We start from the raw sequence: 288,358 nt of genomic DNA, 5'->3' as shown, positions 1-288,358 counted from the left end.
GTTAGGTTTTTTTAGTGCTTACAGCTGAATAGCCTGCCCTAATACATTCAAGCAAATGTCTTGGTGACTATGAAAGCATGGTATGTTTATGTAAGATTGGTAGCTATACTTTGTTCTTGCTCTTCTGTTCTTGTGAGTGTTTGTTTTAGTTTTGCCCTTCAGAAGTTTTACTATGCTAGTTTGTAAGTGAAAATATAGTACCTTAAGTGGGTGTGTTAATATTCCTAGGTTCTGTGTTCTTTATTGATGTTTGCAAGTTGCACTAAATATTGTTACAGAAAAAAAATAAATCTAAGCACAAGAGATCTTCATGAGTAATTGTATGCTTTCAAAAGTGTTATGCTTAGCTTAATGCACACTTTAACTCTTCAGAAAGCACCTGAGCAAAACTTCCAGTGCAACGAACTTAAGTGAATCACTTTCTCTTCTCCCTTCCCAATTACATTTGTCACAGCATCTCGAGTCTTTCTGCTATTTTTTAAAGCCAAAAAAGTGTGAGCAGATCGTAGAGCTATGGAAAAAAAATGCAAATTGGCATACAGAAAGATTTGTGATAAAACAGCAGAAATGAAATGGTGGGGAGGGTAGCACAAATACATAAAGTATGGAGAGCAGGAGAAAATATCTCAAAGTACGTTCATGAAACTACTACTTAGATATATTTTGTCCTATACATTTTCATTTATGTAACTGTTGAATGGGCATTCTGGATCATATGAAACTGTCTCCCATCGAAGTATAATTTGCTAAAAGCTTGCATTCATTGTGGGGTTGAGTTTGGCCTGTGATGGTGTTTTGCTAAGTGGAAGGCAGCATTTACCTGTTTAATCTCTGCCCAAATCTGTTGATATATTTTGGATGATGTAAAGCTGAATATGTGGTCAAGTGCCTTCCATTCAGATGCTGTATGGAATTTCTTCTATTTTAAGTTTATTTCTTTTCTATTTTAAGTTTTACTCCTGATCTTTGAAAATCTGCCAAATGGTAGCATTAGACTTCTGGGGCTACAGGTCAGCTGAGAATACTGTTTTTGGAGTCCTTTAACTTCAGTCTTTAGGATCACACTGTAAGCAGGAGTAAGATGAGTATGTGCCTGCAAAGGGAAGAGATATATGCATTTTGCTTTTGATTTAGGTGCCCTTTCTGACACAAAATGACACAACATCTGCATGTTTCCAACACAAGAGCAGAGCATTTCTTGGGGACCCGATGAACATATTGATCTGTGAGCACACAACATCAAACAAGATTCACAGATTTTTGTGGGAGGGCAATAATGGATTATTTAAGCTATTGCGTTAACTAGTCTTGCTACTGTCAAAGCACACAATACTGTGTTGTGAGAGCTCTACTGCCTGTCACTGGAGTGGGCTACTAATGGGTCAGATTGGTAGTGCTGATGCACGCATGTATGAAATGTTGGTTTAAGTAGGATCTGGAAGGGTCTGGCTTTCTGTAGACCAGACACTTGACCTGTGGGAAGTATCTACTCACTGTTGACCTGTGGGCATGTGCTAGAAATGAAGATATGGGTTGCAATTCTATGTGTTTGTGGTCCTCGAGTATGGTGTTTAGCTGCTGTTTTGTCTCAGTGTGTCAAACTGCTGCAGAGGGGCTGCTCAGCTCTGTGCAGGGAACAAGCCTCTCAAAGCCCTTTGATGTGGATGTCTGTGGGAGTGATCATTTGAAGAACTTCAGCTTTTAATTAGTTGATATCTGAAAGGTGTTTACAGAAGCTAAGAGCATGAAGTAACTTGGAAGTTGAGTAAAAGATGAATTAGCTCAGACTGAGGACCTCTTCAATCATTTCAGCTACCTGTGGTCATTCCAGGAATACCAGTCCAAGATCATTGCTCTGTGAAAACATCTGAGGTCACAATTCTTTCACTAAGACAAAAATTCTTCACAAAAAGTGACAGAAATGGTGATGCCTGTCAATGAATATTTTCTTTAAGCATTTGTGTAAAAATGTGTCTGCTCTTTTTGTTGCTTTTATTTTATCACATACATCAAGAACTATGATGAAATCTAACTTGTATGCCTCATTAGGGTTTGGGGTTTTTTCTGTCTAAAATTATAAATACCTAAGTACAGGAAAGTGTCCATATTAATAATTCAGCAACTGCCTTGTTAAAATTGAATTTGTGTCCAAGACTGGGCATTTGTGCTTTAAGTAGTTTAATTTGCATTTGAATGAACAAGTAAAAACTTTGAATTGGATACTCAATTAAAAAATGGTATTCAGTACATTCTTCCTTACTGCAACCTCCAGAGACCCTATTTATATGTAGAAGGACAAGTTCTAGGTTTCTTTTACAAAATTTAGGTTTTTATTTAAAAAGCATCATTGGGGTTTGTTTGGGTTTTTTTTCCCCTCTACCAATCTCAAATCTAGAATTTCCAGGCGTGGATTTAGACTTTGTTTCAAAAGTGTAATTGGTTTTTGTCTCTTTGCATTGATGTGGTGAGTAACCTGTTTGGTATGTTACTTGTTAGTGGTCTTGAAAAACAGTAATATCTGGTATATGAGATGTATGAATTAAGCACAGATGGTGCACTGACAAGCCCTAATCCACAGAATAAAATTAGTTTACATTTACTTCAACTGAGCGAAAGACATGTTTGTTATTTTTCTAGAACATGTAGAAGAAGAATCATAAGATTAAGTATGTAATTGGGAAGTTACTTTAATACCGCTTTTGGGGGGAGAAATCTTACACCTTGGCAGCACCAGCACTAACAAATTGCAGGTGGAAGGTGCACACAAACAAATGCTTGCTGTTAAACTAGCTTACTATATGCTAAAAAAGCAATGGCATGTCACTTTGAAAACACTTCAGAAATGTATTTTGAGATAAAGAATGAAGAACAAGAAAGAGGGAGGAGAAGGCAGAATTCAAAGCATGACTGAAGATGAATCTACAGCTTCTCAGGCTGGTGGTGCATCTGCAGTGCTGCATGAAGGGTACCAGGCACGTAACATGCTCCTGGAAGCCTCTAAAACTAGGCTAGAATATGTTCTTAAAGGTCCAATAAATTCAGGGGGGACAAACAAAATATTTTAAGCAAAAAAAAAAAAATAGGAAAGCAGCAGGGAGATACAGAAACAATTTTTTTGGTATATGTATATATATATATCTTGTGAGACCTCATCTGGAACACTGTGTCCAATTCTGGAATCCTCAACATAAGAAGGATATGGAGCTGTTGAAACGGGTCCAGAGGAGGGCTACAAAGATGATTGAAGACCTGGAGCACCTTCCCTACAAGGACAGGCTGAGAGAGTTGGGCTTGTTCAGCCTGGAGAAGAGAAGGCTCAGAAGGGGTCTTATAGTGGCCTTCCAATACCTGCAGGGGCTACAGGAAAGCCGGGAAGGGGCTATTCATAAAGGCTTGTGGTGATAGGATGAGGGGGAATGGGTACAAACTGGAGAGGGGCAGATTTAGATTAGACATTAGGAAGAATTTCTTGACCATGAGAGTGGTGAGGCACTGGTACAGGTGGCCCAGGGAGGTTGTGGATGCCCCCTCCCTGGAGGTGTTCAAGGCCAGGATGGATGGGGCCTTGGGCAGTGTGATTTAGTTGGACATCCCTACCGATGGCCAAGGGGTTGGAACTAGATGATCTTTAAGGTCCTTCCAACTCTAACTATTCTGTGATTCTATATTGAACATATATGGGGATATGCAACAAGAAATTCCTTATAGGGGAATTTGAAAGTTCAGCAGACTGGAAAATAGAAGTAGGCTCAAAGGAGTCTGAGGTTTTCAGTTCAAGCATTCAGCTAATTTCAGGCCAGAAGGCACAGCTTGTTCAGGTGAAGGAAATGTTTTATACTCATGTTGGAACTTCCTTTGGGAAGATTCATAGTGATGTTAGGAGGAAAGAGGTGCATGCTTAAGACTGGTAGGGTCATCTTGGATCATGAAGTCCATGCCCACATAGCTGCAAATGATAATATAAATTCCACTTATGAACTGACTGACTCCTTTTAAAAATGATGAGGTTTTCTACCATTTTCTTCCATTCTGAAGGCTAGAAAATTTTGGCTTGTCAGAGTGCAGTGATAATACATTAAAATTTTGTGGCAGTATCTGAACTGTAGTTTGAGCTAGTCTGTTGCTGATATGTTTAGGTAACAAAGTAGTCTCTCTTAATCTTCTTGTCTATGATAGACTATGCCTTCCTGCAAGTAAACAGTCTTTTTTACTTATTGAAGTTACATCAAGGCTTCTTGAAGATACACGAACAGAAATGTGCTATTGAGATGAGGCTTCACTGTGGTCATTGTGCAATGAGATTAATACTTCACATCCCCAAGTAAAATTTAGGTTCCTGCTTCTGTTTCCATTGAGCTGTCAGCACATTGTTGTTGCATCATTATATGTCATCTTTACATTTTCTTGTACGGCATTTCTAAGTGAGGTGCCCTGGACACCTTACATTTCTGTAACTTGTGTCCTGTTTCTATGCTCCACTCAGAAGGCAATCCCAGGTCTTTCCATGGGGTGGTGTTCTTTTTTTCTGGATGACAACATCTTGTTTTACTTGGCCTGCGGATCTCATGAGCACACTGCAAAAAGCATTGGTGAGAATCTACAGAATTTTGGCATCGAGACAGGTATTTTGAGAGGTCCACTAATAACCTGCCATTTGTGGTTAGACTTCATTTCCTGTGAGGTTAATTTTAATATTTGTCCTTTGAGGATGAGCATAGTGACAGGAACGATAGAGCTGTTGACTTGATTATGAGCTGTGTAGTGCTGTTGTCTTGACTAAAGCTGTTTTCTTCGTGTCTTAACTCCTGAAGTATGCTTAACTTCAGAAGGTTAGTTCACTCTTCTAGTAACAAACACTCTAGTGTAAGTACAAATCTAGTGGATTGTGGTGAAAAATATTTTATTAGAGGAGAAAAATGGCTGACCTGTGAAAATGTCGTGAATATAGCAAGATGGATGTAGATAGGAAACTTGGTGGGTACTTGTTAAGGTACATGAAAGCGCTGGACTTCTGTTCTAAAGACTTAGTTGTATCTGCTTTTACATGATTTTTTTTACAGTTCTGCAGAACTGAACCTATTTCAGCTGTTACTTGGTATATTCTTTCCCTGTTGTTCATCAGTGTTTTTTTCTATTAGTTTACTTGTGGGCAAGAATGTATGGTTTCTTCAGCTGATTGAAAGGAACATATAAATATACAGGTGGCTTTGTGTAGGAGGAAAGGGTCTTTCTTCTTGCCTGAAGACGTTCTGAGATCTAGGATGTCTTTTGATCTCAGAATCAATACCTGACACCTTAGGACATAATTCAGCTCACTATCCTTGATGTTACTATGTTCAAGATGACCCTTCTTCTCCTCACCCCTTTCCTCCCTTCTGTTCATTGAAAATAGAGGAATTCATGAAGTTGGAGGTACAAAGTTTGAGGAAGTTTTTTTGAGTAAAGAACATCATTTTGAAGGTAGACATGTAATCAATTTTTACAGCATTTCAAAAGTACAAAATAACTTCACTGCTTTGACTATATTGTTAAGACTTTTTATTTTTAAAAATAACAGTTATATTAAGGGATAAAATAAACAGATAAATGTTTTATGGAGTATAAACTAAGTAGAAAAAATAATGTAATGAGAGGACGTAGATGAGAAAGGAAATTGTGAGAGAATGGTGAAGAATGCCACGTGAAAAGTCAGTATGGTGTGTTTTCCTGTATTGGCTTACCAATGTCAGATCTTCAGATTTCAAAGTCATGCATATACAGCATTTTTGTAGGATGGGAGAACGGATCTAAACATTCTGGAGAGTCTTGATTTATTACAAACTTCTGACTTGAGTGAAGAAACCAAAATTGATCTTTCTAGTGTCTCAAACATTTCTGTGAGAAGACCTGATTGATTTTTTTTTTTTTGTTTTTGTACACATTCACATTTCCCCACTGACAAATTAAAAAAAGAAAAAAAAAAAGAGAAATTGTTCCTTTTGCTGCTGAGTATCTGGACTTTGAGGGAGAACAGCTGTGAAGTACCAATGTGATATAGGGTGGTTGCATGATTCACCCCTAGAAGGTTGAACTGAAGGATGCCCAGTTTCCTGAGAGTCAGCCTACTTCTTTTTTTCACAAGTGGCAGGATTCAAGTATCTGTAATAGCTGCTTATCTTTTAAGAAGGGAGACTATTTGAGAAAGTAACAACATTAAAAGACTGTGGAAGAATATTGATTCCCAATCAGCATCTTGTGAGCGGAATACCCTGAATGTAATACTCTGTATATTCACCAATTATTTTATCCTCAGTGTTACTGAAAATAAGCAGTCGTTTTTCTGAATGCCAGTAAAGCGATGCCTTGCTATTTCTCACTTAGCTGAAAGAAAAGTTGCTCATTTTGTGAACCAACGTGAAGAGCTGGTTCCTGGAGTAGCCACCATTTACTCCATTATAATTATGAAATTAGGACTAATGGCTTTCCTTTTCTTAGCATGAGTCATTTCTTGCCACTACCCACACAATTAGTATAAATGCAGTACTAAATTGAAAAGGTGGGAATCTTGTCCACTGATTTTAGTAGGCAATGTGCATAATTCTCTGGAGTGACATGCAGCTGGACTTAACTTTCAAAAATGACATTGTAATGAGACTCACTAGTTTTATGTTTGTCTATCTATAGTTTATTATCATATATTATTTCTATTAAACATTAGCTGCCCCTGGCTGTTTCAAGGACATAATAAATGGTGGAGGAAGTAATTTCTTCTTCTGGATTTTTTTAAAAAGCCACACCCCCCAACCAGTAGTGTAACAGTGTTTTGAAGGCTTACTGGTTTGGAGTTTAATGTTTGGCTTCAGAGTCAGCAATTAAAACTTGTGTTTTGGGGATTTGTTTTTTTTTTTATAAGGCAAAGGAAGATAGAAGATAAAATGAGACAGACAGAATGTCTTGCTTTTGTATTCATTTCTCCTCAGCAGAAGGAAATTGGTGGTGACATGATGAAATAGAAGGTAACCATTGATGGCTGGTCCTGCTGAAATCTTAGTTGCCTTGATTATGAAAGACGGTTTCCTGCAGTAGCAGGCAGTGGCAGCCTATGCATATAGTATTTATCTTATAAAGCAGATAATGTGCAGTCTTGAAGTGCTAAACTGTTTTATTTTAACTTGTTTATTCAGTTTAGTCTCTTGTTGGCTTGGTGTGTTTTTTCTTTTATAAATAATAAGGATAAACCTGAAGAAGTGTAGAAATATTTTGAAAATTGCTGCACTGACTTTCCTTTGAAGTGGTAAATATCAGTCTTCATGAGTAAAGACTACAGTGTAGGACATGGTTTTGGTTTTCCCCACTAACATTTTAAGAAGAAAGTGAGGAGAATAGGCCATCAAGGAAATATAAAAATAATCCTTAAATCTCTGTTCTTTTCAGACATTGAGCTGCCACATTGGCTATATACTATGACTTTTCAGGTTTGTGGGCCAGCTGGTAAATTCAGTTCTGGCATTTTTCCTTGTGTTGAAGTACATTTTCGTGAAAAGATGGAAGGAGGAGGTTTATACTGAAATCACATCTAGCTGTAGAACAAATTAATGTTAATGTACCTAGCTTCCCAAACTGTGTTCAAATAGAGCTTAAAGCCCTGAAAGGCTGCAGTTGGATATCTCTCATGTTTAACCTGATTGCAAGAATTTGAGAAGACATTCAGAAGCTGAGATTATAAATTGTGTTGTTATGGTTGTGTGGGAAGAGACTGTTATAAAGATAAATAGCATGTCTTGCTGCCTTTTTCCCCACTCCCACCTTGCATGGGAGGGATATGGATGGAAAGAAAACAGATAAAGTGATCAAATAAAGCTGGCAGAAAGCATATGTAACATAATCATGTTAGAGATCTTTATACTAAAAGGCATCTATCTGTGTGGCTGAAGACTTTAGGCTTCAGCTGTCTAACTCAGAAACTCAAAAAAAAAAATCAACAGTTTTCTGAAAATAAAACCTGACATACTAGAAATGAAACACTTCAATAATGTGAGCAAAACAGAAATAAAATACTTCAAAAAATACTTCACAAGAAAGCAGCTGAAGATTCACAGCTCGGCAATTAGGGTGATTGCTGTTTGGCATGGGAGCCATAGCTTAATTTTCTGAGGAACTGGAGATACGAGTCTGAGTCCACTTGGCTGGTATCCAGCCTGCAGGGTAGGAGTAGGAATCTGAACAGCCACTTCATGTATATCCATAAGAGTATGGTGCAGCAGACGTGAAGCCTGCATGTCAACTCCTAAGAAAGCACCCCAACCCCTGGAAGAAGTAATTTTTGTATAGAAACAGCACAACAACAAGAAAGACTGAATGGGTCATGGCTTGTTGTGATTTTCTGGTCTCACAGCTGAGCTTGCTACTGTGATGTGCTGGCATTGTTCCAGCCAGCTGAAGCAAGGGGTGTCCGAAACACCCCTAAGAGTTCAGAGATAAGTAAAAATACATGCTTTTACCTGCTTTGTTGTTGGCGTCCTGTATAATGGGAGTGCAAAAAAATTGGTGGGTAGTGGGTCTTTGGGGTGGTTTGGGGGTTTTTGTTTTTTTGTTTGTTTGTTTTCTTTCGTTAGCAAAGCCAGCAAATTTGGTTGGGGAGTGTTTACTTCTAAAATTGGCTTCTGCTTGAAGAGTTATCATAGCATGAAACAATTGCTGCCTGGCCATAGCTCCTCTCTTTCAAACCTTCTGTGTGTGCCAACACATATACTGTTCTTGTTCCTAAATTGTGGGTTATGGCTGTGGTGTGCAGCACGCTTGCATGAATCTGACATGAGAAAAGAGATTTCTGCTGAAAGGCAAGATCCTTGGAGGCATGAGCCTTATGCATTGATTTTTAATTTTTTTGACTGTTTTTCTGTATGAAAACCATGTTCTCTTGTTCACTATACTGACAATACAACATAGAAGCTATTTTGTCCCCTAGGAGAGCCAGGAAACCTTGTATATTCCCACATGGAAAATTGGTCAGACTTAAAAAAGGAAGGGTTTATTGTAACTGTTATTAGACTAGCAGATTGCTGTCATTTTCTGATCTGTTGGGTCAGTGTCAGTTAATATCTGCTTTTTGTTTGTAAAACAGTGTATTTGGAAGTCTAGCCCACAACTGGATCAGAAGTCACCCAGCTTCGGTAGTGAGGCAACTGAAGCACCTCTATGCAAACCCACATAGCATGAGGAATAAACACGAGGAGTTAGAGATGTGCACATGCCTGCAGTACTATAATCTCATTGCCGTCATGGAGACGTGGTGGGATGGATCCTGTGACTGGAGTGTTGGAGTGGAGGGATACAGGCTTTTTAAGAAAGACAAGCAGGGGTTCATCAGGAGGGGGGTGTTGCCCTGTCAATGTATCAATGACCAACTAGAGTGCATGGAGCTCCTTCTGTGGATGGATGAGGAGTTGACCCAGAGCTTGTGGGGTCAGGTTTAAAGGGGGGGCAAAGATGGCTAACTCTATAGTGGGAGCCTGCTACAGGCTACTGGGCCAGGAGAAGCAAGCAGATGAGGCCTTCTCTGGACAAATAGGTGCAGCCTTGCATTCACAAGCCCTGGTCCTCAGAGGGTGTGTGTGTGGCGGGGGGGCAGGCATGTTTCAACTGCTCTGATATTGGTGGCATGGACAATACAGCAGGAGACAAGCAAACTGAGAGGTTCCTAGAATGCGTCGATAATAACCTCCTTCTACAAGTAATAGAAGAGCCAACAAGGAGAGGTGCTATGCTGTACCTTGTTCTTGCCAAAAAGGAACGAGCAATGTGAAGCTCAAGGGAAGCCTTGGCTGCAGTGACCATGAAATAGTGGAGTTCAGGATCCTTAGGGCAGCAGGGAGAGCATGCAGCAAGCTCCCTACCCTTGACTTCAGGAGAGCAGACTTCAGCCTCTTCAGGGGTCTGCTTGGTAGAGTACCAGGGGATAAAGCCCTAGGGGGGCCCAAGAAAGCTGGTTGATACTCAAGGATCACCTGCTCTGAGCTCAGGAGTGATGTATCCCAATGCAGAGGAAGTCAGACAAAAGCACCAGAAGGCCTGCATGGATGAACGAGGAACTCCTGGACAAACTTAAATACAAAGAAGTAAGCCTACAGAAAGTGGAAGCAAGGGCAGGTAGCCTGGGAGGAATACAGAGAAGTTGTCTGAGCAACCAGGGATCAAGTTAGGAAAACTAAAACCCTGATAGAATTAAATCTCACCAAGGATGTCAAGGGCAACGAGAAAAGCTTCTGTCAATTCATCAATGATAAAAGGAAGTCTAGGGAGAATGTGAGCCCTCTTCAGAAGGAAATGAGAAACTTGCTTACGCAGGATATGTAAAAGGCTGACTACTCAATTACTTTTTTTGCCTTAGTCTCACTGGCAATGGCTCAAGCCATACTGCCCAAGTCACAGAAGGCAAAGACAGGGACTGGGAGATTGAAGAAACACCCACTGGGGAAGATCAGGGGCGAGATTATCTGAAGAACCTGAAGGTGCATAAGTCCATGTGATGCTGAGATGAATCTGTCCTGCACAACATTCTTTTCTCTAAATTCAAGAGATATGGATTTGGTGGATGAAACACTTTGTGGAAAAAGAGTTGGTCGCACTCAAAGATTTGTGGTCAATGGCTCAATTTGTGGTCCAAGTGGAGACCGGTTATGAGTGGCGTTCCACTGAGTTCAGTAATGGGATTTGTGTTAACATCTTTGTCAGAGACATGGACAGTGGAATTGAGTGCACCCCAGCAAGGTTGCTGACAACACCAAGCTGTGTGGTTTGGTCTACTCACTGGAGGGAAGGGACACCATCCTGAGGGACCTTGACAGACTTTGCGTGCGCAAACCTTGTGAAGTTTAGCAAGGCCAAGTACAACATCCTGCACCTGGGCCAGGGCAATTCCAAGCACAAATAAAGGCTGGATGGAAAGTGAACTGAGAGTAGCCCTGAAGAGGAGGACTTGGGGGTGTTGGTGGTTGAGAAGCTCAACATGAGCCAGCAATGTGCGTGTGCAGCGCAGAAGGCCAACTGTATCCTGGGCTGCATTAAAAGAAGGGTGATAGCAAGCTGAGGGAGGTGATTTTCCCCCTTTACTCCACTGTTATGAGACCTCATCTGTACTGTGTTCAGTGCTGGAGTCCTCAGCACAGGAAGGACATGGACCTCTTAGAGCAAGTCCAGAGGTGGATCGTAAAGATAGTGAGAAGGCTGGAGCACCTCCCGTACAAGGACAGGCTGAGAGTTGGGCTTGTTTAGCCTATAGAAGAGAAGTGTCCAGGGAGAACTTCCAGCAGCCTTTCAGTACTTAACGGGGTCCTACAGGAAAGATAGGAAGGGGTTCTTTGCCAGGGAGTGTAGTGGTATGACAAGGAGTTCTTTTTCACAAAGTTGAGTAGCAGGAAGAAATCCGTTGTACAAAGACAATGTTAGGATCTAAAGCATTAAATGCTAGAACCTTAAGCATGTTTTTTATCTGAAATGTGAAGTTTTAATAGCCATTTTAAAAGCTATTGTGAAGTACTATTCATATCCTACAAAGGTTAAGTTTTATAGCTTTTTTAAAACTGGTGTGTGCTTAGGTTACAAATGCGTTTTGAGTTTTCTAGTACCATCTAAAATGTTAGTGTGGTGAAAGTCACCGAATCTGAGTGGACCTTTTCTGACTGGTGACCAAAAAAATGAAATGTAGTGGTTTTTTTTTTTCTCAATAGACAGTTTTTCATTTTCATTATAATAATACTATATATAGAGAGGTATATTTGAATAGAGGAAATGGACAGTGGTATGCAAGTGTATCAAGTATACATTGTGCTGTGAATGAAAATGCTTAAAGCCTTCAAAATCAGTGAAAAAATCATGAGAGAAGATCACAAGTATGCACTTGCAGCCCTGTGAAAGATACGTGGTTTGATCCCTCAGCTTCTGTATTGTACTGACAAAGATTGTATTGGCCAATTCTGCCTAGTGAATGACTTTAGAATTAGCAAGAGATGAAAGAAGATGCATAACATCTGGCTAGTGAGGAGATATTTGTGTATCTCAGCAATTCACGGTGTGGTTTCCTCCTGAGGACGTGTTCTTGCAGGCGTGTTTCCTGAGGATGAGTTGTGACCTTGGACAAAGACAAGAAATCCTAGGTTGTCATCTGCACTCCTTATGTTAAGAAGTGCACAACTTTGGCTATAGTTATAGGGTTTGTTTTCTTGTTTGTTTTTAACTACTAATTGTGAAATATCAGTCTGATTCTAGGTATTTTTGGCATTTTGATGTTCCATTGTTTTACTTAGCACATACATACACAAGATAAACAGAAGAAACTGAGATAGACAAATACTTTAAGAGCCTGATGGCTTTTGTGGGTAGTGCGTATTGAAAGCCACAACGATTCCTGAAGTAGCAGGTGCCAGGAAGGAGACTTCTGCAGAACACCTTAAAGGAGATAAGGGGTCTTCCACTAAGAAGGCGATGTGGCCAGGAGCCCAGCTGAAGGGTCTCTATACAAACGCACAAAGCTTGGGCAACAAATAGGAGCAGCTGGAAGCTACCATGCTACTAGAAAGCTATGATGTGGTTACCATCACTGAAGCTTGGTGGAACGAATTCCGTGCTATTGTAGTGTGGCTATTGATGGCTACAGGCTTTTCAGAAGGGACAAACCGTGGAGGAGGGGTGGAGACACTGCCCTCTGTATTAGGAAATGGATAGAGCGTGAAGAGCTGTCTTTGAAGAGTAGCCACGAACAGGTTGTAAGCTTGTGGGTCAGGATAAAAGACCAAGGCAGCAAAAGGAACCTTGTGGGTGGTGTATACTACAGACCACCTGATCAAGGAGAGCCAGCTGGTGAAGCCTTCTTCCTCTAGCAGGAGGCTTCATGCTCGCAAACTCTCGTCATACTGGGGGACTTCAACCACCCTAACATATGCTGGAAAAGTAGCACGGCAAGGTGTAAGCAATTCAAGAGACTCCTAGAGTGCACTGAAGATAATTTCTTAACCCAGCTAATAGAGACCTCTGCCTGAGGGGATGCAATACTGGACCTGATGATCACCAATACAAATGAGCTCATCAGTGACATCAAGTTCAGAGGCAGCCTGGACTGCAGTGATCACGCACTGGTGGAGTTCAAGGTCCTGAGGGATATGGGACAGGTGAGGAGTTAGTCGGGACCCTAAGTTTCAGGAAAGCAGACTTCCGGCTGTTCAAGGAGTTAGTCAGTAGGACTCCCTGGGATATGGTCCTTAGGGACAAGGGAGCAGAAGAGAGCTGGCAAATATTTAAGGATGCTTTCCATAAAGCAGAAGAGCGCTCAGTCCCCAGATGTAGGAAATCAGGCAGGGAAGGGAAGAGACCAGCATGGCTGAGTTCTGCTGGTTAAACTAAAGAAGAAGAGGGAACTGCACAGGCAGTGCAAGCAGGGAGAGGAAACCTGGGAAGAGTATAAGGACTCTGCCTGTTTGCGTAGAGATGGGGTCAGGAAGGCCCAGGCGTAGCTGGAGCTGAACTTGGCAAGGGAGGTGGAGACTAACTAGAAAGGCTTCTACACGTGTCAATCAGAAAAGGAAGGTTAAAGAAAGCATACCCCCACTGATGGATGAAAATGGTGACCTCATATCAACAGACAAGGAGAAGACTGAAGTACTTAACAACTTTTTTGCCTAGCCTTCACTGCCGACCACTCTTCCCACCCCTCCTGGGTTAATGGACGATAAGATGGTGACCAGGAAGGTAAAGCCCCTCCCACTGTAGGGGAGGATCAGGTTGGTGACCACCTGAGAAACCTGAACATATATAAGTCTATGGGACCTGATTAGATACCTCCCAGAATCCTGAGAGAATTGGCGGATGTGATTGCCAAGCCCACTCTCCATGACATTTGAAAAGTCATGGCAATCAGAAGCCCCTGGTGACTGGAAGAAGGGTAACATTGTCTCTATTTTTAGAAAGGGTAGAAGAAATGACCCTGGGAACTACCGACCTGTCAGCCACACCTCTGTGCCTGGGGAGATCATGGAACATATCTTCCTAGAAGCTATGCTAAAGCACATGGAGGGCAGGGAGGTGATTAGTGGCAGTCAGCATGGCTTCACTGGGGGCAACTCCTGTCTGACCAAGCTAGTGGCTTTCTGTGATGGGGTAACCACAGCAGTGGACATGGGAAAACCAAAGGGTGTGATCTATCTGGACTTCTGTAGAGCCTTTGACACGGTCCCCCACAACGTCCTTCTCTCTAAAATGGAGAGAGATGGATTTGATGGGTGAACAGTTCGGTGGATAAGAAATTGGTTAGATGGTTGCATTCAGAGTGTAGTGGTCAACAGCTCAGTGTCCAGATAGAGATCCGTGAACAAGTGGTGTCCCTCAGGGGGTCCATACTGGGACTGGTGCTGTTTAATATCTTCATCATCAATGATATAGACAGTGAGATTGAATGCACCCTTAGGAATTCTGCAGATTACACCAAACTGAGTGGTGCAGTTGCCCAGTGGAAGGATGGGATGTCATCCAGGGGGACCCGGACAGGCTGGAAAAGTGCGCCTGTGCGAATCTCGTGCAAAGTCCTACACCTGGGTCAAGGCAATCCATGATTTTAATACAGGATGGGGGAATGATGTGATTGAGAGTGGCCCTGTGGAGAAGGATTTAGGGGTGCTGATTGGTGAGAAGCTTGACATGAGCTGGTTATGCAAGCTCACAGCCCAGGAGGCCAACTGTATCCTGCATTGCATTAAGACTATCATGGCCAGCAGGTCGAGGAAGGTGATTCTGCCCCTCTATTCCGCTATTGTGAGACCTCATCTGGAGTATTATGTCCAGCTCTGGAATCCCCACCATAAGAAGGGTATGGAACTGTTGGAACATGTCCAGAGGAGGGCTACAAAGGTGATCAGAGGGCTGGAGCACCACTTGTATGAGGACAGGCTGAGAGAGTTGGGATTGTTCAGCCTGGAGAAGAGGAGGCTCTAGGAGTCCTTATCATGAACTTCCAGTACCTGAAGGGGGTGTGCAAGAAAGCTGGGGAGGGACTTTTTACAAAGGCATGTAGTGATCGGACCAGGGGTGAATGGCTATAAATTAGGAAGGGGAAGATTTAGACTAGACACAAGGAGGAAATTATTCACCATGAGAGTGGTGAGGCACTGGCACAGGTTGCCCAGGGAAGCTGTGGATGCTCCATCCCTGGAAGTGTTCAAGGCCAAGTTGGATGGGGCCTTGGGCAGCCTGATCTGGTGAGAGGTGGATTGGAATTAAATGATCAGGGGGATTGGAATTAAATGATTTTTAAGGTCCCTTCCAACTCAAACCGTTCTATGATTCTATGAATTCTGTCTGGGGAAACAAACAAACAAACCAAAAAAAAATAAAAAAGAGTGAGAATGCATATAAGTGGCTCCTGACAACCCTACAGAACATTTGAGAAGCTGTGACTTAACACGTTTTATATCACTATTCTGTTATATCCCACTAACTACTAGTGACTTTGCTTCTGTAAGTCAGTACAAAAAAATTGGGCTTCTGAATGCAAACAGCTAAGACAACAAAAATAAACTCTCATATACGTGCACAATGCCTAATTTGATCAATGATTTTTATTTTTTTTTTTAAATCTTACCCTCAGAATGTCATCAGTGTTCGTTTAGTAGTCGGCATTATCTACCTTGCAAAGTTTATGGCTGTGTGGCTGATGGTGACTCCAGTAAAAGATGGGGACATTTTTCTCTCTCTCTCTGAAAATGAGCACATCTAGAATCCAGTGAACTTTGTGGCAGACACTAACAGAGAAACATTTTCTCTTACCTAAAAGCAGCTTTTGTGGCAGAAAAGCCTGACAGCTTTTGTGTCCTCTATTGGCCTAAATCAGATGTATTGCAGCAAAATATTTGCTTAGTGAGGAGGATGTCACTTATGACATAGAAATAGGGGAGCAAACTCTCAAACACTGTTGCTGGGCTTCCAACATGAATAAGAGCTGCTCCTGCTCCCTTTAAATTTCTGTCCCAAGCTATTTAAAAAAAAAAAAAAAAAATCACAAGCTCTATATACAAATCTTGGGTTTAAACTGTCCCATCACATTTTAAGAATCCTCCACCGAAACAAAGCAAAAAGCAACCCACAATTTAACGCAGGGCTGACTTTCCTAAGAAGTACTGTAATTTTAGCATAGCAGCAAAGAACTGTGAATAACCATTTATTTGAACAGGTTCTGTGTTTCTGACAATAGATCTGTTCTTTTTGGTGGTAACCATAGTGAAATGCCATTCAACTTCACTTGACTTCAGAAGGAACCTGGCAGAGAACTTTATCTTGCTAAACCATTTAGTTTAAAATAACTAGAATTGCTACTTAGCACTGGTACAGAACATGCTTTGGCATGAGTTCTCGTGTGCTTCTTGATGATTGACTTCACATCAACTGATATGGTAAAACTTCTAATATGTTGTTGCTCTAAACTGAGTAGTGCCTTTCTGTTTAGTTTCTGAAATGAGAGTAATTGCCTAATGACATGGGCTAGTCCAGGCACTGTGAAGGAACTTTCCTGGTCCAACATTTTCAGATGTCTGGATTTAGTCACTATAATTTTGTGTGTGATAGCAGTTGGCTGACTGCAAGTGTATGAAAGCACTTGGTTTATTAAGATAGACTGGTGATAAGCAGGCTTGGTTTTCTTTTCCATACAACTCAAAATAGGTCTGAGAGTTCTTACTCTGATAAAATTGTGAATATGTTTTTTGTGATCTCCTTGTTAAAAAGTGTACAGTAATTAGTATAGCTGCAAAGAGAAGCACTCTAGAAACTTAATGTTTAATTGGAATTGTTAAATGTTTAAAGGTAATAATATATGAACTGAGAGTTGAAATATGATGACAATTTTGTTTAATTCTAGAAAATGTGGGATTACAGGTTAAATTTTGGGGTTACTTAGCTCTTTTGATACTTCTGAGTTTTTAATCTCAGCCCAGTGAAGTATTTTGTATTTCTGATATTTTTAAAATTTTGTTATAAAAAACCCATAAATAAAAACGTCATGTTCTAAAAAATTTAAGTACAATTATTATTAAGTCTAAAAATTGGGAAAAAAACTCCAAACCTCTTAAGCCTGTAAATCTTCTCCATATTAATTTGTGCCAAGTCTAAAAGTTCGATAAGCCCTACTCATGGGAATACACAAAGGATGAAGTGGTCCTGCTAAGAAGTTCTCATTGTTGTACTTACGAAGCAGTAATTTAAATTACAAAGTAAATATGCAGGTTTAGCTTATGGTTTATTAGAAAAAGTGTAGTTCAGTGCATCTACATTTTAGAGCTTTGTTTTTTTTCTATGTTAACACCTCCCATCCCAAATCTTACCCAACCATAATAAAAGTCATTTCATATTCCTGTGAAAATAGAAGGTTGCTGTGGTAGTGTTCTCGAGGTGGATAGCACCTGTTTTTCCATTTTAAAACTCAGAACACCCAGATGGATCATATGACCATGAGTAGAAGTCTGTACGTTTATTTTTTTTTTTTCTTCTGAAAACTGGATAAAAGCATTAATGTGCAGAGGTTTGAAGGGGGCAGGGGCTATTGATGAACTTTAATCTCAAAGACTAAATGGTTAAGTTCTCTCATCTAGTGGTTCCTCTCTTTTCCCCTTTTTTCTTATTCTTCTCCTTTCTCTAGAGATGTGGTGTTTCTTGCCACCTGTTAGGGCTGTGGCAGTCATCTCTAGTCTCCCTATACTCTGTCCTGCTGCAGCATCCGCACCAGCCAGTGAAAAAGGCAGGCATCGGAGCATGCTACGCATGCAACAGCCAACCTTTCAGCTGGAAGCAAAGTCTGGCCGGTGCAGTTTTGCCTGAATTGTGGCTCAGCATAGCCGCATTGTGCTGGAGCGTGTGCAAAAACACCAAATGGTGCATGGGCCTGGGGAGCCTGTACCCTTGCACTGAACTGTAGGCTGCTACTCGGGAAAACCTTTTTGCTAAAAAACAAAGTGATGTTCTGGATTCTCAATGTGACCACTGAATAGAAGCATATGTGGTTTCTGGAGTTTGCTTGCAATAGTGACATTGTAGAACACTGCTTTTGTTGTTCATGCAGATCCATGAGTATACAGCCTTGTTAACACAAAAAAAAAAAAAAAGGAGAAGCCAAGATGAAGTTAGAAATACTTCGAAAGATGTAAACAACACAATTTTCTTATAAACATGCCTTTTACTAAGGGCATTAAGAGTTTTGCAAAGGTTTCCTTGTTGATCAGAAGTTTCTCACTCACTAATACTTAGTCCAAAGTTCAAACTGAAGCTTATTTTATTGGGAATAGCACAATTTTTGTTCAATTTTTATCTACCATTACAGAAGATGCCATTTTTTATTTTTTTTTTTTAAATTTTCCTACAACTCCTGTTTCCAAGTTATTTTGCAAATGCATTCTAACTTGTAGTGGAAGTCTAGTGCCAGCATTAGAAGTGGAGGGGGGGGAAATGTAAAAGAGTCTAGAAAAGCTACAAGACTTTTCTGTTTACCCTGTCAGTAACCTCCCTGTTTGGATGAAAGACAGTTGTAGGCAACAACAGGAACAATGCGCTTAACAAATACGCAAATGCTGTATGGTTTTGACACTGTGTTAACTGTTTTTACCCAAGAGTAATTGCCTCAATCGTCTTTGTGTCATTCAGATAGTTACCTTCTGAGGCATTCATCCTGTAAAACTAGGATTAGAGCACTTAGGCACAGGTGCAATTTAGCAATGATACAATAAGGGTAACAATGAAGCTAATTTTGTGTTTAAAGGGTATTTTAAAGTAACTAAATTTCATATCGAGACATGTAATTAGATCTGTTATTGTAGGAGAAGGGTTATGAGGGTATTGCCAGGTTACAGTACACTGAATTCAATAATTTTAAGTTTCAGGTAATTTTTGGATAATGAAAAACACAAATCTCGGGCTCACCTGTAGCTTTTTCCTAATGACTCTCTGCTCTTTATGATTATGTAATCCATCAAAAAACACCCACAGATATGTTCTTTAGAAATTCCTGTGTAGAAACATCAAAACTTAAATGCTTTATCATAAACAGCCTTGCAGAAAATTCTGCCTTTTGATCCATGTGAATGTCATTGTAAATGTTTCTTGGATTTAGTATTTGAGCTTTGCCATTGGAGACTATTAAAAAGGTATGGCTGCTTTGAAGAACAGTGACAACTTAATTGCTGCCTCTCAAGTGAGGACTGTGAGGAATCTGTGTACTGTAAAGATTGCTGAGATTATTGACACTGTGCCTTATGTTGATTCTTAAATACTAGGCCATCTTCTTAATATGAACCCCTAAGCTAGAGATTATTTTACTTGCTTTTCAGCTGTTTAGTCAAGAGTAACGTATATCTGCTTAACACTTAACTGCACAGCTCTGTCTTCATGCATTATAAAACGCGCACACAACTTGTTTCTTGTTACAAGCTTGTCCAGACAGATTTGCTGGGGAAATTTAAGGCAAGTCAGTTGAATGGATTAGCTCAAGAGCTCAAGGACATTTTGACTCTGGGATGAAAAAATACATGGAGATTTGCAGTTACCCATATCAAAAGCACTCATTCAATTGTTTCACCAGGAGTGCAGTGCTCCCTGGGAAACAAGCCCTCAAAAAGTGCTTTGACACCTGTGAGTGTCACTATGCATTTGAAGCAAAAATGACCTGTTTTCTGACACATTTTCCAGGAGTTGTACTGACAGAGGACAGAGTTCTGTTGTAAACTTAGTCTCCTGACTGAAGTTGTACACTTCTGCAGGATCTGGGTATTGTTTGCTGAAGCTGTGAACTCTTACCTGGCTGTTTTGTGATGCTGTTGGTTTGTCACGTATGCTATGAGAACTTTCATCATCTTTAGGGCATCTTAATATAGGCTTTTAAAAGTACGTTGGTTGTGCTATTATCTGAAGCCCATTTACTTTTAGTTTTTTGGAAATACTCTGTCAAATTAAGAGGAATGCTACATGGAAGAATTGTGGTGTTACGATACAGCATCACGGAAAAGATGGGAGGAGGTTGTAGACATATCGTTAGCCACAAAAGTATGGCAGATAAGTAATAACGTTTTCTTTTACTTAGCATGTTTTAAAGAACTGAAATAAAAGTTGCTATATGATTAAAGGAAGTGTGATTACTATAAAATGAACTTACCTTTGTATGTTGAATTAAAGAAACCAGTTAAACTTGCAGTACTACAGTAACCACTAAAGTAACAGTGCTGTGCTTAATTAATCTGGGAAAAAAAAGTAAGAAAAAAAACTCGTATAATCTCTGCATCTGGACTTGAAGCAAACGTACAGGGAGTTTTTGGGTTTTTTTAATGGAAGTGGATTGGTACATTGCTGTTGTAACAATCATGTCCACCCAATGTCTTTCACAAGTAGATGTTGCCTGCCTTCTGGTTAATTAAATATGTTTTCCTTTAGTGAGTGGTGCGACTTGTTGGAGGTAGGTGGCCTGCTTTAGCAAGATGCATGTATGTCAGCATGTGTGAAACAGGTGTTCTAGATTAGAGTTTAATGTAAATTCTCATGAGAGGACGTGTTCTCATGTAACACTTGGAAACGCAGGATGCCAAAGAGAGCTGTGCTCACATAGGTCAAACAGTGGGTTTGAGAGTTTGTGGTCAGAGAGATGCTGGTGATACATGAGTGTGAGGTCCATCTCTACAGAGTTATTAAATCATAGAATGAAACTCACTTTTCTTTGGTTGTTCCCGCTGGTCTTTTTCTACTGTGTGAAAATTGTTTTGTAAAGGAAACAAGCTATTGCGCATTTAAAGATTCTTGTGAAAATCAGCCTTCAAAAAGACAATTCTCCAATGTTGTATAATTAACCACCTTTGGAAACAAGTAAAGACAGATTTTTTTAATGTATAATTTATACTGATGTCACAGAATCCATAATTCAGGAGATAAGGGATTGGGTTGTTTGTTCTTGGTTGATTGTGATTGCAACCAGATTCAAAAAAAAAAAAAAAAAGAAATTCTAAAGGTAATTTTAACATGGAAAAAAAGAGACTGTGGCACTAGTATGAAATTCGCGACTTCTATCAGTGTAAATTGACTAAATTCTAATATTTTATTACAATATTCAGTGATGATGTCAATCAGCCTTTGACCTTCTATTTTACTTCATGCTAATCCTCTCTTCCTGAGATTTGTACTTTCACCCCTGCTGAGCAGCTTCAAATAGCAGTTACTTAAGGGCAGGGGAAGCTGAGCATGCTGGAGCTGTCAAGTCTCATGCACACCAAATCTACAGAAAAAGAGAGATTCATGGTTTGCTGTGGATCTTGTTGCAGGTTGTGGAAGATATGTGGTTAGAGGACACAGGGGTAGCTGCAACAACGTGCTTCAGGCTCTTGTCTTCATCCAATCTTGTGACAGGAAATCCTTTAAAACTAGTGTAATATATATGGTAAATGCTCTGTTTAGATATAGAGGGAAAGTTGGAACTGTCTTGCTCATAGTTGACGTGAAGTTTAATGGCAGACCTGATTGTGGTTATATTGAGTATACAATGACTTATAACAGAAATACAGGACAAGAACTAACATTTGTACTTGGACTGTTGTGCAGACTATATTTAGAACAAACAAACAAGGGGCTTCACCTGTTAAAATTACTAATAAATCTTTCTATGGCACGGTGAAAATCCCAGGGAAAGTACCAGGGGTTGGGTAAAAACCACTGGACTTTCCCAGTAATGGTTGCGTTTTGTGAGACCCAGATTTTTATTTTTTTTTTTCTTCAGAGGAGAGAGGTGGATGATGGACACAAAAGGGGCAGAGTCTTCTCATTGACCTCTTGGTATGAATCAGACAGGGTTGACATCCCTGAGAGGGAGAGGAAGAACTGATGACACTTCTGCAGGAGGCAAGCTTCCACTTTCAGTAATTTTGGTGGGGAAAAAAAATGATTCTGGAGTTTCCTTCTTTCAGAGCCTTTCCTGAAGCATTTTCTTCAGAAGACCTATCTGAACCATGCTAAAGGTAAATAAATTTGCCTTAGTACTTACAAGGAAAAGATTTATTTTGTGGTGTGTGTGAACAATACAGGAACTATGGAGTGAGGGCACATTTTAATATTAATTTCTTGATATTGTCAAGTGGGAAAATGAGTTGTGTGATGATTTAGAGGAGACCATGAAAATAGCCTTACCAGATGGAGAAGTGTTGTAGTTTTGGGGCTGGAAATTCAAACATTGATGCGAAGATCCCTGAAATGAGAGGTTAGCTGCTAGACAGAAGAGCTTGTGAATTAGAGGAAAAGCTGCTGATCGTCTTTGGGTCTGATTCTTGTCCTCTTATAAGTCTGTAGTGTTTAGAGTAGATTGCTTGTTTGCTCTTAATGAAGGCTAGCAGCTGTTTGCAATGCTGAATTAAGCCCTTGGAGACATGCATTAGCAAGCAGTAGTACTCAAAAATACGTGATAAATGAATGTTGTACGGCTGGTCATTCAGCATATATGTCTACATAATAGCCATACACAAACTAAGATTTATAATAATATATTTCATGTCAAGGGAAAACAGCCATAATGGCCAGCTGAGAAATACAGTAAATGATCCTCATCACCCTTCCTCCTTGTTTATTCAGATGGAAGTCTGTGGTGTGGCAAGCAAGCAGTTAAAAATAAAACTATAAATAATTTTGTTAATTATTGTATAATTTATCTTTGTATTTGTTTATTGCCTCGGGTACTTGATTAGGCAGCTCTAACATACAATTAATCAGTAACCTTCAGTGTTAACTTCTCAGCACTGTTTAATTAATCGGTTGTGTTGCAGAGGCTCTGCTGGCTAGGAAAGCCAGGAACTGTGCCATGTAAACACTTTTGTTAATGTCAAGTGAAGGTTGAGATACGCTTTTTTTTTTTTAATTTATTAGCTTAATTGAACTAATCAGCCTTTCTGGGTATAGGTGCAAGTCCTAGGGACAGTTCTAAAAAATAGACAAAAAAAAATGTGTTGCATAAATGCTGGAGAAGTTTTGTGCCTTAACTGTTATCATAAGCCTTTTTAAGTGTACTGATCACATGTTTAGTAAGTACCAGTACAAGATAAAGAACAGAGTGAAATCAGTTATGTTATGATAGTTATTTATTTCATTAACACTTACAATGTGAGGATTGATTTTTACCTTTTTTTAGATATAGAAAAGCTACCTGCAGATCTAGTAAGAATGGAGGGGTTTCATCTAGGCACTGCAGGTAATTAGCATAAACTCAGGTATTGATGCATTTTGGGTATTGGATCTGTGTGAAAGATTTTACAGTTCTTCTGCACGTAGGAGAGAATGAAGATGCAGGCTCTGGTTCTGGGTTTTTACAAAGAAGCCATCTGTCAAAGTTAAGATTTGCACACCTATGATGTTGTTCAGACCCTCAAAATACCATGAATGCAACAATTACTGGTTTCAAAAGTGACAGGTCTTGACTTCTTCATCACAGTTATGTGAATTTGGAAGGAAATTTGCACATCTCAGTCTTAATACTTCAAAATTGGTTAAATTTATGAAAATTGGATGGATGAGGTACAAGTGGAAGTGCTATATATACATGTGTGTCTTTCTGTGAAAATGCCAAAAGAAAAAGCACGATGAAGACTGTAAGAACAACCTGTCTTGATTATAGACCCAGGATGTAATTTCTGGTAGTAAAACTGAAGAACATGTGGCTCTTATTGAAATCGAAGGCCTTGTGCTCTAATACCACAACATAGATGACTGTTCAGAACAGTGTCTTTCATGGGCAACAGGACAGTGACAATGAGGTTGCACCATATTGCCTCTGTGATTTTTCTTTCCCATTCACTCAGGGAGGAAAAGCAAATATATATTTCAAACAATCAAGAAGAAACAAACAATGTGCAACAACCTCTCCTAAGATTTATAGAGGCTGAAGAAAGCAACATCTTGAAGCAAAGGACAGTGTCGTAGCAAATGTTGACTCCCAACTGGTCACATAAGAAGAACTTCACAGCTTGCATCCCATATTTTCCGTGTTGCACACAAGAGATGCTAACCAGATCACTTGAATACATGTGCCTTGGTACTTCCAAGTTTGTAATTGCAAGAGTATGAGTGAATGAAGTCAGTGAGAGAATGAAGAGAATAAAGTCAACTTAGAGACTTGGTGAATAGGTTTCACTTCCTTTTTCCATAGGGACCTCCCATGGAGTTCTCTTGGGGGAATTTTCCAGTGATACTTGTCAAGGACAGTCTGTCCCAGATCTTACAACTCAGGACATGCTACTATGCATCTTGATCGTGTTGGTTGGAATATACTCCTTCACACGTATTCCCAAGTCCACATGGTCATCAGAAGACAGAAAAAATAATGAAGTCTGTTCTCCTACAGCTTCATGTTGTTTATCCCACACCTCTCTTCTGCCTCCTTAGACTGCTGAAAACCTGAGGTTCTCTGCATAATAACCCTGACCCACTTCCAGGGACAATCAGCCAGACATGGCTACATTTTTGCAAAGAGGAACAAAATGGATATGGGCCTAATGTAGTCCTCTTCCATGTGAAGTGTGAAAATTGTATGCACTTAACATCCTTGGCACTGGTAGTGGTGTATGTATCAACTTTGAGATATTTTCAGGGCAAAGTAATTAGGGTTCAGCTGACAGATGGACAGGTACACAGCTCAGCATGATTACACAGACTTTGTTCCCATAGAACACTAGGCTCTCTATTGAAAAACATTTATTGTAGGTGAGAAAAACCTGTTGTGGCTTTCATCCAGTGGGATGTTAGATGGGGATTCTTCATGGAAAGGGAATGAAAAGTAAGTGACAGTACTGACAAAAATGCCAGATTATGAACTGAGACAGTGGAAAGATGGTATAGCAAAATAAATGCAGCTACCTCACAGGGTAATTTAGAGAGGTCATCTTTCTTCCTAGGAGACGGTCATCTGCATCAGATATAGCTGAATATGTTTCTCGAAGCCTGATCCAGAAAATGTATCAAGAATGGTACTGCTGAAAAAGATCAGTGTTACTCCTTCTACCCGACAGTTAGGTTGGGTTGGAGTAGAAGGGTTGCTCTATGTCCCACAAAAACATAATGCTGTATAGAAGAGTGGGGGAAGCCTTTTGTTAATAGTAAGCTAGTTATAGAATGTGTTACCTCTGAAGTAAATATTCTCTGCCATTTAATAAAAAGAAGATTCTGGCACTTTTTGTGTTTGGTCTTTTGGGTTTAGCATGACCTACAAAAACTACGATATATTCAAAGGCGGGATTCTATCTGCCAATATTTAACTTGTGTACTCAAGTATATGTTTTTTTAATATTTGCTGAGATGCTGTAAAGCAGACATTTTTATTCATTGCATGCATCTGGTTGCTTTAGATAAACTAAGTAAAAAGCGGTGAAATACTGATGATAGTATTTTTCAGCTTAGTCTTTATTTCCCTATGCTTTGCTGTAAGCTTTAATAGCAAACTATTTCTTTGCCTGGAAGTTCATATTACATTATTTTTCTAATGTGTAGACTAATCTCAAGACATTGAAAGTCTCATTACTGCAGTAATTCTGGATACAGTGACCACTGCTATCAAGTGCAGCTCTGTATCTGAATTCTTATGGCCCAAAGTATATGACTGAGCAAAGTAGCTAAAACAAATCATTCAAACACTAAGCGACTTTAAAGTTTAGAGGCAGCTTAAATGCATTTTTCACAAATTCATCATTTACGGAAGATTTAACACCTTAGAGTTATAAAATTGATATTGAAGTAGTCTTAAAATTACTAAGTTACTACTTTTTCTTTTTTTTTTTTTTTTTTTAACATGGACACTAATGGACTAGGGATAGTGTTTTCCTGATCTGTGGCTCATGAACAAGGAAAAACTGATTGACTGTAGCAATCATGAAATGATGGAGCTCAAGATCTTGAGAGGATCCCAAGTGACCTGGCAAGTCCTTAAGGCTGATATCCCCCTCTTCTCCACACATGAAAGTGTTTCTGAGTAAATAGATCACAAATGAGCTTTGCTTTGAAAGGGTAGTGTTGGGGAGGTGGAGGCAGGGGCACACTACAAAGGAGGAACTTAGAATTGAACAGGCAGATAGTGATTGTATTAGCAAAGCCAAAGCTCAGCTGGAGCCGAAAGTGGAATGGGGCATCAAGTGCAACAAGGCAACCTTCTACCACTGCATAAGCAGTAGAAGAATAAACAAGAAAAATGTGGACCTGTTCCTGAACAGGACAGGTGATTCGGTGATAATGGACAGAGATAAGAAGTCCTCAGACACATTAAAATGTCCTCAGAGCCTTCTTTCCCTTAGTTTTCAATGGGGTCCCTCAGAGGTCTGAGAGATAAGCTGACCACAAGCCAGCCGTGTGCCCTTGAAGCAGACTGCAAACAGAATCCTGGGCTGCATTAACAGGAGGAGTGAGGGGAAGTGGTTATTCCTGTTACTTGGTACTCCCTAGACTACATGTGAAATACTGCATCTGATCTTAGGCCTGCCAATACAACACAGACACGGATGAAATGGAGCAATTGCAATGGGAGGCTGAGGGTGTGTGGCTTGTACAGCCTGGAGGAGACATGGCTTCAAGGGCACCTGAGGAGGTTACAGAAAAGACAACCAGGCTTAGTACTGAGGTTCAGAGGAAGCGAATAAAAGATAGTGGTCTTAAAGTGGAGTGGGACAGCAAAGAAAAATAATTCCACTGGGAGGCTAAGGAAGTTTAGCTGTGAAGAAGCAGGTTGCCTGGGAAAGGTGTGCAGGCTCCATCCTTGGAGGCTTTAAAGATCTGCCTCAATAAAGCCTTGAGCAGCCGATGTCATCCCATGGCTGACACTGCTTTGAGCAGGGAGCTGGACTAGATACATCCCTGGATCCTGTCCAACCTGAATTACTGTGACGGTCTTGTTAATCTCTAGATTATTGTTCTTCCTTTGCTTCCATTCTTTGTTTGTAGTCTTGATATTGGATATATGGGAAGAATGCATGAAATGTATTGTAAGAGGAGAAAAAGATCTTTTGAAACCCTGATTTAAGGAGTTTGTCCAGTAGTAAATTGTGTTTGAAAACTAGGTAATGCTGGTGCAATGTGATACGCTTGTAGTTAGGGTTCTGAATTGTGACTTTTTGTTCCTAATAGCAGCCTGTTAGCAATATGCAATCCAAGCACAATTCAGTGGTTTCCTTGCATATTTGGGAAGTGTATTGTGTTCCCCTTTGCCTTTTCTCTCCTCTCATACTTTACAAAGGCCTGTGTCACAGCATACATTTCTTGTTGACACAAAATAGCAGGAATCTAATACTGTGTACTTGGTAGGCTGTGTATCATAAGTATTGGATACCAGACACTCTGGTGCCAAACTGACTAACAAAATCATTTATCAGATCACTTCAGGGGCTTTTCTGCATTTGCTTTACCACTCTTTGAAGAGTGATGTAATAGGCTCTGACTGACTTCTTGTCAGCAGGGAATATATAATACGAAGTTTGGCTTTTGAAATCAAACCTCCGAGGGTGTGCTCTATGCAGCAAGCTGTAATGTGACTCTTGAATCCTCAGTATAAACAAGTCCACTTTCATAAAAAAGCAGTTTAGTATAAATGTCAATGCAAGGCACTAGAACTTAAAGTTCGGCGTTTCCCTCCCCCTGTTTATAAAGAAGCATTTCTCAGCTGTACGTTTTTTGGGAAAGGAATGACTTAGATTAGGTCACTTCAATCATTTAAAGCAGACAAGGTGGAGAATTCATACATACTGTATATACTTACATACTGTATACGAGAGTTGTGTTTAGCCAAGAGAATGTTCTAAACTGATGATCTTTTTTCCGTGTGGCCATTTTACATATGAATGTATAATCATAATGCTCATAGAATCATAGAATAGTTTGGGTTGGAAGGGACCTTAAAGATCATCTAGTTCCAATTCCCCTGTCATAGGCAGGGACATCCCACTAAATCAGGCTGTCCAAGGCCCTATCCAGCCTGGCCTTGAACACCTCCAGGGATGGGGCAGCCACAACTTCCCTTGGCAATCTGTTCCAGTGTCTCACCACTCTCATGGTGAAGAAATTCTTCCTGATGTCCAGTCTAAATCTGCCCCTCTCCAGTTTGTACCTGTTCCTCCTTGTCCTATCACCACAAGCCTTTACGAATAGCCCCTCTCCAGCTTTCCTGCCCCCTTCATGTACTGGAAGGTCATTATAAGATCTCCTCTGAACCTTCTCTTTTCCGGGTTGAATGTTGTCCTCTTAGCCAGCCATGAATTCTTTGTATTCTCCTCCAACCACATTGCATGAAAACATCAGTATAAGGAAAACTGAATATGCTTTTTGATGTGTTTAGTTTGCAGGAGTCTTAAAAAACTCTTATTTTCACTAACAAATAGATGATCTGAATATTTACATTAAAATAAGCTATTATGCTGAGAAGTATCATGTGTTTTCTCTTGCTAAGAATGAAAAAGCAAAAAAAAAAAGTACATTGAATTGCCTGTTTCTTTGGTATCTTTTTTTTTTTTCTGAGGGCTCCTGACCAGAGACTTTTGTTCTTGGAGTTTTCTTCTTTGGGCAAAAATAATTTGGAAGGTAGAGTTTGAAAGTCTCTATCCTATAAAGCTTGACAGGTCTTATTTGCAAATTTGTAATTTTTTGTTGTTGGATTCATACTCCTGGAACTCTTCTTATTTTAGGATCATCATGAGAAGACGTTGGCAACTGCAATAGAAAAAAACTTCACTTAAGGCAGTAGTACCCAATGTTCTTCTCTAAATGTGCCAGTAATTTTTATGTTGTTGTTCAAGGGTATTACTTTGAAGAAGTTGTGTATTTTGGTTGGTATATCCCACTGTCATCTGGCTTCAACGTCAAAATAAGGTACTGAGTGTTGTATTTCATTACTAAACATCTGCCAAAGTTGATGATTTGGAATAAATGGAGCAAGATTTTCCCAAGGGCTCAGCTTTAAGTTGAAGAACTAATTTAGCACCATAAATGGATTTATTGCCACGTGGACATGTGTAGTCCAGAGAATCTTATACCATCCTCTCTTTCTGAGATCTGTAGTTGTATCATAAATATGTAAGTCTATGTTCTCAACTTATTGGGACTTAATTTAGGAATTATGTGATCTGGACAGGTTAACTAAGTATTCTGGGTTGTAATTTTGTTTCTGCTTTTTGAAGTGAAGTTTCACACACTGTAGGATAACTATTATGCCCACACTTAGAAAGCAATGAATGGATTACACCATTTGAAAGAGTGTGAAGTTAAAGGACCTGATAACTGCTGGAACTAATGTAGTGAGGCCAGATCCCATTACCTTCATCTTATGAATTTCAGTCTGTTAAGTAACATCCTTAACACTTAGCTTTTGGTAATTACAAACACAGAGAGTCACCATTTGCATTCCTTTTCCAGCTCCTTTGGAAATGGGAAGAGCTTGGGCTACCCAGGCTGCCAAGAGACGCTGCCTCTCTGCGGTGCACAGCCTGGCACTACTAAGGTCCCTCAGTTGAACCTTCCTTTCCTGCTTCTTGGTCCCACTGATGTCAAGCCGGTGACATGAGATGTTTACAGAAATAGTTTTGTGTCTGTCATGCTGGTGATCCTCTGCATAACCACCATGAGCTGTGTTCTGATATGACCTCTAGTGTTCCGTGTTTGGTTGCAAATTCATTACTCTGCTGGATACGAAGTCCAGACTCTCTAAGCTCAAACCTCTGTTAAATAGTTTACTTTTCTCTTTTATTTTCTTCAGCTTCTGTGCCTGACAAGTAGAAATGGTGATACTGTTCTTTCTAGGTAACTTAAATAGATGTAGCAAAAATGCCCGTGAACTGGTTCATTCAAAAAATCTTTGTTTATTAAAAAAAAAAAAGTATGAAATATATATCAAACACATGGGGGTCCTTATGTGTGCAAGTTTTTATACTGACTTTGCATTTTTACAGTACACTAGAACACATTTTGCAATTAATTTCAAATGGAAAAAGGATGAAAAGGCATTTTTTTCTCCACTGTCAGCTAATTTGTTTTCTCCAGCATTGTTGAAACCAGCTTAGCTCATGTGTCATGTTGTCTGCTGGATTTATAAAGCAGGATGTGATTAATTAAGATTAATATCTGCAGAGCAAGTTTCTAGATCAGGTGAAACCTTTGGCCTTGTCCTCTGCTTTGAATGTGTGTTTGTGCTTTTGGTGCATGGAACAGAGACGTCTACAGAAAACTCAGTGGCTTTCATTTTGTTCAGAGCATCTAGTTTGTTACTTGGGGAAGTCAAAGGGCAAGAGGAAGAGGGAATGTGACCGGATGAGCTATCTGTTTCTGCTTGCCTTTCCCACTGTAAACTTTATGGTGAGGAAGTATGCAGTCATCTACAGAGAAGGGAAGAGGGAGCAGGTAGATCAAAATAATATAAAGAGTTGGAAAGCAAGACTGGGAACAGAGGATGCCTCACTAGAGCCCTTGATGCTTCCGTGACCTAATGCTTTTCATCTGTCTCCTCCCAGACAGAAGTAGGAGGGCAAGCGTTTCCTGTCCAGAAGCAGAGCCAGGATTAGATATGCTTTTGAAGTTCGTCAGCAGGAGAACCTTAGGGCTTTTGGACACCTGTCTTTGAAAGTTTTGATCACTCAGGTAGTTCCATTGCATGAGAAAATTAATTCTGACTAGAACATGTATCAGTGAGCTGGTAAGTATGCAATGCTTTTTCTTAAACTGCTTTTTGGTATCTCTCAGGGAGCAACCAATGCACTTAAAATTGCCTCATTAAGTTAGACTTCTTATAGTCCCCAGTTCTTATGATAACAGAATACGTTGTGTCCCAAGTCTCCGTGGAGTACCCACTCTTCTCTCCTCTGACTTACTTAAGCATTTACCATGAATTGAAGGGCAGGGGAGTGGCAGTTAGCCTCTGATGTGTTTGCTCTCTTTTCATGTTCAAGAGCTTGTATCTTGATTTTTAAATAAAATGTTTTATGTTAATGACCATTAAGAATTGACTACAAAATCATTATCTACCCAATAAAAAATAAATGCGCAAACACGTTTTGTCAGTCTGTCAGCCTTTGTGATTATCTCCTGTCATGTAAACAAGAAGTTTGTCCAAAACAAACTCCTCTCTGAAGAAAAAGCCAACTCCTCTCTGTTCTTTTAACCTTTCTAAGAGAAATAATTTTTATGTTGCATCTCAACTACCAAATGTAGTCTGAATGTGGCAGTGGAAGACATCCAGGGTAAAGTCATACCCCTAAACCTTTACAGTCTCTTGTCACGTACCTTACGGAGACAGTTTTCATACTGCAGAAGGGATGTAAAGTACAACAGTCATAACAAGGATTTGTTTGCTCTTGGCTTACACGCAGTTCTCACAAAATTGCTGCAAAGGTATAGGGCAGAAGGAAATAAAACTCTGAAGAGAGTACATGTCCAGCAAACTTAATATAGTACATTGATATAATCTGCACCAACTCTACTTTTTTTCCAGTCTTGATCTTTGGATGGCAGCACAGTTTATGCTTAAATAATCTCACTCAATTGTTACTTCTTTTGCTGTAGGAGGAAAACACAGACATAGGTCAGGGCATATAAAATCAATCTTCATCCCATCAACATTATTCTCTACAATTAGGTTAAACAGCGGTAACAACACATGGTACCACATAAGTTATCTATATTTATATGAGAGTGAGGAAAGAATAATTTCTATATGTTGCTTTTGTGATCTCCCCAAAGAAAAAGAATGGCAGCATTTATCCTGCCCTGTGAAGGGCCACATATTGATTAAGTTACTGATATGAATAACAAAAATTAGTCTGTGCAGATACATGAGAAAATTAAATTCCTGTAAGAGTCTCCCAGATCAGTAGATATCAGCTAATTTGTGTTCAGTAGAGTGGATAAATATCCATGTAAATATCTAATCTTGATATTCTGGCTTGTATATAATACAGATAGCAAAGCGCAAAGGATGCTGATTGAAGTAATACTGATTCGTTAGCAAAACAAATGTATGCTTACTAGTTTTGTTAGCACAATATGCAAAAATCAGTCTGCGTAAGATGATGGCATGTTTAATCATTGAAACTAGAATTTTCTGGTCTGTGTCTCGTAGAGCTAAGGGAACCTGCTTGACCGTATTGGGAGATGGTCTTCAGCCATAATCAGTTAGGATGATCTTTTCTTGAAGAAATGCTAGGAAATTTGAAAAATCATGTGTATCAGAAAGCCTACATCAGGAAGAAATCGCAAAGAGCTAGCGGCTCTGTAAAAGATGAGGATTAGCGGCTTACAATGCTTTAAGGAGATTGTGTGGAGGATGACTTTGTTGCTTGGGATCACAGGTAGAAACAGATAAATATTAAACAGTCTTGTTAAAATTGCTAGTCTCACTAAAATATTCCGAGATAAACTAGGAATATTTGTTGAAAAAAAGTGAGGAACATTTGGGATTCTTTTTTTGAAACGGAAAGTGTCTCTGTACTTTCTGTGAGTTATAAACAAAAAAATAGTATCTGTTTTCCTGTGTTGGAAAGCAGTGAATAGGAGAAAGGACTTGTTTTGTTAATCCTATCTTTCTCACAGGAACTAACTTTCCTTTGAAAAATTAGCTGTTCACCCATTCTTAATTTTTGGAGTCTTAAAGCTATGAACAGATTTTCTCATTTATTTCACAGCCTTTATTTACTTATTGTCATGACCAAATTTGCAGTGTCACAAACATTCACTATGGAATATCTTTGGTATTTGCTAACAGCAATTTTGTGTTATTAATTTAAGTTATTGAATTAATTTGAAGAAGTGATATAAACCACTGTACTTTTTTTGTTATCCTGGTGCCTTAGTGTAATGAAATGGCCTCAGGTTGTGGCAGGGGAGGTTTAGATTGGAGATTAGGGAAAAAAATATTAACTGAATGAAAGAGTGGTTGTAGCATTGGAACAGGCTGCCCAGGGAAGTGGTGGAGTCTCCTTTCCTGAGCATGTTCAAAAAACATGTAGACGTGGCACTTTGGTATGTAGTTTAGCATGCACAGTGGTGTTGGGCTGGTGGTTGGACTAGATGACCTTGCGGGTCTTTACCGACCTTAACAATTCTATGCTATCTTTCAAAACCTATGTAGGTTTTAACTGAGATTTCTAGAGAGCCTTTATATATAGATTGATATAAGTTTAACGCATCTGTGTCATTGTTACATCTTCTAAACACTTTGAATGTTTTAATACTGCAGAACTACATAAATGCCTGTGTAGTGTTTGTTCTCTTCTGTATTCAAAGTCTGTGAAATATCTGCTGGTCTTTGGGGAAAGAAATCCATCACATGTTATTAGTAAAGAGTAATAGTGTCAACGCTGATCTATTATACGATTTTGCAAATGTGTTTTTTTCTCTAGTTGTATAACTTAAAAGATATTGGTAGCACTTGCAGTAAGTTAGTGTCAGCATTTTTACTGAAAACCTTTACTTTTTGTCTGCAAAAATTGTAGAATACTGAAACTGCGTATTCAGCATTTCAGGTTACATAAAGTGACTACAAAATCCGGTGTATTTGTACCAGTGTGATAGAAAAGAGGATGCTTTTTTACAGGCATGTGAACCAAAGCCTGGTAAATATGTTAATAGTCTTTCAGGCTCCATAATGCTGTATTGTCACTTGTGTATATATCTCCTCGGATACCCAGAGTCAATTGATTGCACAGCTAAAGCAGAAGGTCTGCTGCACAAATAGAGTTGGAGCAGTGGTGAGTGTATATTCACTGGGTAGCCCTGCTCTGTAGGGAAGACTTTTGGTGTCTTTGGGTGTGTAAACAGTACCATTTGAGGCAGGGCTGGGAACAGTTTGAAGCTTATGCGTGACGTATTTGACTGTCAGCTACTGCTGAGAACTTACTTATAATGACTGTCTGTTGTCTGTTTGGGTTTTTTTGATTTTTTTTTTTTTACAAATAGTTTGAGTACAGTAGCTACAGGAATTTATCTGACTACTGGGGGACGTGTACATCTGAGTGAGCTGCCTAAATGTTTTTTGTTCACAGTAAAAGGGGGACGATTCACCCTAAGGAAGTCTGTTTATTATTTAGTTCTCTAGAAATGCCTTTTTTCTATCAGCTGAGCATAAAGGTGATGCTAGAGTGGTATAAAAGCCCATATTGAAGGTAATTATTACTGCTCTATTAATTTTTTTAGAGTAAGAAATCGGCTCCATTAGGTTCTGTTGGGAGCTGAGAGAACACAGTGCAGTAAATATTCTGAGTTTACGAGTTTGATTCTCTGTATTTTAATAACAAATTAGTTGGTAAGCTTTACATCAGCATACAAAAAAAAATCACTGAAATTTATGAAATGCAAACTTTGCCCTGATAATATTTACCTCTTCAAGTAAGAAAAATTTGTGTGTAGCTTAAAGCAGTTGTTGAGGAATTGAAATGTTAATTTTACAGCTTGAATATATTAAAAGCAAGAACAGTAGTACATTCAGCTGCTTTTTTGTTATAGATTTTGTGTATGCTTCAGATACTGGTACAAACAACTTATTTGTGCAGCTCAAGAAGGGCTGTTCATGAATCAGAATTAATTTGTATGCTGGGTGAAAAAAAAAAAAAAAAAAAGAGGATTTGGACATTGCTAAAACACACAGACAACATTCACAAAACCCACCTTACAAACCACAGTTTCAACCAATATATCAGAAATACTGGTCTCAATAATTTTCTAAAAAACTTAAGACAGAATTTTGCAGCGTCTCAAAAATCTCTTTACATATTAGTGAGCTTAAGATCCTTGAAGTATTTAGTGATATAATAGATACAGAAGAAATAAGCATTCTTAAGTTTTTTTCAGTGTTCTTTGATGTTTTATTTTACAGCATAAAATAATTTTTCATGAGACTTAAATAAAAATTCTTCAGTTACATTTTTTTGGTCGTATAACGTGTTGTTAGTCAGTTGCCTCCGCTTCCTTATCTTTTTTATTGATATTTTTCTTGCCAATGTTCATGTCTGATTATTTCAAGTCTATTTATGAGAGGAACCCTGAGTAACAAGAACAGTAAATTTCAGGTTGCCGCTAGAGTGACAATACATAAATAGTAAATCAACATTTCTTTTCCCCTCATAATTATTTTGGAGATACCTTTCATTCGATTTGCTGCAGCTCATGTTACAAGAAATGTTACTTAGTAGCATAATAGATGCTACTGCTAGTGATAGGTTATAATACCTATCAAGTGAGGCATTTCTTCAATAGATTGTGCCCTGTCTGCATGTGTGCAAGATGACTATTTCTTTCATGATCAAGTGTTAACTTTTTTACTTCATCTTTTGGCTGTAAAGTCTATTCCTCTTGCTTCCCAGCATCAACTTCAGAATAGTTAATCACAACCTCAGCAGATGAAGTGCCCTCCCACCTGTTGCTCATGTGTTTTGACTGGCCATACAGTCATCTCTTATACTGCTAGCATAGTTCTTCCGAAGAAGTAGATAGTGATCTTCGTTTCCCACTAAGAGACTTTGATAAAATCCATAGAGATGGCTACTAAAAGTGCAAATAGCACCTATTTTAGCAATCAGGTAGAGTTCAGGGGGGAAAAAAAAGGTGTTCTTTCATTACTTGAAGTCCCTTTTTTCTTTTCTCTTCTTTTTTTTTTTTTTTTCCCTTAAAATACTCCTTTTAACAAAACTGACATTCAGAAGGTCTTTCTTCCCTGTGGTCTTAATCTGACATTGAGTTTCTTAATGGAACGACCCTTTGAGCCTTCCAGTCTTGGTTGGTTGTAATTCTTCTCTTTCCAAGTGCTGCTCCTGTATCTATTTATTCTGCTCAGACAGTTAGTGTTCAAATCTTTCCTTACTTTTCAGGAGACAAATTTTCCTACTTTTGCCAACTGTTCTTTTTCTAGTGTCCCAGAATTCAGATGAAAATTCAGTTTGTCCTTCAGTTAATCAAGGCTGTGTTCTGTTTCCATGCTCATCAGTATCCAGCACATCATAGCTATTAGGAGATTGTTATAACAGAATAAGCTTAACTGCAGATTAAGGCCCTAAAATGTTTGTTCTGGTCCTAGAGGGGAGAGCCTTGCAAGTTTAAAAGAACAGCCTGTCCTCTTCAGTTAATGGCCAGCTGCTTCTTGAACAGACTTTGAGATTGGCAAAGCCTTAATTAAATAGCTTAAATTCTCAGGTGTGGATCTGATCTAACACTGATTGAAGTTGATTGATGTCAGCAAGCTTTAGACAGACCCAAGTCTAACACAAAAGAGGTATTCAAGTACCATCACCACTGTCACACAGTAATTATCAAACAGTTCAGCTGCTTGTTTCTGTTTCCAACTGAAAAACAATTTGGATGGTGGCTTGGGTTTTGCACAAAATGGCAACTGGCATGCAGGGTCTCTAGGATGCTTTGCTCAAATCTGTGGAGCTGCATCTCTTAGTGGCGCTATCTACACTTTATAGTAAAACTCTAGAGCAGGAGGACATAGGGTGGGTTTGAAGCAACTTTTTAACCCTCCTTTAACTTTTTGGTTGTTGTCCCTTATGTGAAAAATATGAATAAATTAAAATCAGTTGAAATGAAAGGTCTCCTATAAAGTCAACAATTTGAGCATTCTTCTTACACTTGTTACCTATTATGTAAAGTAGAATTAGAGAAAACCACAGTATTTTGCTGTAAATATTTAAGAATTTGCTTGATAGAATCATAGAATCACTAGGTTGGAAAAGACCTTTGAGATCATCAAGCCAAATCGTACCTGTCTACTACTAAATCATATCCCTAAGCACTTCATCTACCCTATTTGTAAATACCTCCAGGGATGGTGACTCAACCACCTCCCTGGGCAGCTCATTCCAGTGCTTGATAACTCTTTTCATAGAATCATAGAATCACAGAAGATGAAAGGTGAAGAAAGTTTTCGTATGTCTAATCTGAACCTCCCTTGGAGCAGCTTGAGGCCATTCCCTCTCATTTGGGCGAAGAGACCAACACCCACCTCTCTATAACCTCCTTTCAGGTAGTTTTAGACAGTGATAAGGTCTCCCCTCAGGCTGTTCTTCTCCGGGCTAAACAACCCCAGTTCCCTCAGCCGATCCTTGTAAGACTTGTTCTCCAGCCCCTTCACCATCTTTGTTGCTCTTCTCTGGACACGCTTCAGAGCCTCAACATCTTTCTTGTAATCAGGGGCCCAGAACTGAACATAGTATTCGAGGCACAGCCTCACTAATGCTGAGTACAGGGGCAGAATCACTTCCCTGGGCCTGCTAGCTGCACCATTTCTGATATACGCCAAGATGCTCTTGGCCTTCTTGGCCACCTGGGCACACTGCTGGTTCATGTTCAGTCAGCTGTCAACCAACATCCTTAAGCATTCTCTGCCAGGCAGCTTTCCAGCAACTCTTCCCCAAGCTGGTAGCACTGCACGAGGTTGTTGTGTCCCAAGTGCAGGACTTGGCATTTGGCCTTTTTAAGTCTCATCCCACTGGCCTCAGCCCATTGATCCAGCCTGTTCAGATCCCTTCGTAGAGTCCCCCTACCCTCCAGCAGAATAGGGCCATGAATAAGCGGATCTGTGTCCTCTTTTCAATAGAAGGTTGGGCTAAATGATCTCCAAAGCCTCTTTCAACCCCTGCTTCTCTAAGAGCCTGTGATTCTGCAGTATCTTCTGGAGTACAGTGGGTACATGTGCATGTCAATATGGTTGATCCTAGAGATGTATATTTAACTTTATGCTTATGCTTCTTTGTAGTCACACCTCTTGCAAAAAACTTCACTATAAACTGGAGTTGCAGGGCATGCAGACCAGAAGAACTGGGAGTGTTGCTTCTGTACTTCGCAAAAGCAAGCTTTTCGGAGCATGTTTCTGTTAGCATTTTAGGCCTGCAAGCAACAAGTGGAAAACCATAGGAGTGCTGGAAGCATTAATGGAGCTTCTGGCAGACATGACAACAAATACAGTTAAGTAGGGTAATGAAATAACGTATTACTTAGTTCCTTTTAAAATTTGTGTGATGGGCCTTAGACTGTAAGACTATTTAATATGACATGGAGGACTTCAAACGTGTTTAACAGAAAAAAACCCCATATGTTTATACAGCTTACCTTCACAACATTCCATTATTAGAATGCAGTTAGATTACATGAAGAGACTGATGTTAGTGAAGAAGTATATGGGTTGGGTCTACACTGATTCCCCTGAGGGTTTTCTTTCCCCTGTAATTTCCTGTTGTGCGTTCCTTCGTGATGATGACTCCAGTTCAGGGATGACTCCAGTTCAGGTTAGATTTTAGCTGGGGAAATGCAGACTGAGTTACATCCTGGACTACTATTTTATGTACACAATTAGGGACCACTTGGTGCTCTACAATTCTGTATGACTGGGCAGGAAAAAAGAGTGAGGCAAGTGTGGAGATTGTAGCTATCAACAGCTTGTCTTGTGAATCCTGGAGTGAATGGGGATTGCCAGTTGACACTTTCCAAAGACAGGGGAAAGTGGTCTTAATTTACAGCATATGTGGCTGTTTGCCACACACTGAAAGGCCTCTACTTTTCAGCTGGATCCACTTGGCTTCGTTTTTAAGATTAGGGGCCTAAATCTCAGGAGCAAGCTGAAGAAGTACATAGCTAAGGTTAAACTATGTGCTAAATATTCTATTAGAAATCATTTGTTCAAAATTTTTGATTCCAAAACTGTAATGTCTAAATGTGTCAAAGAGTCTTGGTTTCTGTCCTTCTAGGAACCTGAGATAGCTTCAGATAGTAAAAAAAAAAAATAAATTGTTAGTTTATATTCATAACTTGCAACTTTGAATGTGCTGAGTTAGAATGAATTTGTTTGTTTATTCTTCTACCACTAAATATATTAATCACAATTTTAATATGATTGGTAAAGGAATCTGTGGGTTTACACTAGATTGTAAAATTTCACTTCCCTGTGTTAACTGGATTTTGAGGGGTGTTACGTTGTGTAGAGACATAGTAATCATAAGTAGCTATGCAACTGGCTGTGCTTACCCTTGGGATGCTGAGCTGGATATCTTCTCAGAGCGTGATTGAGGGATGACTTAAGTAAATCAGATTTCTCCATTATATCTCACTTTGATCAACCAAAAAACAATATTGACTCTCTAAATTTATGTTAATGGATGTGCTGTCATGCTTGTACAGAGATGTACCTCTGATGGAACTTTATTTTTCATCAGCCCTTGGTGGTAGCATCCATGGGGGTTTGCTAACAGGAAACTTTACAGGAAAGCATTATTTGTGGAAGCCAGACTTAGAGAACCATGATATAGGTATTGCTCTTAGTGTCTATTTTGTCTGCCTGGATTCCTCCAGAGCTGGCCTCTGCACCATCATGGCTGCAAACCCTGAAGATAACAGGGTTTTAAGATCTTTTGGATCTCTGAAATGTGCTTTCCCTGGGCAGAAAGCTGTCTTTGCCTTTTATTCCTTCCCATCTCCTCAAGATTCCTTTTCACCACGTAAAACAAACAAACTAGGGTAGCATGAAAAGGGTGCATTTAGAATTGAATTCCTGGACTGATCTTGTTGGAGGAGGTGATTTCAGTCTTTGTGTCATTGTAATAGGTGGGTCTGACCCTTTGCACAATTTCATGCCTTGACTTGAGGAAGACTATCTGAAAGAGTGAGGTTTCCATTTTCCTATCTGCAGGGGATACTGTTTGTGAGGAACAGGTATGACCTATTCTGCAATTGTGTGCCTGCCACATAAGGTCTCCTGGCAAACTCAAGAGCCCAGTAGCAGTGGTAGTCTTTTCCCTCTGCTGTTTGCTCACTTTGCAAGATGTGGCAGCCTATCTTCCAGAGATATGTAATGCCTGGTATGATGAAGGCTGAGCCTTCATATTGCTTCATGCCACTACAGTAGAAGTCCTAACAATGCCGACATTTGAAATGCAGAGAGAAATTGTAGTATATTTTATCTGAGCAGTATGAAAGATTGCAAATATGTAATAACAGATAAAAAAAATATGCTGACATCTCTCTAAAATCCAGTAGATTATGTGTTTTAATGCTTACTCTGCTGAGTGTTTTTTTGCTGTCACATAATTTTTGAACAAAATATAAAAGCAACTGAAGAGGGGTAGTTCTGGTATTTGCACACAATGATTTTATGTATAAGTGGAATGGCAATGAGTTGTTAGAAGAACTGATCAATGTGCTATAATGGAAAAGTTATTAAATCTTGCTTTCCGTAGTTTTGTGACAGGCAGCCCAGTAAAATTAAATTGTGTTTAGAACATGGGGTTAATACCTTGGAGACCTGGAATTGCATTTGTAATATAATGTACTCTGGGTTTAATTTTCTAAGTAGCCGTGCCTCCAAGTGGCACGATCGGGAGTTTAAAGCTGCTTCTTCCTGCCTCACGTTTCATGAAGAATGAGGTGAAAGCAAAATCTGTTTTTTTTTCCAAAACAGAAAATTACTTTTTGTTTTCACAGTTGGATGCTGAATTATAACAATTGTTTTTTTACTGATAGTGATTAAAGCCAGAATTTAGAATCTCAGAAGCATTTTATACATTCATGTTTCAATATGTAATACATATAAAACGACTTAAAGAACACTTGAAAAAATAGCACTGTGTTTGTTCATTTTATCTATTCCCCAGATATATAATGCTCACATGTCATAAACCCCAGAAATTTCTTGCAGAGTTGTCACTATTAGTCCAATTTCAGATTGTTAGGTGGAAATTGGTGACTTTTTATACTAACTGTGCATTGGCAGAAGGCTATTTTGCCGTGCCTATTAGAAGCTGGATTAAATAGCATGTTTTGTGGTTGTGTCAGTCAACGATTTCTGTGGTATGTATCCCTGCAGTGGAACACAGATCAGCCGGAGGAGCACATTGCTCTAATCCAGAAACAAAGGGTTGGGTGAAACTTCATGAGCCTTGGTGGATCTGGGCTTGTGACATTGCTTCCTGTATCGTTCCATCTTAAACCTGAATGTGTTGGCCTATTTTAGCAAAAGTCAACAAAAAATCACTTATCTCTTTTAGCTTGTTTTGAAACAACTCATTAACGAAAGGAGTTGAACAGAGAGTCATCTTGAGTTTCTCTGTGAAGACTGGAGGCAGGAGAAACATCTGGGTGAAAGATGCATTTGTTTATCAAGGTTGAGGTTGCATGAATGTCAATAATCAAGTATTAGGTAATTTTACTATACTAAGAGAAAAATGATTTTTAAAAATAGAATGTATTATTATTTAATCACAAAATGTTACAGTTGGTTTAAAAAAAAAAAAAAGAAAGAAAAAAGGTTTGAAAGCATCTTGCCCAAATTACTGCATGCACAATGATTTTTTGATTCATGGCAGAACAAGAACATGAGTTTCCTTGTTCCTTGTTTAGATCTTAAGCCAAAAAACTTTTATTTTGTAATATTCACAGTTTGATTTTGTCTTTCTGTTGATACATCAGTACTTTAAGTACATCAATAGCAAAGGAAGACTAGGGAATATATGGGCCCACTGCTGAATTAGGTGGATGCCCTCGTGACAGAGGATACACTTTACTACAAAGGCCAGCCATCAGGAATTCCAGACCCTGGAGGAAAAAGAGGAAGTCTAGAGAAAGTAAGTGTGTCCCTTGGTCAAGGAAGATCTGGTTAGAGGTCATTTAGCCAAACTGGACACCCACAAATCCATGGGCCCTGATGGGATGCACCCACGAGTGCTGAAAGAGCTAGCAAACGTTACTGATAAACCGCTCTCGTCATCTTTGAAAGATCATGGAGAACAGGAGAGGTGCCCAAGGACTGGAGAAAAACTAATATCCATCCAGTCTTCAAAAAGGGCAGGAAGACTCAGGGAACTACAGCCTCACCTCCATCCCAGGAAAGGTGATGGAGCAGCTCAATCTGGATGTCATCTCCAGGCATCTGGAGAAAAAGAAGGTTATCAGGAGTGGTCAGCATGGATTCACCAAGGGGAAGTCATACTTGACCAATCTCATAGCTTTCTATGGTGGCATGACTGGCTAGTTAGATGAGGGGAAAGCAGTGGTTGTTGTCTACCTTGACTTCAACAATACTTTGGACATTGTCTCCCTCGCATCCTTATAGGTAAGCTTAGGAAGTGCGGGTTAGATGAGTGGACAGTGAGGTGGACTGAGAACTCATTGAATGGCAGAACACAGAGAGTTGAGATCAGTGGTGTGGAGTCTAGATGGAAACCTGTGGCCAGCATTGTTCCACAGGGGTCAGTACTGGGCCCAATCTTGTTCAACATATTCATAGTTCAGTTTGTTGAGGGGACAGAGCGTACACTCATCAAGTTTGCTGATGGCACAAAATTGAGAGGAGAAACTGATACACCAGAAGGCTTTGCTACCATTCAGTGAGATCTGGACAGGCTAGAGAGTTGGCAAGGGAGGAACCTAATGAAGTTTAATGAAGGCAAGTGTAGAGTCCTGCACCTAGGGAGGAATAAACTGCACCAGTACAGATTAGGGGTTTGACCTACTGGAAAACAGCCCTGTGGAGAAGGACCTGAGCATCCTGGTGGGCAACAAGTTAACCATGAGCCTGCAATGTGCCCTCCTGGCCAAGAAGGTCAATAGTATCCTGGCCTGCGTTACAAAGAGTGTGGCTAGCAGGTCGAGAGAGGTTATCCTCCCCTTCTACTTTGCCCTAGTGAGGCACCATCTGGAGTATTGTGTCCAGTTCTGGGCTCCACAGCTAAAGGAAGACAAGGAAGTGCTGGAAAGAGTCTGGTGAAGGAACGTGAAGATGATTAGGGGACTGGCGCTTCTCTCATGTGAGGAAAGGCTGAGAGACCTGGGTATGTTTAGCCTGGAGAAGACTGAGAGGGGACATTATCAGTGTTTATAAATATCTAAAGGACAGGGGTCAAGAGAATGGGCCCAGACTCTTTTCATGGTGCCCAGTGGAAGGACAAGGGGCAGTGGTCACAAACTGGAGCACAGGATGTTCCACCTCAACATGAGAAAAAAAACTTCTTACTGTGAGAGTGACAGAGCACTGGAATAGGCTGCCCAGAGATGCTGTGGAATCTCCCTGTGGAAGTGTTCAAAATCTGCGTGGATGCTTTCCTGTGCAGGCTGCTCTAGGTGAACCTGCTTTAGCAGAGAGGTGGACTAGATGATCTCCAGAGGTCCTTTCTAACCCCAACCATTTTGTGATTCTTTGATACTCTGCTTGTAACACTAGATACAGAACATATAATTTTCCTAGCAGTAAATCTTTCCAATTACAGTAGTCAGCTTACATAAAGTCTTTCTCTCTGCTTTACATGAAAACTGACTTATGCTTAAGAGAATTAATTTAGAAGCAGCATGGAAGATAATGCTGCGGGGGGTTCACTGGCTTGAGCAGGATGGGAGGCAAGGACATGTGGATTTGGAACACTGGCTTTCAATGTTTTGGTTTGGTGGCTGTAACAAAATTTTCCACTATGATTTTAAACGTGTACATGACAGCATTAAAAATGTAGAGTCAATTGCTCTAGTATACATCTGGAATAACTTAAATGTCAGTGATTTATGCAGCTGCAACTGTGATCAAAACCCAATCCGCAACTATTGCATTTCATCTTCTCTTCATTTCTCTTCATTTGAAGAGGGGGAACTTGAAGGATGAAATTTCAAGAAATTGTAATGAGTTCATTAAACTGTTCCTTTTTTTTTTCCCCGATTGTATTTGAATCTTCAGTAATATGTGAGTGTGAGATAGAAAGTGGAATTTTCCACTGAAATCAGTTCATATTTATAGTGTGATTGTACGTATACGTAAGCAGGTTGGTAGCATACATACACTACATTTAAGCTACTTTGTCTTTCGATAAACCCTAAATACAAAACAATTATCTATATTTTTTTTTTTTTCAGTTGAGTGCATACAACAGCTTCTTAATATTTTGATGAGTCCCATCTTCATCTGCTGGTTTGAATCTTTCATATTATTACATTCCTCCTTCCGTGATATCTTAGAGGAATTTGTACCTGAAAGAATAATGCGTATTTATAATTAGGGTTCTCCAGAACTACATAAAGTTCTTTGTAAATAAGAATTTCACTTGCCAGACTGGTCACCCTGGAACAGCTGAGCCAGACCCCTTCTCTTGTTTTAAACTGGTGGCAGGAAGGGGAAAAGTCAGAACCTGGTCACAAATATGGTTTATCAGCAATAGCACAAGCAAGTTACAGGATACACAGGAGTGCTGTTACGTTTCCAGCCCTTAGGTACCAAAATATGCCAGAATTTAAATTTTCAGGTCTTTGCGACACTTTCTTTACAGGTTAGTATATTTATAAAATTTTGTAACCAGGGAATGAAGACTATACTTAATGGCATGTATATTTAAATAATTAAAAATCTAGGAATATACCCTACATATCCATGAAATGTTGAACTTATTTGCAATGTAACTTTATTTTAAGAACAAATATGTGGACTCTAGCTCACACCAGATAGAAATTTTTAAATTGTCCCTCCAAAAACATGACAGCTAGAACTTCAATATCTGAAAAGAATTACACATGCATTTGGTTTCAAAACTGAATGTGTAAATCTTGTAAGTGTTTTTCCTTTTGCAAAAATAACTATCAAAGTTCTAGTATTTGACCTTAAATATTCAGTGTCAGAAACTCTGCTTCGATTTTCTGATGGGAGTCGGGAGTTGTTTTTCCTGCTAGGAGTAATGAGTACTTATATAATTTCACATTTATGCAGCTTCTTCCATGTATAATTTTTTTTAAACCAACAAAAAAGTTATAAACAAAATAATTTTACCCTTGCTTAGAAGGAACTGTTATCACAGGAGAATATAAATCCTACTTAACGTGACGTATTCTCTGTAAAGAATGAAGATGTGTTCAGCGAAAGACAAGCCACAAGTTAAGGTGATGAAGCATAATTCTGAGGAGAGAATTATTCAGAAGAGTTTTTGTTAGATTCAGTTTTTAATACGTAAATATGTAGACATTAAAAAAAAATTATTTACCTAGGAATAAAATAAAAAACTTACCTAGGAATAAAAAAGCATGGGACTGAAGATACCTGTTTAAATGTATTATTCATTAAAATTACAGGATAAAGTTAGGTAGAAAAGAAAATTGTGCGTTGTCCTTAATGTATTACTCCTTTGAATGCGACAGAGTCAAAAGGCTGCTTGTTAATATACATTTCACTCGTCTCCAGTGGCTGTATCCAGAAGACAGGAGTGGGTTTGTTTCTCTGATAGATGAATAGAAGAAATAAGGAAGAGGCAGGAAAGCAGGTGTTGTCAGTACATAGCCAAGAGTCCTGCCAAGGGAAAAACAGCTAAGTCTGTGGTTTATCTTATCATTAGCTTTTATGCTTTGAATTAATCCACCAAATATGATCTGGTGAAAAGTACAGAATAAGGTGGTTTTTAGTAATTATTGCTAAGCATGTGCTTCTTTTATGATAAGTGACTACGCATAGAAGTTTTGGCTGTATGGAAAATGGGAAAAAGTCTGTCCTTGATTTGCACCAACCACAATAGCTAGCATAGCCATATGAGCTAGGTATGCCAAAACCAGCTGGAATACCTGTTATTTTAATAAATAAATGTTCTTAAACTTTTGGGGTTTTATTAGTTTGAGGCTTTTTTTTTTTTCTTTTTAGTAGGCAATTTTTAGAAAGCATAGTGATTTTCAAAAAAATAAATACATTAATTAAAAGATGCATTCATCAGCTATATTACTGTGCAGCTTTCCTTCTGGCAGAGGAGCTTGTACAGGTTGAGGTTCATAAGCGGTGTAGGTATCCATTCTCATTTTTTTTCTTGTTAGTATGATAAATTTGTGTTTAAGATGGGATGATAGAATGTCTCATGAGGTGTATTCAGTGCTCAGAGAAATAGTATTTGAACCAGTTTCATTGTCCTGATCTTATACTGTGATTTATGGAAGTGCTGCTAGGATAGATATTATGTTTTTTTCAAGATTTTTAATCCATTGAGTATTTACTTTCAGTTGAAATCCATCATTTTAAAAGATGCAGGTGTGAAGACTGAGTGGAGGAGGTGAAATACTGACATTAAGAGAGCTTTTCTGTCCCCTTGCTCTCCCTTCTGCTGGAAGGGGAAACCAGGGTTAAATGATCCACAACAAATTACATTAATGTGGTTTATAACTTTCGACAGTGACATAAACGTATCCAGCATTCAACAACATGTCTGGTCCGTGGTATAAACTACACTAATCTTACTGGGACATAGGGGAGAGGAGAGGAGATAGTGTGCAAAAGACACTTACAAGACTTCAATACTAGCACTGTCAGTAGTTAATGTGTATTATTTCTCCTACTGCCACAACTTTCATGCTTAACTGGCATCACACCCATGGTTTTGGAGAGTGTTTCTTTTGCCACATTTATGTACTGTTGTTATGTGAAAGGTAGGCCTATTCAAAATATTGCAAAGCTTTTTTTTTTTTTTTGCACATCTGCATAGTCTTCAACCTTTCAAGGCCATGGTACTCAACAAATCAAACCACAGTCGTGTTATTCTATTAACCTCTTGAAGCTGCAAGTAGATAGCTTCCATTATCTAGTGTCCTGCTAGTGCATAGATTATGTAACTCAGCCTTTAGAAAATTAGCTCCGAAGGAAAGACACAAAACTAAATAGCTGAAGCTCCTAATCATAAAGGAGAAGAAACTCCGCATCGCTGTTTAAGCTCTACTTTAATTTATCTGACATGTGTATGCCGAAGGCCAACAATCTGGAGGTTTTGTTAAATCTTCATTTACCCACCATAGCTATTTTTTTTTTTATTTCTGAATGTTCCTTCTGGATTGACTGTTCTTATTACTTGTGTGCTTTAAAGCGGTATTTAAAAAATCCTTCTTTTCTTTCATGTGTCAAAATTAAAAAAAAAAAATAAAAATAGCAGAATCACTGCATCTGTCTTGGTTAGCAGATTGCCACTTTGTGCTTCGGGTTCCCATAGTTTGTAAGGAAAAATACCGCAAAGTTATCTTAACATTTCAAATTCAAATGTAAATCTTTTCTTATTCAAAAACATTGTCAGCAGAAGGGGAAAAAAATTATCCTCAGAGATTGCTGAGGTAGAATATGGCTGAGCAAATCAAATGTACTTAATCTTTTTGGGGGAGATTATAAGTTTTGTTTAGGTTTGCTTTGGCTTTGAATGATATGGGATGGACTCCATCCCCGTTTTTCTGTCAAAGCTTTGCAGCACTAGGGGAAGTACAGAAAGGCGCTTAAGACATTGACATGGAAATAAGCAGTTCTGAGTCTGCAGCTTTGCATGCCTACCAAGGGCAGGACTAATGAATAAAGCGTCACCATTTTTTCATTGCTCATTTTTAGCACAGCCTTGGCACTTTGGTGAAGATTTAAATTGTATCTTGCAAGGATTAAGAGTTGATATCTTTCATCAGGAACTTTTCTCTAACAATACCAGTCAGAATTGTACATAAAATTAAAATGACATACTAATCGACTACAAGCTTTCCACACTTTCGTCTTGTATTTAGCTTATTGTGACTTACTATTTGGTTTGCACAGGTTTTGTACAGAGAAGTATGTCTTGGTGTGTGTTGGTACAAAATGAATGTTTTCTGACAACTCAGGTCTCTGATTAGGTGCTAAATAAAGGCAAAAAGAGAAATGATACTGAATGAAACACTAATGTTGTACACTGTTAATGCCTGGGTGTACCAGATATAATGTGCTTGTCAGCCCACTCTCCTGAAACATCCCTTGATCAAGATAATGGCACTTTTTTCATTCGTATTAATACACTTCGTTATTCCCTACACTGCTGCCACATTGTATTACAAGTACCTAGCTTGAAATCCACTCTACTCTTCTCTGTCACCTCCGGGTCTTTTCCAGCATGAATACTGTCTGTATGTGTTCTCTTCCTTCTGCTGACACTTGCTTTGGATTATTTTTCCTGACATTATATTATGAAGCTTTTTTTTCTGTGCAGCATTTAATCAGGTTTTCTATCTTATGTTCAAAGTAATCTGAATAGTTCAACATTGTGATCACAGCACAAACACTTCCTGATAACTTTTTTTAATTAATGGAGGCCACATTAATGCTTTTTGCTTGTGGTTTTTTTTGAGACTGCTCAGTAATATCAAGTTTCATATTATCAATAGGTGTCCTTAAATAACGTAATGCATCACATTTTATTGGGTTCTAATGTTATTAGATATTGCAAGTTTAAGGTGTTTTACCTAAATAGTTCCAGAGTAAAACTAAGCAGAAATCCTTTCTATTTATGAAAGCCTAAATTAATTACAGTTGTTAAAATAATTTGAAATGTGCTTCATGTGTGAACATTCAAGTTTGAATGATTTTTAAAAATGATGCTTTTTAACTCTGTTAAAAAATTAGCTCAGGCTTTGTAGTCACAAGTAATTAATATTGAGTGTGAATAAAAATTTTAATCCATTTTAACATGAAGTGTGAGCTTTCTACAATTCCCCACATTATCTTAACCAAATGAATGAGCTTTCATTAGGAAAAAAGTAAAAAGTACAAGATTAAGGTTGATGAGCTAAATCAAGGTGTCCTGCTCGGTTGATTTAAATCCATGATTAAAATCAGTGATTTGATTTAAATCAATCCACTGTTCTTTCAGCCAGCCTGAAAGGAACTGTTCTTCATTTCCTGCCTAATTAGAATTGCTTCTGTAAGATTAGTTAGGATTGTGCCTTGATACAGCAAATCTGCTGCACTCTGAATTCTCCAAATGTCATTTTTAGTGTCAAGACCTTTTTTTCCTGTTGTTTTCCTGCTTTTCAAATAATAGCTTTAATAAAGTGATATTTCTGCTAGAACACTGTACTGCTATCTTGTCCCTTAATAGCTGGGGATAGAAAAACAGGTCTCTATTCACAGCTGATCTTGTCTGTTAAGGATCATTTCAGCTGGATGACTTCTTCAAATACTGGGGAGGAGACTGATGCTCCCTTATATCTTCCCACCGTCTGCCCATTAAGCTGGGATTTGACATTCCCAGGTGCCTGCCTCCCTGAAAGCTACATCTGTGCAGACTGACAGCTACTGACAGGTTACCCTTCTCCATCAAAATAGCTGAAAATAAAGGAGTGGAAAGATAACTAAGTACACGAGGGGCAGTAAAGCTAATAATGGCTATTTTTCCATGGCTTCATGCCCATCAGTGGGCCCTGTGGAGATAAAGCCAGTGGAGGTTCCCATGGAAGCTTGTCTCCTCCTGGGAGCCTTGCAAACTTCTCCGCAGGAAGGATGCTTTGGTAGCCTGTCAATTTAAGCTTGTTTTTCATCCTTTTTCTTAGCCGATCACTGTTTTTCACTGCATGGATTGCACAGCCGTTTAAGGAAGAGATTACTACATACTCCAGGAGTGCCTAGTATTGTGAGAAAGGGAAGACATGGAGGCACCTATGAAATCTTACTTTATTAATAATGTGCAGAGATACTGTGCTTCCAGTTCTAAAAGCTTCCAGTTCTAAAAGCTTCTAATACAGCTTCCAGTTCTAAAAGCTGAAGAATTTACCTATAAGATGAAAGTGTAAAAGCTTGTCTGTATTTATGACAGGAAAACAATATTTTGTTGGCTAGAACATCATTTAAAATATGTTGTGGGAACTTGCATTTTCTAAAGAAGGAGCTGCCAAATCAATTGAATTTTGAATTCAGGAGACCTCTTGTTGAGGGATTCAGGCAAGCCATATGGTACTCTCTTGAAAGCATCAAGACAAGGGAAGTATTGTGTGGGCTTTTATCACATTATAGTCATTTTGAGAAGAAAATATGTTTTAATATTTTTCTATGTACAAAATGGCTCATACTGCAATTTAATGAGAAAGAAATGACGTGTACATAAGATAAATCTAAGTAATGAAAACCTACACAGATGCATGCATGTTGATTTAAGGTGCCTTGTTTTTATTGTAGAATAATTAATATATTGAGGGATTTTTTTTTTTAATACCTGTGATGGATGTTAATTTTATGTTGGATTAACTTCAGTACTGCGGAAGCCAATTTCAGGTACTTACATGGATGGTCTAGAGAGAAAAAATAATTCTTGGAGCAGCTGTTGTTGCACAGGAGGCAGGTTCAGGCGAGAAGCTACTTCCAGGGGCTTTTTCAGGTATTTCAGCCTCAAAGCAGAGACCTGATGCTTATTAAACAGTGTCTTAGGATACTGCTAAAAGTGTAATGTGAATAGTGTTGTAGAAACTCTCTCACAACTCAGCAGCCTGGTGGTCTGTCACCTGATTCAAAACTTCTTTGTACCAGCTGTGCATTGCTTCTTCCTACCCATCCTGCCTCTGCTGCAGCTGGCAATCCTTCTCACCCATGGGTGGGCAAGGTGTTGTGTGTCTGCAGACTTTTGCTTTGCTGTTTTAAAACAAGTATAAATAGCAGTTATGTTCATGGGAAATTCTGTTCAGATCATTGCCTGCACCGGGCCTCAAAGTCCAGTCATTCGGCTCTCCCTGAACTCTATGCATTTGGTTTAGGCTGTGAATATCTATCTTTCAGACTGAATTTGCTTATCAAAGGCACTTAAGATCTGGAGGAGGAGGGGGGGAAGGCATATCAAAAGGTTAAACAAAACAAATCAACCTTAAAAAGCTGTTATTTTGCTGGCAGGTAGCTTGAGTTATTCTGGTTGGTTGGTTTTGTGTTGTGGGGTTTTGTAATGTGTTGGGTTTTTGTAGGACTCATTTAAGACCAACCTAAAATAAGACACATTATCCCAAATACCATTGATTCCCCCCTCATGCACATACAACCCATACCACGCGTGTTGTGAGCACATGTGCATGCCACGGCGTCCCTCTCTTCTGCCTGATAAGCCAATAACTGACTTTTCTGCAATGGCCCTTAAAAACAGGCAACTTCTAAAGAATGAAACTTTGCAAAGTCACTTTTATCTTCACTGTGCAACATTTGTTTCCCATTAATTTAGAGTAAAAAGGCTGCTTGTCAGTATCAGGGCATTAAAAACATACATCATTCCCTGAGCTGTTCAGACATGGTCAAAGCCCACATAAATAATTCTCTAGCCTTGGTATTTTAGGGAGGGCACCATCTGGCTCCAAAAAGGAAAAAAAAAAAAAAAAACGATTCCAGAACTAATAATTAGTTTTCATGATTTCTCAGAATAATTAAGTATAAGAGCTTTTTTTAAAATATGTGTGCTAATTAGTGCATGTTCTTACAGAAGCTGGAGACTATGAAAAATCATTCTGTTTCCGCAAAAAAAACCCCAACAGAATGACAAGATCTTTTCTTAGGGGGCTAGATCCTGAGCCATCCTAGCACACCTCCTGACCCTAAGAGATGGCTTGAAATAGATGTGACTTTGTTTTGGCTTTCAGAAGTGCTTCTGCCAGGTGCCCAGCGTGGTTGCATTCTTCTTGTCCCAGCACAGTGGGTAGGAAGGGCTCTACGTCATGGGTGCTCCAGGAGCCCCATAAGGTATGATGGCTTTGAGAGCCACAGCACAGCAGGATGTGCTTGTGGCTGAGTTGTGGGTGTTTCTAACTTGTTGAAAGTGTGCAAATGCCACTTCTCTGCAGAAAACACAAGATGACTCATCTAACTTTTATGAAAGAAATAAGATACCTCTCACTTGTTTTGTGGTGCTGTGGTATAAAGATGCACACAAAGGCTTTGCCCTTCTGTAGATGGTATACTTAAGCTTGGCACTGCAGTGGCTTGTGTGCTTGGCCAACATACGGGCTGTGTAGCGAACACCTTGTCTTCTACGGTTGTTGCGAAACGGTAATGCTCCAAGTACACAGTGTCAAAAACTACTGGTATATGGGTAGAAGCTCTTGCCACAATCAAAATAACAGCTTGGCAGACCTGTCTTCTGTGTTCCTGCTGTGGGAGAAGTGGTGATATAGGTGGCAGCAGCACTTAGAGAAGGAAATTGGTAATTATGGCCTAAACACAGGTAAGAACAGCATAAAAGTGCAGTTGGGCATGCATGCAGTTTACAAGACCATAATGCACCGCAGAAGATGTCATGCTAAGTAAAACACTATTGCCTTTTCCACATGGAATTTTTGACAGGTATATAGAGAAAGCAGATGACTTTCACACCGAGATATGTGTTTATGGAGAGTTTCAATGACAGCATAAGTGCAGCCACTCTGTGCTGGAAGGCACGCATCTAACTGAGGCAGGCTATTCTGAAGGAATTGCTGTTTACTCAACCATTCACATCGAAATCTAAAATTACAAGCATCCAAGTCTGTGCAGCTGCTATAATTTCTGATACTGCTGTTCAGGACTATGTCAAAACGAGTGGCATGTAGTGAGCACATTCCCTAAAGCCAGTGTAGTGTATTACCCAGGTAGTTTCTCTGTTCCTGCAAACCATGTATCAAGTTTTGTTTGTGACAAAGGTGCGAGCTGCGTGCCTGGAGTTGGGGAGCTCGTTGGACAGGGTTTACGCTCTGGGAGCTACAGTAGCTTCACGAGGAGCTGAAGTCTTCCACTGAAGGCTGGGCTGGGCTGTATTCCTGAGCAATCGGTCAATTGTGCTTCTTTGTTATCTTATAAATGGGGTCCTGGACTTTCAGGAAGCTACGACAATGTATATAATAATAATAGAGAGGGATGCCTGGTCAGCATAAATGTTGTCTAGTACTAATGCAGATGTTTTGTGCCCTGGTCCTTGTGCTGTGAAGATAAATATGTGCATAAATATTTGAAAGACTGAACTTCTGTATTGCTTCTGCCTGCACACTTTTGCTGTTACTCTTTGGTACCCATTTTGGGACTAACGACAGGCTTTAAAGTGCATGCGACTGCTTTTAACTTTTATAGCAACACTGTATTTCCAGAAAGCAATGCCTACAGCTTAAAAATCCAGAATGTAATTCATATATTAATTTTTTAAAAAGAATAGGAACATTATTTTGTGTTTTCTAGCCCTTCAGATTTTTCTGCAGAGGGCAGCTGAAATTTAGAGCAATTTGTTCAATAGCTGGAAAGTACCTATATTGTTATATTATCTTGGAAAATCATTGTGAGCTGTGAGCCCATCCACCAGGTTTCAACTGTAACTGAGTGGTCCTTTCATGCATTGTTTTCTATCCGCAGCATTATTTTAAGAAATGGAGGGATTTTTTTTTGTAAAACCAACAAAGAATTTGTATTGTAGTCTTATCTATTTCTATATCCATGCATCATTGAGTAAGAGTCTGTGTGATGGTAACTTTCTTTTTATGTATAGTTTGCACTTTGTGCTGCCGACACACCTCCTAATTTTCAGCATACTGCTTAAGAAAGGCAGGCAAAGTAAAACTTTACAGAGATGAAGGTGATACTGATTTCTCCTGTTGGTAAAAGTGCGTTTCTTCTTCAGCTCATCCTCCTACAGCAGGAGACAGTTGCTAGTACCAGGGCTGGCTACAGGCATCTGTGAAATTTAAAAAGCTGTGTCTGTGAGGAGCACAGACTAGGGAGGGCCTCAAAGGAGCTGTTAGTCACTTATTTTAGCATAAATCATAAGGATTAATAGCATTATACTTTCAGTGAGCTTTCTCCTCCCTCACACCTATGTTATTGTGGTATCAGTGAAATGATAGGTCTTGTCTCCAGGTAACAAAGACCTGTTGATGATCCAGGAGGCTATATTCATCTCATCTGCGTCACTTGTCCTCTCCCTTATCAGTAGGGAACGCAGTTGGAAAACAGATGGAGCAGCCAAAAGCCTATCATCAGCTGGGGAGATGTCCATTCAACCACAGCCACCTGATGGCACATAAAACTGATGCTTTCCATTTACCAATCTGCTGGCCTAATTCAGAAGGGCTGAACGTTTTCTGTCTAAAGCATGTACAGCTTTTTCTACCCACTCAGTGTTATGGAAGGGTAAATATGTCCTTCCTCTATGCCCTTTAGAGGTGTAGCTGCTGTAAAGGATTGGGGAGTGGGTGGGTTTGAGATGATTACCGCACGGTCTTCACCACAACTTAATAAAGCACATTCACTGGAAATAATATTCTGCACACATTATAGACATTACAGTCACAGGTTATGATTTCCTTTGTTGGTGAAATCTAGCTGGTTTCTTTGGGAACAAACGCTGCTAAAACCAGCAACTAGGAGGTCCAGTAAGTGTGACTACAGTTTGGAAGTGTGGCAGGACACTGCCTGTTAGTTAGCTGTGGACCTCACAGCCTTGATGAAGGGCAGGTAGGAAAAACATGTTTCTGTAGTACAGGGTATTGCATGCATGATTTCAGGTGCCTGTCTAAGCAGGGTGTCAGTGGAAGCTGCGTTGTGCACATCTGCAAGTTGACTATCAAAACCTCCATTCACCAAATACTTTGTTTCTTACTTGTTAGGGTGAAGGGGATAACTAAGGAGTTGGAGTTTCTTCAGATGTTTCAGGGCATTGATAAAGGAAGAGAAAAAAAAATATGCTTTTTCCTCTCAGATTCTTCTCTGCTTGCTGGAAACCCTGTTTGCGGCAGAGGGAAATGCTGACAGCAAGCCTGTTGCAGAGCTGAGAAGATGAACCTTAGGATAGTTTTGCACAAATAATCAAATGCCTAGGTGAATGTGCAGGTGATGGAGAGGGTGAGGTTTGCAGATCTGAAACATACTCAGCAGTAGCTATCTGGCCTTTGTTTTAGGATTACTTCACAGAGTAAATAATGATTTGAGGTAGAGAAACCACAAGCATGATTAAAAAAAAAAATACATGATTGAAAACTATCAGGTACTAATTTTCAACTTGGAAGGATCCAAGACAGTCAGAAGGGAAATACCTCTTCCCATAAGGTGGACTGCGGGCAGAATGCAGACAACTCACAAGAGAAAAATGGTTAGAACAATGCCTGCTATTGAGATTCCTTTGCATAGAAGGACTGTGGTGGCATTGATTTAACTACATTAGGTTTTATAACTTTTTGTGTTTCTTTGTTTTTTTTCTAAATCCTATCTTTTTCCATTGCATTTATTTGCTTTCAGCTAGAGTGAGCAGTGTTTTGGGTTTTTTTCCTCATGCTTTGCAAAATGATCCTCTGATTTGCTTTCTGGTACCTTGTTTTTTCTTTTGAGACTCCTTCATGCTTAAAGAATAGCAAGAAAAGTATACATATTTTGGGAAGCACGTCTTTTGTAAAATATGAATTGTTACTGAATTTTCACTTTTCAAGAAATTCAGTATTTTTTATTTATTTTTATAGTGGGAGGTACAGATAATTCCTATTACTGTACTGCCAAGCCTTAGGCATGTTAACCATGCAATTTTCACTGTGTCAAAGGAGAAAAGATTCAGAAAGCAAGTGAGAAAATTCAAGTAGAATTGATGCTGCTGTTGTTTCTGTCAACTTGGCCACAGAGCCCTTCCAGGTATTTAATATTTGATTGGGAGTAGATGGATTCAAGGTCAGACTTCCCTATGATGTCTCTGTGCACATCCTTACACCTGGCCAGTACCAGGGGTAAAAAAAAAGCTGCTTATCAGCTGCTTTTTTAAAGCTGAGTGGTTGCTTGAACTATTTTTCCTTTGTTTTGATGCAGAATTTGGAGCATAGATTAATGAGGCATATGCTTCTCAGCGCCCAACTCCTAAAACAATTGTATGTGGAGTATCTATCTGCTCCTTGACCTCTTATCTACTTATCGATTCTCACAGACCAAAATCTAAAGGGATCTACTTATGAGGGATGCTTCTATCCAGACAAGCTAGCCTATACCTCACTAACATGTGTGGACCATAATGTGTGTGAAAGGAAACTTTTTACCCCGTGTTTACCCGTGTCCTCTCCATAGTTGGAGAGGAGCACCCTGGGTCAGAAACTTGGGCACAGTACTGTTTTTTGTTAAATGGTGATCACTGTGAATTCTTAACATGGTGGTGTGATTGCCTTGACATCTTATGGTTGCTTCTTCTTGTTGGTATAATCCTGCGCAGGCTGATGGGAAGAGGTTGCTGGCTGTGTTAGGGAGGGAGCCCAAGTGTCTCACCCTATGAGGAACAGTCTGTTCGATTCCAGGTGCTCTTGGAAGGAGCCAGCAGGTTTGGGCTCCCTTTGCTGTCTCCACTCCAGGTGCCACCATGATTGCAGCCCCATTTCTGAGCCTCTCACTGCAGTGAAGCAGCAGCACGTGCAACCAGAAGGATGCAAGTGACAAAATTTCAGCCTCCTTTTTCAGAAGGTCGTCTGCCTTGATGCACTGCCAACTTGACATTGCCTTAAATCTAAGATGACAAGGCAGTGTACTCTTACTTAAGAGTACAAACAAAAACTTTCATAGGTCTGATATAAAAAACGTGTTTAGCCTTTTGTTCAGCATTTATGTATGTTTTTTTCTGCACTATTAGCCTGTGGAGTGTATTGATCCACATTGTCAATAATAACTTATGAAAAAGTGAGAGGCCAGCTCTTTTTTTAGTATACTATCTATTGACTTTTTTTAGTATACTGCCTATTGACTTATTTTAAAAAAGGGGAGAAGGATTCATAGCAAAATATGAGGGATTTTAGATAATTATTTTTAAGCTACAGGTTTTATTTGACATAATAGAAACTTTCAAGTCCCTTTAAGCTATTAGATTCTCAGCAGCATTGCTGACTAGCATAATGAGAAGATGAAAAGTGATTGGAGTAGTTGTAGCAAATGGAAAAGTGCTCTAGAAGGGCACTGAAGAAGCATAACAGAAGTATGCTGCAGGAGCAGCCAGAGTCTAGCCTCAAAAGGAGTAAGAAATTTCATCAAGCTACAAAAGCTTCGTTGGTCTCATTTTGCCTAATTAGGTATACCCTTTAAAGTTGAAACTCATTGCAGTATTGACTCAATACTGTTTTCCCACATTTGAGCTCATCTCTTGGCAGATAGCTTGTATCATGAAACATTAGTAAGCTACAACTCACTTCCCTGACAGATGTGCTGGACCATTGCAAAAAAATCACACCATATGTTGGTAACTATTTTAATAACTTATTTTCAAATTTCTTCTACGTTAAAAAAATCATAGTTCCTTTAGTCATGGCTGTATCTTGAACAGAAATATTTATAAAAAGATATGTTGGCCATCTTGTCTCTTCCTCTGAATTATAAGAGCTATCCTAAGCAATGTTTTGTAAAAATTTTCATCGAAGTAAATCATTAGTAATGGCCTTTCAGCTGCAGCATCAAGTGTGGGTAAAATAGCTCTTTTTCCACTGTATGGTGTTCACACAGCTAGGTTTTCTGATGCTGACCACAACTTGCCAATGTTGGACTTGCCTTTTGACATGATTCAACCTGTGGAAACATTGTCTCTGCTAGCCTTATACTAATTCAAGCATTTTTATGTAGGTACGAGTTTTTTCCCCAAAATTCCTTTTTGTAAATATTTGCTTGGAATAGAACTACATTTTTTCCTACTTATAGCAACACTACTACATATGTAACTTCCCAAAACCTGTGAGCTTTACTCCAAGGACTTGAAAATTTAAACCCACAAATCAACCTGCAAAACAAATCTGTGACTGGATTTGGATTAGCACCAAATCCAGAAATAGAGTTACTCAATTCTAAGGCAAAAGCTAGGGTTTCCATAAAATAGTGTGCTTAGAAGACCATTGAAATCACAGGTGATGTTTTGGGGTGGTGGTTTGTGGAAAGAAGCTTAGGGCTTTCTGTTTGAAAAGAAAAATTTTCTATCACAAAGCCCACGTGGTACAATGGCACTGGTGGCTTTCATGTGTTTCCCTTCCAGTTCTTGAGTAGATTTTGAAGCCTTCCTGATTTAAAAGGAACCAGATTAAAAAGGAGAGATGCACTTAACTGCTGCCAAGCAAGCCAGAGCTTTGCTGGTCCCATTTCAGAGCTACTGGTCTTAGCAGTTCCCTTTGTCTTCTTGGAGCTGGGTATTGAAACAGAGGCAGAGGTGAGAAAGTAAGAAGGTTGATGCGCTGACACAAATAATTCATTTTGTGGCGGCATATTGCATCAGTTACTGAGCTGTGAGCTGCTCATTTGATCTCAGGCTTTGCAGAAGCTAATGCTAGGAACAGCTTTTTATTATGTAGTTTCAAAGCTTTGCTGACTTGGAAAACAGTATCTGTTTTACCTTAAGTGACAACGATAATGCATTTAATAATGGGCATTTGATTTTAGAGAAGTATGACTATGTACAAATTTCTTTTACATACCTATCAAAAATTCTAGAAACTTTCGATGATTATGATTACTGTCATGATTATTGTTTTATATATAACATTTTAAATTCCTAAGCTGATGAAAGATTAGTCATCATTATTTAGATGCAATCTAAGTGTTTTAGTAGATTCAGACTGAAGAAGCTTTTCTGGTAGTGTTCTCCAGTGTACTCCTTTAGTAGCAATGATGATAGAAAATGTTCAAAGAAATGCTCAGTGTGTACCTCCCTGGGGTAACGCTAACAGTAATGATAATCTCTATAGACTACACACTATAGCATCTACTACAAAGCCATCTCCTCTTGGAAGAACATAACTTTTTAAGATCTCTGCCTTGAAGTTCGAATTTTTCCCTCAATCTTTTCAAAAGCTTGTGCTAAAATCATTCAAAATCAAGTTATAAGCAAAGCTTGTGGAAAGCGAGCATGCAAATGTGAAAGCTGTATTCTGCTGTGGGAAGTGGGAGAAAATAGTCACTGAATTACTGAAACAGCTGGATATTTTGATATGTTAGAGCAGAAATAGCCCTCAGTGAAATGAACAGCAGTTGAATAGTGTTGTTTGTGAGCAGGCACACAGCACTTTGAGTTTTATTTGGTCATGCTGTAGGACTTTGAATGTGGTTAAAATGCTCCGTGGGACTTTGGACATAAACTCATGCAAGTCCCAGCCTTGAGCTCACATATAGGGTTATGTAGAAAGCCAAAAAAATGTGCACATGTAGGAAAACTGTGCATCCCATGCAGTGTCAGCTGGCTGAACTATAGAATGAAATGGCGGTGAGAAACAGGCATTGACCTCAAGTACTCCTGAAGGAGGGAGCTGGGGATTTCTTTATTGATCAGGTTGAGCTTTTGCAGCCATGGTCAAATGGGACAGGTTATCTCAGCTAGTTGCTAATTATAGCTCATATCTTTGTACTGATAAGGAAAACATTTGATTTATAACGAATTAGAAAGGAGCAGGACCATATTAGTCTAGGATGTCTGAAGTACTTAGCATGTTTCCTTCAGGAGTTTTTCCTCATTCATAAGGAAAATCTCTCTGTGTGTTAAACAAGCATAATGCATTTTGTTGGGTAATGATAGCTGAATTCTGCTGGCATTTAGTGCCTGCTCTGTGGTGTTTTCAGTATCTCTTCATCTTGAAATTCGTGCCTGTTTCCTGATGTGTACTGCCTGATGCCTTTATATTGCTGAGTGCCAAGCCCCATCTCCCTAATCTGTCCAAGTACTTGCCAAAACTAGCGTTAAGCACATAAGTGCTCCTGCTTGTGAAAATTTGGCTATTTATGCCTTTGGAGTTAAGTAGATGTTTCTTTGACCAGCTTATGAAAAGAGAACACAACATCTTCCAGAGGCACAGCCATGTTTTGTGTTAGATCTTCATCCTCCAAAAAAAGACCCTGAATGTGTAGTCCCATTCAGTCGCTTCACATCTTCAAAGAGCTTAACTTAGCATTGATGATTCCAAAGGTTAATTGCTGTCCATTGCATCAGAGCTTATAAGATGATAAAGGATTTATTTTTCCTTTGATATTAAAATTGGCTGTGCTCTAATATTATTCAGGTTTCAAAACTCATTGAAGGAATGCTGTGATAAAGTATAAGATACCCTTCAGCAAGTCCTGTTATGTTATTTTACAAGTGTATGTTACATTAAATACTGTTGGATATATTTATCTGCAGTTAGTTTCCTCTGGGATAATACTGATGATTCTCTTTAACTAATGGTCCTTTTGAAGTCCTAGTCACCCACCTGTGGATTTGTTTCAGTATTTAAACAGGTAGAGATAAGCAATATACTGTTTATGTAACCTGTATCTGATAACATGTCTACAAACACACACACTCTTTTGGTTTTAATCATATTTATATGATGAAGATAATCAATGTTTGAATTTTCTTGGAAGTGTTTGCCCTGGTTCCCTATGTTGATGCCCAGCATCTGAAACAAGGAATGATTGTAGCCACCAGCCTGAAATAATGGGGGTGGTTTTTTTGTTTGTTTTTTATTGCTTTGACCAGTCTTTTGTCATCCTGAAGTGTATCTTTTGTTTTCTGTGCTATGTCAGAAGATTATTACCAAGGGCACATCTCTGTGAGCTGTGTGTAAGCGTAGCTCCTGTGAAGAGGCTTTCTTTTCAGTACAGTGAGCTGGATCACAAGCTTGTTATAAAAATGGCACTTGGGCCTCTGTTGCAGAGGTCTGTAGACTCAACACTGAGCAAAGTTTGGCTCCCAGCCTGTTGTGGCTCAGAAAAAGAATTATTAATGTCCCATTATATCTGTACAGGACTTAACCTTTTCTCAGCTTTGTCAGGCCCAGATAAGGAAACATGAGTTCCACGACATACTTGCCGCATTTTCTCTTCTCTGCTCCTATGAACAGTGTTGTTAATGTCTTTAAAGTTTACTAAATGTCTTACTGGAAAAGTTACTTTTTTAGCCATGTAAGGAAAAGAGAGGGAGAAAAGTAGTTTAAAAGTTGAGTCCCGTATGAAAAGTCCAGCTTCCATGTAGCATGGAAGGTGGCTGACCACCTGGAAGGCAGCTTTGCAGAAAAGGTCCTCGACATCATGGTGGATGCCATGTTGAACATGAACCAGTGATGTGCCCTTGCAATGAAGAAAGCTAATGGTATCCTGGGCTGCATTAGGGAAAGTACTGCCAGCATTTTAAAGGAGATGATCTTTCTTCTCTCTTCAGCACTGTTAAGGACACATCTGGAGCAGTGTGGCCATTTCTAGCCTCCCCAGTACAAGAGAGAGATGGGCATATTGGAGAGAGTCCAGTGGCGGGCCATGAGGATGCTGAAGGGACTGAAGCATCTCTCACATAAGGAGAGGCTGAGAAGATGCAAAAAGCACAGAGCTAGGTGCTTTTCAGTGGTGCTCAGTAACAGGACAAGATGTGATGGCACCAGCTGAAGCACAAGATGTGTCTCTGCACATCAGGAAACGCTTTTTTACTGTGAGAAGGACTAAGCACGGGCACAGGTTGCCCTGAGAGGCTGTGGAGTCTCCTTCCTTGGAGATACTCAAAAGCTGTCTAGGTATGGTCCTGGGCTGTAAATGGCCCTGCTTGAGCAGCAAGGTTGGACCAGATGACCTTCAGAGGTCCTTTCCAACCTCAACCATTCTGTAATTCTGTGAACACTTAATTTTTTAAATGCTGTTTTTAATTAAATAGAAACTACTTCTCCATGTTAAAATCCACCTTAAGACATGAGTATCAACAGTTGGGACAATGAGTACCTGTCAAGTCTTGTCTCATTCTGTCAAAGCTGGACCTTCTTTTCTAATATGTTTTGTGTTGTACTAACACACAGCTGTCATTCATGTACTGCTTTGTCCTTAAAAAAAAGTACAGTTAATAAAAGATGACTTCCTTATCTTACGAATGCAGTTATTGTTTTTTGAAATGCTGACTTTCCTGGCTGGTGCCTGAATGGATACTCAAGAGGACCTGTATGTGAGTCTGAAATACTTTTAGGAAGTGGTGGAGAGGTCAGAAAGAAAGACCTGCTTGTTTCTACTTCAAAACTGATAACAAGTCACTTAATAAAATATTTATTTCATTGGGGAGAACTTTTTAGCTTCCCGCCACGTATTACATACAAACTAATCTGGGCTACTTGACAATAAGATGGAAAAGCCAAATACTCAAGTAAAGATTTGGAGTGCCAAACCTAACTTACGGTTCTGAAGTAGGTGCTAAATAGACATAATAGCTCTTGGATTTGGACGCTTCCGTTTCAGAAGCTGCTGGGCTTCCCTACTCACTCCTCATGATTGCTGTAAAGAACTATAGTGGCAAATAAGCTGTTCTCTGGTAATGATACCTTGCTCCTCAGATCCAGAAAATGTAATAGAAAGTATCTTTGCTTGATTTTCTGGGGCAGAAGCATCAGCAGTAAAAAATGAGATGCAGAAGGAAAATAGACGACATCTCTGTAGATGTAAAATGCCATTTAAATCGGTGGACTTCATTGTATTGAGGGAAGCTCAGCTGTCCTGTTTTCCACTGCTTTAGTACTGGAAGTAAGCTGTGCTGTGAGGTAGATGAGCAAGCCAGAGAAGACAAATTTCAGGCAGTACCTCTGCTAGTTACAGTTTTCAGATGCAGATTTATAGTCCCCAGTGGATATTGCATCTAAAGGATGTTTGAACAGCCCTTGGTCTGTTTTACATTTGTCACAAAAATGTTACTCTTAAGCACTTAACAAAAGGTGTTTGTGGTGAGAAAAATAGTATTTCAAATGGAATGTAGAGGTGGAAAACGTGGTGACTTTCTTCATGCTTCCTACAGCTTTTGTTATTTCCTTGGAGAAACATTAGCTTCCTGATTTTTAGATATTCACCTTCTATCCATTCCTCTTATGTGACCCTGTTGATTTAAAAACAATAATTAGTCTCAATTATGTCCTGCAATCATAATCTCTTGGTGAGGATATAAATAGCCCCTCTACTTCCTTTAAGCCTCTAATCAAGTAATAAGATTTTTTGTTTTGTCATTCAAATACATGGATACTTCTTGTTTTTTTCCCCTGTGATACACAGGCAGAGAGAGGGACAAAGAAGAATACCAGTTAGCACTGCCACGGGAACAAGGAAAGTACTAAAACTGACAGCATCAACAGCAAATGCCATCTCAATTCAGCAATGTCCAGAGAGGATTTTTCTCTGAGTCGTAATGCCTCCCGATGCTCCTACTTACTTCCGATGTTCAAAACCTATGTGGAAAGGTTTAATCTGACTTAAGCAGAGTTTCTTCAGCCCTGGATCAAAGAGAAGGAAATGAATTAAGAGTCACCTCAGCCTGCTCAAATGTGTTTTTAAAGACATGGAAGGAAAGTGAGCCGTATTAACCTGCTATATAGCTGTAATTCATAGCTAGCTCAAGTAGAGCTTCTCCCAGTGTATGTGGGACAAGATCCTGCCTCTGAATTAGTGTTGTTATTAACAGCACTGGTTCAGTTTTAGAAGGCAACATCTGAAAATCATGCAGGGGAGCTAGCTAAGCTCTTAATTAGCTACAGAACGGTGCAACAGAAATACAGCAAGACAGGGCATGGTGTCTGCTGACTTCTTGCAGTGTTATTCCCTACAGTAACCTTTGTGCCCTCCTGCAATTAATGAGATTCAAGGGCCTTGACATTGCCCCTTGAGTTGTGTTAGGACATGGAGCAATTTGTTATGTGTTTGAGGATCCCACTTTCCTTTCCTTCTTCTCAGAATGAGCTGGAAGCTGTATAAAAGGCTCTTAGAAAATGATGATACGTGGTAAGCTCTGCCATATAGTTAAGTAGTAATTTTCTTCCAATTTCCTCTTCATCCCACCATTTTATAAGTATACTTGTAAATATATTTGTATATATTTATGTTGCAACAGACAGTGGGAATTCCAAATTTGTGGAGATATTTTTGTAGATTTTTTTCTTAATATAAAAGTTTGTAAAGTTGTTTTGTGGAGATTACTGCAATTCCTGGAGTTTGCAGTTGCAGTTGTTCAACTAGTTTGAGCTCCTTAAATGACCTAGATTTCTTGCTACAGAGGTGGGAGGAGCAGGACCTCTTGTATTCTTGTAAAGACCATTTATCTGCATTTAAAGTAAAAAGCTGTGTCTTTTTGGTTCTATGGTTCTGTGTTAACAAAGTCCTAGAAAAATCTGTGATTTTAGTTTAGCCAAAATTCATGGCAAAACATGATTTTTTGTGGGGGAGGGTGTGGGAAGGTGGCCATCTTAAGGAATGCCTTTCACATGAAAGAGTTCTTCCTAAAATCAGAGGCCAATCTTTCTCTTTATCCAGCCATTGATCAGTTACCTGGCCTGAATGGTATGCATCCTTTCCAGAAGCATTCACACTCATGAGGCTGTTTGTCAGGTCTTTGGTGGCATATACTCTCCTAGTGCTTAGGGACATGGTTTAGGGAGTGTTAGGAATGGTTGGACTCGATGATCCAGTGGGTCCTTTCCAACCTGGTGATTCTGTGATTCTGTGATATACTCGTTATGTTAGCAAAGTGCAGAGGTTAAAGAGGTGTATAGGAGAGAACAATATTACAGATTCCACGGGATCATTTTGTTTCCTGCTAATGATAGGGAATACCTCATAGTAGGATGAGCAGTTCCTGGTTTTCCATGTGATGCCAAATTTCAAATTCCTAAATGACACTTGGCTAGAATTTGATGGGTACCGACAGGCTTACTAATTGAATGTGTATTTGCAAGTCTCTAGTAATTTTGCACCTGTGGGGGAGAGGAACCAAAAAGGACTGTTTTTTCTAGCTCTAGAAAAAGTGAAAATTGGGATTCGGCTTCCAAAGCTGAAGTTGCGTGATTTGCCTCCTAGAGACTAGAGTGAGGATAAGTGCAAGAGAGGGCAGAGGAAAAACTTGTTTGAGCTCTGAATTTTACTTCCATTCATAGTTTGATTTCATAAAACATCAGTCCTGTTTCTGTAAGACTGAAGTTAGGCAATTTCTTTTCAAAAAAATTTGTTTCATTTTTAGGGATTGCACTAACTCAGCACCATCTAGTGGACCAACTACTGTTGTCATTTACAAAACATATGGTCTTCATAAACCATTCAGTAAATGACAGCGTGCAGCTCTTACAGTGTGAATGATTTACCTGAAGTATGTTTGTGACTATTTTGTAACAGAATTAGTAGTTTTGTAGTGTGAAAGGAGCCATATGAAGGAAAGAAAGTGTAAGATATCTGTGGGTAATGGTGCCTGTTATCTCCTGTGTTCCTTTAGTCCATTGAGCTCCAGTCTGCTTGCCTGCTTCTCTGCCTTATCATGTGATGCTGTCTAGGTTTTAAGCTTCTTTAATGCAAGATTTTGGAATACTATTTATTTGTGCAGTGCGACACAGCACAAATCACTGTGATACAAATGATAAGTATGAGCTGGTGCTCACAGTGAGCTCTGAAGTCCTCACCTGAAGAAGACGCTCTAATTCTAATTGATTTTTCTAATTTAAGTTGTGGGCAAGGAATTCGGTGTTTGGCTCTTTGATGATTTTATTTAAACAAAAAAAAGTAAAGCCTTGGGAAAACCTCCCTACAGAGTGCACATGTGCAGAAAGCGAGAGAATTGTTAGATCACCCCAGTGGCTGCCTCAGGACCTGGGAAATGATAAAGGCTCTGTGGCTCCAGTCTTTTGGGGGTGAATGGGAACAGGTTTCCTTTCTCTAGCTCTAGCAAGAAGGGCTGAATCTCTGGAAAAATGAATGTCTCTAGAAGACATTCTGTCTCTGTTTCTGCAGCCCTGGCTACATCACCAGCATCCTACTACTGTCTTAAATAAAGTTTCTTTGGGACCAAGTCTTTGATTTTGTAGCTCCAATTGCAGATGAAGGGAGAGCAAAGGGAGAGATGCTGAGACCCTGACAGAAGCTACGGACGTGTGAGTGAGAGCAGCCAGCAAGGGCGCTTTCTCAGCAACACCAGGCAAGCACCAGAGGCTCCCTAAGTGTAAGGAGAAAAAGCATTACCAAGAGCAGGTGGAAATACGGAAAACAGGAGCAAAGCAAAGTTGCATTGTAGCAAGTGCACCGCATTGTGAGATCTTCGCGTTTAAACTTCCTTCCGTTTTAATATTTGATCGCTTTAGGGTCTGTTGTTTTTGTTCAATTCCCATGTTTTGGACAATGAAAATAAGTGGGTCAGTTTCATTCTGTAAGTTTGTATGCATTAGCATAATAACATTGTGCTGAGCTTTCTATAAAAGCTATTCTTAAATAATTCATAGAAGCATTTCACTTGATTTTTCCAAAATCCAAATGTGCAGACTAGTTTGTTTCCCAGGTTCAAGAGAACCCAGCACTTAAATAACACTTCCTTTCTTTTTGAAGTTTTTATGTAGTGCGGCAGTCAGAATACTGCTTGTCTGGTAGCCTCCTCACAATAATACTGAGCTGCAACATAACCTCTCCAGGCAGAAGTAGCTGGTTTTTTTCAGATGAAGAAAATAAAGGTCATGGGATATTCCTTTTGAAGTCTTAAGTTTGGGACAATAGCTGTGGACACTGTGGTGTGTATGTTGATACAGTCTGGTCTGAAAATCCACTTGGCTCCCAAGGAAACGTGGGGCAAAAAAAGGTCATAATGGTTAAGTAAACTAGTTTAGTGACAGGAATCTTGTTTTGTCAGGGGTTTGGGGATAAATCTCATGCTGGAAAATACCCATTTACAAAGGACATGGCTCTGGTTTTGTAATATCTGTGAACCAAACATTAGCTAGCATATGGGAATTCAAGAAAATGCTTAAAATGGTTTCCTCTCTTTCTGTTTCTTCTCTAGCTCTGGGATTGTACACAGTAAATGCAGTATATGGAGATACTATTACTATGCCTTGTCGTCTAGAAGTACCAGATGGTCTTATGTTTGGAAAATGGAAATATGTAAGTACAGCTTACCTTTATGTTCATTACAGCTGGTATAAGAAGATGTGTGGTTTTTATGGGTGAGATTACAAGACTCCAATCAATAGGATTTGTGCCTTGAATACAAAGACATTCATTTTAAGACTGCAAGATTCCAATCTGCATAATTTCTGCCGAGCGTACATGAGAGATTTGAGGAATTAATCTCATTGTTCAAGGGAAATAATTATTTGGGAGTTCTCTGCCAACTTGTATTAGAGATATGGTGTGTTACCTGGTGGTGTCTTGCTTGCTTGAGGAGAGCCATCGTTGTACATTTGAATACTTTTGAAGTGGGTTGCCTTGAAGCAGAGCTTGCTTTATCCCTGGGAAAACACTGTACCCAGGTCTGGTTGATCTGACAGTCACTCAGTACTGTTTCATGATTCGACATGTTTAATATAGAGCGATGAAGAGGGCAGACATGTTTTCAGTAGAGTTGCTGGTGGGTTTACTCTGCCAATTATAGCATGTGGAGAACAGAGACAAAAACTGCAACGATCTCCTGGTTGACTCTGTAAACCTGCAATAGGAATACTGCAGGATGTGCTTCTCCTATATGCAATTAGTATCCAGGGCCAAAAGGAGAATAAGGTTATCGAAGTCAAATGAAACCTGGAAGCATCTGTGGAAAAAAAACCCAGAATACCCGTTTGCTTCTCAGACTAACGTTGCGACAACTGGTTTGCCTGCTTCTGTAAAGCTTCTGTAAATCTCTCATGCTCAAACCAAAATGGTACCAGTAACAACAGGCAATGTTTACTCTCACAGTGGATTTAAAATTACATAGTTTTCTCTCTTTCTTTCTAAATGGCATCCACCTGCCTACTTTAAAGCAGGCTGGTCTGCCACTGAGGGTTGTTTCAGAATTCCTCCTTGCTCCTTCCCTTCTACCAGGAGGTTTACGGCTTTCACAGACCTGATCCATTCAAGAGTTCCTGCTCCACAAAAATGTTTTGGGAAATTAAGTCAGAAGTCTATGGAGACACAAAGAAACTGTTTCATATAAGCATTCTTAAGATGCAGGGCCTACATTTTGCAATATGCTTTTTAGTCTGCTGACTTCTTGGGATGAAGTCTTTCTATATGAAGATGTAAGGCTATTTTGAGAAAAAGAAATGGATTATCTCTTTCCAGTGCACATGGATTCCTCATCTCAGACAAGTACCAAGCAGCAGATGGAGGCATTATAGCTTCTTCTGAATGGAAAGGGACATAAACTAATGTGAAGAAAAGCTCATCCAATTGCAGTTGTATTTTTGACACAGCCCACACAACCAAGTGAAAGTGATGTCCATTCTCCCAGGGCAGCTCCCAGTATGGGAACACTTGTTTTTAGCAGAAGGGTGGGGGGGGCGGGATCTAGGGGTTTTTTTTTTTTGGTTGGTGATTTTTTCATTAGAAGAAGGAAAATCATTTTCTACTCTGCCACTTTAGGAGTAGCAATTTGGATTGCAGTTGGGAGCCTGGGACATTAGGATACTTGCACCATGGCAGGAGCAGGTGTTTCTCTCTTTAGTTTCTACCTGTGCGTGCTCATGCCCTGGCTTAAGGAGTTAAGAGCTCATTTTCACTTGACAGCCAACTTTGGGCATATTGAGTCAAAGCAATGCTTTCTTTCCTGTGTGACAGACATCTAGAGTAATGGGAAAGTTAAAAGAGAGAGAGGAAGAAAGATTATAAGGGAATTTAAACTTAGCATTAGCTAAGTTCCTCCTACTCCCTGCCTGGCTCTGACGCTACTCATCTCTTGTCACAGCATCGTCATGCTTTTGTGGGCTCTGCAGTCAAGCAGAGGTATTGTGCTGAGAACACTAATCACTTCCATACCGCAAGGTACAAGGGATAAAAAGGAATGGAAACCTCTTGCAGCCCCCAGCACAATACTTGAGCATAAAGATGGGAATCAGCCTTTCACCTCACTTTATTAAAGGCAGACAGTGTCTGCTCCTGCTCTGTGTGTGCGTGTATGCGTATGTGTGTGTGTGAGTGTGTGTGTGTGTGTGTGTAGAGGTGTGGCGGTAGGGAGGTTGAAATCCTGCAGAATTCAGCCTGTAACTTTGTCTCTCATAAAAATAAATTTTTGATATGGTAGGTTTGTACAAGGTCGTCAACTTTGTATGTGTTCTTAGCATGGCAACTGCATACTGATTAATATAAAGATGATATATAGAAGATGATATTTTGCAGATTATCCTGAGATGCATAAATAATGATATTTGTTTGTATGTGTATTTCCGTGCCACAAGGTCTTGGGTCCTTTAAAAACAAAGAGTAAAAAAAAAAAACTAATTTAGAATAAAGTAGGCATTTATGCCTGATTAAATCCTGCATTTGGAATGAAGTCTGAATATCCCAGACAAACAATATGAATATGTAAAACAATCATGGAAGAAAGGAAATGGAAGTTTTTGAGCCTAGCTCGCAAATGCTTCTATTTCAAATACTTTTTCATATAGACAGAGGCTGGTGGCCAGAACCACCAGCCTTCATTAAAGAAAGCCCTATGCTATGCTGAGATTGAACCAAAGGACTAAAATTATTCTGCTGATTATATTCTCAGTGTGTACCAAGGCAGTCTTAAACGAGGTCTAATATTACGCTGAATTTCTTGATTGTATGACAGAAATTAATCAGAAAAAAAGCCATGGGATATAGTTTTCAGATTTTTTAAATTATGAATTTTGTACCGATTGCGAATCTTCAGAAACTCTAAACGAATGTTTATGCAAAATAGAAGTGTTTATCCTTTTATTATAGGAAATGCCAAATGGATCTCCGGTATTTATTGCCTTCAGATCATCAACAAAAAAAAATGTACAGTATGATGACGTACCAGACTACAAAGACAGGTTGAGTCTCTCAGAAAACTATACATTATCCATCAAGAATGCAAGAATCAGTGACGAAAAGAGATTTGTATGTATGCTAGTTACAGAAGATGATGTTTCTGAAGAGCCAACGATAGTCAAAGTCTTCAGTAAGTAAATCTAGTTGGTACTACTGTTAACATTGATCAGCATCTGAATCATAAGTTACAGAAACTTTTGTTTAAGGAAAAGAAATATTAAAGCCAAGAAAGTACATTTGGCTGAGTAAATTACTAAGACTAGCAAATTTCTGCAGCTTTCAAAAATGTAGTCTACTGGTGGCATTTATGTAACAGGACTGCCTGCACTTGCAGTTTATTCATGATAAATGCTGGCTCAAAGAGAATTTTAGACTTTGATAATGACTCACTTATGTGATGTCATTTGGCCTTGGAAATGTGAAATGTAAAATTAGCACTGATTATTTTCCATTTGTTCTCCAAGCAAATTTTTCTGGAGGAGGGAAGCATTAACTGTGTGCAGTCTACAGGATTAGATCAGTGGAGAGGTTTAAAGCAGCTCCGAGCAGCTATTATGTAATGTTATGAAGTGTGAGGGACAAAATGTGAGGCTGGAAAACAAACTGCTAGCCCCAAATGCTTATTTTGTCCATGCTGAACTACCAGGAGGAAGAGCAATCTGCAGTTCTCTTTTCGAACACAGCAAAGTGTGTTAGACTTCAGTATCACTACAAACTGATCAGAAGGCTGACCTGCCGTGCAAACTACAGAACCCTGAGGCACAGTCCTGTTCTGAGTTCACATAGTAATGTGGTCAAACCTGGCCTCTTCCCCTTGTGATTCAGAGCAGACATGTAGTCTCTCAATCCCCGACTCACCCCATGGAGGCTTCCATTACTCCTTTTTAGGGGTGCAGGTATGCAGACTAAGGTTGGTGTTTGTAAATGCTGCCCTGTGACTGCGTTGGATGCCTTGCTCAGCTTCATGTTTTTACATAGCTTCTTTCGGCCTTTGTTGCTCTTCATAGGCAGATTTACACAGTCAAAGTTAAGTCTGTTGTGGGAACACGTTGCTTGCACGGATGGGCAGTTTCAAAGGGATAACACTTCTGCTTGAAAAGGAGGAATTCATGTTTGGGAGGGCAGCCTTGTGCTCTCAGGGAGAAGGTGCCTAGGAGTCATCAGTGGTGTCTAGGCAGAAGTTTGTCAGTGGCATACATGAGTTTGAAGCTAGATTAGGAGTCAACAGTAATTCATTTCCCTCGTTTCACTCTCAATTTGACTGCAAGAACAATTGAATTAATGATAACAGGGAGGAGTGTGCTCAGAGCACACATAGTAAACACAGCGCTTCAAAGAAAAAGATAAAGAATTATCATGTTTACTTATCACACAGCAGTAAATATGTAGATGAGCCAGTGGTATATGGTGAAACAAAATGCTAACTGCTTGAATTACTGTGTACTGTACTAAATATTAACACAATGCTAACTCAGCCATGGAGCACAGCTTGTATGTTTTATTATATGCATTAATACTAATAGACGAAGCTTCTGCTTACTAAGTAAGATAAGAATAGAGGATGCCTCGTGTGTAATGGGGCTGACTTCGAACTGCGAGAAAAAAATTACGTTTGCAGTTTTTCATTTTGAGTTCAAAACTTTATTTAGAGTTCTCTTAACATTTTTCTTGCATCTAACTTCCCTGAGTCTAGGTTTTGAGGGTTCATTTTTTTTATTGTTGTTTGCTTGCTTGTTTGGTCTAATCATGAAAGAGTTAAGAGTAACCAGCAAGTTTCTTTTATTTAACCAGTGAAGTTTCTAACTCCTTGAACCACAGATACAGAGCTAAGCTGCAGCAGTGCAAACCCTCATAAACCAAAATCTTGTGCACCTGAAACTCAGATGTATCTCAGACATCCTGACTGATGCTGGGTTTCACTGAAGCTTGTCATGTCCTCAGCTGTGCTACCTGATTAATGCAGAACTAACGAGCTGAAATGGCTCATTGCACGGGTACCACCTGCTAGTCTCACTCACTGGGCTACTCAAACAAGTTTACCAGCCTTCCAGATGGATCCTGTCAGCATCCTTTTTTCTGGAAGTAAATGGCCAGAGGTCCAAAAGCCAAGCAGTCTAGGAGATGTTACCTGCTCTCCTGCTACACAAATGTTTGGATTTTGCTAGTAGTGAGCTCTTTTTCCCCCTATTGTAGGACCTGTATAGTTGTTGCAAAGTACTCTGGCAAGCTCTTAAGCTGCGAGATAAGCAGTGTGCTGAAGTTGCAAACCCACCAAAGAGGGCTCTGCTACTGCCAAGTTTAAAATTTCTTCTTGCTGCAGAGGCTGAGCTAGTAAATGCCAAATAAGTATTTTTTAGTGAATTACCTTTGTGCACTAGCGGCTGTGAGGATTTGGCAGCAGGCATTTCCTTTCAGAGGCTGTTCTGACAGAGCAGGTGGTGGTCTCAACTGAAGTGTCTGGTTGGTGACCGGAACACTCAGAATTAGGAAAGCCATGCAGACAGAGGTCAGGAGCAGGAGGTCCTCCCTTTCTCTCAGTAGAAGCATTTGGGGGTGGGGGGAAACACAGAGTAGGTCTTCTTAAGCCAGTCTTGGGGGAGAGAAGAGATGAAAAGAAGCAAAGGTAAGGTGCAGGATGGTTTTGTGGTTTGATCAGCTGGTGTCTGTGGCAGGCAGCCAACTATGCCTGTTATGGGACCTGAAAATCTGACCCAGAAGGCCTGGTAATGGTCTTATGAAAGCTAATTTGCTTGAAGTGACATGAAATGCTTTATCCTTGACAGATTTTTACAGATAATAGGTTAGCTTTTTTCCTTTAAAACTAACAAAAGAGAAATAAACATATGCACTTAAAAAAAAAAAGATCTTTGTTAGCCCTTTGAAGAAATTGTGATGGTTTTGGTGTATAGCTTTGACTGTTTTGTTTGTTTTATGTTTTTTTTGCCACAAGCAAAATTGTTTGAAAATGTCAAATGACTACCTTTTTTTATTGCCTTTAATTTTCTTTTTGAACTGTTGTTCTTGTTCCATGCTGGTGTAGTCTTCTAAGCAAAGAATATCTGTGCATTTTTATGCACACAAACACAGGCACACACATATATGCGCACACACATATATGCACACACACAGAAACACAGAATGGATGCATTATTGTGGAAACATGTAGGCTTCCTATCTTTGTGTCAGCAGGAGCAGTACAACTGCACATTAGTTACTTCATCAGTGTGTAAAAAGTTTCTCAAGATACCGTGATGTTCACTTTGAGCTGGGATTACTGGCATACATATAGTATTTCTTAGGGAGTTGGATTTGGGAAAGAGATTCTGTAAGTTGGCATGGTTAAGGATGTTCAGTCTGTAAAATTACATATGTATGCTTATTTAAGCAGTATAGCTAGGGTGTAGAGGCTTTCTACAGCTGTATAAACATTGATTCTTTTTTTCCCCCCCTCACTCTTCCCCTCTTCTTTTAAAATTGTGGGGAAGAGTGTCTCTTTCGGAGATAAAAATCTGCATTCTGGGCTTCAGGCCAAACTATTTTAACAGACAAGTTATATAGTCTCTCAAAAGTAGACTTTTATGATGGAAGCACTAATAGATCCTCAACTCTGTCAAGCTAAGAGGTCCATCTACCATAATAAAAGTAAATAAGAAGACATACTGGCACCGAGGAAAAAGTTGGGGTGTTCTTTCAAGAGAATCGTAACTAACTCAGAATCATTTAAAGTAATTACACTTATCTCTGTCATCTGCATTGCTTAAATGTAACTATCCCAGTTAAGAAAAATAAACATTAGAAGAATGATTAGGTTGAATTTCTTCCTTTATAAGGTGACAGCTCAGCTGCAATAGTATCCATAGTAAAACTGCATTCCTGTTGCTATATTTTCTGTACCACAAATTCCTACTCCAGCACCTGTATCATATAAATCAGATAGATCAGATGAAGTTCTCTCCTCCAAGGTGATAAACTATAAGGAATTCATTATACAAGGAATGACACATTTTAAGGTAAAGATTTTTCCTTTTCAATCAATTTGCTAATATTGAGTTCTCTCACTTTATCTCCTTTAATGGCAAGGTGTAGGTAAGACTATATCAGGCTAGATTGTTCTACTTAGTCTCAAAGTCCATGTATCATTTAGTAACCTTTTGCTTTTCAAAAAGATATTTGTACTCCCTTCACTTGAATTTTTATCCTATTTATATTTTAGAACAACCCTCTCAACCGGAAATCTTACATCAAGCAGACTTCTTAGAAACAGAGAAGCTACAAATGGTAAGAGCAGCATTCTCCTTCAAAGTTGTGTGCCTGACTGATGCCTGAAGTCCCTTTACAGTCGAAGTGGAGAGAGGTGATGGGCTGAGGCGTGCACACCTGCTAGTGAGATAACGTGGTCTATAGCCAGGCTGAGAGCAGAGCGTGCAGGAGCCATGCTAATCCTAGACCCACCACTGAACCATCTTCCAAATTGTATCTAAGCCTCACTGATGGGATTTGTCCTACTCTTTTAAAAAATCTTTGGGGCTAAGCGTTTGAACTTTCAAGAAATCTTTACCAAAAGCAGCGTAAGCAAAAATCGAATTAGGTTAAAACATAGTGGAGAAAAACAGTGACTAACTCCTCTCTGTTTTGCAGCTCGGGGAATGCGTTGCAAGAGATAGTTATCCCGAAGGCAATGTTACATGGTACAAAAATGGGAGAATTTTGCAGCCTGTGGAAGAAGGTACGTTTCAACAATGGCTGGTGTCCCTAAGACCGCTGACACGGGTATGCCGAAGAACTGTGCTTTTAAGAGTTGCTCTACTTTAGTTTAATGTACTGTTTCTTTGAGGAAGGCTACTTATATGGAAAGATGAAACTGGAAGAAATTTCCAGGCCTTTCAGAGCACCCAAGCTAGACACTATAACCTGTCTTCCAGTTCCAGCTTTAAAACCACACCATGGGGCAGAGGGTTGCCTTTGTTAATGGTATTGCAAAGCTATGCTTGAGCCTATGTATCTACCAGGAATCTGGATCTGATTTCCAACTTCTTATAAGGTATTAACTGTCTCAGCTTCACGTTAGTCCAGCGTTGTGGTTTAGACCATGTAGATCATCATCTCCTTATACAGGTATTTATTTTCCAGGATATTTAGAGAGAACACTTCTTTCCCACTCCCTTTCAACTTTGATTTTGACAAGCTGATCAGACCACAATGTTTTACCTTGCTTAAAACAGAGAACATTTACAAAATTAAATTACAAATGTGATCATAAAAATTGATTTTGGAAGCATTTTTGAGGCCTTCTTTTTGTCTTACAAATTAAGCTGTTAGTATTAAAAAAGCCTCACCAGGTTGCAATTTATTTTTTGATTTGATTTAATTTGATTTGATTTAATTTGATTTAAAATGTACATTATGTTAGGAATGTGTTGTTGATAAAACATTCCCTGTGGGAAAGTAGGAAAAAGGTTGCAGATTCTGTCTGTGTGACACTGAAACAGTATTTCCTTTTCAGTTGTGGTCATAAATTTTCAAAAGATGGTGGACAAATCAACTGGACTCTTCACCATGACATCATCTCTTCAGTATATGCCAACAAAAGAAGATGTAAATGCCAAGTTTTCTTGTGTTGTGACATATTATGGACCTTCTGGCCAGAAAACAATAGAGTCTGAACCAGTTGTCTTCAATGTTTATTGTGAGTTATTAAAAAGCACCTATTGCTATAACGAAGTCAATTTTTTGGGAGTCGGGGGGAAGGAAAATCAGAGACAGTTTACAAAATTGCAGAGACATTGTTCTTTGGTTTTCAGGATGGTTTCTTCAAAGCTCTTTGCAGCAAGAAGGTTCAAGTACATTGTTTATGTAATTTTTGCTTATCTTCAGATTTACCTGAGATTTCTTTCTTTCTAACGGTACAATACTGAATACCAAGTTTGCATTGGCAAGAGGAAGATGGTAACCACAAAAAGTTACAGTGAAATGGGCTTTTCAGGACTTTAACAGAAGTCAGAGTGGTTGATTGGAGTGATTCTCTCTGCCCTCTGAAATATGCAATAGATACACAATATAGTTTTTAGTATACTCAAATGTTATTTCATTTTTTTGCAGTCAGTGCCAAACAATGCTGGCAGACTTACTTGCGCAAAATGTAGTAGCTTCTCTACAGCTCTAAGATGCTGATTTTTACATCCAGTAATGGATTTATTGGTAGTACGGAATTTGTGTAAATAATTACTTCCAGCTGTCCCAAGTTCTAAAGCAACTCCCTTACTGTGTTACTGACCAACCTGGAAATAGTAGTTCTCCTTTGAGTAAAGAAAGCAGACAATTGACAAGGAAAGGTCAGAGAGAGAGGGTGGTAGCAGTCAGAGAAGGTGAAAGAGGCATTTCGAAGTCTTGTAAAATCACACTTCTCAAGGACAGTAGAAAGGCAGCAGGTCACAGCAGAATGAAGAGGAACAGGAGATATGCAAGATGCCCAGTCAGGCGTTATCTTTCTGCACGCTTCAGGTAATACCTCGCCTTATAAGAGTGAAGACCCTATTTTGTGAATGATAGGGACTAAGTATACAGTCCAGACATCTAATCTGGCCTAAGATGAAATGACTCATTAATCCAGTTGAATACAAAGGGAATTAGTAGTGCAGACTGGATTCCTTCATCCAGCAGATGTGCTCCATTGCCTTGAAAACATAGTGGCAGGGTACATTCTGTCTAGATGAATAGTTGCTTCTCTTTCACCTGTAAAGTTTGTTGAGAAGCAGAATAGGGGATCAGTTTTGCCCTTGGTCAAATCAAAACATATCAAATCAAAGCAAACCTTGGAGAACTTTGGTCTTTGGTTTAACCTGGAGAAACAAGAGTATATTAAGGTCATCTTTTCACCAACTTTTTCTCTAATGGATAAGAAAACTTCTGGGATAGTAACCCTTATCCTTTCAAATAACATAGAAATTTCAAGCCTGCGGATGCCAATCCCATCACTTTAAAGCTAGAGATTGTTTTAGGTTTTGGTTTTGTTTAAAAATTGGTTACCAAGTCTCACTGGGTTTTTTTCCTGTCATCTGTGGAGCCTCATGACCGTGAATGACTCCTGCTGAGAATGGCAGATGTTCACAGTAATGTCACAGAAGTGTAATGACCAGAATGTACTCACTAAGAGATGCTCTGCTGTCCCCATTTCCCCACCACTTTCATGCATTAGGCTACTTCACCTGTTAAAGATGAGGCTTTAGCCAATTTCCAAGAGACATGTACTATGTGCACTTGCAATTCAGAAGGAGACATGAGAAGGGGAAAAAGAAGGCTGCAGAACGCTGCAGTGTAGTCACTGCATCAGATGTCACATCCACTCTGAGATGGGCAGTATGATGGTAGTGCTAATTATCCAACAGTGAGAGACAAGCATACCCTTCGGTACTGAAGACACCTCAAGTTATCAACTTTAGAGTATGGGGTTACCCAATTTCCTTTCTGAGTATTTTCATCTGCTGTAACTTCAATTCCTTTCTCTGCTCAAATGCATCTCCACATGAATTTTTAAAACTCACTATTCATAGGTGCCCAAAGCTTCAACAGATGGATTTCTTGACTGATATTAGTTGATGCTAATGAAGTGTCTGATTTGGGTTTGGTTTTTTTTAATTTAGTTCAGTGATCCTGATTAGTTTTTTTCTTAATAAATGTGATTTTTTTTATGAGTCAGATGAAATGCAGATGAAAACATAATGAGAATCTCCAACTCTAAGAGATGGAAGTCTTTCAGGTTTTTTGTTTCAGATTGACTGTCAAAACTGTCATGGGTTTTGGATCTCTGAAGCACATAGAAAAATATCATAAAAACCTGCTGTTCATTCTGTTATTTAGTGAGATTCTTTGCAACTTATCCATTTATCATAAAGAAGTGGGGAGAACCTGGGTAGAAATATGCTCGCACAGTAGTTTTTTAAAGATCCATTCAGATTTAAGGAATGTTTTACTGAGTATTTTTTAGCTCTTGGTTAGTGCAGGCTCTAGTACTCAAGTGTTTGAGAGGCATTCTGGAAGGAGCCAGGCACTGTAACCTAGTATAAGAAGAGTGAATTAGCTCCTGCTGAGCTGGATGCTATTGGAAAAGAATAACTTCGCTTAGCCAGCAGAGGTTACCATTACCAAAACTTTGCCTCTGGCTTGTAGCGGTAGTGAGCAAGACACAAAAGGAACACAAGTAATACAAGAGAACTCCTGGAGCTGGAGGGTTAGATGGTATCTCAGATATCTGTATTTTCTAGACTCCATTTGTGTTGGGCTCTGCTCAGTGTTAATCAGTGTAAAAAGATTTGTCAGGCTCAATTTCCAATCGTGCCCCATTGTTAAGCATCTGTCTTGATATGGGTGAACTCCTTTACATAAAGATTAGATTCAAAGATGCTTTATACTCGTGCTGCTTCCAGTGCTGTTATTTTTCTCACAATTACACAGAATGATGTCAGTTATGGCCATGGCAGGTCTGGAATAGTAACAGTTACTAAATAACTGACTTTGGTGCTAGCTTCTAGAATTTTGCTCTTGTAGAAAGCAGGTACAAAATCTCGGGTTTACAAAAACACAAGGTAAGATGGGCTTAGCCAGGGATAAGTGCCACAGTGAGGCAAGACACACCTTCACCAGGCTGCTCCTGTTTGTTAGGGAAAGCAAAGGAGCACATTATTCATGCCAAGCAGCATTCAGTACTGCATTGAACACTGTGTCTTCCTGCCATCAGGTTGTATCTTCCTCAGATGGGTAACCTGCTCAGCTTAGAGAGCAACTTAATTAATCTTTTGCTATTTACTTCTGTAGATTTGTTTTTCTTTTCCAGTTTATAGAATAAAATGTAAAAATCATGATTGATTGCAGTAGATAGAGGGATAGGAGGCAAGACTAGTGTTTTGCAAGAATGTAATTATTCTTTTAACTCTGTCCATTTTTAATCCAGTTCTGTTCATCTCTGTGGGAAAATGTATTCCAAATTGAAGTTCTAAAGACCTTTTCATTACAATTCATCCCTTTTGTGTCTTGAGATAAAGCCTGAGCAATCCTAGGTATATTTAGACATTGTTTATGATGACTTCTTCACATTTTGTCACCTTCACATAAACTTGAAAGAAGGAACAACAAGTTTCTGCAGCAGCCAGACTGCCCCTGAAACTGTTTTGGTCCAGCAGCCACCAAGAGGCATACATGTGATTCCTGGCCAGCTACTTCATCACATTTGTTATATTCCACATCGGCCACATGCTGGACTTCTCTTTCTCAAGCAGGCAAAGCTGTGCTTCAGTATTGAAGGTACTGAGATGGGAGCTATTTGGACGTGGAAGGGAGCCAAGGCTATTGCATCTATAGGAAGGAGGATGTGGCTTGTTGAAGCCTGGTACCCCTCCTCCTATGACAAGGAGAGAGATGCTGTGTTAGGGCTCTCAATCATCGAGAGGCCACAGCAGAATGCAGCTCCTGTTATTGATAAGTGCCATAGCAGAAGACAGACATGATGAATGCCTTAAGGATCAGAAGGGTTGTAGAGCTCACAGTTCACTAAACACATAAAATCAACTGTCAGGCAAGGGTTTCTCAGCTGTGTAGATTTTTTTAGTGTCTAATAAGGTGCAGTGTACTGTGTCTTAATGCAAGACTGACATCTTTGGTGGAATTTTATTTATTCATTGAAATTAAAACAGTTATCTGCCCACATCATGTCCTTTAGTTTTGTTCATTTTACTTTGGTTTTGAAGAATTGTATTTAGGCTTCTACTTAGAAAGAATAGCATCTATTAGAGCATCTCTGTCTTTGCCTTAAAAAAATTACTGAAGTAAAATATAAGTTATCGTTCAACTTCACCGAACATGACAGAAGTATGTTACGTTTACAGTTCTGTTGACTACGTTAAGGGTCCTATTATGTTCACCAAATTCATCTTTCTGAAAGCCTGTAGTGATCAGCATTTAGAATAGGCTGAACACAGTCGCTTAGCTCATATTTCTTTCTTTTTAATACAAGAAGGCTCTTGTCTAGTACTAACGCAAGGCATTGAAAGCTTCAGTTGTTTTTCTGATTTCTGCAGTCCCCCAAACAGCAAGCTTTACAGAGTACAAGTTAATACCTCATAATGAAATCACACCATGAAACTGTTCATACTTATCAGGGATTTTTCCTTTTAAGCACAGGACACAGTTATAATCATTGGTGTTTCAGTTACAGGTTGCAAAGAAAAAATGATTTTGATTATATGGCTTCCTTGCACTTAGTTCATTTGCAAAAATATAGAAAGTGTGATTCAACTTCAGTTCTTCTATAAAATGATGTACACATGCAAATACCTTTGCCAGCTCGATGGTAAAATGACATATTCTTCAAACATGAATATTGTATACATAGCCTTACTGTGAGGTTTTTTTCCAAGAAGTGATTAAATGTGTACATTGTTTTCACAGACCCAACAGAGAAGGTGACTATTCAAGTACTGCCACAAAGTAGTGCCATTAAGGAAGGTGATAACATCACTCTGAAGTGCTCAGGAAATGGCAACCCTCCTCCACAGGAGTTCCTGTTTTACATTCCGGTAAGTCCTGCCTTGCTGTCACTGTGTAGTGAAATATTCTGTATCATCCTTTGCTACAGACATTGCTATGTGTCCGTGTAAACATGATTTTAGAACAAATGAAGGAAGGAATTCAGTGCAACTGAAATTGAAGACAGACATCGACCACTACGTCAGACTGAGAACGCTTCATTTGAGTTGGCAAAATATTTTGAAAGAACCTCTCCTTCCCCTCATCTGAAGTTTTTTGGGATTTAGACCTACTAAAAATTGTTAGGCTTCATTTCCCAAGATGAGGTACTTTGATAATAATCAATTTTGACAAAAGGGGTTTAGCACCTTGAATAAAATTACCTTATCTGTTGTCATAACAGCCAAAGATCCAGCAGTGAAAATACAGGATATTAATTCAGCTTTTTTTTGGACTTTCACAGCTTAATCTTTGTGTAATGTTTTTTAATTAATTCATTCATTGTTTGGTGGTATAATGACACAAAAAAGAACCAGTGGGACAGCACAGGAGAAAGTGTAGCACAAATCTGTCAAGTGCATAAGATGCAAATGGAGAAAAATAAAGGCTTTGGTTCTGTTAATCTTCTTAGTATTGGTGAAATCCACAGACAGATGTGGCTTTATATTCTAAGATTCCTAGTTATGCTTCCTATGTCCTGCTTCGCTCTCTTCTATTTTGTAGCCCTTTTTTTGTTCCTATTGCAGTAGTGAGCAGAGCTGATCTTGAGAGAGGCCAAAAGCAGTGGCATGCTTTCAGGTATTTCAAAAACTGCATGTCACCCTTTGAACATAATCCCTATCTACTTTGGACTCCTGGCATGTTTGAATTGCTGAAGAGCAGCAAGGGAAACTAGGAGCTGAAGTCTTCTTATCTCAGAACAGCCATTTAGGTTTAGTGAGTCATCCTAGGAACTCTCACTATATGCCAGGGAAAAAGTGTGTGATATCTTTCCTTGCTCCATGATCACAGTGAGTGAGTTAAACACCCAGTTTGTCTTATCTTCAGTTTCCTGCTACCTAGACGTTTCTCTCAAGGTGAGCTGAAATTGATGGTTTCTTTGCAAGAGTTACAGGTATTGTGACAAACCTGTAGATCTCTTTCTGGATTCAGGGAATCAGGGTTTCATTCTATGCTTGTTTCAAAGATGATCTAAATCAGTCAGTTGGAAAGTGAGGAACTAGAGAGCCAGAAAGCGAAAGTTTCTGGTAATTCAAAATACCAGTTTCCACAGGTAACAGCATGTAAGTCAGTGTATACCTTTGCAGGCTCCATACCTTGATATGGATAGACCAAAGTGTGCTTGTGCTGTTTGAAAATGTGTAATGCAGCACACTTAATTTCATTATTTTTCTTAAATTGAAAATAGCATATCAAATATGGGTTTAGAACACGATTTGTTTTGCTGTTGTAATTTCTCTAGCACTCTTATTTGTAGACTGTTTCAGTCATTTGTTTTCTTCCCATTTTCTTTCTGCTAAACCTTTCAGATATTGTATTTTAATTCTAAGTCATTCAATTAAAGTGTAAGCTTTTAATTGTATGCGTTTTCCAAAACTATGCTGTCATACAGGAAGTAAACCTTAACAATTGTTAATAGACAACTACACTTCAATGATGCTGTGTCTATACATATTTTGGAGTATTTCAGGATCTGTATAATAATAAAAACTTCAACAAAAATGTATGTTTTAGCAGGCCTATATGCAATAAATATTTTGTTTTCCATCCATAGGGAGAAGCAGAAGGTATAAGAAGCTCTGATACTTACATAATGACAGATGTGAGACGAAATGCAACAGGAGAATATAAGTGCTCTCTGACTGACAAAAGCATGATGGACTCTACCACTATCACTGTGCACTGTAAGTCATCGAATTTTGCTCTCCTAGTGGACATAAACCTATCTTATACCTTCTAGGATAATCTCTCTCTGCTTTACTTAGGTAGACTTGTTCAGTTAACCTACTGGAGAACTGACTGATGTGGTTCACCTAAAGTTGTCAGGTCATTTCTTTTTTTGGGTTTTGTTATTTTTTCCTATAGTATTTCCTTTGAAAACCTTAGCTTTCTCAATTCATTGGCTTAGATACAGATTTGCTTTGTGCAACATTTGTATAGTACATAATATTCTTGCACTATTACATACAGTGAAAGTTCTAGTGTTTTATGTTTCACTCATGTGAACATATATACGACAAATTATTCTGCTCCAGCTGTGCCTTAGAATGTACTCAAACACACAAGCTTGCCCATAGTGGTATCCCAGAAGGTCATGCTTCATAGCCAAGTTCAAACTTCACATTAGTCTAGTATCCTTTATCTTATCTCAATGAGGTTAATGTGTAAGGAGTCAGAGAAGAGTCTTAGGAATTCATTATTTTGGCGTAGGACAAATTGCTATTTTCACTTTCCCCAGAGTCGTGAGAGCTATAGAGCTCAGTAAAGTTTCTTTAGCTGTATGCTAGAGAATTTACTCACATTTTATCAGCATCATTTTAAAAGCATCCATTGATCTGGTTGAACCAAGTAAGTAGTGATTGCTCTTTTCAATTGTCGCATTAATCTCTTTATGTTGGAAAACATAGAAGTGGGAACTCTATCATACTTTTTTGTGCTATCACAAGCTGTGAAGAGACACTCAGTCCAATGGTACTAGGTTTCCCCTAGAAGCATTTGTGGTCTGTAGTCTTCCCAGGGGCATAAATACCTTTAATAGTTTACAGGTCAAGAGGGACATGATGGATAATGAAGTTTAAAGGCTTCCAGAGTAGTTATGCTTTACGTAAAAAGAAACTTCATGTCTGTATACTTGATTTCTCTTTTTCCCTTGGAAGAAGTACAGTGCGTGCAGAATGTATCTATATATGAAAAATTACAGTATTCCATTTCACGAATACATTGTATTTAATAAGGTCATCTGTTATTTTCCTAACCACTCCTTCTCTTTGCCAATAGTCAGGGTATGTAATATCCAAAGAGAGTTTGTACTGCTCTGGTAGCTGCCCAGTATCAAAGGTAGCTTGCTGGTAGTTTGTTGTAGTTATAACTGACCCTTTTATTCTTCTCCAAGTGGATTGCACGTCTACTTGTACTTTCATAAACAGTTACTCTAAAGAATGACTTCCTCAGCTCCAAGTTATTTATAACAAGCCAGTTTTTCTTTCTGTGCTATTTTGTCTGCATGTCAGAAAAGCTTTACTACACAAGAGAAGCATGTATTTTCTTGACAGAAGTCTTTCCAGTGTTGGCAGCTAGTGCATCTACTCAGAACTCATAAGCACAATCTGCTCATAAGTACCCTGCTACTTCACTTCACTTAGAGTTTGGGGGGATGGGAGGAAGTGGGGGGTTGTTTCATTTTCATTAAACACCTCTATCTGCAATAAAGCCTTTCTTAAGTGAGGTGCAGTGGCCTCGAGTAATTCTGTAGTTTATGAATACTCAGACGATGCCTTGTCTTTAAGCTTCTTCTGTGTCTTGCTTTATGCTAGTCTAAAGCATTTCTGCAGCATGTGTTCTTTTGAGGAGAACTGTTCTGAAAAAAGTCATAAAACTTATAGATGCTGTATAATATCCTCCTTCATCTCTCAGTTGCTTACTTTATATTAATTTTCTGGCATAACTTACTAATTTTTAGTGCTTTCTCCTTCTAACTTACTTACAAATTTTTACTGTTAGATGTTCAGATTTTTTTGTGCTGCCATGATGTTTTTTATCATTCAAATACTACTTATTAACACCTACCAAGTCCTACTTTTTCTCCTCCTTTTGCTCTGTTGCTTACCTTTTAACATATGGGTGAATATTCCTGTCTATGCTGTTACACTGGGAAAGCCTTTATTCTGAATCAGGGCTTTTTGTTTCCTCACATCTAATGTTGGCACTTCTTTTTTTTTTTTTTTTTTTAATATTTTCACTTCTGAAAAAACAAAACCTGCACAACAAAAAACAGGCAATACAGTAATTCTAGTTTAAGTCTGTCAATCTATTTATAGTAATTTGCTACATTTCAACTGTAGTGCTTTAGTGCTTTTTCCCAAACAGATTTATTGAGCATTATAGTTACACTGGTTCCTTTCACTGTCTAAGTAGAGAAAGCTTCTTGCTGATATGAGAATACATTAGCACTTTATAACCCTTAAATATTGTTGTAGCAAAATATTCTGGCTCAATACCAAGCTCTTTTTCTACAATGAATAGAGATTATGAGATCCATAGAAAGCTGAAAATCGACATTAAAATATCCAAGTTACACATAATGGGAAACAGTACCTTGTTAAAGCAAGTTTTGAGGGGGAGAGAGAAGGGCTCTTCCTTACCCACAGAACGCAATGGACAGACTGGACATCCTGGGCTGTTGCCCTCAGAGCAGGTGCAGGATCCGTGCAGCAAAGTCCTGGTTTAAAGTCCAGCAAAACTATGTGTTTATAGTTGGCATGATTTGGCCCTCAACAGAGGGAGCAACAGAACAGGATTTACTTTGTGAATGTGGCTTTTTTACACTAGGTTGTTAATTTTCTTCCATCTCTGTGCCTTGAATGAGTTTGGCCAGGATCAGATGAGCAAAACTGACGGACGCCAGGAAGAAAAGGGAGGGGGCCATGGCAGAACCTGTTTACAAGCACTAAAACTGCTCTAGAAGCTCACCATGTGCGAGGCAAGCCAGGCACCTAGGAATAGTGGGATGGGTGCACCTTCCCTAAGCTACGAAGCAGCAGGTGACTGTTTCAGCCCACAGTCCCTTTTCTTTATCTTTTGCTAGAATTGTTTCTGCAGTAGGGCTGTGGAACTTCATAGTGATACTTTACTTTCTGCTAAGTAGTGTTTTCTGGGGAAATAGGTTTGCAAACCATCCAGTAAATTAAGTGGTTTAGAAATTCAGCATTTGTGTTTCTCCACAGGTAATTTTTAAAGTCTTTCCTGGTTTATGGATATATTGAAAATACAGGGGAAATCACCTATTGAATGTTGCATGGAAAAAAAAATAATCTATTCTAAGTATATATACCAGAAGCTTCTGGTTGTCTCCTAGTATGTTTAGGGAATTCAGACTACAGGCAAGTTCTGTGCATAGTTTGCCCAGTCTTGGCACAGTATTCTTTCGGAATGCTCCTTTAAATGCTGGGAGCCTGTCCTATATGTGCAATACAGTTTCAAAACTGAGATGTTTACTCCAGTCTTCCTCACATTAATTCCATGCCTCTCGCATATGATGTGGTAATAGATGCAGAATGCACTGTTTGCTTCTTCCCTATGCTACTTGGTATGCGAAGACAGTACTGAAATCAGTGCAAGACTTCAAGTGAGACTACATTAAGAGCTAGCATATATTGAAAATGGTGCCTGATGAGAAGTTTGTTTATGAAGAACATTTCAAAGCCAAACAGGAAATGTATGGAAAATTCTTGCAGCAAAGTTTTTCTTTCAATGGCAAGTAAAATTAATTTTGACAGTCTTCTGTATGCAAGAAATAATTTCTTCTCATACCTCTGCACCTGGAAGACATTATTTACTAATGCACCATATAAGTTGTGAGGTAAAAGTATTTACTTCACATTTCTTTGTGGACCCTACAGATAAACTGACGGAATATTAATCCAAATCAAATTGCTTTCCTTCCTAGAGGGGATCCTATGTTAAACAGTAGCTTAATTTTGTACTTGCCTCATAAATCATTTTACAAGTACTGCTCTGAGCTATGCAGTTCATCTCGCACACCATAAGTTTTCCTGAACTTCTATAGCAACCAAGACCACTGTGTGAGAGGAATTGTAGTTATAGTTATACCACAAAAAAGGAGGGGGTGCTACCCTGAAGGAACACTAGGTCGAAGGATTGCTCTGGGCTCGGTGTCAGTTTTACCTGAGATGAAGGCCAAAAATTTAATGAGTTTCTGCTTCTTGTGACCTGAGAAGAGTCCCTCTGGTATGATCTTCGATGATCTCTTGGGCTTGAGGTGCTGTCTTTCATCAAAGTAAAAAGGTCTAAGTAGGTGTTGAAGGAAAGTCACCCTGAGGAGGTAAAAAAAAAAAAAAAAATCTTTTCTTCAGCCACCCTTCTGCTTTGGTAGTATGTGTTCAAGAATAACAAAGCAATATGAAACACATCCCATGCACCACCTGAATTTACACACAAATGCTCACTGGCTGAGTCCTGTCTTTATTAGTTTGTTTATTTATTTTTCGTTCTGGAAGCAATGATAAGATCTGGAGAATCTTTCTAGTTTGGTTGCATTTACTAATTTGGAGAGTCAGGAGGAGAAATCCCCTTAGGAATAAAGAAAGAAAATGCCATTTTATCTCTTCAGTAAATTCTTTGCTTTACTCATGCATAGATGAAAGTATCGTTCTTATGACCTCTCGGACTAGGCATTATACTCATAACACAGATAAAAATGCAGACTAATAGTACAGGATGGCCCCTAGTTGTTTCCTGAAGTTCTGCTTTTAATTATAATGGTGTTCCCAGGGCAACCACTGAATGAAGGCAGTAGCGAAGTTCACTGTTTTGTTAAGGGAAACCCACTGTTTTGTCCTTTCCTCTACCAACTGTGATTTTGCCTTGAGACTTTTTTAAACTCTGCTTAAAAGCCAAAAGAATGTTCCGCAGTCCTTTTCCAGCAAGTACTATATTTGTAATGAAATCATGTGTGCTTACCATTTGAGAGTGTGTGTATGCATCTGTGATAGTCATTCGACCAGGAAACTTGGCTTACAAGCAAGGCACTGTGAGAAGGAAAGCAAAATAGAAGTTTAGCTTGGCAAACCCTGCCAAAATGTTTCTTTTGATGTAGGATTTTTTTTTTTTCTTTAAAGAAATTACTAGCCCACCAAATCCACATACTAAGAAAAGAACTAGAGGAGTGTTTCCTGACCTTTCTGTTACTGGCTCTCACCTTGCATTGTGTCAAACACTATCACTGACTGCAGTTTCCCTGGAACTGAAACAGGTCAAGCAAAGCTTGGACTCCACTTACACAAAAATGGCTTTTTAAGTTACAAATTAAAACAAATAAATCAAAGGGCCTCGTGCCTGGCCTCCCAAGCCTATAATTCAGACTTCTTACCCCTTCAGTCAATATTCTGTCTCACACACACTATATTGACCATCCTTATCCTCTCCAGATGCTGAGGATAAAAATCAACTTGTTTTATCACATTCAACAAAGTTATGCCTTGTCCTCCTGTCTTCTTCTCCACACTTACAGCTTAGGTTAACCTGTCCCCCCTCCATGAATCCCACTCTGAAGTTACGTTTTTACCTGGCCCGTAGCAAGCTACCCTTACAGCAACCTGTGCTTTCCCTTCCAAGATGCACATACTGCTTTGTGAAGTATTCCTTCAGTTGCTTGTACCTTGTCTGTCATTCCATCAGGAGTAGAAGGTGAAAAAATTATCCATTTGTCTAGTGATAAGTGATTTTTTGCTTTACCTTTTAGCCTATAATTACAGCAAAAATGTGAATGTTCTGCAATGCCTACTTTTTAATTATTCTCTCTTCTCCCTTACTTGTAAAACTGACTTAGATTTTATTGAAGAAATGAAATCTTGAATTTAATGAGCGCAATTAGCTGCATTTTCTTTCCTTGGTAAGCCTTTGAAATGGGACAGGCTTTCTGAGATTAACTTTTGACAAATATTCTTTCTATCTCAGATTTGGATTTGCAGCTTACTCCTAGTGGAGAAGTCACAAAACAGATTGGAGAGGCTCTGCCTGTGTCATGCACGATTTCTTCTAGTAAAAATGCAACTGTGTTTTGGTCAAAGGTCAGTAATTCATCTACTTCACACTTCATCTGAGTGTTCACCTCTACAATATTTCTGTTGCTACTTCACTGTTTTGGAAGGAATGAAGGAAGACATTTGTTTGGCTTTTTAAAGAATATTATTAAAATTATTCTCCCACATATTGCTAAAATGAGAGCGGCTGGCTCAGGTACATGACTGAAAGTAGTTACTGTATTTATCGGCTGTTTTAAAATGGAGAAAAGTGCTTCTAAGATGGAAAGCCCATTTGGAGGAATTTGGATTCATTGTTCATTTTCTTAGAGGCGAGCTTAGTCTTGATGTTTCAATAAACATAATAAAAGGGCAAGGCGGGTTGAGAGATTAGATGTAACAACTGGTGTTCAGTGGCTGGTGAAAAAGGTAGCCATCATAGTAAATTAAACCTGTGAAGCTGGAAACGAAAAATAATATTTGGTCGTTCAATAACACATGTTGATCTAATAAGCCTGGTTCCTAGAAGAGAGCTATTTTTCTTGTACATATTGTACCACTAGTATTTTTGTCTAGCCTACTAGAAATGCTCAGAACAGTTGATCTCATCTCTGCCCTTGACTCAAAAGTGAAGAAGGGAGGTGAGTTTTATAAACCTCCAGTAGTTTCCACTTTTCATGGTGTCATATTGCTGTCAGCTATTCAAAAGCAGTTATTAATGGGGGAATACTTTAAGAGTGAGGCTCTAACTTATCCACGTATGTGAAAAATTCTGTTGATAGTAGTCACAATTGTAATTTAGAGGTTATTGTATTCCAAGTACACAGGAATTAACTCCTTATTTCATCAGGACAATACCAGAATGCCAACAAGTCCATCATTTTCAAGTCTTCAGTATCAAGATGCTGGAAACTACATCTGCGCTACGACTTTGCAGGGTGTTGAAGGGTTGCAGAAAAGAAAGACACTTAAACTTATTGTGGAAGGTAAGGGAACAGGTAGCTATGAAAATTAATTTCCTTTAATGTCCTTTTCAAACAAAGTGGTTAACTGTAATATTATTCTTGTAGGAAAACCTCAAATCAAAATGACAAAGAAAACAAACACAAATAGAATGTCTAAAACTATTATCTGCCATGTGGAAGGTTTCCCCAAACCAGCAGTGCAATGGACAGTTACTGGTAGCGGAAGCATCATAAATAAAGCAAGTATCTTTCTTATTACTTTATTCACCAAATGATAGTGCGTAGAAGGTGCTATTTAAAATCAGTGCTTTCCTGGTAGTGAGATTGAAGAAACTAAGTCTATTTCATTTATCTAAGAGAAGGTTAAGTGGTAGTTGTAGCTACATGATACCTACATGAATGATTTCTGATGATAAAAGTCTTCTGAATAGAGCAGGTGAAGGCACAGAAGATCCACTGGCTGCAAGCCAAAGCTGGAAGGGAAAAGAAAAGATTACAAATGAAATATGCATTTTTAAGTGAGAGTACTTAGTCATTTTATCTGGGTAATGTGGTGATTTTGCCATTGTGTAAAGAAATTACAAATAATGATGGAACTGTAGAACTTACATTGGAAAGCAAATGGGTACCTGATCTAGGAATTAATTAGGTGATATGTAATGAAATGTGGTAAGTACAAGTCAGAAAATATGGCCAATATAGTTTCTTATGGGCTTTGCAATTTTTATCCTAATTTTTATAGGGTTTTTCGTGTGGTTATGCCTTCAGTGCCTTACTGGAAACTGACCCATAATGCGGTTATCCTGGGGAGAAATAAGGAGCACCCATAGGCAGCAGCAAAAATACTTGGAAAATAAAGTAAACTTGAAGTATTTTCATATTGATTACCAAATCACAAAGCGTTGCCACATTTTGCCTTAGAAGGAAAGATAAATGAGACATCTATGCAAGCAGTCAGAGACTGGAAGTAAAAAACATGGTGCTCCTGTAGATTTCATTACTCCATTGCGTTTTGCTTTAATCCTACAGAACCTATGTATAGCTGTCAAAATTAATCCATTAAGTTGAAACTACAGGGCAGGAATTGTCTTGAAGTTACATAAATGCTTGAAAGTAATTTTCTCTGGGTGTTGTATTAAGACTAAGAATGATGTACAGAAAATTTAATTAACAACTTCACATCACTATTACAAAACTGATACAGCAGGTACCACTAATTACACATAACTTGGCAAAATAATGCTTGGTGTGGAAACAACTTGGAATGATAGAAACTGGAAAATTTAAAGTAAAGTATTTAAATTATCTTCCTTACAAAGATATAAATAAAACACAGCGAGATGGAAAGAAATGAGAACTTACAAGTTTGGTGTGTGGGTTTTCTTGAAGAATTTTGTCACTTGAAATATTTTTTAGTCAAAAGAAACAAAAGCAATTGCAGAATGTGGTTAACTTTCTCAGAAATGCCTCTATCATGCAATAAGGCATTATTTCTGTTGTTATTGCTTAGAAAACTGAAGTATTAGTTGAATGTTATTTCCCTCTGAATATTTTCAATGTGTATTACAGGTAATGCATTCTTGAAAGACAGTAATCTTCAATTTTTACCTTTTCAGACAGAGGAGACCAGATATGTTAATGGAAAATTCTCCAGCAAAATTGTAATTGCTCCTGAGGAAAATGTGACTTTAACTTGCACTGCAGAAAATCAGCTAGAAAGGACTGTAACCTCCCTGAACGTCTCTGCTAGTGAGTGTCTTCTAAAGTCCTTTTCCTTAAAGTTGTATTTTCACATAAAGTACCCACACTTCATGCTCATATGAAGAGTAGGTCTGCATAGTAATGTTGCTTCTAAGATTTTTAACCTTTTATCTGAAGTCAAACAATTGTCTTCCACTCTGGATCGGTAATACATAATAGTTATTGATAGCTTTCTGGATGAAGTCACTTAGTCTTCACGACTTTCTTGGCTAGCTGTATCATTTCTGCATTATATTATTTACTTCTGGAAATAATTCTACAAAATAATTCTACAATATAATAGAAAAAATTGGAAAATAATACATTCTTTATGAAGGGAAAAGTCTTTATTTATTACTAAATTAACAGCATCTTTTATTCTGCAAATTCCAGTTTGTTTTTATTGGTATGACTTAATTCAGAAATCAGCCACAGATTTAGAAGGGTAGTTTAGACTTATTCTTAATGATAAAATTTAATACCTTCTTGTTTGGCAAACACTGCATTAAATTTCATTGTTCCTGTCATTGTTGCAAATAGGCAATTAAATGTGATGTTGAAATATAACACATTTTGTCTTTAATTTTAACATTTTTCATTTCAGTAAGTATTCCAGAATATGATGAGCCAGAGGATAGAAATGGTATGTATCATTTTCTATCTCCGTAACCCTTTCTGAGTTCAAGACCTATGTAGTGTCACTGAACAATTTCAGTTCCCATAGTCCCTTAAAGTTGGACTCTATTTAAAATAGCTAGTGCTATGATTGACTAAGAATGTTAGGTTTTTTTAATTTTTACTTTCTGACCCCTTTTCTTGTTTCTGATGGAAATTCTTTAGTAGTATAATGTTTTACCTTATCATAGGTCACCTCGTTAACTTTTCTTCTTTGCTTCAGATGACAGCAGCGAAAAGGTTAATGACCAGGCAAAACTAATAGTGGGGATTGTCGTTGGTCTTCTGCTGGTTGCTCTGGTTGCAGGTGTTGTCTACTGGCTCTATGTGAAGAAATCAAAGTAAGGATTTAAGGAAAACTTGCTACTAAATAGAAAAAAAAACATTATAAGTAGGAATGTATGTTTATCTGTTTTCCTTCCTGCAGCATTCCATTAATCTGAGTGGGTGGAAGTTGTTACAATTAGGTGCATTTAGTAGAGAAAGATGAGGTACCCCTGATCAGCTCTTCTCAATGCTTAACAAGATTAATCTCCTGGAGGTGGGGCTCCAAGACTTTTATAGATGAACACATGTAATGAAGTTCCGTTTCCTGACAGTCAACTCTGTACTGATTCTTGCATTGAAATATCGTACTGCTACTTAATTGTGGGATGTTACCTCTGTGTGGCTTTACTGGTACTAGAAACTGTCTTCGTTTATAAGAAGGGTAGCTCGTTTGCTTTAAAAACAGAATAAATCACAGAGTATGTCTAAACCATGTCAGGGGGAGAAGAGGGATCTTTAATTCATTTGTTCAAGGATACTTTGAGACTTCTGAAGTAAAATTGGTAAAGAGAGACCTTGTGCTGCTGAAAAACTAGAAGCTATCATCCAAATCAATATGTTTTAACCACCCTATGTATAGAACAGGATTTGCCAGTGAGTCCTTCTTGCTTTCAAATTTCTTTATTACTACTCAGGCTCACTTTAGAAAATAGATTGAATGATCTCGAAAAGTAACTATGTTTCTCCATCCTTTTAAAGATGGCCATGACTATATGCCATTTAGCATTGTCGCCATAAATTTGTCTCCAGGGAGAAGTGAGGGCAGCTTGCTCTCTGAAGGGATCCTTACAGCTGCTTCTTAACAGGGAAGATTAAAGTTGTAATGCACAAACCATTACAGGTATAGAAGCAGTCTTAAAGTTCAGTTGTTCTTTCTGTGACCTTTCATTAGATCAAATGAGATCTAAACTATACCAGTGGGATTTTACTATGAACAAATGTGTTTTCATTGATGTGGAAGTACAAGAAATTCTCCATCTGCTTGCAAATACTCTTTTTTGTATATTACATAAGTATTTTACTCTAGCCATAACTGAGCAGGTTTTGGTTTTCAGATAATTAATTGCTATGAATTTCCTAAGCACAGAACCGCATTCAGATATTATACAGGAAAAAAAGCATGAATTTTTTGCAAAGGTTATGCTTAATTTTGTAGAAATTGAAAAGTACTAATAATGTCGAGCTCTTCCTCCCACATTTTACTACTAGAGTAATAATGTCTAGAATCATTTTCTTTTGTCTTACCTTTTGAATGTGAGAATGTGGAATCATGCAACTGTGATTGACTGGTTTGGGATTTTTTCACAAGAGGTGGTTTGAGTATAAGGAGGGCAGAGAAGGTTATATATCTTTTCTTGTATCATTAAGTAATGTGGAGAGAGAAAACAAGAATCTTTGAATATAGGGTGCCCCTTGCTGAGATGAGTTTGTGACTTAAGATAACTTTTCAGCTTCAAAGAAAGGATACAGCACATTCTAAATGGGCAGCACTTCTTTTCCTTATGTTTAAATACGTTCTAAAAGCTTAGAATAAAAATTAGAGCTAGCATTGATTAGACAGGTTCACTGGGAACAAAATGAAAATCCCTTTATAGTTAAATAATAGTGTTCATATTTGATACGTGGTTGCTGGCCTCTGAAATCCTTAAAAATGCATCATCACTGACAGTCTCCTGTTCTCAGCGTATATTTACCTGGATCTGTTGTTATCCTCCCTGCTTTCTGCACATCATACTTGGAAGAGCAAGCAGATTGTCAGTACCTATTCTGAAAAAAGTTTTCAGCAGGAATTGTAGCCTAGATACCAAAGTGGACTTGGCAAAAAACACTTTACACCTTTAGACACAACATGTGTCTAATCAGAACCCCCATCTCTATACAGGCCAACAATGTTAATAGTTATTTTTTGAACCCACTCTTGAGCAGTAACTCACCTAATCTCTATCCCTGAAGTGACACCAAAGGAAAGTCTGAGAAGGCAGCAGCACAGAACTTTCCAAGTCTGCCGAGGCAAGAAAAACATTACTTTTTTCATTATTGGTGTTGTGATTTGTATAATCTTCTATTGTCTTGTCATCCTCACTAAGCAGGAATTATACTTGTAGCCTTGGGATATATTCACAATAATTCACTTATATAGTTATTCACTGCCTCAGCACCACTTGATGCAAAAGCTGATTATTGCCACATATTATTTCACTATGTATATTATCCCACAAATCAGAGACTCATCCATATTCCACATCCCTCAGCCAGCTCCGTCTTGAATAAAGAGTGGAGGCTACCTACCCCAGCATGCTATGTTTCTCCTTCATCTGAGCAGAAGGCCAAAGACTTGTTTTCTATAGTTTTCTCCTTTTTACAAAAAGGATATTTTAAACAAATTTAAACTAGTTTAATTTAAATTAATTAAGCTATTATTTTAAACTAGTAATTTAAATTATTATAATTAATTTGCACCAAACAGAATATAACCTAGCATTTCAGAATCTTTCTAAAATTTTAGTGTCAGACACAGTCAGGTGTTTTTAGGACACTCATCATCAGTTAATTCTTCACATATGGAATTTTCGCCTTGCCAGAAACAGATGAGTACAGAACAAATGAAAAGTTTAGAATGAAAATACTGTACCCAACACCCTGTATCCCTCTTCTCTAGATACAGAAGTTCTGTATATGGATTGGACTTCTGTCCCATTTTTACTCCTTGGGCTTGGAGGTGTATAAATTTCAAGTCACGTGACACTAGAAATGGTTTAAAATGCAGTGAGGAAAAAGTGAGCTGAGGAAATCAAAGCACAGCAGCAGTTTTAAGATTGTTCATACTCAGAGCACACCAAACTCTTGAAGTTCTTCTTAGGTCAGAGTAATCAAGAATGTTACAAGTGTCTCTGAAACTGAACACTTGAAGCATAACAATTCTGCTTTGCTGATACTTTATAAGAAACTGGCATATGAATCCAAACACGGCAGACCAAATAAATAGGAAACTCGCAGTATGCTTTGAACAAGACTCATCATTTTCTTTGTGCCGTTCCCTTCCAGCGAAAAAATAGTGTTATAAACATCTCTGAAAGTGGAAGTTTATGTCACAAATCTTCGATGAAGTGGCAAAATTTAAAAAATGGTCACTCATTTCCTGACAACTAGAGTATTTTTCTAATATTGTCTTTTTTCTTACTGATGGACATTTAAAAATAATTGGAGGAAGTGGAAGGCAAGATTGAGGTAAATAGAGGTTGTAGATAATCCAGATGTGGATGTATAACACCATTAGCTCCTAGAAAATGTTTTACAGTGGTGCAGTTAAATATTCAATGTGCCTTTCAGAAGTAATTCATGCTTTAATAAAATTGGTGGCTCTTGCTTCATCACCTAGAACTACACTGATGTGTGTTCTCTTACCTGTCATTATGGCAAGTTTGGGTAACAAGGACGAAGAGCAGTGCAGATTTTACACTTTAAAAAGTGTTGAAGGTGAGGCCTATACTTGTGAGATTATGAGAAATCAGGAATTAAAACCCAACAACAATTTCTGGGTCATCTGTATGCAGTCTGTATTTACTCTACAGCAGGCAAAACAATTAAGATGGTCTTTATTAAAACCAACAGTATGAACAGTGTCTGAAAAAGTCCATGAAAATAGTGGCCCTTCAGCACACACAGTCTCCAAAGAGAACTAAGAACCTCACTTTGGTAATACTCATAGAGATATATTGATTATCAGGATTCCCTGAGAATAATTGTTTTCCTGAAGAGCAAGCATGGATAAATGTAAAATATAAATCATAATTTTAGCAAAAGCTTGGAATGATCCATGATTTACAAATGAATTTAAAAACAGTTGGGAGAGGAATAAGTAAACTCATATTCATACAACCGACTTCTCATTCCTCAGAACAATATGGCCAGAGCAGGCTAAGTCATAAGCTTTCTTTGTGGAGCTGTAGATAGTGTTGAAGCGTGAGATGGCCTGGGCAAAGTAGGCTGGCTGTCTTGCCCTTTTTGGCAATTCCTCAGGAATATTTCCATCCTTCTGAACCGTGTTACCCAGCTGCTCAAGTATCATCAGGAAGCCACTCTTGAGCTGCAAATGGAGCAAGCCGACAGGACTTAATGCACGAAAAAGTAAGGAACAATTGGGTTTGAATGTTAAGCTGGCAAAGGACCATTTGTCCTGTGCCTCAGGTCACCCCAGGAAGTGATGGAAACCATGTTTTGAGCCATTTCTCTGTTACAAACACAGGACACGTCTGTCGAGCCCTGAGGATTGGTGCTATGCCAGCATCGCCTATTCCTCCGCTGTTGGCAGAGCACTGCCAGGGGATCACAGTGCTGCAACTCAGTGCAAAATCAATCTTCTGTCTCTTAATTCTGTAGATAGCTAAAAAAGGCAGCAATATTGCTTGACCTGAGATGGTGAATCTGCCTGGATATCAGTGTTTGGGGAACAAACAAAAAAACGGTGGTAAGATCACTGAACCACCAGAATTAAACTGCTGTATTTCAGTCTCTGTCACTGAAAATCTAAATCCATCTGCTTGTCAGACATGAAAAACAGCTGCTGCTCTCATTTCAAGCAAGTGTTATGTGCCATCCTCCGAAGGACTTCTGGATTGCCTGCCTCATTCAAAATCATGGTGCTGCCTTTTAAATCCCCCATTTTCACCCTTTCTGGCCTTAGGAAAACAGAGGTGACATTTATCAATGGGAACAGTTTCATTGAATGCAGAACTAAAATAGAACACTTGAAAAATCAAGACCTGATCACATTGCAGAGCCTCCTACGTTGAGTCACAGAGTAATTTTAACCTAACCCAAGACCAGTGATGTTAGTTTCAGTTCCCTCTGCTGTTAAATGTCAGGTCATGTGAAATCCAGTCTGCCTTGTGCACTGTAAAACTCTTGATAAGAGGCCAAAATAAAAAGGATCACACTGAGACATGCCAATAGTCTGTCCAGCCCACTCTCTTGTCTCCAAGACCAGACATAACTTTAAGAGTTACATGAGGGCAGACATGCATAATACTGCTTTCTTTCCTCCAATTCATTTCAGCTCAGGTAATTGCCAGAGTCCCGGTTCTTTCAGCTTTTCATCTCATTCTCCACTGCCTCCAGTTTTGGAAGGCTTATTTATGGAAAAGGTTCATTACCCCCATGACAAGCAAAATCCTGTGCTCTACCTAAAACTTTTTTTTTTTTTTTAAAGTTTTTTAATTTTACAGGATATTTTGAGGGTTTGTTTCTTTTTTATTAGGATTAGAGAGATTTGTGAAAAGTTATTAAGATCACAGAAGGTCAGTCTCTACCAGAGCACTGAATTTTCTTCTTCATTGCATCTTACATTCTTCCCTTCTGTGCACATCACGTGTTTCAGGTCTTGAATACCAGAATAAAGTAGCGAGTTACTGCATAATAGAAACTTACCGCTTTAGAACAAGTATTTTGTCATATGATCTCAGCATTTTAAAAGTTAAATTTGCCTGCAATAAACTTGTTTGCATCTTTGCAGTAAGATCAGCTCAGCACAGGCACCTTCCTGCAAACATAAACAGAGGCACTCTAAAACCACTGGTAAAAGTTCAGCGTAGCTTTTAATCATTAAAACTTACAGGTACTCAGGAAATAACCTACTCTAAAATGAAACAGATTTTAGAATGGTTCCAGTCAATGTAATCAGGGGGATTTGGGCACAGAATCCCATGTCTCCCTGGCACTCCACCTCCCACACTGCTCCTCAACCCTGAGAGCAGCATTTCAGCAGTGCTCCCAGAGGTTTTGAAGGCTAGGTGTGTTTGCATCACAAGCTTTTCTGAGACAGGGACTAAACTATATTCTCTTAACAATGCTGTTCAAGGTTACTTCAACTCAGGGCTCACATAGTGCTTAGTCACTGCTAGTGGCCTTTGCTCAGATGGAGGATGCGCACAGAAACATCCACTAGCAAAAACTCAGATTAGAAGGTTTGGGAGGTACATACCTGCATGGTGTCAAGCGTGACATGTCACACTATCTTGCTAACCTGTGTCTTCATTGTATTTTGCAAGTCAGTGTCACTATGAGTCTTCACCCTGAAGCAAGGGTGAGCATATGCATGAGCCTGTCACAACACACGTTACTTTTCTGCAGGGGAAACAAGTTATCCGCAGAGAAATGTGTGTACTATAATCTGCTTTGACGCAAGGGATTTACTTTGTCCCACTCAAACACGTTTGCCCATTTACATTTTAAAAATTGCGGCCTTCAAAATGTTATCGCAACACTGCAGGATTCTTTCACCTTGGCAGACAGCGAGGCTTCTCACACATAAATGAATGGCTTAGTGGTTTTATTGTGCTAAGCTAAACTAAGCACTTAACTCATTAATTCATCTCCACTACTTGTATTAAGGAAGTTCTATTTTAAATGAGATATACCTCTTTTTTTTTCCTCCCACAAACATTTAGACAGTCTCTTCTTTACCCAAAGCTTGTTAGTCATAGCTAGCACAGCTCTAGAAGCCAGAGCGCGTTTTTTTTTTTCACGTTGCCAGAATTTTCATTAACTTCTTCACAGTTAAAGAGCTTCCGTTTGGCATGGCCTCTGAAAGTCGTATTACTACAAGTACACAGAAGATTGCTATGTTGATCAGGGTATCTTAGCCATACTTGTAATGTTTTAGTGTGCCTTAGAGCAAACTCTTGTTTATTGAAACAAGATACACAATTAATTTGTCAAGAAACATGGAGCTGCACAATGGGTTTAACCTTACTAAATGCCTGGTAGCTCAGAATAATTCTGAAATCCTCAAGAAGTAAATCAAAGATACACAGCCCTACTGCAACAGTTCCTGCAGTACTAATGCTGTTGGGGAACCGGTGCTGTTGGCCTACAGACATGTGTAAGCCTATTGCTCTGCTCAGAACAGAAGTCTAGGAGTTTTCTGTTTTACTGAGAGGGGAAGAGGCAATGTTGCTAATGTGAGGATGGAAGAAAATGCTGTAGACATGCAAAAAAAATGACCTTTTTTTCCATTATAGGACGGCATCAAAACATGTAGACAAAGATCTTGGGAATATAGAAGAAAACAAAAAATTAGAAGAAAACAATCATAAATCTGAAACTTAAGAGAAAACGTGTCAGTTACCGTTGCAGGTAAGTGTTTCATACTGCAGTATTTAACATCTCTTTGTACACCGTTTCTCTCCAGCAATCACAGTGGTGTCTTGGATGGAGTCCATTGCTCACCTTCTAGCCATTAGGCAGTGGAGTAATTTTAAGTGGTGCAGTGTTAGGACAGACAGACTCAAGCCCCTGGCCAATTAAGAATTCATACCTGCATATGGCCATATTAAAGAAGCCTTACATTTAGACAATTTAGTACTTGGCTTTATATTAATCTACATACTTGGGAAAATGTAAACACAAATTTGCATAATATATCACTGTGGTATATATATGTGTGTGTTTGTGTGTGTGAATGTATGTATATGAAAAGTATGCTTAAGTATAGTTTAGAAGGTCTTGAGTTATGACTTGAAATAACAGGAACCTTATTCCCTTACTGGAAGCAACACTTTCTAAGTCTTTGGTCAGCTTTATTCATCATCACTGTGAGAGTCATGAAAGTTAGAACAAAATCATTCTTTTACTCAAGATTTAACATAGTCATACTATTATCGATTTTATCCTGGACAGGGATGCTGTCTATTAAGTTAGTAGCAATGCAACAAGTATGACAGTTTCTTAAACTGAGATCTATGTAAAATAAACTCTGTACAAATAATTAGGCAGATGCAGAATTTCTGTAAGGAATTGCAGGAGCATTACAGAGCACCAACAGCACCATCCAGTGTTCACATATATATACACCACTGCTACGTGTGCGCCACTGCTGTTTCTCTCCCCTTCATACCCAATGTAGATTTGGACCGCTTTTCTTGCCAATGAAGGCCATTTTAAATGAACACTGTGGTACAACAGTGTGGAGAATAGCTAACTACATTGAGGTTTCTTGAGTTTAGTCATCAACTCTTCTGAAAAATGACAGTAGTAAGAGTTCAGTGCTGGTGCATTTAGATAAGGAGATATTTGTTTAAATAAGAAGGACTATCTTTAGTAATAACTTTAATATGTTAGTATTGTTTGAAATTGTAAAGTACAAGGCACTATTTTTGCAATAATTACTTGGAATTCACTAGGCAGGGTGATTTTGCAGTACAGAAAGAAATGGAGCATTGTGGTATGCACTTCTTTACTAGTTTGAAAGAGAGAGTTGGGAATGCCAAAATTCTGCCCTAGGAATGATTTAAAAGTGGAAGATAAGTCTGGATTTTGAAAAAGTTGCACTGTAAATACCCAGCATCTCTCCTACAATTCTGTGGGAAATTCTATAATCTTTTTTGGGTAGGACTTGTTTTGTTTTTTTTTTTTTTCCTATGCTTGATACCTTCTGCAACATTGCAATATTGAGGTGACTAGATGGAGCTGAAGTTAGCTGAGTGCATTTATTGAACACAAGAGTTCAAATAACATTGTGTGCCTTCAGCACACTCTAATTATTTTATTTTGTCAGATCAATAGATCTACATAAAAGGAAGCTTATCCGTAAATCCATTACTTACCAGATAAACTTACTGGATTTACCAGGAACAATATTGCAATAGCTATTCTTGTCATGAAAGAAAGTATTTTTGTCATTGAAAGACAGAAGAAAGTACTATCCATGTAGCTGTTTTTTAGAAGGTTCGATACTGAGTAATGTTGGTTAACATATTTTAAAATGTTTAACTGGCTTTGTCTTTCATATTTTCAGAGAATACATATAGACCAATTGAAGCATGAACGTGGATTGTATTTAAACATATACAAAGAAATGACAGCCATTCATGGTTCAAGTATTAAACAGATCATACTACCAAGTTTTCAGAGGATTTTAGACACAATTATCTCAAGCTAAAAAAAAAACCCCACAAACTAATTTTGGCAATAGCCATGATAATAGGTCACCATGTTGTGTTCTGTTTGAAATATTTTTTGTAAATGTCTGCACTGAAGATTTCTTTTTGTTTGCCTTTATGTAAATTTTTTACGTAGCTATTTTTATACACTGTAAGGCTTTGTTCTGGGAGTTGCTGTTAATCTGATGTATAGTGTAATGGTTTTATTTCAATTGTTTTTATGACACCCTTTGAGCAGGTACATGTCTAATTCTGATTGCTATCAGTGAAGCCTCTGTTATGTAGCGAGTACCTAGAGTGTAAGATTGTCTTAAAGGAAAATGTCAAAATCCTTTTTGTTCTTTGAAATCACAGTAAAAAGAAAGAGTGAGAGCTGTGACAAGAATAAGTTGTTAATAAAAGTGAATGTTTGAAAAAAAACATGCAAAGCTAAATAGTCAGAAAGGGAATAAAGAGTTTCCATGAGAAGGCTGGATATCGAGCAAGGAACACAAAAATTCCTAGCCTACATGTAGACGGTGGCTAATCATCTTCTTCTAGGGCAAATCACACATTTTATTGATACGTTATCAGCGTCTTTCATGTTAGAATTAAAATAAGGAACTGGAATGCTGGATTGATTTTGATTCCTTTATGTTATCTGCTGCCTTAAAGTACTGTACATTTTCTTCATTTCAAAAAGACACCAATCAGATTTGATTTTTTTTTTAAAAAGTGGTCATATCAAAGCTGCATTTTTTTCCACAAAAATAGAATATATATATATTTTTTGTGTGTTTTTGTTAACTATGCTACAGATATTGAATGCACCTTGAGATAATTTTAGTGTTTTTAACTGGTACCTAATTTATCAAACAGTACATATAATTGTAACAATGAAATGTCTATGTATCTTTAGTTAATTCAAGTTTGTAACTTTATAAACATGTTTTATGCTTGAGGGAATTTTTAGAATGGTACTGATAAGAAAATGTTTTAGGATAAATGGTCAATAGAAAGTTGTACTTAAGGAAGAAGAGTTTCACCTTATGTGGGAGGTTGATTTCTGGAAGATAGTAACAGGCAGCTTTGCTGGAGAGAAACAGTAGAGTAAGCAGAACATCAGGTTTCCATTTACAAGTATCCAGGGAAAAAGTAAGTTTTTATAGACTGGTAGGCAAAAATAAATAATTAAATAAAAGAAAAAGATGGACGTTAGGAAATGTATTTTGCCACTTTTGCATTATTTAGGGGGAAGAAAACTGTTACTTGTAAATTTGTAAAATGTTAAATGTCTGGGCGGTAGTGACTGATGTCTTAATAAAAGCTTCCTGTAGTGCATTGGCATGGATTAAATACATAAGATGTCCTATAAACTCTATGCTGTATAAAATATTAGAAGGAAATCCTGTTATATGCCTCTAAACTTTGATTTGTTACTGTTTTATTTGGCAAAAAAAAATTATAATCTTGGTCAATATTTAAACCAAAGTAAAATGGGGGAAAAAAAACCAAAGCAATTGGTTTTGCATGGCTAAGCCATTCTGTTATCTCTGTAAATATTGTGATTTTTTTCTTTTTAGAATTTTGTTAAAAAAATTCTAAAATTTTTAAACACCTGTTTTTCCAAAATAAAACGTGAACACACAAAAAATTACTTTATATACAAATATATCTTTTTCTTTTGGTGCAAGAACACTGCCAAGTGATACACATTTTTTAAAAAAATGCGCAGTGGGCGTGACTCTAAACAGGAAAAGTTGTAAAAAGAATCCTGTGAAGGAGTGTGTAAGCATCACCTGCCTTTGTTTATAACACTACCGATAGTTCTTAAATGCAGAAAAGAAACCTCCAAAGATCTTAAGGGAAAGCATAGGGAAGGGCTGAAAATTTTCATACCACTGTCTGAGGAACACAGGGGAGAGGAAAAAAAGTGCTTCGACTTCCACAGCTACAAAAAAAGGAATAAAACCAACTCCTCACCTTTTGGGATTCTGCTAGATCTCCTATGCACTTTAAATCATCAGTCCTGGGAGCTGGGTTTTTCACTGCTCCGAGTTTGCTATAGGAACGTTTCAAGAACCAAGAGTGCAAAAGAATTAATGTTTCTATCCATGCCTAAACAACAATAAAACTGAAGTATGTCTTCACTTATTTGTCTGAGATGTCAGTTTACAAGGACGTATGTGAGCGCGAGGCAGGGTGCTTACTTACCTAGAGCTTGCGCTGCAAATGAGTCTCCATGAAGCCTGGCTGGGATGAAAAGTTCCATAAAGCCCAAGGAGCTTGGTGGGGTTGTGTGGGCCTTCTCGTGGACCTGAGGGTCAGGGCTCAGAGAGCATAAGCATTCACTCAGAGAAAAGCATGTGCCTGGTAGGCACGCAGAACCTTCCAAAAGTTCATCATGCAGGTCTCCACTTGTGACCTGGTTAAAAAAAATACCCTAGCAGTGAATCTTAACGTCTGATTTGGTACATTGCTCTGGAGTCCAACTTCATTCCGTTTACTACATAGGGAAGGAAAAACATATTCCTATAAATGGTTTTAAAGCATGACAAGAAGTCGGAGAGCGACGATTCTGTTGTTTTAAGGTTGGGGAATTAAAGATAGTTTATGATGTCCGTTCAAGGCTGTATAGAAAACTGCCTCTGAGCTTCAAACAGCTTTGTCTGCATGTTGCAAAGGCAGGACCATGCAGAAATACCGCATGGGCTTCCCAAGCAACTGTGGAAGTCACCAAAAGCACTAATACCCAAGCTATAGCTCTACTGCAGTTGATATGAGCCACTAGTTAGTACCACACTTGCACAGAAAAAAAGCTCTTTGGCTCAACACAACAAAAAGCAAAGTATCAGGGAAATTTTGTACTGGTTTTAAGTGCTACAAACCAGCATCTGTTCTAGGGCTTTACCGTACCTACAGCTAATGCTCTGCTGGGGCTAGCAGCTGGTCAGAGCCTTAGCTACTGTTAAATGCTTACTGGACCGCTTGCCAGAGAAACAAACAATCCACACCTGCTCCTTTATATTATCAACTACTTGCCAACATCAACCCAGCACTACAGATGGTTTAGGCAATATGTTACACCTTATTCTGGATAGAGACTTTTCATTCTGTCATGTTTTAAAATACATACAAAAATAGGTAATTCTAAATTCTATATGGATTATTACTTGAACATTCTGAGATACTAACATGAGTTTTATCCATATTGGTACTATCTCATAGAGACAGATCAAAAAATGAATAAATGTAAATTTGTTGTCTGAAGTAAGATAAATTTCTTTAGGGAACATTGATATACACGTAATATCCTCAGCTGCTGGCTGTTGCAGTTAAATCTGATTTATTTGTAGGACCATGTGTAGCTAGATACCTTCCTGTTGATTTCGTGTTTAGACAGCCATATGTATGTAATTACCTCAGCTAAGATTAAGCAGTGACATGAGATGAGGTCGTGAGCTCCTGTGTCAACTACATCTGTGCATCTGTCTTCTGGACGTGCTTTTGGCTTGAATGCATCTCTCCATCCAGGTCTCTGTTTCCAAGAATTGCCCGATATTGTTTTTTCAAACAGAATTCACCTCTAGGCAAAAGAAGATGGAGGCAACACAGGTGGTATGTTAACAACTTCTGGTTATGTGCATCTCCTAGCACCTGAAGGGCTGTCACATTGTTCTGGAAAAGGGTAGCGTCCTCAAGCTGGCATAATTCAGAGCTCAGCAAGGCTGGCTTCAGCATTCCCCTACAACAGTCTGACAGGGAGTGAACGTATTCCTTTATTACAGAAGGAGGCTAGGAAGGGAGCTAGACAGGCTGCAAACAGATGAACAAACCAACCCACCACCCACACCTTAACTGTGTATGCTTCATGTACAGTGCAGCACACTCTTAATAATCATTTGCTATATATCACGTTATCAGAGAATTAGGAAATAAGCTTATTACTTATTATAATATTACGCCAATTTTTAAAATAGGACTAGCTCCATCCACCCAGCCATTCACAGTTCTTTAAATGTCCTCTAATTCGTACATTTTTCTCATTTACATTCTAAACAGAGACATTTATTCTGTTCACAGCAAGGCATTCACTTTGATGTAATAATGAATTTTGGCTTGAAAAGGTAGAGCCTGACAAATTATTATGAAATTTTATTCCTTAGTAAGAAAACAGTAATGTGCCTCTCTCATCACATGCATACCCCAAATGTTTTTCCTGCTCTCATGTTCCACATGATGATACAGCTAAGGCTTCTGTAGTCCTCCGTTCCTTATCCTAGTGCTCATTTTCATATCTCCTGTGCTATATAGAATGATTATCTGCTGCCTTTCACCATCATTTATTTACTCGTAGGATATGTAGTTCAGAAATGTCAAAGCCACCTTGAGATAAATACCAGCAGTTTTAACACAGTCAGAAATATAAATGGGCTGTGAAACAGGAAAAAAATAGCAACATGCCCAGCTTCCCATATTTGGACTTTTACATGTTTGTATCCATTGTTTTGGAGTCCCTTCAGTTTTCCCATTTTGGAAAAACTGCACAAAATCTAATTCAGACTACAAAAGCTCAGCTGTAATACCATAACATATACCTATAGCACTGATGTGCCTAAGCCTTTTAAGGTTTTTTTTTGGCTGACCCTTTTCCTATCACTTGTACAACTAGAAATAATGTTAAATAAATAGCATTAGGAATCTGTGTACTGGAACACCAGCACAAGTTTCATGATTAAGAATGTAATCTTTTCCATATATTTTGGTCCATGTAGTTGTGATGCAAGGATTTATTGCAGGCTATCCAGCCCTGCACTGGAGAGAGAGCAGAGGGAAACAAGTAACATCCTATTGCTCTAAGAAGTAACAGATTAAATTCTGTTTAAATATAGTCATTTCCACCCATTTACTTTTTCTACGAAACAGCTACCCCCCCTTCAATACATACCTACTTCAACCTTGCTCAGAAACGCTCTCTATGTAGTTAAGCTTATACTAAAATCCAGAACAGGAGCAATGCTTATCTCTGAGTTTAAACTCACTTCATCTTAATCCTTTTTACTCTTGATATTCTCACTGGACCACTCAAGTAAACATGTGCATAGGTACATCACTGATGACAAATTTGTTCTCTCCAGAGACAGCAAATACAAATTCAGATTGTGTTGTAAGTGTTCAATAATGTCTGCACACCAGATCCAAGATTCCATTAGTATCTGCATCCATCACAAGAGAAGCTAGGCTAGCATGGACGGCAGAATACATCTCAAAGGAAGAATATAATTGAATCTAAATTCATGAAATGAAATGAATTGAAGAAACAAATAAAGGGTCCTATAGACAAAGTACTTCCACAAACTCATTTTCAGTGATGTTAGTATAAAACCCTCTCTCTGTTTTTAAAAGATCACACTCATTTCCATGAGTTTAAGGAAGTAAATAGACATAACAAAGAACTGGCCAAAGTGACTGCCCTTCCTAAACAAAAAGAAACAGGATATGGAAATCAGATCAGACAGACTTTCTGTTAAATTTGAGTAAGCAATATTACCAATGTGTGGACTAATGTAGTTCCAATTGTGTTCAATGTCCTAACCCCCAACTTGCTGCACCTTCAAGTAATCCATTTTGTAGTGTAGTCTGAGTTTGATGCACGTCTTCTGCATAGTGATGGGTCTCAGATTTTCCTAATCCAAAATGTATCAGGAGCAACTGTGGAAATTTTTACACATACTACAGGTTGAGTAGGAAATGCAAGTTTGGCAACAAAAGCCAACAGTCAGGAACCCTTCAGAAAGTAACATTTGCGTACCACTTCGTATCACTATCTGTGCCTGAAAGAAAAATAAATCATTTGGTCATTGAAAAAAAGGACTAGGGAGAGAAAGGAGGAGTTAAATTGCCAGTAAATAGGAGCATAATTCGCTATAAGCTATCTTTAGCGACAGGTAAATCTCTTTCAAGTGCAGAGGGCTTTTTTTAAAAAAAATAAGGCAAGAAAAGAAGCTGAGATGAGAATGTTGCTGTGCTCACTGTACTCCAAGGATGTAGTCCTTTGACAGGTGTAGCACTCTGGTCCAATGCTATGTCTATGGTACTCTCTGGAGTCATTATTCAAACATTCGCTCTCCCCTCTTTATGCACATGCTTTTCTACATTTATACTAGCTGAAAGGTGCTAATAATAGCTATCAAGAAGAATGGATCTGGATTCCAAGGCAGTAAAAGTTGCCCTCTGTAAAGCTGCTAGCCTTAATGGCCATCTTTAGCTCCAACAGAAGCAGCCATCACTTGTGTTTGTATAGCTCCAGAGAGGGAGCAATCTATAGTATTAGGCAGAAGTAGATTCAACTAATTAACAAATCCATCTAGTTCCAGTTGCAGCAGAACCGAATTTTAAAAACTGAAAAGTAACTTCAACCATTACATAAAGCGTACAGAGAGATGGCATTAAGCAGGATATACTTTCTTCTGAAGATTTAAGGAAGGTCTAATGGCTGAACCAGCAGAAGCACCTGAAGCAGAACTTTTTGAAGCACTAATCCAACCTCAACATAGCAGTAGGTACCAAGAGAACTTGTTAAATATTTGCGGTTCTCTAACGACTACAATTCAACTCAGAGTTCAGAGATGAACTGAAAGGAAAAAAATTCTTGTTATTTGTGAAAATTGTCAGGCTGGACAGGATAAGCCTTTTCAACTATAAGAGATACGATGACCAAACCAAAACAGCTCAGCTTCCTCACTAAACATAATACTGCTTTTATTATAATTCAGCTTTCAATGCAAGAAACTTTTACATAAATTTACATGAGGAAAAGTATTCAAATGCATTTTAAGGTATTATTAACTAATAAACCTTTCAAAAACGATATTTTAATGCACTCAGTTCTTTCATCCAACTATATCTTCACAAAAGACATGATTATAATAAGTAATCTGGCATAAAAATGCATTACTCACCATCTCTAATAAACCCACTTGAAATACGAGGCATGGCCATTTGTTGCTGTCTGGCTGCATAGAAGAGACACAACTGAAGGAACAGTGAACATAGCTGTATCAAAAAGCAAAGGCAAGAGAATATCTAAGTGGGAAAACAGCCTCTGTGTTTCTACCACTCTGGAGAGAATTTTGGTGGGAAGATGTCACAAATAGCACTCCCAGTTTCTATTACTGGTGCTCATTCATATGGGAAACACACTAAATTTGGCTAATTCAAAAACTAATACAGCAGGACAGAGGTTTTGAGAGAGAAAATGCCAGAAATCAAGAAATCAAGATGGAACAAATAATGGAATTACTCATAAAACATAAAGCTTACCAAGATTCATTAGAAAAGATCCAAAGGAAATTAAATCAGGAATGGGAATTTTCTTAAAAAGAAGCCAAAATAACATATATGGATTTCACGGGAAGAAAAAAGAAACAGGCTACCCAGAAAAAAACCCCAAACACAAACCTGTCTGCAATGGCAGCTATAAAGCATATAAATAGATTGGGAAAGCTGATTATAACGTTCCAAGTAAAAATTCACACATATGCACCCCTGTCCACAACAGGTACCATAAGTTTAATCTATGGAACCAAAATATGAGACCAACACAATTTTGACCGTGCAGGAGCTAATGAGCTATGGCTGGGAGTAAAAGAGCTTTTAAAGTAAACACATCATTCTTTAAGGAAGAATTCAAAAGGTTGTAGACTACTATGGAGGACAGCCTAAGCAGAGGAGAAATCAGACTGCTATTTAAGTTACATTTACAGCAGTTCCTGACTGTCCCAGGTTCTACAAAGACACAGTTGTGCAAAGTCTGATTTCAAAAGAATTACCTGCTAGGTTGTTGCTTCAGCACTCTCCTTCTTTACATTACAGGCTTGAGACATAACTGGTAGGGACTGTAACACTTATTGATTAATCAACATATTACTAATAATTAATAAATCAAATAACCTAAAAAAACTAACAAACAGACTACTGTTATCCATGTATGTTATATGGCTTGCTGTTACACACAGCTACAAAGCTACTCTTTAGGATTATTAAACCCTATTAGCTACACACAGCTACTACTGAAATACAAATCCTTCTAGTTTCTTTCCCCAGACCATTTAACATTTAGGTGCAAATAATTCCACTTCATTCTATCCTCCTACACCAGGCCTTTTCAAAGCAGACTCAATAGGTAGTGTAGCAAATTTTCTCAAGGGTTCTGTCCAACATCCTTACGGCCGTGATGCTGTGGGATAGTTATGCTACCATCTAAAGAATTTCATATTCTTACTGCTACAAAATCTGCTTCTGTTTGTTCTTTACCTGATTTTTATCTTACCTCTAGTTTGTCCATTTCTGAACCCACCTTTTTTGGTCCCTTTGTACCTGTCTATCTCCAGCCAGTCTCTTCTCAAATGAACAACCTGTTTCTAATTACTTTTCAAGTGGTGTCAGTTCTGATAGATTTGTACCCAATGTGAGTGCTTTTTGTATAAGTACCGAGGCAATTTCAGCTTTATCTAGTATTCCTACAGATAGTTTACTGTGGGTGACCTTGCAAGCCAAACTCACCTTCAGCTGCCTGGTTCACACTGGTTACCTTTAGCTTACAAGCCTTCTTAAGAACCTTCTCTCTACTTGAGTCTTGATACCACTACCTGGTTCCACTTCAGTAGAAGCACTCTCCTATTCTCCACACGAAGACTGTGCACATGACAGCAATTTGTTTTTCCTTTCCCATACCTACTCCGCACCACCCTGCTCTATGTTAACTCATGGAGTATAAAGCATTGTCCTTGAGGTGTGCTTTGGAAAATCTGCAGGTTTCCTGTAGAGACCTCAGAACACAAGACCTATAATTCCAGCAGAACATTTTGGTCCCTCCCACAGGTTAACTCAAATTGTTCTGAGAGGATGAAATCCATAAAAGGTTACGGCTGAATGAGTAATTCATGCAATAGAAGTAGCTTAGCTGTAATGTAGCACAGAAAGTGAGTAGAATTAAATTTACATAGCTGAAATTCAAAGAAGTAGCAGAAATATTGTTTTGTTCCTGTCCTCTTACCCCCAAATAAAGTTAACAGAATGTTGTTAGCTATGCTAGGTATGGTTTTGTGGCAAAGCAATGCACTTGTGGAGAGAGAGCATGCAAAGCCAGTTGTACCAGTGCCTGAATTAATCAGCAGAAGCCAAGCTGACTGAGCAGAGAACTATGTTCGCCCTCTCACACCTCTGGTACCTGAGCTAGTATGAGTGAGCGTGCTTAGAGGAAGAAATTGTCCCCCTTCAACATATCTAGGGAAGTGGAAATTTTTACGTACAACTGAAAACATCACAGTTAACATTAACAGGTTTTTAACTGTTGACAGCAGACTTTATTAGCTGCAAATATCAAGCAGTCATCACAAACGTACCCGTCGGATCCCTAATCATTCTTGACAGCAGGTGAAATTTTGGGTTTCTTGAATTATGAGTCCTTCTTCCTTCACATCAGAAATAATTTCCTTCCAGTACAGTCTCAGCACCTGGAAAGCAAGGCAGAGTTAATAGGTTTCTTTTCCCCCTGCTGATGCTGAACAGCCTATGATTAATCACACTGTCACCAGATCCTATGCTGATGAGAAAAGTAAGCTAAGCATTATTTGTATTTCTAAATATATTAGGCTTCTACAATATGGTTTTAACAGTTGGCACACTGAATTTCTGTGACACTGGTTTGAATGGCAAAATGCCAACAGTTTAGTATGTGGAGATATACTAGCCATTTCTAAGCTCAGGCTCTACCAAAAGAATAATTCTTGTAATTTTCTCCTTTTCTTATAAAAATCTCTTCTCAGTGAAAACCCAAGCTCCAATAACGTTTCATTGGCAGTTGCTTCTTATATGTAACTATCCTGTTCAGAAGATGCAGGTGATACTGCTTGCTTTAATGCTTTCCAATGAGAAGGCTCAGCTGTAAGGACTGTTCAGAATTTTTTCAGCATTGAACCAGGCTGCAGTCTGTGATGGTTAGACATTTTTTATGTTCCTACATTCTGCAAGATAAAGCCTTGCACAACAGTGATCTCAGCGCCCTTCAGCTGGGACATCTGCCTTCCTAAGTTGTCACCTTAGGCAAAAAACAGCTACCTACCAGATTTTTCCAAGCATACAAGTTTTACCTTTTCCATTAAAGGCAAAGATTTCCCTATCCCCTTATTACTACTTTTAATTCTAATTAAATTATTTGATCGTCTTCTGCCTGGTTGTTGACTAAGTCCCAGCGCACATCCTATGTTATTTAGCAGTTGTCTCAAAGCTCTGCATCATGTTTGAAATCTCATGAGGAAATCAGAGACTTTAATTTTATTATAAGCTTCTCATTGAAAGCAGAACATCAGACTGAAGCTAATCTATTCTCTTGACACAGCAAGCTTCAAGCTTCTGGCTTACTCTTTCCTAATCGGAAGCCTAATCAAATTTTACTTGTTAATATGATCTGATTATTAACCTGCCCAGGAAGGAAACAATTTTTGCTGCCCATTATTCAAGTCAGGACTCTCCTGGGCACAGGGAAATCCAGACACTGCGAAGCGGTGTAAGGATCTGCTATCTTGCTTTGTTGGGGCGTCACCTCTTAAATAATGGTTAAAACAAGCCATGAATGAGCAGAAGCCCAGCAAGCATCATGCTTATGGAAAGGCAAAGGAGCTTCAAAAAAAAGGGCACTGCAGGCTCCACTTAGCATCTCCTACACTGGTCCCACTGTCGGGTGGATCTCAAAGTCTACCAGAATGGGGCATGTGTTGGATTACAGCCAACCATGTTACTTGCTTCCCCTGTGGGGCAAGGTTATTGCTGCTTCCTCTGCAGCCGGCAGCTAATACCTGACTGCCAGATGAGCTCCTTTGTGCTCTCCTGCCTCTCCATGCACTAAAGCATTGATAGAGATGTGCACCTGAAGGCAAGCAGCCTGTTGTTTTGCACCACAGCATGAGAGCTACTACTCTTTGGTACTCATCTGGCTGCGATGAGGTGGCCAGGGGTCAGGGACAAGGAGGAAACCTTTTTAAAAGAGCTTCTGGTGGGAGGAAATGCTACAGAGCAACAACATCAGATATGTCAGGGGGTAAAGGGGTGCAGGTGACAAAAAGCAAAGGAGGGAGGAATTCATTCCAGAAAATAAGGGAGAATTCTAAAACCTACAGAAAAGCTGGGGACTAGGAAAGGAGGAGAGAGGACAGCAGAGATCTGAAAGAGCACATTGAACATGCAAATTCACACAGAACAGAAAGAAAAAGGAAGACCTTTTTTCTCTTTTTCAAAAGAGGAATCAACACAGGACAAAGAAAGAGGCTGGGCAAACAGTAACAAACACCAGCAAGATAGCGAAACGCTACTGAGAAAGGATATGCCACTCTGTAAAGGACAGACAAGGAATAACACAAGGGGGAAAGGGACACGCTTTTTGAGATGATGGGAGATTCTCAACAGTTTGCTTTGTATAAGCACTATTAATAAATATTCTACACTGGAAATATACCCTAGATTCATACGTGCAAGCAAGCATTACAATAAAAAGGAGAGGAAAACTTGGAACAAATTGAAAAAAAGCATAGTGAATTCTACCTGGTGCCTCAAATTTCCATTGTGAGACACACGGAATGGATGAGGTGACTTTTTTGCACTCGTATTGGAGCACTGCTAATATTTGGAGATTGTGGGAGGGAGGGGAAGGGGTTTGAGCATTTCTGAAAAATGTGCACCTTTTCAGAACACAATCCCTCAAAAATGGGAACAGTAAGAGTGAAATAAATTATGACATGCTCCCCTCACCACGTAGAAATAAAGATAAGTTTTCAATACAAATTACTTAATTTTTCTTTTTTTTTCTTTTTGGAGGAGGAATGAGTAAACAAACCCATTTGATGATAGATGGATGTCAACAAGGATAGTTCAGAAGCAAAGTATTAGAAGTATTTGCAGTATTAATTACTGCAAATCTTAATGTGTTTAAAGCATATGGGGGTCATCTATCAAAATGAAAGCATGTTGTGATTGGAGAACCACATGAGGACAGGATACATCTTGCATTACAAGGGAGCTTTCCAAAATTGAAAACAACATACAGGGAAAAATGTCATTCCTTTGAGCTTTTACTGAAATCTTTAGACAACTTGTAATTAATATGCATGCATAATGACTTTAACTTGGTGGGTAATATCACTGTCATGTGCCTTTTTAAAACTTGGTAATTTTAATGCCATTTTTATTAATATGATTAATGCAAAACAGTTTGTGTAGATGTCAAGGAACAGAAGCAAATCAAAGTTAGCTGTCTGCTTCATTTAAATTCAGATTGCTGGGAAGGTATAGTGCTCTCTGACCTGAAATTTGGAAAGGAAAAAAAAAAACAACCTCAGAAAAACAGAACCATTACTTACTGAAGATGATTGAAAGTTGTAATCCATCTAATGGAACTAGTTCAACCATACTTTGGGACATAATCATACCTTCTGCAAAATACCAAGATAATGGATAAAGATTTCAAAGGAATTTTGATAAAAGATAATATTGTGCAGGCTGTAAAGGAGGTTTAGATTGACAAACACCTTCTAATAGTGAGCTAGAAAATTAGAGAGGCAGTTTAATCCACACTGCCTTGATTTAGGCTCATTAGATTCAGAAAGTACCACTAAAATGTGCGGCTGTCATTTATGAGAAATGAAACTTTCTTCTATAATTTGAGACCCTATTATAAATAAGCACATAATGTTGCAACTAAAGCTCAAGAAAAGAAGAGGCAGAAGTAGTTGGCATCTCTGAAAGCCAAGCCCATAGCGTCACAGATTAAAATCTTGAAGATCATTTTCTCTTGGCCAGAGTCCTTTGTTATTTAACTGCTATAGAACAGAGGTGATCCGAATGTGAGCTGCAAGTCTACATGTGGCTTACTGGGTTGACTAATATTCACCCTGCAGCACTGCTCCAAGTGGTCTCTTCTCCTGTAGTTGTACTCTCTCTCAAGATCACCATAGCTCCTCTACCCTCCCTTCTGCTGCCTGACATGGTGCAGGCACGGAGTAGATGTCTTGTGCATGCAAGCAATCCTGCAGAAAATCCAATTTCTCTTGTGTTTGCTACAATTGTGAAGAAGAATGCATGCATAGCAAGCCTTATATTTCAGGAACAGTTTTATTTCAAGGCTTATTACACGCATACAGTAAATCCTCTACATTGAGGAGGATGTGTCCTTCATGTCCTCCTGTGTGCACGCAGAACGGTGGATTGAGTGTGCGGGGGGATGGATTTTTTCAGAAAAGTTTCCGGGCAGGGCTGTATATATGCACAGAGCTTGGCCTGTGCAGCCAAGTGGCCTGTGCAGCCTGTTCAACTCAGTTCATTAGGAAGCTCCTTCAGAGGAGGATACAGTTAGGCCCTTTGCTTGATAGGATACACACTTCTAATAATACTTTGGTCAAAACAATTCTGAAGTCAAGAAGAGAAATCAGTATCCATATATTCAGCTAATTCTGAATTCTGATGGGAAAGTCTTCACAGAAAAACCTGACAGAACAATGAAACCAGTGCTGGAGTGAGAGTCCATACAGATGCTGACAAGCATTAGAGGTAGTGCATCAATACTGAGTCAGTAACCGGGTCAGACAGTCAAAGTTTGGAAAGAGCGTGCCTTTGGGTAAGGTTAACTTCACTGGATAGCCCATACTTTGGTGCTAAACCACCTTCAAAAGAGCTGTGTATCCACCTATCAACCAGTTCCTGGACTCTTTTTTTGCTGCTTGTTTCTTCTTTTATTAACAAAACCAGCCACAGCAGGAAGATTCTTTCTAGTTTCCTGCTTCCTCTCCCTCCTACCTGTCTACCTTTTGTCTGATCTCCAACTTGGAAAGCCTCCCGCCAGATAGTTTTTCTCTTGGTGGAAAGTGAAGCAAAAAGAAATCAGTCTTCCAGCACAAGCCTTTTTTTGACATTAAATTCCCTTCAAAGTATCTCAATAGCTATAAATCTCTCCTGCCAACTTTATATATTTGCCATAATATTATCCTTTATCTTCACTGCTGCTGCAATTCTGCCTCCTTTCCATCTTCAATCTTGCTTTATTTGATCATTGTCTCCTATTTGTTTTTGATCTCGTGGCAATAGATTTGGATAGTGATGTAACTTCCAGTTTTCCTTAAGCATGTGATTGGCACAGGTAATTAGACAAAAGGAGGAGGTGGCAATCCAAATTTTTTCTTGATCCACACACTCTCAAAAAAAAAAAAAATCCCAATTATATGCTAATAGCTGCATTTTCATTTTTTTTAAAAAAAGAAACCAACTCTGTTAATAACAAAGGGCCAAGGTCACCAGCTTAAGCCTGCTCCTGGAGAGGGCACATCACAGTGCCCCTCTACCCATTTCCTTATGAACTTTCCTGGTTCATGCTGGGTAAAGACTAAGGTAAGCATGGGGTCTGATGCAAGGAATAATACAGGAATTCTTGCACAGCCAGCAATTGCACTTCCCTCAATTTTGCAGTCTGGCTTCAAGTAAGAAGGAAACAGAATATCTTTGCCTGATAAAAGAAGTCATATTGGTGTTGCCTCAAACAATAGCCTTCATCTGGAGTCAACACACAACAGTGGTGGCCTGATCTGCAGTTGTACAACCCACACTATCCTACCACTCTTATCTTACAACAAACCACAACATGCCTTCTTCCCGAGACTCCCCTGAGAGACTAACTAAATTTGAGAGATCCTACATGTACACAACCCGAGACACCTGCAATCAAGACTTTTCACCTGTAGATTAGGAGTTACCATTTAGCACCACAGAGAGCACTGAAAAGATGATATGACAGCACCATACACGCATACAGAAAAATATGATTCTCACTGCCAAAGACTAAACCACTGACAAATTTAAAAGCTTAAGGTTCTCAACATTGCATTGTTATTTGACTGTCCGGACAAGAAATGACTGTACTTGGAGTTACAGAGCTGGCCAGGCAGCTAAAGGAAGCCAGGCACTTCAGAGGGGGCACAAACAGCTGATAGAAAACGAACAGATTCTAATGAGATAATTACTTACTAGGGAAGAGAGAAGGAGCAAGAAAGAAGCAAAGCATTACTGTCACTGAATGTTCCTAGGCAATAAATATTGTAAAAGAGGAAGTAGATCACCATGTGATACATCAGTATCTTGAGAGGGGCACAACGCCTCCTCAGCTGTGGTACTTCAGCTGCAATAACCAGCAAGGGTGAGAACATAACATTTCAAAACTTACTGAGGAAAGCCTTAACAGCAAAGGAATAGTTTCTTAATGAGCAAAGAAAAGGGATGAGGAAAGCTTAAAGAATCTATAAGAAGGTTTAAGATAATCCAAGAGAAAAATGTTAGGCATGAGACTTAAGAAATTGAGTGGAGACAACTAGCAGAACACCACAAGAAGGAAGCTGCGCAAGTACAATTCTAAAATGTGCATCTCCTTTCACTGAGAATGGAACCCAAAGACAGAATGGAGGTTCTAAGAAGGATCTTAAAGGCGTATAAAAGTGTGAAGAGTTCCCCCACTGCCACGTTTCAGCTGTTTACAAATTAAATTTAATTTCATTTCACAAACAGCTGCAAAAGTATCTCAACAGGGTACAAAATTTTTTATGGCTTGAAATTTCCATGCTACCTCTCACAGTTTTTGTTATAGAAGAAATATGGCCCATTGAGATATTTTTTTGCTTGTACTCCCCTACGTGGCTATTTTCTCAAATTTTCCCTCGTCTTATTTCTATTTCATACAACAATAGGGTAGTAGTATAGGTTTCTTCCTCACCCTAGAGGTAAGATTATTGTTACAGAACTTGGCTTTTTAGTCAGTATTCTTCATTTCTCCAGCATCTAGTTCAAGGGGGTTTTGTTTCGCCACTGTAGCAATAGCCTTTGTCCTTGATCAATTAAACAGCAAGAATGACAGCAACATATCTTTCACTTGTGTTTTCTCTCATCTCTCAAAGATGGCACTAAAAAAGTAAGCCAAACCCACTGCACTTAAATGTCAGCATTCTGACAATTTCTTCCTCATGGAGCTCTGTGTCTTTGGTGGGGGAGGGCAGAAAAAAAACCCTCAGCGGTTAGACTCCTGACTTCAAGGCAATAGAAGTTTGGTTGAAGAAAGATCAGAGTAGAATAAGAAGCAAAAGTTTGTTCCAATATATTAGGAAAAATGCTTAATAGAAACAAGATGTATATATTAACTAGAGTAAGTTTCTGTTGATGGCTTTAGCCCAGTTAATCAGCTTTTAATTGTCTTTCATTTCAAATCATAAGGTCTTTGGCATATGTACTTTACTTCTATATGTTTGATTTTTAAAACAATAGAACTGAGTCACATCAGTCATTAAGTGCTCAAACAAGGTATATTTAGAAATACACTTTATGCATTGAGCAGTCTCAGAGTCCTGGTATTTCAAAGTGAATAAACAAACTGACACCAATGTATATATATAATAAAATTTACACAACATCTAAGAGTGGTAAAATGACAATCACTGTATCAGGCCACAGGGATAAATATTACAGTTAGAGGAGAATTGATTTTTGTCCCTATAAAAAGTATGTACTGGCCGGTATGAGTGCCAAGACAAGGATGTTCAGCTCACAACTGAACAGAAAGGTAGATAGTGAAACATGCTTGTCTTCCTCTTAATATACACTGTTCCAGTAGTGTCTAGGAAACAACCTTTGCCCTGATACATCTCCAAAACCACATTCCTACATTGGTTACATAATGACAATTTTTTCTCTTTTCCTTCAGCTTCAATTTAACACTTTACTGAGCAATAAGATTTTACCTTCTTTCCTGCTATGCAGTTTCTCCTTCTCTTTTTATTTCCCCACCATTAATATGCAGAAACCATCCTTGTGCCACACAGGTCTTCCCTCCTCTTCCTCCTTAACACCACAGCAAGTCCTTAATGAGGAACATTTTTCTGAGACTCTATATTTCAGCTCAGAGGAAATGTAAACAACACTGCTGCTTGCATCAAAACCAAAATATCTGGATAAATAGGAAGATAACCTATCAATGAAAGGGAGAATACTTAAGAGAAAAAAACCCAGACTGTAGACACCCACATGATGAGGAGCCCTGTCCCTCGGCTCATGTGATTTTGTTTTCCCGGTACAGGAAGGCAAATGCCATTATTTTCACCAAACCATTGCACTTTCCATGACACCTACTGAACCCATTGTGGTTTGACTCTTCATTTAAACTGAACTGATCACATTTTTGCCTTTGCAAAATATTCCTAAATCACCAACGAGGGAGCTTGGAGAAACAATAAAACTGAACCCACAATGCTTTGTTCCATCAATTATAGTCTGGTCTATCTCCCATTGTTGACAGTTCAATTGTAGAAAGGGTAAATTTCTTATCTTCTAGATGGAACAAGGAATAGGTATTTTGCAGATTCCAGTTTGCTCCCTCTAGCATTGTGTGCAACACCAACCTCCCCTTTTAGAAGTGCGAATAAATGAACTACACTTATCAAGCGTTAATTTCAGTTATCATACAAATAAGATACAGCTATGCTTCTCAAGAAATAATATGCTCTTACAGCATAAAGAAAAGATCAGCAAAACGGCTGAGATTGTTTCTTAGAGACAATAACCATCTTCATATACTTCTTAATGCAATAACAAAGGGACGTTGCTTTACATCCATGCAATGTCTCCCTCTATCTAAGTGAGTTCCACTTTCACCACCCCTAAAAGAGCTTTCAAAATGTTTTGAAAACCGCATGCACCAAAGCTTGTGGAGCCTGCAATACCCTCCACCTCAAAGCAATCTGCTACAACTTTCATAAATAAAACAGGTACCCTCTTTTTAATGGGGCAAACACCTCAGAAACTGTGAATTTTGCTCAATAGATTTATTTTTTAAGAACTTCAGCATAAAGGATTGAAAAAAATTGTCAAACCCCCATCCAAAACTGCACAACCAAATATTCTGTTATTTCCTTTACCTGATATTTTTAGTTTCAGTCTCAAATTCCAATTTTTCTCTCAACTGAAAGGCAAGTCCTAGCAAGATTTCCTCCTACCAGGATATGGCTTTGTAAAATGGATCCCTTGGTCTGAATAAAGCCCAAGTCATTGATGCAAAAAAAGTGCCAGAGTCATAAGGACTTTCCCCTTCTTTCTTATTCTTTAATCCAAGAAAGCCCACTGTCGCTGCAGCTTCAAGTTAGCTGACACGCAGCCCAGAAATCAGGCAAGCATTTCTATGCTTATTATAGGCTGTTTTTTTCTGGGAGTCTCCCTCTCTCTACATGTTATTCAGTGGACATGCAAATGAAGTATTGTCCAATTTGTTCCCAAGTTTCTTACATAAATGCAGGAGTGCTGTCCTTTGTACATTTGCAAACTAGCCTACCAGCCTGGCTCACAAATTTCAGTAGCCTCTAGCCGTGTTTATGTATTTAAACTGACTGAAATACACATAAATTGCATTTTTTTGAGTGACAAAATTCACACAAGATTTACTAGTACTACAGAAAATAAAACTTGCACAGTTTAGAGACATCTCTCTAAATCTCTACAGTTTAGCGAGATTAAATACTATAGACGGACATAAAACTAGAAAGAGGGTGTCTCTCTCCCCTTTTCTGCCTTCTACACAGTGGAACCCCTGCCAAGGGCACCATTACAGAGTTTCTCTAGATAAATGTTTCGATTGTTATACTAATCAGTAGGTTTAGGTACACTGGTAATTTCAGGTGCACCAACTGAGAAATTTTTAAATTTCTGGACAATCAGGAAGTCACTTTTGAAACGGAACCATCTGAAAGTGAGATAATCCCAATTGCCCCCAAAATAATTGCATTATATTTGTGCAGCAAAAATTTTCAGCATGCCTGATGGCTGCATAATTGTTAGAGATGAACATAAAGCATAATCACAGCATGACTGCTCTGTAGATGGAAAATTATTTCCACTACTGCATTGAAAACTGAAACAGATTTCAATGTCAAGAAAAATAAAACCTAACCTTCCATTTCGAATAATATCCTTTTGCAAGTTCTGCACATAGGAAGAATGAATGTGTGAATGGACTGCATGCTGCTGGCACTCCATACAGGATAAAGTATAACCCTTAATGTTCTGGGAACTATCTGACCGGGTAAGGCTTAAACTGACAGTCCTGTAAAACACAATTCCAGCCCCTGTTATTTACATGTATTATGAGCCTCCCCGAAACTTAAAAGGAGATCCTCTGCTGCAGTAAGGTCTTGACATTTTCCAGGTTTAGCAGGTTCTCCAAACTGGGATCTGACACAAAACTGTTGGATGACAAATACAGATTTTCTTTGCTTAGCCATTCATTTGCAAGATGCTTAATTTTATGAATATTAATTTTAGATGATGCTAACTGCACTTTTTGTTATAATATAAAGAACAAACAAAAATCCCATTCTTTGTCTGAGGCTGTTAATTTAAAGCAGCATTAAATGGGATATTAAGTCCTATTATCTATCACCTTTTTTGTTTTAGCTAATCATGCTATTTACATTTCTCATTTACTTCTGATGGAAGAATGTTCATCAAGTGAACCATTTTCTTTCTTCTGTTTTTCATCAAGAATATTTCCTTCACCTGCTTTTGTAGGTACCTCAGTCACATCCCTCCTTCCCCTCTTTCCTCTGATAAAGCTCTTTACCTTGTCACTGACTTGCCACCAAGAGATAGAGAACAATGTCTTGTTCAAATAGCGTAGTGTTGGCATCATTTCAGAAACTATATGAAGAGCAGAAGTTTTCACAGGTGTTGATTAACTAAGAATAATTTAAAAAGTTAGACTACATGTAGCTCCTTCAAAGCCACATTTCAACATACACCTTGAAAAACATGGAAAAAAAGAGTACCTAACTAAAAAAAGAGTAACCTAAGAGTGTGCTAACTTCCAAAATCTGAAAATTGATTGATAAAAGCTTTTCCAACATAAAAATAAATAATAAATTTTATATTTTTATATATATATATATTAGTACTTCTCCTGAAGTCCCTTTCATCCCACAAAGACAGGTCACTAACAAATCAACCAACTAGGCCCCCTCACCACATCTCATACAGCCATCTTGACAGATGCTGTATCTTTGCTACAGTCTTGAAAGGGAGAAGACTAGACAGTCCCAAGAGGAATCTGGGTATTATTGTAATGGAGAGAGCTCAGATACAGTGATGATACAGTGCAAATCATACAAGGTCCCATAAGGGCAGATCACTGGAAAATAAATTTCAGCTCAACCAACCAAGAAAATCAATCCGCACTGCTAAGGTAGTTGGTACATCAACAGGAGCCTTCGTGTATTAGCTGTCAGTCCACGCTGCTGTACTTATCCCTAGCAAGAAATTAACCTTTGTCCTGTGCACCCCATTGCAAGAACTTTGTATACTTCGCGAGGCAATTTATATCAAACACTAAATAAGCATGGAAATGACACCGGTTTCAGGACAGGCTGATTTTTACAGCATTATGCTCATGGCACCAGACATGAATACAGAAAATTACATGGCCACATCACCTCTGAACGAAGCCGCAATTTTTATTTGGTCTCAGCCTCTTAGGAATTGTTATAGGCTGTAGTTAAAATGGGACCCAAGAGCCAGTTTGATGGCAGATTCACAGCCTACCTAGTGCCCTGGTCAGCCAGTATTTAACATCATAAAAACAAAGCACAGGTACAATTAAGATTCTGCCTCTTGTAATAACCTCAGAGATTGTTTACTCAGCAATGCTAATACATCAAAGCAGAGGATGCCAATGCCTGAAGACAAATCTGCTTCAAATCTGACCCAGCTTTGTTTATTGCTAAGAGCCTTCTGGCTAGGACTAAATCTCAACACAGATAGAAGAGCCTTGAAGGTCCTGCAAACCACCACATTAAAACACTGGCAAGAAAAAGAAAATAATAATAAGAACTGACTGAGCAGTTTGCTAGAGAAATTCAGAGCTGTGCCAGAGACCACAGCAAGGTGGGTGTGAAGAGTAGGAGTGTGAGGGTAAACACTAAAACAAGGGTATTAACTATGGTGCAGATCACCTACGAATGATACATAAAAGGAACGCAATGCCCTTTCTGTGTGACTATACTGTGTTGCAAACATTAGATTTCCCCCACTGCACTCCTGCGCACTACAACTCAAAAATTCCTTCCTCCACCCACACTCTGAAACACGGAAACATTTTTCTCAGATGTCAGACTTTTTTTTTTTTCCTTCTGCTTTTTGCAGTTTGCTCTTAACTTCTACCTGTCTTCTCTTACCTGAATCACTTACTTTCCTCTCACCATTTCCCCTTCACCTCCACTACCTAACCCCTCTTTCCATTACATTATTCCTGCTCTCTCAAAATAAATCATGGTTCTCGCACACCACCTTTACCACCTCATTGCTCACTCAGCTTGTACATTCTAAACCCTTCCCCCACCATCCAGCTGTCTTGTCTCTGGAGGATCTTTTTTGGATAGGTATTGTACATTTATATGAGACCTAATGCAAACAGTCCCATTTCTGTTAGATTTTGGGAAAACTAACAATGCATACTCTCCAGGCAGAAGCATGCAAAACGGGAACTCTCTATCTACACCCACGACCGTGTTAAAAGCTACATAATTATCGTCACAACAGAACTGTAGGCAGGTTACTTGACAAATGAATAAAGGTCCTTTGGAGGCCCTTGGTAGAATCATTCAGACTGTGTATTTTTACCTTTTCTGCGAGAATTTCCAAGCTACACAACACTTGTTTCTTTGACATCAAAGGCATGTAAATCTATCTTTTATCCCAGCCACTCAGTTACTTTTATGTGCAAGTGACTTCCCAAATGCATTGACACATCTTAAGAAAATTTATCTCTTGAACCTCCATCTCACTCAATATTAGAAGTAATCAAACATAATTGAGACTCTCCAAGCTACAAACCACATTTCTCGGACAAACTTCTTAACTCTCATATTGAGACATCTCAAGCACAAGGACTATTAGGAGAAGATGTCTTTATTGCTTGTTTTTTTCTTGCATCTCAGAAACAGACTAGGGATCTGCTGAAATAAGGAGTGGATTTTGTCTCTGTCCCTGACAAACAAATCATGAGAGCTGATTTCCATGCTAGGAAGGAAGCAGGAAAAAATGCCATTGATATTAACAAAGGAAACATGCTTGCTCACAGAATTCTGCATCCATTTGGACAACTGTGTTCACATTTGAATATTGCACATAAAACCTGTATCATGATTGAGACAGACAAGAGAAGCAGACCACTTATGAAGGATTACAGAAGAAAATAAAGAGATGTGGTCACAAGCTGAGATGGGAAACTAGTGCCTGTTATTACTGAGATGAAGGATGTACTGTTGGTTGATGTCACTGTGAAGAGCTTTAGAGCGGGAGAAAGAGAAGTGAAAACAGTCTGGGAGGGAACAGATGAAGATGCAAAATGATGCATCTGTTGTAGGACATAAACAGAGCTGAATCTGGCCTAAGCTGGGATATCTAAGTGAATATGATAATTTGAATTTTAGCGTATGAGCCTAGTTAATAAAGGTACCACTGATAACAGCCATAGGAAAAAAGACAAAGAATAAAAATTTTGAAATAATGGTCCAAGAATTCCGTATGGACCATATTGAATTGGTAATAAAGATAGAAACTTCAAGAGGAAAGACCTGTAAATCACATGTTCAAGCAAAATAATAGCTTCAGAAAACTATGCCAGCCACTACCTTGAGATATTTCTGAATGGTTGATGATGTAGACTTACTTTTGTACTGAATTTGAAATTCAGTTATATTTGATCAGCAAATTAAAAAAAGAAGTTCTCCTTAGGGTATTTGTTTCATTCTGGGCTAATGAAAACTAGCATTCACGCTACTCTGCCTAGGCAGCATTTATTATTATCAGCATCCTAATTATTACAGAGATGCATAGACGAAAGTTATCTGGTTTGTGGTAAATACATGCACCTCCCCAGCTATCCAGGCAGAACAATTTGCCTTTTACAACTCAGATGACCACAGCAGTTTGATTGTTCTGCAGATATCAGTTCAGCTATACAAAAGGAGATGATATTTTGCACAGGTAAATAACATACCTAGTTCTGAACTCTGCAGCCTGGCACCAGATAGAACTCTTCCACGCTTCACCAGACTAGCACAAACATACCTTTATGTCCTTTAAAAAACAAGATTATGAGCTCTAAAACAGGAGTGTTCCCACTTAAATCCTTATGAAGCTTTTGGTTGTTTTGCTAGCATCAAAAAAAAAATTGAGTAGAGTGCTATTTCACACTTTGCTCTGCTGCTAAGACCCTAGTAACCTGTTCTAAAACAATGCCTTTTAACAAACTTCTTGGAGAAGGACACAGTAATTGAAAACTGGAGTAATCTTACCAAATCAGAAGAGTAAAAATTAAAGAAATGGGCAGCTACAGACAAGCATATCAAACAGTTAATATCCCTACTTAGTAATGTGGCTAGTGACCTACATAATGGACAAGGATTTAACATAGACTGAAGAAAGTACCAGGAAAATCTCATCATTGAAAGTCTAATCTGACCTGCAGGGAATGGTGGTGTGCTTTAAATAGTAACAGCTGTATCATCATGCACAGCAGAAGGTTAGATTTTCCAAGCATTTTTAGAATGCTGGAATACAATAACAGAAAAAAAAAAAAGTTCTACACTACTAAAATATTTTTTTTTTTACATTGGGTACAATGCTTGAGAATGCAAATGCACAGGATGTTAAAGAAATACCAGTGTGAGCTTATTGTAACTTTCTCTATGAAAAAACCTACATAAATTAATGTACAGTCTGACTATACATTCACAACTTTAGAGTCCAAATATTTAATGATTATCATCTTTCTGCCATAAAACTAATCCATACAGATTGCAAAATTACTGCTATTTAAAAATTTTTGTAACTGGAATTTAGAAGTGAAGGGGGTATAAAGTGAATTTCTCAATGCAACAATTCACCTTATTTTGAAGTAAGACCTCATTTCTGTGGCTTAGAAAACAACAGTTCCCAAGGCCCCTACCCAGGATAGGCAATGTGAAAGATGATGATATTCAATATGAGAGACAGAGTCTTGAAAAATCACAGACCAACACAACATTCTGTTAACATTAATTTTATAAAATACCTTACAAGAACAGATAAAGAACTTGAGCTTACATAAGAACCAAAATTTAAAAAGAATGTTGAATAAAATATAAATTAATTGAACACGTCACTAAGTTTGCCACATGTTAGACAAGCTTACAAAAGGCATTTTCAGATAAAACAGTTATTTGAAAGAAAATCCTTCAAAATGGAAACTACTGAAGTCCTTTTTCAAGAAATCATTCCTAAAAGCGCTAAATTCCAGGTCAACAGGTAGTATCTGACTTGGCTTAGAATACGTTGTACATTTGTTTCAAAATTTGTCAAGCTCTAAGACATAAATTTAAATGCTTTCAGGTCAGAGTCAACAGTGCAAAGTAAAGCTTCAAGCTGAAAATGAGAGAAATACAACAGAAGAAATGATCCCGGTACAAAACTTCTTAAATTCACATTATAAATAAAACTGTGCCACATACACTTTTGAGATACTGAACATTAACAAATTTTACCAGTGGCCACTTTAAGGTTCCAGCCAAGTCATTAACATGGCCATTCATACTAAATTCACTTATTTTATCACAATTCCAGTTTTTTCTACTTGTTGTCTTTGGAAGAGAACCATGCTGCTGATGTCTCCTTACTCTGCTCAACTTCTGATCTAGCCAATTTGCTTAAAACGCAGTAATTCAGCCAAAAGAAGACAAGAGGTGAGGCCAACAGACATCAGTATGATGGTCTAAAGCCTGCAATGGCATTTACTTTGAAGAAATATGATAGCATATTTCCCAGCTTAACCAACTTTGTTCATTCAAGCACTCACTAAAATCAGCCTTCCTTAGTTATACATGTACATAACACACTGCCAGGCTCTAACCTTTGTCTTTCAAAGGTTAATATGTTTAGATAATGAGTTTAAAGAACTAGACTGTAGACAGATTAATTTATTTTAAGCCTATAAATTCCTGCAGAGTAAACATCAACACTCTAGCAAAGCAAATTTGCTCCATTTGACTTTAAAACTACTAACCAAAACAGGGTTTAAATAGTCTTCCTGTTCCACTATTTAGAACGCGTGTTATTAGCACACCCATTTAAAGATTAATGGAAGTCTTTTCAAGTTACCACTCAGAATATTGCTCATCAAGCTTTTTTTTTTTTTTTTTAACCTTAACCTATCATGCAGCAGTTCTGGCCTCTAATTGAAATATAAGGCTGTATTTATACTAAGCTTCTGCACAAAAAGGGGAAAATTAGGTTTCCATTACAATTCAAATTTTCAAAACTCAATCTGCAGATTGTTTCCTCATCCTTGTAAAGTGTTCTTTTTTCACTGTCATGGTTCCTATGCTGGCAGTTATGCTAGAACATCAATTAAATAATTCCAGTACCACCAGAGTGCTTAATTTAATAGCATGAATCATTTCGAATTTTTAGTTAGCTAAAATACTAGAGTAATGTTGTAAACAAATCAAATGAACAAGAGCATTCAAGACTGCACAAAGCTTTCCCTCAAACAGAGGAAAGATTAACTCGAACTGAAAAGCACAGAGTATAACCTCAAACAAAACTTCTCATAAGTTGTACTCAAGGACTGAACACTAAAGGAAGTTGCAAATGCCCTTTTCTAGAACAAATTCACTAATTTGCATAAATCAAAATAGAACAGCAGCTCTTCCCTATACCCTGAATTCTCCTCAACATCTTTTATCAATGAAGCAGATTAATGATATCCATACTATGCTTTGTGATGCTTCAAAATAATTTAATTAGTTTCAAGAATAATTTATTTAATTAGTTTCAAGAATAAGTTCTTTGATGAAACAACGGACTTTCAGATACCACAGTAACTTCTATCGGGTCTTTATTTTGAATCCTGCAATACAGCTATCTGCTGTTTTTAAAACAAATAAAAAAATCTTTAAAACAAAAATTGGCTGCTGAGATCTGATCCTGTAAGTGATTTAACTTTTACCACTTGATCTGAGTGAAGGAGAATACTGATAACTGAAAGGAAACAATAACTATATGCCTCACACTCTGTTCAGCACACTGAAAATTCTCCTATACTTGTCACATGTCAAAATGTGAAAAATATTCTAACGACCACATAGTTTTATCTTTTTAACAGTAAGAAAAGAAAAGCAGATTTTAAAATTTCCCCCCAAAAAACTCAAGAAAGCAGCAATCTTAAGAATTATTCTGGAAATATTCAAACTCTCAGCTTTGTGTACAGAGAAAAGTGTTGTCTTCTCTCTTTTCTGAAATTGGGAAGACTTTCAATTTGGCTTGCATCAATCTGGGCTCAAAAATGAAACAAAGCCTGGAGTATCACCAACCACATAAAGCAAAAATGTATTTTCACCTAAGCAGCTGGAAAGTGAGTGAATGAACTTGGGTATTAAACAAATACTTGAGAATAAAGAAGTGTACAGAGGAGGAGGTTAAAAAAGAACTTAGCAAAAAATATTGCTACAGTAGCATTAGGAATTAACAGTGCATCAAAGATTTAATGTTTCCATGTAAATATAAACTGATCCAAGCCACAATGAACCACAGGATAATCACTCAAACAAAAAAATTAACCGCATTCTACTTTACAGAAGTTAGAACTGGAATTTACCTGAACACCATTAATACGATTCAAAAAGACACCTTCTAGATTGGCATGTTTCAATTTACATAGGTCACAGAAAACAGGTGCCATTAGTATGTAATCCAAACACAGTATTATCATGAACATGGGGCAATCAAATACTCAAATTTGCAAGAGCTTTTACATATTAGAACTTGGTATCACTGCTGCATGAGGTGTTTTATTTGTTGGTTGGGATATTTTTGTGGAAACTGTGTATAAAAGACCTTGAGGATTACAAGGTCATGGAATTCATGTTAAACAGAAAGCTGCCCAACATTACCGTCAAAATACCTTTAAAAAGGCAGTTCATAGACAGAATAATACAATTTACATTCAGATACTTCCTCTCTCAAAAGCAAAGGAATCTCAGAAAAAAAAAAAATCAGTAGTGAAGGCCACATACTTTTTGCAATTGATGAGCTGAAATACAAAAAAACCCCAACAATTAAAGCATTTTGTAGGAAAAAAACCCAAACAACCTATAATCCAAACACGGAACTTCCTGAAAATGATGATGGTTGATGCAGTTGATGGGAGTGGTCAGCATTGAAACTGTTGGGAATGCTACAGCAGAACTGACCACAAATAACAAGGGAACAGGAACATAGTATAGGCATCAACTAGAAAACTGTAACTTGCCAACTTGTAAACAAGAAAAATCATTTCACAGATTAAAAGTTCTAGGGAAGTAAACTTCTTAAATTATTTTGTCAGTTCAACCCTGATTTAAAAAAGTATGGCTAGCAAAAATACATAAGCCTCAGCATATTTATAAGTCTTGATCAGAGCAGCCATGAGCCTTTGATAAACGGCTGGAAACAAACACCCTTCTATTAAGGATGAAAGAAAAATATTCCATTCTCTTCTTTCTCTCATTCCCCAATCCACACGTGTACATGTAGAATTCACATGCTCCAAGAAAATCTTGACGCTGCTATAGATTGAGGCGTGGGGAGACCGGTGGAGGAAAACAGACAAACTCTCTTAAAATACTACGGGCGACATCAACGTTATTCTGGGCAATTTCAAGTGCCCTCTTGACTTCTTCAAAGGAATAGCCCTCTCCCATAAGTTTTGCAATTTTTGCATCTACATTTTCCATGGAACTATCAGAGCTGTATGCTTTCCTGTGGTGTATTTCTGGTGCAGTCCTCCGAGGAAGTGGTTTAGGGGGCCTGGCTGGTGCTTGTGAACCATCTGTTTCAAATAAAAGAGACAGAAATCATTGTAAATTGGCTTACAATTGTGTTATAACTAGGTCAGTCCACATGAAGCACTTTTAAAAGTAAAATTGTAAAGAGACAAGAAGATATATTTTCATTTACTGATATATCTCATTTTAAAATTGAGACAGAAGCTGAATTTCTCAAAAACACCCAGAAAGGAAATAATGTAGTGAAATACTATTTTAATAATATGACACAGTCTGAATTATCCAAAGTTGGAAGAAAAATAAATACGATGAAACAGCAATAATGGTGAAAACAATCACTCAAAATTTTAAAGTCTCCACTCCCAACCCAGCATTTGAGAACTTTTTCTGAGTTTGTTAAAAAAAAAAAAACACCACCACAAACAACCAAACAAAACGAAAAAAAAACCAAAACCAACCCCAAAACCACAACCAAATTTGATCACAACTTTATTCAAGACCATAAGCTGTGCAAAAGAGATATCCAGCCAAATATGCCTGAGGGAGAAAAATCCTTCACTTATTGGTACATCTTGCAGATTTTGTTCAGTAAATTGCAGTTCATTTCATGCCTAGCAGCTACGCATAAATACAGAAGAAACTGGTTTCTCAAAGAAACCTCTACTGCAATTATTTTCAGTAGTGAGAACAGAACACAATCCCTCCCCCTCCAGTTCCTTCTTGGAAATATCTCCCCCTTCCTTCTCTTCTATTGAAAAGTTACCTTCACAGTTAATACTGGTGCTAAGAATCACGATGTGCTGCTGAAAAAAGCTAATATTCAGACTTGCTAATCTTCTCAGAGTCAAGAGTTTCGTGCTCAAGTAAACTTCGTACTTTACTGAAATGTCTTTATCCTCACTGACTCCACTAAGAAGCTTAAATACAAGCAGGCATACAGCAGAAAACACTTCTAAGAGCAAAGTATTTAAAAAAAAAAAAGTCTAATCCTTCAAAAAGGGGTTCTAAAAAGTTTCATCAAAACTGACTTTGATAGATAAATTAGAGGAACTTCTGGCTGTGATATTTCCTGTTTACTTGCACCGAGAGCAACGGCATTTTGCAGTCTTAAGTACTTCAGAGACAGTTTTTTAGCGATGAAAGAATGTTGTGTTTCATGTTTCTAGTATTGCTGTTACAACATGCTTCCTTATCATAACACTGGATAGAGAACTGTAATTCAACTGAGTGAATCAAACACTTCAGATGAATGAAAATAGTTCACAGTTGTGCACCTCTAACCCAGGTGTATTTTTCTCTCAACTTTGCTTCCACATTTTCCAATGAGGTTGTTGGTATAAAATTTAATTCAGTTTTTTAATTCATGGATGATAGGTAAACCATACTTTTAGACAAATGGGGATATTCATATAACAAATAGATGAGAATAATTTGATTAAAAATTTACAGTAGGGGGTTTAGATTAATTACTTTCTAATTCCATTGCTTATTTTCCTGGCAAATAGTTATGACACATCCCAACACAGTAAGGGCTCTTTCGTATTTCACTAAACATTCTAGTCAACACAACTGAAGTAGATCCACACCTCCTATGAAGGTACAAAAGATCCACGAAACGCACTGGTTTGAGAAAATAATTATAGCTCAGGAAACATGATTAATAACCGGAAACCAAATCAGAAATGAGGTCAAATTTCTTCTTTCACTCATTTTAGAAAACTCAAGGCTGTAACAGAAGAACATCCTTCATATTTAAAATAATGGTATATCATGGTAAAACCGGTCATTTCTCTTTCACAAACATTTCCAACTTTTAATATCGAAGTTTTGTTATGGACTTCATTTCAATAGAGAATGTAACAAAATTAATTTGCAAACTTTACATTTGCCCCTGGACTTGAAGTGAAGAAGAAATTCCTAATGCATAGATCAGATCCGTGTGTGTGTGTATAATGTGAGGTACTTTTTCTCTACCCAGTCTAACATATGCTTAAAGCAGAAGTTATTTCTGGTATAAAACCTTTACTTTGCTGAAACTCCCGAACAAACTTTCTTAAGCAATCACATCATTTAGAAAGGTCATTTTTAATTCTGTCAGCAGATTTGCAGCACAGGCATTTTATTCTCGAAACAGTGACATCTCTCTATAGCACAGATACTTTAAGATCTTCAGCTCTCTCTCTCTAACTCAATTCCCATTATTATTTTTTTAAGCACTGACATCTCCTTCAATATCTTCACATCCAAATAAAATTTTAGCTGAAGCTGGGTATCACATTGGACCCTGAGCTTAAAGACACTAAGCCTAAGCTGCATGCCCATCTGGACACTGAGATAGAGCTATTTAAGCAGGACATTCCTTTCCAACCTCCCATCCTCTCTGATGTTTCAGTCACTGTGGATGCATAACTAAAAGTTCAAATAGATTTTCTAACTGTGTAATTAAATTAACAGTTTCTCCAGCAAGGAGCTTCCTTTATCACTTATATTTCTATAATTCAGCACTAAAATTAACCCTTAGGTAACGGGTTGGTATAAAGGCAGAGACAGGCTCATTTAATAAGCGTTTAAAAAACATGGAAGAAGGTGTAATATGAGAGCTCTGTGGCACAGTGGGAGGAGGATATTTGTAACAATGCCAACTGTCTCCTGATGTGAAATGGCCCCCTCGTCATCCCTTGCTGCTTCTCCTCTATGTTCCATGGTCTTACACCAACAGATTGAGAAGCATCAGAGAAACAGCTGACAAAGGTCTGTTGTGCAAGTCCCTCTGTGAAAAATGGCAAGCAGCTACATTTAATCTAACCAGGGTACAGGAACAAAGCATACTCGAGGGACATCTGTACTAAAGAACTGACAGAGCTGGGAGAAAGTCAGAATGGAGTAACCTGTGCATATTGGTCCATCAAGATCTTAGGCATGACCTTGATAGTGTACATTACTGCAGCAGGTTAATCCCCCTAGGGACAGTTGAAATCCACACCGAAATATTACGTGACACTCTCCTCCAGCATTTTCATGTAAAGAAATTTAGATTTGTGTGCAAGTGCTTTAATAATTCCAGGTGAGCGAATAGGCAGCAGAAAAATATACTTAACAAATCATTTCTTATAGCACAGCTAAATTCAGTAAAACATAACAGACATTTACATTAAAGGCCTGATTTTCTTCTACCTTTTCCACGTATCATTGGTTCTGCTTAGGTAAAATATACTAACTATTAGCAATATCTCCTTTTCTTGCTTTTATCATAGTAATTTTAAAAAGTTATATTTAAAGTAGTTTGAAAAAATACATCATTGGGGTAGTTAGGTGCATAGTTGAAAACTACTTCTCAAGTGTTCAATACAAAATACATTACTGAATCAGAATAAATTTCTCATTAGATGCTAACGATTCAGTTAAACATCATGACAGCAATCTTGAAAATACAGAAGTTAAAGGACTGCCCCATGATACTCTTGGGAGCTAGTGGCTAAATTATAATTAGATTTTAGAGTAAACTGCATTTCTTTTCAAAGAATCACCGTATGAAAGGGCTGAAATTAAGAATTTCCTAACTGAACTGAGTATTTCAGAACAAATGCAAATCCAAAAGTTCTGAACACAGTTACATCTCTGTATTGTCTTTTTAAATTATAGGTGAAGGTGAATCAGCTCATCCTGAGGCTCATCAGTTCCATACTGTGGAATTACTGCCACTGTAAAAACAACTTTCCAATTAAGAGCATGACATGATCTATCACATAGTTTTCATTTAATCGAAATTAAATTGAATACCTTGCTGTACATCATGCTGTTTTAGAATGATATTTATAGAAAAGTTTGACACATATGGGTGTTTTAGAAGATGACTGTGGGAAACATACAGATGGAAAAGTATTTATTAAGTGACATCAGAAAGCTCCAAGATCTTAAGTAGCAAACAACTCACAGTAATTTAGGAAAATTAAAAATTGTTTTACCACAGAACTGCAAGAATTGCAGCAAAACTCTGCAGTTTTAAAAGGTAGTTATATCATTGTCACAATTTGTTTTATAGAAGAATTTAAGATGTCCTAAATAAATCAGGCTAACATAAGATAAATAAATCTCTCAATGTGATGAAATGAATTATAAAAAATGCCTTATAAATAATGCATTATAAAATATTTTTGCAATGGGGAAAAAAAAGAGAAACTGTTATATTAGTAAATGTACCTTCCCTGAAGCGCTATCATTTACCAAAGACATCACACTAATTTTCGAAAGTATTATTCATTAAAAATTCTGTAGCACTCTTCAGGCTTAATTTCGCCTGTACTTTAACTGGGAAAAATAGACTGTTTCATTCCTATACCACAGCAGAGCTAAACTACGTATTCCTAAGATGGAGACATATAATTACAATTAAAAAAATACATTGTTTTTCCACTTGTGACTGTTGCAATTAAACATTCATGATCATATCAACTGAAACAGTAGAGAAATAAGTCCCTTCATTACTTTGCACATCAGAAAAGAGTTTTCACGCACAATTCACTCATCTGGAGAATGAATAATGGTCCAAAGCATTACTTGACTCTTTTTTTTTTGTTGTGTGGTTTCTCCACAGAACAAAATGATGCAGGTGACAATTCTTCTCCCTTCCTCACATACCATGCACAGCTAAAAAAAGGAAAATTTATCTATAAACTGGCAAAAGCACTTTGAAACCAAACTAATACTGTATTTTATTTTTTATAATTATTTTAAATTTTGAGTAGCTTTCCTTTAAATGATATGTGGGTTGCCTAAAAACAATAAGCAAAACTTCAGTGGCAGAGGAATTGCTTCTACTGGACTTCACAGAATTCTTTTGGTTGGAAAAGACCTTTAAAAATCATCAAGTCCAGCTGCAAAACAAACACTGCCAAGTCCACCAGTAAACCATGTCCCTATGCGTAACATCTACACATCTTCTAAATATCTGCAGGGATGGCGACTCCACTTCCCTAGGCAGCTTGTTCCAATGCTTGACAACCCCTTTGGTGAAGAAAGTTTTCCTGATATCCAATCTAAATCTCCGCTGGTGCAACTTGAGGCCACTTCCTCTTGTCCTATCACTTGTTACTGGGGAGAAGACACCAACACCCATCTCATTACAAACTTCTTTCAGGTAATTGTAGAGAGCAATATGGCTTTATACAATGAAACTTGTTCCACTGCAGAGGCAAAACTGAATTATAACTGGTTTTGGTTCCTGTTCTTTTATTAAAAAATATTTTAAAGTTCTTTTTGAACTCAACAAAAAAGATCAGAAATAATAATACTTTAGAGAATGAAGCTCCTTTTTTAAATTTTTTTTTCAGGAGAATAGAAGTAAGATGCGTGTGGTCCCTGCAGGACTTCAGATCTCTTGCGAGCTTTAAAGCTGGCAAAGAAAATCTCTGCCTTTCTCTAAAAATAAGGAACAGTAGAACTCACATCAGCATTCGGTCTGGCAGCTGGTGAAATTGATGCCATAATATCTACACCTACATAGAAGAGGTAGTCTCTTCCACCTTTATTGCAGAACTTTGATCTTTCTTATCTATTGATGATTTAGTATTCTTGTAAAGCAGTACTATCATTGCCATTTGTTGTCCAGAATGAAAAAAAAAAAAAAAATTGGACTTTATGGATGAATATTATTTGTTTCATAAAGTTGCACTTTCCTACAAGAATAGTTTTCTACCTTACCTGAAGAGGGAGGAAGTTGATCATAATCTTGAGATGTCCTATTAGTTTTGACATTTTCTCCAGTTACTCTACGAGCAGGTGGCAAAGGAACATGACCAGTTATCAGATCAAAATGGGGATCTAAAGGAACAGGAAAAAAAAACCCTGTGTCTTAGTATAACTGGAATTATTATTTAAAGGGAGGAGGGAGGAAGCTGATGCGTAGAACCTAGACTTAAAAAGGCCTCCATTCAGACAGAGCAGCCATGAATCCAAACAGTGGTGTTTCCCTGTAGCACGTGCATACACACATATACATCCAAAAAGTGCCAAAAACAAGGCCATAGCTTAAAGGTGGTCTACCCTCCATTGACTATGGCCCTTCAATTTACATCCATGAGGTATCTTTCAATTCCAACCCTGACACTGCTAAGATTGCAGCTAGCAAAGCATGGAGGAGGTTGCAAAGCCTGAAGCAGTACAATTATTATAGAAACATCCCAGATATTCCACTTCCATGCTTTGCAGTTCACAAAGACTGCAGGGTGGATTTCCTATTCATAGAGTCCCAGCTATGGGTAAATATTACAGGCATGGTAAAGACTGGCACTAGGCTTTTCAATTCTCACTGCTGATAACAGGAATTGAATTTAAAAAATTAGAGAAAGATATAGTCCTGACAAATGTTAACTTCATCTTGGACCTGGCTTCTACTCTGGACTCATAGGAATGTTTGTATGAGTGCAACTTTTCTCTGTTATTGATGATGAGATTATTATTCTACTCTGACAGGCTCTGATGGATAGCTGAGAAATCATCCCTAAGATTTGTATGGAAACCAATCATCAAAATCTCATCATAAATCATCTACAGCAGTTTAATTGACAAGATGCAAAGTGAGTAATATGGTTTTAGAAATTAATAAAAGAAAAGGCAATCCACACAACCATGTATGCCTAAGCAGATGTATATACTTCTAAGACGATTAAGAGCTGCTGCTGTAAGATTGTATTCACTTTGCAAATATCAAGAAAAAAAACACAACTGTAGATAAATTTTCCAAATTAAAAGCTATTAAACATTTTCGTAACATTATCGATCATGTTTGCTAGATTTGGAATAACAATAATTCAAAACTCTGCACATTTCTGGGAACTGCACACAGATCAATGGAGTTTGTGCATTTGTGTGTGAGCACTTCTCTTTTCTTCTCTTCTCCATTCCCATTAGAACTGAATGCTGCAGCATGTGTTTCTGCATCAGATGATGCAGTTGAGGCACCCATTGAGACCATATTGATGAAGGTTATGTTATTTTTGTTTTGAAGTGTGGAAGATAAATTAATTCCTGGTCCTGCATTTGTGAAGATCAACCTTTACATCCTGTAATGTGCTAAGTCTCTTTACCTGGATGCATTCAGAGGCTTATATGATAAAGTAATACAATGAGCTGAATTTGCATTACAAAATGTACAGAGTTTTGGCAAATTTCTCCATGTCAGGCCTTGACTGGTGGCAAAAAGTACATCATAAAATACATTCCATACAAAGAAAATCCAGTTTATTCTAAACTAGCTCACTCCCATCCCACAGCTACTATCACCCACTAGGGTCAGCCAAACATCTGACAACCTATCAGGCCATTATGGACTTGCATGTAACTGCTTGTCACCTACATTTTGGCATTCCTGTAATATCACCAAAATATTTCAAATTCATCTCTCTGCATACAACTTCTAAGAAAAACAGATATGAGAAGGAAGACATGTAACTACACCACAAGCAGATAATGACTAAAAATATTCCTGGGACGGGAAAACTTAAGACAGAAACATCCTTTAGATGCTTCCACAGAGAAAAAAAAAGACATTTTGTAGGTATGCACTGTAACCCACAATAATCCTGTTGTAATTTCCATCATCATAAGCAAGTGGGTATTCGACTTGAGTAAGCTGATAATCGAACGCTTTTCAACTCAAAGACAAAATTTGTAAACTGTGAACATAGCTTTTATACCTTTTATAAGCAAATTACTCGACTGAAACAGTGTCACAGCGATTCACAGGGAAAGATAGGTAAAAACTTGTCTTCTTTAAAAGGTTATGAACCACAAGCACCCGCAATTGTGTCCACAATTAATATAATTTTGCTGCCACTTTTTACAACAGTTAAAGCAGGATGTTCTTTTCCCTTATTTTCTAGTTTTTCCCCAGGTTGCAACCTGAAAATAAATCCCACAAATTATGTTTTGCTATAGAAAACAATGGAGTTGACAAAAAAGATACAGACTTGTATCACAGATTACAACAGAAAACTTGGTACTTCGCAAGTAACAACACTTACTAGAAAAGTGCAATTTACCATAATGTCTAACCTGCTATAGAAATATCGACCTTATTTCATTGCTGTGTGATAATGAAAAGTTAAGTCTTTTTGCAGTCTGAATTGTTTCATCTCCGTCATTAAAACAACTCTATTCTTTAATATTTTGTATAATGAAGTACAGACAAAACAAACTTCTGAAGTCTGATGACAGCTTTATCGCAGAACAGATATGCCTCTAAAGTAAAGGAAAATTGAATAAAACGTTCTTTCCTTTGTATTCCTACCAGAATGAAGGAACAGCTCATGTCCTGAAGAAGGTCTGTTTCCTGAGCCAGCAGGTTTTGTGTGTTCAATCATGCTGTGTCGAGCAGGAGGTGGTGGTGGGGGTAGTGAAGGAGGCGAGCTATCAAATGCATCTTCACCTGCATTTTAGAAAAGAATTACGCCATGAACCAAAATTCACTAAGAACTGTAGAATGAAGAAGAAGGCTTAAAATTTGTTTTTCTCTGTCAGCTGAGGCCTTTACCCCTAGGGTTCATCTAGCAGCTGAGTGATTCCAGTAATGAAATAGTAAACCGGACTCCTACTATGCACAATTCTATTCTAAAACATGCTCTGAAAGATCTTTTGCAGTGCTCAGTTTCCTTTCTGCGATGGGGTGAAAGATTTATTTTAGTAGCTCAGTTGCAAAGAGTGTATTATAATGAAAGCTTCACTGAGTGTCATTGTAGAATAATGGCTATGTTTCACTGGCAAAGCAAATAAATTTATATTCATACACCAATGCTGACTACATTGAATCTGCAACATTTATACTGCTTATTATCTTTATCTGCTGTTCTAAAGCTCTGACCTCAGTTATAAACTGAATTTTCTAGAGCCTGGCAAAAGAATGTATTCTGTACAAAAGGTGGTGCAGACAGTATCAGGCCGACCACATAGTGTGATTTTTATATGTTCTTCTGCCTTTAATTGTATGTACTCTCACAACTCAGGAACACATCAGGGACCAGAGTACAGTGCCAGAACATGCTCAGAAGGTTTCATGGAATCAGAAAAACTGGATAATGACACATACACCACAGTAACAATCTTGCAGCTGAGTTTGTCAGTGAAGGTGTGGGGGGCCAAGCACAGCTCCAGTATAATATGCAGAGCCTACTGAGTTCTGTGTAGGAGAATAGAAATCAGGTTTGGAAAAGACAGATTTTGGTGATTGTAGGCAGCAGTAGGCAGAGTTTTGAACTGTCCCCTGATAATGGAAAAAACCTAGAAATAGATGTATTGATTCAGTTTAGTGTTTCTTTACTTAAATACCACCTCTTTGGCATTGTTCTCTATATTTGATAAAAGAAATTGAATTATTTAAGCTACAATGGAAACCCACCTCCACTCTTGCATTAAAATGCAATGATCAAACTTCATATTAAGGGACATAAAATAATTTCTTTTAGGGAAAATGGTTTTGCTTTTCTTCATAGCTCCAATACAGATTTAGTATGCTTTTTTTTGTCTGTACTGCATGAGGTCTTATAGACAGATACCAAGTACAGAACATTGACACAAATATTGACTTACAGCTGTAATATTTAGCCCATAGCTTGTCTGGTACTCTTAATATACTCAAAATTGGTTGTTTTTCAATAAACATGGCGTTTGCTTCATCTAGGCAATGTTAATCATTAAATATAATCAGCAAAGTCTGCAACCTAAAGGGGGCACCAGAAGATCATAATCGGATGGTGTCCTGTTGAGCAAAGAGCTGTGTTTTGGGTTGTCTCTGGTAGGAGGAGGTCGTGCAGGTGGCAAAGGTACCGGAACAGTAGGTGCATCATAGGCATCTCCTGAATGACACAATCACAAGAAGTGAATGTTTTCTTGCTGTACCCCTAGCACAGCACAAAGTAAATTTTCTTGCTAAACAGTGAAAAGAAAAAACATACCTAACTCTGGATGTTTTGATTTCTTCATCTCAGAAGTAGTACTGTGTGTTCCATTCATTACTCCAGCACACTGACCGTTCTCACACACCCTGAAGAGATACATTAAACAGGAAGGAATCAACTAGTTATCCAACAATTAATTCCCAGGATGACCAAGTACCTGAACTGGAAGCTCATTATAGGGAAATAAATGAAAGAAGAGAAGCTGCACTAATTTTAAACTTTACAGTTTTTATATTGAGAACAGATATTGAGAAACTGTCAATAAAAGTCTTTTGAAGAATTATGCTGCTTTCTTGGTGGGAAACTAACTTACATTACTTACAGAAGACTGCAATACAAGATAGAGGAAGAACATTAAAACAGTTCTCAGGTTAGAGCTTAGGTCATTAGTTTATTCACTGCAAAATCACAGACTCAACCCTATTTGTCTTCTTGGCTGCTGATTTTTCCCTAGCAGAAATACGATAACGAGAAATATGGATTTTGGTAACTATCCACACTAAATACACAGAAAAATCATTAAACAAAACAACAAAAAACCCAAACAGAACATACACACCACCAGCAATAACAAGTTTCAACTAAACTAAACTCTTAGCCAAACATTAAACAAAAAACCAGAGCAAATCAAAGGAGTTTGTCAGTTGCCTATTCATTTCTGCATCAAAAAAACTCATTGGTACTTCTACCACAGTTTAATTTTTTTTTTTTAAATGGAAGCATATTACACTCTCAAAATGAAACAGTATCAAATTAAATATGAAAATAATCTAAACCATACAGCACAAAGTTGCCTACAGTCTTGTCAGAAAAATATTGGAGACTATTTTTGTAAGATGAGACTGTTCAAATACGGCAGGGGAAAAAAAACACAGAACAAAAGCCTTTTCATAATACTAAATGTTTAAATAAATGTCAAAGAACTTGGAAATTACTCCTATAATTGGAACTGTGGACCTTGCATATTCAAGAAAGAACCAGAGAGTTTCTTTGGAAAAAGGCCACTATGCTAAACAATTCCAGCTTAAAAATAAAAATCCCAACCCAACGTGCACCCTTATTAACAAATATTGGCAAATCTGCTACAGCTACATACAGCTAAAATTTCAGATCTTGGTTTTTTACCAACAGTACGAACATTAATAAACCTACCAGCTTTGGCCATATGGAAAGGAAAAATGAATGAAGGTCTGGAATCATTTAAAATATATAAACAGGAAAGAGGAAGTGAAATTGTGTTTGTGGTCCCAAGAGTTATAACTCTGAGTAATGAAAGAAATGTAAGTATAATTACAAGACTTAAAATAAAAAAAATCCTAATGGTAAGAGCTATTTCGTTACGAATTAATTTCCCCAAGGAAGTAGTGGAGGAAGTATTGCTTCTATCTTTGAAATTAGATTGGTTCAACCTCTCAAATACAGTGGATGCAACACTTGGACTCCTCAGCATATACAGTAAATAACTAAGTATACTTCCTACTTTAATTTGAATCTATTCTGCATTTTTAACAATCTAAACAGCCACAGCAGCAAGATAACTTCACATGGTACCACTTCAGAGTCTCCATGTCACAATAAGCCCAGTTAAGTGATCAGTTTAAAAATTGTGCCAAAATACCTGTTTACATCAATAGTAAACATCATTAAAAAAAGGCAGCAAATGCGTATGAATGAGTGAGCCTCTGTCCTTTTATTTTCCTTTTGGAAAAAGTTTTATTAGGAAAGACAGAGAATTCAATAATGTATCCTTCTGCTAACAGCAGCCTAATTAGGAATGCTGATACTCTGTCCCTCCATTTCTTATTGCTGAATTTGCCCTGTGCCTGGACAAATAACTGATCTGCCAGAAAATAAGATTGTGAATAATTTTTTGTACTGTTCTTGTAATATTTTTAGCATTGTCATATCTACTGGTAAAAAAACCCCAAGAAGTCTTCAAAATAACAAATCAAAGGAAGGACAGAAGAATTACACAGCTTCTAAATTAGCATAACACCAAGAATAATTTTTGTAGGTTCTTTAGTTTACTGAAATCTGTAAGTATTATCCAAGAACTGAGGAACACTAGTTTGGAAAGACATAAGAGAAGGTGACACGGGGAGACAGAATTGAAAGAAGGTAAAAATTTATGACAAAAACAAAACAAATAAATTATTGTTAACTGTTTTGCTAAACCATACTGAAAGGTAAGTGTTTATTGACACTTCCCTCCCCATGAGATTAAAAAAAGTGCACTAAAAGAATACAGGATCAATCAGAATCAAGATTCTTTTTGAAAGCTCTATCTCAGTTTTCATACCTAAGCAGTGACATTAGCTAAAAGGAGATATTTAAAGTATATGGGACATCCTATATATTCAGACACAAACTTTCAATAGGCTTTTTTTTTTTTTTTTTTAATTCTTAGGACAATGGTTTGTTTTGAGTTAAAATTCTTTTCAGATTATATAATAAGAGTGGTTTTAATCACAGAGCTACCTGAATGGCAAACTGAGGTATTTCCTCTATAGCAAGTCCTGGATTAATGTCAAAAAACCCCACTATAAGTACCAGCCAAGTATGCTAGGTAAAAAATAAACTAAAAAATAGAAAAACCTTTGAAAGCATCTTTCCATCTACAGCCCCTATTAATAATTTCAGTGGCATGGTGAAATCCCGTACCAGCTAATTAAAAGCACTAAGCATTTTTTTTTTTTTCCTGTAAAATAAGCATACCAGAAAATGAGAAGTTTCTAATTTTCTCACTGGTTATGTTCTCAAGAATCTTTAAGGCTGCATCTACATTAGCATTTTAATTCAGTCATGAGTATGAACTGGAACAAGTCTCCACAAGACATCCCCATTTACAGCACTTTAGTTTACACCACAGAGAGGTCTCTGAGCATGCAGACTCAATGGTTTCTGCATGATGTTAACTCAAAAGGTGTCCTGCAGGAGGTCATCAAATATACTGCAATTATTTAAGTACTCTAGTCACAAGACCAGTCTAAATCCAAAACTTCCCAAAACACATAGTGTGGACGTGGGGTCCTTGGAGTGAATTGGCCTCCTCTACAGACTCACTCACTCCCTATAGCAACAAACTACTTACGAAACCTAGGCATAGCTCTCAGAAGCTACTAAACCAAGGTAATTAGTCCACATACTGCTCTCTTCTATTGTAGACTACTTCTTGTCTAAGAAAGTTTAAATCCTGTGTAACTCCACCATGCAAATAACTCAGCCTCTATTAGATGACTTTGCATGGTACAGCAAGACACTCCCATGTAGAAGCAGAACACACAGATAAAAAAAATGGCATAGGTAAAAAGGATTTGGCCCCTGGATTTTTTTTTTCTTCACGTGTTTTTGCTTAGTCAACATTGAGAGTTTTATTCATAATTTTTTTTTTTAAAGCCTTAGACTAGAGGAATTTAAGTACTTAAAATATAAGTACTCAATACCATAAATTGTGTAATATTTGTGTAATTGTATACTCAGGCAACTGTGTAATATTCACAGCTACATAGTGAAGGTTGGATCAGCATTTCTAATAATGACAGAACTTTTAACCTGCATGCAAGGAGTGATCAGACTACGACCTTTTTTCCACCCGTTCTAAATGCCTGATTAAAGAGGTCTAAAAATTCTAATTATCTAATTTTTGGATGAGACACATGTTTTATTGATGGCGGGTCCTTAACATCACATTCTGACAGAGAGAACAAAAAATACCAATATGTCACTGCATTTTTCAAATAGCAGAAGAGTCTGAACTTTTAAAATCAATATGTGATTTTACTATCATACTTCTCACCTCTAAGACCAATAAAGAATAGGCCCTTCTTTTTCCCAAGACTTATTCTCTTAATTCCAGGCATTCTTATTCTTTTAAGTGAGTCAAAGACAAAGAATTTCACCAGGAATGACACAGCCTGCAGTTGCCATGTCCCTTGGCTCCAAATCTCCCTGCCATAATCAATTAATAAATCAGAACTGTGACAGTTTGGAGATATTGTTTTAGAACATGTTAAAGCAAAAGAGAAATATTCCATCTGATTTTTTTAAAAAAGGTTCTCTTCCTGAGAAGACCAAAGAAAGCATGCTGCGAAACAGGCTAAAAAGACATCTAAAAAGGGAATAAAAGTATGTACCTACAACTACCGATTCACATATTTTTCAGTACCGTGTTGCTTCTTAAAAATAATTATATAAAATGTGAAAGTTTAAAGATTTTCAAAGATGACTTTGGGAATTTCAGTCACACAACTGTCCTGAAAATTAAATTAGCAAGAGTTGTGGGGGTAGAATCTTCCAGTCAGTTCAGAAAACTGCAACCTAAGCAAAGAAGTTTGAATGTCATTTCTGCAGTTCAACAGCAAAAAATGCCCTGATTTGACAAAACAGAGATAAACCTGTGAAGTTCACTGTATTGTATGAATGTGGTGATGGTCAAATAAAACAGAGACATAAGTAAACCAAGCTTGAAAATATAAGACATTTTAGAAGGCAGGCAGGCTTAACCATCATCATAAATGCTGAATCCAGTTAAATTTTGTAAAAAGCAGAGTTTTCGTAATTAATTTGTCTTCAAAGCTGCGAAATGACCTTACCGAGCAAGAGGTTTTGTATTATGACTATGAAGTGGTTGTGAGCTCAGTACTACAGGATGTGAAGAAGGAATTTTGTATTCATCATCATCATCATCATCTGGGTGATCCCTTGACTTATCAGACAGAGAATTTGCTGAAGAAGCAGGACACCTAAAGGAAATCAGGAAAAGATCAATTTTGCTTTATGTTTTACATAATTGACTCCAGTATAATATAGCAAATACTATCTTTAGCCTAAGCATACTTAATATACATCTGTTACACGTAAGGTAACAAAACCACCTTGTCAAACTAAAACTTGTAAGGTCACTGAGAATGCGTAGAGAAAAGGTCAGTTGACCTTTGAACAGCTACTTTAAGCAAGCACAACATAGCACAGAATTGCAAAGAACCAGAGTACTAAACAGGCATTTACTATAATTAACCTGTTTGCACTTATTAAAAGAACTAAACAAAAATTAATTAGGGGCAAATGGTATCCAGCAGGGCTCAGTGAGGCAGCGGACATTCACCCTTTCAGTGAAGTCTTGTTCCAGCCATAACTTTATCAAACTCCCTTACTTTGCCTGTATTTTAAATTATTTCTACTTCAAATAATAATTTCCTTTAATTGTCCCCCTCAGACAGTGATTCATATCACTTCTCAAAACGAGTGGAAGCCCAGGAAAGAAGACGACTTTACAATCTCCACCTACAGGTAACAGGTTCAATTGTGAAGAATACTGCTGGATATGAAATTTTTTTGAAAATTAAAAACCAACTCCTACCATCCATTTTTCTGTTATATAAGTACGAACAAAATGAGTGAGCATTCTGAGGAAAGTAGTTTTGTTAGACACTAACAACCTCAACATCTCTTTTGGCCTTCATAAAATATAACTAGCTTAGATATAGGTCTAGCAATCAATACCATCTACTCTTTTATACAGACTGTCTCCATTTATTACTCCAATAAATAACAAACTCACACAACATCTGAAATACAAAAGCTTACAATAAGGACTTCATTTACTTAAGCTTGATCATACATGAAAACCATGAACAGAAGTTTGATTCTTACACTAGGTGAACACGAAGAGAAATAAGTGTGTAACTTCGAAAATCACTTGGATATTACATTATGCAGTGAAGAGCATCTTTATTTTTTGCCACAAAAAAAGCCAACACAGCTGGAGCACCTTGAATAAAGATCTGCAATACATGCACAGTCATTTTGATTTGTGGCTTGAAAGTATGGCTAATGGCCCCTGAGATGAACTACATGCTGCATTACATGATATATCTACTTCATACATCATTTAGGGAAGTTCTTAAGGACTCCAGGGAAATTTAAGAAGGAAGTGGACACACTTTCTCTTACTGTGGTCTAATTAGTTTGATTTTATCATGAGGGCAAGAGCTGAAATGACAGGCCAGGCCAATCTCCTCATTTTTTCAACATAAGCAGCACCTGACTCACACAGCACACTTGTTCACAAAGGAAAAACATATCTTTCACTATTTACTGCAGACGATGCTATATGACTTCAGAACATTCAGGTACTCTGTGAACAAAAATTAATAACTAACTACTATTAGTACTAGCCAGTCACTAAAATAATAAATTAAAAAAAAAAAAAAAAGGAGGGGGAGAAAAAAAAACAAAGAAGGGGACAGATACACTGCTTTTGTGGAATACATTTGAAGTCTAGAGCTCCCCAGCTACTTGTAACGTCTCAGACACTTTCCTTCAACCAGTTGTATATTTTTACTTCAGAAACAAATTCATGAAAGGTGGAAATTCAACTTCTTTTGCAAAGATACACAAGCCAAAGACTGGGAAAAGACCTACAGCACTGAACAGCCAACTCTGTACCGCAGTTTTCAACTATCTTCTGTAGAGGGAGCAAAATGTCACACAGAATTTGCCTTTTTTTTTGTTTTTCCTTTCTTTTATTGTGAAACTGCTTTTTCCATCCTTGATTTCTTAGATGGACAAGAGGTGTGTTTCACTGCTGTAAGGCTATTTAAAGAACAGAAGGTAAAAACGTATCTGGATAATGAGAATGCTGTAGTACTCTCAGGTAGACCACTGAAAGGCCCACAAAATACATTATTATTTTCTCACCCATTTCGGTGGAGGTGCACTCATTCTTACATGGTAATCCAGCGTGTTCTGGAGATGTTTTATATATATCTAGGTAGGCATGTATGTAAGCATGTGTCCGAATCTGCAGCTTTTGAACATAATCACAAATAGAATTGCTGGCTTCTGCCAATACCAACATTTGAAATATTAATATCTAGATCAGAAATGTCCAACACTGATCAATACCAAATGTCCAATACTGACCAAACCAGGTTGGTAGTATTTTTTAAAGCCCTTTTCAAAGGCTATTACAAACAAACAAAACCTTCCTTATCTGCTGAGAAATAGTTATTGGTTTGGAGCTATTATTAAAGACACAAGTTCCAAGCCTCCTGCCCCTGAGCACTGTGTAGCTGTAGACAAGTCCTTCACACTAGTATAGCCTCTCTTTCTCTACTTTTACAGTAAGGAAAATGTTTGCTGGGTTGTAAATATCATGTGACGAATATTTGAAAGGTACTCTGGACTTGCAAAGCAGTACAAGAGGTAAGAGTACTAAAATATAGCTAATATACTCTCTGTTAGGGACTTATAATGTAAATATAGGACAATTTTACTTTGTTAGTATTTCTAAATTCATATCTTTTGAAAAATCATATTGCTCTTCCAATTTACTCCAGCTACAATAATTGACTTCAAACTTCTTTTGCCTTATTCTGCTAGATGTCTATCCTATTTTCTCCATGATTACTGAAATGTCTTCAAGATCAAACTGTTTTATTAAGTCTCTATTGTTCTAAGACTCTTATTTTCTCCACAAAACTACCAAGTAAGATAAGTAAACAAATATTTTACAGTTTTTATTGTTACTGAACAGACGAACATTGTCATCATAAGTGAAGACATGACATATTTAGGCATCTGTTTATCAAGCTGCTGAAATTAAAGAACTTTAAACAACTTCATTACTTACATCCTTAGAAGACTTGGGTACAGAGGAATATAAAACTGACCAGTAGACTGTATGTACATATTCTCCAGTTCCCCCTCCTACTCCTTAAGTGGAAATATTTTAAAATTGGAAGTCAGAATTAGATTCTGGTAAGCAACTGACCTTCTATTTTCTGGTTTATTGTACAGAAGGCTCAATGTCAATCTCCCTCATCTAACTGAGCACCAAGGGCCAAAGGCAAAACAGGAAAAGATGTGAGAATTAGTTTCTGTTGAGCCACTTGATATCCAGTTTAGGTGTAAACAGAACTCCAGGGAAAACAACATCTCAAACTTATTTAGAAGCATTTCAGAGAAAGGTTTTTCTTCCATTGTTTACTGCCAAACTGATCAGAGAATTTAGACACAATGAACTTGCAAGTCCACGTATTTCAGTTTGGATCAGGACTGTGCTTTTGAAAAGAATCCTGTTAATCTCCCACTTACCAACTTTGATTTGCCCTGTGGAGTACACAACTTGAATACCTTTAAGATTGAATCAAAATACATGATAAATTCCAAGTGTGTCCCTACTGTGTTGTAATTGGTGAAAACTCTTCAAATGCAGTTCACCTTCCCTCACAGAGGAGGACACAATTTTCTACCTGTCAAAGGGTAAACCTGCAAAGCAATGAGAGTTACCACAGAACAGGTGATGCATCCAAACTCCTGGCTTGTCAAGCTATGAGCTAAGAACAACTTGTGTACTCCCAAGTATCATCTCTCAAACATCTGGAATCCGCATGTCTGCAGTGCTCCTTCTAACACCACTAGAAAAGTGCCATGCCAAAGGCTCATTTCAAGGGAGCCAGGATCTCCAAGTCACAGTTGCCTCTAATGGAGCTATGATTTTACCTTCCAAGTTTGTTTGCAAGACAGAAGGGATAGCAAGAGGAGAAATACCTTTTGATGCTACTTTTCCTTAACTACCTCAAATCAACTAGATATTCCCAATGAATTTACAGACTACAAAAGTACTTGGAATTGTATGCCCCTTTACATACTTCACAACAGATGCTCTCTCACAGAAAACATCATCGTGGTATAAAGTATTTCTGAAACAAAGAGGCAAATTTTCTATTGATATAGCAAAATAGGACCTACTCACAGGAATAAACCAAACACTACTTAACTTGAAAACTCCTAAATATTGCATATTCTGAAACTGGGAGAGGCTGACTCTGTTTAAAATGGATATAAAATATTTTTAGTTGGTTGGTTTTCAGCCACAACAAAGAAAAGAAACTGGTGTGAACACTGAATAAAGTTCCATATGTAGAAAGCCTGACTAGATTAGGGGCAGAACTCAAACACAGAAATAATGCATTTTACTCTTAGCACTTTTCCTAGAGTCTCTCATCTACTGTGATAAATGGCCCTGACCACACTTCTCCTGTAGTAGCAGAAGCAAAATCAGATAATGTCTGCTTCCACTGCCAAATGCCTGTGAGCAAGATCTGCTACAATTTATTTTCTCTTCCTGTACAGAAGTAGTATGTTCCTTTAACATTTGAACTGCTCCCACTTAAGCGATACAAGTTAAGTTTCCTTTGTAAAACCACATTAAAATTCACAGAAATTGTATTGCCAAGTTGTATTAGATAACTTTATTTCTTTCTTTTTCCTGTTTTTCTTTAAGCAATCAGTGCTGTTATCTCACATTAGTTAACACTTTTTTTGTACAGATCAAGTTAACTTACTTCATACTAGGGACGACGGAGGCAGTTGGAAGAGGAGGTGAAAGCCGTGGAGGGACATCATATTCTTCATTTACCAGGTGACCATTTGAAAAGATCTAAAAATTGCAAAAGTGTTACAATGGGTGTCTCCTGCTGTTTATCATTACAGATGTTCATCAACCAGGTATTACAAAACAGACCTTAGGAAAACTGTAGGTAAAGGCTTTCCTAGCTTTTCACACTACAGAGCTATTATCCGGAGTGACACTCTCCCATCTAGAGCTGTAGGACACATTAGTTTTAAACTTCATCAAAGGAGAAAGTTCCACAGCACAGTTACGAGATGAACTACTCCATTACAGCTGAACTGCTTCGGGGAAAATTAAGATTTTGAGTTTGCACACTAACCATAGTGAGAAAGATGAAGTCAGTACAACAGGTACAGCACACTAAGCATTAATGTTTTTAAAAACACTGTTATTCAGTGCCTGCCAGAATCCTATCTGCAGGATTGTCTTCCTAATTCTTGGCTTTTACCAATAGCAAAAAGATTGTTTTACAATTGATATATGAATCAGGGATTAAAATTAAATGTTTCCCTTGTGAATGTGCACATGCCTGAAATGATAACTCAGAGTTGTCGGTTGCTCCATTTAACCAAACAGCTTAGATCTGTCACCTGAAGATGGCAGTTCAAACAGGATTTGGTTAAAAATTACATATGTAACCTCCAGACAACAGCACTTCTGCACCAAGTGGTTACTCTGATATGAAAAGTACTCATTCCATCACCTTCAATACTGCGCCAGACCACAACTGGAATGCTACAGGAAAGTACGATTGAAGATATAAACCCAGTATGCTTTTAAAATCAGATTAAAATCTATAGCATTTTAATCAGCAGCATACTTGTAAGTAGAATTTTGGTGGTTTGCCCCAATTCTGATAAAAGAACATTCTAACCATATATAATATTATGGACTTCCTAAGCACCTTTCATAATATATGTTGATGTTCTTCACCAATACGTATAGAATTTCCATTATGTACTTTCAAAATAGCCACAACATCCATATAAAAAAAAACGGAGATAGAAAAGTTAAATTGTGACCTTGGGAAAAACAAATAGAAAGAAAAGGTGATGATTTCTAACTACTGTGACTTAACCACAAATCCATCCTTCTTTGCAAAAGCTATGTAATCTTCAAGCAAAAAAAAAAAGAAAAGCATCTTTGAGTTAATCTGTTCTATGAATAAATAATTGAGCTGCTTTAATAAAACTGATTAGAGTAGAAACAGGAATTTTTTTCTTAGGCCATCACCACTTGATCTTCTTTCAAACCTAAGCCTCCCAACTGTACATCTTCTTGCAAATTGTCTGACACTGCCTAATGCCAGAACTACTCCCTCAATGCTCTGCTCCACAGATTTCTTCAATTAGCATATAGACACAAACCTTCAGGGTTTTTTTAATAGAAGAAACAACACTTATTTTAGCTACGCTAAGCAAATGGAGGACAGGGAGGTGATTAGTGGCAGCCAGCATGGCTTCACCATGGGCAAGTCCTGCCTGACCAACTTAGTGGCTTTCTATGACGTGGTAACGGCAGCAGTGGACACAGTGGATGTGATCTATCTGGACTTCTGTAAAGCCTTTGACACAGTCCCCCACAACAACCTTCTCTCTAAACTGGAGAGAAATGTATTTGGTGGGTGAATTGTTCAGTGGATAAGAAACTGTTTGGATGGTTGTTTTCAGAGAGTAGTGGTCAAACAGCTCAATGTCCAGATGGAGATCCATGACAAGTGGTGTCCCTCAGGGGTCCATACTGGGACCAATGCCGTTTAACATCATCAATAACACAAACAGTGAGATCAGTAAGTTTGCAGATGACACCAAGCCATTTGGTGCAGTTACCACACTGGAAGGATGGGATGTCATCCAGAGGGAGCTAGACAAGCTGGAGAATTGAGCCTATGTGAACCTCGTGACGTTCAACAAGGCCAAGTGCAAGGTCCTACACCTGGGCTGGGGCAATGCACAGTTTCAGTACAGGATGGGAGATGATGTGATTGAGAGCAGCCCTGCAGAGAAAGACTTGGGGGTGCTGATTGATGAGAAGCTTGACATGAGCCGGCAATGTGCGCTCACTGTGCAGGAGGCCAACAGCATCCTGGGCTGCATCAAAAGAAGCATGGCCAGCAGGGTGAGGGAAGTGATTCTGCCTCTCTCTTCCTCTCTTGTGAGACTTCATCTGGAATACTGTGTCCCGTTCTGGAATCCTCAACTTAAGAAGGATATGTTGGAACAGGTCCAGAGGAGGGCTACAAGGATGATCAGAGGGCTGGAGCACCTCCGATACGAGGACAGGCTGAGAGAGTTGGGCTTATTTGGCTTGGAGAAGAGAAGGCACCAAGCAAACCTTATAGTGACATTCCAGTACCTGAAGGGGGCCTACAAGAAAACTGGAGAGGGACTGTTTACAAAGGCTTGTAGTGATAGAACTACGGGCAATGGGTATAAATTGGAGAGAGGCAGATTTAGACTATGCATTAGGAGGAAATTCTCACCTATGTCTTGGGTAACCAGAATGTCTATTATTCCATCAGCAAATGTATACACAATCTTGGCCTAAGACACTTCCAAAGTGTACCTGAGATGCTATATAAATATATTACAGCATATAGTGCTGTATTATTATCATGCACTGTAACTGTATGAATAATTTGCTAAAAGAATATAGGAAATCTAGGATTTGCTCTCCAAGCCATTATGTTAAATGTAACTTAGACTCTAATGTACTACTGCTTTACAAATCACAGTATTTAACAAACCATTTATTTACGATGAGCTTATTAAGTAGCAAAGGGAAAGATTTGAAACCAGCAGATTAACACTGACCAATATAAACAGAACTTTAGCCAATGTAAGACAATGCAGCAAGAGGGTGTCAAATTAGGACTCAACACATTCGGCTCATTTCGTACCTTAGCACCTTCTGCGGGCAGCTCATGACGTCTATGTTTCCTCATAAATCCTGGATCAGAACTTATGCGGTTGTGCCTTCCATTTATATTTGAAATTGCAGTCAGTCCTGGTTTGGGAGAAGCATCACTCCCTATTCGACATCCTACCAGCTGATTTGTCCCAAACACATCTCTGGGGCACCAGCCTTCAAGGGGCATTGGCTGGTCTCTAGAAGGCACGCTTTCTGGATGATGCAGATGTCTGCTTATCCTATTGTCTGGTGGAATCGGAGGGGGTCTTTCCGGTGGGGGTGGTGGAGGATCACGCAAGGGAGGTGGAGGTGCTGGCAAAGGTTTGTCTTGTTTCCTCACCATACAAGGGGAAGACTAAACAACATAATAAGTTAAAAAAGGTTACATGTAGGTACGCATAAGCCTCATGATCAAGTATGGCTTTACTATTTGTAATTGAGATATTTTCAAGGCATAATAAGAGTAGTGGCCAGTAAGTTACATAGTTATGAGTGTCCAATCTGTTTCAATTGCACTTCAGTTTTTCTGGTAGCATATTTAAATACATATTCATGTTTCAAACTAGCTCATCTGGAAACAACCTTTGCCAGAGAACTTCCTTTGTTAGAACTAAATGTATTATAAATGGTGAAATTATGATATACTTTCTAAAATTATGAGCAGTAGTACTAAATAGCTGAAAAACAAGCTACCAAAAGGAAAACTTGGAACTCTACAGCTACCCATATAAGAACACAAATCTGATAAATCCAAACCATTTTAATTAGGATAGAATTACTAACAATAATTACTATTTTGTAGTAACTACTATTACTACAAAATAATGCTCAAGATAGGTGTTTATGAAAGATGTTTCTCTTTCCACCAGCTACTGTAAGAAATACAGGGAAGATTACTTGCATTAGAAGGTATAATTTCCATAGACTCTGGTAAGTCTGCATATTATTACCTCTTGAAGAGATCAAGGCCATAAAAAGTTTTGAAGTAAGAAGAGCATTTGCTCTCACTTCACATGTTTGCCCACCATTATTCTTCAAGCAGCTCCTCAATAATTTACTTAGATTGAAAATAAAGTTGCTCTCCAGGTCTATTCATATAAATAAGACAGTATATTAAATAAAGGGGTATTTAATTCAGCTGCTAGTTAAGAAAAATAGATATTCTCACTGTCAAGGCAGCAATAAAACAGCTAAATCAAATAGTTTTATAATAGCTTATAGTTACAACTATACTTACAATTTTCCACTGTAGAAAAAGAAAAGAGTATTTTTTTTCCAGAGAAAGTTTAAAGGAAACCCTCAGCATTTTCAAAACAATGTCATCAAAAAAAAAAAAGTGATATTAATGGTATTTCTGATTTTCTGGGTTTTAGAAGACATTAACTTTGTAAAAATAGTCTACTGCAAAATTAATTTGTAATGGACGTACCAAATGTTTAGCATATATCCTCAATATGTTACAAATTTCCTTGCATAATATAGAAAGCAATGAAAGACAATTAAAGAAAGTATTCAAACTCTAGTCTTTCCTCTAAACTACAAACTACTACTATCTTAAAAAGTTGTTGATTTTCAAGCTTTAAGTGAAAACCTGACAAAATAAATAGGGTACTTCATACTGGATAATTGTGAGCAAATAGGTTTCAAGCCATGTTTTGAACTTCCAATTTGAATTCATCATCTAAGAATCAGAATTTAAATCTAATTTGCCCTCTCTATACGGCAATTACAGCAAATTATCAACTTGTAATAGAGAGCAACAAAGACAGTATTTTTTCTCCTTCATGCTTATTGATTCAAAAAATCATTAACTCTTTAGTATCATTTGTTTCACAAAATGCAGCATATAATTTATTGCCATAGAATCATTATATTTTTCCTTTAAAATTCAGCCCTAATATATGGCATTTAAAGTTTTGAAAGATGTGTCTCTGCACGTATTTTTGTTGTAAGGCTATTGTGCAAATTGAGCATAAATCACCATCAGAACACAGCATGTAATTTTAATGAGATAGTGATCTTTACATTTACCTTCAGGAAACTTTCATTTCTACTTATTTTTATGAATTGAGGTTTATTACACAATAGATCCATTAGAGTAATGTATTCGAAATTCTGACCATAACCAAGTGCTGTACAATCATCAGAAAAACAGAGGTCACATTTGACCAACACGTGTAGCTATAAACATCTGAGTATGTAAGGTATTATGCAAACTGACAGGCACCTGCCAAAGTCAACTGAAGGAGATAAACTTAACCAATGTAGATCTAATCTAAAGTGTTTCTAAGCTACAAGGAATTCAAGTTCTTTTGGACAGAGACAACTCCTGAAAAAGAAAACACACAGAGAAAATTTCATAATAATCTTCCAAAACAAGCAAGCAAGCTCACCTTGAAAACTACCAAAAGCAATTTCTCAACATTCATATACAAAGCTTTCATGGTTCAGTAAGACTCACCTTTGGTGATCCCGTCGGGCTGGCACATGGTGACCGTGCTACTCCCTTCTGAATTAGATCCAGACGAGGCGGTACAGGTGGAAGACTAAGATGTGGGATTTGCAGGGGATCTGGAAGTGGTTTTCTTCTTTGTACAAGAGGGGAAGATCCTGGGGAAGTCACTGGTGAATTTTGCCTCTCATTGCACTTCAAGACAGAAAAAGAAATATCACTAAGTATTTACTTGATGATCAAATATACAACTCCCACTCCATCAGTGAAACACTTGATCCTTTTTAGGTATACTAGGTAACAGTCATTTATCACAATGGACACCCTGCTACTCTTAAATTAATAGACAGTATAGGTGCTCAGCCTAAGAGAAAGGCTACATGTTGTTCTGCTTCAAGACTAAAATCCATGTTAACTTGTGATGAAAATAAAAGAATATATATTCCAGTAATTTGTTTAAAAACAAGCAATCATTGTCATACAAAAGGAAATAATCACAAATGTAGACAAAGATTCTATTGCAGTACTGTTATTCTTGAGAACCTTTTTATTAATATAGAGTACTCCAGCTAAATTGGTATAGATGACTTTAAGAGTTGGACAGTCCATCACATTGCCTGTTAGCTACAGCCCATTTTCAAATCATACATCCATAGAAAAAGGAGTCTTCCAAAAACTTATGAATTAAAATCATCAGCAAGCAAGAAGGCAAAGCAGTTATTTCTTTCCTCATTTATTTACTGATTTATGATAAATCTTTTTAGGATAATTCAGTTTATCACTTAAGCAATATCAACTGAACAACACACACATGCTTAACATCCTTCCCAAGTGACAAATGGCAGTTTTTTTTTTTCTTGACTTGTCTTTTCGAATTCATCAGAACCAAAGGTTTAAATCCTCAGTATAGGCCCCACATATTTCTTGCAATTAGTTCCTGAACGTCACCTGGCCAAATTTTAACGAACACAGTTTAGTTGCTCACATAAGTCAGCAAAGTTACTTCTTTGAACCCACTGTATTTGTATCAGTCCACTGTAAGTAAACTTGGATGTTGATGCTGTTCTGTGGTTTCCTTGATAGTACGGATGAGTAGCTAGAAGACACGCACATCAAGCATCCGTCTCAGGCCACTTGTGCACTGAGGCATCCTAGTATTCTTGCTATATAACTTGCTTACAGAGGCTAACAACCTGTCATTTCCTTAACAGTATCATATAAAATTGCTCACAAAAATACACCCATCTCTAAGATACATCGCATTGATGAAAACTTTTCCCCTCTTCTCATAAGCTTTTTCTCATCAATGTTATACATCCTGGTCCGATCCTTGTCATCACCCTGGGAAGTTCTTTAACAAGGTGAGTAGAAAGCATTGCCTTTCTTTAAATATAGTGAGTACGTAAAAGAATCTGAAAACTTAATAAATTCAAAAGTAGATTTAGGAAAAGGATTTAGTATATTGACTCCTTACTCAGTGCTTTGTGTACTACAGCTTAGTTTAATATTCTGTTCAATACAATTGCAATTGCTACCAGACTTCCTTTAGAAACAGAAGCCACCACAGTATTACTGGATAACATTGCAAGGAAAAATTAAAAAAAAAAAAAAAAAAAAAGAAAGAGGTTTTAAAGACCTAGAAAGCTGAAGCCTAATTCCCTTACCAGAATTAATTTTTTTTTTTTTTTTTGGTGATACTTTGAGTCTTACCACTTGGAGTATGCATGTAAACTCAGTGTCATAACTACATATTCAACTTCAAGAGATGAAGCAAGTCAGGATTCGTACTCTTCACGGCTACCAGAGGCAACCTAGTTCCTCTTTTCAATGAAGAGGTGCTCTTGGTATTCGTATTAAACGATATGAATACAGTCCTTAAATTTTCTGTTTGCTCTAATTGGTGGACGTTCCTGACCTGAACTGGAAGACCATGAGAATAAACACATAAATGCTTGTGAAGTGTTTACCCTCTCTGAACATTATGGAAAGGGAACTAGCTGAATAACTAAGCTAGATATGTATCTTGCAAGCATGCCTACACAACTATAATTATAAAATCACTATAAACTGAATGTCAATTCATTTTCCTTAGGAGAAAGCATCTATCAGTTACGTGCCATAATAAACATTGTATCATTTGACAGCAATAGTTTTCAAAGTTTAGTTATACCTCCACCAAACATTCTAAAAGCCAAGAGCGACGTTATATAATATATTCAGTACTTTGGCTTCAGCAGACAGAAAATAAACTTATTACCCAAATTATTTGAATAGAATCAAATAAGCAAGTCATACCTCCAGAAAGATATAATTATTTAAAAAAAAAAAAAAAAAAAATCTAAGTCTTGTAGAAAGTTTCTATGTATTATGGTGTTGCACAACATACTGTCTCCATCAGCAGGGATAAACTAAGAAAGAGTTCTGGATGTAATGGGAGTTGGAAACAACAAGAAAAATAGGAAATACTGAAAACAGAGTACTGGACAGGAAACACGTCTGGAATTTAAGTTGTTCTCACTTGCCGTACCGTCACATTAATTAACAGAACTTCCCGAGAGAGCAACCTGACATTCTCAAATGCCACACTGCACGTAGTTGTAAAACCCACAGCTAAGTGAACAATATCATAGTGATAGCATTTTAAGAATACGCATCACTGTTTCTCTATGGTGACTTTCTCTTACACGGTTCTGCTCTAAATAATCACTAGGCAAAATAATATGCTCTTCCCTCAATGAGCCCACTAGTCCTATCCATGCCAGACTTCTTTTCTCCAGCCATAACAACAGTCCAGATTCAGCAAAGACAGAAATCATGGAAATATTAACATTTGAAACCCAGTGAGGACCGATGCTATTTTCAGATTTATGGAAACAAGTCACTAAGAGACACATCTAATATGTAGCAGGCAGTAACAGAACACAAAATAATATGAAAAATCATTTTATATGTCAAGATTCTTAAAACCTAACATGTTTTTAACACTGTTAAAACAAGAGATTTAATTTACGCCATAAACTTCTGGTTCAACACATATTTGGTATTTAGCTGTCTCTACCCACCATATTCCATGGACGGTAAGTCATTCTGCCAAAACGAAAAGGAAATTTTTCGCAGTAGTAAGCGCGTGAAAGGACTTCAAGTTAAGTTTAAATCAATGTCTTGTTCCAAAATAGCAAAATAATCTTTCAGTCCTTTGAACTACTATTGCCTACAGCCACAATGCTATCACAACAAGCTGCAGCTTCAGAGATTTCAAAAAGGGAACTGATGATTGACTAATAGGTTAAAAAATAACTTACAAGGCTTAAAAGGAAAATAGCTGCAAACACCTGCAGTTTTTCTCCCCTATAAGGAAGCTTAAGCTGTATCATCACTTGGTGCTGAAGAGAGAATGCTTTGCTGGGAGAACCTAAAAATTATGATTCCTTGTTTAGATCTACTGATACTTAAAATAAAACAAAACAAGATATTCCACAGTAATAAACAGGTTTTCTTTGGCATTCAATATCAGATTTCCATCATGTTTTCATTAGAAGAAAAACATGTTTTTCCTGTCTACTCCATCCCACCTAGACAGCTGCATCATTTGATGTTTGTTGACAGTCAAGCCAGTCAAGCCAACAACATGACTGCATTTGTTGCGGATGCCAGGGTACTAAGGAAGTGTATACCAACTACTCCTTGGCAGACTACCTAAGGACAAAGAGATCTGACATTTTTCTGTTTGTCACCTACTGGAGATTTCTGTGTATTTTCTATTCACTGGGAATAAAAGAGCAATGGGAGCAGCACAGTGACAAAAAGATAAATCGAGCAAGCAATTAAGACAGAAACTAATACAAATGAACTGGCAGCAACAGAAGACAGGCCTCCAGTGTACAAAGGGGCTCTGCTACAAACACACACAGACCTGTGCAATAAAGATGTAATTAAGGGAAAGAACACAGACTCCTTCATAAAACCACCGACTTCTTCTGGTTGGCATGACTGCTGCCAAGTTAAAAACAGCTGAGACTTACTTCACAATTGTACCGCAGAGTGAACCATCCTTGTGTTATTTAATAACATAAATAGATTACTGGGTTATACTGGTATCAGTTTGCCTCTAGTGGTTTTGAATTCAAGAATAAGCCTGCTTCTGACATTGATTACAATTTGAAGGTTCTTCTGACGGAAATATTAAGAGTCAGGTTACTGAACTGAGAGATTTAGCTTCAAATGCCTTTCTGCCAGATAAGCACATATGAAAACCGTTGTAAACTCTAATCTTAATAAGCGACTGACTGAGGAATATTATCCTGACTGTTAATGTTCTGCTGGAGAAAACTCAGTAATTTATAAGATGCATAATAAGACCCATAAGAAGGTCCAAGCAGACCTATGCTATAAGCGTGATATTCATTTGCAACTAGTCCCCTGAAGTTCCCTCATTTATAATCACATGAAAGTAACTTACATACTTGCTATTTCTTGTAGGATTAGTTACAACCTAGACAGATTAGTGGAACGTGGAGTTAAAAATTTGTATGAGGATATAAAGTTACACCACTTGAACACTGATGGCTGTAAACATTTTTATACAGAAAGGTTTATTCTTTATTTGATCTTTCTTTTGCTAATCTAACAAAACATATGCGAAGCAGGGAGAGGGAGTTACAGCTGGGAGAGTCAGCACCACACTAACTGCCCAAGGAAAGCGGTAAAGTACATTTTAACTAAGGGAGGCATAGTGCCTTCCAGCATTTACACCTCTTTCAAACAGTATTAACTGAGCAGCTAAGGATTCTCTTTTTTAATACATCCCCACAGATCAGATGTACAATTAAGAAAGAAGCTATACGCATGCATGAGTAGAGAGTGTACAGTGAAGAGAATGCCTGGCTAAATATTTGAAGTCTTTTTTTTTTTTTTTTTTTTACACACTGCTGTATTTTATATGATGAAATTAAAAACATGACTACTATGTAGTACATGTCTTTTTCCACTGCAAAAAAAAAAATTATTAAATAATATGGAAATGAGGGAGAAGATGCAAACTCAGAGTCTCCTACCTGAGAGCCAGGGTATTTTGTCACAATTTGTTCAGTTTCATCTACCTCATCTCCTGGAAAAAGCCTAATCATGACAAACAATGGCTTTTGGCTTTGACGATTTCTTATAACTATTTTAAAGTAACAGTGTGAATCAAAGTCAAGTTTTGGTGCATTCAAACAGCTAGGAGATTAATTCCAGAGAACCCAGTAACTGCCCAGACAATGTAACTTAATCTAGTTTTAAAAGAAAGCACTTTTAAGAATGCTAATTCACTCTATGCTATTAAAAACTTCATAGTCTCCTATATTGCTACAGCCTTCCTCTATGTTTTCCTGTAATATTATTTGGATCAAACAATCATCTTAGCACTTATGAATTAACAATTATTTGCTCTTTACAATAACTCCTGCACTACACATTTTCCTTATTTTCCTTCTTTCTTTTTAAAAGAAGTGTATCAAGTTACATCTTGTACAAAGTAACGTGACAGGTATCTCTTAATTAATTGGGACAATAGAATATTAAACATTACAGAATAATAAAAATAGTCTACTAGAGACTCAGATGCCCTCTTAAAAAATAAAAAAAGCGCCATTTTTAATATTTACCTGAGCCTGTAATCTGTGTATTTTTTAATGTGCATTTCATAACATTGTGCCTGGCTAGCACAAACGTTATAGAGCTAAGAAAAGGAACACTTCAGGCAATAACTGCATTAGCTAATCTGATACCATGGGGCTGGAAATTTCTCATCGATGAGACAATTAACAGTTCTTGCACCAACCTTCATCTTTCTTTCATAAAGAAATATCAGAAGACAACTTGGAAACTAAAAAAAATAACATGCTTGATGAGGCAGATAAACAGACTAATTGCAGTGGGTTTCTCTAAAGCCTCTGTTACAGCTGCTGCTGACTCATACACAACACCTAGCAAGAATGATTCATTTTTCTTGAAGTGGATCCATTTACCCGTTGCATTAAAGAATGAGTAAGTAGCTTTGTGATTACTCTTTCCCTTAAAGTGATTTCAAGTCTGAGGTCCCTCAGGGACTTAATTCAGATACCTCTTATAGTTTACAAGTACACTTCAGAAACAGAGTAATAAACTACAGAACGGGTATTTTTCTGATATCCAACATATATTCATAATTCATGCAGGTACAGCGGGTGATAAAAAAAATATCTTCTTTATATAAACTTTGACGACAATTCCAAAAAGTATTTTTCAGCTTTTCATTTTGTCAGGGAGAGCTCACTTAAAACCCACTCAGACCCTTAATCAGTGATGAACCTGACTCTATGTGTGCTTCTAATATAAACTTACTGCAACTACTGTTTGCACTATGAATATATGTTCAAGTCCAAGCCTCAGATCTAGTGAAAACTACTACTAACAACTTAGAAACAACCTAACGGTGCCCTTCCCATAAGGTTTAAAGGACAATAAGGATTGATTTGAATGTTACTGCAATACATCGTGAAGCCCTACAGCCGTTTTCACCAAGACTTCATGTTCCCGGAATTTTCCTGTTCTAGCAAGTATAACATCCCAGCTCACTACAAGCCAGATGTGCCACAAGATTTTCTCAGTCCAGCCAGATGATTTGAAACAAAATTGGTCCATTTGATTTTCAAGAATTAACCACTTTATGCTGAGAAAACATATGACAATCCTTGTAATAAAATAAGAATTGAAAAAATTGTTCATTGGGATTAAAAAGTAGTAACGGCATCAGCGATCTGGCTGCAAGAACAAAATTGTCTTTAACTTCCACTGTTTCAACAAATCAAGTGACTACAACACAGCCATTATGTAGTACCACGTTCATATTAACAACATTAACAAGAAACAAAAGAAAAATTCAAGAAGGCTAAAATCCTACATAATGCCATAGAAGAAAGAAAAAAAAAAAAAGGGATTTCTTCTAGCAGGCTCTGACTATTTGGCAGGAAAAAGAAACAGACAAGGTTGATAAAGGTATTACTAACATTAAGTATAAGATGTGGCCAATAGCACCACTGAGCAGCCACTGGTAACAGTTTTAAGAAGAAAACAGCAGCTGAAAAATCACCAAATGACCTGATAATTCAGTACTTTAAAATAAGGACTTCAAGTGGCTAACAGAGTCAAAAGTGCTGTTCCTGAACTTCAAGGATAATCAGTAGATTTCATTCACTGAACAATTAATGACATAAAAATAGCAAGCACCAAAGCACTCAAGCGCTTGGTGGATCCTGAAAACAAGACTTCTTATAGTAAAGCCTATTGTTCCTTCTTTCGATAAAAGCATAATGCATTTTTGCCTTATCATGGAAGCGATAGTGCTATAAAAGCCCATCAATTCACAGCTATCTCACAGAGGTCAGGCTGCAGACTGCAATTTAAGTCCAGGCAGGAAGGATAAACTGTTCCCAAGAGTAGGCCATGTTGTATTACACAATACAAGAAGGATTCATATGACTTAAGAGGTTAGGAAGGGTATCAGAAGTATATTAACTGTCAGTACTCTCAGATATGAGGGTGAAACATTTTTTGGTTGGTTTTTTGGATTTTTTTTTCTAAGCAAATATTCTTCCAGTTCCTTATCATTGCAAGATGTTACAGATGTTACAAGCTAATTATGCAATCTAGATGACCTTTGTAAAAAGATAAAATACAGAAAATGCACTGTAAAATTCAGTGTTGCATCATCATCTATGACAATATCTATTCCAGGCTAAAAATATAGTAGTGAAAACTAGCATCATAAAATAAGCTTTTGTTAATGATAGTGCTTATTTATCAGTGATAAAAATCTCTTGTGACCGAGAATTTAATGTAGCACACTTTCAGAATAAAAACATACCAAACCACAAAGTCACTATGGATAATCTCAGATACACTTTTCCTGCTAGAAGTACCTAATACTAAAAATACAGGGGAAAAAAAAAATAATCATAGACAACTCACATGGAACATTATTAACACCTACTTGTATGAAATACGAATTAGGTTCCAAATCACCTTTACCAAGTAGTAATATTTATATCCTATTTGGAAACTTGAGTTTAATCCTATAACATTCAATGCATGTGAATACACACATGCAGTAAATTAGTAATATCTTCTGTATATATGAAACTTTTTGCTCCACAAAAATAAAAGTTCGGGGAATTGTCCATGTAGCATATTTTTGATAAGAGTTTCAGCTGATGCAAATTGCACTATAAACAGAGTTAATTTGGTTCATGTTGGCTGAGAATCTGGAACTTTTTTTTTTCCTCTTCTTTCCAGCTTCAGTATTATTACTGCAATATTGATACATTTTGTATTTTCAACCTGAGAACTGTTCAGTGAGTTGCCAAAATGTAGAGCGTGAAGAGCAACCTCTCATTGTTTAAAGTTACAGGCAGCTTCATTTACAAACATATAGCTTTATGTGTTGTATAGTATTTGAAAATTTACCTTTCGGACTGAAGCCAAACGATTCATCATTAAGGACTCTTCTCTATCATCATCGTCATCCAAGTCCAACATGGGCATACTAAAGCTGTCAATAATACTGCAGCACCTGGAGTTTTCATCCCTTGGATCAAAGGGATCCACAATGATTGGTTCAGTTCCTTTGATTTCACAGCGGCAGAAAGGACAGCCCTGGCCATCAGATTCCTACAGAAGACAAAAAAAAAAAAATACAGATTTTTAAAACTAAAAATAGAAGTAATTTTAAAAGGTCTTACATCTTTCTACACAAAAATGCTCCTAACAGGTCTCTTAAGGGCTTCTAAGGCAGCACTGGAGTAAACAGGAAACAGATTAACAGATATTTAACTATAGTAAAAGTTAAAATGGCTACACTTTCAAAGCCTCCTATCCTCAAAAGACTAAGCTTCATTTAAAAATAACTAATCAAAATACAACTCTTATTTTGGTGCTTTGTCCCAAAATCTTAATTGTCTTAGCGTTACAGGTCAGAAAGTAACACCTCACCTTTCAGGATTACAATTTTCCTATTTCTTCAGAGGAAAGAAGGCAAGGTGTGTTGACAGAGATAATGCATTTTATTACATATTTTTATATTAAATATAAAGTATTAATTTTTCTTTTAAGTTAAATAATGCAAATGAACTTTAGAGACACAGCTCTTATTCTGTGAAGAGTCTATACACAGTCCATTGCGGCTGCAACATTACCATCATTCAGTGATACGCATATACAACGTCTAAACATTTTTTTACTTGCTTATACAACAAACCAGGACTTTACTACATTTTCAATAAACTATGTAAAATAAGGAAATATTTTCACATGTTATCAGAAACAAGAAGTACTTGAATTTCAATTTTTAAGTGGTATAATGTGTTAAATAAGTAGCCGTATATCCATTTGTTTTACTCTTTTCAGAAATATTTTTTTCCCTCATCAGAAGCAATCAAAAAGCCTTTGAAGTAGATTTCAGACTACTAATAAATAAAAATATCAGAGAGAAGTCTTTCAAGCACTTATAAAAAAATTTCCCATTAAGAGGCATTATGAAGACTTAAATTTTAAAAAAACAAACAACAAAGCAAAAAAAAAAAAGAAACCAACCCACACCTCAATGAGCCCCAAAGCTTCGAGACATCAAAATAATTCCATCTGAATTCAGAAATCACATTGTGTTGTATTTGCAGTAGACAGACAGCTAAAAAGATACAAGCACCAAAACTAATTCTAAACAAAATTTCTGAAGTATCATCAAGCAAGCACAGTTTTTTGATTTTTCAGATGTAAGGACACCTTTAACTCTTCTCTAGTGTTATTTTTATCTTGACACTTGCCAGTCTTACTATATTGACATATGCTTTTACAGTTTGAGGAAGAACTGCATCCCAAGGCCAGATAATTACAAAGAATATCTCCTGACAACAGCCATGTCTATTTGCATGGTTAGTACTGGATTTTCATTTTGTATTGAAAGATATACGTAATCTACTTTAAGCAGTCTTGTATCCTACTTACAAAGGACTATTCCACATCACTTATTACTCCAGAGTACCTCCAAATCATATGGATCTGCTAAAGCAATCACTGTCTAGTGAACAGAAGTCCTTCATTACTAAGAGTTCTTTAGAGTTTCATTTTCTAAGAACAGCCTTATAGATAGGGCACAGATATTTGATTTTCAAGGCTTCCTTTTATCTGTGTTGTCCAACAGTTCTATACTAGCAATTTTCCTCCTTTCTTTTCAAAAGCACTAAGTTCAACAAAATATACTGGGCAGCCAATGACAGCAGCAGAGACTTGGATTCAACAGTATGACTAGAAGTGAGAAATTAAAATGGAGATCCAAGATGAATCCATGTTTGTCCTTATCTACAGAAAGCTTATTTAGAACACAGAGTAGCTTATAATGTAGCAAATATGCCCATATGCACTTAGAATCCAGACCAGACATGTAGTTTTTAGACAAGAACAAATTTCTGTGAAAGAAAATGACATTTTACTCCTGTTGCATAATACAAAAAGGAAACAAACTAAATCTTATTTGACTTTGAGCTCCATAGAAGTGAACTGCTCTGCACTACCCTTAGCATTCTATGAAGATCTTATGTTGCTTCCTTAACCTTCTCTACTTAGTGAAAACATCTGTATTGGACCTGTTCAGGCATGTCTAATGAGTCATTATGAGTTAAATACTGATCCAAGAGAAGCTCACAACAGTTGACACTGTTACAGTGTAATGTTTCTTCATTGCCCCACTAATTATAAAAAAGTTAAATTTGTAATGAGGACTGAAATATACCTGGCCAATTACAGCCAATTACAATGTTTTGAAAAGGCTGATGTTTTCAAACATGTCAGTTCTCTCAGCCTAAAATGCTTTGTCATCCACCTCCTGAATTCCTAGCCAATTGGCCAAAATACTACGGACCTCAGCTTCTCAAGTCTCTAGAATCAGCACACACGACCGGAACATGCGCCTATGAGACACCCAGCAAACAAAAGTAAAAGATTGCAATCCTTTTCCCTATATCTTTCAGATAAGTGAAAAAAAACCAAAACCCAAACAAACAAGAAAACCCCAAACCTACAGACCTCAGAATTTTTATAAGTCAAAGACTAACATAGTCAGACCCGCATGTTTGTAATTGAGAATGAAACTGCTAAGAACAGAGAAAGGTTACTCCTGAAATGAGAAATATTGCTCCAGCTCAGCAGCTGCTTAGTAGTGAAATAAATATTAGGGTAAGTCTAAAAGGGAATTTTCTCAGAATTTCTGCTCTGTGGGCAATTTGAAAGATTTTTTTGGAGCATCAAACTCAGATTTCAGAAAGAACACAAATCCGAAACTGAGAATACTTTTTCAGCAGGCTTTACTGCTAATGGAAGAAAAACTCAAATGGTACTTCTGATACACTGTGTTGGCTTGCTGATGACGATTTCTTAATTAGGAATTTGAAAAGAAAAACCATAGTACTTTAAGTCATATCCCAAACGCAAGAATGAAAACTCAAATTAAGATCAACTCATTCAAAACCACGTCAAAAATGAACTAGAATCAAGAATTCTTTTTACTCTTCTTGATACATTTGTAACCAAAGACTGGTGACTAACTGTGGCACAGAGTCCTGCCCGAGAATGGGATGACCCATACTTCTCCCCAGGGAATACAGGTAAGAAATAAGAAAGGGGCAAAGAGAAGGAGGCAGAACTGATTCAGTTTGAGAAGTCCCTACTAGGGGAAAGTCTGAAGCTCCAAAGAGGGATAACCTCTGCTTTTGATTTTAATTGTTAAGTCAAATGCTTATTAACTATGCTGAACTAAAGGTACCAGCCCTCTCTTTTCCCACAGACTGGTAAGTCCATGAAAAACACCAACTTGTGTAACTAGGAAGTCTCTGTGTTTTTGCAAATGAAATTCAATCTTTTACCCAGCAACTGGCTAAAGCTACATGGTTTAGAGCTTTACGTGTGATCAACATGAAACAGGAATTCTAAGCTTATCTCATGACTCCTACTACTGACTGAATCCTTCTCCCATCAAAGATATCCTGCCTCCTTATAAAATGCTGTCTTGTCAACTATCTACTCTGAGCTGCCACTTCTCGTCTTCATGTCTTTTGAATACACCATGAAATGACCTGGGCAGATGATTTGGCACCAAATGCTCAGTTTTCACCGTCCAAGTAGATATTACACTTAGAAAATAGTTTCCATTTAGTAGCAGCCTGTGAATGGCCTTGGCAATCCTACAAGTCCAGATTTTAATGACTCCTGGAACTTTATTTTTCACATATTTTAGTCTACAAAATGAAAAAGTTTGTGACTTTTAAATAGTTTTGTCCTTGAACCCAAGCCCTCTTACTGAGCATCTGGAAAAGCAAACATATACCCACACCGTAAACAGCGATATTACAGAGAAATCCACATTCTTCTCCATAGAACTATGACAGTACCTGCCACGCTGTAAGACAAGAAGTGCACATGAGGTGTCCACAAGGCTCTATCTTCACATCCTTGTCATTCTCTGCACAGATTTTACACAGCTGGAAAGTGGAACCCATTTCACAATACAATTCATACTGCTCCTGTAACAAAAGAAAGTCAAGGGATTATTTCTTTAGTGTTATTTGCTCACAAAGAATATACTTAAGCACTAGTAGCAACAAACATTTCTCCGAGTCCCCTGTTTCCCAACCCATTTTACTTACTAGTCAAGAAAACTATTGCTACTGATCTATTTAAAAGCCATGCGAAGGTAAATGAAACAGCTTACTTCTTCGCTTCTTCAAATCTATGATATACTACAATACATGCTACAAAAAGTTTAAAATATCTGTGCCTCTTAGGTTTCCTACAGACTTCTCACATTTACCTACTGTGCAATGCATACATTCTGCTTTTTCTTGGCTGCAGCAAAGAGGAAGATAATGAACATATAAACATAAGTAAGAAATTAAATGATGAATGGGAACAAAATCAGGATTTATTTTTCTAGGTATGAGTTTAGGTCTAATTAAAGTCACTGGATTAACAACAGACAAGTAAGAGGGCTTTCTACTCACAGCAAGGATATAGCATGGTAGTATGGTTAACTGAAGTAAATCCCCCCTTGTGAAGTAAGTGTGGCAAGAGTACCCCTGGGATAATATGGCTTACAAGACTGACAGATAGGTATAAGAACACCTTCAGAAGGAATAAATAAAAGATAAAACAGCTTTCTGAAATTAAGTATTGTTGGGGAACTAACAATCAAATGCATTTTTGTAGAAATACAGCTTTTTTTAGTCTTGGAAAACCAAAATTTGAAAGCTTGAAGTAAGCAGAATCCAGGTCACAGGAAAATAAGCACCTACTGCTGTGTAAAGGGATGGGAGATGAGGCTAAGAGAAAAGCGAAAATAAAAGAGACAGCTCCATATCTGCAGCTGTAATCAGTATGTACTAAAGATGCTTAGAGTGAGCTCTTGCAAAGAATCCATCTGCAGCAGTCTAACCCTGTAGCCATTTTTATACCATCTTTTCAAAGTTTAAGCAGCTCTAGTGACAGCTTTAAACTACTGCTGTTACATATTACTTAAGGCAGCATTCACGTAGTTCAGACTCTGTTGAATTATCTACCACCAGAATTAACTAATAGTGTACTCAAAAACTACAAGTTCAGAGGCAACCGGATTCATTCACTGAATTCAAAATACAACATGACTGGCTTGTGAAGAACAAGGTAATAAGAACTAAGAAAATCTAAGCTGTTTTTCCTTTTCTTGACAAAAAGTAAGGATCTGGGGCTAGAAAATCTTTTGGTGCAACATAAATATCTGATATCTCTGCACTACTCTCTCATTACTATTTTAAGACTGGAGGAAAAAGAAGAAAGTCAGAGAATTAGAAGTACTCGAACTTTCTTCAGGTAATTGTTTTTATAATTCTCTTACTTAGGAAACAGGTATTTTCATAATGGAATTCCTGATAATACCACAGATGGTAATGAATATTTCCCTTTCTAAAACATTTCTATAGGCAGAATGCACATAGAGCATTCAGAATTACATAAAATTCAGCAGGTCACTTGCTCAACTCTGAAGAAACAGAAAATGACCTGAAACCGTACCACTTGCATCCAGTCTGATGTCTTTCATTGAACATAGCCTCATGTCTTCCAGACACTTCTGTCACGAAAAATGCACTACATAGCATAGTTTAACTTTTCAATGTTAATTTCAGGACCATTTTTAATCAAGTAATTTTGTTGTGGTGGCTATTTCCTATTAGTTGAATAACCAACACCCAGCACGTTAGTTCACCACACCAAGACTTAACAAGATTACAAACACATCTAGATATTCTGATTTTCTCTGCAAAGTGAGTCTCTTTAGGCACTTAATTATGTCTGCTGCTTTTCCCTGATGTCTTTTTTAATTTGCACAATATGCAAAGAAGAAAGAAGAGACCCTAGAACTAGTATCTTTGTAATATATGAACTATTTTGTTCCTCCTGGATCTAACCACATACTGTACCATTCCTATTCAGGCTTCAAAACTATCATCTAATCTTGATTTTATTTCTGTATTCTCATCTGCTATTAGCAAGGAAACACCAAGCTACATAAACCTGTAACATAAATATCAGATAAATCTTTAGTAACTGTTAACACATTTCTCACTTAGAAGAGGCTTAGAATAAACAAAACTTTCCAAGATATGCCATCTGCATCGCCAGCAGCTCTAGAGTTTAAAGGTTTATTACCCCATTTTTCATCAAACCCTTCTATCAACAGCATATTTTCACTCTTAGGAATTTATATCTCACATTTTAATAAAAGCTTATTATTACTGCTAGATGAGATACTAAGGGAAGTGGAAATAACAAAATAACTGACAAACTCTGCAACATACCTGTGTGACTTTTATGTGATCATGTGGTGTGGGTTCACATAATCCTGTCAAATCAGGATTATAACTTCGTCCATCTGGGAACAGATAGCTGCATCACAAGGAGGTTATTATAAATATGCACACTTCTTAGCTTTATTAGTTAAGTAATACCTATGATATTCAAGGGGCAGAATGAGTTCCATTAACTAAAATGCATTATCTTTCCTCAGACATATTTCTTATCTTTGCTTACAACTGAACTGCTACACATGCATTCTGTCATATGCTTAAATCCATTTACAAAAGCACAGGAACAATTTTGACATTACATGCGCAGATACCACCAGAACGCCTCTGAGCTTTGGTTAGCAGGTAATTTTCTATGAGCAGCTCAACAGAACTTTATTTTCAATCTTCATTTCAATGTAAGCTTATGTTTGCATATATTCCTAGTGATTTCTCCACTGCAAGCACCATGGTCAGTGACTCCGTAGACTATTTCAAGTAATGCAGCAGAACGGAGGGTAACACAAATTTGTGTATATACGCGTGTATTATGATATGTATATAATACTATATATGTGTCACTATAATATATATATGTATATCTGTGTATATTATGACCTCTATAGATCTGTGTGTATTATGATAAGAATCTACACAGAGAATCCAAAACGCAGACTGGACTTAAGCAATAATTGATGGGGGCGTTTCAATCCTATGGGAAATTAGTAATAGGTTAAATGATATTACAGAGACCCTAAGATGTTCTATATCAAGATTTATGTTACCTCTAACTTGGAATCAGTCTCTTGAAAGTCACGTTCCCAAGTCACACTGTGAGAAAGTTGTATTTAGAAAAACTTCACTATGCATTGAATCTTGACAGCTCTAGTTTCTGTTTGCTCAATTTTTGTCAAGGAGAAACACTACCATTGTAAGTCTGCTTTTTAATACAAGTATGAAATCTTACCGGGAAAAAAATTACCAGACTTTGGAGGACTGAGCAAACTTGCTAGACCATAAAGGATTTCTAGATCTTTTTTTGGGGATGGATTGATTTTCCCTTATTTTTTTTTCATTGTTATTATGTGGACACATCAAAACATGTATCCCAGTGAAAAAATTCTGGCACCAAGAATTTGTCTGTTACTTCAACCAACCAAATAAAAAACGTACCACTCCCTACAAACTTAAATTCTCTTATAATTATAAATCTTTTCAGTAAGCTATTAGAACCTGGAAAATGGTCTGGCTGCACAATATATAAAAAAGCAATTACATAGCTTTCAAATCATTGTCCAGAGTTCAACACATGAGTAACTGGCAGTAGTAACTGTTCAATAAGCTTAAGTGCATTTGGGACTCTTATGGGGGTGGGGGAGAAATCAACATGACAGGCTGCCTGATCTTATTTTCTCCTAGAATTTATCTGCTATGAGATATGGCTTTGGTTAACTTTGGTTAATGGAATTATCTAGGAACACGTGTTTTTCAAATTAATAAAAGGGATGGTTCTTAAACTCCAAAGGAATGATGAACACCATATCCAGATTTTGGTTTAAATATCTTTAAGAACCACCCACATAAGCACTACAAGAACAAGGAAATCGGGATATTATACCTATGGTGTCTATAGTAATTTGTACTTACAATCCCTCCCGGCTGCCATCAATCAAAGCTTGAAACAGAGGCTTATTGTGAGGTATGGTCTGCAATATGTTCCCATCACCAGTCACATATCCAATGGCCCACTGTCCCAAACGAGTGCAACTCAGTCTGAAAATGTAGCTGAATAAAAAAAAAAATCAGTGTTAATCACAGTTCAGCAAAACAAGTGAAGAGAGCAACTATGGCCTCTGGTTAAGAAATTGAATTAGGTCTCTGAAGATTTGGTTCAGGTTCCCAATTCTACCATGTGTTCTTCATAGAACCTTAAATAAACTTGCAGCTTTTACACTGTCACTTCATATTGGGCAGAAATAAAGTCACAGTGGCATCGTACCCATAAATTTTCATTTGCTTGCTTTTTACTTGGTCTGTTCAGCCTGGAGAAGAAGAGACTGAGGAGACACCTCATTGCAGTTTACTGCTTCCTCATAAGGGAAGGAGGAGAAGCGGGCACTGACCTCTTCTCTCAGGTGACCAATGATAGGACATGAGGAAGGTGTGGCAGGGGAGGTTTAGACTGAATATTAGGAAAAGCTTCTTCACCCAGAGGGTAGAGGAGAACTGGAACAGGCTTCCCAGGGAAATAATCATGGCACCAAGTCTGACAATATTCAAGAAACATTTGGACGATGCCCTCAGACAGAAGGTGTGAATGTTGAGGTTGTCCTATACTGGGATAGGCGTTGGACTCTATGAACCTTGTGGGTCCCTTCCAACTCAGGTCATTCTATAATTCTATGACCTTTACTGAATTATAGATCAATATTTTATTCTATCCCAAAACTGTTTAAAACAAGAATCTTAGCCTCCCTTAAGTTTGGCACAGCTTTTCCAAACTTCACTAGAGCCAACATTACATTGAAGTAGTAACTATTCATTTGAACAGGATCTTGTAATTTCCAGGATGTTTTAGACTGATTAAAGAAGCAATTCCACTTCATATCTCCTCTTTCACACTTAAACATTTCACCTAAGCAATTGAGAAAGTAATTTTCTGATACGCAATAGAAAGTTATCTTAAAACTAATATTCTCTTTACAGGGAACATAAAGGCAAATTTGGTAATTTCCCTATTACTTCATTTTTATCTTCACAGAATCATAATCAATAGCAGAGAAAATACAAACTATAGCAATCACTCTCAAAATAAAACTAGGTATCTGATTTCTGTAATAGTGTTCATGAGAGCCATGCTAACAAAGAAAAAGAAAATCAATGTTATTGCACTGGATCCACAAGATTTCTACATAGGTAGTTGACCATTCAGGGAACTTATTAAGTTACAGTACATAGTTTGCTAAAAATCAAAAGAAACGAGGTACAGAATACAGGTATAACTGTTGCTAGACTTCTCTAACAAGTTTCAAAATAATGCAGTTCTGGCTATGCATACATGCCATCCTGCAGCAAAGTTAGACAACCAGAAATTACAGAAAAAATCTTTGTAACAGAAAGATATAGCAAAATAAAAGTTAATTAGTATAGGATTGAATCTATAAATGAAAATTTATTTCCCCAATCTGAGTGAAAAATAAAAAAACAAGATAGCAGAAGTGGCATAAATGGTAAAAAAAAAGTTCTGTTTTAATAATTCAATATGTACAGAACAACACAGATATTTTTTAATAACTCTACATGTCATGATATTTCATCTGAAAGATTCCTTTTCTAGGTGCAGAGTCCATGATACAGAATTATTACTGGCAAAGAAAAAAATACATGAACATAAAAGAACATCTAAATTATCAATTTAAGCAGTGCTTAATTGTGCCACCATGAAAGATGTTAAGATGATTTTTACTTTACTACTAAGCCACAATTCAATGCAAATTCTGAAAAACAAATTATATTTTCAAATATGCTTTTCAAGAACAGATCGCTTGTTGCGCCTAAGCCAGGAAAATAATGAAAAGCAATGTACGATTTTTTTTTATTATTTGTACTTATTTAGACTTTCATGTGCTAATACCATTTTTTTTTTTTCTTCATAGCACTTTAGAGGAATCATCACCGTGATTACAAAATTCCTATGTCTTAAAATCTACAAGGTCATCATTGTTTTTGAATCTAGAGTTGTAAAGTTTAGTATTAAACAATTTTTAAAACTACAGTTTGATATAAATAAAATCACAAATATAACAAAACCCCTACTACTTCTCTGATTCACACTGTTACAAGAAAAAGCCAAAAATTCATACCTCCAACATTGCAGTGAGTGTAAGTATCACGCAATATAGAAAATGAGAACCTAGAATAATTATATAGATTTTGAGACAGCATGTTTACTTGGAAAGCAATAATCAAAGCTTCTCACCTCCCAGGCTTAGTGCTATATTTTTGTAACCTTGCCTTCACTTCATCATATGTCAGGAATGCCATATATCCAGGATGCGTCACAGCTAAGAAGTTCCAATTCCTTAGGATTGAACCCCACGGCTAAAAGAGAGGAAAACCAAACAGATGTAGTCAGATAGTTACCTATTTCTAATAAAATTCAAGTCAATTTATCAGAGAGACTTACCTTGTTTTAGCTTCAGCTGAAAAATACAGAGTTTTGGTTAAAGTCAAAATAATAAAAGAAGTCTCCTATAGACCCAGCTTTGCTAAAAGAATTCCTTTGAAAGAATTATTCCAAGTATGTTAAGTGTAAATTTTTCAATAAAGGTTTTTAAAATCTTAAAGTTAAGGAATCTCCTGTTTGTAGGTACGTAAAATAATAGCCCCACGTTCAGTGAGAACCTGCAGAGTACGGCTCCACAATGATTTAATAAAAATCCAATAAAACCTGTTCTTGAGCAGTCCTGAGGCACCCTCATAGTTAATGATAAGTAAAACTAACAAATGAAGCTTAATAAAGCCAGTAATTTTAGCTGTCATTCCTTTTCTTACTCTCTACTTCTTAGTTCTTCAGTTACCGTAATAGTATTACAGCCAGGAAAAAACGCAAATATCAACAGTACTTCATCCGAGTCTTTGCTCACCTCAACACTAAATACTTCAGAAAATTCAGTGAAACATGCCTGACATGCTATCACTTCAAAGATTACAGAATAGTCCTTTTCAGTAAAATAAGGATGGGTTTTAGGTGCTAGATTAATACAAATATATCAAGTGTTCATTCTCAGCATTTAGAAAAACAAGAAACTGCCTCTGAATGGTTCGGAGATTTTTTCCTGTATATGTCAAAAGATCAAGGCAGGTGAAGTTAAGCAACACAAGAGGATTGTGTTCTTGTGTGCCCTGCAAATTCCTTTTAAAGTGGCTTATAAAGGTGTTTCACCTGTGCCTTACTAGCCCTTAGAAGTGACACACTTGAGCAGAGTATCTTAACAGTTCTGCTTAAGATTATGATACATTTCCAGGGAACCACTACTTAAAACACAAATGAACACTTATTTTATTTAAAAAGTAATACCTTCTCAAAACAGACATGAAATTAAATAGTAAAGTTTCAGCACAGAGGCATAAGAAACCCCAGGTGTTCAAATCTGTACAGAAGCAAGAAGGAAAACTTCACAATCCTACATGCAATATCACGTCTTGATAGCTCCTCTCTGCTACCTCATCCACAGATGAAGGAGGCTTCATCCCATGAAAAAATCTTAGTTTCTTTAACTACAGAAAAAAAAGGGTTGACTTTTCCTCCTTCACCACACCAGCACTGACACTTCCTTTATAAAAACACAACGTTCTTTCTCCTGTTGTACGACACAAGTACAGGCACATATATCAAAAAGGAAGATGAACACTAAGACGTTTTGTTGGACCGTGGCTATAAAGGCTATAGTACTTTAAAAAAACAAATTCAAGTAGCACACAAATTCCTTGGTTTATCACGACCAAACTTCCAAGCTGACAGTAGACAGTGTCTTCCTCAAATGCCTAGAGTCTTTACAGAGTATCACAACACTGCTCCACCTAGAAAATGATGTGACAGTACAACTGAAAATCAAAGGACAAGAACTGAGAGTTTGCCTTACACATAGAGCATTACAAAAGCAGAAATATTAAATGGGAAGAGATTTGCACACTCTCTATTTGATGGAAATATTTTTGCATAGGACAACTTAACTGAACATTTTAACAGTGATAGAACGAAGTCCCTTTTCTTCAAAGCATCTACATGTTCTGCTCTGCTAACTTTACTGCTGGTCAGAGAACATAGCACTCAGAGCTGTGCATGCATACAGTGGGGAGGCAGGGGGAGCAGCTTCACTTTTACAGGATCGCTATAAAAACCACTCTTGCTTTCCTCTGTGAATAATCATCATTATACATGTAGCTTTTCTGTAACACAACCCACAGTTGGCAAAACAGTATTTTGATTACTTAAACAATTGGGATTTTCTCTTCGTGGGTGTATGCACACATAGTTACAGAAGCTGTTTAAAAACTAGAGAAGTAAAATGTAACCTCTGGGAGACATTCTAAGACCAAGTTCAATGCAAGTTCACTTCAACAGTTATGCAGCTATTGCACCAGCAGGTAATCTGTTCGGCAAAAATCTCTGCTTCTCTGTTAAATTAAATGTTAATCCTAACTAGCCTTCTCTTGTTACATATATCAGTACTGTTCATCACCTTTTCCTAGTACCAGGCATGGTAATGAATCAAATGAGCAATGGCCAAATAATGCAAAAAAAAATGTTCATTGGTTTACAGGACAAGGAAAACTCACTCGAGGCTTCTGTCCTGAAGTTTAATGCTATCTATGGGATACCACACATAATCAGAACAAACTGTTAATTATCAGATCATCAAATACAAAATTAAATGACAAGTCAGTTTGTAGACTGAAACAAAACCAAGAAAAAAATACCAAACCATGTTATCTCCCATAAGCAGAACGCTTAGGGGAAAACATTGTACAAAAAGGAACCTTAAAATGTATTTCATAGTGATGCATCTTGCAGTCAATGGGCCTCAGATGTTTTGCCGACAAGTCTGAGATCAAGATTTAGGCTTGTGATCACTAACCTGAACACCATATTACTTTGTCATAAAGGAGAAACTTTGACAGAGTAGAAACTGATCCCAAGGCAGCAACATTCAGAAAGGAATGCTTGATCTTAAGGAGCTCCACAGGAAGGGCAAAAGATGGGGGGATTCTGCTAAAGCAGCATAAAGTACAATGATCTATATTCTCTAGTTTATTATTTAATCAAAGAGGACCCCTGAAGTTTTGTTCAAACCTCCATAATCTGCGTGTGCTTTAATAAATGACTAATGTTTGCGGTTAAACTAAACAAAGAGATTACCTACACTATAACATTTTCAACCCTGATATAGCTCTGACTTGGCATGGAGAAGGGTTGTTCAAAACCAAAACTCTGCAAACTAAAACCATTACTCATCTCCTGCCAAATCTTAATATCAACTTCGTAATGGCACCCCTTCTCATAACAGCAAACCCAAAAAAGCTAAACAGAGGTTATCCCAGAACAAAATTGAAGACGAAACATCTACAAAGATAAAATTGGTATTTTGAATGCATCTGCAACAGGCTGAATAATAATGCCTCAGTTTATCACTGTACAGTCTAAAGAAAGTAAGTTACCAAATAAATGACCATATACCTCAAAGATTTCTATATACAAATGAAATATCAAAAGTGACAAATTCAGAATCAAAACATCTAATATGGGTGCAATCCAGCACAGCCTTCTATATTGAGTAAAATACTTGAAGTATGTTCTGTAGAAGGGATACAAAGTTAACAGAGGTACCCAACAGACATAAAAGCTTATTTCAGATAAACATTACCTATTAACAATACAATAAAGATATTCCCAGAGATAGGCCCTCATTCTAAATAAACAGCAGACTATTAATGGCAAAAATACATTCATAAAAAAAAAAAAGAATTAGGCCTACTTTCAGCCTAAAAATCATATGCAGCTTTCCTTATGTGTCTGTAGAAAGACTTCACGTAAGTATATATAGATACAAATGCACGATGAAATCACAAGTAAAACTTAGATAAGCACCTGAAGGTCTACATTTCTAGGAATGCATTTAAGAATAGTGAAAATCAAGTAAGTAGCAAACACATATATTGTAATCATACTAAATATGTGCAGAAATTAAGCAAGTGTTAATAACTTACTTCTGAATTCTAGTGCTTCAGTTATTTCCATTTTCCAAAAAAATCCACTTCCTTGACCCATAGGTAGTTATCTCAGGACCTTAAGCATCTCAAATTCATATAAATATCTAAAATATTCAAATCTTACCTGAAATAATCTGGTGAAGATATCAAATTCAAAAATTGAAATGTAGTCGTTGCAGGTCAAGTCAATTGTAGATTTGAGAGCCATTGCTTCCAGACCAGAGCTTATCTGGTGAACTTCATGAAGGCACTGCCTAAACACTTTCCATGGCACTATAGTTCTGTGAGAGAGTGGAAATAATATATTTAATAAACCCACATATTTAAGATTTAATATTTTATTTAGACATCAGAAGTGACTTTTAAATAAGTGGAACGTTAACTTCGTTTCTCTGCAAACAACAAAAACATTTCTTAAAAAAAATAAATCAAGTTTTCTGAAAGCAGCCTAAGCAAACGAAATTTAACAGTTTAATTTCCTTTAAATGCAGTCAAACAAAGCATCATTTAATTTACAATGCTAATTATCAAGCTTCCTATGGATGACAACAAAAAGAACATTGCAGAAACTGAAATAAACTGCTAAGCAGGTGTAGTAACCAAGATCACAATCCCTCAAAGACAATGTAAAGGACCAGTCTCTGCTTGGTAAAGAACTCCTTTCTACACAGCCTCTCTTCTCACAATGATAAGCATCGATTTAGTATCTACTGTGATGACACTTTAATAGCTTAAGCTCATGAACACTGGTCAAGTAAACTGATAGCATCAGTCAGATACCACCTATACTTACCCAAGGTCTGTCATAGCCCTAACAGTTATATGCATATTAGAAAACATATCTTCTAAGATCTCCACCTTCACTCATTCTTGCAGGATAGAGTATATTTTTCAGGCAGTAGTGAATGTGGGAATGAAGGGGAAGTAGGATAGAAAGAAATTAAAATTATCCTCCCTGATACAAAGCCACATTCTGTCAAATCCAGTTTCTGTTTGCATAGTAGGAGATAATACAGGTTAAGTTACTTTGCCAGCTGTGAGCTTATATTTGGAGTGTGACACAAGGCTTAAAAGTGCTCTATTTTCTCACTCTCAAAATTACAAGAAATTGTTCAATTGAACAGCCATTCTACTCATGTCATTAGGGTCAAATCCATGTTTTGCAGAGCCATAACACCTCCTCTTCTAAGAGTTCTGCCTCACATTGAAAGCAGACTATATAACGCATTAAAAACATTTTAATTAAGCAAAATATAACCAACTATTAACCAACATATAATTGTTTCCAGGATAAGATCTCACACATTCATGGCCATAGTTTGTTAATAACTGCTAAAATGACAAAAGACACCAGCCTCAAAACTTGGTCAATATTTCTTGCAATTTTTATTACTTCACATTGTCTTATTTTTATAAGCACCGAAGTATTTTATTCCAGTTTTTCTAAATATTTTCTTAAGCAGAAAGGTAGATTTATGTAGTACAGTACAGTATTGGGGGCAGGGGGAGACTGACTGTATTAAGTTGGTCATGCATAATAAATAATCTGCAGTTAACCTAAATTAAAACAACTAGTAATTTGAAGTACAACACTAAAGACACTTTCCTGTTATTCCTACTGCACCAGGCATTCACTACATTTGTAAGTGCAATGAAATCTACTTGTTACTTGGAGGCTTATATTGAGAAAGTCATAAATGATAAAATGTGAAGTTTAATAGATCTCAGCAGATACTTTCATCTGTGTACGAAAAACAGGAAACCACAAAGAGCTGAAGAGAGATACCACATCAGATGTCATTTAAGAAAGAATGCACATGACATTTTGATTATGGTAAAGAGCATGAAAAGTTGCATTAAGTTCAGAGAACAAAGTTGGAAGGCAGTGCTTTTGTGATGTTGAAGTTGTCTTAGTTTAAGTGCCTATTGCTTATTTAGTCCCTGTAACTGTGGCTCTCAAGTGTTTTCTTACTCTTTTAAGAGCCACCCTAAATAGCATTGCAGCACTGGGATCATGCTGATATAGGGTTAGAAAAGCTTGTTGGGGATTTTTAGGTGGTCCAGGTTACTTGGAGGTTTTGTTTGTTTGGTTTGCCTTTTTTTTTTTTTTTTCACTTTTCTTTAAAGTGTCAAGACAATAACCCTCAAGTGAAAGACAACAGAGAATCTATCAGGAATGATTACAGCAATACACCTTTAGAACAGTTTCTTCATGCCTCACCTGAGACAGTTTCACAAAAACATGTTCATTACAGAATCACAGAATCATATTAGATGTGATTAATAAATAGGATGCTTTTGCCATCTATTCACTAACATCCTGCACTACCCAAGCCCACAAAACAATGCTGAAAAACAAAAGACTTCATGAGCATATGCTTTTAGAGCTCTAGTTAGCTATTACTTTGGCTAAAGACAGAAACCAGATGTTGGGAAATTAGTAATTAGCTAAAGAAATAACACCTAAAGCTACTTTGTGAGACTGCTCCAAGAACAAGTGTCTGAAAACGGTGGTGGCTCCGATTTAAAATTCACTAAATTCAGCATTTTTTTTTTCTGCAGCTTTGTGGAATAGGCTATCTTCTGCTTTCTTAAATAAAGGTGAGAATTGGTTGTTGTAACACGTTAACCCCTATTTTGCACCAGTTACTTTTATACGGACATTCCTAAATACTTTGAAAGAGCACCAGCTAGAGATTATTTCTCCCCCAGAGTGTTTCTCCAGCTTATATTTACAAAATGCTGCACTCATTTGAGAGTTTGCAGACAGCACACACTCACTCAAAAGAAGGATGTTACCGAGCCTTCACAAGGTGAAGGATACTGCAACATCCTCTCCCCCTGCAGCTACAGCACTGAAATCTGATGACCTTTCAGGCACACTGAGAAATACCCTCCCTTCCAGCAGAGATCTAAGAGGGGGGGCCATGCAGAATGCTTCCCCAGTGATGAGGGCTTGAAAGGGTTTTTTTGCAGATGGCTAGCAAGTTGAATTTCTGTTTGAATTAACATTTCACTGTTGCTCTCTTGTGCTTTAGGGGATAAACAGCCTTTGAAAGCACCTTTTCCTTATTCAAATCTAAAGTTACTTTAATTGTTTGGGGAGGTGGCAAGGGCAGTGGGAGAAAGAAGAGAACAGGACAAATGAAATAAAAGTTGAGACTGGGACTGTCCTAGTTATTAGTATGCATAGATTGTTCTTTAAATATATACATACAATATTGCCTTTATAGGTAGAAAAAAATAGGATCGTGTTCATAATGAAATAATGCCTGCAGCGTTCAACTCCTGAAACATAGATGGTATCTTATATAAATACTTTCACTGATCTTTGTACTTGTAATATTTGTTGCATCATACCCTAAAGATACCCTCACTACAGGCTGGCAGGTATTCTGCACATGCTTCATGCTATTAGGCTGACCTGTGGACACTTGCTTAGGAATAGATGAGTTAGTCAGCTCTGCTACAGCTCATCAGACAGATGTGACATGACATCCTGGTAACACTAGTTCTCTACAGAATTAGGTTGAAGAAGTACAGTGCCTCAGTATTTAAGGTATTTAATTGTAGTCACAGCTATCCCTTGCAGCAGAGCACACATGACCCCAGCTGAGACAATATTCTGGGGAGTATCTTACATAACAGGATGGTACTACATAGTGACTTGTACATCTCAAAACGTTTGATGCCCCAAGTTAAAAGTGCTACTACACAAGCACATGTGAACATTATGAACAGATATACCCACAGCTTCTCTTTTTCATATGTAATTTGGAGAAAAAAAAAAACAGGACACTGAAGTAATACAAAAATATTTGACTACATTACATGTGCATCCTGTTATTGTGCTGTATGTGTTACTTTATTATGACCTTCAATTTGTTCAAAATCTTCAGAGAGATAATTTTAGAAGGAAACAACATATTAAGGAAGCTGAAATGCACACCTTACACAGTACAGAAAGGTTATGGAGGACCTTTTATAAGGAAAACTTAATTGCTATCTGCCAAACACTTAGGAAATTATCCATCCATACAGTGTCTTTGTACAGCCTTTCCTCATCGTTACAGTTGAAGCAAGTCCTACCAATTTAAGCAAAGAAAACACAAAATAAAATAAAACAAAATATCCTGAATAATTTTTCCTGAAGAGGATTTCTGCACACATCTTATCTCTCTTTCCTAAATCAACAAAACTATCTTTATCTTGGCATTTACCTTGGGCTTGTCTTCTTATCTGAATCCTGTCAAAAACCCTACAATAAGCTACCTGCCTCCCAAACCTCACAAAATGGCACCACTTCTACGCATTTCTTCTGCGACAGTAAAAATAGTAAGTGTATTTGAAGATTAATTACGAGTTAAAAAAGTTCTGATTTAAGTATAAGCTTTTAAAAAATACTTTTATATAGTACACTATTTATTATTACTGACACACATCAAAGGGAAGTTCACTCTGTAGTACCAAGCACAGTGTTTTAAACACCACCCATACAACTTCCATATGCCTAGAGGAGAAGGATTAGTGTCCAGCATGTAATTTTCAAGCAATTTAGCAAAGGAATTTAGGTCCTCCCTTCTTCCCTCCTGCCCTGATCACACGTACATAGGACTTTCTCAAACTCCCTGAATGTTGCTGCAATAGCGAAGACATTAAAATAAACCTGGAGAGCAAATGTTTTCTGAGCGTGTGGAGCACAGCACTTCACTAGAACTCTGGAGATGCAGCTATTCAGGAATGTCAAGCAACACTGCTCCCATTTGAACCAGAGCAGACCACAAGTATGTCTTGGAAGGTAAACATGCACCCTTGTAACTTACACTTACAGTGAACATTTTTGTCTGCAAGAGACACTCTCAAATGCTGCCAGAAAACATAACATGAAATGAGCATTACAGTATCCAGAGCAAACTAAAAAAATATTTAAGCAAATACTGACCCAGATAGAACCAACATTCTTTGCAAGTCTACAGTGAGCAATGTGGATTTTAGTTTATCATCACTGAACAGAGCATTTTCTTAACGATTGCTGCTTCAGTTTTAAGTGAGAGGCCACATGTTTTCATTGCTTCTGAACTGCAGAGCAAACAATTGACACAGAAGGCTTGAGAAGTTCACTCCTAAGAGAAAAAAGGAATCCTGCCATATCATGCCAGTACAATCATTAAATAGTGACATCATGCAGAACAAATATAGATGAAGCTAACATGAGAAAACAGAAGGCAAAAGAGAGAAAATAAGCCTTATGAAATGGGGAAAATATACCAAAAATATCCACTTTCAAAGCTGCATAACTGTACATACTGGAGAGACAGCAAGTTAGTATGTCCTTAAGGGACGCAGGAAGCCTGTACTTCCTTAAGCATCCCTAAAGGGATACACTTTTCTATACGTTTCCAATTCTGATCTCTAACCACAAATCCAAAGCACACTCATGCTTTTGCACATCCTTATACTTAAAGCACTGCCTCTCCTGCCTCTCCATTGAGAATCTGTTCGTCTGTCATGCAATTTTGTGTGCCAACTATTACAACTTTCTCTTCTCTGTCCCTTGTACATGCCTTTTTACTTTATTCTCAGCCTCCCAAAATAGCTGTGAAGACTGTTATCTTTTTCTATTTTTTAATCATATCTTGTGATTTTCCATTACCTAGCTCTTCTCTATAATATTATCTATCTTCTTGTTCAAACTTGTTTATCTTGCTTTGATATGAAAAAAATCTAGCAAGATTTATGTCTCACAAGCACCCAAAGAATTGTACCTCCTGCCTCTAGCTCTAATTTTTAAATAAGGGTACCAATAAACCTATTTCCCATGCTGCCAATTAGCCAAGGGAAGATCTGCCCTCTCAAAGCACCATTTCCCATTTACTTCCCTTTAAAAGTTCCTGTTGCCAAAACACCTGTCTTGATGTGATGATGGAGATTATGGTAATCAGATCACTGCCCCTTCCTCTTTCATCTCTCTATCTTTTGGCTTCCCTTTACACTTCAGTTCATACTTAGATTTGAAGCTCTCTGGTCCAGGACTGCCTCTTCAGTCCATATTTTTAAGCGTTCCCACAACAGTAGGGCTCTCGGGCACTTTCAGCAGCCAGAACAGGCAAAGAAGTAATAAATTAAGGGGATCAACAAGGTGTTAAAACCTAGCTCATCTGAGGTCTCACTTTCCGACAACTAAATGTTTTCAAGTTAAATTGTGCATTGTGGTCTGCCTGTTCTACTGATTGTTCTCTGAAACTAAGCCACAGAGGCTGTGTCTGTTCTATCCAGAGCCAAAAAGCACTGACCACAGCGGAACCACAACTACTCAAAATTTAGAGTATCAGTCTAAATATTGTGTTTGACTGCTACTGAGAAATCAATAGCCACATTTTTCCATAAAATCCAATGAAGACCAAACACATATTAGGCCTCAGCCGGGGGTGAGGGTGGAGGGGGGGAGTATCAGAGCTTTAAAATAGTAGTGTGTTTGACCCTAGCAGTGAAAGAACTTCCATTTCCTCAGAAATTAGAAAAGGTAGGGGGAAATCAATTTCTCTGACAACAACAACAGAAATGCTTTCATTTTTTTAAGGTTTCACAATGAAGAGTAAAACCTTAAAAGTTAAAATAAATGGCAGAACTATGAAGACCCAAAAATTTAAGAACATTGACATTTTGCTGCTGATTCATTCTGCAACATGAAGACAGCCACAAACCACAAATTTCAGTAGTTGAAGCCCTGCATGACTTCACTGTAGCTTTCAAATTCATAGGCTGGAAAGACCTTTTAGGTCATCTCGGCCACTCTCCTCCTCAGTTCAGGATCATTCCCAGAGGTATTTTGCACATTTTTGCTCAGAAAACTAGTAAAAAATGTACAGGTTATTAAAATGAGCGAGGAACACAGGGAAATTAACATCAAGCACTACACAGGGATAAAATGCAGATAATGAAGAAGCTATCAGATTATGTTTTATATGCATTTTTACAGCCTACTGAGAGTTACTAAAGTATCTGTAAACAAATGTAACTGCTGACTACATGCCTTACAATTTCACAGTTCCATTTAACATTACTATTTCGCTGTACATTTAACTGTCATCTGCTTCAGTGCAATTGTAATGGTAAACGATGGGTGAAGATTCACTCCACTAAAACCACTTGCTCCAATAACTGTATTCTAGTAATCAGTACAAATTCAAAAATCACATCTTCTCAATTGCACCACTTTCCTGCTTTTGACACTATCAAGCTCCTTCTTCGTATAGCTCTTAACTTAAAATCTTGACCTTGACTGTATTGCAAGGCTTGTGTTAATTTATTTCTCAGTTATTTTTCAAACAGCTCCTTTAAGAAGCTCTCTTTATCTCTATAGCCTGTGCGTATGCCAAAGAACTCCATTCTCAGCCTACTCCAGTCATTCAGCCCTGGGAAAGTTTTCACAAAGCTAATACAACATTCTATTTCCTCATCTCCCTGACAGCTTTTCTCAGTCAGCTTCCTTGACAAAGTCAATACACCAAAATCATCCTGGGCCTTCTATTTGGACACTGCTGACCTCCTTACCCACCCCTAATTTGGGTACATAGTTTACTTTGCCCTTGCAGAAAAACCAATTCTCTCATTTCTTCCTTTACCATACTGCTGCTGTCCATGTTTTTTCTCCACTCAGATAATAAAAAAAATCTCATTATCTCCCACCTTGATTTATCAGTTCTCCCTGTATACTCCTGAACTCCACATTAGTCTCTCCAGACCCTTTCCAAACATCACATCACTTCAAGTTTTCCCCTCCTCCTTTGAAACACACGATACTGGAAAACCTCCATTTGCTCCTTTTGCACTCTCTGCCTATATGAGGACTGATAATTTCCATTGTCATTGTGTCTGCCGCTCTCACAAGCATCACAGCATTCTCTCCTATCCAAGCTTCTCTAACTATTGCCACTATCTAGACGTTTTGTAGAAACATATCAGAAATGCAGAAATTGGATGCACCTGAAGGCCACAAATATGTTATTTTAGCATACTGCTCCCATAGAGCCTTTCAAATTACTCTCTAAACTCTACTTCTGTGTTTTCTGCAGAAAACTCCAAGAGCTGCTAGATGTGTGATCAAAGACTTGAAATAGTTAACCTAGCATTTATTTTTGCTAATGAGTTGGAAGCTACGTGAATGTACACCTGACTAGCTTTAAAAGATTGACTGCATCCTATGACGGGATGAATGAACTTAGTTACAGCTGCAGAACTTCACAGCAAGTGTCATGACAGACAAATGTAACAAACCAATGCTACACGTTTCCTATTCATTGGGGAAGAGCAGTAAAAGAAATCAGATACAGAATTTTATATTTTTTTTAATGACAAACTACGCTCTTGGAAATCATATCTTTTGGGTTTTGTTCCTCAGCAAATTACAATACATTGCTTTGTATAAACAGAAGCGTAGGGTCAACTTAAAAATATAAATGACTACTGACCTCCTTCTTGCTATTTAGAATATTTCAAATTTTAAAATGACAACAATTCAGAAAGAAATCAAGGCAGAAAATGTATTACTGAAAAGCTTCCAATTCATATGTTTAGGAACAGGAAGATTATTTTACGATAATATTACGCTGAAAAAAACCCCACGCATAAATTAATCTCATAGTTCAATTCCCTCCTTCCAATCAGATGAAACGATACATCAGAATGATTTCTTGTTTACCCATTAGAAGCCCAGATCCAGTGCAACTTTTCATTTATGCTGTATTCTTGTGCAGAACGACTCAGTGACATAAAAGCAAGGGCTGCTTTTTGCAAACAAATGAAGAGCACAGGCTTGCCCATTAAAAGGGAGAGAGATGCAGCCACGGAAGTTCCTCCCTGTACCTCCTTCACTTGCGCTGCATATCTAACCAGAGTTGGAGGCTTCAGATAGTCCTCAGGATGTACCTTTAGGTGGTCAGTTTAGAAACAGATTTTATCAGTTGTTTGCAACACCCAATATCTTTATATAAAAAGTTTTGCTTCTAGGGAAGAGATATTAGCATATTTGCAAACTAATTTGTCATAACACACCCATTGTAAAAGATGTGGCTCACAGGCATACCTACCACATATTTCTGAATGGATTAGAAGACAACTTACGTCTAAAAAGCTTGAGGCATTTTGTTTAATGAACAGATCAAGTGTAATGCCAAATAACCCTTTTTCTCCTTTATTTCACTGTACATGCTGTTACATGCTCTACTGTTACTTGAGCACTATTAACTAAACCTGAGATAGTGGCAAGGCTGTCAAACAGAGATCAACTGTTAACTGCTTAGAAATCAGGTAACTAAAACAGCTTCCTTTACTAGAAAAGAGCCAGGAACACTAATAACAGTGGTTATTTACCCAGTCTTATAGTAAAGCACCTGAGAAAACAGAACTCAAAAAACTTCCAGGCTATACTAGATGATCAAGATTACACATGTAATCAACTGTATGTCCCCCAAAACTGCCTTGATTCCTAGGCATTTTTAGTGCATCGATACCTTAACAAAGAAAACCAAAATAAAAAAAAAAACAAACACAAAAACCCAGAACAATAGAACAAAACAAAAAAAAACCCAAAAAAACCAAAAACACCAAACAACCCTAGCCCTATCAACGTACACACATGGAGGAAGGGAGGTGAGAAAGTCAGGGGGTTAATACTGAGAGTTGATATTTAAAGTTCCATTTTATGAAGAAATTTACATAAGCAGGAAAAAACTTGAAACATAAAAAAGGCATAATAAAAGCTCTGGGGTCTTGAAAAGGATTCGAAAGAATTGCTCCATACGATGAGTCAGAAAAGAGAGGAGTCAAATGCAAACAGACAGAAAGACAAGGGTACAGCAGAGTTGTTCAGATGGATGAATGCAGTTGAAAAATGGTTCTTACCAACCTGGTTCTGATAAAAACTTAAGTGTTACAGTATTCTACTGTCTGACACCTCAAGTACCTATCTACTGTACCATATCCCAAAGGAAACTGGCAGGATCATTTGAAGGAAACTTGAAGGGAAGCACTTGAACCTCACACAGAAAGTACAAGTTGGTAGAGAAACAAAGAGGAAGATGATAGTGAATACTAAAGCTGATGGAACTGATTAAGATTGAACGACAAAGAAACAGCAGCTTGCAGAAGATGAGATCTCTAAATTGCAATGACAGAAATGCAATTTGCAATCAAGTCATTTGGTAAAGGTCATTCGAAGACAGAGCTCAACAGGAAAAGAGAAGGACCATGAGGAGATATAAACTCTGACAGTTGCTAAGCAAAGGGGGAAAAGGGAGGAACACTGAACAAGATGCTCATGGTCAAGTAATTTTTTCAAAGCTCCTGTTTTTCTTTTTTTGACTGGTGTTTTTAAAAGCCTCATCTGAGAGACCCCCTATATGTCATGTAAATTAATCCTTCAAATAATTCTATCTGAACTTTTGTGGGAATTTTGAATCATCTTCACATTCAAAAACCTAATACACATGGTCAGATTCCTTTCCTCTAACATAAAGGGGATTGGTACAATGAATTCATATGTCTCACAACATTATCTGTATTGGAAAGAAATTTGTTAGACAACTGAAGTTACTAGATAGCACTATAATGAAACCAAAAGGCTGGAAGCTAGCTGTAGATGTGTTTAGACTAGCAAAAAAATGAAGTTAAAGTGTTGCAAATTCACACTGAAAGAGATTCAATTTGCAAAACTGCCAACCTACTACACTGATATTCTAAATAAAGAATTAAAGACTTATTTTAAAGAGTTGCTCTTGCTCTGAAAACATAAGACTGTTGCACAAATTGTTCTGTTATTTGCTATGACCTATACTGGGCAAGCTATCAGACTTGATGACCATGAGTGCTCCATTATACTGTAAAATACACAAATCTCTTGCTTCCTCCCTCTCATGTCACTGTAACACTAATAAATATTCCGTATCAGAAAGTGATCAAGCTATATGTCTTCTACATTTTACATTTCTACGTCTTACTTTTACATTTTCAATATTGCATTTCTTTAAGGATTTAGTCACATATCTACAAGTCACACTTAGCATTCATTTTATGACCCCTAATGGAACCCTATGTTTCTCCAAAAATTGCTTTTGATTAAAACTTCTGAAGTATCTCCAGTTATTCCATCTCTTTTAGCAACGCAATTTGAACAAAAGAATGCAATACTCCCTTGTGACTGCATTACAGGTAGTAGTTGTAGAAAAAAATGTTTCCATAACAGGGTATAAAAACATTACTTCAGTTACTTAAAAACCACTAAATATTGTAATTTACCTTGGAAAGTTAAAGATAGGATAAGGAAACATAGCATTAATGAGACCAATATCAAGTTATTAATTCAAACTTGAGAGTTATCATTTCTATAATAAGTATATATAACATTGAAGAATGTGATTTGCCATATATTTTATGAAAACAATGTATGCTCTTCACTCAAGAATGGAAAAAATAAACTTCATGCAATTTAGTCTAAGTAGTGACTGTGTGTAAGTGCCCTTTACAGAACTGACCATACACTTTTACTCATTCTTTGAGTAAATTACAACATAGCAAAAAAAAATTATTAATAATCAACTCAGTGATTTCAGCCAATTTAAAGACTTCGAAAAGAAATTACATTTAAGATGATCACCAACATAGGTAGCACCATTATTTATTTATTTTTTAATTATCACCCCATTTCACACTTGCAATTACAGATAATTAAGGACTGTTGTGAAATGTTAGTACTTACTTATCTCCGAAGAATTTTCTCCAGAAATCTGCAGCATCAGCTTTGGTGATACGGAAGTTATCACCCTGGAACTGGCCATTTGGAAAAATAGCCTTGATTTCTGCTAGCATGTGGCTGAAGATGAGTGACAGCTTTGTTAGGTTTCTCCTGTGGATATAATAGGAAAAAAATAATTATCGTATCAAACCCTTAAAATTTAACAAATTGAATCAGTCTTTCAGAATCTCATACAGCCGGCACATTTGTGTAATAATCACTGTGTGGCACAAGAAAAATACTGAGCCTTCAACCGAAAACACAAAGAAATACAAATGAGTTGTCTGTGTTTCCATGAATATACAATAATTTGTTCAGTAATAGAATAGGTATGAATGCATTTTCCAGACACCATTCTGATACCCATAAAGATTACAGCTTGTGCATTTCTACTTAACTTAACCATCACAGAAGTAGGAATTTATACTAATTAGACAGTAAAATATTTTAAAAAACCCTCAACGCAGCAAAAAAAATCAAAATATATTTTTATATGTGACAAGCTTACTTCAGTTCAGGTTCCTAGAAATGTAAACACAGGACAGGACTAGGCTTATTCTTCAATACTATAACAATTTCATTCTTTTCATTCTTTCCAGCTTTCCCCTACTGCAGCTGCTTCCTATTATCCTTTTACATGCCTTCTCTTCAGTTAAAGTCTACTTTCAGTTTTCAGTGGCACATGAGAAACAAAATCAAGCTTCTTTGCTATCAGTTCACTTCCATAAGCTTTCCAGACTTAAATCAGTTAATCAAAAATTAGATCATCCTAGCAGTAAAAAAGGGATATTTTCCTACATGACTCATGAAATTGAGGAGATGGGGCAGTTTCTGATGAAGAATTTATATTCTTAAGTATTTTAACGAAGTACTACTGTGTCAGGCCTATTCACCTTTTACAATCACAAGTACTACTTCACAGTGTCTCTAAAAAATTTAATGAAAAATATAATAAAATACTTATCAGTCATCTAATTTATAACTGCTTATAGACAGTATTTTAAATAAATTCAAACATATTCATAAGTCCCTAGACACATGAAAAAATTAAGATGCGTCTGATTGGTATGCATGTACTAAAAAAACCTAACAGCTTTCAGAATATTAATATTAGCATTTCTCACGCTTAAAACCTCAAAAATACCCCCAGTAAAACAGATTTCACTGGGCCTTCCTAAAAGAACATTCAAATCCGTACTGAAGCAGCAATCATGTTGCAGATTTTACTATAGGTTTTGCTATGAGGAAAACAATGATAAAGATAGTTCTTTTGAAAACAGAGTAATTTAAAACAAACAAACCAACCAACCAACCAACTTCTGATGAATACTCTCTCCCTCTCCTCAAGATTCAGAATGGTTGTAGGGCTAATTATTTTGTATCCTCAAATGTCTATAATTATGATGCACAACTGTTCCTTATTTTCTAGATTTGTTTCTTGCTATCCGTCTTCCTATATTCTTTGCACTGTAATTACAGACATGTGTTCCTTATTATTTTACTCCTCAGACTCAAGCCTGATGCAGAGGGCAAGCGACAGCTATTTTAATATGGCTTTCTCAGCCTGTCCCAGACCCAAGATTAAGCGAGAAGCTTTCTGTACTCAGGACAGATGCAAACAAGATTTGGTGCAAGTCTGAACAGAACCTTCCTTGCCTGGTACACAGTATATTTATATACATTAGCAATGTACTATGCTGCAGAGGTACTTTTCAGATACAAATTTAGCTAGTGAAGTATTACAAAACTTGTTGGATTCATGAAGCTTGAGCTGTGTAGTGAATTAAAGGATGAGGTCATGTACAGGTGCCATCTGAGGCATTTCCTTGCTGGGAGGGGAGTAAAAGGGCGTCTGTATGCAAGCATGCATGACCACTCATTGCCTATTAGATATAGCTGCACAGTATGTGACCGGAACCAATAACTGGTAGGAACCGGCCAGTAAATGCACACTACAGACACGTATCCAAATGACTACATCTAAACCACAAAGCCTATTCCTTCCATCTTAGTGCACCAGTCACTAAGTGTATCAATATATAAGTGCATCAATATACTTTTGTTATATAAATTTGTTAAAAAAAAGAAGCAAGTAAAAAAGAAGAAAGTCAATTTATATTTTGTATTTGTATAAAAAAGAAAAAAAAAACCTTTTAATATCAAACTAAGACACCTTCCTTTTATGTGACTGCAAAGCTGATACTCTAAACCAACTAGAACCTTATTTGTTTCTGAACATACATCACAGAACATACACACACCAGAAAATGGCAAATTCTTCATAATTTATCTATATCGTAGCTCTGCTTCCTCCCCAGTTTTGTTTCCTGCTGTACCAGATGACTATCGTATGTCCCTCTTTGGTATCAAATAATCATAATAAATTATGTCTTAACTTGTATATTTTTTCATTAGAATTGTAAAGTATATAGTGCAACCATTTTTACTTAGATAGGCCTACGTGATACCAGATCTCAGGAAATTACTGAGGCAGAGATAAAAAGTTGAATGATTTCAGAAATGTTTTTAAAGAATTATACAAGATGTAGAGGTGATGTCATCAGAGTGGGCCACTGAATCTCCCTACCTGTGCATTTTACTCTTCTGAAAATGTCTATCCCTTTTAGCACATGTACTTTTGCTGCCTTGTGGAGGGTTTTCACATGGCATGTCAAGAAGTACACACTGCACTCGGTAGGAAATGGAGCCACTTGTGAGGCTCCGTTTTCTAAATTAGGATGACTCCTTTTTCTCCCTCCATAAAAATATGGAGCACTGTCAAAAAATTTCAGTCTTATTTTCCATTCATAAGTATAAGACAAGGTATTCAAGTCATATTAATTTGAAAAACATTTGAAAAACAACTAAAACGATCAGCTTTACTATTTTTGTGAATAATCTTAATGGAAGCCAAAGAACTGGTCAATCTATTTTAGGTCTCATTCTCATTATGCAAAGAAAACAATCTATCAACCCAGTCTGCATTGATAACACGGCCTTTTCTTCTCCAGGTCACAGTGAAGACCACTGTAGTGGCAGAGAGTCAACAGTACTGGCAGTCTGGTAGCACAGAAGAGCTGAGCAGATACACGGTCCGGAGCAACTCTTTAACTTATCAGACTCTAGCAGGGGAAAGATATCTTAAGGGATCATCTTGGAGCTACACCTCAAAAAAAAAATTCTATCCAAATTATAAAGAACCAATGGTTTTAATGCCTCAGCAGCCAGCCTTCAGGCATTGGAATTATAATATACTTTCACTTGCAACTTTAAGTATGTTAGAGGTGGTATTTCTTTCCTCAGCTGTGTTATGCCTAGTATAGAACACAAGCATCTCCTTTTATTTCTCTAGAGAGAATAGGTTTCATGCTGATGTGAAAAGCCTTATCATTCACAAATCAAAATCAAACAATGCTGCCTCTTTATACCAAATTTAACTGAGATGATCATTCTCCACAATATAACAGTAAGATCTAAGGTTTAATCAGAAGAAAGATGCATTTTCTTTATTTCAAAATTAATCTGTCTTCTGAAGTTGCAACTTATAGGCAAGTTTTCTAAAATAGAAGCAGTAAAGCCTGAAAATAAGAATCATGAGTTAGTTCACTTTTTAGTAAATTACTATATTCTGCACCAATTTTCAACTCCAGGAAGAGGGATCAGGCTAGAGAATATTGCAAAAATTTCATAACTGAAGGACTTCTCAAATACCCGGTCTATGTAATTTGAAAATAGGGCTTAATAATGGAAATATTACCATATCCCAGCCATAACCAGAGTAGTGGCAATTAGTTTTAGAAGGTCTGAAGCAGTCCTACCCTCCTAGATCTATTCAACAGGAAAGTGAAGAGTGACCGCCATGCAATAACACAGATAAGTTCTGGCTGTGTCAACTTTGTAATCATTGCATGAAAGCAAATTTTACTTTATGGAAGGCAATACAGTCTGTCAAGCAGAACTGGATGTGGAATTAGGTGGTGTCGCTTCCTTTCTGCCACTGGCCTGATAAATCAGGTGAGAGGGACCTGTGTCCTGCATTTACTGCCTGCATAATGTGGATGAACAGATAAAAACATTTAGACAGCTCTGGATTTGGAAAGCACCAAATACACTTGGCAGAATCAGCATATACATAAATATACAAAGCAAAACATACATCTGTGCCCTGAACCTTCATAATCACTGTATTTCACAGACAATCAAGACAAAGTCATTTTAGCAATATGTACTTACATCTCATGCAACAATTCGAAAATGCATAAACAGTATGTGTATATCACCTCTACTTTCATGCTTATATATTACTATCTCCCATGAAAAACAATTACTTTTATTTTACAAGTATGCATATTTCTAGAAAAAGAACAGTGTAGAAAATAAGTCATATTGTGTACCTTTGCAGTTAGGTCACTCCAAAAATTAAGTTACTGCTGGGTTTCCTTCTCTATTGCTTCCACTAAGCATTTAATCTTTCTGCATCCACATAGACATACTTGTTTATTACAGCAGGTTGTTGTTTAATAAATATATCAACTTTCCAAGCTCATAATATATAACTCAATCCCCTGGCACAGAAAAACAGTCCTTAGAGCTAGAGTAAAATCTGTTTGGCAGCCAAGAATAACTTCCAGACAGATCTGACACAAAAGTATATTACTGTTACTAAACAACAGATCATTCCTCTACAATTCTTATTTAGAATAATTGTACAAAGACAGCTCTGTTAGCTGACAAAACTGCAAGTCACACCTGCTTATGAACCAAGATATAAAGAAGTTGAAAACGTCTTCATAAGGTGGACTATTGATTTTAACTTTTAAAAATCCATCCCTCCATGAACAGTAAAGCTTCAAAATCCAAAGCATATGTACAGAGCTCATTTCACATAATCACTAATATTCAAAACAGATTTCTGATCCATATGCTTAAGTTGCAATGAAACACAGGGATCCCACAAAATAAATGCTACTGATTTGAGGGCACCAGATAGAGCCTTATGACTAAGTTATAAAAGAGGGAAGCAGAGAACCATGTTCTGAGCTCTTCTTCCCCTTTGCTCTCCAGGAGTTCAGCATTTGCATTTGTGCCCAGGCTTCCATTCTGTGAAAAAATCCCTTTCCGAGTTATTTCCTCTTTGTATTTTGCCATCATGAGGAACATAATAGCTAACACCATAAAAGCCCTTTGACAAATTATATTTCTACCATTAACTACAGACAAGTGACAGAGACAGGAATGCATTGAGTTCAGGATAAATAATGACAAAAAAAAAAAAAAAGAGTATTGCTGAAGAAACACGTGAATTTCCAAATGTCCAAAAGGCACAGGAACATGACTAAAAACGATACATACTGCTAGCAGTGCACTCTTGATAATCCAGTACAACCGTGAGACATTTATCCCCCTTCCTCTTCCAGAGCTTCCTCTTTCACAGAAAGTAAACATTGGAAGAAAAAAAAAAAAAGAAAACCCCAAGAACAACAAAAAAACCCCCAAACAAACAAAAAAACCCAACATAATGCCGCTGTTTTAGAAAAATGCAGGTATAGAATACAGTCAGACAATCTTAACAATGAAACTCTCCCTAACACTTAACGAAGGGTTCCTGTCGACATGCCTGCAGAGAAAAAAAACCCAAACAACTGTCTACCATCATATCTAGCAATCAGCCCAATTCTGGATTTGAGTAATAATAATTTTTAAAAGCTATATAAATACAGAGTAATGTTCAGGGACCAAAGTATATGGACCTAATCTTGGAATGAAATATCCCTGGGATTAAGGATACATATGAGCTCTATTTCCTCCTTGAGCTGCTGACTCACGGAAGGAACAAATGATTTTGTTGTGCTTTTGTATCCCTCATCTGGAAGCCCAGGAAAAAAAAGACTGCCTTAAACACGGCAAGGTTCAGCCAATAATTAAATTCATCACACGCTAAACATGAAAAACAAGTATAAAACTGTAAGAAACTAGCTGGAGGCAACTACTACTATTCTTTTAATTCTGCAGGAGTTGAGCTTATGAGTAGGAAAGCAATACGAGTCCCTGAATGTTTCTCCATCAGCCTTTCTGGCAGATACAAGGACTATCATGCAAGTCTATCGCAGCTGTGCTATACACTATGGATACCAAACCAAAAATACGGCAGATTTTGGGTATGATTGGGGCAAGGATATCTAAGAAAACAAAGAAAGTTTATCACAATGTCACCTTCAATTTTCCTCCACCTTTTCCTTTGATTAAAATCATTTTACATTGATATACTAACTTCCACCAGCAGACTGGTTTGTTCAGTTTTAAAGACCAGACGAGTATCAAAATAGAAGGTGGAAATGCTTAAAGAACTACAAATTTCATTCCCTCTTTCAAAACTGCTTATGAGCTGTCAGTGCTTCTATAGTACGAATCTGCTGCCCCATTTATGCGCAAATAAAGAATGAATATAATATGCAATTGCTTAGTGAAGAAAACAGAATATGAATAGAAAGGAAGGAAGATAGCCAGGGTTTCTCCAAATCTAAGACACTCTACAAACTGATGAGTCTGCCCACTCACTACTACTCTTTAATCTTTCATTTACGAACTGGCCTGGCATTGTGCCTACCAACATCTCTTAGGCAAAGTGCTATCCAAAGATTATATTTGGGATTTTGCTAAACAAACAACTCTATCCAGCAGCAAGCATGAATAACTATCATCAGCCGAGCTTTACAGTACACATTTTGAAAACTTGATTACTTCCAGTTCCGTCCCAAGGACAGTTGCCCAGTACAGATGAATGTCTCAAGGTACTCCTAAAGTAATTTAATCTTGTTTCTTGTTAGTACTCAGATATCGGAAGTAACATATCCAAAGAGTGTTAGCAGGAATTAAAGCAACAAAGGAAATACAGTCTGCCTAAAGCAGAATGCGAGTTATCAAAAATGACAAAAAGATGTGTTGTCAAAAGATGAAATAATTTTCCCCATAAATAGTTATTATCTCTATTTACTTATGCAAAAGGACAGAGATAAAGGAAAAAAACTTCTAGAGAATGCCATGGAAAGAAATTAGAATAAACCTGATACAAATATTTATAAGTATAAATACTCTGTAAAGGGTAGTGAACCCAATGACATTATAAATAGGAACATAAAATAAGAGCTAACAGATTTACTGATTTTGCTACCAAAACTTTTAATTGAGCTAATATCTCATCCCTACAACACACACTATTGAACATATATAATCTGATCCGTATAGAGCTGGGCACTGGTTTGTTTAGTTTTATTTGCTATTTTTTACCAGTCAGTCTTTATTTCAATTAAGAAATTAAAAGAACACTCCACAGAAATTAGAATCCTCACGGGTAGGCAAAACAGATTATTTAATTTTAAATTCAAAGCCTATTGAATTGTCTAAAAGTGTAGTTTCTTGTCTAGACATCTTTTTTGAACACTGATTTTTTTCAGGCTTACTGCTCTTGTCAAACTCAGTGATTGAAAAAAAAAAAATCTGCAACACAATCTAGCCATTTCTAAAAGCCGGCCTATTACTTTTTGCTGACATTAAGTAGTTTTGTCACGCTAACATGTATATATGTATTTTTTCATATATAACATTCTCAAGTACATAAATCCAACTTTGATATTTAACAGAAAAAAGGCCTTTGGATCACGTGCCTCCAATAACTCTTGAACAGTTTAATAGTGTCTTTACCAGTAAGATCTTCAGGTACTGATAAGGGATCTGAAAAGAATTTTTAAAACCACCTAGCATTCACTTTCATGCATTAGGAGTGTAAAGAAGTATCCAAATTTCTGATTTTTTTTAAGATTATTTTAAAATAATCTACCAGAACCTACAGAGATGCTTATTACCTTCTGTGTCACTCATGTTTTCCACAGACTGCAAGTCAACAAGATCACAAGTCAACAGGCTGTTCCAGTATTCCTAAGGGACTAGCTAAAAGGGAATTTTCCTAGCTGAGCTGCTACTGAGATTTGGTCAAGAGACTACGCAAAGTTGCATGTTTTGCCTTAGAAATCAACTTCTCTAAAGTCTTTGGATTTGAGACTTTTTGAGATTCTTGCACATCATTACTTCTACATATTTGTTCTGTGGCCGTGCTGGGAGCCTCTCATAAAAAGCAGAGTTCATTTTTTTTTTACAAAGACTACGCCTCTTCATCCCACATGTTTTCCTCTTAAAAACACGCCATTATTAAATAAGTGGAAGAACTCTCCAACTCTTTTCACAAATATATTTTTTTCACAGACCTTCAAACATGTCAACATAAGAATTTTTACTCTCAGCCCATGTAGGCAGCCACTCTCATTAAAGCATTCTAAAAACTGTCTGTGGGTTGCGGTCTAAACTACATTACATTTACCAGAATAGGAAAGTCCAAGTGAGATCTAAATAACCTATCGAAATACAATTATCAGCCTTCAAACCATGTCTCTATTCCAGAGCTAAAATTTATTGCATTCCCATCACACATATTACAAAAAAATTCCAATTTCCTCAGAAGCACTTCAATCAAATCTTCCTGAAATCATCCCCTGAAAATGATTTAAGCATTACTTATTCTTGAGATGCAGCTTGTTTGCAACAAACACTTAACAAAAATCTGTGTCACACAGCTAAGCAGTGAGACACAAATGAATATTGTGCAAACCCATACAAAATAAGATATATTAAGTACTGAAACCATGTGCAGGTCTTAGAATAACCATTGGTTTTATTTATTGAGAGAATATAAAGTGACTTTCATTCAAAGAAGAAATTTACAATTCTCTGGCCAAGCAGTAAACAATATAAATCTACCCTCTTCTCTTTCATATAGGCTCTGAAGCAATCGGCCTCCTGTCCTCCTGCATATCAGAAACATCTCTGAACCATTTAAAACGAGACACACTGCTGCCAGGTTGTGTTAGGAACTTTATCTGTACAGAATAGCAAGGAAAGAAAAATCAAATACTCGGTTCCAAATCGTTACTTGAAATAGTTTCATGATGCTATACCTACTTACACCCATGAAGATCAAGTCAGCACACATCCAATAGGATAATTCAGAACAATCGGGTACCAAACGGGAGCACAGCACAGATCTTGGGGAAAGTATAACAGATTTCCTCTCTATAACAAGTTGTTTGATTTCATACTAGGTAGAACAAATAGAACTGGTTGAAATATCATCAAGAACTTGAGTTAAGTAAAAGCAGCTGCTAAAAATGCAGAAATACAGCTAGACAAACAGCTGTATTTTTCATGAAAACAGAGGCAGAATATTTACCTTTAGGAAGTACTGATTTCGAAGTTTCAGAACAGAAGCTGTCTGCACAAATGAAAATAAAGCTTTTTGCTTCTTCTCTATCCATCTCCCATAAGAAGCAAGGGAAGAGGATGAAATGAACAAGACTAAAGAGTCCTTTGTGAAAGCTATTTTTCTTTTCTGGTCTAAAGTACAGCTACCAATGAAGAAATTTATACCCTGACCTGCTTAATAGATTTTTTTTTCTCCTTTCAGCATTAATAAGCTTATCCTATTTCCATGACTACACTTACGAACATGGGTCATCCCCCACTGCTTCCAACCAGTGGTGATACTGTCGTATGTGGACTCTTCAATACAGGAGACAATCAAAGGTTTTAAAGAAAGCTACATAGCTATGGCCTAATGAATAATAATTTAAAATGAATAATAATTTAAAAAAATGCAATTAGTGGGTAGGCATTAAAATTTGTGCTTGAAATGGAACTACCACTGAGTTACACAGGGACCGGCTCTGTTCAGAGCATTCACAGGAAAGCAGCTAGCAGAAAGTGGCAAAGTCTGCTGATTAAATAAAGCTACTCAAGGGCTATATGGCTGGCAGATAAGTGTGAATAGCTGCAGGGTAACTGAACAACAAAAATAAGAGATAAAGTTCACATATGTGAAGGCAAAACTATGTACTTGAAAAAATAATCTTGACCTGATGTAAAAAAAGGCAGGCTCTGAGCTGATCACTGACATTCAGAAGCAAGACTTCAGATTATGATAGGTAATTCTATGACAATATGAGCTCAGAGCTCATCAGCAATAAAAACATAAATCAAATATTCTAAGTTATTAGCAAAAGAACAGAGAACAATACAGAAAACATAATTATGCCACCATGTAGAAATCACAGTCAGCTCTTATCAAATCACATATGTAAGAACAGGCATAAGAATCAGATATATAAAAAACACATCAAAAGACAAGAAGGTTTATCAAAGGTAAGAAATGACTTCAAACTGAGGAGGAATTGAGCATGCTGGGACTCTTCACCTTGGACAAGTAACTACAGAGGAAATCTGACAGAGGTCTACAAATTCCAAGTGGCATAAGGAAGACGGATGGGGACTGACAGTAACTAGAATACTAAATGAAGCTGACGGGAAGCAAGCTCAAAAAAAACCTGATCCACAGAAGTTGTTGCCTAAGGATACTATGGAGGCAAGTTTAAATATGCTCGAGAGGAGACTGGAAAAACACTGAGAAGAGCGGCTTCATTGAAGATTACTAGAGTAACAAAGCACAACACACTCAGGAAATCCCTGAGCTAAAAATGGCCAAAGGCTCACAGAGTACTAGGAGAATGTACTATATTATGCATGTTTGCCCCATTTATTCTTCCTTGGGTATCTGCTTACCATCCCCACGGAAAGCAAGAATGACTATACTGATACAGATTAAGGGTCCGTCTTAAGAACACGGTACTCTACACTCCTAAGTTCACTTACTTCAGTCCTCACACAATTTGATTACACAAAAATTTTAATACCTCATAATTAATAAATTACTTTTGGATGTCTTGGCAAACTGAACTGTCCTACAACTTGACAATCATTCTTTTTAACCCCCATAAGGAAGGCGAAGGTCCTCAGAAGGACCTCAACAGGTTTCAGAGGTGGGCCTGTGTGAACCTCATGAAATTCAACAAGGCCAAGTGCTAGGTCCTGCACCTGGGTCAAGGCAATCCCAAACACAATGACAGGCTGGGCAAAGAACAGATTGAGAGCAGCCCTGAAGAGAAGGGGGTTCGGGTGGATGAGAAGCTCAATATGAACCAGCAACGTGCGCTTGCAGCCCAGAAAGCCAATCGTATCCTGAGCTGCATCGAAAGAAGTGTGCCCAACAAGTTGAAGGAGGCAATGCTTTCTCCCTATTCCACTCTTGTGAAATCTCTCCTGGAGTACTACTTTCAGTTCTGGAAGGACATGGACCTGTTAGAGTACGTCCAGAGGAGCGCTACGAAGATGATCAGAGGGATGGAGCACCTCCCATATACAGACAGGCTGAGAGAGTTGGGCTTTTTTAGTCTAGAGAAGAGAAGGCTCTGGGGAGAACTTATAGCAGCCTTACAGCACTTAATGGGATCCTACAGGAGAGCTAGGAAGGGACTCTTTTATCAGGGAGTGCAGTGGTAGGACAAGAGGTAACTGTTTTAAGCTGAAAGAAGGGAGATTTAGATTAGATATTAGGAAGACATTTTTTACTGCGAGGGTGGAGAGACACTGGAACAGGTTGCCCAGAGAAGTCATGGACGCCCTATCCCTGGAAGTGTTTAAGGCCAGGCTGCATGGGGCTTTGAGCAACCTGATCTAGTGGAAGATGTCCCTGCCCCCCCACGGCAGCAGGGTTGGATCTAGGTGATGTTTAAGGACCCTTACAACCCAAATAATTCTATGATTCTATAAAGGTGGTTGAAAAGCTGAAATTGCCCAAAATGCAGACTGTATCATAAGTGTGGCTGTGTGTCCCACTGGGAAGGTGGCCTGGCAAAGTCTGGCAGTAGGAAAGGGCAGGCGATGCTGCAACACTGCATTAGGTAAAGGACAAGAGAAGTACCAGAGTCATTCAGGAGCAGAGCATTATGCTGTACTTTAAGAGGATAGATGCAACAAGAACCTAGAAGGGTACTTGCTGACCCTGGAGAATTAAGTAGTGTTAAGTGAGCTGGTGGCATAGTCAGGTCACAGAAGTCTTCCAAGATAGTGAACTTGTATAGTGAAAGCCAAGTAAGATAGCATTCCTAAAATTAGATGAAGAGGCTCACAGAGGGCAAGAGTCCAAAGAAGATGGGAAAAGGTTATTACACCACAGCTAAAGTGCAACATCAAAATTCTGAGTGGCAACATGAAAATCTAAAAGTATGGTTTACTTACTGTTAAATCTTATCAAACGCTATCAAAATAATACAAATGAACACAACCACAACTAAAAAAAAACCCAAAAACACAAACCAAAATTCCTTCCAGTAAAAATGTTATTTTTTTAAGGCATGAAGGTTCTAAGAGTTACACATGATTTTTACTCCCATGAGACTAAACACTTGTGTAGTTTTGCCTAGAAATGTAGTTTACTTTACTACTTCCAAAAGTAAACATTTGCTGTGATTATGGATTCCTGGAAGCAGCCACTGAAGACAAATTGCTTTGAAACAGGAGCATAAAACTAAAGACAGTAGTATTTTTCTATCAAACACCAAAACATTCCAGCTCTTGCTACCAAAACAAGTGAGAACAGAGAAAAGAACAGATACAAAATTCACATCTTAAATTGAAACAAACAAATGCCTGGGTACTAAGAAATCCAGCTGTAAGTTTCCAACAACTCTTCTTTTTTATGAATCATCTTAAAATCACTGCACTACACATTCTGCCAAATTCTCCCAACCTGAAAATACCTGTATTGAGATTATATAAAACTGTATATACTACCTTTAGTTTTATCTAGTTTGTGGAACCAACATGTCAATTTCTTTAATGACCTGAATTCTATAGCTAAATAATAATAATAATAATAATGATAATAATAATAATAATAATAATAATAATAATAATAATAACAACATATAAAAAGAGCCACCAGACTGAAATATTCATGTCAAAAACATATTCCCGATTCTGGTTTTCAGATAGTCATCTTGGGATAGGAAAGGAGCATTAATTCCCAAAGTGTTCCACGTGTGTAACTGCTCTTTGAACTATGAATACTATGAAGACTGTTTAGATCTGACATGAAGAGAAACAGAATTAAAAAAATAGAAGTGCATTCCTTCCACGTCTGGGAAGCTCAGAGCACCAGCCACCACGGCGGATGGCCTGCTGAGGTTTGGTTTGGTTTGAAATACTCATGACAAAGAGGTCCACTTGTGGCATATTTGGTGTTGGAAACCACTTTCACTCATACTAGCAGTTTTCATCCTGACATCCGATATGAACTGGCTGACATGAATACTACTGCTGTTGTAAGTCATATCTAAGTTACTATAACAAATAATTGTGATCAATGCCTATTATTCAATCTTATGGTTAAACAAATTACAAGCCTCTACCTGCTAAAGAGACTGAAAAAAATCATTACCAAAATAAGAAATGTTACAGCTTCCTAGAACAAGTATATACTAAAGAAGATTATGCAGCCATCTTTAAAAACATCTCACTTTGTATCAGCAAAAAGACAGCAATCTGGAGAGAAGTCTTTGTGCCCCAAGTCCCCACACAGCCTGCCCTGTCCCTGGCTGGCTTCCCAGAAAAAAGCAAGGCCCTGTACACCAGTTTCCACCAAAAGTCCCACAGAACTACTTCATTCCTCCTATTCCCTAATGGCTTAAAGTAGATTTTTTCATCTGGCTCCCAGAGAAGAGAGAGGAAAGAAGGTGACAGACAGACAGGAAAGGGGGAACAGAGAAGGCAAAGGCCAAATAGTTTTCCTGGGGCTTCTTGCTTCCCACCCACCAAGCCACATTCCACAGCTCCACAAGGGAGAACCCCTTCTCTAGTATGGAAGATGAACCAGTATCTAACAGAGATACTCTTACAAAATGATCTTCCACGGAAGAGCAAAACATGAAACATCTAATGTGTTGCACTCATGTGCTTTCATACCAGTCTAAATCCCATCAGAACACAGTAAATATTTGTGAAAGGAAAGAACCATGCTTTATGTTAAAGTCCTGAACATATAAAATTCCCAAATTCTCCTCCAAAGTGACAGAGAATTAAAAAGCCTGTCTGGTATGTCATAGTGACTCATTGCTTAAGTCTAGAGCACTAAAAGATTTACCAGACAGAAGGATTTTCTTTTGCATCAGTGATGTTAGTTAAAAGGTAAAGAAAAGAGATCTAGAGAGGGCACTGTGAGAAAAACAGCAGAAGAAGGAATTGAAAAGGGCATAAAAACGATTACAAGATATTAAAAATATTTTTAATAAAGGTGGGGAGTAAAGGAGGATCCTTGAAACTCTTTCAAAGCTTAAAAATGAGTGAAGGATAATAAGTTAGAAATGAAAAGTGGAAAATATGTTTCTGATTATTCCTTAAGAACTTCATAGTTCACATTTCCCTCCAAGTTTTGTCACCTTAATTGCATATAAGATTCACAACTAACTTACTTACTAGTAGCAGAAGATACATCAGTAACAAGGCAGAGTAAGCTTTGACTTCAATAGCTAAGTAAGACCTCAGTATTTTAAGAATTCATTTAATAAATTAATTTAATAAATGAATTTAATAAATGAACTAATTTAATAAATTTTAAGAATTTATTTCAGTTAAAACATAGAAGTATGTGAGCAATAACTCGCAATTTGATTTGTCCATTTCTTGGTGTTTCTATGGTCTGGCTGCAGGGAGCCTAGTAGTAACAGTAACAATGCACTAACACTGAGCAGTTCATCAATTCAGCTATCTGTACACAACTCTTGGAGAATATGAAAGCTATATATTTCCAAAAGCAAGTCCTTACTATATGTTAGGACTAAGTAAATAATTTTGAATTGAGGCTGTGCTAAGCAGTGGTTTCAACCTGCCATATTTACTCTAAGAATCACGACTGTGGAAATAAGAAGGGGTTTTCAAAGCATTTAATTAGGAACAGTCTACTCCAGCTTCACTTAAAAGTTTAAGCAAAATGCCACTGAGACAACATAACTCCTTTTGGAAGAAAAAGTAACTCTAAATAACTCATAGCTAATCTAAACTCTTAGTTAATACTAATTTTATTTGTAGATGAAGTGATAGGTATGTGTTTCAGAAAGGTATTGCTTTTCCTGCAGAAGGAAGTTGAGTTCCCAATGACAAAGCTCGATCAGTTAAAACAGAGAGCATGAACAATGCAGAGGATCTCTCTGAAACAGGTGTGACTCTCTGAGCAGGTGCTAGGAGGTCACAGACATCTTGCTGGAGGACTGGGGACTTCACGTGAGGTCCTAGGCTTTCCACACTTGCATCTGTGGAAATTCAGCACATTTCAACACATCTGTGGAAATTCAGTATGCACACAGGTGCAGCTTCCCTGTGACTCAGAACTAACGTGTTTAATGCCATGACCACATATCATCATTTCTTCCTCAGGCAGTCCACAGCCAACACTCTACAACGGGTATTTGAATACTTACAATGGTTATTTTTATCATCAAGGCTGTGGTGGGCGAGCTGGAGGAGGAGACCCTGGAAGCATTCAATGAAAACATCCATCCCATTTGTACATGGGAAACTTAAGCCCACTTTCAAGCTGTACTTAAGTAATTTCACAGTCAATTCGTAGAGCTCAATGGATTCTGCTGAAAAAGTTCATCCCACTACAAATGTAGTGCTATATTCAGATGGCCTAAATTTCACCTAGCTGTGTTTATTTTTGAAAACACATGAAGGAAGGCCCACTGAAGTACCTGCAACTAAAAAAGTGGCTTTAAATGTGACACATAATCCTTTCAGAAATTCCTTTGATATAAAATTATGCTTTTTCCCAGGCATTAGAAATACCACTGAAAAATAATTCTCTTGTTTTAAAAAAATAGCAAAATCACAGACATCTATGCTTTGTTTCTAGAACTATTATCAGAGTAATTTTTTCTTATAATTTTTTCTTATAATTTTTTCTTATAATACTTGTTAGGCATTTCTCTTTCTGATTAATACTATCTTGCAGTCCCACACAACTGCAAGTATTTCCACTTAAGATAAAAAAGAAATTTTCCTCTCCTTCCTCTGCAACTTACTCTGTTTAACCAAAACCAACTTAATAGTTCTTTCTCAAAAATAAAAGATTTGCAAAAGTTTCAGGTCAAATATTTGTAAGGAAATCACCAGAAAAGGACCTTTATAAAAATTTACAGAACGTGACTTACACTTGACACCATGGACTCCAGCTCTCTCTACATTAATCAAAAAGAATCTTTCAACCCACAAATTCAGGAAAATACTGAAATAACGGAAAGTCACTGAAGATAAAGCATTGTATGCTTGCTGTAATAACATCTTACAAATATCAATTTATGTCACTGAAGCATCAGTCAAAACATAATCAGACATTTATGCGAGCTCTGAGTCAGACAGGTTAAGTGTTAAGGGACAAAGGCTGCATCTGCAATGCTAAATGTATCCATGAGTTAATTTGCATTATTTCTAATACCGTGAATTCCAAATCCAAAGAGAGATCTCTAATCTTACTGAGATGAATTATGAGTTAACCTCAGGCAAGGAATATAATGCTGATTTTGTCTAACAACTTATTTGGAGGTACTCTGCCCCTACTAGACCTTTATGTGAAGTAAATATCTCACATCAATTTTTCATTAGTTTCAGTAGCACCTTCTACTATCTTTATCAACAGCCACGCCACATATCTAGATTCAAACAAAAAAAAAGAAATTCCTTTCCATGGATGGCTACAGACTGTGGCACCCAGCACTACCTACTGAAATACTGTCCAAACACATCTCTTACACAGTATGGATTAAAAATAAAGAGGTGGCAAGAAGTATCACTCCACAGTTTATTACTTGTCTTTCTGACAACAAGTAATAAATCCTTATCCTAATTACTAATCCTTAACTACTGACTTTTCTAATGATTACCTTCCATTATAAGCAACTGAAAGAGTAACAAGGTCCCTTTATAGATAGTGACAGAAAAGCCGAAAACGCGTAAGATCATATTATCATAGTATCATAGTATAGTTAGGGTTGGAAGGGACCTTAAAGATCACCCAGTTCAAACCCCCGTGCTATGGGGGCAGGGACATCCCACTAGACCAGGCTGCCCAAGGCCCCATCCAACCTGGCCTTGAACACCTCCAGGGATGGGGCAGCCACAACTTCCCCGGGCAACCTGTGCCAGTGCCTCACCACTCTCATGGTGAAGAAATTCTTCGTAATGTCCAGCCTAAATCTGCCCTTCTCCAGTTTATACCTGTTGCCCTGGTCCTATCCCCACAAGCCTGTACGAATAGCCCCTCTCCAGCTTTCCTGTAGGCCCCCTTCAGGTACTGGAAAGTCGCTATAAGATCTCCTCGGAACTTTCTCTTCTCCAGGCTGAACAGGCCCAACTGTCTCAGCCTGTCCTCGTAGGGAAGGTGCTCCAGCCCTCTGATCATCTTTGTAGCCCTCCTCTGGACCCTTTCCAACAGCTCCATATCCTTCTTACATTGAGGATTCCAGAACTGGACCTTCCAGATGAGGTCTCACAAGAGAGGAATAGAGGGGCTGAAACACTTCACTTGACCTGCTGGCCACGCTTCTTCTGATGCGGCCCAGGATACGTTTGGCCTTCTGGGCTGTGAGCACACATTGCCGGCTGATGTCGAGCTTCTCATTGACCAGCACCCCCAAGTCCTTCTCTGCAGGGCTGCTCTCAATCACATCATCCCCCATCATGTACTGAAAACAGGGATTGCCCCGACCCAGGTGCAGGACCTTACACTTGGCCTTGTTGAACCTCATGAGGTTCTCACAGGCCCACTTCTTCAGTCTGTCCAGGTCCCTCTGGATGACATCCTGTCCTTCTGGTGTGGCAACTGCACCACTCAGCTTAGTGTCATCCACAAACTTGCTGAGGGTGCACTCGATCTCGCTGTCAATATCATTGATAAAGATATTAAACAGCACCGGTCCCAGTATGGACCCCTGAGGGACACCACTCATCACGAATCTCCATCTGGACTTTGAGCCACTGACTACTACTCTCCAAATATGACCATCCAACCAGTTTCTTATCCACCTCACCGTCCACCCATCAAATCCATATCTCTCCAATCTAGAGAGAAGAATGTTGTCAAGAAGACTGTGTCAAAGACTTTACAGAAGTCCAGACAGATCATATCCATTGGTTTACCCGTGTCCACTGCTGCGGTTACTCCATCATAGAAAGCCACCAAGTTGGTCAGACAGGACCTGCCCCTGGTGAAGCCATGCTGGCTGCCATTAGTCACCTCCCTGCCCTCCATGTGCTTTAGCATAGCTTCTAGGAGGATTTTGATTCTAGGTGGATATCTCCGTACAGATGGGTTGCTCAGGTGCAGGACTGCTAAACAGACAAAAGCCAACAGCAGAGATTTGGTATATTCTCCAAAAACGGCAGCTAGGGAATAGTCTCAGGATCTAATCCATCTCTGCACCATCCCTTCTGACCACAAAAAATTTCATTTCCTCAATTTAAGAATACCTCATCCAATCCTTCACTATTCATACAGAGTTCAAGGGATTAATTCTCTCTCCCTCGCTCTCAACAGAGAACAAAAGACTATTGTTGGCTATCCTTCATTACACAGAAGGAGGTGATCCTTTTATTACCAAATTCATACAAATCATAATACCAAAAATACATACAATAAGTGGTGGGATTTACCCACAAATGTCATAAAAACAGCATGCTGTTTCTGTGTGGTAAATTGTGTGGTAAATGGCACATTAGCACATTATATATAACATAACATTTTCTTCTGTTTCTAACTTTATATGATCTTCCTAGCCTACCACATTCATCTGTGCCCTTCTGTATTTTCTTTAGATTACTTGAATTCATTTTAACATTTATTCAGTTGACTTGAAATGCATTTTTCAGCTGCAAGTGGGAGTGAGGGACGTACCAGCTCTCCAGATAACCAATAAACTAGTTCTTTCCTGGATGCTTTTTGGTATCAGAGGATACATGGCTAACGTCTACTTTTCTTGATTTTAAGAGAAAGCGAAGATACACTTTTAACAAGCGTTCAACAGTCCTGACCACACCGGCTATAGGTATTAGGAAACAAAAAAGGGCCAGGAGGGCATGAGTACTCTGACTGCAGACCTCTCAGTTTCCCAGGTGCTTTGGTATGACTCTGGCCCAGGCAAATTAATGTTCTGCCACACGACACCTAGGTACCATACAGATGACAGCCCCCACTAAGGACTGGTGCCAGCAGGCTGTGTGGTCAGGTCTCCCTGTCTTGAGAAAGGCATGTTCTAGACATACAAATCATACCACACCACTACCCCTAAAGATCACTCAATGAATGTTAGCTCATTTTATTCATAAGCACAAAAATGGCCATCGGGTACAGAGCGGAAATTACGTGTAGGTAAAGCTGGTAACCAGAGACCTAACTCAGGAATGTACCTAAGGTTCAGCTGGACAACAGCGAACCTCAGCAGATGTTTAAGTGCCTGATTGATTACAAAGAAAGCCTAAAGGCATCTCAGCTAACCTATTAAAAAAAAGGTAGTAGTGATTCAACCCAAACTTCTGTAATGATCGTTTCTGCTGAAGAAAATATTTCATTTGTGAATGCCAGCAACTGAAAGGAAGAAAAAGGAGTAACGGAAGAACAGCTTATGTTTTAAAATAGAAAGCAAGAAACTATTTGGCATGCACCTTTTCTAATAAAAATGTACCAGAATTTTTACAGTGTAAAAACCTGAATATTTACTCTCAAACGCACAAAGCCATTTCAGCATCTGTTGAAAACACTGCATTATCTCAGAATGTAACTATGACACAAATATACAGAACTATAAATACAGTTACATCTGTAGTTTTTATCTAAAGTAAACAGATGATATGCACAACAATATCAAAACCAGAAGGAAAACATCAGGTTTTGATGAAGGTTGAGATACTATAGGATTTATATGGCACTAAACTTTGCTCTAAATCAAGACAGACCTGTTCCTAGCCTAAAAGGGGAGACCTGCCAAACTTTATGAATTTCCACTTGAATTTCCAGCACTTCCATTGTTTTTAAAGGAAAGGTGGTAACATGTAGTCACATGCAAAATCATAGGAGTTTGCAGGAAAGAATATCTCCTTTGCCTATACTCACAAAGCTAAATATTTTGTTTACTATCAAGCTTAGTATTAAAAAAAAGAACAACAAATATTAAGGAACAATACTACATACTCTAAGATTATTTATAGCATGAAAGCAACCTTAAAAATTGTTTGTTGTTTATTCTTCTGTTTTACAACATTTCTTGAGAACACTTGGTAGAAACACTTGGAAGATTCTCTTCCTGTTTTAAATTGTGGATTTTCTTGTTACCTACTTTGACTGAACTCTCTCTCACATCACTAACATCAGGTTTTTTGCTCCAATGAAAATACTAGGGAAAATCTGAAAGTGACAAAACCAAAGAACTTCTCAAAAGTGAAAGTTTTGTTGAATTTCCTGACTTGTGAACATCCTGTTCCAAATTTTCCTATTTTAAATTCAACAGCAGTTTCCATATAGAAAATTAGTCACCTCAGTGAATGCACAGCAATTTCTACCTGGTTTAATCAGGTCAGAATTTGAGCTGGTTGGAAACAACATACCCTTAATGAAAAGTAAGCACACAATTTCTAGGCAGTTTTCTGCATGGAAAAGCTTCATAAATCCACCAGAAAAATGCACCAAAACTCCATATAACGATTATTCCAGACATGATTTATCAAGTAGTATTACTTAAGTTTCCAAACAGATGTTAAAATCTACTGTGGCTTTCTTTTTGCATATGCCACACTGGATCTCATTTAATGTAATTATCCTTTGAGGTGCAGTTTCATAATTCAGCTCCTCTGAAGTAGAGGCTGATGCTAAACAGGTTGCATCCTGGTGTTCCTCACATGCACCACACTCTGCCTCTGCTCAGAGTCCCCTTCACCAATGCTGTCCCTCTCACAGCCATGTACTGTCACACAGCAAAATGAGGTGATCCAGCAAAAGCGGGGGGAGAAGGTGGTGGTGTGTGCACAAGGACTGATTTCTTTAGCCAAACCATGACTTTTCTTCTCCTCCTCCTGTCCTAAACTTCCAACAGATCAGGAGGGGTTAGGGAATGAGGTGACAGTCCAAACACAGATCTTACCAGGAATAAAGGTTGGCTTTTGAAGTGGTTGGTTGGGGTTGCTGGTTGATTGGTTTGGGAGGGAGGGGAAGGGAGAGGAAAAGAGGGAACATTCGCTTGGGCTTTTGTTGTTTTTTTAATTCAAGAGAATACCAAATGGTTTTCACCTTTTAGACTTTTTTTCAGCTAAAATATGAATATATATATATAAGATATATATATTCATATATAAAATATGAACAATTTGTTTCCTCTGCAATTTTAATACCAAGTTGAAAAATCTCCCAAAACAGATGTATCTAATGGAAATTTTGAGATGTTTAGTTAGAGCCACTGTAGTCAGTACTGGTTTATGTAAGGTATCTCCTTTTAAAGGCCTTTTACTTTTTCATACATGAGAGATTTTCCTGTAAAATTCTATATTTGGCTTTTTCCTCTCTATTTAAAATCACTGATGTGCTCTTGCCTTACAGAGTTTGTTGAAATGTAGACAGTTGGTTGGGGTGGGGAATTGAACGTATTTTCTTAGAGCTAAGAAAAGTCGGATGTCTAGCACTTAATTACTTCGCATCCAGTGCATGAGAAACACTGCTAAGTCAAAGTGGCTAGTGAAAATAGCATGCAGAAACCACTGTGGACATATGTAAATAGCTACTTGAAGTAACGGAGAAGGGCTTGCAAGCAATAACTGGCCTAAAGCCATATGATGTATAGATCTATACAGATACTTATAAGTGCCAAAAGCAGAATTTTGCTTCAAATGTTTTTTGAGAGACAGCAAGTTACAGAAAGCAAATCTCATTCTGCTTACATTCTGATGAAAAAGTTCTTGGTTATTTTCCTGTCTTCCCACTGACTCTAGCATTGTAACACTACAATACTCACCTATACTTCAATTTTGTAACTAGCAAGTACAGTGGAAAGCTAACCTTTTTTCTTTTCTCCTCTCTATCATTAACATTGAAGTAAAGAATACCTAGCTGTCTTTTCAACTTTAATAAACCAAGACTAGAGTTCCTCTAACACTATGTATTCTTGTATATCTTAAGGCAAGCCATTTACACTCTGAGTAATGGAGGAACTAGTGCTTGCCTTACACAAATGACTGAGTAGTTATGCAGCCAACAAGAAAGTTCCAGAGTTCATCTTCATCAAGCAGTAAATATGTTTAGAATGTTGGAGGGGGTTAATTCTTGTTTTTACTTTTCATAAAGAGCTTAGAGTAGAGACAAACTGACAAAGAACACTAATCAAACTGAAAATCTTAGATACAAAATTTTGGATGGGATGTAATTCTTCAACAAGGTATGAAATTTGACAATTTCAAAAAAAAGCCACAGCAAATAGACAAATCCTTGGAAGGATTATCACTGAAACACAGGTACTGAAAACACAGTCCCCACTTAACTGTCAATTCCCACTGCCTTCTCTTCCTGCCTGGAAACAATGCCAAAAGGTTCAACACTCCATTTCACCCTTTGCTTACCATAAGCAAAAGTTTACACATCTCTCAAATTTCTTCATTCCTGAACAGGAATTAAGTCATCATCACCAGGAGTAGAATCATTTTGCCAAAGTGGTAGAAGGTTATCCAACATCACATGATACAGAAGGCAGTTTTATTTCAGTTTACTTTAATGCAGACATTTTGCCTTTAGAGCCGATAAACAGTTCCAAATACATTTTCAATTTGCCATAGGAGACAGAGTACTTACTGAAATATATTTTATAGGTCCTCATTCCTATAATAAAAACATAGTAAAGTACTACTGTATGTGATCTGTAGAGGCAAGCCCATGAAGTCCTTTTAATTCCATCCAACCCTAAAAAGATGCATCTCATTTAGCTGCTTTAAAAAAAAAACAACACATATCACAATTTGTAAGTTACATACTGCAAATGAAGCTAATGAAAATCACACTCTTTAGATACAAATCTATTGGCATGATGCATGCTATGTTCTATGTTTATCTATACCATGGGCATACTCAACAGATAAAAATCACACTATGAAGAGCTAGTTTTTTCTGTCAGTAACTTCTGTAGAATTCGCTATGTGGCCCTGCCAGGATCCTTATTTTACAAACAGGAAACTGAGCAACTGAAGACAAAGTCAGTTTACCCAAAGCGGTCCAGGTTCCAGGCCCCTTCTCTACCCATCAGAAAGCATCAGCTAGAAAAGAAGACATCTGTCCAGCTGTTTGAGCCAGAGCCCACCACTGGTATTTGCATTGTAATTTAAGAAAAGGTGAAGTTCTGATGCTTTCTGTACAAGCTTTACACCACTTCCCAATCCATAACTTCATGTAAGCTACTTTTGCTGTGGCAGAAGTAAATGCTTATGCATTTGCCAAAGACTCTTCAGTACTAATTATACAAGAATAATATTATTACAAGAATACTAACTATTCTTGGTCCGACGCTAACACAGCGCATTGCTCACATAACTTAGGTCCTTCCCCACCTATTTGCTTAAATAGCTTCAAGTTTTTTGGTAACAGCTGAGTCTGTTCTTGATAGCTTTACCTGTCATTTCAGATAAAATTTTAACTTCTGATTTAATGTATTTAAAACATGTTTCATGTATTTTCACTTTCCCATTCTACTTATACAGCACAATCTGTCTGGCATCTACAAAATTTTCTTTAAATTTAACATTATTAAGCTGAAGTTTGAAATGGGCAGCGAGCCCAAGCATGGTTTTGTGGCTTGGCTTGAGTTCATACTGAAAGCAGTAATGAAATCTGAAGGCAAGAAAACCCACCTATCCAAGTTAGGACCAATATCAAAACAACTCTGAAGCTTTTCTGCTCCATGCACCCACTTTCTCTATAGACACTGCAAAATCTGCTCAGACCTCATTCTGTCCTCCTCAACATGTACCACCACAAAATTGAATGATGGGGATGACAGACCGCAAGGTACCCAAGCTGCTCTTTTCTGTCTCCTACAGTGGCACTAGTGAAAAATAACCACTAAAACAAGTCTACCGTATCAGTGCACAGTCTCTCCTGAGCAAGGGAGGTACATTTGCAAATGCACTGCTGGATTATTTCTCATTCAATGATAATGACAACAGACCATATATAAAACAAACGCAAAAGTTCAATCAAAACATTACAGAGCTCCCCTTCAAAGGCATAATTATCCTTCCACTTTGCTGAAGTGCAAACTAGTAGATTCAGAGCCAGCTAATTAAAAAGCCACATAAGCTACATGGTTATTTTTTGCCATCCTGCTGTGCAGCTTGACAGTCACCAAGTGAGGGGAAAGAGAAAAGCAGGGAAAGTATTTAAGTGACAAATTGAGGACTGTATTTTGCAATCAAGAAGCAGTTAATGATGGAATTGGTTTATAGACACCTCAGGAATGAAGGCTCATTCAGTGGCATGAGGAAAGATTACACGATCTGACAAAATGTGCTGAGCAAACAGATGAGGAAATAATACACACCAGACAGGACACAGAAAAAAAGTTACATGCATATAAGATAAAATAGTTGATCAGTTTAATTAAATCCTTTTTATTCAAACACTTTTGTAAGGAGACATTCCCTACCCCTGTGCCAGTATTCTCATTTTTAATTTTTTTTCTTACATAACATTTTCAATTATTTTATCATTATTTATTAGTTCCCAGACTCTGTACTGTCTGGACAGTAAAATTTCCCTGTATATTTGTTTCTCTTTGTGCCTCTGTTATGTTAACTGGTTATTATCTTTTCTAGCAGCTCAAATTGTTGCCCCAAGTTCATTTCTTCATTCCAGTGCAATGACCAAGAAGTCAGACTACACTGTCAGATATGCACACAATTTCAATAACACAACAGCAAAACCCCTCTCAACATATGAATTAACATTGCTTAGTTATGCTTTCAAATGCTGATTAATTAGCTATATCATGAAAGATTAGACAGCACATAGTCAGAAAAAAGTGCACTATACATCCTGTGAACCATATAAACATGTACAAAGCATACCAATTTTTAAACAGCCCTTCATAAACTTGAGGATCATAGCTCATTTGAAAACACAATGGGAACATTTAGCCATATTCCAAGTTTAAGAGTATCTATAAAAAGATTTATAGCAATGAACTTCCACAAAAGTTCCTCCATGTTCAATAGGATTTAAACTTTACGTTACTATACACTGTTGCCTCTGTGTTACCCAAGTAGTGTTACTACTGTGTTACTACTACCAAAGTGACCTTGCAAATTAGACCATAGTTGCTTCACATACAGAGCTCACAGTTCACATCCAGATCATCTGAGCTTTAGTGATTTGTGCCTGAATAATTTCCAAACATGTTTTTCTGTTTACTTCACTAAATAAAAATACGTATTTATAAATACTGACACTATTTGTCCTAATGAATGCTTAGAAATACTAGGACTTCATTAAATCCTAGCAACGTACTGTATCTACAAATACAGCTGTTCTTCCAAGTAAAGATTAAATAGTTAAACCCACTTTAAAATTCCCATGTATTTTTTCCTACGCAAAATACTCCAGCTGAAGATCTTTACTCACTTTTTAGCAAAATTAGATGAGAAATAAAATATGAAAGACTGTACAGAGTATGTAATTCCACAGCCTACTCATCTCATTAAATCTGTGAAATAATTAATCCAAGTTAGGTTAATTAACTCACTTCTGTGACTCAAGTAAAGCTACCAAAGGACTACTACTACTGCTTAAAGATTAAAGTATGCTGTAGCAATACCCTGCCAAATTATAAAAAACAAGCTTTACTCTCTTTACCGAGTTGTAACATAACATCAGCTTATGGTTCACATACATTTATTACTACAGTAGGAGGCTGGCGCGAAGAGAAGAGGTAGAATAGAAAACTGTTAAGAAGTCAATATAGTCATGACTGGTTTATACTCACCATTAAAAATGCTTAATTTATTTCTAATACCCCTACTGTATAGCAATGATATCTTGACATGGCTGAACTTGTTCCTCGTCTGCATCTGTACTGGTATATTTTGTGTTTTGCAAATCAACTTTATCATAAAACAAACACACCCCAATTATTTGAAAATCAGACCATAAACAGAAAACTAACTATACCTAGAGCACTGAACTTTTTGTAAGCGTATAGAAAGCTTTCTAATGCTAAAGTGCGTATTTTGAGATTTTTAACTATTTAGCCAAAATTTGACTGAGAAAATTAACTAATTAATTAAGAATAAAGCTTTTCAGGACAAGGGAACTCCTAAGAATACTTTCTAATGGTTATGCTTACAACATTTTTTTTTCCTTCAAACGATAAATACAAACATGAGACTGAAGGAAGACAAATTGAACATAAAACTGAATTTTCAACTGTACAACTATGTATATGGCTTCCTGTAGCAATATTCCAACTTCCAAAAATTCACCATCCACCGTTTGACACAGATTTTTTTAAAAACTACATTTTTGCTAGTTTTGAGGTATCAAAGATCAAGAAAAAAAGTCACAATATTTTATTCTGCATTAACTGTAATACTTTGTTTCAGTACAGTTTCTCACATGATAGTGCTGAATGTTTCCACCCCTTTTAAAAAAATCAGTCAAGTCAGTGAAAACATCAGGCTGCTGGTAACAGTTCCTAGGAATAATAATATATTGACAGAAAACCAAGAAAACCCTATTACTTCAATACTTAGTCAGGGAAATACTTAGTCAGGGAATACCTAGTCAGGGAAATACCTAGTCAGGGAATACCTAGTCAGGGAATACCTAGTCAGGGAATACCTAGTCAGGGAATACCTAGTCAGGGAAAACTACTAGCATCCAAAGTATAAAATAATTATGTATTTGCATTGAAAACTACTACATTGATTAACATTGCTCAACACACAAACATTCCAGAAAACCTTGACAAACATTTATTAAAGTAGTAAGGAAATAGCAATCAAAGCAAAGATGTTCAGCTAGCTCACTCTTTTGTGACAGCAGATTCTACTAGTAAGCATTTTATTTCCTTTGCAACTGTACAGCTCAAATGCAACGTGTTGATGAACTCTGGGTTAGAATCACAAATATTTCTGCTATGGCCTTCCCCTATTATGCAGGGAATATATACCGTACTCTATCCTATCATACCACCATCCATTAAATACATTTCCTCAAAATACTCTGGTATTATTCATATACTTTTGCAGTGTAAAGTATGTCACAAAAAATCTGCCAACTTTGCTGTAAAAATTGCATCATGTATTTATGGATGAGATTCCATATGGAGATTCCATATGAGATTATGGAGTGGAGATTCATATGCAAGTAAAGGAACTTTCCGCTAAATAGAACACAGCATGTATACTTGTTAGATCTGATCTGCATCTCTTATGGAGTAATCACGACTGTAAGTTGGTCACAGTTATGTTAAAGCAGAAGTTCTTGCCTTGATGTGGAAAGTGTGACAAGTCCAGAACTATTTCTGTAACAAGTTATTTCACAATATATTAAGATCTTTATGATAGCTCTTGAGTACTTCACAAGGTTACTTTAATAGATGCAAGTTTCTTTCCCACAAATAACCTGTCTTTTTTCAATTATTTTTCTTTTTTAAAATTCCACTCTCTTTCCAATTATACATTTCAAAGTTTACAGTGCTAACAGGGCTCCTGTTCCTGGGACGCCCTCAAACATCAGTTTTGACTGTTTGTTTTAACAGTAGTTTGTTAATGCATTAACTTACTTGCTACATGGAAAGAAATCTAGATGTTTCCTTTCCAATAACTTTCTTTCCCTAAAATTATCAAGCCCATTATTTATGGGAGCAGCAGTAGGCACATTCTCCAAAGATCAAATATAAGGTCTGGGATTGGTTTTTGCCTACTTCCAATACCATGTTTGACATTTTTATACCTTGGGATGGGGCTTAGTTTTCACTCCAAATTACATCTTTAGACATAGAAATATGTCAGCTTTTTATCTCACTTGGAGGTACAATGAACTTTGAGAAATGATAAAACATCAAAGGATTTTAAATGCGATTAAAAAAAACAACCCACTTATCAGTTCAAAACGTCATCCTTATAAGACACCAGTTAAGAATTTTTGCAAGACAGAGAAAGGAGAAAGCAGTCTGTCTAACAAATAGGCCTACTTTTTTTACTTATTATTATAATGATGATTACTAGCCCATTTCAGAATTAATCTGATAGAAAAGTAAAAGGCAGGCTATTTGGGTCTTTTATTCGAGATTCTATTCCTCGTGTTTTTAAGCTATTCTCTCCAACTTTTAGCAGTTAAGATTAATTTTTCTGTTAATAAAAATGGCCAGTCTTTTCTTCCCCTTTACAACTATTTTCAAGAACTATTCTTTACTTTCCTCTCTGAAAGCATAAACTCGTTTGTTTTTGTGACCAGTAAGCAGATAACAGAACACTGAAGATTTCTTTGCCTAGCAAATTAAAAGCCTGACCATACAAAAATAGAACCTCCTACACAAACATACTTTAACTACATTTCTTAGAAGATAATCAGTAAGCTATTAAAAAACATCATGATAGATGTGAGAAGCTTCACTTCTCTGAAACAGTGAAAGCATTCTCTCTGCATGTACCATGTTAGCAGTATCAGAAAATATTTTCCCTTTTCCATATTTAGGCATAATATTGCATGTTAATTTTCCAGATTGATCCTCCCCTTTGACGTTAAAAAAGTGGAAGTACTTCATGATAAAGGTCCTAGTAACACCAGTAGAAATAGTCTGTAACAGTTGTCAGTGACCATATAAACACAGAGAGTAACATCAAACCACAAAAATTTAACTGTTTAGGCAGCTTGAAGTTCTGCTTCTAGAAGCAAGAAGTCAATTGGAAAACAGTTTCAAAGCACTGTCTGAGAGAGAAAAGTGAAGGACGACACTCCTCAGCAGTCAGAAGCACCAACAGCTGTAAAGTCAGTGGCTGAAAGGGCCATTAGCATACAGACCACAGCAAAGGCAGCTATTATAAAATCAACATGACATCCCCCTGCAGTCAGTTGGCACAGGTAAAGACCCAGTCCTGCGCTCAAGCAATACAACAACAACCGAATTTCAGAATTGTGCAATTCCTTTATGCTTTAGGCGACTGTAGTAAAGACACACATCTTAATGCAGCTGGAGTACCTTGTTTCTCATTTTTCCCTATCTGATACTCCTGATGGATTTCCAACAAAAAAAAGGCAGATGGTGATATTCAGTTTTTCAGCCATTTGGCTAAAGAATTCACAAGACAAAGCTATTCTTTGGACTGTACCACATAACTTTATAACCAATTCCACTACTGCAGTTGCAAGATGAACCTTAAATACAATCCCAGAAGCACTTGCCGAGTTCTTTTTAGGCTACAACAGTACTTATCAAGTTTAACAAGACTTTGAAAGGAGCTTTGTACAAGTTAAGTGTGGTTTTTTGGTTTTTGGTTTTTTTTTCCCATTCTAGCATGCCTACATCAGAAAACCAAAACTTATCCTAAATTAAAGCAGGTTCACTAAGAGATACTATTTCTCAAGCACTTCAAAGGTGTCTAACCTAAAATTAAGACGACCAAAAGCTGTTTCAACTGTGAGCTTTTACAGGGTCTAGCATAGCAGATCAGACTGAACAGAGATTCCTGCTTATTCAGGACACTGAAAGGATTGCCTCTGAAAGTGATCTGGCATTCATGAAGCTGTTTGTGACTACCAAACTCCTGACTGAACTGACGCTGAGGTGGAAAACTAGACGTGTCTCAATCAGACAAATAAAATTAATGGTCACTTACCATTACCGTTACCCTTCCAATTCCCCTACTACAGCAATCCTTATGTGAATGCTCTGAATAAAAATTATTATTATGAAGCACTCAGACACTACTGTGATATGTTTTACAGATGCCAATTAATATTTAGAAATGGATCAGACTAACAGGCACAAAAAATTTCCATTAATAAAATAAAAATACCAATGAATTCTGAATGTATTAAGAAATACTGGAGTCATGCAAATACTGCGTACTGGTAATACATAATGCTGGATTTGAGGTAAGTAAAAACTGTATCCAAATCTTGAGGTACCACATCATGCAGATCCCCAGAATAAAAGTAATTGTCTCCTTTTTTGAAAGAAGTGGGCTATCTTTTGTATCAAACTCGTAGGGCCAACTAAAGAAGTCAAACCTTGTTTTACTTAACTTTCAAATACTTGGTATCATAACTTTAATGGTTCTAATATCTTTTAAACTCCACACTATACTGGTACAGAGTCTATGAAGCAGAGTAGTAGCAGACTTTCCAGGACAGTATTTGTGAAAATGAACATAAATAGAACAGAAAAGTACTTCAACTACATTATGTGTTAACTATAATCAACAAAAAGACAAACTATCAAATAAAAAAAAAAGAAATAATTTACTCCCATTGTCTTGAATCTCAGATGAATGCTTTGGGCTCAAGACCAGCTCTTTACTTTTCAGACAGGAGGTTGTATAAATACTGATCCTGAATTTGTGTCCTTCCTACAGAGACCAAGAAAATGACTGGTTTTCTACTATTTCTAAATTAGTCCCTTTAATATTTTTGATATACTAGTATAATCCTAAAGAAGGCATGACAAGCCAGTCCACTGTACTTAAGAGTTCAAACTTCTAAGTTTGGCTCTTCCATTCAGTGCTTCTGCTTCAAGTTATGGACATAACTCAGATTTCTCAAATGACAATCCAGCTTTAGGTTAAGAACAACCCTCATTTTAACTGAACGATGTTTCTGCCTGACTCAAAAATATTTAAAGAAACTGCAAGTAGTAGTTTATTATAAGCATGAATCTTTCCTTAAAGATTTGTTAGACAACATTCTGGTCTAGAAAGCCAAATTAAAATTAAATGCTTTAAAAAATTTCACCCACCATAAAATAACTCGGAAAGGGACATAGTAGCAAAGGAACACTCACTAAGAACACTAGCACAAAAGGATGCTCTATTTAGTGGCCAACTCCAAGTAAAGAGTTTCCCTGAATAAACTGGAAATACTTTGGGAAATATTTGAGACTACCTTGTAAATCTAGTCCTGCCTCTATATCACCACAAGTTCTACTTTATCAGCCTGATTCAGCAAAAAGGATTTCTTAAGTTGTCTAGTTGCTATGAGACTCACTAGCTGCAGATTTCATGGAACATCAATTTATCTACTTACATTTACTTTTCTGTAGACGGTATTATTTCTGTTAAAGTTGCAGAGAGAGATCCCAATCAAAACTGAGGCATTTGTTAAGATTCTGTACAAACCATAACAGGAATCCCTAAAGACTTCCAAGCAAGAATGCACCCTCAGCAAGCCTGCAGACAGTACAAAACTGGGAGGAGTGGCTGATATGCCAGAGGAATAAAAATGGAGAAATGGGCTCACAGGAACCTCAGGTAGCTCAACAAGGAGAAATGCAAGGTCCTGCACCAGAGGAGAACTTAACAGATGCAGCAGGACATGCTGGGGGCCATCCATCTGGAAGGCAGCTTTGCATAAAAGGATGTGGGGGTCCTGGTGGACACCAAATTGAACACAAGCCAAGAATGTGCCCTTGCTGTCTCAAAGATGATTGAGGGACTGGAGCATTTTGCATGTGAGACAGCTAAAACTATTTATCCTGGAGAAGAGAAAGCTCAGGGGGGATCTCAATGTGTAAAAATCCCCAAAGAAAAGCTGCAAAAAAGGAAAGAGACAGCTTCTTTTCACTGGTGCCCAGTGACAAAACAACAGGCACAAAATGAAACACAGGAGATCCCCTCTGAACATCACGGAACACTTTTTTTCCTGTGAGGGTGACTGAGCACTGGCACAGACTGCACAGAGAGGTGGGAGATTCTTCATCTCTGGATATATTCAAAAGCTGTGTGAACACGGACCTGGGAAACAGGCTCTAAGTAGTACCACCTGAGCAGAGTGGTTGGACCAGGTGACCTCCAGAGGTCCCTTCAACCTTAACCATTCTGTAATTCTACAACTCTATGACCCCTTTTTATTTTACAGACTTGTTTCAACATAAACATTGAATATGTAAGGAATCACATGACTCAATTCTAGGAGTATGATTGCTATGAGAGGAGTATTATTCTAGGAGTATGATTGGTAATATTGCACTCTGACAGTAATCGAGAGCAAAACTGATGCAATACCAAGAAGTTTATCCCCAGTTTTACAAGGTACAAATATCTATTGGTATTTTAGGTGTTCACACAAATATCCCAGGTTACTGCGAGACAACAGAAGTCTCAAAATATACATATTTATTTATATTAAAAAATTGAAAGAGGGGTAGAATATAGAAGAATACCAGAGCAAAGTACAAGCATGTAGCAACTTTCAACTGATGGTTATGTACGGAACCTTAGTTTCACTAAAAAGCCTCAGTCATTTACTATTATAAACTTAACCTTATGCCTGCTCGGTCTACCAGTATCTCAATTTCCAAAAGGTCTTACTTGCCTTAAACACTAAATTTAGTAAAGCACATCCTTAACTTTAAAAGCAAAATAGAAGTACCCCTTTTGGAAGTGACTGACTGCATGCACATAGAGAGAGAGACTCAAATATCTGTGTGTTTGATGCCTAGAACAGGGTGCTAACCATTCAAGGGTGCAAGGATCCTGACTGGATCATACTCGGTATACAGTTAGAGTCCCAAGAACACTTCCTTATAGAAACAGACAAAACCAAATCAGCTTTAGACAGATATAGCCACTCTAGAAGTGAAAGGAGTAGTGAAAGGTTAATCTCTCACCACTTATAATGTTTTGCACTACAGCTGGCAATCATCAAAATTCATCTAAATGTCTTACAGAATGTTTTACTAATTTAAGCCTAAACATATCTTTAAAAACAGCTAGAAATGTACAAAAGTCCTCCCTGTGCATGGCTTCTGTAAAGCAATAGCACCCTGAACACTCTGTCATACAAAAGTCAGGCAGCCCACCGACTTTTGCCTAAAGGGTATACTGGAGGACAGCATGTTTGGAACTGTGGAGGGGTTCCAGCTCAGCACATACTCAGTAACAGCTGAATAATAGGCTGCCCCTGTCAAGGCAAGATTTAATCAACAGTATTTGAAATGTAATTCAGACCGCTGTGCTAGCAGAATTCATCCAAACATCTCACAGGGAGGAAGCAGACCATGACAAATATTTCTTTTTACTGGCATTATACATAGAGATTAACAGCTGTTAGAGTGAAGTACAAACCTGCCTACTATTTTCAGCAGAAGCAGGAGGACAGTCATTCTTTGAGCTGTGTGACCCCTCTGACAGCAGAAGCTGTTGAACTGCTTTGCTCTGTGATGCTGTTTGGCATAACTTTGGAGTTTACAAAGCAGACTTTCTAGTTGTATGAAAGCTGGCCTTCTCTTCAGGCTGAACGGCACAACTGTTTTGGATTCCATAAACTGACTATAAGCCTTTCATAGCCCAGATCATTAGTGGCAAACCATTTGCCATCAAAGTGTAATAAACAGTGAAAATGCAATAAAAGTGAATTTAAGCTAAATACTCCTGGAGAAGATGCTACAGAGGATGTTAGGATGACACGCAACACCACCTCAGGGAGGCACATGCACAGTTTTCCTGCAGCACCGAACCAGCCCTACGTTGGCAGCACTCCCGCACCCACAAACTCCTGCTCCAGAAAGAACAGGGACAGTGTTGGCAGATGCAGGACACTCCACTTTATGTTTTAAAGCATGGGTTCCCTCACAGCCTGCTTACGAAACCGTCAGTTTACTGTAACCTGTGTGGAAAGCCCTTTCAGGAGGCTGCTCGACAAACAGTGATGATGATTACTCATATAGCTCAGACAGCAAGCAAATTCAGTGAAGGAGCTACTGACTTAAAAAAGCACAGTGTACGGGAGGTGAAGTGGCAATAAAATCCTCTGCTTACTTAACCACAAGAAAATTTAAAGAAAGACATAGCTGAATTAAAGGAACCACTAAAAGTTTGAAAGTTATTCAGATGTGCTAATATACTGAAGTCTCCAGGGTTAAAAAAATGTAAAACTAGAACTGCATGCTATTGCTAGAGGAGTTGCATTTCATCATAGGGCCTTAAAAACTATTTCACCCATCAGAACCGCTTACTTTGAATATCACAGACATAACGCCTACAAGTAAAAAAAGAGACAACATAACACTATTACAAGAAGGAACACAGAAGTTCATATTTTTAAAGATTAGAATATAAAAATTAATTCAATAGCAGCTACAGATTGGGAGTCATGATTATTCTAAGTAATAAAGATTTTCATTGGCAGAAGTTACACAATGTAATTCAAAACATATTTTATGGAAATGAAACAAAACAAACAAAACATTTACATTTGAGATTTTAACTATTTATCTTCAAATGCTAATGTTCTGCGGTTTTTCTTTTTTAATGGAAAACTTAAGCTAAGATATTTTATTCCTATGTAGCCTTAGAAAGGCTTCATGTACATTGACTCCAAACAACTTTTACAGTGGTCTGGAAGTACTATATTCATTTTCACAACACCCAAAGCCAAATAACTACAGATGAACATGATTTCAAATAATACGTTCTCCTTTGGAGAACACTTAGTTCTCTCCTCCCACACATGACTTATCTTTGGATAAGCTTATCTATTTACTTTAAAGTTTTAAACATGGTAAAGTAAAATTGACCCACAACTATACACATGGATACGCATGCACCCTGCCATGAGCAGGCAGGTTATTAAAGTGTTTGCGTGTAGAGAACTTAACTAGTCACACATCCAGCAATTACCCAAGCACAAAGAGCAACAGTGCACTCTTACATCACAGAAATATCTCTAAATGTTGGCCAGAAATTAAGAACACCTTGAAGTAAATACAAAGAGAGGAAGTCAATACAGGATTAAAACCTCATGGAGTTACAATAGTTGCCATATCTAAAAGGATCACAAAATAAGATACATAGCAGAAGAGAAGTATCTCAGAAATTTACAACTAGACCTTCTTGCCTAAATTTAAAGCCAGCTTCTCAGTACTCTGCTGACATGTACACATCTTGCTAACAAACTTGTGAATGTAAATTGCATCACTACGATCTCACTACTTGTTATCTTGTGGAGTGCAACCACTTCTTATGTCAGCAGGCATAAATAAAGCAGCTCAGATAACTAGTCCTCACTAATCACCTTCCCTTGCTGATAATTTATATATTTCCCTTCAGAACACAATTTGAGAAATTGGGCTCCTAGGAGCAAAGATGGCAACACAAGACTGGTCAAGAACATCTTTAGAGTTATTTCAAATCAGCAAAAGTACACATGAACTTGAGACTTAGCTCGAGTTCATTAAAGGCTTTTCAAAAAATGTCTTACACATTAGAATACATGCTGAGCTTTAAAGTATCAATCTCTCCCTGTATAATGTTTATAGTCTAGCTAATTTATATTCTGCTCTTCCAAGCATAACTAAATCCTGCAGCTTAAAAATATGCATAGCTGATGAGTTCTGAAGTACTACCTTATAAGGGCCACATTCACCTTCAATGAGGACAGGCAGGGCAATGGACTTCAGGGCAATATTACTATAAACAGCGCCCTACTATCTTAAGACATACCCTTCCATGAAATACCATAGCATTTCTTCAAAATTTCCATAACTCTACCTCTTCTTACATACACCTAAATCTTATTAACAGAGTTCCCTTTTGAAACACAACTAGACCACAGGTTGCTTCCATGATGGTTCTCTATTCAAACTAGGGCTAAGAAAGTCACATTGCTGTATCTCAAAGATCTTGCTCTGTTCTTTATTTTGAAAGCCATCAATTGATTTTAGACAAAGCAGGCTGAATAGCCTGTGCCCACTGCACAACTGAAAACCAGAAAATTATGTTATTGATTTTTAGCTATTTATATAAGTTTTGGTAAGGCTTTGGTCTTCCATCTACAATCTTTCAGCTCAGCTGCAAACACCTTTCTGTATAAAACATACATATGAATTAGCAGACAAAATCAAGTAACTTTGCATTATGCTAGCTGCCTTCTTCCTTCCAAAATGGAATTATGTTAGCTCAACAACTTTTGCAGCATAAAGACTGAATAGAAGCCATGCTGCATGAACCATCTGCTCATCATCAGGGAACATATAGTATGGGAGAAAAAACACTGAAAAAGTTTCCTCTGTTCCAACACTACTCACTTCTCATAAGTCACATTACCCAAACTAAAACGTGGCTGGGAGATTTCCTCTCCAGTTATTGGAACTAAGGTCTAAATTTCTCTGTGTGGTTAGGTAAGCTCTACACAGTCTGTGTTTTCAGAGTTACTATCATCCAGCTGGTGTCTATTAAGCACATATAGTGGATCATCATTCAAGTAAAGGCAGCATCAGACCTTCTCGCACCCTCAACCTCTCCACAGGAGAAAAAAATAAAAGAGGGAGGAGGTGGCTAGGGGAAAAGGGACAGGAAATCTCTGTTATCAATAGACAACATCCTGCTAACTTCACTCACATGAGCTTGTGTGATACACACTCAGTAAGTGTTAAACTGAAACCGGAGCCTATAAAAAAAAAATCTTCTGCTTGATGCCAGCTGTTACAACATTAAAATAGATAATATTTAAGGACAGTTATTTATATACAGTTGTGACTGCTCCCTATAAGAATCAAAATAAAAGGCAGGAGATGGACCTTCCCCCAAACTTGGGATGAAAACAATTCATTTGTTTTCTTTCTCTCCCCATCCCCCCAGTCCCTGCACAGAGGGGTTGAACCTTCAGAGGTCCGTTTGAACCTCCATCATTCAATGACTTCCAGTTATGTAAATCCTAAAATCAGCATGTCCACGGGAAATGCAAGCCTGACAAGATGTAAAATTGATTGACTCCCCAACACTAAACAATTGCTTCATCAGAAAGAGGCTGAATTTCCACTAAAGAAAGGTATTTACATGAATATCAGCTCAAAAGGAGTAAAAGACTAGTAAGATTCTCATGAGATTCAGTTCATGAGCTGTGTGAATCAAAGTTCGAAACTAGTTTTTCTGTATCCCTGACTTTGTACTGAAGTACTGTATTCAGGAACTGTGGTCCATCTGGGGGTATTTCTCCACTGAAAAAGGAGACACAACACAAGATATTGTAGCACTCCCTGCACTCACACAGACACAGCAACAACCACTAATGCAAGGAGGGAGAAACACTTCGAGTTTTAGGGCAAGATCATTTTTGAGAACAGCTCATTCAATACTGCTGAAGACAAAATTTAGTCTGACCTCTGAAAATAAAAATTACGCTATAAAAACAAAATCATGCCCTAGACAGTTTTAAGACTTCCATTCCCCCTTTATAAACATTTGAATTCTCAGATAAAACAGCAATATTACGAATATAGGTTTAATCATGAATGAGTCAGTAATGCCTATTGCTCAACTTGGCCTTTTCCACATGCTCTCACAAAACATTACATCTTACCTTTAGTACATAAAATTAACTCAAAATTGTTCTATTTTCCAGTTACTGCATCAGATACTACGTTTGTCCTCCTGTTTTCAAGCAAACCCCAAATGCTTACATTAACTTAAGTCGACTCATTGTTTTGTTTAAGAAACAAAACCAGAAAAATCTAACGTTTTGTGGAAATCTAGTTATGTATTGTGGTTCTACTATTATTCATTATATCCACGATGTGTCTGCATGATGCCAAGAAATATCTAAAGAGTTTTTAATCCAGCTTGATTACCACCACGTGAAAAGCAAATCTGCCCTAGTAACTCTACGCCTAATGTACCCTCCAGGATTGTCCTGGAACTACAGCAAATCCGTAGATCAGAAAGGGGTTCAATAAAGTCTTGTCTATCCTTTCCTTTCTAATAAAAATATGGAAGCAGCAAAATCTTTCATGTGATATACTAACACAAAAATTGAAGCAGGAGCCTGAAGATCTGGAGATATTCTTCCCGGCACTGCAACGAAGAAGCTACATAATCCTAGGAATATTACTTTCACACCTCTCCAGTTCAATTGCTACAATTTCTAGTGGAAGAAAACAAAATGCTTTTAGATTTAAATACTGTATAAGAGCTAGAAATACAGTCAAAATCCTAATTCTATTTATTTCACATATAACACTAACAGCTGGGCCTTTGTGCAATATACATCAGCCACCAGGGGCTGAGGGCAGGAATCAAATGCTTCAGAATCTGTGTCTACATGTTGGACACTATTGGATACGATTATGTATCAACTTCCAGAAACACAATCCAACACTTCTTTAAAAATACATTTAAAAAACAAGCCTGAATGTACATTTTTTTGTCAAATTTTAGACAGGGACAGGGCAACAAGTATGTAATTTTGGTATGCTTAAACTAATTCCTCATATAAACTTATTACTAAAATAATTATGCCAAGCTTAAAAAGTAAAAAAAAAAAAAAACCCAAAAAACCCCAAACCTTCGTCCTAGAAAGGTATTTTACCAAGTCAAATGTTAAAATTCAAAGCAACTGCATCTCCAACAGTCAGATAAATAATAGAAACCAAAAACTAGAGATGCAGTTCTCCACTATCAATACGTGTATCAGCTGAGTGCTTCCCACATACTCTCCAAAACACTTCAGTGGGCAAAAAGGCAAAAGCTCAACTTCTTACATTCTTAATATGATCTCTCAGTCACTATTACAGGTAGAGTAGAACTTTGCTAATTCAAATACACTGGGATAATAACACGTTTCAAAAGAACAAAAATGTGTGGTGGCAAATCGTGATGCATATATTCTTCAGATATGTTACCAAGGCCGTTTTTGCCCTGAAAATAAGCATATATTATCCCACGAATCAGAAAACACATTGACTGCAAAAGCATGCCCTGATAACAAACACACTTTGGGCAGAACGGCAGCAGGAACAGTGAAGGCAGCAACTTGCACAGGTAGGATCTCACTCCTCAAAATATTTCTGGACAACCATTGTCCAGAATTGCCCCTAAAAACTGTGGCGTGGGACAGAGAAAATAAAGCCAAAGCACTTCAATCATGCCACCTCATTTAAATTAGAGAAGTATACATGACCAATTACAAATTTACTACTGGGTAAATTAGATTTGAATAGACATTCAGCTAATAAATCTTATTTAGTTCTTCACTTTGAGGAACACTCAAACCCTTCAACTGACTTAACGGATGTGGATAAACATAGGTTTGTTTTCAGATCTACCCACAAATTCCAGGTTAAATAGCTACTATAATCCAAATCAAATCAAATTAAATCACACACGTTGAAACACTCCTTAGAGAGAGCTATTGCCTGTGAATGTTGACTTTTCAATAACAAAACACTGAGGTCACATGTAGCAAGGGGAAATTAAGACACGTCCAGTCACACAGACAGCATTTTGTGTGTTGTCCTTGTGAACTCCGAGAAATCTGATAAACTATTCCAAATTACTTCCATAAAGAGATTCAGAGATAAGGGAATCTGAGGAGTTATGTGCTTTTATACAAACCAAATAAATTATCATAAGCTACATGTATAAACATGAAACAGAAAACAGAGTAATGCTGTTTCATTCATGTTTACTTTTTATGCCAGAAAGTCACAGGGCACAAAACTATCGGATTCAAGTGTGGGTCAGTCAGGACTTCAAGTATTTTGCCCCTCCATCACTTGTCCCTTGCAAGGTTTTATGTTCTGACCCTTTGCAGCTATACCTACTTATCTTTTAAAATAGTTACTCATAAGAGTAGCAGAAAGCCAAATATAATATATTCCAACTCTAACTGCACCAAATTGAGTTCACCTGTTTATGGATGGACAGAAGTAAACTGGTCTTTTTTTTTTAGCACTCATTTCATGATATGGCTTTGTCCCCACACTTCACAAACAGAATTTCAAATCGATGTGAAGCTTTAGTATGTTATTCATATTTTGTTAGGACCAGAACAGTGATAAAAAATTTTTGCTATTTAGTTTGGAAAACACAAATTTAGGCTGCATCAAGTAGATATCCTCTAGTGGTTCATTTCCAGATTTCTCCAAACAAATTATACTAGACAGAGCAAATACTGAATTGAAAAGCAAAGTAAAACTCCCATCGCAATCAGGTATCTAAGTTAAAAACCTAAAGTGCACTTCTTTAAAAACAAATCTCTCTGAACATAAGAATCTAACTACCCTTTGTAACACAACTTTGAAGAGGTAAAGTACTATACAAATAAAACTGCCACTCAAATATTAATGACATCAAAAAGACTAAAGTAAGCTTCCTGTAAAGGTCTGGCGAACACTTGCTAGACTAGTAAAACAGAAATGTATTGTAATTACTCAAAGATGAAAGAGCGTCTATTTAAATGTATGTGATTGTTTGAATAGTCCTTGATGGCACAGCATTAGTACTACCTATTTCTCTCAATTATAAGCTAAAGAGTATGTAAGATCTCAACTGCCAATGTAAAACTACATTACACTACAGTCACTGACAGCTGTATTTGCTGACTATATTATTTCTCTTCCCCAGGGGGACACACATTCATCCTAAATTCTCAAGAGAATCAAGTCTTGTGGAAGAAGAAACCCTGGGGACATTTTAGCAACACTGCGGTGGGCAGGGAAGGCTAATTATGAAAATGAGGCAGAGCTACTACAATGGGAGCTCCAGGGCATGTAGGACTCTACAGAAATGAAAGGAGTAGCAAAATAAGAAATATGACTAATCTGAGGCTACTTGAACTGAACAACTTTTTTGTTATCATGATGGGTATGTATCTTCCCTTCCAGCTAGTTACACATTAAATGGAATGCACTCTTATAAATAAAAAGTATTTTTCTAATATTAAATCCAGAAAATGTATGGTCTTCAAGAAAAATGCCAGAAAGATAAACAAAATCAGTATGTTACCAGGCACAGTTTGTTAAGCAGAATCAAATCTATATGGAATTTAAATAACTCTCAAACTCCTAGGATCTTTTCAAACACTGACTGACTTGCATATGTATCCGTCATTGCTCTAAAATTATTAGATGGTATCTTAAAGAATAAAGGCCTAGAAGAGATACTGATTTTCCCTGCAAGTTTTTACTGCAAGTCTACAGTTTTTACTGCAAGTTGCTTCCATCTTAGCTGTGGAACATTCAAAAGAGACATATAAATATGAGCTTGAACGTCAGATATAGGAATTTAGTCAGACATTGGTGCAATACAATGTTAAAAAGACAGAAGCACTTTGTGAATAAAGTAAGCAATCCCATTTTGCAGATGAAGAAAAGTAGGACAGAAACTACCTCAATTTTCCAATGACACTTGTAACAACCACCCTGCAAAGCTATTTACAGCAGAACACAGTATTTGTTGACCATCTATGCATATTTATTCTACTCCAATTAGAGCTTTACTCAAGATTTAATGCCTTTGTGACCTGCAGACTACATTACAGCTGCACAATTTTCTTGGACTAACATTAAAAGAAATTCAGACTACAGTGATTTATCTAATCTGAAAGGCAGTCAGATTGTGTACCCAACACATCAGCGTGCCATGAGCTCTCCTGGATACCCAATTATGTCCAGGTTATCACCTGGATCATTCTTCCCTGTGCAACCATCACCCACTCCAAAAAAGGGCCAAAATGTTACATTACTGTCTGCTTCAGGATTTAACCTCTCCAGCTCACTGGAATCCTAAACTCTTCCAACATCCGGGCTCACTGTTCTTTGTAATCAAAGATTCACGTTCCAGAAGACTCTCTGAAGTTTGTGGGGTTTTTTTTTTGGTTGATTGGTGGGAGTGAATTAACTGGGGGTTCAGAACAGAAACAGGAAATCTCACATTGCTGTCAATTCGATACTCCTTTACAAGGAGTATCTTAATTTATTGGTGTTGCCTAAGGGAGGCACAAGAACTAAATAAAAAGTCAGCAATTTGCCTATTTGCTGTCACTATGTGAACTACTGATGCACTGAACGTTTAGGTTCTCTCAAAGGTTCAAAGAAACCGTAAGTATGATTCAGTCCATATAACACAGTAATTAGAATGATAATCTACCATCACAGAAAGATGGGACCACCTATCTGGATGTCTTATTGCAACCAATACAGTTGCATGACAAACTTTTTACAGGAATGTCCCACTTGCCCACTTTTCCTATTGAGGACATACAGAGTGGCTCCTTCCAAGGGTGTCAGTTCTCAACTCAGATTTCAAAACATAGAAGAACCTAGATTTGTTTATCTTCAAATTGCAGGCTTGCCTAGCTGGCATGCAGTTGCTCAAACACAAGTCTACTTTTCTTTTTTTTTTTTTTTTTTTGTTTATGGCACTTAACATTTTGGAACTATAGTAGCAAGTTATTTTTTAAGCACATACTAAAGGTTACAAGTCTGGCAATTTCAAAATCCAATCTAAACTCTGCTCCTACACAGCCACCCACACAGTACAGAATCATCACGTCCTGCCACACAGTTTGCCCTGCTGCATGTACTAAACAAGATGGCTTCTGGATTAGAGAAAGGCTTCTGTCAAGAAAATCGTACAACTTGGGGGAATACAGTTTAAATACAAGGACAACTGCAAAGACTTAGCCCATTTCTCAGTATATATAAAAAAAGGACGATTTGACATGTAAGAGATGCATCAATTAATTCTAGACTACTATGATGATAGAAGGAACCTGAATCAGCTAAAAGAAATTCAGTGAAAATGAAAGTTCCTCATACTCAAATGTAATCACTAGAAAAACATCACTGTGTTTTAGAACAGGAACAATCACAAGACCAAGCACAAGGCCACCTTGTTTTACTAAAAAAATCTCTTACAATTTTTCAAAAGTAGCATCCACTGTAGGTTTAGTTCACTCAATGATAACGTACTGCTTCAGAGCTAAAGAAGAGTCTATCACGACACCATGGCTCTAGAGATCTTCCATTCAATTTGCATACATTAATTTAATTCAGCATATGTTCACCTGGCAAAAAATGACACTTGAAAACTAGGATGGCTGTAACTGTGTGTAAAGTTCCAACACAGAGCCAACTTTCATACACAGGCTGAAACAAGGCTCTTAAAATAGGGAATTATTCTGGAAATGCTGACACATCTTTAACACTGTGAGTGGGCGCCAATATAATACACACATTGTGTACACATATGTTGCTGTCTTCCTGGGAAGCTTAATTGAAAGCCCACATGGTTTATGTGGGACAGCAAGAATGCCTCTTTGAAAGCACTCATCCTGCTTATTCATAATATCTCAAACGAAACTCGAGGCACATGTTAAAATTATGCCATTTCACAACACAGTGCTTATGACAGTTAACAATCCTTTTGAGTTAAAACTACACTTGATACTTCAATAGAAAAGACGCACCTTGTTGGCAGAATTTAGACACATTATTAAGCACTTAAATAAAAACAAATCTTAAGAGCTAGAATATTTGAGGTCATCAACATGGTTTAATAAAATTACCTGCATTTACTACAAAAAGCCTTGTATCAGTTCTCCATTTTTTGCTAAAGCACACCGACTATAGAAGGTCAGACTCTCAGAAGAATAATGAAACAATAAATGGACCATCTGCTGCTACATAAAGCAAACCGAAAATCGAGGAATAAAGTATATGGGAGCTGTTCTAAAAACAGTATTACCTTTCCATTTTCTTTCACACCAGATTCTTATCTTAGCTAAGTCTTTAAAAGCAAAAAAAAAACAAACAAACCAGCCAGCAGACAGAAAGGTTGCAGGAGCTTCCAGGCACAAATGTACAGGGTAAGGTATGACGTGTCCTTTGAGAACTTTTATTTTTCTTTTCTTTGTAACTCTAACTCATACATAAGGTTCCAGTGATGAATATTTTGCCTCCTGTTTATACACTAAATGGCTGATATTTATGGAACTAGTATTCCACAAGCGTACAGAAGGATATGACAGGTATCTTAAATACAAACTCTATGGGCATCCACAAATTAAACAACGTCTTCACACCTGTCAGTTGATTTCACTGTAAGGTCTACTTGTCGTTGTCCCATCCCTCCCAGCTTATTTATGTACATCAAGCATAAGGCAGTTACAACTCCCTGACATGCTTCAAACAAATGTGAGCAAATAACTGCCAAAGGAAAAGATTGCTTTGGAAAGACTTGCTGCGGAGTACAGGATTACCTGAAAAAGAAATGCTAATAAATAGAAGAATAAATAGTACATTAACACTTTTTTCCCCCCCTACAGCTGTTCATAAATTTGGCCTCAAACTGCTGCAACAGATATGATTCTTTTGTTCCATTACATTGGAATGATTTAACCACTAGATAATTTTATCATGTTATGGCAGATACTAGGAGGTGGGTATTGCCCTTTTGTTTCTTTGTTTATGCTGAGTAAACACCAGTTAATTTGTCTCTCTAGCCATTCATTTCTGAACTAGCTATCAACTTTCCAGTAGTTGGGTGGGTTAGGCTAACATGTTTTGAGAAAGTATGTATGTCAAAACTCCTTTCAGTCATCCACTCCAATAATAAACTGCATTCTCCAAAACGACAGATTTAATAAAGGACTGATTTTTAAAACAAATATCCAACAATCTGTCATCTAAGTCCATTTCAAAATATATTTTCATATTCTAACAAATTAAGTCTATCTTTTATGCTGCCCATTACAGTTTAGCATTAGTAACACTAAATTCCCAACAAATGAACAAACAAATGAAAGACGCAAACAAAAAAGCACAAATAAATGAAAACTCTTAAAAACCCTTTGTCCTTTCAGAAGAGCATTTTGCGTGAACACCTCCTTGAAGCCACTACGAAACTGCAATGTAATGTTCAAACGTGTCTCTTCCTGGCACTGGGCTTCATTAAAAATTTCAAAGTGACTGTCGGGACCCATGATCCTCTCTCTCACAAAACAGCTTCCCTCCCCCATTTTTTTCCTCCGTCCCAATGGAAGTAGAGAAAATGGGAGACAACAGTTTCTCAGTTTCAGAAGGCAAGGTTCCTTTCAGGCAATCGCTACTAGCCTGTCAGACAGATAAGCATGTAGTTAATGAAACCACATATGCATAGACTGGAGGACAGCTGCGTACCAACTGGGTCACCACTGATCCATACTACTGAACACCTCCCAGATGAACAAGGCCTTTTTACATTACTGTGCTCTGTAAGTGATTAGAGCCTCATTCCTCATAGGGCATTAATTATGGGGATTAACAGTAAAAGGAAACACATGAACAGGATGTTACGTGTCTTTTTTTTTTTTTGCTTTGAATCTTTGTGTATCTGCTACAGCCATGAATTATGGAGTAAAAAGGAAATGCAGTGCTCTGAACAAAATACAATATAGTCTTCCAGTCTGCTATCCTAAAGAAGCCCATTTAAAAAGAGTATAAGGGGAGAGGATTTCAGCCTGCTGACATATGGCTTCCTCAGTCAGACAAATAAAAAAAATTGGCTCTATATGCCACATTTTCTGTTTTGTCCTGATTGCAGCACAGAACATGTATCATTAAGCTGCAGAAACATTGAAGCACTGGGCACTGGGAATAAGCTGTCAGTGAGATGCAGTTATAAAGTTGATTAAAAATTCATATGAAGTTCAAACAGACACAAGACTTGATTGGTGCTCCTGTCATCCACCACTCTGCTACTACAGCCAAAAAGCAGAACCCTAAATATTACTCTTGATTCTAGGAAAACCTGAATGTGCTGCTCTGTGAATTAAATGGCATGATACTTAACAGTTGTAAGTGATTTACAATGACAGAGGTAAACAGTAAAAAGTAACATAACCAGAAACAAAGCGTATGAATCCAAACTCTGTTCTAACAAAAATACGAACAGCTTATTAGTTACGACCCACTCAGCATTATCAAGACAACTTAGCAACTGAATACATACTTTCCATACCTTTAGTGCTGCACAGCTGAAACTTAGGACAATATTTCATTATGAAAACACTCATTTTTTCCTAGTATTTTAAAAACAAATACTTGGATATAAAAAAGATAAAACCAAGTTATAACAGACATCTCTTTTACTGCTAGTATATTAGATGAGCAGATGTTCTTAACAGAGATTGTCACTTCTAATGACAAACAGTAACTGGAACACAGGCCCAAGGTCTGTGACATCGACTTCCACTTCAGAATTTTCACAACAGGCTGTATATTTGAACAACAAACAGAACTGTTTTCAGGCTCCATTTGTTGCATTATGTCTTCCTTAAACATGCATGACATTTACAAAGTATTAAATACAACTTACACAGCCCTAGTCTAAGTGTTCTGGTGGAAGGCTTATGTACCATGTTTGCTGAAACTTAAAAAAAATTGTTGATTTTTCTTCTGTTAAAACTTAAGCTTCTGCCAAAAATAAGAATGGTGCACAGGGAGTTTGGTATTAAAACCTAAATAAGGAAATCTAGTAATACGATCATTTCATTTTTTAAAGTTGTGTAACAACTAAACCTCTGTAGTCCCATAAACTGTTTAGAACGTTGACATGAAAACATCTGAAGGTGTTTCTCTTCATCCCTACACACTTAGGCACCAGAAAATATTTAGACTTAAAAGTTCTGCTCTTGGCTATACAACTGTAAAGGTCTTGCCAATTAATGACTGTTTTAAAAAAATTAAACATTTTTCTTACTAATATTCTTAGGTACAAGATGATTTGCAAGTGACCATGCATTTCATCCCTCCCATAACAGACATTCATGACTCCGAATCAATTCTGAGACGAGTTCATAGAGTATTCTGTTGGCTAAGGACCACTTTCCATTGGAACAGTATGAAAACAGATGCTAATAAGTTGGTCTTGCATTAATGTCCTTTAACTTGTAATGAGGCAATTTTTTTCTCAGTCACTTTTTAAACAATAGAGTATTGGCCAAAATTTACTGGTTTAAGAGTGATAATTAACAAATGAGCTTAGCTCCTCTTAAAAAGGCAATAGTATTTCTGCTGTAGAGCCAGTGAAGGTGTTTGGGAATTTTTTCAGGACAAAAAGAGGTTGGCAAAAGCCTTTACGATATCACTAAGGCCTGGCACACAAAATCCAGAAACAAATTAAGTTTATTAAAATGTTTCTTTATTATCAGCATAAGCAAAACTAGATTTTTTAATTTTTTTTTTTTACAGAATAATCCTCTATGCAAGCTAGTGAGTGATCACAGATTTTCTAGCAAGTATGTAGGTTTCAGTTCTTCGAACAAGTTAGTCAACAGATGCCAGGAAAAAGTGAACACTGGGCCTTAGATATAACTAATTAGGGTCTGCAAGAGACAACTATTTTACTCATTTATAAACAAGCCCATGGATCCTTTTCTTTCAGACATCAGTACTCAGGGTCTAATCCAACCTTGCAATATGCCAAGCGCTTTCGGAAAGAATCTAGATATTCTCCACCCTCAGTCATATCAATACAAACAAATACTACACAATACTTCAGGTTTGAGCTCAAGAGGAGGAGAGAGAGCAATTAATCAGGAGATAAGACTATCATAGCTTATTACTCAGGATTCTTCCCTATCCAGAGACATATTTACGCAGGGTAGACGCAAAACTGGGGCTAATATTTGCAATGAGATATAGCTGTGGATTTTATTTCTACATACACAATTGTTTAGTATCAGACAGAACAAGTTAAGGCTCTAGTTATTGCTGGTGACAGCTTTGTGCAAGAACTGTTAAATAGATAAGGTAATATTCATCCTCGGTTTTGCTACAGAAGATAGCAATAATTTTCCTATATATTGCTGCCTCAAATCTCAGTGTTATGTAGTTTCAATATTTTATCTTGGGGGGGGAAGACTGACAAAGTTTTGCAAGCTCTCTCCCAACAGCATCAAATAGAGAAAAAAAGTAATTAAATGTAATTACTTTTCCCAATATTTTTCTCCCACTGTACATTCACAGACCTTGGCAAAGATCAACTAGTAAGAGTGAAAGACTAACTCATCAGTTGCATTGTGCAGGTTCCCAATGGAGTTCTAATATATACGATGCATCAGTTACTATGCTGTATGCTGTCTCACCATTCAAGACCAAAACAATAAAAAAGTCCCCTTAGAGAGACCACAACAACCTTACCTACACAGAAATTAGATTTAGATCAGTGTTAACATTGATTATAAATCTTTCATCATATATCCCAAAAATGTTTGATTCTTACTTTTGTGTTTCCCCTTTAGTTTACTGTTATATCACATTAGAAAGAAATACAGTCAAATCTACCTTTACATTAGACATACCAGAAAACAGTGAAGTCATAATTATAATGACCAAATATTACTGAAATGAACAAACATAATTATCTTTTTCACCAGTTTTCTGATCTGTCAAGATATTTGCAAATATAAAAATCAATACATTCTTCAATATGTATTTCACGTCACACAATGTAAAAAAACATATAATAGACTATGGTTAAGAACATCCATAACAAAACAGGACAGCTCTATAATTCTGACATGTGAAATCTGTTTTTATTATAGTTCATTCAATGTTTTATTATATGCTAGAAACAAATACAAAAATATTCCAATTCTAAATCCTTTAGTTCTACCTTGGTTGCACTCCAACCAGAAAAAATTCAAAATGTATTTGTCATCTACATTACAGACCAGCTACTGATGACAGTCACCTGGCTGCTTGCTCAGGAAGTTTTACTCCTGATATAAGGTCACTTACCAATTTCTTTTTCCATTTTTGTTATATATTAAGATTATGCTTCTTTTGAGAAACAGCTTACCATTGGTTCTTTCTGTGTGCTATTTTTCCTGTTTGTTTGGATTTTTTAATAGTTGTATTCATCAGAGAGTCTTTTATATAAATATCAAATTTTCTTTCAACTCAAGCTAACATAATTCCTAACCTGGCTCTCGGAGAACATGCTGTTAAATCATTTGGAATTGCTCAGTGTAGAAAATGAGAAACATGAGAAACATGCCAACATATTAATCTCATCAGCAGCAAAACTGTTTCATACAGACAACAGAAAACCTACTTTTTAAACTAAAAATCCTTGTTCCTCCAATATCAATTAACAATGTTCACTCTAGAGCCTGCAGATTATAACTGTAGATACTGTAAATACAAAGTTAACTTGAGAAAGCAGGACCACTGACACAAAAAAACCCCAAGAACAAAAGGTACTCTGTATACAACTTATACTAAATAATTATGCTAACTCTTTTGTGCCATTTTTAAGATGAATCAACTAAATTCACCTCAATATTAAAGCAAAGAACAGAATAGCAACAAAAGAAGCTTTTTTTATGTCACATGATTACAAAATATTTTTAAAAAATCATTAAATTATTAAATCCCTCTCTTTCTCTTGTGTTTCACATTTCAATGAATGGAACTGGATAGTTCCATCCATTATCTTTTCCATCAATATCTCATTCCGTCTTTCTTGCTCTGAACTCAAACTTCAACTGCATCAATCAAAACATGTAATCTCACTCCTTTTCAGATTAAGGTTACTTCCTACTCTGCAAAGGTCAGTGAAATTTTCTTTATTACAGGTTTAGGTACATAGCAAGTATGCCTTCTAGTCGGATTTTTGAGCAAGCATTCTTTGGATAAAGGGATTATCACCGCAGCACATCCTGCAGCATGTCCGCTTTTATAAATTGGCTTTACTTTACTTTCAAAGACAGGCAAAAGAGTGTCTATTAACTAAAAAGCAACTGTACCACTTGAAAGTGATTATTCCTAACTTCCTTTTCATTTCTTTATAGAATAAAAGCAGATTTTTTTTGTTCTTTCATGTTTCTAATTTTTAATGGAAAACAAGGCCACAGAGCATTAAGGAAAGGAAACTGTGTATTTTTATAACCTGAATTTAAGGTTAGATATGCTTATATATCTAGACATAAATATCATAAAAATGGACACTTTCTTCTACAAGCTTTCTCACTGTTTCTTCTTGCATGATAAGCAGCTGCTATTATGAAGGCTAGCGCTGAAGCCATCCTAAAACAAACACCTAATCACTGAATATTATATATTTCTGACAAAGAAGCAAAAACCAAATTTTGCAAAAATCAACCATACATTCAAAACTGAAAGATGAAATAGCCTTCAAGGTCCATTTACAGGAGCCTTCGTTTCTATACAGTAAATTCAGGAATCAGAGCTGTTCCTCAAGATCTTAAAGCTTTTGTCTTGATATGATCAGCTAGGCTTCAGTATAAAAACACAACTCCATTAATAGTTGGCAACCTTGACATGCCTTCACAAGCAGCGCAGCTGTTTCCCAAAGAGACCATGCAGACAAGTATGGTGAGGGGATGTGAGAAACTGAGCTGCTATAAAGCAGAAATGGGTACTAGTACCCTCACTGCCAAATCAGATCATCAGAGACGTATGGAAATACTCCGAGAGTACTGTATTTTCAGAAAACCATCTATTCTATCCAGGTCATTTTGTCAGCCTCTGCTGTCTTCCAAAGCCAAAATGGAACAGTGTATAAAGCTATGTCAGTATACACATTGCACCAGTCACATTGTATAAACTTAGAAGTAGAACCGTCATTAGGTTTATCACAAAGGAAATTTATATATAACACACAAAAAGCCTGCAGGACCGATTTCCCTAACTTTGTGCTTTTTGAGAGCTTTCACACCTACACAAAGTGAGTATAAACGTTATGGCATCTTAATATTATCATATACACTTTTCACAGACATGATTACAGAAAAGCGCAACAAGGAAGAGAACAGGCTGTGTATATCCCCTCACAATGAGCTGAATTCTGCTTTGAGGTGACCATCACTGCCACATTACTGGTAAGAAAATGTTTGAAAGAGAGAAAATACTACTCTATTTTATAGCAAATTAAAAAATTGAAGGACAAACAAAGTGTACATATCAACCCTCTTCTACCCAGCTAGATCAAAGATCTAAACAAACTGTAATAATTCACAAGTCTTTTTTTTTTTTTTTCCTCCACTTAGGATGGTTTGTGGTTTTAAAATCCTTATCTTCCTCTAAAACTTGAATAATTAGTTGCCTTTAAGTTATTTTGGCAGTAATACTTCCTTTGTTCTCATTTGTTAATACCCTCCCCAAGCATTAAAGATGATAAAAAACATCTAAAATTTAAATATTGCCCTACAACAACAGCAGTCACACAGGCTGTTAGCATTCACGTTGAGATCAAGCTGTCATAACACTGCCTTACCATTTGTAACCTCCACATGTTCTCACCTGCCCTCTCAAACAACAGTCTCTTTGTCTGAAAGGTGTGTTTGTGTAACATTCCTTGTTTAACTTAGACTGGAACCAAAAATAGCAAATAGCTTGTGCTTCACCAAACTTGCACTGAGGCTCAATTACTCAAGTGGTTCAGGTACACTACAGGGCTTCTCAAAGCTGTTTTGTTTCACATCTGGTTTTACATCACATCTAAGGTAGAGAGAAAAGAGAAGAGTGTGGAATGCTCACCATAACATGAAAGCTTTCAAAACAAAAATTCTCATTGCATTTCCTTCTCCCAACGAACACCGTCCGATAAGTCATGCACTCTCTTTTCCTCAGAATAAGCCTCTTTACTAGAGGCTATTTATTGCAGCCAAACTCCATTCCTAATTACTGTATTGTAAGCTATACATTGAAGTATTTTTTCCAGGGACAGCACAGGAGTTCAAGACATGAGTCAACACTCCAGAAGCCTTTCAAGCAGAGTAAGGCATCTTCTTTTCCTAAAAACCTAGTGAAGGAATCATCTAAAAATATGTGTAAATAAGCATAAGACATCAAAGGAAAAATACTAGATTCCTTCAGCAAGCTTAGAACAAAACAGTGAACATAGTTGATCTCTAAAACATGTTGACATAGTTTAAGTATAGGGGTTTACACATCACGTCAGACAACAGATTAATGGTATGTATAGCCTAATTATTTAGCTCGGTATTTACTGAAGAGCAAAAAACTTCATAACATGCTTGGAAAATGGCCCAAATCACAGGATTCGCCCTACCATTACTGAGTTATCTATGCGATGTTAACCAATAGCCAAAATCAGCTCTATGAAAAGAGCCATTAACATCCTGTTCTGAATCTGTATATTCTATCTGTCAAACAAGAAAACCATCAGCGAAAACAATCTTAACTCATCCAAATAAAGTCATCCTGAATTAAAACTATACTCTTCCTGATCCTTCTCTTGATCAACAAAAGCTTCCCTGTCTGGAGACATGAACAAGTTACAAGGCTACATAAGTTATAAACTTCCTAGCTTCCTGTAAATAAACCAGACAGGTTATGGTACGAGATGAGGCAAGTCAAAGAAGTTGGGTAAGCTACCTTTCACTTAACCCTGGAACAGAAGTACACAAAAGGCTGTCACTGGGTTGCAGCCGATGTAACTTCTGTACTTTCAGAATAAGGAGGGAATGGACTAGAAATTCCAGCAGTTGAAAGGCCTCTACTGAGAATGCTGTGTACTTTGATATGCCAGTTCTGGGACTTGATTTAAGAACCTTAACTGATCTCAGTTTTTCAACGCAGACCTAAGGAAGAGAAATTAAGTACTTCATAAATCCACTAACCAACATGAACAGTAATGAAGGAGAACCTGATCTATCACTTAAACCACAGGTATAAGACCATCCCAGAAGACTTAAGAGAATGTAAGAAGTCTGATCTAACAAAACACTTAATCAAGCTGTAAAATCTAGAAGTATGCAATTTTAATCAAGACACAAAACGGCCAGAAGTGCAAGAGAATTTAACAAGACATTCTGTACAGGACAGGAGTGGCTTTGTGAACCCCTTGAAGGACTTGCTTAACACTGACTTTCCCTACATGAACACCTCTTTCTGTAATGCCCCCGAACTACCTCAGCTTTTCTCCTCATCATCTTCATCTGTGCTGCTCACTACTTAAGAAATATTCCTCTTTCATCTTATCTTCCTCTTCCACTTCTGCAACGCCACTTAAAAACAAGTGGCCAACTAATTTTGGCTGAACCAAGCAGCATTTAACAGATTATTAAAAGTAAATCTACACTCTGGTTTTATACTTTTGCTGTTCTCATCATATAAAAGGCATATAGCAGAATGCATGCAATATTAAATCAGATAACGAACAAGTCTTAGCTCAAGATACAGTCTTCCAAGAACACAATTTAGCTTTACAGGTGAGCACAGGAAAGCTCACACTTGTCTCCATTACCAAAAAACTGTTGTGTTAGCTGTGAAGATCCTGTCCAGCACCTCGAATTAATCCAAATGTAATCTCGCCATTGCCACTTTATTCTTCCTCTAGTCTTCTTATTATAACTTATGAGTTTGACTTCTACACCTGGCTAACATATTTGTCTGAAAAACTGTCAGCCTACAAAGTTTCTATTATTTCTGGATGGATAATTCGGGAATGCAGCAAGACAAAAGGAAGTTTGGCATCACAGAAATGATGCCTTCCAGCTTTAGCTTACTTCCCAATAAACCATGGGCAGGGAGGGGGAAGAAAAAAACCCACAAACCAAAAGTCCAGATCCTCAGACCCTCAAAGGCACAGAAAACCTTTTAAGAAGGGTAGATGTATCCAAACCAGTAATTTTAATAATCCTGTGTTAATAACCTTTAAAAAGTATGATCTGTGACAAAGGGGGAAAAAAAAAAAGTCTTTGAACTACTTCATACATGGGCAAACTTCTGTGCTTCCTATATTCAGTACAGTTCATGGAATTTACTGAACATCATCTCTTACTTCATTAAGCAAGAGGACTATGAGAGGATGTAATTTCATACCAGACACCATACCCAGAAGCTAGATGCAATTCATATACAAACTTGCAAGCCATACTTTCTCTGCTTAGCAAGACACATCCCATAGAGTACAGAATGACAGCACCAACTACCCTCAAATGGCTATCATGTACATTTGACATGGAACACAGGATAGACAGACAACACCAGCACAGTATAAGCTCCTATTTTAGTCATTTGTACACAATCTGGCTGGCACACTGTCTTGTTTCATTCATAGGATCACTGAGAACTAAAATCCATGACAAGTTCTCCACAATAGAATAATCTTGGTGTTATCAAGCAAATAAAATCACATGTATATTGGTATCAGTTCCTAAATGTACTGTCACTGTAGAAGTTAGAAGATTGTTCAATAACCCTAATACCCATCAAGCATATAGAGAATGCTTCCAAATGCAGTCAGTTTCTACTTTTCATGATGACCTTTTATCCAGAAATCGGAGACACTAACAGAAAACAAACCAGAAAACTAAGATTGAAAACCACAGAAATTGCCCAGGTGTCTGGCTTTTAAGTGAGAGGCTTTCAACTTACCTTTTTTTTAAAAAAATTGACTACACTTCAATTTGACAGTCCTTTTAGAAACATCCTTAAAAACACTTATTTAAATGATCACTCCTACATTTGCATTATAATCTTAACAAATAAAGTACTTAGGTTAATGCAGGCATACCTGGAAGCAAAGAAGCTAAACACATGAACAGCTTCTTTTACTCCCTTACCAAGTATTAACACAATTAAATATGTTGAAGTACTGCAGAGCAACCGGGTACTTCAACATAGCAGCCAACAAACAAGTACAACCTTGTTCAACTTTAGCACACACATAGAATCATAGAATCACCAGGTTGGAAAGGACCCACCAGATCATTGAGTCCAACCATTCCTAACACTCCCTTAAACCATAGAATCACAGAATCACCAGGTTGGAAAGGACCTGTTGGATCATCGAGTCCAACCATTCCTAACATTCCCTAAACCATGTCCCTAAGCACTTCATCCACCCGTTCCTTAAACATCTCCAGGGAAGGCGACTCGACCACCTCCCTGGGCAGCCTCTGCCAGTGCCCAATGACTCTTTCTGTGAAGAATTTTTTTCTGATATCCAACCTGAACCTCCCCTAGTGCAGCTTCAGGCCATTCCCTCTTGTCCTGTCCCCTGTCACTTGGGAGAAGAGGCCAGCTCCCTCCTCTCCACAACCTCCTTTTAGGTAGTTGTAGAGAGTAATAAGGTCTCCCCTCAGCCTCCTCTTCTCTAGGCTAAACAACCCCAGCTCTCTCAGCCGCTCCTCGTAAGACTTGTTCTCCAGCCCCTTCACCAGCTTTGTTGCTCTTCTCTGGACACGCTCCAGAACCTCAACATCCTTCTTGTGGTGAGGGGCCCACAACTGAACACAGTATTCAAGGTGCGGTCTCACCAGTGCCGACTACAGGGGGAGAATAACCTCCCTGGACCTGCTGGTGACCCCATTTCTGATACAAGCCAAGATGCCATTGGCCTTCTTGGCCACCTGGGCACACTGCTGGCTCATGTTCAGTCGACTGTCAACCAACACCCCCAGGTCCTTCTCCTCTGTACAGCTCTCCAGCCACTCTTCCCCTAGTCTGTAGCACTGCACAGGGTTGTTGTGCCCCAAGTGCAGGACCCGGCATTTGGCCTTGTTGAACCTCATGCCATTGGCCTCAGCCCAGCAGTCCAGCCTGTTCAGACCCCTTGGCAGAGCCTCCCTACCCTCCAGCAGATCGACACTTCCTCCCAGCTTAGTGTCATCTGCAAACTTGCTGAGGGTGCACTCAATGCCTTCATCCAGGTCATTGATAAAGACATTGAACAGAGCTGGACCCAGTACTGAGCCCTGAGGAACTCCACTTGTGACTGGCCTCCAGCTGGAGTTAACTCCATTGACCACCACTCTCTGGGCCCGGCCATCCAACCAGTTTTCAACCCAGGAGAGTGTGCGCCTGTCCAGGCCAGAGGCTGACAGTTTCTGAAGCAGAATGCTGTGAGAAACTGTGTCAAAGGCTTTACCAAAGCCCAAGAAGACTACATCCACAGCCTTTCGCCCATCCAGTAGTCGAGTGATTTTGTCATAGAAGGTGATCAGGTTAGTTTGGCAAGATCTGCCTTTTGTAAACCCATGTTGACTGGGCCTGATCACCTGGTTCTCTTGAATGTGCATACAGATAAAGCGTCACCAGTAGATGAAAGATTGCACTGAAGTCTCAAAGATGTAACTTTAACTTATAATGGCATGAGGTATGAACTGCTGAAACAATGCTTACACTTTGAGGGTTTTTTTTTGCTTAAGCATTTTGACAGTCAGAATGCAGTCGGTGTTAAGAGACAACTAATAATTTTAGCACAGGAGAAAATTTCAGTTTTAATCCTCTCCTCAAGCTTCAAAATCTATCAGTCAGGCAAAATAATACAGTTGTCACCTTCTGAAATACAAATTTAGAGAGCCTAAAGTAGTCATCGTAATTCAGCACACTTCATTACTATGTTTTGTTTTAAATTCCCTCCTCTCTAGTCCTCTCAAGAATAGCCCCAATAAACGACAGCAAACATGCTAACTGCACTTTCTTCAAAACTTGTTTGCTTCAGAAAAGACATCCTTGTATCACCACTGTTACCCTTATGCAGGAAATGAAGTGGGTAATTGGAAAGAAGAAAGCAGCTCTAGCAACTGTTTGAATGACTAGAGAGCATACAGAAGACTGGTTTTGAAAAAGTGACTAAAACTGGCTTTAATTTATTGCTAACTGTAAGCAAAACTGTAAGTAAATCTGGGTTTCATACAACATAGGGAAGTCAAAATAAAACCTGTTTACATAATGCAACCATTTATGTCAAATTCCCCTTACCATAAGAAATCCTAATTTCCTTTGCAACACAATGACTTCCATGCATACAACAAATGGGATATTAAAAAAAAGAACCCACAGGCTCAGTGCTGAACAATTCCTGCAGGGCTTCTAGTAGGAAAGCATTTACAGTGAAAATACTCCTTTAAATAATCATGAATTAAAACACAAAACACATTCATCAAGGTTTTTGCTGATCACTGAAGTTCAGACAGTATAACTTTCCCCTTTTAGACAAACTGCTCCAAATATATTCATAACTGGATACTCTTTTACGTACGCTACCAAAAGTTTCCTGAGACATTAAGCAAGCTTGAGACTCCCTCTCAAGCACAGGAGACTACCACAGTATACTGAATAGCTACAACCATTGCCAAAGATGTGGAAGGAACACATGTATAAATCAAACATAACAGCAGTGACGTTTACAAGAATGTAGACATTTCACTGCTGCTGCCAACACTTCCACCATCTGTAAAACTATACTGCAACCTTGCCTCTCAGGTACAGACAGAATGGCAAGGATTCAATCTTCCATTCACTTCCTCTCTATGTGCCATTCCCCACTATCTCCTTTAAATACGGCAGACCTTGGAAGCAGCCTTGTATCTTTTATTTGAATAAATTTAAAGATACCACCCATGGCAGAGTCTAATAGCCACAACCCTGCTGTACTCCTTCCCAAAATATAACTGCATATTTTGCACAGAATTTCTAGTAACATTATTTTTAATATATTAGGTAATAAAATCAAATATTAAAAACCTTTTCACTCACCAGCAAGAGTACACATAAAGTGGACATTAATCCCTATTATTAAGTCTGAATCACTGCAAATCAGGAACCCATTATGTTCCTGATAAAGTTTCTCAGCACCAAAACAACATTATAATCACCTTATGCTAACATCACACAATATCTGAAAAATATTAACATTGGTTTGCTGCATTTCATCACTTGTGAAAGCTCAAAATCAATGTTGTTCATGGCTCCCCACAGTTTTAAGAACTGGGGAAGGAAGGTCAAGCTCAATCCAAGTAACAGTCAGTCACTCTCTGCCAGAGGAACTACATATTGTAAGGCCCTGTGAACAAGTAATTACAAAGAAATGAATGTTTTATGAAGGAAATGCACTTGGTTTTAAAGGTCACAAAGTGACAGATAAGAGCACAATGCGGAACAAATCCAGCAAAATACAGATTGACCCACAGGTTCAATGAATCCAAACAATAAATATTTCTGCTCTTTAAATAATTAAAAATGTCAAAACACAATAGCTGCAGACAAACAGCGTAAAGAATGCAGAAAGGCCAGACAATCTACTTTACATTTAAATATTTCACTTACCTGTCCTGTGACTGCTCCTCATACATTCTTTCCTTTCCTTCTTTGAATAGTCTTATAGCCCGTTTCGATTTTTTCATGAGACTGTCAATGTAGATTTTAAAATATTCATTCTCACTGAGTTGTGCGAGTTTCTGGTTGTCATCATATTTGCTCAATATAAGTCGCAAATGTTGATAAGTGTCTGGTAGAATGTCAAGTATGTAAGGTGGGCTGTTTTTGAGTTGAAGCTTTGGGTTTTGGCACAATCTTACCTACAAGCAAAAACAAGAGAACGTAAAAGACAAGAAATATGCTAGGGCAAAAACTGATCTGATATCTCATAATTAATAGGTGTAAACATAATTCTCTAACCTGCAGCCACAAAAAAATGTAATATATTTAATTTATATTCCAGAAAATCCCAACATAGTCTCTAGTGCCAAAACATGTAAAATTTAACTTAATCCTGTCATATCTATAAAAAGCAAACATGCTTGCTTACATAGTTTGGGGGTTTGCTTTTAAAGTAAGAATGCCTTTGCCTGCCTACTATACGCTATGGAATATATTACCAAAACACAGTATGCAACTAATACCAAGAGCAGTAGTTTTATACAGATCTGTTTGCTGCAAGTGAACTTCCCTATGGATGTTTAAACATCTATAAAGAACCGATACTATAAATTACCTTGTCATCTGCTGGCTCCTTCTCTTCTCTATCCGATAACATAACCTCTTCATCTATAGGAATTTAAAGTTTGAGAGGTCTATACATATGAAAATGCTCTGAATGGCACCAGTGGTTCAAAAGCTATCAGCTACGGCACGCAGAAATTAAGTCGCTCACAAACAGGAAACAAAACTTTATAAACTCCATGTGTTCCAGTTCACGGCTCTAATAGAGGATAAAAACTTAATAGATTTGGAACCATCATGTTCCTAAATGGCACAAAACCTGATCAATATTTATTACTTAAAAGAACAAGCTTCATAATAATTGAACGTCTTTATTTCAATCCAGTTTCTACTGAAAATGTTTCTGGAAGAAGGGAGTACTGGTTTTGGTTTTTGAACACATACGAAGTTAGAGCAATTATCTCCTGGCTACCTAAATCCTCTGGTAGGTTTGTTCTGTAATGTTCTGTACTAGAAAGTGAAAGGGGTAGAAATTAACCAGTAGGTTTTGACTGTTATCACATTGAGCTATTCACACTCAACTACAACACTGCAGAGTGACACGTTCTAGACACATGCGCAGCTGGACGTATGCAAATACTTAGGAAAAAAATTAAGTCCCTGTGGTATAAAAGTTTTATAGGTATCATTTGGAGAACGCCACATTATGTAAACTTTCATATCCTTTTGAGGTAACTAACGAGGCTGTAAAAAATCAAACAAAACTTAATACTGCTGAAAGCAGACTACTATTCCTACTAACGTATCAACTTCCAAAATATGCAGTCTTGAGCATTTCCAGGCATAGGGAAACAAACTTGTATCCTACAACATTCACCTCTCTAAACTCAAAGCTCTATTGCTATTACTGACCCCTCCTTCAATTTCTAGATCTACACCATTAGGAATTCATTGCTGCCACTAACAGACCTCCATGCACCACAAACTGGAAGGCAAACACAACTTCCTTCTGAAACATAACTAACAAACACACACCAGGCAATTAAATTTAGGTAAGTGGGGTCATAGTTACAAAAGCAGAGACACAAGAGTGGACAAAAGTCAACACTGACAAATTTTTAAAAAGTCTAGCATCATTAGAACACTGCAAACTCAACTACTATAGAAATGTTAGCACCATTCAAAGCCAGTACTTAAAACATGACATTTGCAATAGCTCCCTTCATTTCACTGATCCATTGTTACTTTAGTAACTTCTATTATTCTTTAGCCTACTAGACCAAGTAATAAACCAGAAACCCTTCTGATGTGCTGTAGAACAGGCAATCTTTCCCACAAAGAGATTTACAATCTCAGTAGAAAACAACAAGCCAGCAGACGAATGCAGGCAAATATGAGAACATGAGGACGACACTGTTCAACATGCTAAAGAATGGTTCAGGGCACTAGCAGCTAAGTATTTCTAGATATAAGCAGCAAAGAAAAGTTTCAAGACACGCTCTAAAATAATTTTGTAGCTCATTAAGGAATTCCTCCAAAATTGAGGAAGAAGCTGGAAGGCAACAAACAAAAAAGTAAAGTATAAAGATGTTTGGTCATCTCTTCATCAAGTAACTGAAGTCTGAAGCCGCAGTCAATAACTGCAATGGTGAGACAGCAAGAGACTTTGAAATTGAAAATAACTTGTTTATATTATGTGCAATAAAGAGAAGGTTATCAGAGTAAAGAAAAGGCCACTGTGATCCAAGTTGTGGGTTAGGAGATGCCTGCAGCAGCATTCTCAAAAAATAAATGTTGGACAGAAAAGCAAAGATGAACTTACTGATATACAAAACAGCAACATCTGAATCATGAGTTTAGGTGTAGGGATGATACAGAAAGTTACATTTGTCTGTGAATCACATCTCAATGTGAGCAATTTACACACAGCTTTTAAAAGAGCAGTTCAAGTAAAGGAGTTGCTTGAGTGAGTAAAGAATTGTACACATATAAACAGATCTGAAAATCATCCACGAGGAGACATATGTGAAGTTCTTTTCATAGAAGAGTTAGAAGAATTGGAATCACCAAGACTGAAGTGAAAACTTTCACGACAAATGTAGACATTTTTCATCTGAACTTTTATTCTCTATGACTTCTGATTTAGTGCAAACTTGAAACAAGACTGACGCTCTTCACAAAGTCAGCCACAGATCACAAATCAATATCACTGATTAGGCATTGCAACTTTCTGGAGAGATAAGCACAATGAAAAAAAAAAATCTTGCTGAAGAGAGGAAAATATTTATTTAGGGGAAAAAGTGTCAGCAAAGAGCGCAGACCACAAGCAGAGAAGGCTGCCATCATTTTGAATACCATATTTATCCTAACTTAAATCTCATGAACAAAGAATTAATTCCCTTTCTGAAGTCTATCTTTTCTATCTGATGTGCCAACAAAAAGGCATGAGTGGTATTAGTGGTATTAGAAATACCATTAAAAACAAACAGGAAAAAGCAAATTGCTTATGCTGGTTGGTGTATTTTCGACAGTTGTTCCATTCAATTATATACAAAGAACATCCAGTGATAAAGAATTAGTTTCTATTTCAGATGTACTTGAAAGTGTTCTTCAGTCCAGTATCATTGCAGAGTCACACACATCAAAACAGGATTCTGTGGTCATCAAGGTTTACAAAGCTTCGCCTTCTGCTGAATGTATAGAGATAAATACAGCCCATTACTAGAACCTTCAAAATACAGCTCATTACTAGAACCTTCAACTCTAGAACAAGCCTTTAAAGAAGTTACACAAAAATTATTCTACTGTATAACTCCTTGAAAAATGCTAACATTTAGTACAAGTCAGTGATCCAGTTAAGTAGTACAATGCTTTCTTCACTTTATAAAGTACATAAGGTTTCAGCGCAAAGGAAGTTTGTAAAGAGATGGCTGGTAAACCATATGGTTTCCAGAGTCAGGATGTCCTGACACGTACCACAGCAGTTCACAATTAAAAGTAAGCAATAAGAAATGACATCTGCTGATGCAAAAGATTTGTCGATGCACCAGAAGTGGCACACACACCTCTCTTCAAAAGAAAACAGAACTCAAAACCAAACCAAAACAAAAAAAAAAACCAAACAACCAAAAATAAACATGTCCATATTGCGCTTTACAAAGCAATCCTTACCAACACTTTAGGAGAGGACGTGAATCATATCACTGTCTGATTTGTGTATTGTTATGACTGGAAGTAAGCATGTATATATTTAGCAAGTATTCAGCCTAAAAAATGAAAAGCAGTCAGTCAGCAAGTTAGTAAGAAATGTCTCTCTCACTGAGGTAAACTGAGAAAAAAGCTAAACTTCTTTCACTACCTCAGTTAGGACAAATCCAAGTACTTACTCCAGAATCACAGAAACAATAGAGTGCAATTCTGACAGAGTAATGCCTTAGGTATTCACAAATCCACCAGAAACAGACTTTGAAACAGGTAACTCGGGAACCTCCAAACAAGCTTACTCTAGTGCGTACTGGGAAAAAAAACACCTCACCTTCCTTCCTCTCCTCAAGCATATCTCGCCCCCCCAAACACCCCCACACACACCAGAAAAAAAAACCCACTACTTATAACCTTTTTGAAGATATCTGACTGAAATTACAAATCATTATTTTCATAGAATCCTCAGAGATGAGAGCAGTGGACACCTATTGTATTTAGACAACAAATTTCTTGGAGAAAACTGTATCTTCTATTCACTTTTTAAAGCAAACAAAGTTGAAAGCCCTAGATTAATTTTTCAAAAGAACTTTCATTCAAGCAAAATATAGTAGCCCTAACACAATCTTTTTCAACACCTAACTAGCATGACAACATGCTAGTCAAAAACCATACAAGGAAAGTAGCACAGCTAAAACAGCACAAGTATGCAAGGAATAGGACAGCTGCTAAACAGTGCTGTCAGCTGCAGTGAATGGACTAAGACAATCACAGCACCGGTGCTTGCACACTTCCAACACTACAAAAACATCTACTGAATAAGTACCTTCTGCCACACAGTACAAAAAAGTCAAAGTCTTAAAAACCACTGACACACCATAGGCAGCATAAAGGTAGCTCTGCAGTAAGATACCAAAACAACTCTCCAGAAAACCAAAACACACAATGCTACCAACAATAAATTCTGAAGAACTTAACCAGGGAGGGTCTAATCAGGAAAACAGATGAAATATATATCATATATATATATATATCTCATCATATATTCCTTCCAACCAGAAATTACCTAAGTGCAATTTGTTTTATTTTCCACAGAAAGATGGAAAGACAAGGTTTCTTTCTGAAAGAAGCCTTCACATTAAATCATAAGACTGATCACCGATCTTTTCAGTTGAGAATACAGTAAGTGATTGCTCGACAGCTATCACACTGCAACTGTGCCATATGTTTCCATGCTGGAGGAACAGGCAATAATAATGCTACATACGCACAAGGACAGCTGACTTTGGAGGGTCACTTATACTTCCTTCTACTTAGAAAAAGAGAAGCTTCCAGTTCTCTGTCTAAATTTCCATTCCTTTTCCACAAGCAGCGCACACAGGACATAAAACTTCCTATCAACTTTAACCAGGTAATACATTGAAGAATATCATGGCTATAACTGATAATTGTCTTTCTAGAACCTCTGTGAAACAATGACATTTACCTGACTTCTAAGGTTACACATTAATGTAACAATTACATAAAGAGTTGCGAAGAATAACCAACACACACACAGCTGCAACTACAGTGCTCTGTATACTGACTTAGATGCTGTTGAAAACTGGGATGATGACAAACGTTTATTTGAAGAAAAGCACATTACTAAGTTGCAGAGGTTATACAGCTTTTACTCACTAGGTCAATAGCTTTGTAGATGCACTCTAATTTGCTCTTGGGTAATTATTCGATAACAAATCAAACTGCCATCCCCACTTACAGAGTCAAACAACTGGGTAGGCCACAACAGAACGCTCAAACAGTTTAGACACTACTGTTAGTAGAAAATATAATTATTTTCAGGCCAAGTTTACTGCATAAGTTTACTGAAAAGTGACTGAAAGCTGCTGAAATAATCCTGTTTTAAAAAATCACATTCAGAACATGTCACATTTTATCAGCCTGAAACCCACAATAGTGAAGTGTGGAAAATAGTAATAATACCAACTCTAAATAGTCTGAGCTGTAAGTTAATTTAACTACTCCCATGTTTACATAACAGGCACTCTCTCCCAAAGTTGTTCAAGATAACCATTATCTTCTGAAAATACACAGCTAGTTTCTAGGTTTTAATGTCATTAGCTTCAGAGTCTCAGAAAAATAAAATCCTATGTAATTTATGCATAGTTTAAAGGAAGATTTAGAGCTATTTGCTAACATTATCTTTTTATTTATTTGCAGGATATGAACTTTCTAAAACACACATCATGTTTTAAAAACAGTAATCGGCTTGCTAGAAGTTCAGAGATACATGGTCAACTTGCTTATACAATGCTACCACTGGAAAGCTGGGTTAGCCTTCCAAACCATAAAAGGAACATTATCCTTTGCATTGCAAAGGAATTAAAGTATTTTTGGTTCTTAATAGTAAAGATACTGATTACCCATGAGAAAAGCAGCAGGGGAAATGGACATTGGATGCTAACAGTTGACGTCCCTCTAACAATGCAGTTTATATTGTAAAACCACAAAAAAAGACATACCAGTCAACCTCAAAAAGAGCAGATTCCCGTGGGTGAAGTATAAAAAGGAAGATGCAGATATAAGATATATAAACAGATAAACAATTCACATTCACTGATTACTTACAACAAGACTGGAGGGTTTTTTTTTTCCCTGCAAGTACGTTGCTTACAGTAACTTTTACAAACCAGGCTCTAACTGGGAGCAGTATCCCAACATTCTGTCCTGTTACACAACTCTCTCAGAATCTTTGATTTTTTTTCAAACTGGTAATAGAAGTTTGAAGAGAAGACACTTAAGCAGAACTGCAACCTTTTCCCTATTCTAACAGCTAGAGCCTCATCCCAAGAAAAACAAACACTACCATGAAGTCTGAGTAATTCCACAGCATGACATACAATAAATTCAACACAAAGAAGTTTGCATGGTATCTAGGTAGCCAGAACTTCCACATACACCATAAAACCACTCTCACAGTATAGTTCTTGCAGAGTACCAGTATTTGTAGTATTAGTTAATACTTTATTATTGAAAACAAATAATTCATATACAGAATCTCATCTGCCAAGGGAGGAAATTGCAAAAAGAATGTAAGAAAGGTAATGAATGGCAATTTTAAGAAAGAAAAAAAGAAACTAATGTAAACTTGAAAGTATTGAGGTCTGCCCCTACGTTTTAAGACTGCTCTTTTTTCATCCTTTGGTTGAAACAATAGCTTTGCTTTGTTTCCATTCTCTCTTTCCCTGACATCTTTAGGATGGGAGAAAACTTTAGCTATCTCACTGCAGCAAAAAGACGGTTATCACAGCTACTATAGTTAAAGAATAAACAAGGATAATGACTGTTATTACACCAAGCAAAACAGACCTCAAAGCCACAATCTTACCATGGGTGGCACCCCACTGACTTTGCAAAGCCTACTGCCTTCACTAGGTATTAATTTGATCAGTGACCCACTGCAGAAATTAGTCATAGGACACACTCCAGAAATGGGATTTGAAACAACGGTTGATCAAGTAGGTTTTTACTTCAGAACTTAATCCCTGGTTTTGATCTTGGCAGAGGAGAAAATCACCTTCCCATGCCAATTGCCACATAAAGACTAAGAGACTTAAATTTGTTTGCCAACATATTAAATTTGCTCAAACTCATCCTTTCACCATAAGTACCAAATGCTACAAACTCAAGCAGCAAGCTACAGCATTCTCACACTATGACATCACCCTGTCTGTTATACTTTAATATAATTTGGAAATAAAATGTGATTAACTGAGAGCAGTTTAAAGAGGATACATTAAACATCCAAATTGAGGACACTTATCCAGTAAAATGAAAAAGAAAGCACAGCACAATGTTCAAATTTTCCAGTGACTTCTACAGAACAGGCCTTACTGTCTGTTCTGATACCCTGTTGTAATAGTGACAAATACAGTTATCCTATATTAGCTGAGTAAAAGCAAACCACAAATCCAAGCAATGTGGTTAAGACCTTCTGGTAACTGTAAACACAAAAAACATTCGGGACAACCTTACCATATACATTCGTAAATGGCCTGACACGGGGTAAATGAAGCTGTGCATTCCCCATGTGGTTTCAACAATGACAAATCAGATTCCTCGTTTCCAAGCAAAAAACTTCCTCCTACTGAACAAAAGTGCCTGCTTCCAAGGGATGGACACTTGCAGTTCTTATTATATATAAGATGCTCACTGTTTACAGCACCATGATCATTAACACGAAAATGTCAACAAAGTCTTTGTGATAACAACCATTTCTACCAAGGCTGGGTTATAAGTTTATAATCATCATCAGAAATTGTGGTGGAAATACAGATGCTCTTCTTAGAACATCAAAAAGGAGATCACTCAAGGACAAATCAAACAAATCCCTCAAAATTGTCACTTGTCAAGGCGTATTACATGAAAATCTCTATTATGTCAGTATAAATCCTTACAAACTTAAAGAAATGTTAAACATCTGCAGTTCAAAGAGCCATAGGGAAAGCAAACAGTTACAGTAACTCATGAAGAATCACCAAGTTAAAAAGTTGTAACCTTCTTTCCAAGGCTAACAGGTAGTAATCCTCACTCCACAGCAGTTTCAAGAGGAAGCTCTCAAGTATCACCTGATACGCAAAACAGAGTGCCTACATCTCCTAAACAGCTCTCCGTGTTATAATCAAACTATTTCTACTGTTGGAAAGGAACTCTTCTAGCTCATCTATCATCACACAAGCTGTCACTTCATATAATACTAAACATAATGTATCAGCTGGTTAAGAGAACTGTAAGTTCTAAAAAACTATGGTCCTTGCCCCCACTTCCTGAAAAATGAGTTTCAGCCTAGTGTATTTCTAGTTTCATAACGTAGAAGTACTTTAAAAATCATTAAAATGCAGAACATGCACTTAAAAGTTAGGCGTGCCACACTAATCTGTTTACTAAACTGACAAAGAGTCCCCACGCACATTCCTAAAAGCACAAACGTATCTGTGTTGCCATCATGAGCGTGTCTCACAGGACGATTTGCTTCACTGAAGTTTCATACTTCAGAGGTCTTGTTTGCAGGCTAACAATGTGATCCAACACGGAACACACAGAACATGTGATTACAAGTCTAAGTTAAGCAGTTTTTCATTAGGACAGCTCTTCAAGTTTGAGTCATTTTAAAGGATCTGAAAATAACAATCGCCTAAGGCAAACACACATTTGTTTTCCCTCCACAAACCAAGATTAAAAAAAAAACATAGCCAGAAGCCATAGAAAGGAAGGGAAAAAGAAGACAAATGGTGCTGAAATAACCTAAAACACAAGCCCTCTTACTTCCCTACTCGCACTACACAGGCAGAACAACAGTTAGAGCCCCAGGAAGCTCTTTCCCCCCATGGGTACCTATTTAAATAGCTTCATTCTTCACTGTGTCTATACACAAAGGCAAGCAGACACTCACCACTTTGTCCATGAGCTTCCAGGTCTTCTCCACAGTCCTCCGGTCGGCAGCTGCCTGCTTGGGGGGCCCCACAGCATCCTGAATGGCATCAATGAAGCCCAGGATCCGTCCCTTGCGCGGGTTCCGGCCATTGAGGGAATTGGCCATCTGGGAGCCAAGCTGGTCACAACGACAAGAGAAACACAAGACACTCACCAAGGTGCTCCGAAAACATCTCGTCCTAAAACTCGTAGCCAGGGAGGCAGCGCTTCCTTCTCCGCGGGCAGGAAAGGGCATGTTTAGAAACGAGCTTAACTTTTTTTTTTTTTTTTTGATGACAAACAGCGTTAAAACCCACCTGGCCCGAGTTTACACCGGCAGAAGCCACGCCGGATTTACTGTCAACGCCAACAAGATCGGGAAAGGAGGGAACCCACCTTTCGGGCACATGCCCGGAGCCAGACAACAAAAGCGGAGGATGGGGAAAGAAGAAGAGAAGGAGGAGAGGGGAGCAGAAAAAAAAGCAGCGAAGGCAGCAGGCAGGCAGGGACCTCGCTCCCGGCGCTCACATACGTACAGCTGGGCACCGCACGGCTTTGTGCCAAAAGGAGAGAAGCCGCCGAGAAAAGCCAGGAGCAGGCGAGAAGGAGGAGGAGGAGGAGGGAAGCTCCCGAGTCCGAGGCGGCGGCGGAGCGCAGCGCAGGCAAAGCGCCTCGTTGGGACAAGGCTCTCCTCCCTCCGGCGGGAGGAGCGCAGCCCGCACCGGCTGCCCCGCACAGCTCTGCCCCGCGGGGAAAGCACGGGGAGCTCCTGCCCCGCCGCCCGGTGGGTGGGACGTTTATGGAGAAAGAGACACATGCAAGGGAGAGATAAGAGATACCTATGCACACGCACAGGTCTGCACACGCACAGGTCTGCACGCAGCACCGCTCGCAGGCTACGGTCTCCCCTCACTCCTAGAAAGTGAGGCAGGCTCCCCGGCAGCGGCCCCGCTGCCTCTCCCTCCCCCTCCCCGCAGCCGCGCCTCTCCCTCCTCGGAACATTCCCACCCCCGGGCCGAGCCCCGCGCCTGCGCCCTGCCCGGGCGGGAGGCGGTGCCGGCAGCCGAGCCCCCCGCGGCCCCGCAGCCAATGGGAGCGGGGCGGTCCCTGTGATGGACGTGCGCGCCAGCCAAGCCAGGGGCGGGGGCTGCGAGGAGGAGGCTTTGGAGGCGAGGAGGAGGTGTTGGGGATGAATGGGCTCCCTGCGCAAAGAGCGGCAGGGGAGCTGAGCGGTGGTGGAGGGAGGTGGAGTTTCCGGTCCCACCTCGTCACGCTCGCTCGGGGGATGCTCGAGGGCTCCCGGGAGGGCGCGGGGAGCGGGTTTTGGCGGAGGTGCTGAAGTTGATCCTGCTGTAGGGTGGGCAGGGGCTAAAGGTACAGCCAAAGGGCTGTGGCGCCGCGTCCCTCCTTCCCCTGGTGAAGCTGTGGCGCCCCTGCCTGCTGGAGCGCTCGATGGGTCCTACAGATCAGTGGCCGCTCTTGCCTCCCTTCTGCCCCTGCGCTTCCCCTTCGCGCTGCTGAGAGCTGCTTCGCTTGTTGTTGTTTGGGTTTTTTTCCCTTTCTGTGGCCACAAAGAACAGGAACCTCTTTTCTTTCTGTATCTCTGTTTGTTTTCTTGTTTGTTTGTTTTCTTGTTTGTTTTGAAGGTGTGTTGTTGGGCGAGTGCTGGGATTTCCCCCGCTGGAGAAGGGCCGGGGTGAGGGCTGTGAGGGTCCCACTGCCGCTCTCAGAGGCGGTCAGGGAGCAGGTAAATGTTTTCTAGTTAAAAAAAAAACATTGCCTTTGTGAGTGTTTGTTTTGATACCAGCATTTTCCCCGGGGATGTGGTAAATAAAACCTAGCTGTTCAGTATGCTGCTCGTCAAACTGAAGAGCAAGAGGCAACCACGTAGGAAGCACAAGCAGGGACAGGGAACCTGGGAAGAGTATAGGGACGCTGCCCGGTTGTGTAGGGGTGGGGTCAGGAAGGCCAAGGCACAGCTGGAGCTGAACTTGGCAAGGGAAGTGAAGACTAACAAGAAAGGCTTCTATAGGTGCGTAAATCAGAAAAGGAAAGCTAAAGAGGGTGTACCCCCACTGATGGGTGAAAATGGTCACCTCTTAGCAATGGATGAGGAGAAGTCTGAGGTACTAAACGATGTTTTTGCCTCAGTCTTTACTGGCGACCGCTCTCCTCACCCCTGCCAGGTCAATGGACAGCAAGATGGGGACCAGAGCGGTGAAGACCCTCCCACTGTAGGGGAGGATCAGGTTTGTGACCACCTGAGGAACCTGAACATGTATGAGTCTATGGGACCTGATGAGATGCATCCCAGAGTCCTGATGGAAGTGGTCGATGTGGTTGCCAGGCTGTGGAACAACCAGTTTGAGAGCAGCTCTGCAGAGGAGGATTTGGGGTTCCTGATTGATGAGAAGCTTGACATGAGCCAGCAATGTGTACTCACAGCCTAGAAGGCAAACCGTATCCTGGGCTGCATCAAAAGAAGCATCACCATCAGGCTGAGGGAGGTGATTCTGCCGCTCTGTTCTGTTCTTGTAAGACCTCACCTGGAGTATTGTGCCCAGTTCTGGAATCTTCAGCATAAGAAGGATATGGAGCTGTTGGAACAGGTGCAGGGGAGGGCTACAAAGATGATCCGAAGGCTAGAGCACTTTCCCTACGAGAATAGGCTGAGAGAGTTGGGCTTGTTCAGCCTGGAAAAGAGAAAGCTCTGAGGAGACCTTCTGGTGGCCTTCCAATACCTGGAGGGGGTGTACAAGAAAGCTGGGGAGTGAGTGATAGGATGAGGGAGGAATCGCTATATGTTGGAGAGGGGAAAATTTAGACTAGACATTAGGAGGAAATTCTTTACAATGATAGTGGTGAGGAGCTGGCACAGGTTTCCCAGGTAAGGAAGGATGCCCCGTCCCTGGAGGTGTTCACGGCCAGGTTGGGTGGGACCTTGAACAGCCTGATTTATTGGGACGTATCCCTGCCCATGGCGGGGGAGGTGGAACTGAATGATCTTTAAGTTCCCTTCCAACCCAAACCATTCTATGGTCCTTTTATTTTAGGACAAGTTTTTCTCTCAAATTCGTATATTGCTTATGAGTGCAGGAAAGAGTGAAGATTGCCTGCGCAGTGTACAAGACATTTGAGTTCAGAGTCTTTTGAAGATGTTCCAGGGAGTAATTATGCTTTATAAATATTAATCTAATTAACCATCATATAAGGAAGCAAAAATATAACACTTAAAAACTTGGAGGCTGTTTTCTGAAGACAATTGTATTAGAGGAGTGATTTTAAGTTTCAGTTTTCTGAAGTTGGCAAGTGTGTTTTCTGTAGTATTTTCCTTTGCAAAGATTTTTTTAAATGTTTTGCATTTTTGCTTGATATTTTTCTATTTTTTTTCCATTTTTTGGCTTTCAATAAAATAGCAGTCAGGAAAAAGTAAAAATTTGGAGACTGTTAATTTATATTGCCGTTTATTTGTATTTTTAGTGCAGGTATCTTATGGTTGATTTAAAATGTGTCAACTTACTCCTCTGGGCACACGTACAACGTTAAAATCACATCAGTAATGTCTTCATCGGCGATCATTGTTCCTTCATAGCTTTAAAATACAAATTGGCAGATACTTGCCTTAAGTGGATTGGAAGCTTCTCATTTCACTGTAGGGTCTGTAAATCGTGTTCTTCCTTGTGTTGTTGTAAGTGTTGGTTTAAAACTTTTCTTTGACAACTCTCCCTATCTGTGGAGCACGGCGTGTGTAAGATCAGGTTGGTCATGAGTGCTTGCTCTGTTGCTGTCTCTTCTTTGGTTGTGGATAAAGCAGAGGGTCTGACATTTTTGTTGAACTTGTTAAACCTTTGGTTCTTTTTCTCGATTGTGTTGTTTTCATTGTTGTTATGTCATTCTCCTCACATTCCACACACTGCCAAGAGCTATGATCTGCGAGTCACACTTGGTAGCTGTCTGGGGCTGAGTCATGTTGTCTTGCAGTTCATCTGAGTTCAGAGCCAGCAAGAGCAAGCAGCTTGGTTCTCCGTATCCCAGCATGTATGTGTTGCATGATTAGGAAAATAGCCAGCTCTATGGGGAAAATGAGTTGTTTTCAAACAGCCCTTTTTCATTCCCTATGCTGTACAGTTAGTACAGATATTCTGGGAGTTACAGTCCTCAGAGGATGGTATGCATGTATGTTGGAAGTAAGCCAGCTGGGAGAGGCAGGTGAAAGAGATACCTGTGGCTTTGGTATCAAGGATGTTAAAGATGGGTCAAGCTTTTGCATGCTGTACTATGAAAGGACTAGAAAACACAACAATGCTTTTGTGTTTTCACGCGTGCGAAGTGAAAAGTCTGTTTGACAGAAGACAGCTGAGAGATAAGACTGAGAGAGGAGGAGCAAGCAGCTGCCGCGTGTTTGGGCATGTGCTTGTTAGCAGTGGAGAACGTAAGGAATTGTCTTGCCCAATGGATCTATGGAGTGCATAAAGGTAAAAGGTCCTTAAGAGGGTGGTGGCTGAAGGCACTGCCCACCTAGAATATTTTGATGCACACCAGCAGCTGTATATTAATGTAGTCAGCCAGAGGGACATGTGAGAGGGTATTCCTGCTGCCCAACTTCAGGCTCTGTAACAGCCTAAATTAAGAAGCTTGTCTGCTATTTATAGCTCCATTGAGAGACTACAAAGTGCTTCAAAGTAGATGCGGAAGTAAGATGCTTTGATTCTCTGTGGGGAAGAGTGTCTTTCTGTTTGGGCTATGTGTATAGTGCACAGGTAAGTGTGATGTTTAATTAAGGCCCCCAAGTTATGCACATACAATTAAAAGTCCTCCACAGATGTCTCTTGCTCTGAAGCTCTCCAACTAAATATTTGTTTTACTTATTATACCAAAAACATGACAGTTTGGATCTGCTGCTTGCAAGTGTTCTAATCACTGTATGAAAACATCCACAGAATGGAAATGAGGTAAATCTGAGGTGACATTGAGAATTCTGCATTACACAAGGCTGATCCTCAACCTAGTTAAGGTACTAACCAGTCATATAATGATGTCCAGGTGACTGCTCTAAGGATTTGGTAAAATCCTGTAATTAAAATGATGGAGTGAAGGTGGCTGTGGGTCAGGATATGATAAAGGAATCAAGACTGTGTGAAAGCAGCCTTGTTTGGAATTCTTAAATCCCTTTGATAAGGTAAGGATTTCAGATCTAAGCACTTTACTGAAAGGCAAAATCATGTGACTTCTTGAAAACCTCTCTGCTTGTTAGATGGGGGAAAAATGGTTATAAGAGATTAATTTAACTAACAGTTAACTTATCCACTGCAGCATTATCCTATCTGTTAACGAGTTTTGGTTTTGTTGGGTTTTCTACTTTTTGCTTTGCTGGTGACTCTCATTCCTTTGGAATTGATAGAGTTGTTAGACAGCCTTGTGAATGAAACTTTGTCACTGCTTTTGAATGGGTTCCATCAAAGAGCCATTGATGGTAGTTGGAAGCAAAAGAGATGTTTTGTTTTGGTTTTCTTTGTTCACTAACTATGAAAATATTATTGATTTTCTGCAATCATTCAATGTATGTGGTTTGGCAAGTGTTTTCATTTGCGTGGTTTCTTTGCTCTGTTACAAGTGACTTTTTGACCAAATATGCTGAAACACAGAGCAAAGAAGAGGTTGCGTGTAGGCTTTGTTTACAGTCACATAGATAAGATAAGGTATTGCCCTCATATAAGGTATAATTTTTTAAAGGTTAATACAGTATGCCATATGCTAAGTGATACACTAACAATGATTGTAAAAGCTTAAGTCAGCTATTTCTGAAGTCGAATGAGAAGTAACTTCTTGCTAATTGTAATGCAGTACCCCGGCATACTTAAGCTTTCAAAGTAATCTCTTGTTGGTTTGACTTTATATGTACGATGTTATGAAAAGGCAAGTGTTCATGGGGCTGTAGCATTCTACAGTGTACTGTCAGGCAGCAGTTTAATGGCTGAGCTCTTACAAGTTCACGCTTTTTGCAGTGTGCAAGGTGCCCCAGCAGAAAGCAGCTGGTCTGTCTTTGAAGGGAAGCTGAGACTCTAAGGGCCGCTAGAATCCACTGTTGTTTTGGTTCCCTACATCCGTCTGCTCTGCAAAAACATCAAACAAACAAAACCCACCAAACAAAAAAATAAAAATGAAAACAAAAACAAACCGCACAACTACCCAAACAAACAAAGATAGAAGATAACTATTGTAACAAACAGATACATTTAGATTCTAGGGCTGTTTGCTTAAGTACATTTTCATTAGCCCGTAGTAGAAATGTACAATGTCTTATGCTTCCCCCCCCCAGTATCCAATTATAACGCAGTCACCTGCTGTTAAGAATACTGAAGTGGAGCAAATGGAAAATCTTTTCCTGTTATTTTTGTATAGTACCTTCAAGGATGCTAGGCTCTACAGACCTAGGAAAAAAAAACCCAAACCACTTATTTATGATTTTAGGAGTTGTTAAGCTGCAAGCCACCCTTGTGGGTAACTTTTAAAGTAGATTGCAACAATTTACCTGTTTTATCACAGCAAACTCAGAGGCAGAAAGCCAACCCCATTCACCTCAGATTTCTCTTACTGATAATTTAAGTTGGTGTTATAAAAATAGATGCTTTTCCTGCCTTAGTGGGTAATTAGAGAAAACTGATGGTAACAATGGCTGTTGTTAGATTACTATCCAGTTAATCCAGCTACTTCTACCTATTGACTAGATAAGTACTCTATCTAGTAGTATTGACTTAGATTATAGTTTTCGTAGTCATTGAGTCCTCAAGACTGCTTTGTTTTGCTTTTTTTTTTGTTACTGGTTTCTAGAAATGAAGAACTGTTATTTTCACCCATGGAATATAAATAATGTAACAGTTTAACCCACTTTGCTGTGGAACTACAGTAAAAAAAAAAAACCCAAAAATACCACACAAACAAACAACAAGGCAAAACCTGCTTTTCAAAGTTTCTGTGCACTGTAGAAATCTGTCATTGCTCCAGCAGGCTGCTGCAATACAGCTGACGATAATACAGTGTTCCTGCATTAGCTCTCTCTGCTGAGGATTTAAATCATCTTTTTATCCTCTATTAGGCAAGACAAGCTAAATTTGGCTCTGTCTGTGCCTGTAAATAAAATGGGACAGGCACTGTTCTTGGGCCCTGAGGCCAGGGATCATGATGTGACAGGGCTGGTAGCCACCATTCTTACTAAAATTGCGTGACCCCAAACACCCCCCTACACCTCCACAGCCAAAATAACTGCATCCAGGGAGTCATCCCTGACCTGTGCAAACCCTGAACCTCCTTGGGATTTGTTTGGGAAAATGCCAGCTGACACGAGCCAAAACTACTAGGGAGTAACCTAATCATTTAACACCACGGATTGTCACATGCCAAAGTCATTGTGACTGCAGTATCTGTGTACAGATATAGTTGGGGTGAGGGTGTGTGCATATAAATATTTACACGGTGTGCAGACACACACGCTGTAATGCAGGGCCTTTCACCTTAGTTAACCTTGGTTGGACTTCAGATAACGAAATTTACTTTCAGCTGGATTCTTGAGGAGTGAACTCCTTAAAGGGCACATTGGAAGTACATTGACACGATTTTTACTTACTAGGGCTCTCAGGCTTACATTTGCAAATCTTTCATTCACACTAGGAGGAAATCAATTTAAGTATGATGATGTTTCCCATGCAAAATATATCAGAACAATTTGCTTGACTGTGAGCAATTAGAAAATACATTATCTGTTTGCAGAATAAGTACGAAAACTAATTGTGAGGCCAGGTTTGTGTTTGTCTGTACACCTTGCTAATGAGTTTGTTTGCTGTAAACTAGACAGCCCACTTCAAAACACATCTCCGCCTTAATATATTGTATTAAAGAAGTGTGTCAGCTTAATTTTAAAACAACCTAGCCCTCAGGGAGCAATTTTACTTGAGTTCTTCTGTTTCTTTTCTGTTATTAATTGCATCCATCTGCCAGAGCAGGTGCAAAGGCTTTAACTAAGTTCTATCATTTTAGCACTACCTCTTGAACTTACCCCATCTGTGCAACAGCATAAAAGTAATCAATGTCAATATCTTCTCTCCCACCTCCCTCCACCCTACCCTGTTCCTGCTGAGGGCAGTGATCTTAGTTCTTCCTAATCTCAGTCTGATAAAATAATGGGAGCAATATTTAACTCCAACATACTATTTAATATCCTGTCCAAATACAAGTGGGATTTCTTGTCTGACTTGAGAATTAGGAGCTTTCATTCTTTTTCCATTCAAATATCTCAGCTTTCACCAGAATTTCTGAGATTTTCAAATCGTGATAAGTGATATAAAATATGTGCATAGGATCTTTCCATTGCCATCTTTCTCTGGAGTAGGAGCTGTAGTTTGACAGGAAACAAGCCTTTGTCTACTGGATTTAGCATAGTAAAGCCTTCCTCTGTGCTCCTGAATTTCAAAATAACCTCAATTATCACAGATTTGAACTGTATTCCTAGCAACTTTAATTGAAATATTCAAATGAGACATTGTCATAGGGGCTTTTTTTCAGCAAGCAGCAATATTTTTCAGATTAGTAAGATAGTGTCTTAAACAGGGAAATAATGTAGTGCTAAGAAATCATAACATAAAGGTAATGATTTATTTGCTTAAATTTCTTCTCTGTAGATTCTAATTAATTATTGTAGCTTCTAGTGTTCTCTCCCTCCTGCTAAAAGAAGACAACTTCTTGTGCTATGACGTGCTTGACTCCTTGACTATGAATTTGTGGTGTACCTTGTGTTTCCTGTGTGCTTCAACTTCAAGCAGTATTTTGCTTGTGAGCGAAGACAGGAACCTTTTGTCTTTGACTGGTGTAGTAAACATGTCTTTTTTTTTTTTTTTTTTTTTTTTCCCTTACCTTCATTTAAGGTAAGTTATTTTTTCCAAGCTGAAAATAAACAGCATGTTCTATAAGGCAAATCACTATTTTAATATAATTAAGTAATTTTGGCCTTTTGCATGGGTCATTTGCAAACACAAGCTGAGTGCATTTTATATTGGTAATTATTTGTTGAATGCTTCAGAGCTTTCAGTTGTTCTCAGACTCTGTGTACAAGCTTTTTGCATCAGTTGCTGATTCTACATAATACAGCTGCTGATTGTATTTTTCTACTTCATTACAAGAAGAGGAAAATTTTTTAAGAGGAAAATAAAAAAAGTATCAGATTTCTGGGAAGAAGAATAAGTGATTTTTGCCTTTCTGAAATGTACATTTTGATGCAATGAGCAGTTGTATTTGGACGACAGCAAATACTACATTGAAATGTGCTTTTTTATTACTCTATTAATTCTGTTGTATGGGAGAATATAGTGCATGTTTCCATTAAGTTTCAGATTAAGGCATGCTATGTCAAATAGAATATGAAGAGGTCAAAGTAAAACTGATAATGAAGAGAAGCTTGAATTAACCTCTTTTTTTGCTGAATTTCTGCAGGTTTCCTGCCTAGTTTTCAATGTATCCCGTTCTACATGGATGACCCTATTATCTAAGCAGTCAGAAAGTGTCTAGCAGAATGTTATCACGCTTGTATCAAAGAGCACAAAACTAGCTTTAATTCCTGAGAATGTGATTTTACTTGAGATTTCTTTGTTTGGTGTTTGTTGGTTTGGGGTTTTTTTTGTTGTTTTGTTGTTTTTGCTCCCTGCAGGTCTATTTCCCAGTGTTTTTATTTTGTATAGTTACTAGTCACCTGCTGGTAGTGCAAAACCAGCTATGCTTGCTTATAAGCCTTTTGTACCAATATTCTCACCTCCCCTCCACCATTATTCTTGAGGTTTTTTAAGTATCTGGTATTTTATACCTTTTCTCTAAATAGCATAGCACTATAGGATATAAGCAAAAATTTCTTCTTATGTAGTTTAAGTTCTCAAAGTCTTACTTCATCAGAGCTGAAGATGAACAAATAATCTAAGACAATGTCTCTACCTAGCCAGCAGTCATCTGTGCTCTGTGGCCACTTCTCATAGGCTTTATCCTGCTTTTACACAGATTAGCCAGACTATGTCCCAGTACTTAGTTTTTAAGGAATAAAGTATGCATGATTAAAGCCTGGTATTTCTGAACAGCTGTATAATTTTGCCACCCAGTAGGTAATCAGTAAAGGGTCTGTCACACTAAGTGTAAATTTTTCTTCAGTTTTTCTATGTAGATATGAATGAAAGACAGTCTTTATAATATTTCCTAGATTGTCCCTAATTTTGAAGTTTGGCTTATGTTTCTGCTTGTCTCTTCATGAAAGAAGGCTAGTTAAAATGCCACAGGTTTTCGTGAGAAGTAGTCTTAATATTCTTGTGTGCTAGCAGCTTGGAGTGTGTTGTGCTTAACTCAGTCATGGTAGAAGAGACTGTATTTTTAACAACTGTTTTTTTAACGTTTAATCTCTTTGTCCGAGCCTATGAAGAAAGGCTAGAGGAAGTAGGCAAGTCCTATGACTTGGAATTATTTTTTTTTTGTATGTCTTTTCATATAGACAACGTATACAGAATTTTGAGAAGTAAATAGTGATGTGTTTAGATGCCTATTCATGAGACCTTGAAAAAGCAAGCTGATCTTATAAAAGCAGATACATGGTGATTTCTGGAAAGTTACTGAATGTGCAACCTTCTCTTTTTGAAGATGCATTGAGTTGCAGAGTTGCTTGCTCATTCTAAAAACCTTGTATGCTTTAATCTGCTTTTGCCTATTTTTCAGAAGTTGTTTTTGAACACACTCCACTTTTGCCTTTGGTACCTGGCTCAGTCCATTTATTTTCAGTGTACAGCATACTTAAATTTTGTCAGATTAAAAGGGAGTAAAATGGGTTCATTACCTCCTCGATTCTTCTGTGCTACATTAATTGAGTTTGTATTTCTTTTGTCAGTATGCGTTTGGATTATACTTTCTAACCCAAGGCTTTAACTGATAAATGGTGGCGTGTTTGGGAAGGGCTCAGTTGCAGTGCTGACACAAGACAGTGCTAGGCCGGGGGGGGTCAGTGCGCAGGGAGCCTCAGCCAGACCCTCCCCATAGTGTTCATGTGGACACAATGTACTTGCTCCTTAGCTGTCCGGCTTCATTGTCTGATACAGGTGAAGAGGCTGCATAGCTTCTAGGGCACAACAACCCTATGCAGCGCTACAGACTGGGGGAAGAACGGCTGGAGAGCTGCACGGAAGAGAAGGACCTGGGGGTGCTGGTTGACAGCCGACTGAACATGAGCCAGCAGTGTGCCCAGGTGGCCAAGAAGGCCAACGGCATCTTGGCTTGTATCAGAAATGGGATCACCAGCAGGTCCAGGGAGGTTATTCTCCCTCTGTACTCAGCACTGGTGAGACCGCACCTCGAGTACTGTGTTCAGTTCTGGGCCCCTCACCACAAGAAGGATGTTGAGGCTCTGGAGCGTGTCCAGAGAAGAGCAACAAAGCTGGTGAGGGGGCTGGAGAACAAGTCTTACGAGGAGCGGCTGAGAGAGCTGGGGTTGTTTAGTCTGGAGAAGAGGAGGCTGAGGGGAGACCTTATTACTCTCTACAACTACCTGAAAGGAGGTTGTGGAGAGGAGGGAGCTGGCCTCTTCTCCCAAGTGACAGCGGACAGGACTAGAGGGAATGGCCTGAAGCTCCGTCAGGGGAGGTTCAGGTTGGATATCAGAAAAAAATTCTTCACAGTAAGAGTCATTGGGTACTGGAACAGGCTGCCCAGGGAGGTGGTCGAGTCGCCTTCCCTGGAGGTGTTTAAGGAACGGGTGGATGAAGTGCTTAGGGACAAGGTTTAGGGAGTGTTAGGAATGGTTGGACTCGATGATCCAATGGGTCCTTTCCAACCTTGTGATTCTGTGATTCTGTGTGATTCTGTGAAATCCATGTGCTGGAAGGGCTCATTGAAGCTTGGCTCCAGGCTTCCAAAAGAGAATTTTTAAGGCCACCTTCTGAAGAAGATGAACGCTTTAAAACCAGAAATAATAATATACTGGGAGACCTTTCTATGTTTCATGACAGAAGCAGAGTGTAGTAATTTTGACCCTTTTTTGTACAATTTCAACACAACTCCTGGAGATGTGTGGGAATACTTACTATCTTTCTTCTTCATTACCATGTGGTCAGCTAGAGCACTCTAATGACAGGAGTAATTTGACTGGTACACCCAAATAAAGGCATGTTCTGCTACTCTTAAATTCAATGAGACCTTACGCACAAAGCTTTTCCAACCTAATTTCGTAACTGTGCACAGCCTTCTGACATCATAAGGTCCACAGAGTTACCTTGGCTTAGCTCTGCTGAGTGTTTGTTCCTGTACGTGTACTCTATCTCCTGTAAAATATATTTATATCTCATGTAAAATATTTATTTTAGTTTACTGACACTGGGATTATAAGTTGTGCCTTATGGAAGCTAGGCAGATCTGCAGTTTTAGAAAGCAGAGCATGATAGGCACTGTGGTGAGTGTGACAGTGCATGCCAGTTCAAGTATATTAAAAATGTAAAACAATTTGTATAGGGAAAAAATTATAACATCTTTTTTTTTTTCTTTTCCTTTGGCCAAGTCTGAAAATATTCTTTTGTGAACTTACTTCCCTTGACTCATTGGCTTTCTATATTTTTTTCTTTCCACTTGACTAGGTTATGCCAGTTGGATTTTAAATCTATCGAACGTGATTACTGAGCAGTGAAATCTATGAAGAGTGTAGTCAGTTAAGCCAAAAAGCAGCAAGTACATAATCTACTCAGAAATCTCAGTAGGATAAATGGGGGAAACTTGCAGAATTTATCATGTATGAATGTTAAACAACTACAGTTCTGGAAGAGTACTTGGAACAAGACAATTTGGGGCAGTAAATAAAACCTTTAAAAGTATTCAAGAAATGCAGTGATTTCATAAACGCTCTTATGGAAAATGTGTTCAACTCCAGGTCCTCTTGTGCTACTGTGTAATGGCAGAGCTAGCAGAAGGCTGTAATATCATCACATGCAATTGTACCAATAACCTCTAAAGGAGGAAGAAAGGAATTGAAGAACAGGCTGAATTATCATGGAGAACAGTGAGAGAAAGGTGATGTAAGCAGTAAGTCGAGATTGCAATCTGTTTAAAAATACAGGCATGTGACTCTAGTTAAATGTCTTGGTTTCACTGACATTATCATAGAAACATCACCTTTGTATGCAATTTAACCAAAAGTTATCCCAAGCATTCACCATTTTGGATAAGTCGAAGAGCCCCTTCCTGAGCCAGACCAAATGAGAGTAGAATTGTCTTCAAATAAATGGAAAAGTACTTCTAAAAAAGTACCATATGCCTAGACCATTATAAGGCATAGGCTTGTTACAGCTCAGCATCGTACTGAGAGCAGCAATGGTATGAAAGAAAAATATGATAGAAAACTCCACATGGTTAAACTAAATGCATTTGTTTACCACGTTTTCCAGAGTTGCTGAACCCTTCCTGACAGCTACCACAGCTAAAACTGTGTTTACTAAGGTGCTAGTTTACAAAGATATTTTTATAAGAAAGAATTGTGAGATGATCTTATCTGTTTCTGCAAATAGCACTTGATCTATTCCCAATTACTTGCATAGCTTATCTGTCAATTTAGAATTCAGCTTCTCTAACCAAGATACTGTACACTGATGCTCACTCAAGCTTTGTGTTTTAACTTTGTCTGGCATTAGGGAGGTCGCAGTTTGCTTTTAAAGGTTTGTTTGCTGAAATAGTGAACCTTGGCTGAATACTGGAGGCAATGCTTGGGAATTGAGTTTTAGGCTCAAAAAAATGTGTATTCTTTCTTAATATTTGAATGTAACTCCTTTATCCTTTATTTAGAGTAGAACAGAAAAAATGCCGTGAAGGGTTTTTGGTTTTGGTTGTTTTTTTTGAATTAGGCCTGCCAGCCAGAATGTCAAATATTAAAATGCTGTAATAAGTTTGCTGCAATTGCAGCTCTTCTGTGAAGTAGTGCACCCACAGATGCACTATCTTATGTAAAGCCTCATTTGGATGTTGTTTGCATAATTTTATTGTATTTTAGTGGAATTTTAATATAATCTTGGAAATAATGATATCAGATTAGCCCAAACAAACAGCAGAAAAATGCAGAACTATTCTTTACAATGAAGTTGCTACAGACTCATAGGGATATGAGTAAAGTTAGGTAGATTTGGTTTTCACTCAGCTAATGTTATTTCCAGAATGACACTAATTGTGACTAGTGTTTCACTGTATTGCATGGAGCATTTGAACACTGTGTATTCTGAGATGTCCGATTTTACATGTTCTCAAACCCTTTTTTAAATTATGGTTTTCCAATGTAATGGTATCTTTAAAATATACAGGGTCTTAGTCAAGAGTGATGTAAAATTAGAGTAAATTGACATCAGTGGGACTGTCTAGGTTTCAACCAAACTGTAGAATGTGGCTCTTCAGATCGTCTTCTGAATTGTGACCTTTAGTTGCTTTTGCGAATTAATGTCTTCAGTTGTGCTTAATCACTCTCTCTCTTTAGTACTGTGTTCATTCTCTCATTTTTAAAGTACTTCAGTATGCTTAAGCTTCCTTTGTGTCCAAGCACTTTCCTAAAATGAGGCTGAATTTTTACTGCAGCTTTTCAGGAGTGGCTAGCAGCATGAGTGTAAAAATGTGTGTTTGCAAAATGTGGGTGATTTCTACAGGAAATTCTCCATTGTTTGGAGTCTGCGTATATATATGTGTGCATATGTATGTATGTAAGGACTAGAAAAAAAACTTAAGCAGCTTCTAAAAATCTTATTCATACAGGCAGAATGTTATCCTGAGGGAAGTGGACACATTTAGTTTCAGAGTTTTTCCATAAATGAGCTTGCTGAAATGTGCCTTTAAATCTTGACTACTTGGTTATAATTCTCAAAGGACTTTTTTAAAAAAGTGGACACCAGGAGATGCTTAAGACTGAAATTGGTTCAATTTCTTTGAGGTTTTTGCTCTTTTTGAGTCTACCCATAGAGCCAAATGAGTCAGTTTAATCTTCTCCATGTACCGCTGGTGTGATGGAAAGAAATGGTCTTTTTAAATAGCCATGACAGTCATAGTTATTGCAAAAGGGTAAAAGAGGGAAGAAAATGAAAGAAATTAATCGGGGAAAAAAGTCTAGGCCAACAATGACCAGTAGTGTGATAATTTACAGTAAAGAGAAGATTGCTTAAATCATGAGATGAAAGCCATGTATTTATATAAACTCATAGTGGCAGTGCCCTACATTCTGTCCTTGCTCTGCTTTATACTGGCATGATGACTGGGAGAACTCAAGTCTATGAAATCATCATTAAATTTAAATTTTAAAAACCCCTCACTTATCAGACTTAGCATCAAATAATTGAAAACTTTTGAAATGCTAACAGATAAGTAAACCCGTTTTACAAAAGTAAAAGTCATGTGAGAGTGAAAATCGGCACTGCAGGGTTTTATATTTTGTTTCTAAGGTGGGGCTTACTTGTTTTCTGAGGGTGTTGTATTCCTCTATCTGCCCAGTTTTCTCTACAGTGACTTCAATTACAAGATTATGCCTATTTTTTAAGGAGATCAGAAAATACCTTGATCAAAGTGGTATCGAATGTTCCCATGTGGTTTTTAAAGTGCAGAGTTAACTACTATCTTGAGTCTCTGAGTTCCCACCAGGATCCTCAGTTTGTCTTGTGCTTTATTATAGTAAAACCTGTTTTATATGACTATCCAAGGGATAAGGGGGAAAAAATTGCCTATAAAAAAGAACTTTTTTTTAAAAAATGGATGCTCTTACTGTTTATTTTGAGGAAAATCATCTCTTAGACTCACTAGTAAAGAATTAAACTATTTAGAAGACCTCTTCAATAAAATTTTAAATCCACTTTCAAGTATTGGAAAAGGCATAGAAGGAAGGTCTACCCTTTGTTTCTGTCGCTCTTTGGTTTTTTTTTCCTCTATGCCCTTTTCGTCTTGGCTCTCCAGAGGCCTTTGCTTTCGGTGTGATAGTGACATTGTGGGGATCACAAAAAAGCAAATACAGTAGTATTTGTAGTCTTAGCTCCTACTGCCCACACGGATTCATGAGCTCTCTTCCCTTAACCTTACATATTGGTAACTGGGAAGCTTGGAAGGACAAATAAGTTAAAAAAGAAAGTTATGTACCATATCGAGCTTCTATTATTCATTTTTTTCTTTTTTCAAAGATGACAAAATTAAATTTTACCCCTCAAAAAGTAGATTACAGTTTAAATGGTCTGCACTAGGATCCTACTTATGTTTCCTGGATAAATGTTTTGAATACGATTTTACTTGTTCACTGAACTAGGTTATGAAATTATACACCTGCTGTATAGGAGATACTGTATGGATATTGTTGCATAAGCAGCTAGAGACTTGGCTATGACTAAAGACATATCTGTGCTTGTCTGTCTTCACAGGACTTTTGATTCCATAGGAGTATGTCTAATACAAAAGAATAATAAATAGAAGACCTGAGCTCACTTTTCTATGGAGCATTCCATCTGGAACAACTTTCTTGGTTATAACACTGCTGTGGGCTTGTGGCTGCTGGAATGCATGGTAGCAGTGGACTGAGAAGCCATGGTGGTCAGCTGTGGTATGTGAAATTCACTGTGCAAAAACTTGCTGTTTCTGATTATTTCAGATCAGTTTGGCATTGGACAACTGGCTGTTGAGAGCAGCTCAGGTGGGAAACTAGTTTGCAAAAGATATTTATTGCAACATCTTGGGAACCTTCTCATTGCCCAACACTTACTGCTTTCATTTTGTGCATAGTAAGTTTCCAAAACACATGAGTTTCTTTAAGTGGGCATGTACTTTTTATTTCTTATTTCCTAGTGCCAATGCAAATGCTTCAACTTCCCTTTGTGGGAGATATTTTCATACAATTGAGTATGCAGAGTGGAAGTGTTGCATCATACAGAAGTATCTGGAACCACAGAAGTCTACTGGAATGGATAATAAAGCATGGCCACTGTGCCACTGTCAATTGTGATGAGATGGTTCCTTGTTACTGTGTGAGACTGGATGTACCACTTTCTGGGCTGTAAGCCTATTTACTGGGCATTTAGACATTGGAAAGAAATGCTATGAATGTGAATGCAAACTGTCACAGTAAAATATCTGTTAGAGTCCAGAAAATGAAGCTAGAAAGGGTTCATCTTAACTTGGTGTCAAAGGCAAGGCCAATTGAAATTCATTTAATGTAGTCATCTTAACACATGTATTAATAGAGAAGGATAGTACCGTTGTGCTATTTCTACGCTGTTTTCAAACTGGTTTGTCTCCATTTCCTGGCTGCGTGACTTTGAAAGAACTTATAAATATGTTGCTTGAGCTGAGGTGCTCGTTTTGTGTATTCTTTCTTGCTGCTGTCACTGGGCACTTTGGTTGTAACCCTGTGACTTTTTGGAAAACAACAATGAAAAAAGCACTCTCATCTCTGTGTTTGCAGTTCTGCGTCATGTCCCTCGCCAACGCCGACACAGCCTTGTCCATTGAAAAATGCTCCAGGGAACTGTTCCTCTAAAATTCTTTGCAACCCTCCACCAGCATGAGTTCAGTGTTTCCTGGAACAAAGCTTCTTTGCTTATTTCAAAATTAATCCATTAATTTGATGGATGATGGATCTCTGAACAAACCATAGCTGATAATGAAAAATGTAGGAAGCCTGGATACTTACTGTCCTATTGCTAGTGTGCTGTGTTACTATTCCTACACTTTTGCAAAACATTAGTGCCTTTTATTCAGTTAGCTGTGATATAGTTCATTTCCAAGAGAGCCTTTTCTGTCTTCCCTCTGGGCTGGCAAGAGGTTTCTATGTTTCTGTCCTCAGCCTGCTGCTTGGTAACAAAGGCAGGTGTGTGGGCGGCTGGCTTCTGTGAGGAGGAAAGCAGTCCTTGGATTGGTAACTGCATGGGTATGCTTTCAACTGGATGCCCCTGGAAGGCATTTGTGAGAGACTGTCCCTGACAGGAGTCGGCACCAAATACAGGCACGCAGTGGGGAATGAGGGAGATGCTCAGTTCTGTTGTTTAGCAGCATTTTCTCTGCAAGTGTGTGAAGGAATAGAACAGAAGATGGTCCTGGGAGAGCTGCTTTTTCTTGCAGTGTGCATGCCAAACTGAACTGCTGTCTTTGATTTCAATTGTCTTTTTTTATGACACCTACAGATAAGGATAAAGTGTATTGCCAAGTCAGAGGAGTTCTGCAGTGATTGTTACAGAGCTGTTAACCTTTTCAAATGTTTTGGGACACTTATGCTGTGAATCTTGACTTCTGTAAAATCTGAATGCAGGAACTAGCCAACATTCACTTTTTCATTTGGTTTTGCTCTCTTTACTTACATCTTCAAATATTGCATATTGGTTGCAATCTGTTTAAATTTTAACCTACATGGAGCATGCTAAACTACCCAACATTCTTAACAGGAGGGCAAGAGAAGAGAAAAGAGAACGAGTGTGAACACTGGAGCAGACATGAAGACAACAAACTTAGCTTCTGGAATTGCAGCTGGAATGTTGTGGAATTTGATACAGATGGAAAATAGAAGTTGAAAAGCATAAAATTTCCAGTGTGGGTGCTGTTTTGAGTAGGCTGTGTGGGTGGAGAATGGTGCTAAATGCCAAGCAGGCAAGGAGAACTGAGAGTCTCTTTCCAACTAGTAACAGACAGCTAGCAATGGGAAGGAGAAAAAAAAAAAAAAAAAAAAAAAGTAGTTTAAATATCCCAATGCAGCTGCTTTGTAATAAATCACTAGTAGTTACTGGTAAAGCTCAGCAGCATTTGCTGGTTTCTTGTCCATAGAGCTCTTTTCCACAGTAGTTTCAATATGATTTGTATGATATCCTTATTTAATGTCTTGCTGTATGTAGTCAGATGGTTTGTGTGGCTCTGAAAACTTTTTTTGGTCAGACTATATGACGTATAGCAGGTCAAAAGTGATTTTGAGTTTTCTGGTTAACTATTATTCCCCAATATGAAAGTAGTATTACTTCTAAGTCTTAAGTTCTGTTCCTTATAGGGTGAGTGTGTAGGATGAGTGTTACTGGACATCTCTGCTCCTGCTTTGTTTTCATATCCTCAGTTCATGCTCTGATGCTTTGTTTTGGCATCAGGCCCAGTTCTAAGAGCAGCTCTCTTCTCTTCATTTGCTCCAGATTATTTCCTGTGTATTTGTGTGACCATCCTTCAAAAAAAAAAAACCCAAAAGCATACAGCAAACAATTCTTAATTAAAAAAAAAAAAAAAAAAAAAAGGTGCCTTTCCCTTTAGGAAACAGCCATAAGAGACAGTGAGGCAGTTCCCTGCCTGGAGAGTGCATGGCAGTACTTTAGGCTGTCTGATACATCACCATACGAAAGAAAAGGGGAAGGTCAAAGTTACTCTGCTCGATAGTTGGTAACTATTGAGTGCCCTTGGCTACCTGTCAGTCAAAGCTAGATCTCAAATGACCTGAAAGAATCTGATATTCAACACGGACTCGGGCCCCAGGTTTAGTTCTACAATCCTGTCCTCTACAGAAGACTTCAAGGATGCCTTACAGTAATATTTAAAAATCTGCTTTCAGCTACAGACAGAAAGTAAGGCTGTGCTGTGAGCGGTGCATATCAGAAGTGGAAGTGACTCAGTTCCCCAAGCTTCCCAAATTTATAGGTAGTTCCCTTCAGAGAGAACTGACACTGCAGTGCATGTGGTTATTATCTCTGTGAAAGAAACACACATGCGCTTGTGATTGAAATTTAAAATTTGAAAGCAGTGTTGGGTGTGAGGCAGTAATTGGGAAGTCATTTGAGATGCAAAAGCAGTGAAAATGGGATGGGTCTGTACACAACCGGAAACTATAACCACAGGTTGTTGTTCGTAAATAATACTGACATCAAGTTTTCTTTACACTGAATTTTACATGGTAAATACAGGGCTTGGAGGAGGGAGGTTGTTTGTTCTTTTATCCTACACATTTGTAAATTATTTGGAATGCAGTCCTGGTGCTTCCAAGTCTTCCTGCTGCAGCTAAGAGAGACATGGTAATGTTGATATCTGTTCACCACTGGCTGTGTTTTGAAATCATAGCCCAAGCAAAGGGAAATGCATAATTTTACCACCTCTCCCGGCTGTCGTCACAAGGAACACTGACTCAGACACACCTGTGAGTCAGAATTCCTTGTTTCCTTCCTGCTGTCTGGTAGTAGTAATTTGCCTCTTATTTCAACTGTAACCTTTACTGCTGTTCTCAACCTCTGCATTGTCTCGCTTAATCTGAGCAGCCAGCAGAAGTGAAATTGAGCTGTCTTTTACTGTTCTCTTCCAACCCATCTATTCTGAAAAGAGGCAGTCAGGAAAGTACTCTGTTCCTCTGTGCCTGAGCACAGACTGAGTAGACAGTAAAGCATTATCAAGGGACTTCTGTTTTTCTCTGTACTCATAAGTAACCAGGTCATAAGCTAAATCAACAGGAACTGGACTGAAGAAAATCAAAGGTCACAACGTTTCCTAAATGCAGTGGAGACTCTTGCACAAGCTGCTTCTCTGAAAGACGGCCGTATGGTTTATTTAAATTAGTTTTCTTTCCTCTTGTTTCACAGGCAGTTATGCTATTGGTTGAACTTCTGTTGTTACATTACACTTTTACCCTCCAGAACATAATGCACTGTTGATTTTTAACATCCACTTAAAAGTTCCTACTCTTGCACTCTATTTTTTTTCAACATAATCCATTTATTTTCATACTTCATTTTTTGGTTGTCTGCCTTGGTTCCTCCGAAGGGCCCAATAGAAGTGCTGAATTAGCTATTTTTCCAAGACATTTCAAGTTTGGTATCTGATGAAAGAGATAATTTAGGAAGAAAAATTGTCTTTGCATTGATTATTGTGATGGTAGAATACCTACTTAGACATGCAGACAATCTCTAATAAGTAAATCTCCTCCCCCTCACCCCCCCGATATATTTAGACATCAGTAAGAAATGAAATGAGTTAACAACAGGAGAAACAAATGGTCTGTGGTTAATTCGATCACTTCCTTTGCTACAAAAAAAGCAATCAACAAATTTTAGAAGGCTTATTCAAATGTGACGGGGACAGCCCCTAAGCAACACTAGCAGGAACATCCACTACTAATCATTTTCCTTTGCTATTTTTTATCCCAGTCCTGTAGCTGTTCTGCTCACGAAAAGGAAACATGTCATAGATGGCTTTGTTTGAATGACGACAGTCAGACTAAGTGTTCAGAACTACACCTACCAAAACTTCTTACAGATTTAAATTTTCATTTTAAAATGCTTTATAATAAAATATGGCATATGTAACATAATTAAAAAACCTTGTGCAGAAGTTGACTTTGCTTTTTTTCATTAAGCACAACCTGCTTCAAGCTGGGGAAATCCAGAAAAAGAAGTAAGGATGTTAAATGCTAAGAGCCTTTTGCTTTATGAGAATGCTAAGAGAGAATCACAGAATCCTGTGTAAGTTTTGGTTCCTAAAATTCAGCATGGTTTGATTTCCAAACTATATACAGAAATTTAAATTTGCGATGAAACCAGAGCAAGGAGGTATATTTTATGGATCTGATTTTGAGTCAGATTTAGAGAACAGGAAGCTAAAAACAACAACAAAAAATCATTACTTTTGTCATCGAACCCAAAATCCAGTAATGGCAGTCTAAAAGGTTGGCCCTGGCAGCTCTGAAACAACTTTGATCCCATTTCAGTATCAAGTCTGAATTTGACTGTTGTTCAAAATACAGATTAAGAGAGTACTTCCATGGCAGATTTTTCATTTTAAACAACTTATTCATTATTTGATAAGCAGAGTCATTATTTCTCCTTCACCCCACATCTCAGTGCTTTCACAATGTACAGCTGTTTCATCGTGCATTAATTTTTTGCTTGCAAAATAATCCTGTTTAAATTTGCGAGTTCAGTACATGGAACTGTTCTTTCCCTTTATAAGTAGTTGGAGTAAAGAGTCAGAATGGTTTGGGTTTGAAGGGACCTTGAAGTTCATCTAGTTCCAGGCGTCCTGCCATGGGCGAGGATTCCTTCCACTAGACCAGGTTTCTCATAGCCTCATCCAACCTGGTCCTGAAGACCTCCAGGGATATGAGGCATCCACAACTTCTCTCGGCAACCTGTTCCAGTGCCTCACCACCCTCACATATCTCTGCAAGCATTTAGTAATGAAACCTGAAACTATTTTTCTTTGTAAACCCTTAACTCTTGGAAGTTTGAAAAGTTCAGCATTGCTCAGAAAACAGTCCTTTGAGGTGCTCTGCCATGATGAGAGATGTTCTGCCTGGATTTGGTATTCATTCGGGGCTTCTCTCCTTCAGAGTCTTGTCTTTGTGAGCAGTCATTAGTTTCTTTGCTTACTTGGCATCATTATCAGTGTACAAGAAATCTTGCAATCAGTAAATGCAACTGACTCACCAATGACACGCACTGAAGAGGCTCAAGAGAAATAGGCCAAAACTACCAAGTTTATAAGGTAAAAAAACCGAAAGAGTTATCCATTAAAAATCCCAGAGCAAAAATAGCTTCTGTAATCAACACAATGTCTATGCGTATGGAGCTCTGTCAGTAGATACGTGTCATGTCTATATGTCATTTAATGAACGCTTCAAAGAAGAAGCCTCTTAATCTGATTACTAACAGAAGATCAGCACTTTTGTTAATGGTAACAGGCTTTCAGTGTATTACTTTTGCACTGCAGAAAGAAAAATGTGTTGGTCAGTACTCTGTTATAGATATATATGATTTGCTGTCTTTCCATCTTGGGACAGAATTTTGATCTTTATTTCATTCAAGTTGTTTGCCAGATATTTGTGTATTCACCTGATTTTAGGATGCAAGTTTAGTTTTGTAATTTTTTTGGGGTGTGTGTATGCATTTTTTGTGGATTTGCTTTGGAAGATACTGGCCATCCTCAAGTTACCTTCTGTGATGAAAGTGAGCATTTCTAACTGAGAAATGCTAGCACTTGCAGAAAATCTTTTCTTAAGCATCTAGTCTTGCGTGTATTTGAAGGTGTTTAGGTTTGGAGTTTTTTGCCATAAGTGATAAAACTTTCCTAGGAAAACTACACAAAAATTGTGAGACTGAACTAAACTCGGAGGAAGAAACGGAGTAGTCATTACATCCTTCTTAACTTGCAGGGTTTTTTTTAATTCTCATTTCTACTATATTGCATTTAACTTAAAGGCTAACATGCTGCATCTCCAAGTGTAGGTGAAAGTATCAGGCAGCACTGATATGAAGGTTCACTAGTAGCAAATAATTATCTATAAACTTTTCCAAAGAACTTTTTCTGTCAGGTGAGTAACCAGTTTGCAAGAATAATTGTGGCAAGTGCAACATACATCAGGAACATGATTCAGTTAAAAAGAGGTACATTGTATTGAAGAGTATGTTTTACTTCGATATTCATAAATATGGTAATTTAACAGATTATATTCCTTTAGCAAGCCATTTGTAATAGTTTGTTTTCTGTGTTATTGCGGTTTGTGATGCTAAGAGCATCTACACCTGAGCTCATACCCTCTGTTAAATTGAATAAGAGCCTGCATCAACCAGCAGCAGGAGTGAGATTGATTCTTTTTCTTCCTCTTTTTAGGACATTTATACCACTATAACTTACACTTTTGGTAAGCACCTCAAATATAAGTTTTTTGACTGCCATCTGGCCAGCCTACTTTCAAGTGGGTTTCAGATCCTGGTATGCTTATGTTATACAGACCATTAACGGATGGAGGAATTCTTTTCAGAAGCAGGAAATGGTAGCAGCTGAATAGGAACATATTTTTATTCTTCCAAGGGATCAAAGCATAGTTGCAATGCCCAAGTATGTTTTTCTGCTTGTATTTTGATTTCTATTATTTATTTTTATGCTTTTGGAATGAGCTTGTGCATGGTTTTCTCCATGAATTGGGCCACCAACTATTTGGGTCAATCTCCTGTCTGCTAGAAAATAGTTCACGATAGATGCATCATTTTCAGGATAGGTGTATACAGCGTAGCAGGAAAATACTTAAAACCCCTTAATTTTATTGCATTTGGAAATCTAAGCCTTGGTGAGATGAGTTGCTCGTGATCTTGAATGACAGGAAGTAGAAATAGTAATACACAAAGTAAGAGTACTAAAAATTTTAAAATACTTAGAAATTAAATATTCATGTAGTGTTTTGCAGACTCTGAAAAACTTTAAATCTCTGTCACCTTTGGAAATCTTATAGTTTCTTTAACCACGTAAGTGCACCCCCAATAAAGATTGTAGTCATTCTGCATTCATGTTCTAAAGAATTTCGTCAGTCGCTGGCAATGTGACTTCATGAAGATGCTGACTCTGATTTTGAAAGATGTCTGTAGTTAGCTTTCATGAGTGACTTAAGCTTGTGGGGCCACAAGTTTCATTTACAAATGGGAGTTAGGAGCCCCTGCTGAGTCCTTTTGGTAGATTCCTTGTCTAATGAGAGGGTGTTACAAGCTGACTTTATAAAACAATTTTATATTATATGCTCCATTTACATGCGGAAGCCTAAGCTGGGCCACTTACATGCAGGTAATCATTGATGTGTTTGCAGGATTGACATCTAGAGGAAACAAGAAAATTGGGAACATGTGGTGAACATAGCTCCATCTCTTTGTGAAGGAGTTCCTGTTAAAGATTTTTATGTCAATGTGATTTACAGTGAAGGGAGTGTTGCTGGTCTTTCCTGGTCACCCAGTAAAACAAAACACGTCTATCATTGTGTGACTAAGAGAAGGTCAGAGAAGGAATTTTTCAGCCTGTATCACCAAACCAAGTCCAACTGAAACATTGCAACAGTATTTTCTGTTCCTAAAGTCCTTGCTTCTTTCAAGGAGTATTTTCTGCTCCAGTGTCACCTTAAGCGTAAAAGGACCTGGGAAACCTAACTGCTCCTTTCCAATAAAAAACGTCTCTGTCTTTTCTTTGGGAAAGCAGTCAGGAAGCATGCTGTGTATAAAAGGACATCCTTCCGAATTTAAGCAGGAAGAGAAGTACATGTTTGTATACAAGGATAGAATTAACTGCAAACCTTCCTTTCCTCCCTCCCTTCCCTTTGTTTTGTTAATTCTGTAGCTGGCATCAAAATAACAGCAGGAGAGAGCTTCTATTTCCTATGTACTTACACAAAGAGGATGAGAACTTGAAGCATCAGTGTGTGTCCTTCTTAAGCTAACGACAAGCATCAAGGCATTTCAAGATCTGTATTCAGTCTAGCACTCTCCATGAAGCTGCTTATAGAGAGCTTCTTTTTGCTTTACTGCTGTATAATTTTTAATGCTGCTGACAGACTTGGATGCTGAAATTCAACCTTTGGTTATTCACAGAGCAGATGTAACAGACAGCTGCAGTTGCATTTTTTTGAGACTGTTCCACGAGTAAGACTTCTCCTTGACCTTTAGGGACCACTTACTTAGGAAAGTGAAGAACTTGGTCTCAGTATTTATTCAATCCTTGGACTCATTTCTAAGGTTATGCAAAGTGTCATGGCAGCATTGTCATAGCAACCACCACTCACTTGAAATTGAATACCGACCACCACTTTAACGTACAGCAGCTTTTTCTTTCGGACTTGTGCAGATTGGAGCTAGTGACCTGTAGGTAGCAATGCTTTGTATGCCACTATTGATGTGGATAGCTAAAGGCTAATTTTAATAGAATGTAATGGGTGGTGGTAGTGTAGAGAGGTAATTTCATGCTTGATTTTGACAGTTAAGTGAGGTGTCTATCTGTCTCAAGTAAGGGGGAAATTTGGGTTCATGAATTCAGTTTTCTGAATTGAAACAAAGAAGTAAAAAGTAGATAATCCTCCTAAATGTGTGCACTGTACAAGACTCTAGTGCTTGTGAGTGCAGAGACAGCATAAAGAAATAATGGAGTAATGGAGTACATCAACACTTTAACTCCTGCTCAGTCACAGTTTGCAGTCACTTTGGCTGTGAGCTCTTGAGGACTGGAGGTGTTTAAACATTTGTATAGATGCTGACAAATATTTATATGCTTTAGGCTATATTATTCTATTTTTGTTTAAGTGGAGGATCTTAGTCAGAATTTGGTCCTAAATAGATAGTGAAATGGTATATATGCTTATGGTACTGTGTGAACGTTAAATTTCTTTAATAATGCAATGTAATTGAACACATTTGACCAGTACTTATGTTTTTAAGAGCTTCTGGAGAATAATGGGTGAAGACAAGAGAAATGAAGGAATTACATAATCCCGTTCCCTTGAGTCGTGTCATTATAATCTGTACTAGTGAATTATAAGTAACTCTGTATCTATTCTAGCTCTTAATGGTTCATTCTGAACATCTAAAATAAAACTTCCATTTATGTAGACAGCTGCATATTTTCTGAAATTTTTAAGAGTTTGGAATTGTCCTGCAGCATCAATTTCCATGTGGTGCATATTTCTATTCCCCTTTTTGTGAATGAGTATGTTTTGGTTCCTCCTTAACATTTACAGGAACAGGAAACAACAATGCTATTACTACTCTGGGCTTGGATTTTTTATTTTTTTTTTCCCCAGATGGAGCGCCTAGCCATGAGAATGGGTACGTCACTTGGCAATTTAGAAAGCTTTACTTTCTTGAAAGAGAAGTTACTTGCAGCACCGTATAAGGGCATGAGTTCTTTCTTGTTGAGCAACAAATTTTTGCTAGTAGGGACCATTATTTCCATCTCCTGGAACATTCAAGTTTAACAAGTCATACTTTTTCCACAGCGTTCCTGTGTACAGAGAGAAGTTAGACTGTTCCTAATCTGAAAATTTACGGAGCAAACTCCATCTCTAGCAGAACAGGAAGCAAGTCAAACAGCAGGAGTATTTTATCACTCTCTCTGTAAAACAAAACAGTCAAGCTGTGATTGTGTTTCAAAGGTTAGTTTCTAAGCTGTGCTAGGTTTTAATTAGCGAAAGAACCTTGTGACTTACATCGTCACTTGTTTATGAACAAGTTATTATTTACTATACTAAAACTGTGTAGATACATTTTATGTTAGACTGCCACTTCAATTCTTATTCAGTGTTTACAGTTTTTCAAGTTTTACTTTATTTTAAAAATATACCTCAACCAGTATTATTAATAAAAATGCCTCAATAAAAAGTTCTTCATCTGAATTAATTTCATTGATGTAATAAAGAGTAGATTAGAGGTTTTGATTACTCAAATGCCATACAGCCCAGCAACTGTATTACTTTTTAGGGAGGTTGTTAAGTTCTTCCTTCTCTCTCTCCAGCCTTGTAATATTTATTCTTTGCCCTAAATTCAAAGGACTGGAAAAAAAAATTATATATATATATTTAAAGTCCCCTGAGTCATTCTTTTCCGGACAGTGCCTCCTTAGTTCTGGTTTTCTCCATTTAAAAATCTGACTAAGGGCCATATCATACTGTCCACTGCAAGGAACTCTAATGAATTGTCAGAAACCTTGGCTTTTAGTTTGTGTGGAAAGGGGAAGGAAATAGCAACCTGTGAAGTGTTCTTCATTACCTAGTAGAAGTATTACTATACCACACTTTCTCAAGGTAAGGAATCCTGTGCGGTTTTGGAAAAAGAGTAGATTCCTGTGTGCTACACAAGGAACAGCATTGTGCGTGGTGTAGTCACCTATGCTCAAAAGTCCATCTGTGCTGACTCAGGTTATTACCTCAGGAACCCCTGAATTCACTTTTAAAATGAGCTCCTAATTGTCACAACAGCAAATAAACACCTTGGAGGTCCTTAACACCCCCAACAACAGAAACAAATTCATTCTTACAACTGATAATTAAAAATTACAGCCTCAACCAAAACTCTATGATAGTTGGGTGTTTGAGGCTGCCTGGGACCGTCTGCTCTGAAACCAAGAAATTAAATCCAACATAAAGTTTGAGATGGGAACTTAGAGGCTTTAAAAGCCATATGGCCACAGAGCCCATATTTACTAAACTAGGTATCTTACAGGGCAGAAATTCTCTGGTGTGCAGCATATCCTTAGCCACAGCTTGGGTCTCAGACTCAGATCTCAGCAGGACTGGGTCATGAAATTTGAACAATGAACACTAAACAATGACTTATACGCCTTATAGCTCTGCATGTATGGTGGTTTGCATTGACAGTTATGTCCTAAGTAAACTAGTTTTGTAGCAATGCAATGTGGTTTTGGTAGTTGTCTTGCCCTTTTATATGTTTGCAGCCTCCTGCCCTCCCTTCCCCCTCCTGTCTCTCCGTTAAGAGGAGACATTACAAGTTTATTGTTTTTTTACTTACTTTTTTACATACTTGTCATTTTAATGCAAACAAGGGTTTTTCCTCCTAGAATGTGATTCAACAGAGGAGTCAACCATTTCTTTTGCTTTAAAGTTGTAAAAATGGGCTCTGGGTTAAAAAGGACTAGTTCCCAACTTGTCTCCAAAAAGAGTTCCTTTGAGCTAAAACCTGAGTTTCCTTTCTTGAAGGAGCCTGGGGAATCCTGATTGTGGCCAGATGTGTTACGCCATTATCTAATGAGACTTGGCCTCCTCGCTGCTCAGTTGAGTTCAGTGCTGCCTGGTCTTAAGACTTTCGTAACTCAGTACTAAACCACAGACAGTCATGTTTTGAAAGTGACTGCAGTCCCCTAAAATGATATGGGGATCCCATTTTGCTGTCATAGGTCAGTGGTGCCAGGCATTTTCGTTGTTGCACACTGTGAGTGTTCCTGTCAATTATCCTCTTAATGATATAAATGAAATGAAGACCATGCTAGTGCTATCAGCCAATTTGTCTTGCCTTTCATTTGCAGTCTAGTTGCTACTAAATATTGTGTAATTGATGAAACGTCCCAATAGAAAGCATTACTTTTTTAATTTAAACAACTTTTTTTCCTGAGTCCACTGTTAGCTGGTTTTATTTTGATATACATATTAGCTCAAGTGAATTTCTGTTTGAAGAGGCTGTTAAAGTGCCTGTGATATCAGCAAATGGCCCAAGTGTAACTTTGGAATGTTTTATGGATAAATTCCAGGAGCTGTAGGGCAACAGAACTAATAATTGGTGATGACTCATCATGAATAAAAGGAGCTGAAGTGGGAATTTACAGGAAAGAGCGTAAGCTGTGGCTTTTCCCCTCTGTGATTTCAGAAGTACTTTTATTAGAGGGAAGGGAATTTCTGCATGTCCAGAGTGGAGGTGAAATGACCAGGGAAATAGATATTCTTAGAGAACAAGGTAGGTAAATGGCCTAAATTTTAGTGCAGGGAGAACCAGGAACTAGCCTTCCACACACACACACCCCTTTATTTCTTTTGCTACACTAATGGATAATGAGATTAAGGTGCATCCATACTGCCATCAGGGTCTCAACAGTTGAAATTGTGTAGTTGGCAACAGACTTCTTCAATTTAGAGCTACTAAAGGAGTTCACTGCTGTCCTCAGTTTAGACTGTGAAAGCCCCTATCTGGCTGTACATTTTACTGAACTGGGGTGAAGGGCACAAAATGTTATGACCAGTGTCTTCCTGAGCCACACACAGAGAAGGGCTTGCATATGGAACTTTTCTTAAAATTAGCGTAAAAAAAAAAGACCACAAAAAAACCCAGAGAAACAATGAAAGCAAGTTATATGTAATTTGCCTTTAATACAACATCCCTTTCCTTCCAATGTCTTCTACGTTTTCAGAAAACTCTTTTTGAGATGGACAGAACTGCTCTATATAGCTGGCTGGATTCCAAGTGGATATTTGTGCTCATGTACCTGTGAAGGCCTAGGAGCCAAGAAAGATTTGATCATTTCAAAGACCAAAAAATGGAAAAGCATTTTAAAGAACCTCATAACATAAATTCTAGTGTTATAAAATCTGTCTTCTTACTACTCACTGTGAACCCAGCAAGGAACCACCTACCTACAGCTGCCCTGCGTGTAGCCTGCGTTAGTATAACTCATCCACACCCATAAAGGCATACAAAAACTATTTCCAGGGCTTTTGCTCTGTGCTGGCATAGTGTCATCCAGGAGTGACAGCCAAATGGAAAAATTCCTGTTGGTGACATGCATTTCCCTAAGCCAGAAACAAAGTAGAAAGATATGTTTCTCTTTTCGATGCTTGCAAAGTAGCGTACTTTGGCAGTGCCAATATAAACCATGACTGAGACTCTGAAATGATGCAAGTCCACGTCACTATTTCACGTTCCGTGGTGCAACCTGATTTTATATGAACTAACTTAGTTTTAAAGATTCAACCAATTTAAAGATTTTGGACAGTGAGAGTTATCTGAAAACATTAAAACTATTTGGTTTTTTTTCTATTTACATGCATTTGTCAGTTGCATCTGATTCAAAGCAGACATGCCTGGTTTGCTTCTGTTTGCTTTGGAAATTTACCTTAAGAACCATTGTTAGAATTGGTGCTCTGATCTAAGCCTATAATGAAGCATGTTGCACTCCCATTTGGAAACTGGAGAGGAAAATGTTAATATATGCATATAATATACTAGAACAGCTGTTGTCAACCTTTTAAGGTAACAAAAAACGTTATAAACCTGAGAAGCAATAGGTAGTTTCTATGTATTCTTTGGGGACGATGTACTGTATCTTAGTTCTATACAAACTTCCAAAGTTATGTTGTCAGTCATTCAGTTAACTGTTCATTCCGTTATGTATTTCCCTGAAGATAGATTAAGTACTTAACACAAGGCCAGACAGGCAAATAATGCCAACATGTCAAATTAACTTGTAAGTATATGTATTTTTGGCTGTGTGCTATGCACTTCGTGGGCTCAGCTGTACTTCAGGGCAAGGGATGTCTTCCAGCCTGGACTGGAAGCTCAGTCCAAGTCTACCTGCTGCAGCATTGTCTTTTGTTACAATATCTTATGAGTACCAGAAAGAATTGCGGAATCCTAAAACTTAAGTAGTAGAAAGGCTCCTTCTCTTAGTATTTTTTTTTTCTCCTTTTCTTCCATCCAGTCTTAAAATGAAGGTCACGCTTTTCCTTGTCCTTGACTAGTTGCAAGGTATTCTAGGTAATTGGATATGGAAAGCATACTGAAACATTTCACATTAAGTGTATTATACTTGTTTGAAATGGTAATTTCATACCTGTAGTCTGCTGCAGGCTCAGAAGTAGCCTATGCCTCAGGTATTGTGTTTTATGCCTTTGCTTTTGTTATTACTTCCTTGTAAAGCATCAAAGGGGGAAGGAAATTATAATATACAGAAGTAACACTGCTTACCTCCAGTTGTTAGGGTCTGTGTTTTTCACTGAAACCAAAGGCAGGAGTCTTACTGACTTGAAGAAGGGGTTTTAATTTATTCTGGCTTGTTTACTAATTAAGGAACGTGAAAGAACTGCACATCCTTGTATCTAAAGAGTAGGTGAAAGAATAGCTAATGTGAGGAACACAAAAGTCAGTTAGGCCAGAGTAATTTGAGACTGTACCTGAACTTGTAGAATCTGACTATCTCAACTTCCCAATAAACATTTTGACTGCAGGCTAAGAGCCAGAAGCACACAAGCTCCCCGAAGCCCACAAATCTTCCCATGACCTGACAAAAATAAATGCATGCATGTAACTAAATAAAATCCATAAACCTTAGCCAAGTTCTTGACCTGAATGATGAGTGGATCAGGACCCAGGAATTTATATTCATATAGTTTATATGCAACCTAAATAAATACTTTAGTCAGAGGTCATAGGGTCAGATTTTTAAAGGTCCCTGATACAATTTGTCATTCACATAATTCCCTTGGAAATCAGTGCACAGATACCACTGAGAATCTGGACATGGATGCTCACTTTTACCTTTAAACACCAAAGAACTAAGATTTATGGCAGCACATGGTAGGGGAATTTGATTTGGAATGCTGATGTAAGGCGAGCAGTTGTGAATCAGGAAAAATAGCATTGGCAGTCATTTCCACAAAATAATAACAAAACCCAGCAGATTTTGGAAAGGAATGAGAAAATATTCATATTCATGCATTTAGAAATATAAGGTAGAATGGTTCACAATGAAAACTGTTACATGAATCAAACCAGTAAGTTCTGTTATGATGGATATGGAATAGAAACTGCTATGTTCACTTTTCAAGGGGAGCACTAGATCACAATTTGACATTCACATCTATTGATCTAAATTTAGCTTTTAGGAGTCATTGTCTCCTATACACCTCTCTGTTCATCTTCAGGTTAAATTTAGTTTGTCTGCCAGTAAAAAATGAATGGAATGCTGAGACAGGTGATAATTACGGAACATAAACTCAGCATGTTTATGCAGCAAGCAGAGAATAGTCAAAGAAGAGCTACCCAAACCTCAAATTGTTTAGTTCACCATGCAGTTTGATTGGATGCTAGAAAAAGATGAAATCTTCTAGAAATCAATTAACATACAGTACATTAAAACCAGTAAAAGGCATTTTGTACTCTGATGTGCCAAACTTCATTATTCAGCATGGAAAACTCTTGTAGAACACCTCTATAGAATGATCATCATAGCATTACAGCAAAAATTTATTTTTGAATCTATCATTAAAACTAAAAAAGAAATCAATATATCCTTTCTAAATGTACAGAAGGTTGAGGAGTTCACAAAAAAACACAGAGGAATGGATATTCTCACCTTTTTAGTGTATGTTTAAGATTGAAATTACTGGAAAGCAAGGAGAAATACTTTTCTATTAGGCAGAATAAATTTTACTTTTGTCTCAAACAGTAATGATTGCTGACTAAAATCCTTTTACTGATGACTGTATGGAGGAAACTTAGGTAAACTAGGTTTTTTTTTGCTCTGGAGTGGAATACTTCCCAGTTTTCTGCACGTGTCACAATTCTAAGAAGCTGTCCGTGCAGGCAGCATTGGCAACACTGAGCCTCTTAATTAAATAGTAAATCAGTATGTCTGTGATTTATGTAAGGCTTACTGAAAAAAAAAAATTAGTCTCTCTTGACAAAATAAAAGCTACCTGCTGTATCTGTGTGGAGCTGTTCGCTTGTTGGCTAACTGCATTAAAGACAAACGCCAAGAAACTTAAAAAGGTACTGTATTCATTCTCTGAGTAGTCATTAAATCAGTAATTAATCCAAATCATCTTTAGACCCGTATGCTATTTCTAACTTCCTTGACATTCTTCTCTGAAAAGAAAAAATGCTATAAAAGTCAAACTTTTTGTATTTTCTTTTTTTTTTTTTGTCACAGAAATCTTCTCTTTTCATTCGGTTTCTTGGATAATATTGATGCTGTATTTTCCTGAGATCTATATTGTGTTTAATAATTTGTAAAAACATCTTAAGTTCAACATCAGTGAATGAAGCCTCTGTAATCGATGTGTCAGCTGAGGCTCTAGCCTATCCTTTTCAAACTGGAAACTATACCTACCATATCACAGCACACTTCTGTACATACTCTCCCAAACTGTTACAAGCAACAGAGCTTGCTCTCTTAGCACTGGAAGTTGCCTAGAGGTTGTGCAACAATAGAGACCACCACTGTGGTCTGAATAATGACTTTCATCTGGAGCCACTGCAGCAGACAAGAAATAGTCAGATGCAGGTCTTATTGCTCTGGTTTGCTGTTCTGGAAAATACCTGCT

General features: G+C 37.8%; 2 protein-coding genes and 1 long non-coding RNA gene across 12 annotated transcripts in view; 2 read left to right on the top strand and 1 right to left on the bottom strand.

The window, feature by feature from the left end:
* The window catches only part of ALCAM (activated leukocyte cell adhesion molecule), a 119,414-nt gene extending 20,859 nt beyond the window's left edge, over positions 1-98,555 (top strand). The window contains exons 1-16 of one of the 5 annotated variants that reach the window (XM_054086925.1): positions 21,950-22,001; positions 66,465-66,565; positions 69,347-69,566; positions 73,650-73,714; positions 74,075-74,162; positions 74,940-75,122; positions 79,877-80,004; positions 81,729-81,858; positions 87,650-87,762; positions 88,565-88,700; positions 88,785-88,918; positions 90,296-90,428; positions 91,024-91,062; positions 91,318-91,435; positions 93,375-93,431; positions 98,441-98,555. In XM_054086925.1, coding sequence (XP_053942900.1) covers positions 66,512-66,565; positions 69,347-69,566; positions 73,650-73,714; positions 74,075-74,162; positions 74,940-75,122; positions 79,877-80,004; positions 81,729-81,858; positions 87,650-87,762; positions 88,565-88,700; positions 88,785-88,918; positions 90,296-90,428; positions 91,024-91,062; positions 91,318-91,435; positions 93,375-93,431; positions 98,441-98,528 — 1,686 coding nt within the window. In that variant the 5' untranslated portion in view covers positions 21,950-22,001; positions 66,465-66,511 and the 3' untranslated portion in view covers positions 98,529-98,555. Of the gene's footprint in view, positions 1-21,949; positions 22,002-30,458; positions 30,686-63,383; positions 63,437-66,421; positions 66,566-69,346; positions 69,567-73,649; positions 73,715-74,074; positions 74,163-74,939; positions 75,123-79,876; positions 80,005-81,728; positions 81,859-87,649; positions 87,763-88,564; positions 88,701-88,784; positions 88,919-90,295; positions 90,429-91,023; positions 91,063-91,317; positions 91,436-93,374; positions 93,432-98,440 lie in introns of those variants that run through there. The other 4 variants (XM_054086919.1, XM_054086912.1, XM_054086899.1 and 1 more) reach the window with 4 other exon arrangements.
* A 25,768-nt stretch (positions 98,556-124,323) lies between these two features.
* CBLB (Cbl proto-oncogene B) lies at positions 124,324-255,759 on the bottom strand. Of its 6 annotated transcripts, none has more exons than XM_054086418.1 (19): positions 255,639-255,759; positions 254,750-254,908; positions 245,482-245,732; positions 187,409-187,555; positions 175,778-175,934; positions 171,860-171,981; positions 169,528-169,665; positions 167,896-167,983; positions 165,457-165,588; positions 161,483-161,686; positions 153,008-153,193; positions 150,536-150,901; positions 147,569-147,663; positions 142,811-142,960; positions 138,216-138,304; positions 137,982-138,116; positions 136,556-136,693; positions 133,969-134,088; positions 124,324-128,312 (listed from the first exon to the last, which is right to left on the bottom strand). In XM_054086418.1, exons 2-19 carry the CDS (start codon positions 254,894-254,896, stop codon positions 128,050-128,052), a joined length of 2,928 nt encoding a protein of 975 aa, XP_053942393.1. In that variant the 5' UTR covers positions 254,897-254,908; positions 255,639-255,759; the 3' UTR covers positions 124,324-128,049. The 6 variants fall into 6 exon arrangements, with proteins under 6 accessions (XP_053942393.1, XP_053942403.1, XP_053942410.1 ...); XM_054086428.1 differs by lacking the exon at positions 255,639-255,759 and adding an exon at positions 255,609-255,632; XM_054086435.1 differs by lacking the exon at positions 255,639-255,759 and adding an exon at positions 255,623-255,626.
* Positions 255,760-255,975: 216 nt separating this feature from the next.
* On the top strand, positions 255,976-272,139 carry LOC128850930 (uncharacterized). Its single transcript, XR_008448173.1, has 3 exons — positions 255,976-256,516; positions 267,414-267,855; positions 271,203-272,139. It is a non-coding gene; the product is annotated as an uncharacterized LOC128850930 (long non-coding RNA).
* The last annotated feature ends 16,219 nt before the right edge of the window (positions 272,140-288,358 follow it).

Source organism: Cuculus canorus, chromosome 1 (assembly GCF_017976375.1).
Source record: "Cuculus canorus isolate bCucCan1 chromosome 1, bCucCan1.pri, whole genome shotgun sequence".
NCBI classification, from domain to species: domain Eukaryota; kingdom Metazoa; phylum Chordata; class Aves; order Cuculiformes; family Cuculidae; genus Cuculus; species Cuculus canorus.
The sequence above is the reverse complement of the archived record's forward strand: the minus strand, read 5'-3'. Positions and strand labels throughout refer to the sequence as shown.

Excerpts from the sequence above, each read along its gene's own strand:
- CBLB (XM_054086418.1), bottom strand. The coding sequence starts at position 254,896 with ATGGCCAATTCCCTCAATGGCCGGAACCCGCGCAAGGGACGGATCCTG. Across the intron at positions 147,664-150,535 it reads TGCCCGCAGAAGGTGCTAAG|ATCTTTTCAAATGGTCACCT; the intron begins GTACGAAATGAG and ends TGCAATTTTTAG. Across the intron at positions 142,961-147,568 it reads TCCGTCGTCCCTAGTATGAA|GTGTCCTGCTTCTTCAGCAA; the intron begins GTAAGTTAACTT and ends GATTTCCTTTAG.